General features: G+C 39.5%; 3 long non-coding RNA genes across 5 annotated transcripts; 2 read left to right on the top strand and 1 right to left on the bottom strand.

The window, feature by feature from the left end:
- The first annotated feature begins 21,460 nt into the window (after positions 1 to 21,460).
- On the top strand, positions 21,461 to 40,017 carry LOC112991248 (uncharacterized). Of its 2 annotated transcripts, XR_010385780.1 has the most exons (6): positions 21,461 to 21,623; positions 24,502 to 24,643; positions 26,845 to 26,887; positions 32,417 to 32,553; positions 36,388 to 36,456; positions 39,907 to 40,017. It is a non-coding gene; the product is annotated as an uncharacterized LOC112991248 (long non-coding RNA). The 2 variants fall into 2 exon arrangements; XR_003261251.2 differs by lacking the exons at positions 21,461 to 21,623; positions 24,502 to 24,643 and adding an exon at positions 26,129 to 26,341.
- Positions 40,018 to 72,224: 32,207 nt separating this feature from the next.
- LOC135324228 (uncharacterized) lies at positions 72,225 to 93,004 on the top strand. Its single transcript, XR_010385584.1, has 3 exons — positions 72,225 to 72,416; positions 86,932 to 87,000; positions 92,871 to 93,004. It is a non-coding gene; the product is annotated as an uncharacterized LOC135324228 (long non-coding RNA).
- On the bottom strand, positions 87,753 to 243,215 carry LOC135324227 (uncharacterized). 2 transcript variants are annotated; one of them, XR_010385582.1, is made up of 4 exons: positions 243,009 to 243,215; positions 188,180 to 188,290; positions 89,636 to 95,873; positions 87,753 to 88,489 (listed from the first exon to the last, which is right to left on the bottom strand). It is a non-coding gene; the product is annotated as an uncharacterized LOC135324227 (long non-coding RNA). The 2 variants fall into 2 exon arrangements; XR_010385583.1 differs by lacking the exon at positions 87,753 to 88,489 and having other exon boundaries at positions 89,277 to 89,787; positions 92,294 to 95,873.
- Between the last annotated feature and the right edge of the window lie 45,143 nt (positions 243,216 to 288,358).

The following is a 288,358-nucleotide window of genomic DNA, read 5'->3' as shown; positions in this document are numbered from 1 at the left end:
CATGGGCTGCTATGTGAGGCACGGCCACGCAGTTTCCAAGGGCGACCATCCTACAAAAAGCCTGTGCCTTGGTCCCCCAAAGGGACCAGAGAGAAGCTTTCTTCTGCAGTGCCTGTAGGAACAGGAGATCATGTAAAGGAGACAGTGATATAGGTGGGAAAAGACCTTCACTTGCCTGCTCCTCGAGACGTATTTTTGTTTGACACATGCACTGAATGAATTATTCAAGAATAATTAATCTTTTAGAAACATTACCCATGCAATGCCACTGTTGGTGCTGTATTTACTTCAACCCCATCATCCTGAATGCAGGATGACAGTCAAAAAGATCTTGGTGTGAGCAAAATTCACCGTCTGTATTTGGAGTTTGCATAACAGCAATAAAATCCCTTCAGTGATTTCAGAGAAATTATGCCAAGTAAGTACAATATTTTGGATCTGAAGCTCAAATCATTCTATAAAATTGTACTAATACAAATTAATTAACCCCCATTGGTTCTTTTCCTTAAGGATGTCCACAGTAGACACAAAGTGCATGTACTGTCAGTCAATGGCACTTTTTGTTTTCAGAGTATGCCTTGAAATAGTATTGCTGAGAATAAAATTAGAGTGTATACTGAGCCAAACCACCATGGATTTCATGGATAAGGGATGTTGAATGCTTTTCTTTTCTCCTTCTAGTCCCACATAAAAATTGGCTTGTATTAGCTCAAATGTGCTTTTGCCAAGATAGCTGTGAGTTATTCTGCACATCCCAGGTAGTGAACAATCAGTAGTGCTTCTGAATGAATTGCTCACTTTACAATATAGCCTCAGGAGATATAAGCACCAGCCTTTATTTTTGTGGGAACTGTGTGAGGAAAATAGTTAGTCTGCAGCACTGCCTATTTACAGAGTTTAAAACAAAATCTATTTTTGGGGAGGGGAAGGGGGTGAGGTGGGGTGACCTGAGGAAACCATAGTGAGAATGGGTCTGAGAAAATGAACTGCATGGTACGTGCGCTCTTCAACTTGTCGGGACAAACTGACACAAAGCAGAAAACACAGCTAAAATATGTATCTGAACAAATTTAATGACTTAAAAACTGAGACATGGCACACTCCATGCTTCCCACGGCAAGTGGAAGCAAAGTGCTTGCTTAATCTCAAATGGTCCATAGCACTCGAGTTCAGTGGGCTGCTCTGTATTGTCTACCACGTTGTCCCTCCTGTGGAGAGTCCAAGCGCAGGGATGTGTTGTGCCCATTTCAGAGGAAAGGTATCTAAGCTCACAGCGCGCAGGCACGCCCTAGCCTCTGCAACCTGCACCAGCCGCTGGCTAAGCTGTTACTGAACACAGGCTAATAATCCCGTTCAAACATAAGCCAAAGACATAAAGCAACTTTACTGGCTTTACAGACATCAGATTCTTTAACATGTGCCATGCAGTGTATCTAGCTGACCGTTCAAATAAACTTAGCAAAAAGAAGTTGTTTTGTTTGGACTCATAGTTAAAAGGAAATTACTCCCCACATGTTTCTGGGACAAACTCTGTTTTCGGTTACTCGGGTATAAACTGTGAAAAAAGAGGCAATTGTCAGTGTTAAAGACTTACAGGAAACCAACAGACAACTACAATGGCAATATTTTACAGGTAAGTCTTGTCAAGTCAGGCTATTTTAGTACAATCTGTTTGATTTAGTATCACTTGCCATTTCTGCTTCATCAAACTAACAGCAAGTAAGATTTGCCTGTTCTTGTTCTGGTATATTCTGTTAATCTCCTTTAGCGCCACTATCACTGTTGGAGTTAAAAGAACAGGTAAGGCTGATTGAAACTTGTGGTTAACATTTTTAATGATTTTTGAGTTTTGAATAATACCCTCTTGCCAGCTGAGTGGAGGTGAACCTGGTTATTTCCATTGCGTAATCTGAGTTAATATGAATATTTCATTATTAGTCTAGGTCTTGGTCCAAAAATCAGCTTAGAGTAAAGCAAAAAGTATCTCTTATTTCTGCCTTTTGTCATATTTTCATCTTAGGTGTTGTTAATTTGAAAAAGGAAGGAGAAAAAGCTTATTTTTAGCATGTCATCAGGTTTGTTGTTTTATGCAGTCATACGTCATGACCAAGAGATACCAGGGTTCTCTTCCTTGCTATACCTTTCAAAATGTAAACTGCCAAGGAGATTTCCTCTTGACAAAAGCCACAAAAATCCCTTTGCTGTCAACACAGGTTACTCTTTTGCCATTTTAGCTTTTAAAATTGTGAAGTGCACATGGGAGGATGAGCTATCTGCTTGTTGATGAATTGTACAGCTCTGCAGTTTTGTACTACGAAACAAACCAAACTCCAGCGTATCCTGAATTCAGTAGGCTCATGTGGGAGATGCGCTAAAACTGTTCCAAAGGTTGTTGGTTCAAATCATAACTTCCTCAGGGTTTCGATAGTTTGTTTCTAATGATGCGGATGACAAGCCAGCCCACACTGACATCCACTTGTGACAACTAAACGCTTAGACCTTTTGCAGATTGCTTTTGCAACCATCAGGGCTGTGGATTAGCCGACTGTGTCAGCCGCATGGCAAACATTAAAAACGGCAGCACAATGGAGCCCACCCCCTGCAAGATAGCTTGTCCTAGAAAGACGTGCCTGAGAAGTGCATCGCAAAGGAGAGCGTGCGCATGGAGGGATAAAGACTTTAAACTGGAAGTGACAGGAGGAAGAAAGGGCAGAATATAAAAATCCGAAGCCCATCTCGAAGGTGCGGTGGAGAAATTTGCTGCGAAGAACCTTTGAGGTGGTGTTTCAAATAATTTATTTACTGGTAGACTAAGCATCCTCCAACTGGATTTGTGGCAGAGGGATGAAGGTCATAAATCATATTAAGTGGGGTTTAAAAGAAAAATCATTAGACAAAACAGTACAAAATCAATATAAGCAATTCAGTCTGGAAACAAACAGCACAGCGGCATGTGAAGGAAAGCGCACCGCAGAAAGACTGCTGCCTGTTAAATCAAACCGTGCACGTAATGGAGTTTCAGATGGAAGACCAGCCTTGCTCGGCCTCTTTGTGAGAAATGTTGAATGGGTTCAAATCATGTCCTTTCCAGCCAGCTATTGTAGCGTAAAGGTGCTAGGCTTTTTATAAGGTGGTTGTAACACTGACAGGAATTGGGCTCTGCTGAGAGAAGATATACTTCTTCTAAATTTTAGATATAGACAGCTAAGAAACACTGCTAGAAAAGCCGTTCCATCATGGCTGTAATACAGCACCACTATAGGCATAATAAAGCCTCTGAGTACCAACTGTTTTCTATCTAGCTCAGCACACTACGATTTCATTTCAAAGAGGGATTGCAGAATCAGGTCATTGCAGCTCCCCTGAATTTTTCACTACGGAGAGGAAATGCTGCTGGCGTTTTGGCAGCCACCGGCTTCTTGAGAGGCTCCCGGGCTGCTTGGGGGGCTGTTGACTCAATGTCAGGCACAAAGCTGTCAGGGTCACACCGCGACATGGGGATATATTAGCTCAGGGAGGATGGCAAGAATCAAACCGGAGGTCAAGTAGGACTGTGACGGTCTCCAGAGCTGGAGAGTGGGTGGGCAGCACTTTAAAATGATTAAGACTCTCAAACATTTACCTTACCTCAGAATGTCTTGCATGTTTTAATCCTCTGGAGCTTGGGACTTTTTTTCTTTTTCAATGTTTCTATGACTAAGATGTAATTGCTTAAGCAATTGCAATATCATAATGTTACAGAAACTCTCTCTTGCTGAATAAAATGAATTTTTTCATGTACATTTTCATCCAATAGCACCAGTTAAAAATGAAATGGAAACTAGAATTATACGGCGTGTGAACTATAAGGGGAGGGGAGACATGGAAAACCAGAGCGATTGCAGGAAAGATATTGTCTTCTTAAAAGCAACAGGAAGCTGATTATTATGGAATAGATGGAGATGTCATCTTGATAGCATTCAGTTCATTCACTGTTAGACAATTCTGCACATACCCTGCTAGTAATTGCTGTGGTGACCAAAGGAGTTTAGCTCCATATGGAAATCCGAAAGGTGCTTGCTGTAAATAGCCCCCCGAACCAGCAAATCCTAGGGAAACAGGGATCTCTCACCTCCTTAAATTGTTTTGAAAATTCCAATAATCAAATCTGTTTCTTGCACAGACACTAGGCTTTTTTAAAATGTGGTGAGATGTTACAGTAGCCCATTAGGACCTACCTATGGATCCAGGGTCTTGTCTCTGCGCGTCATGACAACTTCAGTGTAGTAAACCCAATATATCAGCTTGAAGTTCAACAGCTAGTTTTCATTTTGTAAGTAAGAACGTGGTCTTGAAAGAAGTAGTTTGAGCTTTGTGGGAGTAAAGGAAGTTCATCACTTGTTGGATAACCCTTAGTTTTGCAGAGTTTTCTAGAGAAGAAAATTACTGAAAAACAGAACAGGTAATAAATGTAAAAGCTGATGTATTTAGAATGGAAACCGATTAGAGTAGATTTAAAATCTCATAGAACAACTTGGGAAGGGAGTGGCTTTCCAGTGCTAAATAAGAAGCCAGGCCTAAACGTTTTTAAGTGTTACTGAGGAGTAAATATTCGGTTCAGTTGGAAGTAATCTAAAACCTCGTGTCTTCAACCAGCAGAACTGATAGTTACTCTTCATTTTATTAATTATAAAAAATATTAAACAAAAAATAAATAAACTCCATCTGATGGAGTATGCCAAAATGACTTCTTCAGGTTGGCCTTTCCTGAGCAGTGAGAGTAACTGAGACAGCTGAATGCACATGAGAGGCAACTGGGTCATTACTTGCAGCAGAAAGCTGAAAGCATCTTTCTGCATGAAAGCTTTTTATGAAAGCGCATTTGAACTTGAAGTCGGACACTGGCTCCAAAGTTTACTATCAATCAGCATAACGATTTAGGAAGAGAACACACATGAAAAAGGTTGTATACTGTTTTTGTAGGTGAAATTCCTCTTTCTTGCCTTGATGGACTGCCTGTTTCACATTCTCCTAACCTAGCTCCAAGCCTCTGTTTGTGTAATTTCAGAGATACCACAATTAAGGACCATCACAATAATCCAACTAAAAAAAAGTGGTGAAGTTAGTAAAGGTCTTGGGGGCTAATGGTTCTTTCTCTGATTAGGTATTTTTGCTGATTAGGTCTTTAATAAGGCACTGTATTTGAAAAGTGACAGGACTTGACTATAGCAGGCAAAAAGATTCTTTGCTGGGGTTTCTGGACATAATCTAGAGCCTGTGACTCCTTCTGACCTGTAGTTTCTTAGATTAATGCTTGGTCAACTCAATGACAAAGACTGTCCCTAAGTCCATAAGCAAACACGAAGCAGGTTGCTGACTCTGCTTCCACGTTTGTAGTATTACCTGCTTTTCAGAAATCATCAGCAGAGAGCAGAAAGTAGCTAGACACAGTCATGTTACAAAAATGAAGATACCTGAAAGTGTGGTTTATTGTAATTAAAAAATCCCTTAAGAGTTGACCTCCAAGGATAATCTAAATAAAATATAACTTCCTGTGAAAAGGACTAAGTCAGGTGCAATAGAGTGTTGTTATGCTTTAGTTCAATATGTTCAGGGCTTACACTGTAGAGCTGCAGAATTTCATGTACATTCGGCAAAAAACACAGTATAAATAATCAAAGCAATCAGTTTTCCTGGGGGAAAAAAAGGAAAAAAAAAAAAAAGAAACTTGGGGTATTCTTAGAAAAAAAAATCTCTTAAATTCGAATGTATCCAAGACCGAATTCCTGTCTTCGGAAATAAAATTACCTTAACTGCATGAAGATCTAATTTTAGAAACTATGTATACATATTCTTTGCAGACAAAACTGGATATGCATGTAAAAGTGAGTATAGCAGGGTACTCTATGCCTCTTGGGAGCTATAGCTGTATGTTCCCTACCTCCACAAACCAAGGGAACACAAATCTTCCTAGGTTTCAGCACGAGTCTCAGGGAGGAACGAAGGCTTTGTTCCCCATAGAAAATGTTTAGGATGGTCAGAACTGGCATCCAGGCTGTTCCTGTTCTGGTGAGAGAAAGCAGGCACCAATGCTTTGGTATTAGCTAGCAATTTTTTTCCCCCAAGGCAAAATGTCCAATATGGGATCTTCATCACTATAGTGCCTCTCCAGCAAACCTCACCCTAAGTGTCTCTTAGCACTGTCCATCCTAGGGAAAACTTCAGAGAAAAGTCTTCAGTGGCACAAATTACTTGAGAAGGCACTGCAGTTAGAAATCATTTAGGTGAGGGAAAGGCAAAGCTCCAAGTTAATTATTTCTTGTCCTTAGTGAGTTTGTCCCTTCTGCAGGACACTTGCCAAGGTGAACTCAGTCCTCGCAGCATACTGAGCAAATGCTGAGAAAATAAAAAGGTACGCCTCCTTTCATCAACAGCTTCCCTCCTTGGGATCTGGCAATCACCTCTGCAACAGGAGCACTCAGAGCAGAGCCCTATCATCTCTGTAAGTATTTTGATGAAGTTTCCAGGGAGCTTGGTTTGATTTGATGAAGCACAATTCTGTAACCCCGAAATTTAACTTACTTTTAAATATACAATTAGTTTGCCTTACTTTCTTTTCTCCCCCCTCTGCCCCGCAATACCCAGTGTAATTTTTACCACAACATTATATAAAACTGCTAGCAGGGAAATGTACTAGATAGTGGAAGAGCTGCTGATTTCAACAGCGCTGTCATCATCAAGATGAGTATTTCTCCTTTGAGATTAAATAATGACATTAGAGTTTTAAAAAATATAAATGAAGGTGGGGGTCTGCTTTTATTTTAGCAGGAAAGGCACTTTATTCTGAAGTCTTCTGACAGCCATGTTTCGTGCAACCTTCCAATGTGATAAACAGTTCAATTAACTGCTGTCCTGAAAGTCATCCAACACAAGAACAGAGCACTCGTCTCTATCCCATCTCATTTCCATAATCCTTTTTAACACCTAATGCATAATAGAAAAAAATAAATATTTCAAACAATTTATCTAGTCACATAGCATTCACCCCCTCCTCTCTCCTTCTGCTCTCATCTTGCCATTTTGCAGGAATGATTTATCCTCTAGATGAATGCCTTACTCTTTAATTACTTTAGGGGCAGCTTAACAGAGATATGAATAATCCAATAAAAAGATAATTCCATTCCTATAGCTACTTCTTCTCTTGTCAGCATCCTGTTTTCCTAACACTTGCCAGACGTTTGCTGATGAATATGTGAATAACTTGTTCATACTGGTGGCAGAAGAAATTTAAGGAAACGATAATCCCAAGGTAAAACATCTACCTCTATAAACACTTATTTACAACAGCTTTTAAAATGAAAACTTATCTGCTTCCTTATTAAATACATTACATAATACCAAAAAAGATATCTTATAGTTACTTTCATATGAAAAACTGCCAGGAAACAAGGCCGGTGGAATTCTGGACAAGTCTATCCTCTAGGATAAAGCTTCTCTTTGAACATCATGTTATTTTAATTGTACACATCTTAATTTTTTGTTTTCTAAAGCTGTTAAACATAAGTCCGCAAAATGTATAAAGTGTGCATTCAAGGGAGATATGTCTGTTGTATTTAATAAAATTAAAAGTTCACAGAGGGAGACAGAGACAGAGAAAGTGTTATAAAAGTATGTTTACCTTGTAAAACTTGATTACAGATACTCGAAATTTATGATAACAATCAGGAAGTTTCGAGACCAAACTCTGTATGCTAGAAGAGTCAATGCTTTTACAGCCTGAGCTTTCTGTTTGGTTTGGGTTAGGCTGCGCTCTTTTTTCCTGTCCTTTGGGATGAATGAAATGCAAAACCTTCTCTAGCAACTATCCTTTTGCCCTTCCTCTGACTTCAAACAACTCTGTGAAATACCTGAAATATGTTACTACATACAAAAGAGTATCCTGAATGAAGTCTGTGTAAGTAATGAAATATATATGTTTATAAATACGTATAAATAAAATATTGATCTATTTCCTTTTTGTGTTAGGTTGAGGTTTTTTACTTTTAAATTTGCTCACACCAAGATAATGCTGTATGATATATATTGGCAAGCACTTTGCTATGGAAAGATTTACTTTTTAAAGTATATTTTAAAAAATAGTACCAATGGCTCATTTCTGGAAATAGTGAGACATTTGTGAGTGGCTGTTTTAATTCATACCCGCTGATCTCCGAGTCAAAAAGGCTGACAAGCTGGAGGGAGTTCTCACTCATTCTATTTGTGTTATGTTCCATTCCCATTTAAGCTAATGTGTAAGATAATGGGTATTTACAAGCATTTTAAAATGCTAGCCAATGTTATTTTCCTGTATTGCTCAACTTCTTTGGTTTTTCTTATTGTCTGTGTTCTGTTCTCACTGCTAACAAAATTGACAACATAACTCACCACCAGGGCTTTTGAGTCATTTGTCAGCATTACTAAATTTTGTTCACATCTCTATATTCTGTATTAATTTAACAACAGATCTGCTCATCTGCTGAATCTTAGCATGTATCACAGCTTACACTGGTGGACTGAAGCTTCTGGATAAAAACAATCTGAATTCTATCTCTTATGCACTAGTTTTAAACAGATAATTAAACATTTCAACAAATTTTAAATCTTTAACTGGAAGTTGCTTTTATCATTTCTCTGTTATTGACTAATGCAACTGTTTATATATTTAAAAAAGAGCCAGACTTTTGGCATCACCCCCACATTAAGAAATAGAAAAATGCTGTAGCATGTACTTAGGTAAAGGAAGTGGCAGTTTTATGTTGCAACAACTATCAAAGAGGTTGGTTATTCCAATAGAAAAGTTCCAATAGGGCAAACACTTCTTCCCATTTTCAGCTTATGTTTCCCAAGTTTTAACTTTCTTACTCACATTTGCAACTTTGGAAAGTCAGTGCTCTCTAAATTACAGTGTCTCCAATATCTCTCTTGAATATTGAACCAGTTGTACAAGCTCATCCAGGCAAATTGGCACTCTTGATCTTCCCTCTTACTGCCGCCTTTTGCCATTTCACTGAAAATACCACCACTTTGTATCACCACTATATCCTGAATATCGTATTTGCTTACATCTATTTCTTCATCTTCTCACATGGGTGATATTTAAATCTTGTACTTTCTTCAAAACATTTTAAAGCATGACTTTTTGCTATCCATTGTACAACTAACACTTGAGACTTCTTGTCTCACATCTTTGTGCTTGCAGTGTCTTTTTCTCTGGCCGTAATAGAAGTAGTAACACTAGTTTTATGAAACCAGCACTGTGTAAACTTAATGTAACTTATCTATTTAATTTCTCAGTTCACCTTTAATTGTTTCTACAATTCAGCAAATAATTCAGAAAACTATTGGGGGGGGGGGCTTTTTTTTCCCTGTCCAATTAGAACTTAATCTTTTCTGCCCTGTGCTGGCATATGCAGATGTTTTTTCTCTTTATGTCTTCTCACCAAAACATCAGAACAGATTTCTTGGCTGTAGAGCATTCAGCATGAAATGCCTACAAAATGCACAGGCACAGATGGACACGAGTGCATAGCTGAGTGTACATGAGTAACATTCCTCAAGCTGAGCACTTAGGGTATCTGTTTCCACAGAGGCGGACATTCAGTCATTTGCTTGTCTGCTACAGGCATTTTAATTTGGAACAGTAAAAATGATGAAAGCTGGTGCAATTTACAGCTGTACTTTCTTTTCCACTTTGAGAATCATTATGGCATATAAATAATCGACAATAACCCATATGCTACAAGCAAACACAGGATGCCATAAACAGCTGAATAGTGTTTTGGCTAGGCTTGGTCCACACATCACTTCAGTGGGCTCTTGCCCTCTTGCCTTAATTAGACTCTAGTTTATGTCCTAAGAAAATACCTATCCCATAAGCAAAAGTTGCCTGGAGAGTACAAGTGCTTGTTGAGCTATATTTTTTCTGATTTTTTCTGATTGCTGAGTTCAGCACAACTCTTTAAGCCTTTTCTTTCATGCCCACTAGTTCTGCACATTCTTTCCCCTTCAGAAAACTGCTGAAAAACCTGAAGGCACTCCAAGGGATCCAACTTGCTGAACACAGATTTAATGTCATTTAGATTGAAGATTCATGTTCCGTTACTGTTCTGTTTGACTTACAAATCTTGGACTTATTATCTGGGGTACTTTTCCCAGAAGAGTCTAGTGTGTTACTTGCTATGTACTTCAAAATGTGCTTCGTTGCAGTGGCACAGTCTTCTCCTGTGCTCTGATGGCTCTACCAGCTTTTCCATTCAAATATTTAAATTCAGTGATTATATGCTGAACTATAAACTATAATTTGAGGACATAGCCTCTCAGCTTATTTATCGAATTATCTTTTATAAGTGTATATGTGGAAAAGGCATTTAGATTTTTTTATTATTATTTTAAAAAAGCATAGTCCAGGGATTAATTTTAAGCAACTTTTAGTTTCTTTAAGATAACTTTTGGATGAAGGTAGCAGTTATTCTTGTCTTACATCATTACTTGAAAGATGATACAAAACAGTGAAGAAGCTGGCTGTTGAATATTTTATAGATACCGATGGCTTTGGGATTATTAGTCAGTCCCAACATTAAAACAAGACAAAAAATCTTACTCCATTCTCTTATGGGATAAACTGATGCTATGATGGAATTGCTAATGCATGTATAATGATGGAATTATTATTCTGTAATAATTTATGAATAGTGCGTGTTGACATGGTTGTTAATTGTATTAGTATGTGTATTTTTCTTAATGGGAGCATTATCAGCAGGAAAACAAAAAGCAAGACGGAAAGCAATGGCTCAGAACAATTCTGAATCAATAGTCAATTGTTAAGAAAAACAATACTTAACTCCTGACCATCAAGGATTTTTGAGCCAGTGGTAGGTGAATATTCATGTTCGGTGCAGTTCCGAAGCAGCTAAACCCATCCAACAGCTCATTGCTTCCAAAATGGGAAACCCTGTACCTCACACAAAGCTTTATGGTCTTGTCCTCTTCCTTGTCCTGGCTCTTGTGTTCAACTGCAGTCAATGGGTTTTGGGTTTCTGTCACTTGGTGCATATACACAGCAGCCAGGTAGGACCCTGCTGTCTGCTGTCCTGGACCCCTCTGAGTTTCTCTGTCCCGCAGATCCCCTCAGCAGGCCCTGCCATGGAGGAGCAAGGCTCTCCTCTCCTTCAAATGCTGAGCTGGGATATCCAGCTTAGTACTTCAGTGAGGCATCACTCTCCAAATATGAGGTCAGAGAAACATCCTAGTTTCCCCTGCAAATACCGTAATGTCAACAATTAATATTACAGGAATATCTATATATAAATGGCTGCATAGGAAAATGCTCTTAGGTTCTCCTGAACCAAACAGGCTGGTCTTACACACTTTCTTCCACTTCACTCTTCACAGTTATCGTGCCCCTATTAGGGCAGGAAGATTTTGCCCTTTGTTTGTATAATCATGGTCTGTAGTTAAGAAGGTATAACCTATACTCCATGAAACAGCTGAAACACAGATGGCTAAGGAGGCAATTTGTCCCTTAATCAGGCTAGATATATATTTTACTGAGGTTCAGTAAGTCCCAAATGGTCCATCTGCTACCCTATCTGCAGGGAGGTACCTGATGGGTTTTTTTTCTACGCACATCTGAACTTAGAGGTGTTTTGCACCATTACACTGTTTGCTGAGCAGACTTGCTGTTAGCAAGTATCCATAATATGCTATGTATCAGTAGCACAACCTTATAAGAGAGTCAGATCTTTGATTAATTAACATTTATACAGCAATCAGGGATCCATTATTATCACTCATACTGCATAAGAAGACCCTTATTATTATTGCAAATAGTCAGGCAAACATATGTTTCAAGCTAGGAGGCATCACAATTTTGTATATGTGGTAGCAATTTGCATGAGAACCTCCTCTTGCTCATTACATTACCAGAAGAGGTCATTGCTGTGGTCATTTTTGCAGTGAAAGTACTTAGGAAAAACAGACAGTACAAATTATATTAATCATAAAAACATCCAACCTCCAAATGATTGCAATTCACTTCGAGATAATGATAACAGCCATGGTTGGTTAGCTTTTGATTTATGTTATGTTTGTCTGACCATTTTATAAGTAGTAATTAAATTTTGTGTTTCTCTATTTACATATTGGATTTATCCCTAAAATAGATGGGCACCAAACACTGTATGAGCTTGCTTAACTATCAGATTTATATTTCAATATGAGTCTAATAATCTACCTATCTATCCGAATCCTGTTTTAAAAATTTAAAACAACTGCAACGTATATGATGAAGAATTGAATGACAGTGAGCCAGTGAGTAGGTCAGGAATTACTGTAATTGCTTAATCATTAATGTGTATATAAAATAAATGTTTACTTTGTGCTTGTCAACAGGTTAGACCTCTGTGGGATCAGAATAAAGATTTCTCCTGTATTTGGTTATGTAATTCATATATTAAAAATCTTTCTAGATATGCCTTTTTAAAACTGAGAATAATGCATCCAAAAGAATGCTTTCATCTCCCATGCACATCGATGAAATATTCTTTCTTATCTTGCATTTAAAACTTACAATAAGCAGCTGCTCAAACAGTATGCAGATTAATGTAAGCAAACTGTCAATAAATAAATAAATACCAACCCCAAAGAAATTAATTAGCATAAAACCCAGGTTGCACAGATTGCCATCATTTCTTCTCCTTGAACATGCATATACTATGGCAAACTAAGTGCTGGACAAAAAAAAAAAAAAAAAAAAAAAAAAGGAGGGTTGTTCTGAATTGGGGCAGACTGTCCTTTCTCAGAATATACATATTTTAATGTGCTAAAGCAAAATATAGAGATTTACACAGAAATTTCTAGGGTGTCAAGGATAAAAGTGGATTTGCTCTAGATTGCAAAGAAAAAAATCTTAAAACTTTCCTTTTTTGGGTGGAATTCAAGTAATTGGAGAGAAAGACAGAGCAGGGGTGTGGGAGGGTTAAAGGAATGCACCTTTGTCGAGTTCCTTGTAGTAACCAAAGCCCATAGGAAGTGACAGCACTATATATTGACTTGATTGCTCTGCCAAGGTCTGCAAATAGCACTTTCCACCAAACCCAGAAATTTAATTGTTCAAATTACTCTCCATTTCAAATAAGCATGCAGATCACTCATGACAGTTGTGTCTGTAGATCTGGGAAAACATTTAACTTTTATTTTGAAATGTCTTTAGCTGGTCCAAAAATCAGAAACCACAATAACCTCTGAAAGTGTTCTATTTGCTACACTTAAATTGTCATCTTGGACATTAACTTGTTATTGTTATTGCCTTGTCAAGGAAAGAAAAAATACCTGCTTTCTAGATCTTTGAATTCTTGTCTGGTCACATATGAGGAAAAATGAAACATATGACACTAATGGACTTTCTATTTTCATTTTACCTTACCATCAAGGTATCCACTTGAACAGCTATTACCCATTCTTAGCCTCAAACAAAATATTCCTAAGCAGATGCCAAAGTGGCAGTAGGCTCAGAAAAGTTGCCCAAATCACATTCTTTATATCTTCGCATCTATAAAGCACAAACCCAGTGTGACCCTGAAGCACTTCAAGGCAATTCAACTACATCCATTAGATCTTTTTTCACATGTTCAATTAAAGCAAACAAGAAAAAAAGAATTTCTGCCCTAACACTTTCTGTGTGAGCCACAGGCCACAGCAGATTTCTTCAAGATGATCAGCAGATGTTTAGCAAACTTAAAATCTTAGATCTTTTTGCTTAATAATGTACCTTGAATGTGAATGACTGACTTCCTGCTGCTCATTATCATGACCTACGTGCTCACCTACCAAAATGTCTAATTAATGAAAGATTTGAGAACGAAGTTTCTCAGTCAAAATCCATAATGAATCTGACATTAGTAGGTTGCTAAAAGTTTCACCTCAGCCTTTAGGTGGGATAACTGAAAGATGGTTTCACTACAGTTAGAAGTGCCATGAAAGTACTATAAGTATCTTTAAGACAAGGCTACTAGCTTATGTCAGCATCAGCATTTTTCTTTCCGTTCTTCCATATATCTAAGTTGAAACCTACTTGCTAAGCAAGGAAAAATATACTGTAAAACTTGAGGACATGTCACAATTATGACAAATTTTCTTGTCATGTGAGTTTCCTTTTCACATCCTCTGAAGGTTTAAAAATATGGAATGCTATGTTGGATGCTAAGCCATATTTAGAACATCAGGATATTTTCAGCAGCTAAAGATCAGTTTGTGCAAGCACTTATGGTGCACTGCCTCTGCCCTAGGCAAGGAAGAGCAGGAGAGCTGAAACATAAGCGTTTCATCTATCAAAAGTCAGTACCAATGGAGTCTATGCATTTCTCTGCTGGGCTTTCCCAGAAAGTCACATCTTACTTTCCAGGATGACACTGTTAAAACATTTATCCCAAATGATAAGATCTAAATTGTCACAGGTTTTCAAAAATAGCATGAAATCCCAAATTATAAATGCCTGGGAGACTAAAAAGAATTCAGGCAGGGAATATGCATTCAATGCTACTCACTCAGAGCACAGAAATTAATTAGCCATGCCACCAAATTATGCATAATATTAGCACCTTTGGGGTGAGTGGCAAGTTGTGCATGTTCTTTCTTGGAAAGGACTTTGTTATAGCGAGGAATAAACCACTTTCTGCTGAGACTACTGTAGGCAGGCTAGCCAATCTCTCCTTTTTAGAAGGAAAGAAATAATACTAAAAAGGAACATCTAGGGGTGTTTCCTGTTTTTTGCTTCATTAGATGTTTGTTAAAACCATTTGCACAGCTATTCCAGGAAAACTGTAGCATATTCAAACATGAGTTACTGCTCTGCAGGCTAGAAACATTCACCAAGCCATCCCTTAAGCTCTTGAAAGGATTCAGGTGAGTTTCAGAGTGGGAAAGGGATGTTTAGTTTATCATCTACTTTCTGCTTATCACAGTTTGAGGTGTACAGGTGGAACAAAAGACTGAGAGTTGTGACCAAGAGATATATTTGGAGGGAATGAAGCAAGGCTGGAATATATGGGTGTCCTGAAACAGGGATCAATGAGATTTTCTTGGCCAAGGATATCTGGAAATAGTATCATTGAAGAATTCAAGGAGTTATTCACATGCACTTAAAAGTATCATCCAAACAAAAGCCTTAAGCCATCTGTAAGGCTTTCTTCTTTTCTTCTCCTGATAAACAGCAATTTTTATTAAAAAGGTGCCTGTGGATAATCGTTCCACTGTACCAGTGACACTATGACTCTTCTCTTTCATGTGAATTACAATAAGGATTTTTTTCATTAGCCCTATGTCAGTAAATGCTCAGAGCCATGCAAAAGTCAAGGTCTCTGGAAATGATACCTCTTCCTCTTTGACACAAGGAGGGGGATCAATATAGCTATTTAAAACTCTACTGCAAAACTCACCTTTGATATCTAACTAATTATAATCTATTTTTAATGTGCAAAGGTTCATGGGTGGCAAGTGGCTGCCAAGCACAATCTTCAAAAATCCTTGAAGCCCAAAGCTGTAATGAAATGGGACAATTTTCAAAAGAAATCAACCTCTTATTGACAGCTCCCAAATGCAGCACAATAATAATCACTATGTTGTTAAAGCATTCAATCATTTGCTTCTCTAACTTTTGAATTACATTTTTATGCCATATTTTTAACTTCAATTAAAAAAAAGAGAAATGACTCTGGAATGTGTGATTTACAGATCCAGCTCCTAGTTGCTATTAAAGCAGTTCAGAGCTTCGATTCTAAAAAAATACTGTTAAATAGTACTTTGTCATGTGGGGCACAGCCAGCATCCTGAAATAACTCTCTCTTTGGTGGAAAGTTCAATCATGAGTGCTCCTCGAAGATGAAGACTGTTGTGTGGCAAGAGAGGCAGAGAAATGCGTGTGTGGATTAGGAGGTTTATCTATTAGTGTAACTGCCTTTCCTTGCAATTTGAGTTTGTTCATATTCCACTGGTCGTGCTGATGCAGTGATACTATTTCTGAGCTCAAACAAGAGAATAGTGAATGGAAAGGAACTGAAAGAGACAAAAAGCTCCACAGTGACTGGATATTAGTGATGATCACAATAAATACTGTTGTTGCTCTGCTCTGAGCTTTTTCTAAGTGGTCCTTTTGCTAGCAAGACTAGTGTTTTATAGGGCCCCAAAGAGTACTAGGAGCTTCACAGATGATACTTAAGAGATCTTAGAGCTAGGGACTGTGGATTTCTATTTGATTTCAAGTAATAGTGCAAAAAACAAGCAATTCCCATGGACAAGATGAATTTGGGGAAACTCAAGAATGATGGGCAGAGTGGAGGCAAGGGACCCTTAGTGAACCAGAGTCGAGAGAGTTTTCCGTAGGTAAGACAGGACAGACAGAACTACCTTATAGTTTATTTTCTTTTTTTCATTTTTTGGTGAATTTTTACTTGTTTTTCTTATTTGTTTCTTCTATCCAGTATCATTAAATTTTATTGTCATTTCCAAGGACACCTATTGTTTTCATAACAATAATTTCCCTAAAACTGTGCTTCTCCTTCTGATTCTCAAAAGATATCAGAATAAGAGAAAGCTCAAAAGTTCTTGCATCTTGCTCATTACTTAGCCTACCTGCCCTTATGGATGATGGATAGACATAATTTAAATAATGTCAGTTTGTTACCTGATCTTTCTGTGAGTCAGAGAGCTCAAATAGCTATAATTATCTAACTACTTTACAACCCCTTATTAATTTCCAGTATGAAGTCAGTTTGTTAATAAGAAGTTCAGACTCTCAGAGGGTTGAAGCAATGAGCGCAGAAACACTCTCTCTACCAATCTCATCTGACAGGTCATTTGTCATCGAAGAACTCTTCTACGTAGGGAAACAAAGCTCAGAAGAGACTTCATGTTTTCTTCTGTGTGGTACTGAGTCTGCACTCGGAGACAGCTATGATAAGAGGGGAAAGGTCTTCTATAAAAGAATCAAATGTTACGTGCTGGTTTTTACAAGTATGTGAAATAAAATCCATCAGTCTCCCGGTTAAATGATTTTGTAGGCTAGCTCACCAGCCTAATACAATACGTTCTCAAATGAGTTAAGAACCTACAGCCATTTCTAGGGTTGCAATTTGCAACTCCTTTTTTGTAACTTTTCCCTGATTTTATATTTGAATGCTCTGTTTTTAAGTCTCTTTTCTTCCCCTCAGAAAATACCTGTCATCTTATAACTCTCTATCAAGACTTGTACTGTCATAGGTGACTTCAGGAAAACCAGTCTTCTGCCTCCTGTGCCTTGCTGGAACGCCTTCCCTTATGGACGCTGTGAGCAGCACTCGAGGGCCTGGTTGGGGCCTGTAACCAGTTTTGACTAGTTCTCAAGAAATCTGTTCCTTACGACACAAATTGAACTTTTAATTTCTGGACTTTTAGACAACATCCATAAACTGACAGTATTGCACCTCTAAGTTTTTTGGTAAATTGTTAATCAGGGATATAATTGGGTGTTTCTCTCTTTGGGACTTAGGAGTATTTCTGTGTTCAGCCCTTGTCTGTGCCATTGGCTCCCGAGTGGTCAAAGCCAACTCATTTCATTTCTTTTAGCTTGGTTTCACTATGCAAAAAATTCAAATAACACCATTTAGAACATTTGTTAAATGTTTTAGGAACTACTGACAAAAACTGCTATCGAACAGAAGATGATCCCTTATTTTTATTATAAATACAGCACATTAGCAGTCTGCGATTTGTCCCCTGTTATTCAGCATTAATTTCTTTAATGCCAGTGAGGAATGCTGAATTCACATTGCTCTTCAAATACAGCCATATTAGCTCGATCTTCCCTTCTCTGCTTCTTGCTGCTGCTTGGCCCAGCTTTTTCTCATTGCTTTCAATATAGGCATTCAAACCAAGTACGCCCAGTGCTTTAAATTTTGGTATTGTGCAAGCACAGGGTAATTAACCTTCTCAAAATACTTGAAAATTGTAAAATACTATCTGTAATTTATGAAGATTTCAACCACCCAAAACCTCACAGAATTTGAGCAGCAGAGGCATTAAAATGGCGTGCAGCATCACCTTCACCCTGTGTGAAATGGCGGGCCCTGAGGGTGCTCAGCAGCCATAACGGCCCTGAGCAGCCCCACCTGGGCCCCCCTCCCCCACCCTGGTCTGGGGCCCATTTCAGCCGGGACCAGGTCCCCTGGGCCTTCCTTGTGAGGCCTGGATCCATGTTGCTGCCTCCAGTCCTCCCCCTGGCCCTGTGCAGGCGCTGGCCCCAGCCCCTCCTGGTGCTCAGTGGCCGTTAAGCGCCCACTGTTGAAAAACAGTGGAATGGTATTTTTCTGTGTCAGTTGTGGGTGAGCTCTGTATTTCAGCCAGAGTAGAGGTAGGTCCCTTAAATTATCCGTCCCTCTTTCAGCAGTAGCTGCGGGATGTGTTGAGACAATTACGCGTGCGCCACCTTCCTCTCTCCCCTCCGTGCCTGCCCCCAGGAGCGTTTGTGCTGTTTCATTTAAAGCTTCCTGTCAGTGCCTTTTTTCTGAATGAAGGCATGAGTTTAACGAAAAACTTGATGATTTTTTTTTTCCCCAGAAAACATCAATATAAATAGAAAGACTGAAGTGCAGCGAAGAAAAACCCAACAACTTCAATGGCCAAAGTGCACTAATAAAGTGCACCTGTGGGAGCGCCTGGGCCTGGCATCCCTTGTTCGCGCTGGCCACGGAGGGAAAGCCATGGAGGGGGAAAAAGGCAACACGGTATTTCTGGAGCAAAACCCTAGTCTCCAGCAATCTGCTCAGATGCTCCCTGAGCTGGAAGTTGAATTGACATTCAGTGCGTTTAATCTGTTTTTCTACCATTCACTCAGCTAACTGATGTTAAGCGCACTCTGGCATCCTAAGCGTCTTGCAGTAATGAGTTTCTCAGTGTAATTACATATTTTCAAAAAAGGTACTTTAATCATTCTCTTTCTTCTCCCCTTCAGGAATTTATGGACTTCTGTCATAAGCCTCCCCAGCTGCTTCTTCTTCAGGCTGAGAAGTCTTTGTCTCTTTAATTTCACTTTATATGGAAATTGATCCACAGCTCTAATAATTCTTGTTGCCTTCCTTTGTACCTTTTTAGTTCTATTATATCCTTTTGATATGAAATAATCAGATTCACATGCAGAATTTAAGATGTAGAGGCAACTGGGATGTATTTGGTGGTGTAATTGTTTTGTTCTAGTGTCTTTTCCTCTTTATTCCTACCATTGTGTTTTCCTTTGATTACTACCAAGCAATAAGTAGATATTTTCAGAGAAATCTAGATCCAGATCTCTTTTTAGAGTGATAATAGTCAACTTCGAAGCCATTGAAACTTTTTTATATAGTTGGAATTTCTTTTTCTTAGAAAGGAAGCCAATCAAAATGATGATGAATGCACTTACAAATCACATGAGATCTTAAGAAAAATATCTTTTGATACTTTCATCGTATTTTCCGGTACATTCTATTCCACGTGCATAACTACTATGCATAACTAGTAATTGCATCACTAACTGCCTGAAAAACATAATTGTGCACTACTTAGTAACTTTTTTAGCAAGTATGGACTCACATGAATAGTTGCCTGATATTGCAACCCATATGGTACAAAATACAGTAGCTGAACAACAAAGATGACGTAAGTGTATGTGTTGGTTGCCTGTCAGATAAAATACATGAGTGGATTTCTCAAATATTCTGAAAATAAGTTCAGATATCCAAATCTTTTTTTTTTTTTTAAGAATGTCTTAAATTAAAAGATCTCCTTGTGTTAAAGAATCAAAAGGTCAGGTTCTCTTTTAAAGAGTGTAAAGAGTATAATGCCAAAGATTTCATGCAGCACAAAGTAGATTTCAAAAGGTTTATGCAATACCTTTTTGAAGTGCTGCTTTTCCTCTCAGTGGGCAGTTTTTGTAGTGTGCCATAATGCAGCTGAGTGGAAAAGACAGACATCCACATACGGATCTGTGTATATGTACACCCATATATATGTATGTAGTTCTCACTGTCACTCTAGTTCTCTTTCAAATGAGCTGTTTTTTGTTTTCAAGGTTAGGTCAATAGGTGTTGCTAAATCCATCTTACTGGCATTTTGGAGCTGTAAACTTCCACCTTCCACTTAGTGCTTTGTTTTCACAGACCTTGTAGCAACCTTCTCAGTTTACAGGACTGGGAAAAAACTCGGCTTTGGGAGATCAAATGGTGCTGCCGTGGAGAGAGAATATTGATTCAGTAAGGCTTGCAACTGCCTGGGAATGTCTCCCCCCCCCCCCCCCCCCATTTCAGTGTTGATAATCTTGCTTTAACTTTGTTATAGTCAAATTTAAAGACTAGAAAGAAATGGGAAAATGAGAGTAAAAACTTCTTTAGTACATGCCTATGATGGCTCAGCAAAGCAGACAGCACTAAGAGGAAGGTAAGCACGATGAAAATTAAACAACACTATTTAATAAACTCTGGTGCCAACTCAGAATCAGCACTTGGATCAGTAGTCATTAATTAACTGTTTCCTTGAATAATGAATAATGTTTTAGAACATCTGAGTACATCTTCAAACTAACTTGCTACTTCTCATATGTGAGATTCTTCAGAAACATCTCAATAAAACAGGGTTTCAGTGAAAATCCTAAGCATTGCTACCTGTTTATATTATCAAATGAAACAATGTAGGCAACTTTTAAAATGGGTATTGGTTTACAAGGCAAGCTCATTTAGGAATCAAGGATGTATATTCTATATGCCTAAAGGTATGCTTTAGAGATATGTTGAACTAAAGATACCCTTACAGCTCAGGAGAAAGACTGGATTCTTGACTTGTGTAAGTTCTCTGCTCTTCTGTAAAGTTAATGATTGAAACTATGACAATTTATGTCATATGATAATTCAATCCCATTAAGATAAATGTATTTTTCATACTTCTCTGAAATCAGCAAAGTTTCTGGCAACTACTTTTTTTCAGGAGTGAGGGGCTTAAAAAGTAATTTTTAAGGGTCAAATACCAAGATTACAATGAACATTTATCTTCAGTGTAGCTATCTGCCTATGTGTATGTACTTATTATCTGCCTACATCTTGCAGCACACAAGAGCCTCACTACTAACTTCACTAGTTAGTGCTAATCTACATTCTCTACTATGTGTATGAATTATGAGACCACATCTCGCAAGAAATTCTGGCAGCAGAGTGTTTAATTAAACTGGTAAATGCTAACTCTTAACTAGTGCATGCAATAGAACATTTCTGGATTAATATTAAATATCTAACCTAAAAAGCAGAATGTGGCTCTTGTTTTAAAGCCGATGAAATGTTAAATCATCATACTGCAGGACTGCTTTGTTAGTGGCATTCATACATCAATCTTAGATTAAGAATAACCAAAACAATCCTTCTGTTGTATTTCCTTTCTAATATAGTGACTTGTACTAACTAATAAATAATTCTGGTGTGATGAGCCCTCACAAAGGACCACTTCTCAAAAGGAACAGATCTCTTTGCCGTTTTACTTCTCTTAGTCTTTCCTACACTTGAAGAGAGAATTCAGTAAAAATAAAAGCTGAACTTCTGATGACCTGTGAAAGAAAGGTAATATTTGGGCTCTCAAAACTCATTTTCTCTATCAAGACAGGTGTGATAAATTACAGAATTCTGATTCAGGGAAGATACTGAAATTAGCTTTTACATCTGCCTAGGTAATGGTTATGAATTGTATTATATAAGACACATGATATATACATATGATAATGTAATACATCCTTTTAGAAACTAGAATTATATATAGTAAGTACAGCTAGAGTTGAAAGAATTAATAACACCAATTTAGTTGTTGGCTGTAGAAAACAAGTAGTGTATGGAATGTTATTACTGATTGCTCTGCACTCAACAGCTTAATCAGCCCAAATTAGTGAACACTGCAAGCTAATCAAATGATTTTTTTTCTGTATAGTAACAAGATAATTCATCATTTAAGGGTTGTTGACACAGCAGATAATTCTGCATAATTTTACCATACAAAGTTATATATTCCATGTCTTGTGTGTGCTGTTCTTCTCTTCTGTGTGCTATATATTTCACCTGTCACCACCTCCCTCAATTTTGCAATTGTTAGAAGATATGCTTCCTATTTTTTCCAGTTCTTAAATTTTGCAGCTGATGACATAGCAATGGCTGAGAGAATGTACACAATAAGCAAAGAAAGCAAAGCAGCGCCTATTCATATGATTTCAGTATTCTTGGGTGGCAACTATGCGCAGCTCCAAAATTTAAAAAAGCACAACCTCAGGCTCCTCTCGACAGAGGAATGAGTTGTTATTCAGTCTTGCAACACTGTATTTCATGTAGTGTGGCAATCAAGAAGTCTGTGTCAGCATCAATAGCTGATATGAGCCCTTAAAACATCAGAAAAAACTAAGAAAACTGTACAGAAAAGATTTTTGTGGGAGTCAGGGGAAGTTGTGCAGCCCACAGACTGTTAAACTCACTAACTGAAAGTGGTTAAACTAAAATGTCTCTCCTTCTTGTGTGTCATTTATTTTATTCTCACTATTCTCAAATTGTCTGAAAGATTGCAGGATTTGATTCAAGCAAGTTGTATTTGAACTACCTAAATATTGAAGGGCTTGCTACAAGAGCGAGAAGCCTCTTTCAAATAACTTTACATTTGAAATAGTTTTACATTAGTTTAGTGTCTCTAGGTGCTTCAGATGACAAACGAGTGTGGGAGTTTCTTTGAGAGAGTAACAATATGAGAGACCATATCTGAATTTTCCCTTGCCCTTCCATTTCCTTTCCCACAACTGGCCTTAGAGTGCATAAATAAGTTTTATCTATATTTGAAGCATTGCTCCTTTCTTAGGCTACCTGAAGTTATCATGGAAGTTGCAGCCTTATTAGTGCTCCTTGTGATACAAACATCTTCCCAAGAAAAAAAAATTTTTTCTCTAGCCTACTTTTATATGGAACAGATAGTGTAAAAAATTTTGCAGGTTCTTGATATATTTGAGCCCCTACCTTAGAAAAGGAAAAGCATCTTTTGTTTTATAAAGAGACTGCATTCAGCCCTTGCACTGGGACTATTTCTGGATGCTATGAATAAGCACAGAGTAGCTAAATAGAGAGGTCTACAGAATGGAGATAAGATGCTGCTTTTTCAGTCACACTTATTTAGAGTTTTGCCCACCATTAGACTTTCTCCTTTGTGAGCAGGAAACATTTGAATTATGTCTGGTCCATGGGTAAGAGGATGTAGAGTAAGACAAATTTTTCTTGTAGTTGCCAGTAATACCAAGCAACAATGACTGGTATGCTTTTTTTTTCTGGGTCTGGGTTTGCTCTGCTGCTTGGGAATGAACAAATGACTCATTCAGGGTCCAGGTCTCTCTTCTGCAGCTCCCATGTAATGCTCACTATCAGACTTTGCATTGGTGACTCACATGTTCTTGGTTTCTCACAAATACTTGCACTAAGAATGAACATTTGAAATATGCTCTGGTTTAGTCCAGTGTGCTTTCTTTTCCACTTGCTAAAAATTCTGATAAACATGCCAAATGTTTTTTAGCAAAGTATTAGCACAGATAGTCTTCGCAGTCCTCAAGTTTTTGCAGCTCTGATCATACCTTCCTATCAAATCATGTGCGGAGCTTTAGTTCCCATAGGTGAGGAGAGAAAGTAAAGATGTATTATTATACAGTACTTTCTCCCTCATGGCCTAGATTTAAATTTTGGCCTCTCTGAAGTCAATGGAAATCTTACTTCACTGGGGCCAAATTTTTTTCCTCAAACGCAGGAAATCAAATTTTGCCATTATGCCTATACACAGCTTAAGCAAGGGGTTCTGTGGATGCTAAGACAAAAAAGAGGTTGGAACATACTTAATTATGCCAAAATTACATGCTGAATTTATGAACAGCTATGTGAAGCAAAGGCTCTTTCCTGTTTACCTTGAAATAAGGTATTATATCCCCTCAATTTCTAATTACATGAGGAACAAGCTGGGGTGCCACAAGGGCCAACCATTCCATGCAGGAGGGGAGCCCCGGGGTGATGCCATGCTGGCGGTCTCCATCCCACTGCCAAAGCTGGAGTGGGACAGCCTACGATGGGGGATGAGATGGATGGTGTGCCTGCGGGTCAGGGCCATGGCCCAGGCCCGCAGGCAGGACTGCAATGCCTGGGGGAAGCCTGTGCTGACAGCAGCCAGGAGGAGGGGAGCCTGGCGGACACCGCCTTTGGCGTCTTCCAGCTCCCTCTTCCCAACAGCTCTGCGGCCCTGGCAGCCGCCTGCTAAGCTTCTGGGAGGGGGCAGCATGCCGCAGGCCCTGGCACCTCCTGCAGTCTTGTTGCCATGGGTAACATGTGCCCATAGATCTTCATGTATGTGTGTGTGTGTACATATATATATATATATATATATATATATATGTAAAATTTTTCTCTTTCTAACTAGCACTTCGATGTGTTGCAGGTTTCTGAAGCAGTTGTGTGCCTGTGTAGTAGCAGCCCTCAATGGGGGGTTTGCTGACTATCCCAAAGCTCAGAGGCGGACATGTGGCAATATTGTCTGGTCACAAAAGGGATGTGGAGAAGGTTTCAATGTTCTTTATAAGGTAACAGAAATTTTTTGTTTTGCTACATATGACAACTAAATATTCACCTCTTGTTAGTATCATCTTGAAAAGGAATAGCTTTCTGTGCCTGTTCTGTGAAATATTGCTCTCTTAATAGTTGTACATCTACATGTACACACAGATGCAAGTCTACTACAAATTTTTGGCTGAGATCCCTGGCAACCAACAAAGATTAGAGCTGCCCCCCACACGCGAAGGTGTGTGTCGGCTTCCTCGTGTGAGGGTTTGCAGTGTTGGTGTGCAGCTGAATCTCCAGTTACGACAGTGATGGCCACTTTGTGCCTCAAGTTCTGGTCAAGTTGGAATTGTTATTAGGCTTCCTGCTGTTCAGAATATGAATACAGACATGCTTTATTGATAACAAATTATTGTACTGTCAACTCTAAGGAAGTGATTCAGTGGTTAATCAATCAAATTGTGATAACTCGCTTCCATGCATAATGATTGTATGTGATATACTCTCCAAGGCTATTGCTGCTCATAACTTTTTGCTCTCTTATTGCTGTAGAATTAGACAGCTTCCTTACTGCCTCCTTGTAAATGTGTCAGGATCTGGAAAATAGGAATGAGAGGAATTACTTTTTTTTTAAATGAGCTGTATCTTGGAGATCATAAATACTACCTTCTTTCAGCTATAGCCAAATGAGTTATTCCCCAGAGCTACTACAAAACAGAACTAAGGGCTTTTTTGGCTACCTTCACTATAAGTTTGTTACCCAATATTCAAATCCCTTTTGAGCATTACTGAGCCTATGGTTATTAGTTTAGGAATAATAATAATACCTATAATATTTTCCTTCATACTTTTATCAATGCAGAAACCCACTTTTAATGCCATTATAAACCTTCTTGTTTTCTGACAAGGTATTTAACCATTATTGGGCACATCTAGTATCTCACTTCAAATAGACCTTAATTTTCAAAGATGACTAATTTTAAAGCCTCTATATCTTATATCTTAATTGTGATTGACATCCACATTTAAAGCGTTACGATCCCAAAATTTGAGGCACCCTGGCACACTACTCGCTTCTGAAAATTGGTTTGGACAGTCCAAATTTAAGATGTTTATTAGTGTTTCTTCTGTGGTTAGTACTTCTTTATTTACTTAATCATTTATGTGCATCTCATGAAGACACTAATTTTGATTACTCCCTTAAAGGACTGCATAAAATTTGTGCAGTTACTGACAACAGCTGAAAGTCCTTTATTACCCTGTCATGATCTTATCATAGAATATTAAAGTGATTGTCTAGTATTCTTTCTGCTGTGGTTCTTGTTGTTGTCAATGCACAGAAAGGTAAGAATTAGCTCATGACCTTCTTTCGACAAGTGCTCCTTTTTGAGGTTAATAGAATCCATTCTGAGTCACCTCTGAAAGCACTGCATATGCTTTGGCTTCTCATACACATTTTGTACTCTTTTGTTTTCCACTCCATGGCCAGGCATTGCACTCAGAAGGAATGACTGCTTCCTTTCCTTTTGCAATAAATAAATGTTAAGAAAACATAAACAGGAGGCACTAGAGAAGACAATCATCAGCAAATGGGAGCTATAAATCACCAAATAAATGAATGGGAATGAATGAAATGATAAATCAGATTGAAGCAGTTACAGCCAATGCTTTATAGGAATATGGAACTCACTCATTTCTGGCCAATTTCTACCTCTCTGTTGGTGAGTTGCAATGTTTTGCACCATTCAAGAGAAAAATATTAAGCAGCATAGTTTGGTCTTTGAACTTTATCTGTTAAATGATGCTACTAAATGTTGCTAGTCCAGCATTCTTTAAAAACTGGTAACTGGCTCAAACCCTTTCTCCATTACAAGCAGAGGAAATGGAAATGTTAAATATCTCTGCATACCAGTCCTAGGACCAACCATTCTAAAGTCCATACAGCGCAGACCATCTCCAAACAGAAATGAACTGTGTAGGACCTCAATACTGTATGGAGTTTCTAGGTTTTAATCTAATGTAACTCTTAAATACTAGTAAAAATGCTAACATAATAGCAAGTGTAAAGATTTTCTGATTCAGAGTTACAAGAAGATGTGCACACATTGAGTTTCTGGTGTATTTCATGTTGACTGGTAATGAATTTTCAAAGTTTGAAATTAAATTCCTTGTACTTCAGAGTCCTCTTTCCTTTGCCAACTCTTTGCTCATGTTCTTTCAACAGGGAGGAAAGGTCATTCTAGGACATGATTCAGCATTTGCTATGGGTAAGTGGTACCTCTGTAGGAGGAAAGAGACTAAGTACTGTGACTCTTCTAGCACATCTCTTTTCATGCTCTTCGTTACTTTTATTACTTCTATTTGTTTCTTTCAATATCCTGATTTTAATCCTCCCTTTCATATCTTCTCACTGTTTCTCTCCTTATTTCTGAAGCTGCATAATTTTCTGTCCCATGTCCATATCAATATTTCCATCCCTTTTCCAAGCTCCTTTTCTCTGTCATTGTTTTGCCATCTTCCCAGTTGTTTTTCTACTTCTCATTCTTAGTAATCCTGTACTCTTTTCATAGCACTGAAGGCTTTATTCTGATTTTTCAGGCAGAGTATAGAGTCATGGACAGATAGGAATCTGTGTTTGAAGAATCTGTGCTTGCTTGCTTAGGAGTAAGCAATAAATTATAACCTCAATTTCTTCATTATCTAGCTAATTTGTACCTCCTGTCCATGACATTATCAATGTTATGGCAAAATTCAGCAACTGTTTTTGTCCTTAGGTTCAGCTGAATCCCTTGCAGTTTTTGAGTCTGATAGAGGAAAAACAAATTTCAAGTCAAATACCATTGCTATTGCAATGCCCTTCAAAAAAGGAGGTCACATTGAAATTCATGAATTTCAAAATGTCAGTAAGGGGTAAAATAAAACCACATAATTATAAACTGGAAATTTTGGTTTTGCATACATAAATATTCCTCTTGATTCCCAGGTTACATTTGTTCACCTTGCCCATTCATTCATGTCACTTGACAATCGCCAGGTCAACTTTGTTTATTAAAAGTAGACTGTCACATCTCTGGGATCTTTATACCAGTTGCAGCTGAAAATTATAAAACAGATTTAGATAATGAAGTGACTTTTGCTTTTTTGATGGAATCATTATTAGCAGAATAACAAATACACCCACTGCTAGAGTTTGGAAGGAATTTGCAGAATTTAGTACAGAAACAAAGCAAGACATATCTGTAGTGGAAAACTAAGTAAATGAGATATAAAGTTAATACTGGAATTCTGGATTTCTTTTTAAAATTTCTTTTCAGAAATGAATTGCTCTAGATACCGTACAAATGTCCCAAACATTTATTAAATTTGTTCAATACGTTTGAATAATAAAAAGTAGTCTGCAGGAGAAGAGACAATCACTTTACTCCTGTATATAGTACTAAGCGCTATAAATGATTCTAATTTGAAACATCTGAAGTCTGGTATACTACCCCTTCTGATCTTGAGAAAATGTCTTTTTTTTTTAATTAAAGGCATATAGGTTTTATTGAGATAATTGCACACAGTGTAATGTGAGTAACAAAGGACTCAGTTTCATTTTCAGTGCCCTGCTTTCTCATAGAGCCAGAAACTATTCAGATGTTGCTGTATTTTACTGTTACATAGGACTGTTCGTTCTCATTTGGTTTCGTTGAAACTGGCATTCTAACTACTGCAAAAACTGAATCATGACAACTCAGCTTTATTTTAAAATATAACCGAAAGGAGGAAAGCAAACTCTGACTGGCAGGGAAGTGAAGGTTTAAAAAAATTGCCATAATAAAGAAATCTATGTAGTTATTGTCCTATCAGAGTGACAAATTGCATATGTCAGATAAACAAGAAATGAGTCTCCTCATGCCTGTTTAGTACAAGTGCTGGGATGTTAGGATGACTGGTACTGTGGGAGCTGGAGCAAGAGCACTGTTCTAGCCATCTCCCGGTTATGTTGTCCCACTCGTATTCTTCTCAAACTAGGGCAGTGTGTCACCCTGGCTCTTACTGTGTGCTGAAAAGTTTGTGCTGGAATTTGATGGGACAGAGAGTAACAACACCTGGTCCTAACAAGAATGCTTCTTAAAAAGAATATTCCAGCCTCAAGCTGGATAGTGCCACAGTATGCAGAGTTGGCTGTAAGAAAGCTCCCTTCCCATAGGGAAGCTTTGATGTCTGAAGAATTTCTGCTTTTTTGTGATAGAGTAATACAACGCTATCAATGATTTAGACCAGTGCTCTGTCATTGCCCTGCCTTGACTACATTCAGGATTTTTTGCAGGAGAGGAGGGCATACAGGCATAGGAACTACAAATTCATAACTGGTTTGGGCTAGAAATAGAGAACAGTGGTATGTGGTAAATATAAATAAAAACCCTTCACCTTTTTGGTGTGTATGTGTGAACATGAACTGGATGAATGCTGCGTTGAGACCTTAGAAGTAGATTTTCTCTTTAGCTGTGTCTATCCGAACCGTAACATAGGAGGAAGTGGTCTGACTATAAGGAAAGAGCTATTTGCTTTTTTCATGGTCCCTCTCCTTTAGGAGCTGCATTTCTACTGGCAGGCCTGTGGCAACCGCTGAGCTGGCAACCACTAGCCCCAGCACATTGTATGTGTGTGAGGAGGGTATGTGAGCTCTGGGTCTCCAGCTTGTGCTCCCTTCCACATCTAGGTGGATAGCTTTTGATCTTTGCTCCCTGAGATGCCCTAAGAGAAGCATCTATCCTGGGTGTTGTGCTAACTGTATCTTGAGGTCTAGAAAGGATTTTTTTTTCCTCTCATATATGGCCACACTGTGCAGAGTTTTCCTCTGCTGGCAGGTGGCGGGCATGAGGTTGGTAAATAACATTCTGGTTGTGATATTGTCACACACAACGAAGATCCAGTCTCATGAGAAAACTAGACAGATTCAGGAGGAAGCATCTCCCAAGGTAAAGGTGAGCTAGGGCTTCTCATGGTTGATATTGCAAGGAAGTGATCCTGTGCATTGGGCCTTGTCTGTGCAAAGAGGGTGAGAGGATCCCAAGATTGAGCTCAGAGCCAGCTTTGAAAAATCTTTCTCATAAAAATCATTAAAGAATAATCATGGCCACATTGACTAAGATGCAGTCAGTAATTCCTGAACAAGTCAGATTAATAAACTTCTAGCCTAATTGATGCATAGTCCTTATCTTCTTTCACATGTCTGCAACAATAGTATTTTCTTGCTGATGACCTGAGAAGCTTTACTGCAACAACATTTAAGAAAAAGCCAGATAACAAAATTTGACAAGTCATTGCTCTAAATAAACACCCTTTCTTGCATTGGTTTTATATGAAAAAGGGAAAAACAGCATGACAGACAGGGTGAGTGCTGTGGCATTAACAAATGGACAACTGCAATTACTCACATGTTCATGCAAGTGACAGATAATAAAAGAGCCTAAGCAGTGCTGAATTTAGCACTTCATAATATCTACAATTTATAGCAGTTTAACATTTCAATCATTTCTGCATATTAAGCTTTATTTTTCAAACTGGCAGGACTCATTACACCTCTGACTTTTTGTGAGTAATAAACAACAACAAAGTTTCTGCTTCAGACCAGGACTCAAAAATCAAAGTCTTTGCACCTGATCCATTTAACGTAAATGGCAAGTTTTTTTTCTCAGTTACACCAACATAAGTGGAAAATAATTCCATTGGCATAAAGATTTTGTCCTAATTGGCTCTGATAAAGCCTTTTATCATAGTCCTCCTTGTGCTGGTTACACCCGAGAGAAATCTGACTCAAAGCATCGAGCTTGTCCCTCTACATTTGAATTAAATTTTGCTACAGTTTTGTCCAAAAAATCTGTGCATATTAACATGTAATTTGTATTTAACATGACATGAAAGATAAGGCAAAAATGGTGCAGAAAACCTACAATGATAAATAAGGGAAAGTGATGGGACTGATTCAGCCAGGGCTTTGAGAGAGCATCTCAGTGAACAGCCTGCACCTTTTCATTAGCATCAGCACACCAGAACAGCTAAAGAGATCTCTATAGATTAGGTGTACTAGGAACCAAAACTACATCAACAAATTGTTGCAAGGGAGGAACTCTCCTTAGAAGGTTAAGACCGGGATTTGGAAACAATTCGCACTGTCTAGCATATATGGGTCCCAGGCCAAGTCCCAAGCTCTACAGTGCCCCGTGAAAAAAATCTATGTTAACTCATTACCTCTGCTTTCTACTCTTCTCGACAAACTGTCTAGTTATTGTCTCTCTCATTTGCTGCCTGTTTCACCCAGTCCAAAAGCTTTCTTTAGCTGAGCTTACCCAGGCTGCCCCCCTTTCCCAGCTGAGCCAGTACCAGGAACCAGGATAAGGCAATTGTCTTATTTGCTCTTTAACCAAACAGCACATACATTAGCTCTGCACAGGCAAACAGGACAGGACCATCCATCACAGCTCCTGTTAGTGTGCTCTCCACTCCGTTGTAACCCATATGAGAAAGTTAGCATTGAAATAAGACACTGTTACTGGGATACCAGTGTTTGCGTTAAGAGCTTACACAGTGCAGTGTGTTGAGGTGCACTGCCTTGCTTCTCTGAAGAATATGGAAATCTGCTGTACTTCATTTTGGAATTTAGTGGTGAACACAAACTAAAAAATGGCTTTTGTCTCTGTGGCAAGCCTGTTAAAGTCACAGTAAAGTGCCTGTGCAGTGCAGAGGTTAACTGTCTAACACACAATTTTTAAACATTGATTTTGTAACAGGAAAGGAGAAAAAAAACAAATTTGCATATCAGCTGTGAAAGAGGAGAACTGTAACAGAATACAGCTATTGTTTTTTGACCCAGTTTCAGCCCAATTAAAAGTTTCTGTGTAGTCATGATCTAACTGCTGTTCTCTGATAACTCAGAGAAACATTGCAGGCAGCCAGGAAGGAAAAGCTGTGCTTGACTTCCCCATCAGAGGATGAAAAAAAGGAGAAAGGGTTGTCTCCTGTGGGAAAAGAATAGTCCTTTGCCTAAAGAAGTAAGAGTTCCTTACTTTCATTTTAGTACCCGTTGGACAGATCTACATCTTGCATGGGAATTGGGGGCCCGTAAAGAACTTTATGCTGTCTTTCTATACATATACTCTCAGGGATGAATCTGAGGTAGAGGTTGCCAGAGAACACAAACTGCTGCCGTATGCCTTTCCTTGAATTCACATGTGTTTTTTCCTGAAGTAGGTCAAAGATTTAGATAGTAGTAAGACTTGGCCTCATGAGGCTCTCTTCATTGAGGTATGGCTCATTAAATGCTCAGTGTTTTCTTTATAAAACGTTCATGATTGACAAATCCCCTAGAAGAACCAGGTCCTTAGCAAAATATTCTTACAAAGTTAAAGACTCCTTAAAAGTACCTGTGATAGAAGCATTTCTTTTTTTTTTTTCTCACGGTTAGCTCTCAGCATTTCTCTTTGATATGATGTGTGCTGTAGGACTGTGGATATATAAATGGACCTTAATTTTTTTGGGATTGCTTAGCTGCATACCTCTTCCCCCCACTTCCTTCAGAAAATTCCATCAGTTTATGCTATTAGAATAGTGATACAGATCAGAAGTATGAATAACATGATATTAAAAAGGGAGAAAAATTAGCATAAGTAATCTTGTTTTCAAAATGTGCGTAGTTTAATTATTAAAGCCTCAAGCTGCTTGCAGAAAAATGGACATTCTGACAGATTATGTTGAACCTGCAGGAAAAATCACTGATTGATGATACTTTGTATGTGTTCCCATCTTTCTAGGCCTCACATTTAAGAGCTCAGCTTGTTTCACAAACATACCATTTCAGACTGATTGGATGCCCAAAGACAGCTACATGTCATTGTGCTTTCAGGACTGAGACTGATTGAAGTCAGGAAGAAACCATCAGGCACAGCAGGTACCACCAAAGTACCCACGGCTGCCAGGAATCAAACTGCTGAGAAATCAGATGATTTCAGAGTGTTTGGGGGGTGTTTGTGGGGAGGGGGAAATTACGTGGCAGAGATCTTTTAGCTGTGCTTTCTTAGCGCAGAGATCCTGGTATGCTGCCTTTTGTCTTGATACAAGAAATAATGTGCTCTTTGTTCACACAGTAGCAACTCAGAAGGAAACATTCAACAAAAGGCTATAGTGTAGTAATATATGAAAGCTAATACAAATAAATTATCTTGTCATAGCTCAGGCGTGCCCATATTGCCACAGGTGAAAAAAATATTAGCTACAGGGTTCCCAGTTGTGCTCCAAAAACCTTACACAGTTGTCTTTTTTATGTCTCGGAAAAAAAGTCTACGCAGTTTTGCTGTTGAATTGTATTATTTGTAATCACTCAAAACGTACTATTTTGTAATGTGAGCCTTTGAAAGCACTCAACATGCACAAAAGAAAATTTTCTCTTTTCTTGTATCTACTACTGAAATATGAAAGATTCCTTGGGGCACAGTATGGTGCATCCCTGCTTTGTGTATTCAGGTGATGTGGAAAAAACAGTCAGATATTTGGATATGGAGAAAGGACCACTACATTCTGAGACACAGTTTCTTAACACTGTTTAGAACCATTACTGTAGCATGAAGAAGATTATTTCTTGTTAACTTCTGCACCCCATTGCATGAGGAAATACCAACTAATACAGTGAGAAATAGAAGAAAAGATGACTGCCATCAGGATGTCAGAACATCCTAGTGTTCTCTGGCTGCATCTCAGTGAAGTAGAGCTATACCATTGTGTTTGCCAGGGGCTGGCCAGACATTTGAGCAGACTCACTGGATAACCAGTGTCTGGAATAAGTAGGTCAGAAGAGTTGCCTAGGTGTAACTTGTATAGATTTTTTCCAGTGCACACATGCAGATTTGAACAAGAACTGTTGTAAGGAATAACTGCTGCCAGTATGTCATGAGCCAAAGGAGTCTCCCTGTGGCTATGCCAGCAATAACACTTCTGCAACTGCTATTCTCTAGTGATATGAAGAACACTTCTAAACAGGTTGCAATACCTAGATCTGTTGAGGTGGTGCTGTCTTGTTTTCCCCTTCCACAGTGCCTCAGATATTCAGTACATGTAATAAACCCATTTTGTTGCTCAAGTACCTCTTACGAGTGTGGTATTGTGAGGACATTGTTTCTGTTATCCCTGCTCAGCATCTAAGTATTTTATTGTAGACTCTTAGAGGTCATATCAGCTGTAACTGCTTTAGTCTATCATTATACAGGGCACAATTACTCCTTAAGCTCTCAGTGAATTAAAAAAGAATAACCTCTTATACAGCCTGAAAGTGAAACAGTGCAACATCTAACAGGATCATAATCTGAATCCCTGTGTACAGCAGGTAGGCTTGCTGTCCTATACACAGAAAGGATTTGGGTCCTCAGAACCAAGGCTTGCACCCCAAGGACAGAGCCACACAGAGGTAAACAGAGGGAGCTGTACATGAAGCTCCTTTAGTCAGCTCTCTCAATTTGCCCTAAAAACATGCAGCTAACTGCCTTCCTGCTCCTTTCTTCCAGGTGCTGTACTCACTCACCTAATTAAATCCAGCTAGGACATAGCTTTATTCTTTATTTGTTTTAAGAACAGAGCCAGGCATCCTGGAGTTATTTTCTAGCATTTCTAACAAGAGGAATTAATTTCTAGCATTTTCTTTAAAGCTCCCTTTTATTCCTTATTGCTCACTGCAAATGAGTTGCATAGTCAACAAGCTGTATCTCAGCTCATCTATATCAGCATGGCTCCACTGATACCAAATTTAGAAAAGGAGGCACAGGTGTAGATGATTTGTCTGCATTCCAGTAAAGAGTCGGTGAGACATATTAAGCCTGGCTCTAAGTAAAGCTACTAGGGTTGTTTTACAGATGGTGCTAGCAACGCTGTCCTCTTGTTTATGGCTTTAGTTGGTATAGATCCCTAACCTAATGCTAGGGTGATGGGTTAGGTTTAGGATCTCCTGGCAGTTACTGGGTACCTGCGTTCAGAAGAGGCTGCTGGTTTAAGACTAGTACCTACATAGGCCTTGTGGCTGTATTTAAGCCATCTGTTTGCAATGAGTGATAAACTTTAGGATGCATATAGGGTTCAGACCAGCAGAGGCTGTTGGTTTCAAATCAAATGGGGTGTGCAAGGTTCTCTGGACTAAGGATGGAGGTCATGATTGAAGGGTCATGTGGTGGGAGAGCAAGACAACAAAGGCAAGTATGCAAAGCAGTGGTTTGGAAAGGAGAGCAAAGTTAAGTCTGCAATGTGCCAGTGTTGCCATATCTAAGTGTGACTCTAACACAGCAAGGGCTGCTGGTTTGGTATGTGTTCTGATTGGTACAGGCAAATAAGCTAGAGTTCAAAATGGGCTTTGCTACTGCCAAGCTAAATTCTAGGATAATGCTGGCTACTTAGTTACAGCTGAAGCTAGGTTGGCAGACAGTGCTCATTTTGAACAGAATTAGGCTGCTAATCAGCTACAGTGCAGGCTGGTCCTCTAGAAGCATTATAAGGCAGTCTATATTGCTTATTTCTGAAAGGCTCATGGGCTCAGCCTAATGCTCTGGGAGAACTGGAAGCCTACAACTAGCTCTTTAGCAAGTCAGTCTAAGGAGGTTCCTCATTTATACTTGGGGATTTCACCTTGCATCTGGAAAACCAAAAGTGTCTTAACTGAACTTTCACCTCAGAGTTTTGTGTTCCTAATGTATTTCTCTGCAAGGTAGCAGAGTTGTCCTTCCAGTAAGTTTTATCAAATGTACCCAAGGATTTGGGTCACCCTCTGTTAAAGAAAGTTCCTTCCCCTCAACCCTAGCATGTGACCAGCACAACCCTAAACTTCAAATCTTCACTGCAAACCAAAGAGCAAGTAAAACAAAGGCACAGCTGTGCCTTGCTCTTTTTTCAAAGCTACAGAACCTGTGTGGAGGCACCAGCTTTGTTTTTTCCCTTTCCAAGATTAAAAAAGAAAAAGCAAACAGGAAAAAATAAGGATTGGTTTGAGCTCCTGTTTTACTCATGTATCTAGTTATTTGGGCCTGCCAATCTGCTGTTTCTATATAGTGCCTTGCATTGAGGTGAAAAGTGAATTAGGCAATAAAATTCCCCCCCCCCCCCCCCCGGTGGAATCTTTATGCCTCCTCTAAATAACACGGCAATGTGTTTTCTAAATTACCTTGAGGCACTTGGAATCAAAATAGTGGTATCTCTTTCTTTGCTTTCCTGAGTACGTAAATTTTCATCTTACAGTGCTGTCCTTTATAGTGCTCTCTGAAATAGCTAAACAAGTGAAAATTGTTTTTAATTCATCAATTCTGCTAGTTTGGTAGCTTAGTAAAATAAATTTAGATTCTTAAGTCAATTGGAACATCATGCCAGTTACAGAAATATAAACTGCTCAGCACACAGATAAGCATACCATAAATTGAGTCAGAGCCCCATAGGGTCTCATGTCAATGCAGGGGATTTTGTACTTCTCTTTCCTAGCTAGCTATGTGATTTCTAAAGGTTGATGGCATGAACTCCCTGGGTGTGCACATGAGGAGGCTCAGGTGTGCTGTCTGTTCCAGCAAATATACAGGCAAACAAACCTAATGGTCTGTGTGTAAGAGAGTGACCACCTGTGTTTCTTGCTGGCAACTGGTAAAAACAAGAGTTTTCAGTCCCTAGTTTCTTTGAGGGAAAGGAGCATTAAAAATCTGTTGTTCTCTTGTTCACCACAAAATAAGAGTCTGGTTGACTTTCTCCTTTTCTTAACCATTAGAACAGGGGAAGAAGATGCCTAAATCCCTTGACTGCTGAGAGGAGACAGTTCTTGTACAGCAGTAGTGAGGTAAGCTACTTAATACTTTTTGCTAGATGATGATTCAGGGACCAAAACATCCCTTTATGTTAAGCAAGCAAGCTGGTCTTTCAGTTTTTAGTGTTCTCTTTTTCATTTAACTGCATTGCTAACAGGGAGCAGAACCACTAGCTTATGCAATGTAATAGTGAATTCTAAAGGGAGATGCTAAAAACCTAGTTAGGTTAGGTATTCCCTCAGGCTCCTTTCAGGATAAAAGGAGTGCTTAAACAGGAAGCAAAGCTGAGGAGACCTGACTCTGGCCTTTTTTTAAGCTGTGAAATGCTCAGTTACTGTTAAGAGTAGAATGGACTATCCCAGCCTCCTCCTTCTGTAGCTAGAAGAAACTTTCCATCAATTGAGGAGGCAGACTTTTTAATTCTATGTTAGTGGCTCACATAACATAAATAAGAAGAGCTATATACGGCTACCAAGAATTCAGAAGTAGCTTAGGATGAGACTCTTGAAATGGCGATGATCTTTACCGAGCTTTAGGTTTCCAAAGTAAACATTGGTTAGTCTATGCACCTATATAAGTGTATGTGCTGTTTTAATGATAATGTAATAACTAGTGCCTTTTTATCTTGGTTTTCTCTTTTTTAACTTAATTATATGGTTCAGATGGCTGAAAAAATAATGGCTTTTGGATTTACCACAATCATGGTAATAAAAAGCCCCTTTCTATCTTGCTGTCTTTTCATGTGGCTTGTTGCATGGTGTAGGTGAATTGGAAGATCCAGAAAGAAAGCAATTTTCCCAGTATATGAAACTGTATGCTACCTGCTAATATCTAACTGTAAAATGGAGGCTTGTGAATTGAAATCTGTTAGAGAGAACTCCATGGTCTATTTAAGAAACTGTGACTTTTCTCCTGGAACCAGAGAGAGAGAAGCAAGACAGAGATTACAATGTTACCGTCTTAAAAATTTCGATGAAATTTGAGTTTTTCATGTGGAAACTTGTGCCTCTTCGGGGCTCTTTTCTTTTTCCAAAGAGAGAGCATGTTCATTTGTCAGAGAATAAGAAGTTTAAATACAGAGTGATGAAGGCTTCTAAAATTCTAAGGGACTGAAAGCTCTTTTAGCACTTTAGAATCCAAGCATTGCCTTTTCTGTTCCTCAGAATGGCTGTCAAATTTCCTCTAGCTGTACTTTCTGGTAAGTCTGTGTTTGATGAATAAAAAGTGGAAGTTTTACTATATTTTGTATTGTAGCATTTTGCCACTTCAGTGTTTCTAAAATAGCTCACATCAGTTATTTTACCGTTGTGTTAACACTGACTGGGAATATAAAGCAATAACACTGTGGCTTGCTACCAGACAAAGAAGATATTAGGAAAAGCAAATGTGGAAATGTAGTAAATGTAAAAGGGTTGCTGTAATAAATTCAACTAATACATATTGTAGGCAACAAATGTTTGGAGTGCTTTTTTTTTTAATGACTGTTGAGTCTCTGCAGTATTTATAAGATCTGAGCAACTTTTAGTTCACTGTTGAAAGTGGCAGCAGCTGAATATCAGGATAATACAGGCTACTCAGTAAGTTTGGCATCATTCAGCTATAGGATTTAAAGCACCTCAGACAGATCTATGAATGGGTTTGTCTCTCGAGAGTAAAATAGGTTGTCAAGGTCAGAAATCCACTTAAAGTAACAAAATTGTCTAAAATTTGGCATAGCTGCTTTCCCTGTGTTTCAGTTGGTTTAAAGTGTTCTTACCTCGATAATAAAGTAACCCTTATATAGTAAAAAGATTTAAAAGAATTTTTAACATGTATGTTTAATCTCTATTTTGTAGCAGTGACCACTTTATTTATATAAATTTAAATTGGATTTTACTATATCTAATAAACTATAAGATTGATAGACTCTCCAGGTTAGCTAAGGTAGAGTGGGTCTATAAATTGTCAGATTAAATGATATTCCCCAAAATACATAAGGGTCTTGGTGTGAATGCTTGAAGTTAATGTCTTTGACTACAATAAAAGTGTAATAGGACTATTATCAAAAAGATGTGAGCAGATACAGATCTCTGATCAGTCACAAGACTATAGTTGAAGTGAAAGCAGGATGCCATGTCATCCTACCAGGTCTCTGAATGCATTGTATAGACTTTTAAAAGGGAGCTGTTCTTGCAAAGCTTTCATGTTGTGAATAACATACAATTTAAAAAACAAAACAAAAAACCTGTTGAGTTCAGACCATATTAAACTCAGGGAGTGTTCTGAATGTGATTTGACTTTTCCTGCTTCTTGAAATGTCATTCTGCTCAGAAGAACAACGAGCAATATAGTTGGGTTTTTCTGTAGCCTCTTGCCTGGAAGTTCTTGGTTAAAAATCAGGCCCTGACAGTTTAATCTTATTGACTGAAGTTTTGGGGCCTAAATTTATGGCTAACTTCAATCAAAATAGATCATTAGGTTCAATGGACTACACTGTTTCTGAATTTTTGGGGGACTAATTCTTATTAGGAAAGCACTAATTCCTTAGTAGTAGATGCTCCAATGTTATCCATTAATGAGACTTTTTTTTTTTTTTTTTGGTTAGTTCAAATGATTAATAATCTTGAAAGTAGTCTCTGAAAGTTTTTTATTCACCTTTTTCTAGTTCTTAAAAGCAAAAGATTTTTTTTTTTTTAATTCCAGGAACAAAGTACAAGTGAGACTTTAATCAGACCCTGCAACTGTGGGAACTGAAAACATTCTTTTCGTAAATTCATATTTTACAATTTTATTAGATTTAAAAAGAATGAAGTTGCATGTCTTCATGAACTACTTTGGTTAGGTTTTTTGTCTAGTTCTCAGATTGCTCTATTTTTGTCACAAGTTTTAATTTCCCTCACAAAAATGTTTGTGAGGAAATAACATTGTCAGCATAATACTTCGAAAAGTAAGTTGATCTTCTATTTAAGGTTATCCATATAAATTCTAGGGAATGTGAAGGGGAAAATCTTGTCTGTTAAAGTAGGATTGATCTGAGATGAGGTGAGGTATCATCAATTTTCTTTGCTGTTTTGCTATATTGGTTTTCTGTTGCTGACATGCCAATTCTGAAGTTGGTCATATGGGTAGCATCATTAAATTAAATGATCCTAACATTTCTAAACTTAAGTCACTGTCTTAATATTTATGAACATTTGCAAGAGCAGAGCTTAAGTAACAACAATTAATACATATTGATTTTGAGGTACTAGATCAGATCTGAGTATTTTTCTTATAAACTGGTCCAAATATTTGTTCCGACCGAAGGGTGCTTGGGCATGGAAAAGACAGGTGATAGCCTTTTCTGTCTTCTTTCATAAGAACATTCAAAAAGCTGGAAGTTAGTCAAATTCAGCAGGGAAGTTAGATGACCTTAATTAGAAAAAGAGATATTTGAACTGACCTTGCAATTCCTTGGAGTCATTCAGTTTATCTTTCTGAAAGAGTTTACTCTATCTTCCCAGAGAAACTGTGGTGGAGTTGCCTAATAACTGTGATCTCTGGTGGCCGTCTTGGTGGTGAATCTGCATCCGTTCCAGACCACTCCTCTCTGAAGCCCTGCATGGGCCTGCTGTATAGCTGTAAGCCTCTAAATATAAAAATATAACAGTAATCTTGCTTCAGAGCTGCAGAACCTGTGTGGATTTTCTTTTTCTTTTTTTTTAATGCTCAGATACGTTCTGTGGGGCACTTTTTCAAACAACAAATATCTGACATATCCACTACAGAACTTGAAGCGGGGCGAGGGACTGGAGAGGCTGGTGACAGTGCAGACACTTTACTTTCTTAACTGCCTGGCTGGCATGTCTTGTTCAGGTAAAGCTGACGGATGCATTTAAGTTCAGGAAAGACTTTCTGCCTCTGTAGATTGATAGGGATCGTGAGGATGTTAATTCCCTTTGCAACCTTGAGTGAAGATCAGCTCCTGGAGCTGTGTGGGTAGATGTTGCCAGCTGATTTCCTGCCAGTTGTGTGTTAGTGGTGCTTTGGAGACTTAAAAATATGAGCTGAAGGGAAATATCAAGAGATACAAAGTACTGCAATGCTTATGCAAAGCACTGCATAACTAAAGAACCCTATCTCGGTAAACTTACTGGCCTGACGTATGCCGAGGCCCAAGCCTGATGACCTTAGTAGGCTTTTTGGCTGTATACTCTATGACTCTAGCAATAGTATTCACTTTTCATATGCTAACTGTAAGAGGAGGAGGAGTTTCTTAGCTTTTATACATTCCCAGTGTTCAAATTTGACAACGTTACACATTTATTTTCATAACAAGAGAAATGGGAACAGAAGCAAGCTTTCAAGAAAGACGTACATAATGACCTTGTCCAAGACTTTTTTGAATACCAAGCTTGTTAGCATGTGCAAGGTCAATGTGCAGATTATAGTTAAAAAGCTTAAATGGCTGGACATTGTTATACAGCCATCTAACAGAAGATTGTATTCTCTAGCCACAAAAAGGATTATAAAGAGGATGGTATTATCAGTCAGCTTGCTATGTATAGAACTTCGGTGCATTATGAGCCATGTATTAAGCATCCTAGTGATTTGATTTAATATTTATTCCTTGTCATGTGGGATTACCTGCTTGTTCATGTGTCAATGTCTCTAAGACTGTAATATAGTACAGTTCAGCTGTAATGCAACTCATGATATTTATGCTCAATATATATTTAAGTCAATTCTAGTTATGTGTCACTGCAATTCACAGTTTTAATTTGCATCTGTACTCTAATTGATGTACTCTTTGGCAACTCCAATATTACTAGACTATTGTCATTTTCTTTAAAATTTGTTAATAACTAGACCTTATAGTACAGCTAGAAAAAGTCTTAAAGAGAAATAAAGTGGTCCATTTACTATGCTGTTAATACTGTTAAATTAGAGGATTTTTTTAGACAAACTCAATCCAATGCATAAAATTTGGAAAAATAACAAATGTAAATGCTTTGAAATTCACATTAAACTGATGGGTTTGGCAGAGGAGAGCTGGACAGCAGTTAATCTATATGTACTATATGACTTATAAGAAGCAATGGAATTATTGAAAGGGGATGGAAAATTATTACTACAGTATATTGTAACTTTGCTCAGAGAAGTTTTCCTGCTGAATTTGTGTATGTGGGAAGAAATGTATCCATAGCAACCAAAAACCATTATGTGGTCAGTTTGTATATCTGATTTTGCAGGGCTACAGGTATTGCTGGCTGCCTATGGAACATGTGCAGATTTTGCCTGCACCTTGCCACCTCTGTTTGGCATCGTGTAGAGCTGAGTTGCTGAGCAGTAACAGGTTGGTTTGCCTCTTCTGCACTTTCTTTTATCATAGTGCTTACAGCATCCCAAGAGAGAGAGCGCAGAGGGAGAAGTATATGGAGAGCCACAAATGGAATGTGGAAAATATTCTGATTTATAAGGTAGCATTAAGGAGAAGGATCCAAGAGATCCTTTCAGATTGAAAAGGAACAAAAAGAATTAAAGAACTGAAGAAAAGAGAGAGAAGGAGGAGGAAAGAGCTAGACAGAGGAAGACAGGAAAAATAAGCCAGTTGTCAGCCCAGGGCTTGGAGTCCTTTTGGACTGAATTGAATTTCTTCTCTGTACAGTTCAAGCAGATACAATTTTTCCTTCTGGTATTTTTTTTTCATTTTTGTGCTTATAACTGTTGCTTTGTTGCAATTCCTTACTAGTATGACTGTGTGGGCATTCAGCTGCATATATCTGTAGCTGATGGGTCATCCTGGGTCCCATGCAATGGATTTTCACATGCAAGTCTAGTGCAGTCACCTTCTCAAGGTCACTGGTAGAGCAGAGTATTGAACTCTGACAGCACACTTCTAAACGGTGGCTTTCTAGAGAGGTTGGGTTGTCTCAGGGTTTGTTCAGTGGGTTTTTGAAGTTTCTGCACTTCAGGGAGGTTGTGACTGGCTCAGATTTGTAGAGCTGCACTTGGTGTGATGGCAACCTGTTTCACAGCGAACTAACAGAGGCACAGATGAACTGAGCAAGCTCAGACAGAGCTGGTGGCAAAGGGATTGGACAGGGTAGCTGTATACAAGGACACAACATTGTGGGACCGAGCTGCCAGGGAGCAGGCATGCTGGAGTCAGACAGCCAGCGATGCTTTTCGGCAAGGTGAGGCTTTATATTGCAGCAAGGAGTGTGGCCCGCTGGTACTCGGGCAGATTTCTTATTTGGAAGTGCAGTGGAAGCAATGTTTAGTACTACCTGTCCAAAACTCTAGTTGCTTACTGAGTTTTCTTATTATGCTCTGTCAAAAAATGTAACACTTTCAGAGCCTTTTGGAACACTGGTTAAGATCTGTGAAATCTTGAAAGAGACAGTCAGAGAACTCTTGCTGTGGGAAGTGGTTCAAAAATGATTATTTTAGTAACTGTGAACCAGTTTTATTCTTGTGGGTTTTCTTTTTGTGTGTGTGTGAGATAAAGCTAAACTTTGAAGGCACCACCAATTTGGAAGGGAAAATAAGGGATATATTGGAAGTTTTCAATAGCTATTGTGAAACTGATTAAAAAGCTTTTGTTTAAAAAGCAAATGGAGAAGGCTCATAATGAATCATTTTGAAGGTATTTAACACTTGCAATGGTTAGGGAATTAGGGATTGTGTTACAGTTCATTAGAAACACTTTCATGTGAGTGTAGTCTAATAGGTTATGATTGAGATATAACAAGCCACACTTTTGATATTTGATCTACACTTTTAATCTTATAGCCAGTAGATCTCACAGGAGGGAAACTGTGTATAATGGTTATTTTGTATCCTTATTAAATCACTACACCAACAAATGGCTATAGTTAGTTACAAAATCAGATTTACCAGAACCAGCTCTGCACATATTTTTCAACCACTTGAGAGTTTGGCTTTTAATAACCTGAAAAAAAAAGTGTGGTTTTTATATTGATGTTTCACAGAAATGTAAAAGGCAGAGTAATTCCTTGTCTGTTGTTCTGCACTGATAACATACAAATATTCTTATTCTTGCAAAACTTCTACTGTTCTTGTATCTCGTGATTTTTAACTAGTCATACCATGAGGGTGGCTCTTCCTGCTTCTCAGATGCTCACTTCTAAGGGGCAGACCTTACAAAAACTCATTGCATATGAGTACTCTAGTAGGTACTACACTTACTTCCAGGAATGGTTCAATTAAGTCAAAGTGCATATTGGATCAGTTCCAAGACCCATTAAATCAATTGAAGTGCTTCCCTTGACTTCAATGGAAGCTGGATCCAAGCCATTATCTCTGTAGCTCTCCAAAAGTACCATCACTTACATCAGATACACCTACTTAAATTCAATTAAAAATAGAATAAAATCTCCCAATATTTTACAAGAAATTTTAATGTCTCTTCATACAGAGTAAGAAAGAAAATGTGATGAGATTCTGTATCTTAAAAAATATTTGGATTCTCTGCTATGAGATCTAATACAAAAAACATAGTACAGCAAATGTGATGGAAGAGGGAGATAGATCAAAAGCTGATTGAAATTTGTCAGAATGGATTTCACTCAGGTCTTACTTATTTGCAGTGTTTGTTCATAAGACTTTCATTTACATATTGACTCTAATGTAGATTCATTATCTTAAAAGTTTCGAAGGGAATTCAAATGAATTGATCATAAAAACAGCTAATTGCATTTGCAGTTCTGAATTCAATATAATAGGTATTGCCTGAGTAGAAGTATTCCTAAATTCCAGCTGTCCATGCCTAGGAAATAGCTTCATTTTTATCTTTTTTAAGGATATTCCTCATGCTGAGCTATTGCACATGAATAGAAAATAGTGTGGATACAGTAGCTGTTATATGTAGGTACACAGTTCTTCAGTGCTTTCACGGTAAATTCAGTAAGAAGATACTTTTAAGGTTGGTTCTTAGTAATCCATGATCTACTAAATGAAATCTCTGCATATTATTGAAAAGTTGCATTCAAAAATGTTAATTGGTTGTTGTAGAGTGCTAGACCAGCTACTGAATATTCTGTCAGGTCTTGCTAAAATAGAAAGCTTTGTCATTCCTTTATAATAATTGCTCTGAAAAACCAAGCAATGTTACTTAAATTCTTTAGCAATAGCAGAGAATCAAGGTTACATCCTACACTGTGTGACTGCTTTTCTCCCACTACAGCCAGAAAAGACAACAACTTGAACTGTTTTTCTGTATCTAATTAATTCTGGAAATTAACTTTTGGTGAAGATTTAGTCAATTATCAGTGACAAGTGATATCTGAAAGAACCACCTCCATGAGATAAAATGCATAATGAGCGGCAATAAAATTAATGGGCGTTTTGAAGCAACTTTTTCAGTCTTTTTGCTAGAACAACTCAGGAATGTCAGGACAGCTGAATAACTTTTCTGACACGCACTTGGGTTTAACAACTTCATTTCATCTACGTATTATAGAGATGAGTGGGATCACTTTGACAAAGTGCAGGTACGGTGCTGTCAGCAGTGTTGCAAAGTCATCCTAATTATAAGGACCCACACTGTACGCTCCACAAATGGTTCAGCAAAACATTTACCAGTGAAGTGCTGTAGTTCAAAAGGAATGAGAGAAAAGAGATTTTGCCAGCTCTTTTGAACCAGCAGTTCTCAGCTGATAGTACCGAACACTTGCCTCCAAATGCAGTATTGGCTGAGAGCTGGTAATCAGGTGGTTAGTTTTAATACTAGTCCTATAGCTGCATTGCGCTTACTGAGTCGCAAGTATTTCCAGTGAGTAATTTACTCTACAAAGTTCAGCCTGTCATTCTGTTTGCAAAGTATTCAGGTGTGCTTATAATGCTGTTGACTCTGTTACTTAGAACTGTTTACTGAATAACATCTGCAGGTGGATCTTGATCTGCAAATTGCTCATTGCAAGTTTCTTTTAGGTATTTGTCATCCTATATTATTTTGCAGGAGGATCCAGATCCCTTGCATAATCTGGACTCACTTGAACAATGTCCTGTAGCGTAACTGAAGCTGTACGTCTGGAAACCGTAAATTGAAGTCAGATTTCCAGTTATTTTCAAAAAGAGATTTCAATTAAGAGCTTGCCATGTGACCTCATTTCAAAAGTTGTAGTGAAGTAGCTTAAAAGGAAATGTGACGGCTGTACATATAAATAGGAGAATAATAAATGTCAGCATGACAGTGTCATGAGCTTACTACAATGCATTAGTGAGGTCCATTCCTGGAACTGTGTCCAGTTCTGATGCCCTGACTTCGACTAAAAATGTACAGTAATCATTGGAAGTCTGGAAAACCTGCTTTGTAGTAGAGTAAGAAACTAAGGAAGGTACTTTTCTTTAGCTTATCCAAAGGGATGACGGACAACTTTAAGTCCTCTTCATGTTATTTCCATTTCATGATTTATAGGTGATCTGGTAGAAAACAATTTACCAAAAGAGCCAGTGACTAAGAGAGAAACTATGCACAGAAGGCAAATGGTGGTAGTGATCTGTTGCAGCAATTTACATAGGGATTCCTGAAGGACTGTGTGCAAGGAGTAAGGCTGATAAATTCCACTACTCAACTCCTTTTACTGCAGGAGTCGCAATTACAATTTTTTTCTCCAGTTGCTTAAATGAGTCAACTGCTGTACACACATACAAGCAGTTTACCGCATTTTATAGATCAGCGTATTCTATATCATGTGTTACCATCCTGCCACCAGGATAATCTAGTGCTAGAAAAAAGGTTAGTCTATGCATAAAGAAAAGTTGGCTGATACTGAATACAAAACCCAGTCATTGTTCATGTTCTTCTTGCAATAATCACGGCAAGTTTCCTAGTGGCAAGAGATTTACTTGTTGCCCCACCCTGTTAATTCCTTGTGAACCAGTATAACAAAAGAAGCAGAATCCTATGGAAAAAATGTGTATAAATTCCTGATGCTCATATTCTTGCAACTTAGGAATTCTAAAATGTGAATTTGACATGGAAAAAAATCTATTTTGTGAAGTGTGGGCAACTTTTTGTTTTGTTTTGTCTTTTTTCCTTTGCTGGTAGAACCATTCTGGATCCTAACTTAGGAGGCCTAGCTGACAGCTGATTTCTCTGTCTCAGAATTCCTAGAGAACTGGGTGCAGGTGGTGCTCGGTAACTTACCTGCACATCAGGTGCATGTAAGATGCATTTTACTAGTGGGCATCACAAGGATCTGCAGACAGCAGAGGAGATTGCTTTCACAATTTGAGATCTAAATCCTAGAACCACAAATCTAACGTTAACAGTGGTTTCACACTGTTCTAGTCCCGTTGCCCACAAAGCCTGGGTCTTCTCTATAACTTGATATTAAAATTTTATGAAGGTTTTTTCTTTTTTTTTTTTTTTTTCTTTTTGGAACCAAGTTTCTAATTTAGTTATAGTTGGGCAATATCCAGTGGACTATCAAAATGCACACCATCAAAATGAGGAAAACTTTCTAGTACTTCTCTGCTCTCTAAGTTCTCGAGAAAAATTCTTGTGACTACAGCAAATGTGGATTTCCTCTTTATATAGTTAAATAATAAAATAACACACAGAAGATTAGCCTGATGGAAAACATCAGCTAGAACGCTTATGGTTTCAGCTGTTCATAGGCTGCCATACAGCCTTCAGCTACAGCTTGTTCAGCCATCTGTAATATGTGCTTATTCCTATTTGACGTAATAAAGGGGAAGTATGATGAGAGGAAGTTCAAAATAGTTTCCAATAGGAGTATCCACATCCTGAAGTATCCTTACAGAAACCCCAAGCTACAAGCCATAAATATTTTTATTTAGCTTTTTTTATTCAAGTGCCTTGGGTGTTCATTACTAGAGATGACCATGTACTTCTGCAGATGGGGAAGAGGGTGATGGTGTTGGGAAGACAAGCTCAGATTCTGAACTGTGGAAATGGTAGGAATACATGCATATCAAGAAATTTCAGGGCTTTAAAATAATTCCTAGATGGGAATGAAAGCCAACTTATTTGACACCAAATATTCCTTCATGACTAGCAAATGAAAAAAACTGATATGACGGGTCAAATTCAACAAGTCCAAACAAAACTGGATATTCAAATTCTGGGTCAAAATTTCAGCTTCTGTCAATTTTTCTGTACAAACTCCACAATGGGCTTGTTCTAAATACTGGCTTTGAATTTAAGTTTTGAGGAACTTTGAATCTCTGAAGTTTAAAAATTTGTTCCTAGGATTTTGATTTTTTTCTCCTTAACCCTGTTCTAAACAGGGGCCAATTTAAACTTTCTCTGTTGCAAACCGAGCAGTAGAATAGCAAAACACTTCCTACTCTAGCCAAAAGGACCTGCTCCAGCTCTGTGGGTCTCTTTTTATACTTTCTCTATACCTGCTCAGCTGGAGGTGCAAACATAGCATTAGCTCTTTTAGGTATTCCTATCCTTTTTTGTACAGGTTCAGAACTGAGAGTCCTCAAAAGCAGTGCATGCGACTTCTAAGAGAGGACCCCATTCCTATCTTTCACATGCTTATCTGAGAAGAGAGTAGGGGGTGTGGAAATCTTCCCTTCAAAAATTCTGTCCTTTAAAAGCAACACGAAGCCTTTATTTAATGAATGGGAGAGGGACAACCTCATGGGTGTTTGCATTCATGCATTTACATATCCTTGTCACTTCATATTAATGCACAGGCAAGGAGCAGAAGTGACAAAAAAACCACACACACATGACAATATTATGTATACACCTGAAAATTGCATTTATCAGAGGAGGGGCCTGGAACACTAAGCACTGTCCTTTTCCTGACAGATGCAATTATTTTCTTGATACCAGGTACTTTCTGCGTGCTGTTAGCGAATTTTTCTTCATTACGAAAAGTGCATCAATTCTACTTGCAATACCAAGTACATCAGTACTGACATGCCTGATTTTAATCTCTCATTTCAAGGACAAGAACAGTCATTTGGGCTGTACATTTCTTAAATAATACACTGAATTAATTCTCCTTATAGTAAATTTAGATTTTTTTTTTCCAAACCAGATATCCCCAAATTTAAGCAATATCATCAAAAACAGGATGAGGGCAAAGATGAAAGAGTTCAGGCTGTTGTCCTATTGCTGTACTTTGGTCAGTCATAAGCCAATTTTGTGAAACAGTGTAGCACTGATTGCTGTAGCATTTTTGCCCATGTTAAAATTTTGAAAACTACACTGCAATTTGAGAAAGCTAAACCAATCTGCACAACTAAATGTCATTATCACTTGAGGTCAAACTTTCCCATTTTTCCCCCACCTCCTCTAGGTGAATGTTCTGGTGCTGTATGTCAGTTTGATGGTACAAAAAGATGAGATCTCGTATTTGGTCAGAGCGCACATATGGACAGTGGCAGAGCTGGCTTCCACATCCTGTGTCAGACCCTTGGAGAAAACTAGGAAACATGAAGCACAGCTTGTGGGGTTTGTTTATGCAAATGGTATTGTAAGCAAAGCTGAAATGGTTGAAAGCAGAGCTCAGGAGTCTGAATTAGTGTAGCTACCAGCCTTTATGAGAACTCGGCGTTCTTCCTGCAATAGCACTTACAATATTTGTAAGAAGTGAGGTCATGTAATAGAATCTATTTTGGCTTAATGCTGGGGGGGGGGGGGGGATATTTTCTTTTCTCCTCCTTTTTTTCTGCCAGAGTGGCTTTGTTTCCAGGTTTAGGTAAACTAATTCTGGAGTCACCACTTTTCAGTAGCATGGCAAAAAGTAGTTGCAAGTCACCCCAAAACTGCCCTGATGTCTGCGTCATGATCAGTACTGTTTCTCACAGGTATGGTTAATTACCTGCATCAGCTAAGAGAGTCTAATAAAGCTTGTGTTGTTCTGTTTATAAATAGGTATGGTGACAAAGGCAGAAAAGACTTGTCTTAGCATTTACTCTGTTCAGCTGCCAGCCTTCAGTTGATACATTTCAGGTTTTCTTTCCAGTAACTTGAATCTTTAAAAGCTTTTGTTTTACCTTTTGTTTTGCTTGCATACCTTTTTGCTTCATATGTCTACGGGGACAAAAATTCTGAGAGATGATAAAACCCTCTCCAAAACCTTATCTTCTAGTAACAACGTGGTCATTTTCACACATGACTTATTTTGGAAGTCTTTATAGAAGATTTTTGGCATATTATTACAAACAAGAGTCTTCTAACCTAAAAGTGCATTCTAAGATATCATAAAAGTTTACCAGACCAGATATCATGAAGTTTAGTAGACCTTACTCTGGAGGAAGTATAATAGGTTCTGTCTATTAATCTTTTCTAGTGCGCTGATGAGATTAAGTGCAATGACTTTTGCTTTTAGAGATCCTTGCATTCAGAGATTGACAGCAGTTTCGATCAAAAATTACCTACCAAGAGCCATATAATCTCAGTGGTAATGTTTGTCCCTTGATTGTGATAGAGTAGTCGTTCATCTGAGTTGGAGTGAAAAATAACTTCTGTTGTAAAGAAGGCAAAATGTTACATTTTCTAGTGACACATGGCTGCAGGTCTAGAATACTGTAGCTTCTGAATTTGTCAATCATTCAACTTCTGATTGACTCTACTTTGGAATTAAATTGCCTAAAGGGACTTGCTCTATCCTTGTATATTAGGAATTTTGCTTCTGGGGTCATGTCTCATTTGTCAGAATCAATGTTGTATGGTTCATTACTCACTGTGATAATCAGTCTGATTTGAAGTATGAACAATATGTAGACAAATTCATTCTTATCTTTGTATTGCTGTAGTCCCAATCTTTGGAGTTATTTCACAAGGCAGAAAGTTTTCTGACCACGCATTTTGTGGATTCTGAAAAGCTGTGCAGGCGATGTAGGAGTCACTTACAGAAGATAACTTTCACATCACTTCAGTGTATTACCTAGATGTGCCTCACTTGATAATTTATCATTCCTTTTCTGAACTGATCCCAAATTTGAACTAAAGTTTATGTAAGTAGTTCAATAAGATTGTTTTAAGTACTGTGTTGGCAAGGCTCCAGGGTTGTTTAAAATTTCAGAAGCTGTAATTCTTTCTCATGTTCCAGATTTCTGGCGCTGCTTTGTGTCTTTACTTTTAGGTACCTGGAATTACAACCACTTGGATGTTTAAATGATGATCTGCTGGTTGTTGTGGGTACAGACCTGACTTCTCTCTAGTCCCCCTGTTGTCCCTTCAGTGGCAAGCAACGCTTAGGGCTTTAACTTCTTTCTAGGTTGAATTTCTTGAGTTTTCCCACTCTGAGTGGTCCTTTATCCACCCTATGAAAGAACTCCTATTCAAGCAGGCGGACTCGTATATCTTCCTGGAACTGCAATCATCCTTCTCAAACAAAATATTAAAACTCAATAATAAAAACAGTGTAAAAGGCTTTTGAAAAGTTCACAGGAAAAGTTCTGTATACCCATTTGAGGCATTTTTGGTTTTCTTAATCCTGTGGATGTATCTTAGACCAATTCAGTAAGATCTGAGACTGGAAGCAACAGCATCTACGTAGGTTTTTCTTTCCATGCACTTTTTCAGGGAATTTTCTTTTCAGGCTAACAGAAGGTCTTTATTACTCCTCTGCCGTTGTTAAGCTGGTTCCAGTGGCTCCACAGGATGCTGGAGGAGTTAGGAAGCACTTGCTTCTGCTCTTCATCTTATTTGAAGTATTTGTTCTGAGATCTGGAAATGACTAGCAAAACACTCTCTTCTTCTGGGCATTTCTCCTTAACTCAGCGCAGGTGTGTTTCAGTCATGTCCTTAGGGAGTGGGCCTAGGCAGATTATTATTATGATGATTATTTTTTATGCCAAATCCATGCAGAGAAGTATTTTAGGAGATGGAAGTGTTAAGCAGAAGGTATTGAGCAAGTGCATGCATGGACCCGCTGTGCTTTTGGGCTTTTCAGGCAAAGAAATTTGGCTGTATTCCTATCTTTACAGCTTCCTACTTGGTGACATATTGGGAACAGCTAGTAATAAGTACTGGGAAAAAGAATCTACACAATATTGAGAAAAAAAAAATACAAGAGTCTTGGTTTTGGCCTAAGATCTATGGTGCTAGGTAATGCACAAAATGGTAAATAAAAAGACAGCATCCCAAAGAGCTTAAGATCTAAACGTAACTTAAGGAACAAAAAACAACTGTTCTCTCCTTGCTCTTTCTTGTCTGGTCAAGTAAAGTCTCATATGCTGGCTCATCATCATTCATGTTGGAGCAACTGAGGTCTTTAGTTGCATTTACAGTTAGTATTTGTATGAACAAAACTGGTGTTCAACGGGACAAAAGAATAGCTCCTTTACTGAATATGGTAGTCTTTTAAAAACACTGATAGTTCATGACAATGTCTTTATGAAATTGCATGGAACCTAAACTTGTCTGTAGCTAGAGACTTATGCTATGGTGAATATTTCCTTGTTAGTGACTTAATATTAAAGGAGCTAGCTGGCAGTGCATCTGTGAGCTCTGCTTCACAATACATAAATATAACTTAGCCAAACTCTCAGATACACTATGGAAGCCAAAAGACTGGTCAGCTTGTACAGAGGAATTATTCAATGTTTAGCCTGGTACAATCTGGAGTGAAATTTAGCCCCACAAGTCTGCTGTGAAGTAAGGGTTGTGGCCTACATGTAATGATTTACAGAGAAATATTAAGAGCTTTTCTCTTTTATATAAAAGGATGCTTTGAGCCAATTGTTCTTGCCTAATCTAATATGTAATACAGTTATTGATATGTGGAATTAGCATTGCAAATATCTCCACCTGACACTTTTCCAGTAGCCAGGTGACCTTGGCTGCAGAACGTTAGAGTAGCCGTGGAATGCCCATTTTATTAGTTATGAGACATTAATCATGGAAATGTGCCGGCAGCAGCAGTTGACTCCCACTCCATACCGTTGCATTTAGTGAAGCACAGTGCTTAAACATCAAGAATAATTTCAAAGTGATCCTTGAAGTTATTGGTTTTTAAAAACTACTGCTGTATTTTTTTTCCTTGTGAAGATAAACCCCTAAATTTCAAAGCGATGTTTGACCATTATCTGTATTTTCTCACTCCAGAAGGAATGACTGACAGTGTGGAGTGTGAAATGAGTGGTTCTATCATGGTAGGTGTCAGTCAGAACGTATGGAATAGGCAAAGATGATACGTGAACTACCTGCCTTCAGTTCACATTCTTCTCTGCAAAATCAGAAAGTATAGAAGACTTGGAAAGAAAGCAGAACTCTCTTCTACATCTGCAATGACTTTAAGGCAGGAAAGCTGCCTCAGAAATGTGAAGTGGCATAAGTGGAAGAAGACTCCAACCAAAACATGTCCTTGCTTGCAGTAGAGAGTACTGGAAGCACTGTATTTCTAGATCATGTTTGTTCCACTTCGGTCTTCTGAGGTAGCATGATGAACAGGGAGTATTTACAAGAACCCTAGTGAAGGTTGTTGCTTTTCCTCTCTCTGAAGAATCTATTAAACTCTGAAATACTAAATACTGGTCAATCATCAGTATTTCTGTCCCTTAAGATGTGCAAATTCCACACCAAACTTCTCTAAAAGGCTATAACTTTCGATGGAGAAAATGGTGCATGAGAAATTCTATCTGAAGGCATATTCACTTCCTAATTAGGGTTTTCCAAGAAATAGCTTGGGTAGGAAATTGTTAATCTCCTACCTTTTAAGATGGAGCACAATAGTCTTTGACTATGGCTGGCTGTTCTGGAATTCTAGCCCTAGCTGCACTGAGTTCCATTTTCTTCTGTGGTCCCATGATGCTAGGATTTGCCAGTCAGTATCCCTGTGGACAGAAAAATATAAAGTTCTTGATTGAAGGAACTGCTCATATGGCATTGCTCTATGTGCTATGTCGAAGGAACTGCTCATATGGCATTGCTCTATGTGCTATGTACCGAAAACTTGGGGCTTGAAGTTTCAAGATCAAACTGTATATTTGGTTCGCCAGCATCCCCCCCCCCCCCCCCAACACCCTCAGGAAAGACTGCTTTAAAATAGCAACTTCTTGAAGTTTTCTTAAGGACCACAAACTAAGTGATGTGGCTGTGGAAGTAAGGACATGTGAATTCTGCTCCTGGCTCTCCACTGCATGTGTTCCTATATGTTGGAACAAACTTCTCTGGCCAAGTCCTTAAGATGATTTAAAGACCTAAAAAGTTTTATATATATCCATCACTTACAGAAATTATTTCACAAGAATGGTGAGGTGCCTGCCTTAGTTGTTCTACAAGTAAAATTATTCGTACAAGAAGTCCCATTCTGTAGTCACTGATGAATATCATAATCTTGCGTGTTTATCTTGATTGGCATTATTTAGCTCAAGCTTGGCACACTGACACAGGCAAAAGTTGGATTGGCATACTAAATGGAGATACAGAAATTGGTTTACTGGGGAGCGGACAGTATTTAATTGTGGACAGAAAATATAAAAAAAACAGACTTGAAATGCAATGGTGTTAATAGATGTTGATGAGACCTTCAGAATTTCTTCTAGGATCAAAGTGTCCGAACCTGCGTGAAATTTGTCAGGACGTTAGGTGTCAAGCTCTTTCTGACTCCTTAAGAACTTGGAATTAAATATGGCTAATAAAAGTCTGTATTTGGGAGCCTGATTGGAAAGTAAGCGCAAAATACATGTGAAGATGGATTTTTTTTTTTTTTTTTTTTTTGACATAGTTGCATCTTATAGTATCCAGAGACTGTGTGCCTTTCATTGCTTAAGATGGCAGGTATGTGCAGCTTGCACAATGGAAACAAATCACGGACTTCTACGGAAAGAAGAATGGGTGGGTTGTTTCTTAATGAACAGGTTAACATTTTATAAGCTTATGGCAATTGCGGAACATTCTTACAGTGCACACTGAGCACTATAATTTCACACATGGTGCCTCAATGAGTCTTTCAGCAGGTGCAGGTAGGAAGAGCAGACCAAAGCCAGACTATTACTGTTTACCTTAGCTTGCTGAATGTTTGGTCTGGATTGCAGCCACCAAACCGTACGTCATCATCTTCTCCATCTTACTGACCTCATTGTAAGAATCGGTCCTTTTAGCTGCTGGATCTAAACTCACTATTACATAATTTTAGCCAAGACTTATAAAAGGACTTTATGAAAGTGGTGTTTGCTAGGCTAGAATAAGGTTTCCAAAACTAGATGAATTCATCCAGAAAGATTGTTGAATAAGCACTCTATTCATGGGGGAAAAAAATAACAGTTGTCCTGGTTGGCTCAGATGAATTGTGCAATCTGTGTGTGTAGCAGGTAAGAGGGATTTGGCAGTATATGCTGTTTACAAAAGGCTCTGTGTGCTGTCGGTGCGTGGAGGCACTCGGAAGAATTGCTCTGCCACTGGTTTCGGTCTCCATGCTGGTTCTGGTTCCTCCTACTCTTGACTCTCCATCTTCAGGATTTCACCTGTGCAGAGACAGTGAAAAGCCTAAGCTTGGTGATTTTTCCACGTACTATGACAGCTTCTTCTCTCTTCTATGTTCCAGTCCGCACTAAGCAATTCAAAACTTCGCATTCAATATGTATGGCACGTACGTGCGGTCAGAAACATTTGGTGAGAAAATCCAGAGTGACCTCATATTCTTTTGGGAAATTTTAAGCTGTTATTACTGGACTGATTGTGTTTCAGCCCTTAATAAATTATAGTATTTGCGAATAAAATGTATAACAATGTTGGATTTCTCAAAGGAAGGTAAACAGACACAACGGATGAATGTTCATATGTGGTGCAAAGATAAGCAGCAGGCATGATGGATGCAGGCAGCAAATCTACTGAAAATGTTAATGTCAGTCTGAAAATGGGACAGATTATATGAAAACAAAGGAAAAGCTGATTTAGACTGAGCAAAAATGCAGCAAGGATTTAAGATTAGACTCATTCATAAAAAATATTTGACTGTTATATTACATATATTCCATACATATTGATATATATGTAGTCTAACATATATGTTATATATCAATATAGTGAAATTTTTGAGGAGTCCATTGTGTCTAAGTTGTGTGGTGTAAGAAATCAGCTTTCAGAATGGCTGTCTGCTTTTTATGCCCCTGTATTTATACCTTCCTCACAACAAGAACAAAAAGGAACATATTGGAATTTGCCATGGTGAGTTTATATTAAGATTCTGGATTCCAATGCAGTGTGAATATATGGATTGAAACCTAAATGTAAATAAATGTTGGTTTCTGTCTTTCTAGTGACATCTCCTACATTTAAGCACAGAATAACTAGTGATTAAACAAAAAGTTCAACCATGTTTATTTGGTCTTCTGGTTTCTGTGCCTTTAGGAGGCTCTTCATTCATGTTTTCATGGTTTTTTTTTTTTTTTTTTTTTTTATTTACAGCTGGCAGGCTAAAACACAATCTTTGCAAATGTTAGAAGTTTCTAAATCTTGAAACTATGATTGCTTCTAAAAGGTTTCAGTTACTCTTTTGTGTCTCCTTTCCATATGTAAATATCCACACATCCATATGTAAAACAGATTTTTTTTTTTTTTTGATATGGCAAACTCTGACAGTTCTGAGAATCTTAAAAGGGTTATAATAAGCTGTGGATTTGGGTGTATAGAGATAAGGTGAATGGGAAGGAGAAGAGTATGTGATACATGGTTTTGAGGTGCCTTAATGAAAAAATTGGTCTGAATCTCATATTTATTATAGTCAGGTCTAATTTTGATAATGTGGTAGGCAGAATGGACCAACACATTGTTTGCCTCAAGGACTGTAAAATGCAGATGTTGGAGAGGTATCTTTCAAGATGGATCAGGCAGCAGTTTCCCTTCTGGTCTGGTTGTCACATCCCTAATGAAGTTTCTTGCACACTTTTCTGAAGTGTACACGAGTGCTAGATTTTGAAAGAGAGAAAGAGAGACGGAGCACTCTTCCAGCTGGCACATCAGTCTAACCTGCTATAACAAGTGGTATTTTCTTGTACTAGCTTTTAAGAATGGGTGAATATAAATAAGTAAAGTTCAATGGAAATTGCACAAACAACCTCAAAGATCACTGCAGTGCTTCTGGGCTCATCAGGAGCTTTTACCACTAGGTAAATGTTCTCCCTCAGGCCATTGCATCAAAACATAATGTCCTTAGAAGTACAGTCGATCCTATCCCAGGGGAAGGATGCTGCTGTCTGGCTGCTAGTGACAGCACTTACATTACGCAGATTAAGACAACGCTGTGGTTGCTGGAGGTACTTGGCTTTTCCTCTGTTGGCAGAATGTCTGTGAGCAAACAAAAATTTTTTCAGCTTGACCTATTACTCACAGTTACTCCCCAAACCCTATTGTAGCATTTTCCCATGTACGTTACAGATAGATTGTGTGGATTTCAATGTGAATTTAAGAATTAAGGGTAGCTTTTGCTGCATGAGTTATGTGTTTTTACTCCTGGCCTCTAATTAGGTGAGCTGAGCTCCTATAATTGGAATAAGCATCTGCAGAAGCCACTAAAACCTGGAAAGTTTCAGGGAGTGGAAGTGTTTTTAGAAAATTAGAGAGTTTTGGACACTGGCCTAGCATTCACTAGGGAAAAGACTGATACCTTATGAAAGATAAGTAGGCTACTACTAGCTCAGTGTAGAGCTGAAACTTTAACTTTTATATGCATGCTCTCCCCACCAACACACACATACTCACTCTGTTACTTTATATAAGCATGTGCTTATATATATGTGTGCCTTCCGCATTGTCACATGCAGTTGGTTCTCTGGTTCTTTACTGGCATGGATAAACGTATCATACTTCAAATTCAGTCCACCATCTGGCCTCTCTGCTTTCTGTCGGCTTCACAATTAGTACTGTGAAGGAACTGAATGATCTTAGTCCTCCCGATACTTTAACTAGTCTTCTGATACGCCCTGGTAAAATTTTGTCAAAACAAAATTTCAGTTTGGTGAATTCCCTTGGAAAGTAATAGTCTTTGCTTCAATTGCCGTCATTTTGAAGAAGCTTTTAAAGTCTCTCTTGTTCTAGTGCTCATGCAAAGTGGCTTTTCAGTTCAGATTGCAGGCAACGCAGTGGCACCTCTTATAAATGCACCTTTTTCTTGCATTTGCTTAGTGTGTCCTAGTTTAGCCCATTACTCCAAAGGCTTTGGGAACAGGAGGGTCACCACCTCTTTTTTTTTTTCCCCCCCTTTCCTTCAGCTGTCAGCTAGGTTTGTGTGAGCTCGTGGTGAGATAGGGCTTTCTTCATCTCTCGGACTATCAAGCTTATAACAATAACAACTGTATATAAAACTTTCCCTATGGAATGTGAAAACCACAAATCTAAAATTTATTTTCCTTCATAACCAAAGGTAATATTTCTTTTCCATATTCAAAATCTGTTTCTTTGGCCACTTCTTAGCTAGTATAATACACTGATTTGAAAGAAGAACTGTAAGACTTTACAGTTCTGGAAGTGCTAATTTTCTTGTTAAACTGCTTAATTGAAAAAAAAAAATTGCCAAGTGGAAGGTGTTTAGCAAAAGAGAATTTCCCTAAAAACTTAATTTAGAAACACAGGGGAAATAAAAAGGGAAAACTTCTACTGGTTTTAGATTGAGTATTTCACAAGAACACGTTAGAGGACAGTTTTTTTTGTGTGTTTGTGTAAAAACAAACTTTTGCTTTGCCACTTTTAACAGTGCTAAGAGTACATACAACTCACGGAACAATATGATTCTTTGGAAAAGCGTGGATGTATATATAGAGTGAGTAAATAGCTACCACACCATCATCTAATTAAATTAAAACTGCAGCCTGCAGGAAAAAGTATTAATTATGACTATGTCTGCATGAAGATTGCATGGGTGTATGTCTGCCAAAGATTAAATATGATGGCAATATCTGAAACACTTTGGTTTTGAGGCTGTCCTTTCCAAAAGCAGTTTCATGGCTTTAGATTTTGCGTTCTAGTATTCTAAAAATGATTATGTTGCTACTCCTAAAATAAAGGTGGTGAGCAGGGTGTGGGGTGTAAAAAAGGAATGTTGTTTTTTCTTGAAGATATGTGGAATACTGCTGCAGTTGCAGCATACTAGCCAGTGAAGTGAAGTGTGTTCTCCATCTTTCCTCCCATTCACTCTTCTTCCCTCTCATGAAGAGGCTGGAAAAAAAAATTTTGTAAAAGTTCACATTTGTTGAAATACATTATGCTGAGGAGATGCGCAGATTTGTCATACAAAATGTCATTCAACAAGCTCACAAGAAGCTTGAGATAATTGCTATGAGCAAATTGGTCAGGAGAAGGTGTTACATATTTATGGTTTAAAAAGCTGTATATACATAAACAATTATTTTTACAGAGTTTTAAAGGAAAGAGAACCTGGGCATTTGCCTTCAAGTAACTTACTAAAACCGTTAAGTGTAATATGTATGCTTACTTAGTATAAGCAAAGGAAAAAAATATGTAGTTGCTTTTTGCAAAGTTGACTTCAAATAAATGAAAATAACCCATTTAGATCTAATTAATTTGCTTTAGTTTTAAAATACTTTCTTCTGTCTTCAAAAACTCCACATTCACCAACAAATTGGGTTTCTGTGATAAAGATCTACAAATTTTCTTTACTGTTATTAATTTTTTCACCTCTAAACTTTAAGAACATTTTTAAGGTAATAAAAAATAGTTAAATCTGCAAGTCTTTTTAAAAAAAAGAAAAAAAAAGAAAAAAAAGAAAAGAAAACTTCCAAGCATTTTTACACATTGGGCATTTCCAGCAGTATTTGCTGTCAGCATAGTCATAACTCATGTAAGTGTAGGCAATATGCAGCTTTACTTTTGTTGCTTTTTAAGAAAAGACAGCACTGGTCATCTTAAAAATTGGAGTCTGGGGTTTTTCCATCACTGAAATGGAAAAGCCAATGTTTTCAGCAAGTTATTCCATCAGGGGAGTTAGACTGAGGACTGGACTCACACTGCTTAACTTGAGGTTAGACTATGTACTAATTTCCGGTTGGATAGTTATTTAATTTTCTCCTTCAGTCAGTGTAGAGGACAGGTCATTCTATTCTAAGACGAGTGTTTTAGATTCTATGAACTTTTCATTCAGCTTTAGCGATTACCTTAGTTTTGGTGCAAATCTGTAAATTCCCATTAAGGACCTAGTAGCTTTTTAAGGCAATTTGAGTGCACAAACTTTGATTGAATGTTCCTCTTAATACATTCTTTGGCGGTTGTTAACAAGAAGGACACCAACTTAAACTTAACTAAGTGCTTTTAATAGCGACTAAGTTAGCTAATAGCTATTTACCATTATAACTATTTATTTGCCAGCTAACAAGGACTAGATAACAGCATTTCATGAGAGGGATGTCGCATTTGCGTGCTTCAGTGCATGAGGCAACTGGGGACCAGAAGATCCAGGGGCCAGCTACTGCGAAGACTGGGATCATGGAGCTGTGCAGCTTCACATCTGTCGAGCTACTAGATTCAGCAACCTGGACACCCTCCACCGCCAATCAATTGGCAGTGCACAGATACTTCTATGCCTAGTGTGCTAGCATACCCCCCAATAAATTTATATGGGTCGAGTCAGCCTACAGGTCCAACTTTAGATGTCAACAATCGGTTGAAATACCTATGATCAGGCTCCTTTGTTTATACAGACAGGAAATTTTTTTTTTCCCATTCACTCTTATTCCCCCCCCCCCCGCCCCATCCCCCAACACCACCACTTTACTAACTCTGCAGTTTTATTCCATTAACAGAGAAGTGCAAATATAACAACTGATAATGAAAATAATTACCTTCGTTCTTGATGCATATACTTGAATAAGAAGAAATTCACCAGATAGAGCTACAGAATTCATCCCAGAAAGTCTTAAGAAAAACTCTCCTTCTCCTGGGAGTCACTTTGTTCCAGACGTTAGGGCTGTAAGCAGCTTTGGCTCCTCAAGGAGGGCCTCCTCTCCTTATCCTGCAGCTATCTCTTTCTCTCTGTCCAAATCCTGTCCTTTATACCTTTCAGCATATACTGGGTCTGTCTGCAGAAGAGCAAATGAAGGGAGGCAGTTTACTTAGTTTTAAAAACAAATCCTACAGTGTCACTCTTTTTAGGCAATATGGATGCAAGGATATAATAATAAACACTTATTCTGTACCCATTTGGAAAATTGCTGGGTATTGATGCATTTACATCAGGGCCATTCATTTGAGCAATGAACTTAATCATAAAACTGAAACATAGCCATGGAAATAGAAAGCTGTAGCCTTCTACTTAGAAGAAAGATTGACTAGGATTTGCATAGTTCATAACTAAATAAGATACTGCCTAAAGAATCTTTCTGTCTTCCTAGAAAGCAGAGGTGGATGTGCATTTTAAAGTCAAATGAGAATGTTTTATTAAAAAGATATGATTTGCATGTTTTAATATTGATGAAACTATTTTTGGTTCTGTTATGTAAAATCATTATGTGTCAGAATATGCGGTCTGAAAACATGCTAAATTGTGAGGAAAACCAGCTATGTTCGTACCTGTATCCTAGATATGTAAACCATCTTTAGTAAGTCAACATCTAAACAGATGTTCTCTTCCACATAAAGATATGTGAAAAAAAATACTTGTATATCATGTAAAATAAGTATAACCATATGAAGCAGGCATAAGGATAAACTGGCTGCAAATACCTAGCAGAAAATTTTCCTGACATCAGGGAACTCCTGCTGGTGATAAGATACTGGTTCTGGGCCTGAACTGCCATGCATCCATATATCAAAATTGGAAAGGGAATAAAAGCCTAGCCTTTACTATTCTAACAGATAGGCAGCTTCTGCTTTTCCTTTCCCTAGCCCATATTGAACAGAGCTCTTGAGCAAAATACTGTGGTCTTCACTATCCCCATGGTAATCCTCTTCTAGGAGGCTTTCGAAGTCCAGGGCGATTTCTTGGTCATGGCCCTTTTCAGTTCTGTTCTGTATTCTGTATATTTTTAAGATGAATTAGTTTGTGAAGGAAGTAAAGTAAAATGAATTAGGGTGCCTTCCTGGTGCACTTCTGTGTACTGACACTGTGAATGCAATCTCCCTATCTCCAAGGATAGTCCCATGGTTATAAGTAGCTATTGCATCCTTTAAGCCTCTCATTTTGCAATTTAGATCATGAATGTGCCATGAGTAGCTCACCTGAAGGGAAAATATGGTTGGGAATATGTGTTCTGCACAGGCTTTCTTTGCCTATCACAGGTCTTTTTTTTTAATATATATATACTTCCAGAGAACATAACTGAGTGCTTATATGAGAAAGGTCTTAATGTAAAATGACTTTCTTGTACATCACCGGGAATCTTAGACTGGACTGAAATGAAAAGTCAAATAAGCTTTTGATCATGAAGTTGTTTGGTGTAAATACTTTTTTCTTGTATTTAACTATTTCCTGATCTTAACTCATTATCCTGAATGCAGGGTTGGAATACCACACAGTTTTCTATATAAATTTATTGATCCACTTGTTGTTCAGTACTTGGGCTCCTGCCAGCGAAGCTTCAACATGGTCATCGAGCATAGCCGTATGCTTAACATCTGTGGCATTATGCATCTGTAGGCAGGAAATAACCATTTGTTACTGCCAATAACATCATTTTTTTTCTAACTGCATTGCCTATGTACATTGGTCACTGGATGTATTTGTATCTTATGTTGAACAACAAAATGCTAAAGGTTTTCCTCTCAAGCTTTGCAAGAACTGAGCAAAATTGTTGAAGGGAGCCCTTAATGTCTATTGAGATACAAAGAAATACTTTAGGATTAAGAAATTCTTATTTAATAAATTTATTTGGGGAAATATTAAATGGGGATAAAGATCACTTTGTAATCGACTAGGAAAAAAATTCTGAACCGGGAGCTATTGTACTCTTAGGGAAGAATCACCTCCAGGGACTTAAGTTATCATTTATTAAAATGCAAGTTAATCAATGCCCTTGGGCACATGGTCATATTAAATTGCTGGCAATGACTACAAATCCAAAATGTTTCTATGACTATATGTCATTACCTACCATCAGAATTGACACTCCCTGGTATTATTGCCAGCAATCCTCGCACAAAAAATAGGTGTCAGGGAGCATCGCAAGGGGCTGAGCCAGGGGCTGGGGCCACCCCATGCAGGCCAGCTCCGCTGTGTGTGTGGGGGCCCAACCTGAGCTGAAACGGCCCCGGGGCCAGTGTGGGAGTCCCATGGGAGGCTCCTCAGGGCCATTAAGGCCGATTAGTGCCATGAGGACCCTGACAATGGGTATGGAACAAAAAATGGCTTTTTAACTGCTAGAAGGGTCCCTGCAAGAGAGGATTTTGACATCGGTTGACAACATTTACAGCTGCATACCTGCTGTCCCTATTCCACAAATGAATATCTAGATGGCCTTACTACTTTGGGGCTTTTCCTGTTAGTGTGCTTTTAAACAATTTGGATCTGATTGACCACAAGATTTCCTATGAGAGATACAGAAAGCAGCTGAACTTGGTTCTGTAGAAAACTATGCAATTACAAATGTAGGACAGTGTGCTAAGGAGGCTCTAAGTGAATTAAAGGCATTACAGTGCAGATGAGCCTAAGGAAGGAAAAATCCAGAGAAAGGAGCTTACCATGTTTTGTGCTGTCATACTTCTGCTCGTGTTTTCCTTTCCCTTCAGAAAAGATGTGATCCTCACGCCAGCCCTCACAGTCCATTATATAGTCCCAAATGGAGCATGTTCTGAAGCAAAAAAGAAACTTAACCACTACATGCAGCTAAAATATATTCTCTATCACTCAAGAATGTGCATGTAAGGGGTGTTGGTTTCCTTCTGTTTCCCCAAAACTGGGTGTCTGAGTTAGTGACCCTAAGAGCAATGCCAGAGAACAATAGCCAATTCAATGCTCGAAGGTCCAGAAGAGAGAATCTATGCTGCTGGGATGTTTTTTGCAATATGCCAATCGATATTGTGCTTCTATATTAGATTTTTCCCTCTTCGCCACATCTTGCAAATAGTTTACAATTCTAAATCTGAAGTGCATGATCCTGTAATTGATTACTCTGTGTGAATGGTCTGAAAGGGAATTTGTCTAGCGGAAAAGGGCAGCAGTAGATCTTACTAAATTAATGTGATTTTGTGTTCTGAATGGTCAATAGCTTACCAACGTGGAAATAGGCATATATTTACAGCAACATCTTCTTCCTAATAATCAATTTGAGATAATGTTTCTGAATATGACAGTGAATCAGAATACTATGTAGAAGAGAGCAGTATAAAAGCAGTAAGCATGTTTTATGACTGGTTTCCTGAGAGTCCTTCAGATGATATATGGAGGTAATCTGCTAATATTGAATGTAGATACACAGCATATGCTGGTGGGTGAAATACTACTGAAGAGAGAGGGAGAGCTCACAGGTCAGGATATTTTTCTTTCTTTTATAGCAACAGGAAACGTGTAAATGATAAAGTTCACCTGCAGAAAAGGCCAGATCCTGTAGTATCCTGCCCTTGTTCTTTTGTCCATGGTAGCACTTGTGAAGCACAGTGCAAATGGCCTTGGTAGAGAACTGTTATCACCATAAAGCTTGACTTTGGTTGTCTCCATTTCCTCAGGTGCAGACAAGTTTCTGTCAGGGTGATGAAGAGCTCTGACACGTGAACACAGGAAGGCAGGGAATAATCTTTCTTTAGGAATGCTAACATGGAGCAGTGTTAGGAGAACAGCGGGTCAGATACTTCACCAGTACAGGCAAGTCTCAGGTCACCATGTTAACGCAAGGCCAGGAAACCCACCGCTGTGCTATGCAGTAAATCATGTCTGTCCTCAGAGTGCTCTTGCTGGTGTTAGGAGTCAGAACTTAAATAGTACATTCATTGTGTGAAACCTTTTTTTGTTGTTGTTTTTTCTTGGCAGAGTGTGTCCTGGCTGTACCCAGGGGATGCTGTGTGTGTGCTCAGTGTGTGCATTTTGCGGGTGGGGAACGGCGCTGCAATTGTGCTGAAGACAGAGATGAGCCTTCTATCACTCCCTTCTCCTCTCCTTCCCCCACCCCTTCAGCGTTTTTTAAATTTTGAAAGTAGGGGAAGTTGAGGGGGAGAGGAGACCTTCTGATTTCCCTGTAATGGTGCTGGTGCTTTCCTGGGCACTTTTCTGGAGGGGAAAAGAAACAAAGTTTTGAAATGTAGTGTCTTTGCAATGTAGAGGTTGTCTCAGCCTGAGAAGCCTCTCTGAAACAAGGACTCTAAAATGCACTTGGTTCATTAACTGTCTTGCTGATCAGCATTTTTTGTTGTTTGTCATGAACAATCAAGCTGGGCTCAGACTATGTACTCCTTAAAAATTACAGTTTTTCATCTCTTCTCCTGCCAGCCAAACATAACAGCAGCTAATAATCATCAGCATTAATATAATGAATTTCAAACTTAGAGCCAGCTAGCAAGGTTGAAGTGCTATTTATGAAGTGCTCTGTAGATCTTAGCACATTGTCTGGCTCTAATCCATTACTTTTAGCTGTGCCATGTCCTGAGGCTTAGCCGCTACGGCCTGATGTAATCATTGCCTCGCTGGGAACTTCTTGAATAAACAGCCATCTCAGTAGCTTTATTTCTCTTCCTGACGGGATCTGTAGATGTCACTTAGCAGTTAGAGGTGTCCACCTGTGGTTGGCTAACGCTGTGGGGCTGCCACTTATCTCTGCTGTTTGTGGCTACTATTTCCCATCAGAGGTGGACACAGCACTGCTTTTGCAAAATGCTGGTAATTCCTGGAAACTCAGATTTGAAGTATATTGTTTTGCCTTTGCTGTTGTACCCCAACAAGTCCCTAGCTACTCTGACATTAATTTCTAATGCCAGCTTCATTATTCTTTCAAAGAAAAAAAATGTCAGTAGCGATCAGCTATATTTCATTGCTGTTCTGTTATTTAGCATAGCTAAATATGGATCAGAGCCTGACTATATCATCTTTTTAGTAGATATCTTATTATCTTCCCCACTGCTTTTCACTAAACCATTTTGCATGGGAATAATGGAAAATAGTATATTACCTGTATTTTGTTGAAATGTGAATGTCTCTGACAGGTACATAATCTAAAAATAAAACAGTTGATATGCATAATCTCCTATTTATTTGTAATGTATTTTATTAAGGCTATCTCAGGAAAGTGAGAATAACAGGTAGTTAATCTTTTCTGCCAACAAGAACCTCTGCCTCTTCTAAGGAGCTATTTTTTCCAGCGTCGGCAATGTCAGCTGTTGTGCTTGCCTTGGCTTATTTTTGGCATGTATTACAAGCCATATATGTTTCTCAGTGTCTCTATTCATTTGAAGCCAGTACAAAATATTTTCTAGCTCTTTGATTTTTTTTCAGATCCTAGATGACTTTCGTGTGCACTAAAAGAGAAATCTATTTCACGTAAAGCTGAGGAATTGCCATTCTAATGCCCATAAACAAAATCTCATCTTGACTGAGCTGTCCCTCCCTTAACTAATAGTAGAGGCTAGGCATGTTCCCCTCGTACTGTGTTAGAAGTCCCAGTTGCTTTTGGAAAGGCTCATTGTAGCAGTGTATCTGATATCCCTTGGCACTGCACAGGCTTTTTGCTTGTCTGTTTTGTAGGATAATTCTGGACCTTCCTCTGCTTGTCTTACACATTTGTCAAATGCAATACAAATTTGTCTGAATTCAACTTTTAATTCATCTTGTATATCTGATGTTTGTAATCTCCTTATTCTTGGATAAGCCCAAGGTGTGAGAATGTTGTTCTGGTCTTACTTAGTGATGACGATAAATAGTAATTTTAGCTAATCTTGGCCTCCTGTTTAAAAAAGAAAGCAAGCATGCCTCCTACGCCCATTCCTGTGGTTAAAGGCCAACCCCCTCCATTTTCCTCTATTCAGGGGTACTGATGCTAGGCTTTTGCTAGTACTGTCATGTACAAGAAGAGTACAATTTTAACCATGTTCTTATAACTATGGTAACAACTTTCTTGCACGCGTTCAGGGATGGTATGTCATATCATACTCTCATGTCTTAACACCTTGGGGCCTTTTTAGTGAAATCTTCAAGTTCTTTTAACATTTTATTTAGAATTAAATCTTGTGTCCGTTGGATATCTCTTCTCAATGTTTCTCATGTTGCTGTTTTAGGGAATAAGACTAGCAGCATGTTTTTTGCCTAGTTTGCCACTCTGTTTGCAACTCTTTCTGTGCCTTGCTTGTTGGGACAGGGATATGGCAACGTGCTTTGAGCTTGGAGATGCCATGATGTATTTTACTGTCTGTTTCTGCTTTGTAGCTCCTAGTATAGTGCTTAGTAGCTATGGCTCTTCTAGTGTTCTTATGAAACACAGTAGCTGAGAAATTCAACCTACATAGCAAATTGGCACCTAACAGTGCTTTTTGTTGACTGCATAACCTGCTTTATGAATAGCACCTACTATAAATTAGCTGAACATCAAGGAAGGTTTTACTCATCCTTCCCAGAATCCCTCTCTGGAAGCTAGTACAAAATACATCCTCCTTTTTTATATACCTATTTATTATGGGACTTCATATTTAAGTAATAACTTTGTCTTTTTGAAAAATGGCTATTAGCTTTCAGACTAATTTGCGTTCAGCCAAAGTATTCTGTACCACAATATTTCTCAAGAAATACATAGCACTTGCAAGAATTATTTTGGAAAAGGTATAGAGAGACAGTGATACTAAGAAAATGTTTTACTCGTGCAAGTGGAACTAGATTTTTTTTTAATAAACTTGGTAGCAGTTCATTAGTAGAATATGTAAATCATCAAGGTTTACATGGGATGTATAGCTCGTTGAACAGGAAATGTAAGGTCTGTCCACTTTGTTAAGTAAAGAAAATAGTCAGAAATTTATTCGCTTCCAATGAGAAATTTATTTGCTTCCTGCCTCACTCTTTAACAATATTTGGCCAGCAGAAGTGTGGGGTCATCTTAAGACAGAAAGTTGCAGTTTGGCCTGCAATTAACTTCAATCCCAGAGATGTGAGTGCAGGCATAAAAACAGGATCAGGGCACTTCCTGTGTTCACCTAGATTTTTGATTAGGACCTGTATTTGGTAGCAGATTTTACATACATCATTAGCAGCTTATATAGAGTGCCTGTGTAAGGTAGGTGTTTCCTCACAATGTAAGATTTATAAAAAGATGGGAAGATAACATGCCATAGAAACATCACTGATTTCTGTCCTCCTCAAATCAACCTAGAGAAAGAAACTGCTTTCCTACTACCACAGATTTTTGAACAACGAGTGACCATGTACGATACTTCACTTAGCCACGCTAAAGGCCCGAGCTGCCCTTGAGGATTATTTTAGAAAGGAAACAATTCACAGAAAAGCCTTTGAATTGGAAGCTTGCAACACATAAAAATTTAAGCTGAAGAGAAAAGAGAATGGCTGAGTGCATTTAAATATAGAGGAATTCAAATAAGTATCTGTGATTTCAAAGAAAGCAGAACAACAAAACTTGTCAAAAGATAGGCTAATCTGAAGCAAAATCATTTAAAAGTACTATCTTAAGCACTGGCATATACACAAAATTAATATGCAGTACTAAAGAAAATAAACAGTTTTCTATTTAAAGAATATCTTCAGATCAAAGTTAACAGCTAAAATAAAGTTAGTAATTTTTATCTTGCAGAGAAAACCACTCTTCCATTCTTAGGTGATTTTAGTGGAGCTTTGTAAGTTTGATTGTGAAGCTACTGACAAGTCAGCCTCAGCTGCTCACCTGCTCTCCCCTTCTCATGCATTTTCATGACAAAAATGACATTTCATTTATCTGAAAATTTACAAATACATCTTTAGGCTGGGGTTCCCGTGTAGATTACACAGGAACCACTTAGGATTTCAGCTTCTAGTGATTGTGCTAATCTATCAGTCTGAAATTACATTTAAAGATTTATGGAAGAATGTTAGAACAATTAAAACTGTTCGGACTGGGATTTCATAAGCACTCTCTGTTGAACTGATTGAAATTAGGTGAGTCCAATGCCACAGCTATGCTGTTTTGAGAATCCCATGGTAAAAAAAAAAGAAGCTAGTTGAATTTTATCTGATGATGCAAAGCAGGACTGAAATTATTGTATAGGCAATAAATGAAAGAAAGGTAAGGACGTGACTAACTAGCATTTGTGGAAAGGGGCAAGGGAATTAAATCCTGACCATACCTTTCTACATGTCTTACATTAAAATAGTGGTCTCTATAACTAAAATCTAATAAAATATGTCACACTGCAATCTTAATCAAAATTCCAAACAATGGTACAATGCTACAATGTATCCTTGCACTGATCATCTGATCACTGGGTACCTTATTTCAGTATAATTTCTTTTTGAATGTACATTTATCAGGCCAACAACTGATTTGGTTATGTTATACTGAAATAATTAAACAATTTCATGAAATCCTGATTCTCCACTAGGCCCAAAAAAACTAAAAAAAGGGAAAATTCTTATCAAATTTAGTAGTAAGGTCACAGTAAAAAACTGAGGAAATTGACCTCTAATAGTTATAGTTTTCATCATAAATATTAGTCAATGTGGAAAAGTAGTACTTACAACAGTATTGATAAGACAAAAGAGGGTGGGATTAACTTCAGTAACTGAGGTTTTAAAATAAATTAATGAGTGTTTGAGCAATTGTTGCAAAGTTCTATATTTTAGAGCTCTTTTTAGGTATATATTTATTTATACACGTATTTTAATGACTTCAAAAGAATTTCTTCATCTTACTTTGATGATAGAGGACACACTATCCATGACAGAAATCTTTCAGAAGGCTGTCAAAGAAAGATGCAGGTGAAGATGAATCCACATTTATATGCATCCTTGGATAACTGGCTCTCTTTATGCATAACAGCAATAGCAAAGGACTATGATCTGTAGCACTGACAGCAGAGTGGTGCTTCAGTGCTTTCTACATGCAGTGCTGAAGGAGTGACATCATTCATTTTAAATTCTTGAAATTCATTTTACCATGGTTCTACTTACTTGGCCTGTGCTCAGGAGAAATGACAGGGGAAAGGGGATGACAAGCAATGGCAAACAAATGTATATCTGGGGAATAATAAAATGGTTTTAACCTTGTGTTCTTTTATAGGAAGAAAGAAACACCGTAGAAATTCTATAAATCAGTTGTTAGACTTTCAGTTTAACAAACAAATGAGCAATGCTTTTCTAACCACCACTTCACTTTTAAGTCACATTCATAATGATCTATTGTTCCTGCCTACAGAGTATGAGGACCAACAATAAATGGATCATTTCCATACCTGTTGGTCTGGACAATGAGTAATAACCATATTTTGGGGGCTGTTTGTACTTGTCTATTTAGAAAGCACTTGATGTAGTGCCGTATCCTATATGCAGCACATTAAAAGGTGTACGTTTTACTTTTACTCAGGTGCTGGAGTATCTTAAAATTGCTTTTAGGTGAGCAAGCTCATGCAATGGAATAGTGAGTATATGTTTCCCTTGGCAGTCCCGCTGGAAAAGGGAATTACAACTCTGAGAATCACTGGAGTTCTGCAGTGAGAAGCATGGGCTGATAAATGTAGTTAAAACTATCATTTCAGAGAGGGTCTCACTTTTAACTGCAACACCCATTTCAAGCAGGGAGAATGCCTCTGAAACTGGAAATCATCAGCAAAGAGTTTTCTAGCTGCAGAGGGTAAAGAGAGTAAAGAGATGGACGTGTGAATTTGATTGGAGAGACTGATTTGATGCTCAGCTCAAGTTGAGAGAAGGTTATAGGATCAAGCCCATGCTGTGCATCAGCCAAGGACATTTTGTGGCAAGATGTAATGGTTCAGTGTGTGCGCAGAGGCATGCGTGCAATGCCATGCATGGTCCTCACACTCCAAAATCCATGACTTGAAAGTCCTGTAACTGTAATTCCAGTTTTACAGTTGAGGAAACTGAGGCTTAGAAAATCTAAGGGCCCTGTGGTTCAGTGAGTTCTTAATTTATCCTGGGAGCAGATGGAAGAGAGAAAATGGCTCACAATTAACTACCCACAGTAGTAGTAAGAGATTTGCACTAGAGCGGAGAACAAAATTCTTCTCTAGCTATTTGCTGTAACTATTAAATCACCCTTAAAACACCTTTTGTTATTCTATATGATTTGAAAGGTGATTATATTCCACCACTTTAAAAGTTTTGAGGTAGAAGTACATTTTTATAATTTAACTCCAGCGTGTACTGGGTGTCTTCCCCCTTCCCTCCATTAAAAACAAAATCAGAAAGTGCTCTGATCTGTCAGTATAGTCTGCTACTAAGACTTGAAAATTAAAGCTTGTATAATCAAAGCCTTGGCAGCACCCATGATTTTGCCTTTTAACCACGTTCTTCTTTTCATGCATTGACACAGACATGCCTTTCACCTGCTCTTCAGCTGCAGCTGTGTGCACTTGTATTGATATACTTACCAAACAAAGTCAAGCAAAATTGACTATCAAAGGGAAAGAGATAAGTAAAAAGACATTTTCCTATGGAAAGTAAAAAATGAAAGAAAAAGAATGGGAAATCAAATGTTTTTAAGACTGGGCCAAACCAATGCAAATATTTTCTCAAGCAGACAATGGCGCTTGGTAGGGAATGCAGTCATGATTAATAGCTTTCATCTGTCAGACACTTAAAAAGCACGCAGGGTATGTGGGAACGGAATATGTTTGAACATGCTTTTATTATTATATAATACTTTGCAATCTATGCAAGACTGGTTGTTTCGCAGAGTACCTGTATTCTGTCATTCTGCAAATGGGCCATCCCAAATGCCTGCCAGAGTGTTCTCAGACTGATCATCCGCCGCACACTGGTTGTGTTTGTTTTCTTGCTGTGCGTCGTTGCCTGTCTTGCCTTACACCGCCTCTCTGTTGTTTGCACCTGTGGGGGAATGCTGCAATACAGCACACCTCGCTCCAAGAACTGTCCCTGGGAGTATGTTTGACCTCCTTAAAATGAGAATCCCCTTTTTTTTGCTGCATACCTGACACTGTTTATATGCTGCAGACATTTCCTGCCATATGGTCAGGGCACTAGAGGAAAAAAACAGTTGCAAAACACTGAGCAGCCCTCTGCGGAGATACCGTAGGCAGGGTAAAGACAAGTGCTGGTTCAATACTTTGTCCAAGCCTTGTGCCTGGAGAATGTTACAAGAGGTAATGGAGGTTAGCACCTTAATTCCTCTAAGTGTGACAGTCATCAAAAGAGATGGACCTAGAGAATGCTTGGATGGCTCTCAGTGAACCTCTTCAGCTTGTTTGGATGCTGAGCTATGGCTGGAAGAAGGAGATGTTACACAACATATTAAAATAGGACTCTCCCATGATGACTTCTGAGCAGCAAACTAGCTGCCAGGCAGTATAAGGCGAAAGTGCTGAAGACAAAAAGCTAATCTGCTTTTGTCCCAGCAGCTGTGTAAAGAGTATGTATAAAGAGGTAAAAGAAAATGCACCTTGTTGGATATTTTTTAAATAGCATCTGTTTGCAGCTGCTGATAAAAATAGGTCACAGGATGGATTAGGAGGCAAGGTATAGCTGAAGTCGTCAAAGGTGCATGATAAAGATGTTACAGAGCTGCAGGTTTTTCAGCGAATTTAACAGCTTTGTATGTGGTAAAGCTTAGACCCTAGCAATTTTCTGACACTGCAGTATTAGACCAGGTGACTGCGATGACATTGTGTTGAGCTGGTCCACTTACTAGTTGCTGCAAGTTATTTACATCAAGCCAAGTCCCTTGACCTGGCCTTGTTAGGGCAGCTTGAGGTAGTTAATCCTTGGCAGCAGGCAGTTCTGCCACTGTTTATTCAAATGAGCTGGCAAAAGAGCCTGTGGTGCAGTGTCTGCTGGGGGAAAAAAACAACTGGGGGAAAAGGAGGAAATCAAGCTGTCACTGCTGCACAGCATTGATCTGAAAGATGCACTTTGAGGCATCGCTGTCAGCTAACCAGTTTGATGGTGGTAGATCACGGATCGGGGCTGTTGCCAGGAAGGCTGGTGATGTTATTCAGAGGCTGCTGATGTCCAGAGTCAAAAGGACGGCAGTGAGGGTGAGTTATGGGTGTCTTTGCACAGATGTGGATCTCAGATTATATTAATGAGACACAGTTGGCCTAAGCTAGACATAGTCACTATTTGCTAGGGTGAAAGGGATGGAGGTACAGCACTGAACAACTTCTCCCTCCCCATGTGATCTGTATGCAGTGTCAGACAGTGGTCATGAAAGAGGCCCTAGTTCCCTTAGGGAGTTGATAAATTTGCCTTGTCTTCTCTATTCTTCATCTCCTAGACCAGGGGAAGGACATTCTTTTGAGCTGGAGGAGGTATTTCACCATCATGCTGTGGTGTTTTGCTGCCAGACTTCCCTGTATTAACAACTGTGGTGGTCTAGAAACATCTGGGATTCCCAAGTTTCTAAAGATGCCTGTCTCCCCTGGGTGTTAGGAATAGGATGGCTGTTCCTCAAGCCTCAGGGAGCTCTTTAGCAAAATACAGTTTTTAGTATTATTCTGGAGCAACTTATTTTAGTGAATGCTTGGACAAGGAAAAAGGAGAAGTTTATGTGGAGGAGTTACAGTGGAGTGTGCTTTGGGAATGAGAAGATGAATGGGGATTGTCTCATGAAAAGATTGGATGTTTTTCTCATCATTCGTCTTCTAGTAGAAAATTAGGAGACTCATAGGAGTGAGTGTTCACTGTCCTTGCTGAACTTAGGTGATTAAAACAATCAAACCCATGGTAACAGTTTTCCTATACTTTGTGGGCCTGTGGAAGGTTAGAAAGAAATGCTTGGTTTAAAATAATAATTAAAAAGCACCTTCGTAGCTGACTGCCTCTGAAATGTCCATACTCTATCCCTTCTAGATGCTATGTCCTCCATCTTATTTTTCTAGAGCATTTTCAAGAAGCTATCCTGTTACATGCCTATCTTAACGGAGTTCTGATGGGATTAATTCAGTGTTTCAGAAAAGACCTGTTCTAGCTGTGGCTGCTGCTTTTAGTTTTCTTTTCTTTTTTAGTGCTTACCATGACTGTAGGCATCTGTTACTTAAAAAAAAAAGAAAAAAGAAAAATGTGATTAAGGTACCCCCTATACATTTGTAGTCCAGAATAGAAAAGGCCTTCCAACCTCATGACAATTTTTAATGTCCTCTTTTGTCTATATTGTGTAATATTCATATTCTGCAGGATCATCCCCTGTTCATAGCTGCTCTAGTAAATGTTGTTCAGATTGATCCATGGGCAATTAAAAGCCGTTTGGTGGTTGTTTCCTCACCTCACCCTCCTCTCCCAGTGCTGACCGTGACGTGTTGCCACGTCGTGCTTAGGTTGGGCTGTGGAATCACTTCTGAAAACAGTGCTCTGATTCCTCTGGCTGTGGGCAGGAACTGAAGTTATTAGCCCTGTCTCGGCCCTTCTTAGATAACTCTAACAAAGAGCTTCTTTTCAAATACTGGTTTTGTAGATGTTTTATTCCAGCCAGATATATCATGGGACCAAACATACAGTAAATCCCTAAAAAGGAGAAGAGACCCATGTGCTGGAAGGGGTCTACGTGGAAGCATGGCTGCTCCACTAGATAGGTAGCAGTAAGCTTGCATCTTCTCAAAAGGGAAACTTCTTGCTGTAGAACGCACCAATAAGTCTGGTTTAAAAAAATGGTTTTATGCTTACCCTGAAGTGCCAGGAGTTCACATACTAGAGCTGCTTTGTAACATCCTGCAGCCTTCTAGTCAGTTGCTCCAATTTGTCTCCTGCCCAGCAGGGTCATATGAGGAAGGGAAAAGCAGATGAAAAAATACAAGTGTCTTTATTGGTCAGCCAAGAGGCTGGAGAATTGCCTACTGAAATTCTCTAATAACGAGAAAAAAGTTAACAATATACCAGCTTCCTCCACTGCCCTTAGTTATCATGACCCTGCAGTACCATTAACAAAGGTCAGCGGAAAGTCAGCTTCCACTACGGACAGAAAGCAGAGGAAAATAATCTAACACCAAAAACAGACCCTTGAAAAAAAGATTTTAGAAGCACCGACAAAGATCTTTAAAAAAATAAAAGTAGAAATAATGAAAAGTATGTGCTTGAGTAAAGGACCAAAATTTCCTGTAATATTAAGGATGTTACATTGTCCCTACATGTGTTTCTTGGCAATGACGCAGGATGTTCAGGTACAATTTCTGGAGAAGAAAATTGCTAAAACTTAATTCTGTTACTAAAACTTTGCGGTAGAGCTCTTATTAATACCCATATTACTACAGACTTCTGAGACTTGCTCATCAGTCTTTCTTGCTTATCTTATACCATCGTGCTTATCAAATACAAGTATTGCATGTGAAATGCTTTAGAACACTGAATTCAATATTAAAGGCAGAATGCTGGGGTCAGGAAGTTAGAGATAAGCTTCCAAATGAGGTTATGTGTACTTTTTTTTTTTTTTGCTAGGGAGTCCAACTTTTTCATGTATAAGCTGTTCAGTCAGGTAACCAATACCCTGGTGTGAGCACTAGAGCTTTTGGGAGACGTGTGGCTTCCAGGATCCCATTCCGTTCCCATCCTGACATGCTCTGCAAACTCCCTCTAGCCACTTCATTCTACATGTGTTGCGCCACGGCAGACTTGTGTCTGCAACCCCGGCAGCCTTGGTACATTAGGCATTTTTTCTTTGAGTGCCCACTTGCCCTGACCTTGGCAAGGACAGCTACTTCTGACAATTTTTTGGTCACATATGCAAAACTAAAATGTTTGGACACCTGAGGCCAGGCTCTTAGTTGCTTTTGGCTATTTTGCAGCACTCAGTTGGCAGCAAGAAATAAGAGAGTATCTGGATTTGGTTGTCCATCACCTAAGGGTGCTCTTGGTGAATGTAGAGTTGGCATAGATCATCCGAGGCCATGGTTTATATTCATGGGGATGGAGGTGAGGAACAGATGGACTATGCATCATAGCTCTTCTCCGGCTGTGACAGCAACCCCAAATCCCCTCTGATCTATTCTGGTGATCAGGAAAGAATAGCTATACCCTGAAAATAATGAGTTTTAATGTGCTTTTCTATTATGCCCCTTCTCTGCTACATTAAACTGCATCTCAACACAGCAGAGCATCTGAGCTACAGTCAGTGAGTGCCAAATGTTCCCGTTTTCCCCTCTATGCTATTTTTCAAATACCACTGACATCCTTAAAACCCTCACCAAGGTGCTGCTAAACTGCTAAATCCTATTTTGTGCCAGCAGGCCCCAGCCTAAGCACTAATGCCTTCCCACAGCTAATGAGCTGCTAAGAGCTGTATCTGATGTTTGAAGCCCCAGTGATGCTGGGTCCTGGAGTTTGGAGCCTGAGCTGGAAGCAGTCTGGGCAAAAAGAGATATCGCTCCAAAAGGATAGCAAGTGCCTTATTTCCCAAGGTGTTCACTTCATCAAAATCCTAGTTCTTCAAGTATATTCAAAGATTTGTATATATTATGGACCTAGTACACATTCAAAAGAGCCTCAGAATTGCAGCCATGAGGTTTATGTTATAATTATTTCAAAGTTATGTGTTGGTATGGTTAGGGAGATGTCTGGCTTGTCGAATATACTCTCTGCTTGTGTATTCTTACCAGTTAGATTATTTTCCAAAACCCTGTGTTACAAAGACAGAACAAGGCTTTCCTGCTCTTTACGTAACAGATATAATTGAACAAGGAAGGAAGAGCTGTGATCTGGCATATACTTAGTTAAAGCACTTACAGATTCTGCTGGTGTCTTGTACTTACCTGTGACATATCTTTCTATAATGTACATCACTAAAGTCAAGAAAAATCGGGGATCATGTGTAATGATACATTAATTAATACTGAGTTTAAAATTAATTCTAATGATATTTAGTGAGAACACCAAAGGAATTTGTTTTAAGCTTTGTTTTTGCAAAGAATAAGATAAATTAATGATGAGACAGATTGAAGATGGTTAATAGTACTATGTTACCATACTTCTAAAAAATATTGCAGTAGGATAAAAATCACTACAGGCAAAAAAAAAAAAAAAAAAAAAAAAAAAAACTGTAATTGATTTTCTCTGAGAAGACCAAAGTAGTACATTTAAAGTCTACTGACACTTTTAAATTCTCCTCTCTTATCCCCCATAAAGTGCTTTTTTTGTGTGTGTGTTTGTTCTTATTTTGACGGATATTTTAGTTCTTTTGCTCAGGCTAAAGGGAAAATTTAACAAATATTAAAGGAATATTATCCCCCCTCTCGCCACCCCCCTCCCCAAAGAAACTGCATTTCTCTGAGATATATATGTTGTGAAATAGTCCAACAGAGAAGATACCCGTTTCCAGGAGGAAAGGATCATGTGGAAGCCATAAAATATGTGATATAGTTGGCGGAAGTGACTGCGATTGGAGGGTGGTCGTAGGCTGCCCAGTAAACAGACATCTCGGAAATGCTGCTTGCCAATCTGGTTATTTCAAAACCAGTTAGGAGTGCCTGCCCAAGGCTGTCGCTGTTCAGCGCTGAGACCTGCCATGAGTTTGGCACCTCAGCACCGGGTATGACACAGCTGCCCAAGGTGGATCCCACGCAGCGTGCAGCTGTCACAGGAAGGAAGTTGTCGCTGTTAGGAAGTGCTGAGGACGTAAGGATAGCTCAAATCCCACCCCTCTAAAATCTGAACATCTTTCATCGCCATATGCCTCTTTCTACCGGGGCTCTGCAGCCCAGAATGTTTCTTTAGGACAGATGCATGGAGTGTCTAAGTCACTGTAATGCCTTTATGTTGTCTAGGTTGAAAAAAATATATCAAACCACCTTCTGTGCAAGACGGCCTGATCTTGCAAGCATTTTAAAGTAAAATTGTACCCCCGTTTTGGACAAAAAGTTTCTGGGGCGGTTCAGCACACAGTTGGTGTTGAAAGTTTCACTGTGAGCTGGGATACGCCTGAGATCTCTGTTTCTGTGATGGGCAGCCTGAGGTCCATCTCGGTCCCTGGTCTTTCAGGTAGCACAAGTCTTGCCTATCACATTTGAGTTGCGCTCAAAGCTGAGCCATTGCTTCTGTATCCCCCTCTGCCTTTTTTTTATATCACAGGTATGCCAGTGTGATTTGCTGCTATATTTTTCACCCTCATCCTCATACTGTTCCTTAGACATCTCCTTTAAGCCACTCCTGAGGACCAAATACAGGCGAGGTGGACTATAATTGCCCCAGGCAAGCCATCTTGTGTTCTCATAGTAGCCTGCTCAAGGAGTGGGAAAGGCCGTAGGGTCCCTCCTCAGCCTGAGAGTACTTGAACAGACAGCTCATATTTCCTAGGAATATGTCTTAATCCTCCTGGGCCATTGTGAATACAAGAAGAAAGCCTAATTGGAGTCGAGGAGACAGTGAGCAAGAGAGAATTTGGCTGTGCTCTCGGTGCTGAGAAATCTTCTTGGGGAAGAGGGGTTGGTTGGGGAGTCCTGAATTCTCATTCTTGCTTCAGAAACTGCTTATGCATTTTGCATTAGAGTTGTTAGATGAAACAAGAGCTTCGTTAGGAGCAGAGACCAGAATCCAGGGCTCTGCATTCACTGACAGTGGCTAGGACCCTCATGCCCATTCTTTTTTGGCAGAATGTGAATTTTGCATTTCTTTTGCCTTCCTTTTGCACAGTGGTTCAAGCTAACAACAGGATGAAGAATAGTTCCAGCCATGCCCAATGATTAAAGCATGCACTGTGAATTTAGAGGGCTGAGTTCAAGCTATAGTCTGAAGTCCCTAGATTGTTTGTGTCCCATGCCCTGTGAAAGTATTATAACTATTGTACCTTGTGCAGATGGTGGCAGTTGCTGCTTCCTTTCTGTGTCTATTAAACGTAGGTTTTGGGGTTTTTTTTTGTTTTGGGGGTTTTTTTTGTGCAGGATCAGAGCTCAGTACAGCCTTCTCTTCATAATGTTTATAAGTCCCCATTACTCTTCTTCAAAATCAAAATTAAAGTCATTAGTCAGTTAATAGAATTTCTAATGTCTTTTTTTTCTCCCTGGGTAGCTGAATTAATATCCCACGTCCTCAATACCTCCATTGCATAATGATGCTTCACATGCACAAAGCCAAAACTATTCAGCATACACACATCCTGATGATGAGCTGTAACGTGGTTTGTTATACAGATACAAGAGCAGATTTGCTTCTTTGTTTACCTTTTTTGGTAGGACAGCTTTTTAGGAAGATAGGAAAACTGATTTAATGACCCTGTCTCCCTCCCTCTCTCCCAGAATTTTCCCATCACACTTGAGCCTCCTGTATTTCCTGGCTACCATGTATGAAAAGAAATCTGTATTATTTCTGATTTGCTTCCCATATTTCGTAGGCTCCACAGGATCCTTTCCTCCTGACAATAGGAATCTTTTTGGTTGGACAATTTTGCAACATGTTCCTTTTTCAATGTGCTTGTCTTTTAGGAAGTGAAAAGTTCCCCCAAAGGCTGTGAAAGTCAGCCGAAACCAGGGGAGCCACCAGGTATTGCAGGACTAGCCCCTTTATTTAGCAAGAATATTCATGTCTATATATGCCAAACAAACAGCCTGGTTAAAAGCAGTGGAACCATTTCAAAAGGGAAGTTATTGTTTATAGCGAATCTGCAATTTGATCAGCCATTAGTCTTTCCTACCCAAAAGGACTTTCCCCTTGTTTCTTGGAAATGTGCAACAGAACAAATTTAAAATGCATCGTGTGACTAAATTTCTCAGTAACTAAGGTCTACGTGTGGAACTCCTCAGAAAATCTTTCTGCGGGTAGCTATGGTGTGCTTTTGGCTTTTTTCCCCTGTAACAGAAATCTGTAATCGCTTCTTAAGAGTGATTTACAGACATCATGTCAACCATCCAAATCCTTACAAACAAAACTTCATCGATTTTTTTCTAGCATTAACTTCACTTAATTTTCATTTTGTGAGCAATGCACACACATGTTTATATGATCTTGCCTATATAAATACAAAACCTAACTGGCATTCTGGGTATAAAGGATATTTAGAGGAACGTGGAGATTGCAGTTCACACTAAATTCAGAATTAGTTCTGTGTCCCTGAAGTTACAGTATGCTAAATCCATCTATAATGTGCAGAGAAAATAAAACAGCATCCTTTTGTAAGTAATCTGAATTGAAGGTGTAGTTTCTTCAGTTTTGCAAGCATTACAAGTGTCTTTTTAGGACATGCATTTTAAAAATTTTATCCTATCTTGTAAACATAGCATCACTGGTCTCACTCTACACTTTCAGACAATATTCCTATAAAGCAGAGTAAGGTAATTCTATAAGTTACTGGAAAGCATTTTTTCCTGTGGAGTAAATCAATAAAGATTGCTCAGCAGTTTAAAAAAGAAAAAAAAAAAAGTACTTTGATCTACCATATGTCTGGGGAAAACCTAAACCAATTCAGTACAGTTATTACTCTTGTTAAGTGAGTGCTGATGTTGTGCTTTACACTATTGAAAAAGTGGAATACATGGACATTAGCTCAAAAACCTTGTAGTTTTGTGCGTCACAGCAGAATTAGTCTTCCAAATGGCAGAGCTTTGTAAAGAGGAATAGGAATTTTGAGATTCTGCGTAGGGACTTTCCTGTGAAGGGCCAAGGGATGGACTTTGCCCCTCACAGAAGAGAGGGAGACATTGCCATGGCTCCACTGAGTTCATACATACCCAAATGACCACTTATTTCTGGATTTCCTTGAGTTAGGAGTAAGGAAACTTTTTTTCTTGGTCTCCTCACTGCTGCCTGCATCCTTCTCTGGGAGGGAGCTTCACCTTATGGGAGGCCGTATGCTGCAGTGCAAGTGATGAGGTGGGATCACCTGTGACTTTCTGCATGACGTGTGTAGGTTCTCAAGATCAGAATATAAATATTGGCTATAGGAGTTAGAAGTGTAATCTATTCATTATTTCACTCATTTCTGCTGATTGTTAGTGAAACTAAAATACACATTTAGCATTTTTGCTTCAATGTGCTTCTTAAATTAGCCATTTTACAGAGATTCTTGGAATAGCGTTTTACAGCCTAACGTAAATCACAGAAAATATTATCTGATATTGTGCCAATGCATTTTCTTCCTGAAAGTTTTATTCTTATTCCTGGTAATGGCAGGAATAGGAAGCACAAATTATAGTAATCTGAAAGTTTACTACTTTAAAAATTTAGGACTGGAATGGTCATTTGTGCCTACAAAGACTTTACAATTAAGTGCTCTTCAGAGTCATAGATTTTTTTCAAGCCAGAAGTGACCGTTAGACCCTCCAGTGTGATTTCCTGTTAAATCTTATTACTGAGCTTTGTAGCATGTTTCCCTAAAGCCTGTCTCCAGAAAAAGCCTCCAGTCTGGAGCTGAGGCCACCACAATAGGAACCCATTGCTCCTCTTGGCAGGAAAGAGTGACTGGACTTTTATTTCCCTGATGGAGTTTGAGAGGCCAATGAACTTCAGAAATACATACAAAAGGTGGGTAGGGAGGATTGTAAATAGCTCGCATTTGCTTTGTAACTTACTGCGATAAAGTGAAAGTTATTGATATACCATTTTGCAATTGAAATCCTTCTTTTATATAAGGTGCTTGGGGAAGCAAGGGAAAAAAGGATTAGAGAGTGGGCCTTCTCTAGTTCTCGGACATTAAATAATAGATTAATGAGGGTTGGATTACAGCACATCAGGCAGCCACAAAACCAAGGCTGTCTTCTGGAAAGCACCAATACGCATCAGAAATACAGGTGGGCTGGTTATAAGCACAGGACACTGGCTCCCTGGTTGAGGTGCTGTGCAGTATCGCCTCATCGCCTCAGCGTTTGGGGATGGTTATTTGGATAACAGGGGAATTATTCCCAGCACGCTCAAAGACTGTGTAGAAACCCGGCTCTGCTGCTTGCATGGGTAAAAGGAGAGTGGCAATTTCTTAAACCCTTCTCATCCCTCCCCAGCGTATTTGTGCAGTAGGAAGCCTGTGCTAGTCTTGCAAGGGAACTGCATGTTTCTATGTTTTCCACATTAGTCTCCAAATAATCCAAGGGAATAGTGAGTGCTAGCTGCCTTAATACCCCTCTCAAACCTTCATAAAAGCAGTGAAGGTGTCTCTCTGTATGAGAAATACAAGCCAAATTCATACCTGTTCCTACAGGAAGTTATAAATGGGAAGAGACCTGGTATTCTGTGAAGCATCAGTTCATATTATCTCATCTGTTCCAGAACAAAAGTTGCTAAATTCAGTCAAAATTAAACTCTAAACTGAATACGTGCTTAGTTAACTTTATTTTTAACAAATGCATTCAGACTTTCTAAATAATTCCATAGCATTAGCTAGGAAGATATTTAGCACTTATTAAAATAAAAATCGTTGCAATGTTAAAATAGCTCTTCAGGTTTGAATCAGTCCATGTCATTTAGAGTGCTTACTGCTTCTGGGTTTGAAACTATTACAGATGGTCAATAAACTCCAACAAATGTTCATCAGAACTGTGGGCTGACGATTCAGTATAGTCTGGAAGCCATATAAATACTAATGCAGACAGCTGGTGAAATTGCTTTTCTGCAAAATGAAGTGATTGTCAAAAATATCTCCTAGGTTGACCAAGAAATGTGTGATACATTTTCTTTCTTCTTTCATTACTAAATAATGGCAATTCTAACAGATTTCTATTTGCAAGTAATTTTCTTAATGGCTCTGATGCTTTACAGTTCTTAAGAAGATTATATTTCATAAATGTATCAATAGTTGCAACTCTACTAATTAGCAAAACAAATAAATTAAAAAAAAGCTCTATTTAGAGTTGTACTGTCTTTTGCTATGCTGTCAGATGACTTAGTGACACCTGCCAAAGGTCATCCAGAAAAGCATATATCACGAGGCAAGTGGATGTCTCTTTACATCACTTTAAATAGAGACTGTTACTGTTTGAGCTGAGCTACAAATTCAATTCCCTGCAGTAATTTAGGATAAATGTCTTTAGGGATCCTCATATATCCTGCTAGGTCAATTTGTCTTTTAGCACCAATTGAAGAGATACAGTTTGTGGAGACTAATGCCTGGGTGTATTTGAGGAGGCAATGCATTCACTTACCTCTCCAGAGGTTATGTAAAAATCAGTATTTTAGGATCAGTAGAAGGAAATGGAAAAAAAAAAAAAAGGAAAATATTCTGCCACGTGTGGAAAGCCACGATCTACTCCCTGATCACTGACAGTCACAAGTCCAGTGGTGCCCTGTACTGTAATGAATTGGCCCTTGACCACCGAGGTGATGGGAATCCTAACTTGCAAATCTCATAGCGCGGGCATGAGAGCTGCTGGGCTGCCCCGGGACCTGCAAGCGGGACGTAGCTCCAAGCGATGCTGGGCTGCTGGGAACGCTGCCAGCCGCGGGCCTGGGGGAAAGCACCACCCCGGGGAAGGGGTTTAAAACCTAGCTGTGCTGTGTCTGGCAAATTGACTGTCCCTTTTGGTCCTGAACTTGTTTCCCCTAAAGGTTGCTAGCCAGCAGCTTGCTTTTCCTTTCCCTCTGGATACGGCCTCCTTCACCTCCCTGCAATATTTAAGCAAGTCAGATTTTCCTTCAGTGCTTGGGGCACTGTCACTTGGGGCACCGGCAGGGCTCGTCGGTGAGCAGCCGGCTTTCAGCAAGCAGCGAGGCAAGCAAAAGGCAGCCACCTTTTGTGCAGGCCTTGCATCAGTCTAGCGCGAGGTGCCGGCCGTCAGGAGACAGGTCTGTTCTTGCGCTGAGTTTTAGTGTTCCTTCTCCCTCTCCATCTTCTCTCTCTTTGCTGTTACCGACTTAAATAGTTTCAGGGCTTGCTCTCAGGCTTTCAGAGATGGGTTAAATAATATTGGCAATGGGGGAATCAGAAAAAGCTTCCTAACGGTGGATATTGTTGTTGTTTTCATATTAAGAATTTGCACTGAAGATCCCCTAGGGATCTAATATATGAAGGCGTCTTTCTTTTGTGTCTCCTGCCCAAAAGCTATACAAAAAAACACTGATAAAAGTTTTTGAAGGCATCTTTGGTGTCTATCAGAGGTCCCATGGGCTTGTTGAGTTGCTTTGGTCAAATCGTTTGCTTTGTCTGTGTCTCAGTTCTTTGATTAGTAAATTGGAAAAAATTGCACTCTTTTTTTTTAAGCACTGTTTTAGTGAACCTATCTTAGTGCCAAGTATTACTTTATTTCTGTTAATGGCACTACGTAGTACTACTAGTACTTTCTCGCAAAACAAACCACTTGAAGAGGCTCCATTTCCTTTCCTCTCTCCTTCCTCGCTGTTCTAGCACGAGAGTCCTGGCCGTTACTGCAGCCACACACTGTGCTAACTCTCTGCAAATTCATTCAAATAGCTTGGGTGAAACTTATATGATCCATTACACTAGTGCTAGTATTAAATGCCATCAGTGTCAGTCCAAAAATCTGCAGTTGCTGCAGGCATGATGCCATGTATAAGACCTGTTTCATCAGTGTCTTAGCCTAACCGTACTATACTTATGTTTCTGCAGTCTTTTTAATCTCCTTGAGATCAAACCTTCATTGCTTTCCACAAAAAAAAAAGAATAGAAGCATTTGCTTATTATGCAGCTTATTGATTTGCTGAAATATAACATCAATAACGATGATGAAGCCATGACAAAAAATTGCTCATGAAAATAACAGTTGGGAGAGAAAAGAGGTTGAAACTGTAGTAGAAACCTAGAGCAAGCCGTCATTATTTCTTTCCTGCAACAGGGTGCTCAGCAACGTTCCCTCTATAAAGAATTTAGAAAAAGCTGCTCGGCTTCAACTATGCCCTTGTGCATAATAGGAAAAGCTGTCACTGCTCAGCTTTTGCTTTTTAAATGCCATCCATCGTAGAGAAATATGTTAGATACTTTCTGTAACAAAGGAATGTCTGGAAGACAAAAATTCCACCACAGCAACCAACTATCTAATAAAAGATAAGCAAAGCACATCAATTAAGTTAAGCCCATGAGATAAAAATAGGGCAGGAATTAAGTCCCTCAAACTGACACTTCCATTTAGCATGTTCCTGCACAGTCTATGACCTAGCCTGGCTTTATGTGGAGCTAGTAAAAACCCCATGTAGCATGACATAAATTGGGTTTCTTTTAACTTTCTTCTCTCTCTGAAAAAAAATGTTAACCTTTCCAGGATGCTGTAAATAGTACTTCCTTTGAGTTTTAGTAAGACAGATTTTTCAGTAGGAGGTGGAGCTTTAGTCTTTTGTTGTTTAAAAACCTAGTATTTTTACTGTACATTTTTTTACCACATGTCAGAAATTATTCTCACTGCAGACTATCTTGCCTAGCAATGATTTGAAAATAATAATGTGAATAAGATTTTTTTCTTTTTGGCTGTCTTTTTTAGGGAGGGGGAGTCTGAGAGTTGGTTTATTGAGTTGCAAAGGGGTTACAGTGAGGAGGTTAAATAATGGGAAGGAGGTAGAAATCAGCAGAGAGAGCCTCTTCCTTTGCTATGTGCAAATCAAGAAAAATGAAGATGCAGATTTCATCATATGAATCTGGTTTGCCCTTGTGAATGTACGTGTGTGCATGGAGGGAGGCTAGGGGGTTCCTCTGAGATCTGGAAACTAATTTTACCCACCCTGGACATTTGCTAACTCTGAGCAGTATGTGTGTCTATATATATATATATATATATATATATATATATATATATATATATATATGTTTTTTTTAATCTCAGAATGGTAGCAATGAAACTGCTTTTGGTTTTTTTGTTTGTTTTGTAATTTTTCTAAAGTGGCTGATATCAAGTCAGCATGTAAACATATAATTAAGCATTTTAATAGCTCTGCACATGTGCCATTGATCCAACTAGCCATTATGCATTTTACAGGTGCTCATCACCTGAAAAATTACATCCCTTATTTGGAGTCTAAATACTGAGTGTAGCCAAATAACCCTGTGCTGAGGTTTGAAAACATTGTCCTTCCGATTGTTGCAAGGCACAGGAGAACTTCAGGTATCCTGGGACAGAGTGTCAGCTGGTGAAAGCAGCTGTGACAGTTTGCACTAGCTGAGGATTTGGTTGTTTCCTTCCTGTTATTCATGCACAGTTGGAATTGTGTTGTATTTGAACCGTATTGTTTAGGAGCCTCTGAGCATAAGTATGTGATGGCTGGGGTGTGTGTGTGGGGGTCATAGTGCATAGGAAAAGTCAGCTGAAAAACCTGACCACTGATTAGAGCTGGAATTGTTTTCCAAAACATAGAGTTTATATTGCAAAGCTCTCATTGGAAAAATGCACATAGTGCTTACACTAAACGAGGAGATGTGCAGGAAGATCATTTTGTAGCGGGGTTAGTCAATTCGTATGGCAAACTTGTGCTACAGGAGGCAGGGTGCAGAAGCTGACGTATGCGCATTTTTGGTCTGTCTTTTTTTTTTTTTTTTTTTTTTTCAGTGTGACCTTCAGTGTGAAGAAGAAAAAAATTATCTGTTTTAGGCCTGCTCTAATAGCACTGAAAAGATCCCTTTGCTAGTCAGAGGACTATACAGTAGACTGCTTCTGTGGTCTTAGGTGAATTTGTGTTGATCAATAGATGTTGGTTTGATCCAATCTACATATTATAAGGCAGTAGATACAAAGAGACAAATTCTGTTGGCATGCAATTAGTTTGTTATCAAATGCATGTGCATTTTTAAAAGCCAATTTGCCTGGAAAATCTGTTAGAGCTGACAACATATTTATCTTTTGCTAATGACTAAATGGGAATTTCTACCTTTAGGAGAGGATTAAATGATACAGCTGCTTTTCTCTGACCTAAAGTTTGTATTGCAGTTCAATCAGTGTCTCTATTCTCTTGGTTTTAACCTGCTTGAAATTCTGGAAGTACAGTTTTGTTGTTGTGGTGGGTTTTTTTTGTTTGTTTTTGTTTTTTTTTCCAGTTTCGTTCCTTTGGCCTCAGTTTGATTTATATGGGATTTTTGGTTCAGGCGTTCAAACCCAAGGAGAAGAAAACATACAAAGCAGCAGACTTTTACTATATCAGAAAGCATACTTGAAGTTGTTTCCAGAGTAGAAAATTTGTTCAAAGAGCCTAATGACCCTACAAACAGGAAAAAAAAATATGGAAGCCAAAAGAGGGGGGGACGTGAGGTGAGTCTCAATGTTTAATAAAGCACTCAACTTCATGATAAAGTCTCCCCATAACCCATAGATTTATCTTCCTTTTTCACTATCCTTCAGAAACCCTATTTTGGCTGTGTTGTAGCTTAAACAGAAAGTGTCTCAATTCTTTTAATGCATGCCTCTCCTCAGCAGACTCAGTTTAGAAGGGTTTTTGTGCCTCTGCTAGTCCATGGCTCCGGCGGGAAGGCGAGAAACACGCTGCCTGGCCTTCGTGTGTTTGGGAGCAGAGTCTCAGCTAGCTCTGAGGGGAGTTAGCGCTGATTTTTTGCTCACTGAGGAACTATGCAGGGCCTATTAGACCACTTAGAAAAAGCAGATGCAGTGCTTTTATTTCTAGGTCTGTGACTGAGTTGAACAGGCATGGTGACATCTCAGAGAAATAAGGCCTCCATTGTGTTAAAGTTGCGTTTGGTTGTTTTTTTCACTGCAGGGAACAGAAAAGGGAATGGCTGCTGAAGGACTGCATGGCCTACATGAGGAGGAATGGAGAAGCATACCTGTAAGTTTGAGACCACTTATTCAAAATGTAATTGCGTTAGTCAGATACAAAGAAAAATACACAAAAAGAAAAAGGAAATTAGAAAGTACAGCTTGACTGCAAGTGAAAGGAGTCTCCATTAGGCTCCCACTTCATGTGAAGAGTGCGCCACAAGGCAAGTCCCAGTAGCAAAGCAGCACAGGGTAGCCTGAAAAAGGGAGAGGTTCAGGTAATATATTGTATTAAAGCTAACCCTCTGACAATTCACACACCATTTACAGTCACATTCATCCATCTAAAAATCTCCCTTTTTGGTCACCTTTGTGGAGGTAACAAAGTTCTGGTTTATTCAGACAACCATGCATTAATGTCTCAAGAGAAGACGCAGTAGTAGGGTCTTATTGACCTTTTTTGGACCATTCTGACTCTCTTCAGCGTGTCAGCTGCAATGAAACACCTCACGCTGAGCATCAGCTGTAGCATCTAGATTGTATTGATAAACTCCCCATGTAGCTGATTATTTGGCACACAAGTTAGTGCTCATATGTTTGTGGAAATAGCTTTATTTACAGGCTTCTGTATCAGATCGATAGTCACGTGCAATATTTAGCTGAGAACACTGTTTTCAGCCTTTTTTTTTCTGACAGAATAGAAATCCCATATGCTGATGGAGTATTTTGATTTGATCCAGAAGAAAGTTTCTGCTAAAATCAAAAAATAAAATGTTTACTAACTTTTCAAACTGTTAAAAACACAGATTATGGCTTTTGGTCAAGTAGTCTTCAATTTATTTAAAATCATTAGCTTAATCACAGTGTAACAGAGCCACAGAAAACCAGAAAGCAAATATACAGTTTTATATTATTGATTAAGGCTTCAAAATAGTGAAAGGCACAACGGAAAATGAATAACTGGCCATGGTCTCCTGAGACAGAGCCCTTTCAGCTTTTTCATCACAAAGCTGCAGGGGATTGTAAACTGGCTATACACAGATTTTCTTCAAATAATCTATCAAAGAGACCGTCTGACTCCATCAGAAAAAGATCATGAAGAATTACGTATGTTACCCCCTTGGAAGTAGAATGAGTGTCTTCTAGGAAGCTGCCTTTTTAAAAAGAATAAATAAATAACAAAATATTTCATCACTTCCATATAATGCTTTTCTGGAGGAAGATGACAGCTGCTGGTGCCTTTATACTAAATTCTGTAGCAGAGAGCTTCAGAGGTCAAGGGAAGAAGCATGTGGACCTCCCCCCTCCTCTCCTATTCCCCAGAAAGGCCAATGAACTTGAGAGAAAAGAGTCAGTGAAACAATCACTCAAAAATGCAAGAGAACTAGAACTAAAGAAAACCATCTCATTTAAACAAGAAAAAAAAAGATGGTTTATTATGTGACTTTAACATAACACTTAAGTGTGAAAAACTGAAAAAAAGACACAAGTCAGGTAGCGTAAGGATTTGAAATTTGTCCACAAGGAGCAGTGTTCTTCAGCGATGAAGCTCATGAAGTCTATAGAAGGAAAAAGAGAGCAACTGTACTAAAATGGGTATTGATTTCTTTTTTTTTTTGATGTTCAGACAACGTAAGCTTTCGAGACAAATACATTCTTTCACAAGTGAAATAGAATGCTTTCAGGGAGGTGAATGCATTTGCCACTACCTTTGATAGCATACCAAACATCATGGATAAAATCTTAAATACTAGCTGGTTCGTTAAGTGTAAAACCGCACTTAAATCAGGCGCTACCTGGTAAACTTTCACCTAGCAATTACACTTTCTGTCATGTTCTGGATAGTGTCAGTTTCCCACAGAAAAAAGTAGTGTTCGCATTACTCCTTTGAGGCATATTGCATTTGACTTATAACCTAATGAGGTATGATAGTATTAAAAATGCTGAGAAACACCCAGGCTTTTTGTAATTTTTATTTCTGTGCTATCAGGCAAAGAAAACTAAGCCTCATTTGAAAGTTTGTTTAATATATTCCAGTCAATAGGAGCTTTTGGAAGTAATGGCTCTGGTCATAGAAAAGTGCTTGTGGCATGCCAGTATTTAGGAGGTTACAAGATGGGATGATCTGGCACAAACATTTGCAGTTGTCTAAGAATGTTTCTTCTGACAGGAGAAGGCAGGGCACTGTGATTCGTTTAGTAAGCCAGACTAATTCAAACAAAAAGCATTTTATTATGAATAAATGTAAAGCCCCATGTAAAATAAAAAGGAATTCAGAGTGGCTGGGGGAAGTCCCCGCAACATAAACGATTCCTTTGCAAAGTTATAGCTCAAAAAAAAAAAAAAAAAAAAAAAAAAAAAAAAAAGCCAGTGCAGTCTTTTGCTGTATTAATAGGTAGAGGAAATGGAAGGAAGAGAATGATTTTTTACCTCTGTGTATGATATTAAGATGTCAAGATGTTAGGAATTTTTTTTGATGCCCACATTTTTAGAAAAGATATACTGAAAAACCAGAAATAATGCATAGAGTCATAAAAAAATGAATCAAAGGATGAAGAAAAAGCCTTATATCTATTTAAAGAGCTTGAACTGTTCAGCATTTCAAAAAAATTGACAGACAAGTTGGTTACAGGGTAAAAGGACTTTCACACAAACAATTGCACTCTCCAGATAGGCTATTTAGCTAAAATAATTATAATTGATACCTGCAGCAAGTGTGTCTAAACCCTGTGGAAGGGCAATTCTGGGGGCACTGGTGATGCCGGGCTCCTGGCTGCGCAGCCCCTTTCTGCCGCTGGAAGGCCTCTTTCCTTGGGGAGGAAAGCTTTCGCTGACGTGCCGTATCCCTATAAGCTGCCTGAATTTGAATCAAAAAAGTCTAGTTACCCACACGTTACAGCTACTCTGATGGTCTCTTTTGGAGTTAAAACACTCTAAATTTATGCACAGGTGTTGCTGATGGTATAATTCAGAAGCAATTGAATTGCAAAGTAATAGGTGGGAAATTAATCCAAACAACAGACCCTGGTACAAGCAAGATAAAACAGGAAAAAAACAGCAGCTCTGACTCAGAATTAAGGCTAATTTTATCAGGCTAAAAATTAGTGAAAAATGTGTGTGTGAGCAGGGGACCCTCATAAAAAGAGCACAGTTTTTATATACATATATATGCAAAGTGAAGAACATTTTTAAATCTTCATAGCCAAAGGTGTGACAAGTTTAATTGTCTAAGGCATACTAGCAATACACTTTAGCATCGGCAGTTGCCGGCTGCATCAAGATTATGTATTGTGTTCAAGGGTGGTTTTTTTTTTTTTTTTGGTAACCTAGCAAGCACCTCGCTCAGATAATTTCTAATGAACATAGTTTCAGATATGCTTCAATGCTTCATACACTTTCATGTCTAACACCTTGATTGAAATGTGAATTTTTTTTTAGGTTAGATCTAGACAAAGTGGTATGTTTTATCTCTAAGCCCAGGTACCCTAAACTGACAGCATAGTGGACCAGGACTGTGTCAAAATAGTCCTTCAAGCACAAGTTATTCCTCATGTGATGCAAGCTAAGAAGAAGACTGCTATACATAACCTTGGCTCCCCATACATTATGACCCTGGATGGGCAGTGACAGAACAACCTAACATCTGACAATATAAGATGTATAGCTTAAGAGCTTGTAGAAATATACAGTATTGCAAGGAGCACATATATTTTAACAGATCAGCATAGAAGAGAATAAGGCATCGGAACGAGGGAGAGGGCTATTATATGTCCTTTGGTATGATCTGGTGTTTCTCTCTTTCAGAGTAAGCTGTAGAGGTTGCTACAGATAAAAACATACTTTTCTGTGTTGCTTTAATTTATACTTTAAGACAGTGTTTTAACTCTAAGACACTGTAGAACCTATACATGGCTTTATATCCTCAGAAGTAGAGTCACTCTGACATGAAGTGAAAAATTTTTATTTCTATTGAGTATGCTGAGAAGCAAAAAGGTATATTCTTGCAACTGCGCTCTGAGTCTGATTTAAAGTCTTGTGACTAGCCTGTTTAAAAAGCCAGCCAAACATAAAAAGAGCCTTCTTGTAGCACCAATGATATGCCAAGAAACTGCTAGAGAACAGCCTGTTACATTATTATAATACGTTTTATATATATATATATATATATATATAAGCACTTTCTTTTTAAGCTTAGAATAGTACACAGCAAATGAGCTTTATAGTTCCTATGCACATATTCTTTTTTCTTAAATTATTTCAAATTCAAATTTCCACTTTTCCCCCTCTCTAGTTGTGTGAAGAATTACCATGGTGCCACAGATTCAGAAGGCTCGGTATAGCTCAGGTTTTGATGCATGTCGTCTCCTGCTGCACTACTATTTATTGAGGCACTTACCAGCAAGTATCTCACACACAGTGAAAGAAAACAGCCCATCCTGAAAGATTTGTAGCCTAAACACGCAGGTTCAGAAAAGATCTGCTCATTGTCATACCTTTAGGCACATATCTGGACTGACACAAACTGCTGAACTCGTAAAGTTTTGCCATCATTGGCTTGTAGTTTGTCTCAGGTTCGTTTGTGGGCTGAGTCCCAAGTCACCCTGGTTATATACACATAATGCACACTCGTTCATTTTTGCTTTTTAAACAGTCAGCAGGGCAGAGATTTTTTTCTGTCTCTCTGATGCACAAATATATGACCAGAGGCATGTTCTCCCAATCAGAGAACTGCAAAATATATTACTACCTTGCTCTTTCTTTCTTTCTTCCCAGCAGACATCATTTCTCTATATTTAGAAGCCATTTGAAAGAAAATAGAAAGGTGTACAAAGGAGCAAGTGTCACACCAGCAGCCCTAGCACTGTGGGCCGGGAACGGGAGCACCCAGAGCACCGCGGTGGAAGTCTCCACATGAGACACCGCGACCGTGTCTCGGGACTGAACCAGCAGTTGTTTATTCAGAAACAGTTGTCAACTTACACTACAGCTGCTATAGGGCACCAGCATTTAACCTTTCTTGCCTCCTGCCAAGTCTCAGAGCTCTGTATTTTATTCTATTTCCTGTCATCTTTGACCTATAAATTGGTTTTGTCACAGCTTCATATAGAGCACAAAATGCAGCAGTTTCTGGAAGAAGCGGTCTAGGGCTATGATTGTGAAAGGCACGTCTTTGCTCTGAGGAGACTAAGGTAAAGAAATGCAGTATTGTATAAATGCACAAGGAAAGGGCTCTTTCTTTACAGAAAAATTACAGAGGCAGCAAAATTAGGCAAAGCATTGCTAAGTCCCCTCTAAAACAGACATCCCTGTGCATCCCTGTCAACTACACAGAAAGAAGAGGAGAGCGGCCCTATTAGGCTTACGCTAGCTGCAGAGGTGGCTGGAGGCTTGCAAAACAGCTCGTGCGCCTGCTGTGGTTGTTAGGCACCTCTCCAAATTCCTGCAGGCTTGAAATGCCAAATGGTCCGTAGAGGAGCTACCTCCGCTACAAACAACACCGGAAAGGTCAACCATGCCATGTTACGAGACAAAAATTAATGGGCCGGGCGGAAGGCTGCCTCTCCAAAGGGTTTCTCAGTAGCTGGGTCAAGTCACACGCCGCCGCGGGGGGAAAACAACACAGCCCCTTCGCAAGAAAAAGAAGTCAATGGCTACCACTGATGGTGTAGTGTGTTCATAGCACTCTCCTCAGCGAGGCCGTTCTCGGGTCTCAAACAACTTAGGCCAGCAGTAGTGAATCAGCCTGATACTGCACTAGAGGAGGGGTTTTCATTTTTTTTGGAAGAAAACTTAACTCTATCAAACAAAGGGAAAGAATCTAGTGAAATTTGAGGGAGTATAGTTTCTGAATTATTTGAATTTATCTCCCTTTCACTGCTTTCATGGCATTGCCACAGCGTGTTTTCCTCTCTCCCCTCTCTTTACTGTCTCACCGCGAAGTGCCAAGGAGAGTTCAGCATGAGAGTCCTGCTCCAGAAAGTTGTTCTTCTGGGGAGAAGAAATTGTCCTGAAATAAGAAATTCACAAGGAGAGAAATCAAAACATGCTCCACAGGAACGAAAAATAACACTGCCAAAATACATGAAGTGGATGACAGCTGTGCAAGCTGCTAGAGAATCAGTTAAGTGAAGAAAAAAAAAATCAAAGAAATGAGCAAGGTAGGTTATTTGACTCTGCTATATTTAGGATGCACCAGAACAGGAATCCTGTCTTAATATTAAATAGTTTTCCTGTGAATACTTTACAGTGAAAACAACCAACACCAGCAGAGGCTTCAAGCAGAGAAATGACAGTAGAAAGTGAGCACAGTGGAATCATTTGGGCAAGAATTATGGTGTGGTATTTTTCTTTCATTTCTGCCATTAATGCTTTAAACATAAGATTTTCACCTCAAAAATGGACAATAGAACAGGCTAAAAAGACTTCCGTAATTGTCCGTGGCCTCCCTTTTCTACTGTCAGAATTGGGATACAATAAATGCCTGCTATCATTATATCTGAATTTCCCCAATGTGATTAAAAGCAATTTTAAACAAATTTACAGACACAGAATTTTTATCTGTGGCTGACAGAAGACATCTGTCTCCCCTCAGAACTCAATACTGTATAAATTCTCTTACAAAAGCAATACATTTATATATGGTCACAATATCTCTGAATTGTATTTGAAAGATGATTGAAGATCCCAATAACTTGATCTAGTTTGGAATTTCCTGTAAACAGGCAACATATCATAAACATCTTCTGAGAACTGGATTCAATAATTATATCATATTTTGCATATGAAAGAATCACATTAAGTAGCTGTGATCTGTGAATAATAATAAACATACTGCTGTACTACCTATTACTGCCTAGTAGATCTGGAAAAATAGATGCGGGATTCTTTTCTTAAATCAAATACAGGTCTTTTTTTTGCATTTTAAGTATTCCAGCCATGATGGAAATGTTTATTTTTCCATGTACAACCTGCAAAAGAAATGCCTTATTCAAAAGTTTGTCAAGCACCACTGAAAATATTTGTCTGTTATATGCCTTCCTTTGATCAATTCCTCTGATAACTGAAGCTGATAAAGAATATCAGATACCCAGTTCTGCCCACTGTCTCTTTACCTCCATTTTCTGTGTGTAACTGTTAAATTCATTGCTTCTGTTCAGATCAGATTACCATTATCATCACATGAAAACTAAGAACATACTGGAGGATTGTTTGGCAGGCATGCAATGTTCCCTGCAACTGTTCTGGCCAAAGTTATCTTTCAGTATAATTCTTGTTAGCAATAAGTCTATGTAGCTGAGAAACCACAAGCATAATGACAGATAAACATGCTAGAGGCATAGGTCACTAAGATTTCATTCCCACCCAGGCATAGAAGAAGGTACCATCACTTATTTGCTTCAGCTCTTACCTTATTTTTCAGACAGAAATGCATTATTTTTGGTATTTATTTAAACAGCTGTCTCCTATTTTTTACCTGAGTGGAAGTATCACACAATATTTTTTTTCCTCAGAGTCATCATATCTTTGGTTATGCCATTTGCCTTTCCCTTAGCAGAGTTTCAAACTCATTGAACTTTCAACTACTTGGAACAAAGAGAAAACAATTAAACAACAACATTGCAAAGTCCAAATTTTGCGGTCTCTGCCTAAACACTGTTGTTCTGAAGTCCTGGCAGCCTTTTTTTTTTTTTCTTCCATGCAAATAAGGTTTGATCAGGAGGTTAGATATGATGTGGTGCAACAAGCAATCAAAGTCAACCTGTCAGACCAATATTTGTCTCAAGTGACCAACCCCGCAGGAATAAAATGCTCCTGTCAGTTTCAAGATAGAAATTAGATTTATTTCTTTTCTTACATGGAGATTTTCTCAAACTAGGAAGAATTTGTTTGACAACCTTACGTTTCAAGGCATATCACAATAGCATTAGTGTTACATTGCATGTTTTTGCAATGCATTTAACACAATACAAAAAAAACTTATGATCTGGCAAAAATTAATAAAATAGTCGTATTTATTTTGATCCAAATCTGGTGTTTCTTTACCAGATTTGGATCAAGTCTTTCACCTGGATTTAGAATCAAGTGCTTGCAGTCCTTAGTCCTTGTTTTTCACCCATGACTAACTCTTAATATTAACTGCATTTCATGATTTTAAACAGCTGGGTATCAAACAGCTTTCAGAACTAGACTTGCAAAGTAGATTATTGAGGCCTGCGAGGTCTGCAGCCTCATTCATTTAGAATGGGAAGGCCAACACTAGCTTTTATTAAAACAACACCAAGAGCATTTCTTGGTTCTTTTCCATGTGAGGATTAGCATTGAAGAGCAGCTGTGGTATGTAGATTGCACTGGTTCAATGTCTGTTACTCATTGCTCAAAAGGCAAAACAAAAATCTATAGATAAGGTAGCATTTGAGACTGATGAAAGATAAGAAAGCCTGTGAAAGATAGCAGACTAATCTGTTAGTACCTCTGTCTTCTATGAGACCAGTTAACAAGCAGCAGAGGTAGAAAATTCTATTAGACTATCATCAAACTTTGTCTTACCTATATCTTTAAACTATCACGGCTACAACAACATAATATATTACTCCTAAAAAAAAAAAAAGATTATTCTGTGCTGTTGAGTAAGCCATCTTGATTTTTGTGGAGAACTCACCAGTTTGCAGTCACAGAGGTTAAGGATAAGGGAAGGATAAATTTGTTCAGAAAGTCCTGAAGGACCATATTAAGGATAATAGCAATGAGGGCTGTAAATCTCCTAAACTTACAGTAAAAACCCATGAGCTCCTGCACCAACACTGACTGACATCACAAAAACATCCCAGTGTAGTTTGTCTTCACAGAACTATACACAGTTTATTTCCAGAATTTACCTACCTTGGCTATTGATCTCGGTAGCTGACAACATCAGGAAGACTATGTACCAAGCACATCTGGAACCTAAAGTGCAGCAAAGAAAAAGAAAACAGTGGGAAAAGATTTATTCTAGGTTGTGAACCTTCGTATTGCATGAGGAGTACTTCAGGAGAGGAGGAGAATTTCTCTCTCTTTGGATGCTTCCTATCCCTTTCCACTTTCATTCCATCTACAAAATTACATTGATTATCTCAAGTATGGATTCTTGGTTTCAAACAAAGAACTCCAGTTCACGAGGAGCCAAAAAGTTCTCAGAAGGGCTCCTACCGCTGAAAAATAGCTAGGCGTTAGAGAGGGACTTTTCTGTCTGAGATGGCGAATGGGGATTGTGTCAGTATGCAGCTTATACCCTTTTCTCCTTCCCTGGGTCCTATAGACTTTATGATACTCATTTTGTAAGCATTTTTTTTTGTCTATAAGGATAGAATTAATCTTAATTTAATGGCAAATCACAGAGACACAGAGCAATAATTGAGTGATTATTTGGTTCTCATTACAGAAAAAATAAATTTTGGAGGAAGAATACCTGAGAAAGAGGCAGGAGTTCTATATAAGCAGCTTGAATTGCAGGTAAAATGGTTAAGATCTACAATACTATCTGGACACCAGTATTAACTGATTCCAGAAAACACTATAACCACCCTATACCTACCGAGAACAGTCTACCATATTCATACTAATATTCTGCCACTGTAGACAAAGGAAAAAAATACACTTCTTATTTTTAAAACAAACTTTTGCTTAATTTTTTCAGTCAACTAGGCACACTTTTTTTTTTTTTTTGAGTTCATTAGATATTTAAGCCACTTTACAAACACAAGACTTAGACTTGGTTCTATAATTCCTTTCTACTGTCATGTATAAGCTTGCCAGGCACTATTGGATCTACTTTGTCATTCACACCAGTTACAAAGTAGAGTTTCATAGCTGTAGCTGCACTAAATAGTATTATGCTGATACAACCAGAAAACTATTTCAAATAATCTTCCAGATCATGCATGAACAAGAATATAACCCATAAACCAAATCAACAATAACTATAGGTTAATAAAACTCACCTAGTTTTATCCAGCTGAGAGTTAGGTGCCTAGTCTAAACTGATCAACTAGATTGCCTCTTTCATTAATAGAGAAAGACAGGTAATTTCAGCAGGTGAGTTACCCATCTTAAAACAGGATGTCTAAAGTAAATGGGATAAACTGCCATCTCATGGTTGATGAAGTTTTTTTTTTTTGTCTGATATTTCAAAGCAATTAAAACTGAGAAGATGAAATTTCTGGAAAAAAGAAATGTATGTATCACACATCACAGTTATCCCAAATGTACCAGCATGAAATACTATATTATGTTCCAAAATTTCATAAAGTGCCAATGCTTCACTTGAGGAAACTCTTTAATAGTCCTGGGATTCTTGAATGGAATAAAACAGAACATAGCTGAGCTGAGCTAACCATAGCAAGTCAAGGGAACAATGAGCTCACTTTTGCTCTGTAAAATTCACTTACTCAAAAAGAAATCTAATTGTTATGCCTAAGGCGATGCTAAAAGTAAAAGTGAATTGTAGCTATAATGCAAGACAAACATACTGCAGATGAAAGCGGTACTAATGAACTTCAAAGAGGCTCAAGAAACTTATTTAGAATTTGCTATTGGTTCATTTTATAAAAGGACTAATAGACCCACAAGTAAAGTAGCATTGAAAATTCTCACAAACTTTTGTGGCAGAATTAATTTCACCTAAAGTAGCCGCTTCAATCTAAACTTAAGACATCTAGACTAGTTGCCAAACTCCCACTGTAGTCAAAGGAAAAGAAACATTTAGTGAATTTCCAGAACAAAGTTCATCACAATCAACTCCAACACTCTGGAGCTGGCTTTTTATCAGCAAAACATCACGTCTGTCTTTGTTTCTTTGTTTCCTTTTTTCATCCATTATATAGGGTTTTGATGCAAACCTGCAGTTATTCCTTTCTCAATCCTTGACCTCAGTAAAGTCATTTCAGCTTTTCCAAGCCTAATTTCTGCCTTTGGTGAAGTTAGGCTGCATAGCCATACTGATGGAGCACTTTATATTTCAGAGAGGAAAACACACCATGTAATTGTCATATCAATTTGCTACTTTCTGTATGGATTATTTCTCCTTTATTTCTCTTTTTATATTTCATTTGCACTTCTCTGTGTCACTGCATTTCTCTTATGATATTTTTTGCCACATGCCTTCCCTTTCCCTACCTCTCTCAAGCTTTTTCGCCCTCTCTGCTGACTTCTTATTCCTTTGCTGCCAGCTTAGCTCTCATTCAAAATATGTTGGGAGCATTTTATTGAGACCATGGTATTAAATATAAGTGCTTACACAAAAGGCAGATTCCTCATAACACCGAACGAAAGCAGAGACCACAGAGACTCATATTCTAATCAGAACTGTTCACGCTGCTTTCTTGACCTTTGTTTCAACTAAGCGTAGAGATAACATTTAACCATGCAAAGTTTTATAAAGAAAAGAAGAGATAATGCCAGCACAGTAAGCAAAGCTTCACTGTATTAGCACACTGCAGAATTGTGCTTGATTTCCATTCCTATCGTAGAACATTTTTAGCCCCAGAAAAGAAACAATAAGCATAAGAAAAGACTAGAATGTAATACATTCATTTATGAGATTCTATTAACTCCCCGGTGCTCTCTTTCAAAATCAAAACAATAATGATGGGTTACAGAAAAGTAACCCCTCGTGTTAAAGGCACTGAATTTATTAAAGGAGAAAAAGCTAGTTTTGAAACAAACCCCTAGTTGTGCCATCTGCTAAGCTTCTGTAGATCTACTGCTCTGTGGTCTGGCTGAGATTGTCTCAGAGGAATTGCTGAAGTAAAATGGTAATCCACCTCATCATAATCTGGATTGGTTTTAAATTTTTCTGACATAAGCAACCCTCTAAGGAACTTCTCAGTTAAATAAAGTTGTCTGGAGAGCTCTGTGCTCCAGCTCTTTCCATTCTGTCCTCATCTCAAAGCATCCCTTTCAACTGCTGAGGGGCACCCAGGGCAGAGTTATCACAGCTGTATTCTTATACAACCCCACAGCTTGCATTCAAGGCCGAAGAAAAAGAGCCTCTGCAACTGCTTGAAAATACCTACATACTCGCTACGCGTGTTTACCGGCTTGCCTGCTGGCGTTTCATCAGTGTTGGGAGGGTAGTGCTCATGAATCATGCCACTGCATATGTGCGCTAAATTTTTCACATGTCAAAAGACAGCCAGAATAGGCTAGCCTGAAGGACTATCTATCTGTATCGCTGTACTGAAAGGCAACCATTATGAGAATGGACCAATCCACAAATGTGGACTTTCCTAATGAGTCAATAAATATGGCATGAACTCTGCAGTATTCTTAGAAATTCTTGCCCTCAACTTTTGGAAGATGAGATTGGTTTGACATCCCTGTGCAGCCAAGTCAAGAATAGCCAATCTCCAGCATAGTATCTACACCAACGAGTCACGCAGCCTGTAGCTTACTCATTGGTCCTTCTCTTCCCAGAGGACTTTTTGCACATATTTTGTGTGTAGCCAGATGAGATGAAGGTTTACATTACATTCTTGACCATATGACTTGGGATGGACTTGCAGAACCACATCAAGTGACAAAGGCACTGATCTAGGTAAGACAGTTATGTATGCACATTGGTCAAGTAAGAGTCATGACAAAAAAAAAAAAAATAAAATAAAATAAAAAAGGACTTTTAAGTAATATGTACTGGATCCATACTATCAGGAAAGCCAAGCTCCACAGGACCACTTGATTAATCTGTATTGCAGTAAGGTATTGTCTAATAGTTCCCTTTAGCTATATGTCATCGTGATAAATGCTCTTTAAAAGAAAGATAAGAGTAATGTATCTAAATGCACCTAGGTGGGCTGAGGAAAGAGAAAAGGACAAGTGTATGAGTTCTTAGGGAGGGGTGGGAGGGGCAGTGAATCGATTCTTAGATCCCAAGGAAAGAAATATCGACACCGATTCAAAATGATGAATAACATGTAAAATACTGAAATAAAACTTGTTGGATTTATAGCTCCTGTCAGTGCACGGCATCAAAGCAAAACTGAAATGAGACAAAAATATCCCACATATTGACTGGCTTTTGATTCGGGGGAGAATGGAGGAGAGAAAAAAAAATCATCAGAGATGTGGAATGAACCTTTTGTTACTGCAATCAGCCAAACTACGCTCTTTTTCTTCGCTCTTCTAGCAGCATGGAGTCATATTACTAAAAAGCCATTTCAGCACTTTTAGCTTCATCAAGATCTAAAAACACAAGAAATAAAGGGACTGATTCTGGTGCAAATGAAACTAGTGGTGACATTTCACTAAAGGAGATAGGAGAAAAAAGGAGAGAAAGAGGCAGAGGGCAGGAGAGAGAAAGAGAGAGAGAGGGAGAGAGACTGGGAGAGGAGAAATTTCGCTTTGAGCACCAAAAGGAACTTCCTTATCACTACAAAGACAAATTACTTTGTATGTAATGAAGTGAATGTACAGCTAGGTCCATGCAGCTAGGTCCTGTGTTGAACCTACTGCCTATACATTCAGCCCCATATACCTGTCCTGTAGCCAATGATCCTTTCAGGTCAATGAAAATTTGGATTGGCCCTGTGATATTTAATAGCAGACGATTTTTGGTCCGACTCTCTTCACTGCACTTCCTTTGTGCAGAGCAGGACCACCCGCGTCCGCAGACGCACTCATCTGTGCACGTGGGCAGGGCTGAAGCCAAAGTCACCTTTTGCAGGACAACCTTTCCACGTCAGTTTACAAAGCAAGACAACAGAGTTTGGTGAACAAATTCCACTCTTGGGAAAGCCTCAAATGGCACAAAGGACAGCATAAAAGGACTCACTATACCTCAGAGGCAAGGATTTTCTTTTTCTTTCCTGTGCTTTGCATTCATCAGAAGGAAGGAAAAAAAGACTAAGAAGTCGCGCAGTCTTTACAGAGCCATAGCCTGAAGCGACCAGTACGTTATGAGACGGTGGCACAGATTAATGTCCTGGCCCTTTTTTCCTGACAACCAGGAACCCGTGTGGTTTCTGTGATGCTTTAATGTCAACTGACTGGGAAGTTCTTCAGCCAGTGCCGTTAGTCAAGGCCAGGCGACTTTCCCAGACACACGTCCTCCCGGTGACCTCATGGGCGCAGTTTGAGTCTTGTTCAATAATGTCATTTGTCACATTTGTCTTAGTAACTGTGGTGCCGACTGCATGTCTGCTGTCAGCAAAGCATTTTATCAACACGGTATGGCAGCGCTCTTTTTCCTGGCTGGTGCAAATTGCGATGAAGAATAACCTGGCTAACGATAAAACCGCTTTAGCACCAGCAATGGGGAATTTCAAACACCGTCAACAGCGCTCTGCCAATGTTTGAGAACCTCTTGTGAGCACGCTGAACGGCTGCTTGCGGCTTCATTAGAAATACAGCTTTGAAAGGTTTGATCCAAAGTAACTGACAACTTAATTCCAGCAGCAGTTACTTATCTATTTTGACACACAGATAATACAGATTAGAGTAGGGAAAATTAAAGGAGCAAAAAGGCCTCTCAATTAGTAATGCCTTGTACTCATAGCTCTGCAAATCTTATTTAAGTGTGTTGTTACACGTTTTGAATGCAACTTCCTACAGAAAATATGTGCCTCTATTTTTGCATAGTATCGGTGATGGCTTATTTAGCCTGAGAATCAGCCTTCCTGTGTTACAGCTGAAGTTATTAACCATAAAGGCTGTCTAATGGCTGCTTGAATCAGTTATTCTCAGTTTAGTAGACAGATGATGCTCATTTCCATTTCAAAAATTAACCACTATTGTCATTCTCAGTAGAGATGCACAAGATGAAATGATAGGGTCAATGTGTGTTTAAACTCCCTTGTAACCTGAAAAGTGCTTAACTCGAGATAGGGAAAAATATAGGATAGAAACACAGTAAAACAAAAAAAGAAGAGACACCTCCTAGCTTGGAAAAAAGACAGCACATCAATATATTTCCATCTTGATAGAAGCTAGTTTTATGAAGGGGGGGAATGAAGGGTAATAATGATGGGGAAATAAACAAAATCTTTTTCCATTCATGTGTTTAAATCCTCACTTTTCATTTCTCTCTCCAGCCCATAGAATTGAGCGGTGGAAGAGTGGGAGCAGAGAACTACAGACTGTCTTGTCAGTGGCATTAACCAGAGCAAGCATATCACACTACTCATGGGTAAAACAAACAAGTTACAGATTTTAGAAACCTCAGCAGTTTATATTTTGCTAGGTGCTTTTCTTAAAGCTAAATAATAACAGGGCAAAGTCACTACAGGACATAATTTACATAGCAGAAGCGCTAGCAGGCTCACTGTTGGAGTCTGAAGTCCATTTTCTTCCTAAGAGACTAAGTTTAAAGGAGCAAGAACAGGAGGACCACAGCTTGAGGAGAATCAGCTGCTTGTGGTGGGAGAGGGAGTCCAAGGCTGGAAAGCGTGGCAAAAATGGTAACAACCTGACCTAGCTGTCCTTCGCTACAAGCTTTTATCCATCTAAAGCAATCACTGTAAAACTTTCTCTTTAAAACCATCTTCCTAACAAAGCCAGAAGCACAGCACAGGCTATATTTCCAAAACCATGTTACAAAAAAAAAAAAAAAAAAAAAAAAAGAGAGAAATCTTTCATAAACTAATTTGCCAAGGTACAAAACCTACCAAGATAGCCCACTAAACAAGCCAAAAGACAAACATGCTTTCAAGAGCTGTTTGTTTCTCAAAAAGAAGAAGACCTTAGGCTAAGCTATAATAACAAACAACGTGACCCAACAGGGATGGATTATAGAGGAAAAGGGCTGAGAACCACAGTTCAGAGAACAGCTGTGTGTTATGGAGAGATCGGAGAGGTATTTTCTGTCAAGTTACTCCACCCGGATCCCATGGACTATAGATCTAACTGCCATGGACCTGTGAGATCCGGTACCTATAGACCGACTAGCTTTGTGGTTGCTTTTTTACCTGCTATTTTTCTGTGCAGGTAGACTCTGGGAACGGAGAGAAGGCTCCTGCAGAGCCATCACCACCCCCTCTCAGGCTCATCAGGCATGTTCCACCAGATTTATTAAATCCAGGAAAGAGAAGGGGACATTTTGTACAGTCTGATTTCCTCAGCATGCTTGTGTTTCTTTTTAATGGATTAAGTGGTAAAATTAGTAAACTCATTCATTTTTGAATAATCATGTAGACATACCCAAGGAAGAAACACAAATGCAGAAGAGAGGTTTGGGCCTGAATCATAGCTAGGTTTTGGCTGTTGGCTCTTTTGGACAATGCCCTGCTATTAAATAATGTAGTGGAATTAACTGTTATCACTTGACACAGCTGTAGATTGGGGACCTATTCCTATCTCCAGCTCATCTAGCTTTCACAAACGGCATTGCATCTTTTAGACTGCCAAAAATAGGTCTGATTAGGAGAATGAAATCACAAGTTTAGCAAGATATTTAAAAAGCATAAATCTGACTCTATTTTAAAACCAGCTCTTTTCCTTATTCTCTACCAATGTCTCATAATCGTGAAAGCAAAGAAGGGTGGTAGAAAGAATAGGAAGAATTCTAATTTTCTGGTGTTCAACCTTCTTTTAATGCTACTGTCATGAGTCCTTTCCCTAGGGATTTCCACACCACTTGACATGCTTACATAATTCCACTAGGTCAAATTCGGGCTTCATTTAGCTGCAGTAGGTAGATAGAGTGAATCCTTGCCCCATTAAAAATCACTTGCAAAATTTTAATTGACTCTGGTGGGTTCAAGACTTCACCTCAAGTGCCTTTACTCACTTTTGTTGGAGTTGCTTTGAATTTATATTGAGCTAATTGAAATCAGTATAGTAGTCACAGGTACGAACAGACAAGTACCTATAGTCATATGCACATGTAATTATTCATTCTGTAATAGCAATTTACAGCTTTTTGAATCTAGTTAAATGTTATCAATGTACAAAGCACCTGCAAAAACATAGAAAAGTGTTTTGTTTAATTCTAAGGGAGAAGTTCTCATTTTCACTACCAAAAAAAAAAAAAAATCAAATTAGCTCTCTTGAAAGATGCTAGCACCCCCACTCAAGTATAGTAATAATTTTTCCTACTAATTGCCCTTAAGTACATAAAATATATTTTAGGTCTTTTAACCACTGTCTTTGTTCAAAATAGGTCAAATTCTCCAAGTAGAGACTGAAATTATAGCATACCATCTACTGATTTTAATATTTGTACTAAGTGGAATCTAGATTAAACTACCAAATTGTTTATAAAATTAACTATAAATTAGGACCTTCACATTCCCTTTCAAATACCCCTGCAACTTCCATAACATATTTTTAAGCTCATAAACAAATTCATGTTACCTTTCATACACACACAAAACAGCACCAACCAGAAACTACAAGTTATATTGTGTTCTTGCTGGAACACTCAACATTATTAGTAAAAGTCAAAACATGCCTTCTATTACTTGGTTATTTATGCAATAGAGGTGGTAATTTCAGGTTGATTCTAGGGATTCTGATGACATTTAATGAAAGTAGACTATAGCTTTATCTCTCATAGCTGCTGTAGTTCTGCAGAACAAATAGGGCTAAAATATAATAAGACTTTTCATTAATAGATTGTTGATACCCTGGTCCTCATTAAAATGTAAATAACTGCAGTACTCCCTGGTACTTTAATATTCACTGTAGCCAGAAAATCAGAGGAGTGTGAAATGCTTCTGTGTGATACCAGTTGCAAAGTAGTTAATATTAGTATTGGTGATCATACAACAGAAACAAGCCACAGATTGCCAAGTCTCATCATTTTTAACTCCATATAACCCCCCATATGTAACACACATCTTACACACTCCCATCCTAACCCAAGGAGCTTATGAGATCAAACTGCTTCAGCTCAGCAGCAAGAAAGTTTCTGAGAAAAACCACAAACAGCTGAAAAGCAGCATTACATTTGGCCTCCACTCAAGGTGAAGATCAACTTGTTGCATGTTTTGTGAAACTTGATTAAAATCAGTACAGGTTTCATATAAGTAAAACCACACAGAACAGCATGTGTGTGCAATGAAATGCCATTGCAAGAAGAGGAAAACATGGTGTATTCTGAAGGAGAAATTCAAGAACTGATCCAAGCTCTAGTAAGAATAAAGATACCATTTTTAAAGTCTCATTAATTTTGACACCAAATCTGACCGATGTACAAATGAGAGAAGTTACTTCTATAGACACTATTAAATCTACCTCCTGTATTATTTTTCCTTAAAAATAGTGTTCCTAATATAAAGTGCTTTGTTTTCTGTTCTTGTTTCAGTCTTTTAGCCTTTTCTTCTAGGCAGGAGATAAAATGTATTTCAGTTGTGAAGGATGATGGGGTGCATTTTTCTTCTAGTTATCAAATATTGATAAACTCTTCTGAAAAAACTTAGATATTTTTTAAAGTCATATTTCTCCCCTTCCCTATTGCTCATTTTGCTACAGCATGGTTCAAGCTGATATGTCCCTCCCTGATACAAACACATCTGTTAATTCTTAAAGTACCCAAGCTCATAAAAGATTTGCAATGGCTCACAATATACCAGAAAGGATAGCATGAATTTTTCCCAGATATCCATCTCCAAGAGGCCTCTCAACTGTGTCCAGAGCTTGGACTGTTGTGTACTTCATACCCAACATCAGGCTCTTTCCAAAAAGGATCAGAAGCAAGAACCTGTCAAGGTCACACCCGTAGGAGTGTATCAACGCGAGTAAGAGATGTCAGTGATAATCATGTTCAGAAAGAACAAGGTGGGAGAAACTATAGGGCAATATTCCTATACTTTTCTCAAAATCAGCTCACTCAAATCCAACCTCTTTGGTCCCAGGGGAGAAAAGCACTTCAGTGCCTGTGAGAGATCTGCTCCTGTAGGCTAGCCATTAAAAGTGAGGATGCAGAAAAGAACTGGCAGCAGAGGGCAATAAAAAGAAGTTGAAGAGTCTCCTTCAAATATGAGGTAAAATTAGATGCTTAGTGGAAAGGCACACATATCCAAAGGAAAAGATGCATGCAATAAATAACTACCTCTCTGACATTTATGAAGAATGCCTTCCAAAATTAGCTACTACTCGTGAAATTCAACTACTATCAAATGCTGAACACCAAAATCCATAAACCCACAAAGCTCCTATCATGCCTGTATTAAAGACACCCTTGGAAAAAATACTGTTTAAACAACAGAAAAACAAAAGCCACATCTTATCTACCAGGTCAGAATCTGTTACTACAACCTACATATGTACTAGTCACAAACCCTTCTTTACTTAATCTTGATTAAGAACTAGTAGGGACTTCTTGGCAAAATAGCAGTATTATATGTACATAATATGTGCATTTATGAACACCACCTTAAACGGGAGGGGAAAAAAAAGATCAGTGGTCTTCAACATTCGGGAGAATAAAGGAAACTTTGCTGTGCCCAGTTTTCCTATCAGTTGCTATAGTAATGCCCAGCAAAAATACCGCATCAGAAATCTCCTCCGGACTTTGGGAGACAGTCTCTCCTCTTAGTGTTAATTGCTCCTTCAGTGATGCTCCTCACATCGCGCTTTGGCTCAGTGTCAAAGGCAACCAGAACACGCGAGTGCAATTACAAGCCGCGGAATAACCCTGCATAGCAATTCAGGGCATCCAGCCTGTATAAGGTGGGAGACAGAGTCTGGTATTTCAGGGTATGGTTTCTTCATCAGCTTCCACTGAAGAATATGTTTATTTTTACCTTGCCCATTGCCGCAGCCTGCACATTCCTGTCCCCTCTCTCACTCTAACCTTGGATTCATGAGTTGGATCCTATAGGAAGGACTAAAGTGGAAACAGAGGAGGAAACCTTTTGCTGGCAGCAGACACTTGCATCTTCTTAAAGTCACATAACTATTATCTGTAGACACTGCTCTGGATGCCAGACTCACGAGCTCTGCTTAGAGCTTTATTCCTCATATACACCATGTCCTGTAGCAACAACTGAGGCTCCTATATGCTATGTATGATAGGAGCAGGTCTTAATAATTCTGTATTCACACATATATCCTGAAAGATTAGTGTCTTGGGGATCTGAAAAGCCTGTAAGTTGAAACTATAAATAGAATTACAGCACAGTCATTGCCAGCCTACTCTAAGCATTAACCATGGGACTGGGACTGAGGGAAGGAGGAGTTCATGGGTATAAGGTTAGAACTGCTCAGAAACATTAGCACCTGTTCTCTACATTCTTGCATTACTTAGTATTAACTATACTACCTGGGATTTCTGCTGTCTCCACTGCAGGTACTTGCATGTGATAGGAACTGTGCCCAGATGAGAACAGAGCAAGTCAGTTCTGACATTTTCTGTATCAAGAAGAGTTGGCTTAGAAAAGAGTTTTCTATTTTAACATAGAACTTGGAGGTGTGGTTCAAGCTTCAAAAAATTTATATAAAACTGAAGAGAAAAAAGTTTAATGACACAGAAGGTTTAAACATGCTGATGTATAAACCAACTCAAAGTCCTTACATATTGCGTGTGAGAACTAGCACAGCATCCTAAAAATGGCATTACATAAACTGAAAATAGTCTTGCAATCTTTGGTCCTCTGCATACAAACAGAAAAATACCCGGCAAACCCACTGTGGATGTTTGTAAAGGTACTTGCTGGCACCCAACGCGTGCGGCTGGAGGGCGGCTGTGCTGGCTGCACGCAGACTGCTGGTGGAATTTAAAGGTTAACAGCTCTGCAGCCAGCTGTGCAGGAGGGGAGCCCAGCAGCCACTCAGCTCCATCAAAGCTACAAAAAGAGGATGGAAGGGGAAAAAAAGAGGGGGTTGTGCTACATTACGCCACATTTTTTTAATTACTTCTTTCAATGTTTTATTTACTGGGGTCTGCCTACCTCTAGCAGTAGAGAGCAAATTCTCACCTTTTGCAAAACTCTGGGTATACTAATATTCAGCAACCTGCCAACAGTTTGCAAGTGAAAAATTCTGCTAACACTTGCAGAGTTTTGACTGCTTGAGTAGTTATCTGACAACTTGAGAAGTGGGAGCTGAGTACTGGTACAGCTGAGAAATCCTGTTGTCCAAGGTGAAATGTGGGTGGCAGCAACAGGCTCGGGAAAGCTGCAGAAAGATGACTGTGATAACCCAAGAATGAAGTGCTTTAAATAGACTGGTCTGAGTTGGAGCCATTCGAGTAAATTTACATCACATTTGCATGCAAGATAAGATTAGAGAGATGTGCCTGGAGAAGGGCAGAAGGTGCCAAGGTCATATTTAAGTCTGTTGCAATTTAAACAGGAGATAGGTTGGGATGCAAGCAGAGCAGTCTGACTTAAGTTTACCATGCCATGTGAGTAAGTCCTCAGTATGCCAATTCTTCCTTTGAATAAAGTCAGGAAAACTTCTAGTTATTTATTTATACACAAAAGCAAAAGGAACTAAAAGAAAGCAAAAAAAACCAAATGACAACAGCAGCAAAAAACATCTGAAGAATGTAATCTCTTTAAATGAAATCCAGTATTTAAAGTTATAACATCAAAAAGTTTCTATGCAGTGCCAAACATCAGGAAAAAATGCTAATGTCTGTTCATGAGTCAAACTGCATAGACACCTTTGTTTGAGAGAGACTCTGAGGCAAGAACTTCCCCCAGAGCTCCTTTGCAAATAAGCACAAACGCAAATTTGTCTATCATTTCTGCTACGCCATCATCTTTGATTGTTTTCCTGAACCTTTTACATCTCCCGATCCTTCACTTTGTTTCATTCCTGTGTTCACCTCATCTATTCCAAAAGTCTTTCTGTCTCCTGACAAGCTTGTAAGCTGCAGTCAGAGAAATGTTCTGGAAAGTTTGAGACCAAGATTATAGTTAAGGAGCATCTAAAAATGCACTTACTTGAAAATAAGGGTTTTTGTCTCTTATTCCACTCAGGCAATACAAAAATAGATTTTAATTAAAAACCCCTAAAGAATCCTTCATTGTAAAAGTGTCTTTTTATTTCCTCCCTTGGAGTATGCTCATGCACTTGTTTTCACTTTCACAAATATTATGATTAGATGATAAATACTTTCAGAAAATTAATATCTAAGTCAATAGTATTTGCGCTGAAAACCTCATCCAAAGAGCTATTGTCCTCCACAAACAACAGCATGGACATCCAAGTATTTTCTGAAATTAATATATGAATTTTTTTAATAACTAATACAACTGAAAAAGTCTTTTCTTCTGCATTTACTTTGCAAAGGAGGGGTAACATTTTTCAACTAAATTATTACTGAGATGGTTTTTGTTTTGTATTCGCAGTTCTTTGCAACTGTGCAAGGTATACCAGTGGAGCATAGTATTTACCTCTGCTCTCTGAGTAAAACAGTGGGAAATTAATTTTCTGAACACCTCATATACTTCACAGAGCTTGTGAGGAACTCCCTGCCATCACGACTTTTTCAGAGAGAAATTGCCTTATTGACCAACTTTTATTTTTATTCACATCCATCTCAACCACCTGCCTTTCACTGGCAAGTTAAAACCATCCTGTACAGTTTCTTACAGGGAAAAACAGTGTTATGAAAGTTCTTACTATATTTAGCACCTTCAAATCAGCTGGAAATGCAGAGAAGCAATAAATAGCATTACTTCACTGGCCAATTATTCATAAACCTTCAGCAGGCACTCAGGACCGCAGGTAGTTCAGAGGCTGAAAGCCTCCTCCCATCATCATTTACTACATTTCTGCCCCTCAGTTGGGATCAGGATCTCTGACATGGACAGGACACATTTCACCACAGACTATATTCGAGGTCCTGGACGCTGCTTCTTTAATAGCCTAAGTTCTGCATCCAGAATCTCTCTCCTTCTCAAACCCAACTGCCTTTGTGACTATCCTTTAAACCTCGTGAAATCAGCCCACTTTGCTGGATGGGTGAATCGCCAGACAACCTCCACCAGCATTACAAGCACGTGCCTGAGAAACGGGTTACCCACCACTTTCGGTGCCTACCAGCTGCAGTCATCACGTTTGGAGAGTGCATTTCTGGCGCAAGAAAACACACAGCCATCACCTTGTGGCAAGGCGATCCCATCCATAGAAACATTTCTCTGTTCAGGAGCTTACCAATTACAGAGAGCCACACTCTTCTAAAATTCATTACAGGCCCCAAAAGTTTCCGGAGCTCTAAGCCATTTACTCATACTAGAAATTATTACATAAATCTGTATTAACAGATGGCAGAAGTATGTGCCCTCTTGAAAACGTAGCTTTACAGCAGCAACAAAAATTATAATTGGTGCAAAGACCGCTTCTAATAATTGCAGTGTGGATGTTTCAATAAAGTAGGTTCTGTCTTGAAGGTGAAAACTTGCAAAGGACACATTTTTTCTCCTGTCATGCTGACCTGACTGATAACAAAGCCCGTTCAAACTGTTCTGACTGCTCCTGAAAGATTCATTTGTCTGAGCCACAAGTTTGTGTCATTTGGACAGACAGAAAATGTTAAATGATGTTTTACATTTAGTTCCTTTATTGGGCTTGTTTCTCAATCTTGAAATTACATATTCAAAGACGTGTATAAAGCTGTACACCTAACTGAAAGGTCTAGGATGCAAATGTAATGCAAGTCGAGTAATAGGGCGTGCAAAAACACCAATTACCAATCTGGCCTGCCGCTTTGCGTGCAGTTGTCTTAGCTTCTCTCGCCATCATTACTCCTCAATTATTTAGGTGCTGTAGGGCTTGCAAGCTTGAGCCAGGATTTGGCTGTGCCAAGCACTGCACGCACATGCACAAATGCACGTGAGCGCATGTGGCTTTCCCTGCTCTGGAAAGCCCATGGACTGGGTAATTGCACACATATTGCTCTAATCGTTCGTTCAGCCAGTTCACTAATCATACCCGAGTTAAAACGCCGTACGCAAAATCTTAGGGCTTAATTAGACAAACAGTTAATTCTATGGGGAATCAGCGCAGACCTCACAGGAAGATCCCCTAAACCTTCACTCTTGGAACATGCATCAGTTTATCCATCTAGAAAACAGGGGAGCAGCCTTCTGCCTTCTTCTCTACTTGAACCATCACTGACCATAAATTAAACGTGTTCATTTTCATGGTCACTGAATATCAACACAGCAATGAAATAGTTCACCATATTGCAGAATATGCCGCCTCCAGTCTTTTCTGATAACCTGACTGGATGCCCCTTACAGTAGCTACATCCTCATCTAATCACGCACCAATTGCTGCAGCAGCACAACCAACAATAAGCACTGCTTGCTTTTGCATTTAGAAGTCTGCTAGTTTTGAGGGGAGCGTACCATGGAAAGCAGTGACTTGCTTCTGCTGCCCAGTGAATCAGACTCTGTGATGAGTTTTCCCAGCCTGAAGGAACTCAACCAGCTAATGGCTTCTCCCTCTTCTGACCAAGCTTCCAGGAGGAGCTGGTCCTCCTCCTTAACGCAGATGCCAGGGTCTGGCTTCAGGAGAGTGAAAATAGCAATCACGAGTAAATACCAGTCCTGCGGGACCATCTTTACATCTGACTTGCTCTCCCTGGCCACAGCGGGTTGTCATGGAGATCACAGCCACGTCGTAGGAATTGTCTCATTGCTGAACTACCATTTCCCTCTGCAATTTCCCCATCCCTAGGGAGTACTATTCACTCTCACCTCCACATCCTGGGCATTCAAACTGCAAATATCATGACCTGGGATCTTTTCTACTTTTTATTTGGTTCTTCTGCTATACCAAAGACATCTCTTAAGGAAGAAAGGATAACGTCTCAATCACACACAGAGTAAAAGTTGTGAACACTGGCTGAAGTTTAAGAGTCATAATGCATACTGATAATGAACAATATGTGTATATGTATTATTAGAAGAAAAGCACACTGAATCTCAACAGAGCCTTTGGAAATGACTGAGCTTATTTTTATCCATCTTTTCTCATAAATAGCCTAACAGAATGCATAATAAAGCTAGTAGACAGCTGCACAGAATATTCGAAATAAATTAATTGTACAAATACAACACAGTGTGATTCTTATGCACTGATTCTAACACAGCTGTTAGTGTAAGGTTCCCAACAAACTAATTCATGAACCAACCCATGCATACCATGGACTTCCAAATTTCTGATCCAAGCAACCACAAGCTTGCTAAGTTCAAAACAGTCAGTGAAAAATCTCGTGTGAAAATCAAAGCAAGACTTGCTACTGTTTAAAATTGCTGATGTCCTAGATCAATTTATGCAAATAATTTACAGTCAAATAAATTACAATCCCCTGTCATGGTCAAATATTCTACCCCACAACAATGGTCTCGTGCTGCAGTAGAAGACACGTGATGGGTAGCCTCTACTGTAGAGCGTTCTGATTAGCAAGGAGAAAGCGTAGCAAGCTGTGGAGCTTCATGGCATGGATGCAAGATCCATTCAACTGCCATCCACCTCAGTCTTCTCTGCCTCAGCATCCACATCTCAACCATGTGTCATGTAAATACTCATTTGATAGGACGCTGAGAGGCTGACATGAGAGCAGCTAGCTCTGTAACACTGACTTCTTTCTTCTCTCACACAACCTTAACCCAACAGAAATGAGGGCATGCTGAGGCTGAGATCGGGCATGATTTGTATCTCAGCAATGCTCTGATGTGAGGCAGATTCTGTATGGTGGTCTAGCATCAGACCTGCTGGGGAGACTGCTATAATTCATGTTTTGAGCTCAAATATCGATAGTTGCTTATCTTTGGCCGAGGCATATCGACCTCTCAGAGAATCCAGAAATTCTCCCTAAGGTCCTTTATTTTCTCTTTCTTACTTCACCACTCTCTTTAACAGAATTGTACCATTTTCTTTCCATTAAAACTGAAGGTGGCATTTATTAAAATGTTAGTAGCAACTTTCAGATCCCAGGAATTTCCTCTTCCAAAGTATTAAGGGGAATAATTTGGATCCTATAGTGCATTGTCTTGTTTCAGACTGTTTAGATTATGCTTAGCCTTCAAATTCAAGCCAGGTCAGCACTGAAATTCAGGTCTGGAGTTAATGATGTTGAAATACAGACGAATATTTTGGTGAACAGTTCTAAAAGGGGATTAAGAACATTTCAAGAGATCAGCAAATATCAAAATACTCCTATCCTAGTAAATGATCTGAGTTTTATGAGACAAGCTGTTCTCAGCAAGTTTTTGCCATTGCAGGAAAATAACAATTCCTGTGCAACTACATCAGAAGAGAGCTGGAGGGAAGTCTTCAACAGCACAAAAAAATTCCTACCTACTTATTCAATGACCCGTCAAAATCCAAAGAAGCTTGTAACCAAAGTCATAATTTCCGTTTGTCATTTATTACATATCTCCTTTCCGTATCTAGCTGAAATATTTTGATAAAATGCAACACTCTCCTCTAAATTAAATCATTTCATCCAGATTCTTCCAATGGTTAACCTGACTTTAAAAGGTTAGCCATCTCTTTCAAAGCCCACTCAAAGTGCTGACAGCTTAGGCTTGATGTTTCCATTACTTAGTTTAAAAAAAAAAGAAAAAGAAATCTCAAAAAGACAGTAATAACTGTACCATCTAGAAGAAAGGATTTTCCTCCACTATGGAAAGGTGATAATTATGAAGCTCTTTAAACTTCAAATAAAAAAGCTGAAAAAATTATAGTTAGATCTCCTATGTAAAGAAAAAAATATCTCAGCAATTATATGCTATCCAGCAAGATTTATCTTTGCCCACATAATTTGGAAAAGGAAGCATTATGAGCTCTCAAGTTCACAGATCACCACACACCATCTGATTTTAAAATGAGGCACCACACTTCCATAAAACTTGTCCATTCCGATTTCTTAGATAACTGACAGTGTCGCTCCACTTTTCACATATCAACACACTAATGTCACCTTTGACCTGGCCTATGAATTCACCGAAAAAATTTCCAGCAAACAATTTCTGTCTGAGACTCCTTCGCGCTTCTTATTTGACAAGTATTCTCGTTCTCATCATTTGTGTTACTTACTCAATATACCCCGTCAGTCAAATTCTGCGTGTAGTCTCTGGCTCATTTCATGATGATCAGCTTTAAAGTAAAAGCTGTTGAGTGGTTCTTGTGCTGAGGAAGAGAGCTAGCTTTTATACATTGATTAGAAAAAACGGGTAAAATGAATAAACGGAAATGACACATTTTGGACTAGCGCTGCTCAGGAGAACACTAAAAATGAGGCTTAAACAGCTTCCATCATCTATGTGGATCACATGAACCCCGGTGAAAAAGTTGCCAAAGTATCACGATGCTCAAGCCATATGCCCCAAATATTGTTTTTATTCAGTTTATTTTCATGGTCATCTGAAAAATAATTCTTACCTGGAGAAATTAAGTAGGTCAGCATCCCTTTGGCGAGTTCAAAGTAGCTGGGCAATTACAAAGATGGCTCTCGACTAATGGATTCCTGGCTAAGGCTCTGAAGGACAGGGTGGCTTGTGAATCACCATCTGTTTTAAAAGTGCTAACAAGTGACTTATTATATAGCGTGAGCTATTAGCGCTGCATCACTTTAGATGTATGCTGGATGCGCTACTGTGCTTTTCATTTCATTCAGATCGTGGTCTGAAAATAATCTGGCATGTCTTTCCACAACTAAAATTGTTACATTTATCTAATGGAATATTTTATTATTCACTGAAAAGGGTTTCTGGTGGCCAATAATAAACACGGGTATTTGGCCAGACTATTTTTAAATAATGCAAATATCACTGAAGTAAGTATTTAAAACTTACAGGTTAAAATGTAATGCCCATTTCCCATAAAGCATGCATTTAATAAAGATAATGGTTTGAAATATATTTAAGATTCTGTTAGAAAAGCCTTTTATAGAGATTTTCTGAAATAAGGGTTGTTAACAGTTCAGTTTTTAAAAAAAACTTTAGTTGCAAATCCAGCAGATTATGAGAAATCATTAATTCAAAATTAGTCCCCAAAAGAGAAGAAAACAGAAGCAAACCACAGCTAGAGGCAGAGCAACAAAACAAACTTTTCTAAAGATCTTCTGAGTTAAAAATTATGGGTAATTTTGTCTTAATTAACAATGATGCAGCCAGCATCTATATATAACTCAAGATAAACAATGGTATTAATCAGTTTTCCAGATGAGAAACTACTCTGTAACTTGGGAAGCAGTACATTTTAGAATATGTAACAACGCAACTCTGGAGCAGATGCAGCAAAACCCAGAAATGGTTTCCTAGAAAAGGAAGGGAAGGGACTGAGGAGAGAGACCTGGGCAATGTCAAAAAGGAGGACAAAGCAAGGCAAGACTTTGCTGTCAATACTGCTAGTGGAGTTGGCAGGACAACACTCCTGGCAGTAAAAAGCAATGGAAACCCAACCAGAAGACAGAGAAATGGAGAAGGGAGATTCACAAGTAGTCAACAGCAGACAAGAAAGATCTGAGCAGGAAAGTGCAGAGAAGAGGCACCTCGTTCTGGCAAGAAGGATGTCATTAGTGTCCTTAAGGAGAACTGCCTCACTTGACGGAGAAAAGCAAAAATCAGGCTAAAGCAGTTCAGCAGGAAGGTCAGATGGGAGCCACCATGTTTAAAACAACTGATTTATTCAAATGGTTCAGAGGTTAACTACGAAAAGGCACTGAATAGGGACAGCAGGATGCAGATGCACTTGGCAAAACAGCCGAGTTATGGTTTTGCATCCTATCTGTGAAACGCCATTTGCTGTGCCATGGCCCGTGTTAGGGCAATGCTCCTCTTCAGAAGTTAGTCTAAACACAACATACGTTTGAGTCAGGGACTAGCCAGCATTGCTTTAAAATCAGATGGAGCACGACCAAACCATGGCAGAATCACAGGCAAAGTTACAACTTTCTTAAATCAAAAATATTTACATTTTATAGACTTTGCTGAAGTAACATACCAACTCAATGACCACAAAGTATCATTCAGAAACTTCCATCCCTGATGCAGGAACCAGCAGTAATCGTTACTCAGCCATGAATTAAATCAAGTGAACACCAGGACAGGTCATCAAAGTAAGCACGTGCAAATTAGTTTGGTTCCTCCGACCCGACCTGAACACGGTCAGTCTCCAACATACAGAGAATTTATTTATTAAGGTACCTCAGGATACAAACTGAAATTTCCCATATGTTAAACTTGCACATAGCAAAAAGCCATTAACATGAATTGGAGTCGAGTCCAAGATAATCGTAATGCATCAAAAATATGGAAATTGCAATTTTATTTACAGAATCCTAGAAAACAGCAATAGAAAAGAATACTGTTAGACCATTCAGTGCATTTTATTACTAATTTTTCTTTATAGCACAATTTTCAGACACTTGTCTAGGATATCAGTGTAGGAAAAATGCAAAACAGATAATGGAGTTTTCATCATTTCCTTTGAAATAATTTTCCTCAGGTTTTGCCTGAAAGATTAAATTTTTCCCTGGTTACAGTCCTTTTTGTTATACCTTCCTGTTCTTGTTATTCTTGCAAATATTCATAGGCTTACTTTACTGCCACTCTTGTTTCTCAGTTCATTTATAATTAGCACTTATCTTTCATCCAAAATCAGTCTCCTAAGTCCTGTTTCATATTTGCGTTTGGGAGTGGGGATAGACAGATGAGCGTGACCTCACTGTAATTGGTTATTTTTCACATATTACGGGACTTCCCAGAATTAAAGACGCAGTGGTTAGTCTCAAATTTTCGTTTCATTAGCCTTTCAGGTTAAAGACACAGCTATGGCTATGAGGACCACTTTGAATATCGGGATGCTCCCCAGAGTGTTCCCTTAAGTCAAATGGCTCTCAGGCCTCAGAAAGAAAAAAAATACTATTAACTAGGATAGTCCTCTTTACTGAAACTCTGCGATCGGCTGCATTTCCTACTGCTCCTGTTTCTGATTCTAAGGAGAAGACCCGTTTTCCCAGGGCACGTTGCTGCTAGGGTATCACCGGCGAGCATAGCAGGACTGCCCCGATGCGCTACGAACTTTCTCAGTCTTAAACCAAAATGAAGAAATGCAGGAAAGCTTGCTGATATTAAATGGATTTACTGCTCATGTTAACTGCTGCAGGTAATATGAAATTTTTTTCAAGATACTTTGGGCTGGGTTTCGTTCCACGCTACCGAAAATAGGTTGCTGCAGCAGCAGCATGTTTCCATGCCCCTGGTAATATAGCAGTGTACCAAGAAAGGATTAGAGAGAGTTGTTAAATGCCTAGCAATAACAGAAGAGGACAATTTTAAAAGATTTTTTTCTGCTCCATTAAGCTCCCTTTTCTGCACAGATTAATTTCAGTCAAAAGCTTTAATACACTGTCAGGTTGGATGCTACATGAGGCACCAAAGCTCAAATTGGCTTCTTTTCTCTCCTCCGTTGCCCCCAAATCCCTGATTTTGTTGTGAGGCAGAGCCACTTCTTTCACCCGCTCCATTGCACTTTCAAAAACTAGCGAGATGCAACTCTTCAGGTTTTAAACTATGCTAGAGAATGAACTGCTTTAAGGAAAGCTCCAATTTTTTCATCATAGCAAAGGCTCTTTATATAACTAAGGACACATTGAAATATATACACCTGTAATGAAAAATTTAAGAATACATACAATTTCTTTTTTTAAAAAAAAAAAGGTCTTTTACAAACTTAAAATTTTCTTTGGATGTCTTCCCTTATCCTAACACCAGACACATTCAAAGTTAGCAAACCTTTGCCACTCAGTCTCAAACTGGATTGAACCTTATTGCATGAATTTGCAGCACCAAAATTCTGGAATAAGAGATAGAACGCTTCTTTTCTTTGAAGAAAGTATCCCTGCTGTGTACTTCTCCCATCTCTCTTCTCCAGAATCTTTTTGTGCACAAAACCTCCCAGCTCTTTAGGTAAGAAAGCCATGTCTCTGAAAGCTATGTCTCTATCCTGGACAAGTCAACAATAATGCATAAAAACAGTTGCTACAGTTTTCATGTAAGGTCTAGGAATTATTTGATTCTGGTTTCTAGACTCTAAATTTAATAAAGTAGTAGCAAAATAATTACAGATGAAGTTTGTGTTTAGGCAATTTGTATGTCATAGCTGGTGGCATTCTGCTTTAAATATTTTGGACTCAAGTCCAAAACCAAGCAAAAGTTATGAATAAGTGTGAAGTCCACATGGTTCCCTTGCAATTTTACTTGGATCCACAGCTGTTGAAAGTCTGTCCTTAGCTTGATGCTAGCAAGGTTAAGGGAGTTCTTTTCTCTGGTGTATAACATTTTCCTCTGAGTGATGGAAAATCTTTTTTGTGCGGAAGTACAGAAGTGGCAAAAAATACCAAGTGGAAATCTGACCTTTTGGTTACCTTTATTAATAAAGAGCTGAGAGAGAGGCAAACTGCCAGTAAACAAAACCTTTGCATCCCTACTCTAGGGACCCTGTCCCAAGCAAAGACGAAATAAAATCTAACTATAAAATACTGTTTCTTGCAAACACTAGATCAGAACCTTTATTCAAATAGAAGCATTATCTCTAGAACAGTTCTGTCTCTCTCTACTTTATAGTATATTTACTGACTAGGACTTTCTCCCATCTGTCATCTTGCTATGGACTGGCAGAAACGCTACGTATGTTCAGCATTCCTGCTGTATACAACGTGCTGTGACCTGAAGGGAGTTTCATGCTTGAAGGATTTGCAAGATGAGATTCTTTATTTGTATATTAAATCCTTCCAACCGTATCAAATTTAATTTGTTACCCATCTGATTTATACAAACGTAACCTTAAAAGTGTTTGATGCACACAAATCAATTCAGTACAATCAATTAAGCATTCAAGATTTGTTGAGTCAAAGTTCTTATTCAAATGTTCTCTTGTACATTGACTTTCTCTGCCAAACTTTCCTGGCTTCTCTTAATAGTTCTCCATCCTGCTGCAGCCTTCTTTTTCCTCCCAAGACAACTGCAGTGTTACTGCATTTGTACATCTTAACACATCAGCTTTTCATGAACGAGGTAACGTATTTCTGGACAAAACCTCTGTAGTTACCTCACAAAACTGTCCAATTAAACATTGTGAAGTATAAATACAAATAAACTATCTAAAACTAAAGCAAATCTCCATTCCTTCACTTTTTGTCAAGACTGGCTTATTTTCCAGCAAATAGCATTTGTTACTGTAATTTCTGTACTGAAACACAAAAATAAATAAGGTTTTCTTTTTCAGTTCCTCCTTTCCTTCCACTATAGACTTGAGCTGTGATTCTCTGCTGTGTATACTGGCCAGAAAAGCAAGCTATCAGAATATTATTTATGACCATGTCCGCTGCTGGAGCCTTTTTCCTAGGCTACCGCTCTATCATACTAAGCACTATAGAAATATAAAAACTCACAGAATGAAAGCTAACTTGCTTCTCATAATTTATCCCCATGAAAGTTAAGTAAATGACGGGATTTGTCAACTGCAGCCACATGAGCCAGTGCAGCCACACCAGAAATGAAGGCTGCCATTGCCTGCAAACTGGTTTTGCTCCATAAACCTCCCCACATCTCGACAGTTGTTTTGTCTCAGTCGTCTCGGACCCAGTAGGGGTGCAGATTATTTTATGTTTTCCCAGAAGTGATCCCTCTGGCCTGTCACCTTGTTCCACTTCCTCTGGACATACCCTCGTGTGCTCTGCAGGCCAAGGATGAAACTAAGGGGCCTCTCTGCAGATCTTCATCTTGCAAGTAAGTGCCAAATAAAAGTAGTAGCTCTATTTGTCAACTGAACAGTTAGCAAGGAACTATGACTTTATCTTTAATGCATTGAACGGTGTACTTCTAAAGACAGCTGGGAGATGGGCTGCCCACAGTGTTGGTCACACACCATTAGGGGTAGTCCAGTATCACTGGAGTGGCTTGACGATTGGGTCTGTTTTAGCTAAAACATCCTGCACTGAGAGGAATGCTATTCTGATTTATTTCCATCGTAAGTACCTTTCACAGACCAAAAGCAAATGCAGGCCCTTGCACACACCCCTAAATTACCAAGTTTCATCACTTGAATTACCAGTTGATTTTCTCACAAAACTGTTTTGGATTACCCTGGACTGACTCACAAGCTCTGGAGAATTGTTCCCATATACCTTTTTGAATTCATTATCATCTCTAGCAGTCCTCAGTAGGCTTTCCAAGGAGAATCGGGTAATTAGCCTTTGCCCATCAGACTAATTACAAACTCAGCCCACCCGGCTGTTTTCCAAAGAACTAGACAGTATTTGAGCAACAGACAAGTTACAGTCATAGGCAGGTATATATGAAAAAGGAAAACAGATGATAGGGCAGGACAACCTTCCGTGCTCCTTGAATATCACACTGACTCACTCGTACACCCTGTGTTTACTATTCCTTCCACAGACTGCCTCATTAAGACCTGAAAGCTTAACCTTTGCAACTGGAACATTAAATCCCAGTCCTTTTAAAAGGTGTCCATCCCCTCTCTGCTCTGCAGTTTCCAGTTCATATTCATCCAATTAGAGATCAGAGAGATATTTTGCCATTTTTCTCATCAATGAGTTTATATTTTAAATATTGAGTGTAGAACGTTCAACAGCCCACTGTTGACTATCAAATCACAGACAGCAGAAACAAAACTCAAACACTTTTGAATGAAGTGTAACACATGAATTCAAGAAATCGCAATCTGCTTCTGGATACTTGCTGAGCTGAAGAAGAAACTAAATTATTTACAGAAATTGTTCAGAAAGAATTATTTATGACATTTACTGGATAAATTGATTTCTGAGCACAAGAATTCTAAGAGTCAGGGCTATGCAAGTAAACATTCTCAGATTATTTACAAGCTTATCCTCCAGTAAAGCTGAATCAGAAGACAAAATCTAAATACACATAACCTATGCAAAAAGCAGAGTATGAGGATAAAAATATATGGGCATTGGGAAGGCACTTCCTAAGCATATTAATAAGAACAAATAATAGAAGGACCAAAGTAATTTGGACTTTTTGTTTTTTAAACTCCATTAAGGTAATCACAGAATCACAGAATACTGTAATTTGGAAGGGACAGCTGGAGATCATCTGGTCCAACCACCCCTCTCAGAGCAAGTCCGGTTAGGTGAGGCTGCTCAGGGCTGGGTCCAGTTAAGTTCTGGATATCTCCAAGGATGGAGACTCTCTGGGGCCCTCTTCCAGTATTAGATGACCCTCAGAGTGAAAACCTTCCTCATGTTTAATCGGAATTTCCCTTGCTGCAGTCTGTGTCTTATCACCGTGCACCTTTAAGAAGAACCTCACTCTGTCTTCTCTATACCCTCCCATTATGCAGTTAAAGACAGCAATAAGTTTTCCTAAAATAAGCTGCTACTTTATGTACCTTTCCATTTTCAAAATAAGGTTTATACAAATGTGCATTGTGAATAATGTCAGTACAAATCATCGCTAAGAACTGCCATCTTTTGTGACATTTTCAGATTGTTAGCTGGTATTTCTGTAAGAAGTTTGTATTTTTTGTTACCTGCTGTTTCGCTGAAAACAATGTTACAGCTATGAAAATTAAATTCAGTACAAGTCATACACACCCCATTACACTGATACTATTAAAGTATAACAGGAATTGTATACTTTTCTATCAGAGGGTATCTGGAATGAAACAGAAACGTTAAATAGGAAAGGATTTCCAGAAATACAAGGACTCCGTTTTTTTTCACACTCAGGTTTTCTTCACTCTTCTCCTTTGTGCTAAGTACAGAATTGGAGTAAAGAAGAAGCTGACTTTGAAGACCATCTTTGTACCTCCTTGATTCTGGCTCTCTCTGACCCACAAGAGCTTTCAAGGCCCTATACTTGCCATGAGGCTGGTGCAACACTACTACGATAAAATGCTTTCGCAAAGCATTAGATAAAGAAAGGGACTGCTGACAAGTAGGTTGTTCCAGTAGGTTTAAAAAAAAAAAAATCCTAGCCTGTTCTTGGATTACTGCAAGCTCAGTCCTGGAACACCCGCCCTGAGTGGCCCCCAGCACAGCAGGCCTTTTAGTCCTCCTAAATCAAGGAAAAACATGCTGATGCAGTGACTAATCCTATGAATCCTCACATTGCATCTATATGAGTAGTGTCATGTGCAAAATCGGTTCTTTTTAGGTACAAAACTTCCACTCACCTACATGTAAAACCCTGTGCAGTGCATTAGGACATGCCGGTGGTGCTCAGGAAATGGCTTTTCTTTTTCTAGACCACATAAAACATTTCCATCACTTGTAGAATCATGCAGCACTCTTAATATTTCTTCATTTATTTGAATTTATAGATTTTAGAGAAATGGAAGGCAGCAGTTACATAGATTCATATCTGTATTATTTTAGGAAAATCTTTTTTTCCAGAATTACAGAATTGTAACAAAATCAACAACAAAAAAAGGCATTTGTAATATATGCAATTTAAAAGAAGTTTCTTATTTTTGAATTCTGTGGTCATGTCTCCAAAAAAACTGTGGGGCAGAAGTAGCACACATCAGTGAAGAGCACATCAGTAACTTTCTATACATGGTGCAAGTGAAGCCATAGGTATTGCACAATCAAATCAAATAAAAGAGTACTTAGGGATATTTAACCATCTACAAGTACAGTTAAGTCTCTGTTTTGCTTTTTCAGTAGTGTCTGGATGACTAACTTCAGGAATAAATGTGAATTACTTGCCTTAATGCTTTAGAAACTTCTCTAGGCACTGACCTACATGATTGGGCAATGAGGAATTTCTGCAAAAAAAAAAAAAGTTTTTTAATCCATTAGTTAATGCCAGCTAGGATAGCATTCCTGATGACAAGGACACCAAACAGTGATACAGTTCAGCTAGATCAGGTCAATAATATTTCAGTGAACCCACAGCAGCATTTTCAAAAGCCCTACAGTTCTACTTTTGAAGTAATTTGCAGACTTAGAAGTTAAATCCCATTGAAATGTAACAACTAATTCATTTCGGGAGCCTTTGAAAGTTTGCGTATTAAGCTTTCAAAACCCAAATCTTCAGAGATGCAGAAGTGTCTAAGTCTCACAGGTTTCAGTGGGAGCTCACCAGGCACACAAATGCTTTTAAACAGCATGCCACAAATTTCTAAGTCTTCACGGAAACTGGGATCGAGACTGCTTTGAAAATGTACACAAGCCTCAACCAAAAAAGTTCCCCAAAGAAGTATGAAAAAAAACAGTAGGAGAAAGAAGCTAGCCTTCCAAAACAAGTAACTTAGCGCCACTGCCATGTGAACAAAGATACATGTTGGATGTCTGTGCTGGAATAATGGCTCTTCTGTCCTAGCTGAGCTGTGCCATGATAGGAGCTTCACGGCTCCCCACTGAATATAGTCTCTCTTCTACAAACAATAAGGCAGGGGAAAATGTTTTATATCGCTTGCAATAACAACTGAAATGGCCAAAAAGCCCTTTAGCTGGGGAAAGAAGTGAAATTAAATTTGTTTTTCAATCAGCTTGCATTTTTAGTTTCAAACTTTTAATTTTAAAAGCAGTATTTCAGCATGGCTGCCACAGCTCATGTCACGACATGTCACAGCTTGCACTATAAAACGACATAAGGGAACCAGCTGATGGGCCAAGTCCAGATACCAGTCCATACTTGAAAAAAGGTTGAAGTCAGGGGGAGCTCTCAAATTTCAGTTCCTATCTTTCTTTTTAAAAATGTATCTGCATGGCTCCAGGGAGTGGGGGAGAGACTTTGCCATTACCGAATGACTCAGCTCAGCAGCTGTGGAGCCTGATTCTCTGCTAAAATGACAGGAAAGAAACTAAAGGTGCTAAATAGATGCTGTAGTAAAGTAAAGTGGGGTTTTTTTTGTTTTGTTTTTAAAGGAGATACCCTTTCTTTGTGGCCATACCCAAGTTTTCTCCTAGTATTTAACAACACACAAGGTCCTGTTAAGTTCTTGTTGCTGGAGTTTTGTACAGATGCAAGTGACGTTGTAACAGTCCACAAAGCTGCTAACCAGAATAACAAGATCACATTACTAAAAACAGCATATGAAGTGCCTTAGCATGTGCGCAAAGATGGGATTTGAGCAACTGTAGCAACATCTCTCAAGACACTACTTGCAGAGGCAAACATGGATTTAAAGGGGTTTTTTTTTTTTTTGATCTTTTATCTTGCTTTTTTTAAAAATCTGTCACTGTACTACAGAAGTTTAAGGGCAAAACTCAGAATTTGCCTCTCAGATCTGCACAGTAGGCCTTCGTTCTCCTATTCAACATCCACATCTGTGTACACAGAGAGGTGCGAGGAGCAAAGCACAGGAGTGGAGCTCTGTCTACTGCTGAGATCTGAGAGCGCGCTAGTGCTCCAAAAGCAGGGGATGGGGGGCAAATCAATGCAGCTGCGTACCACTGCATAATGTTGTTGAATTCATCTAGTCGACCCACTAGAGAGCCTGATTTTTTCCAACTATGTAGCTACAGCTTTGAAGTGTTTTTTGATTCATGTATTTTTTTTTCCTCTTCCAGTTCAAAACCAGGGCTTTTTTACAGTGCTTGTTCCTATTCATGAGTGGAATAGGAAGCATCAAAAGCACTGAAAGAACTTCTTGCAATGATTTGTGTGGCTGGAGGAGAGGGTTTCTCAAATTTATTCCACAGCAGGTACCGCTCACATGAGATTTTCAGCTCTGTTTTAGGGAGACATGCAGCACAGAGAGCAAAGAGCTAGTTGACACATCAGCATCATTGGTGAATTTTTGTTTCAGGATTAGTAAAGTGTTCATTCCTGCAAGCCTCCAGCTTCCTGGAGATAGGTGATTAGACAAAAGTAGATGAGGAAGATGGGCATGATCCATCACCTAAAACTTGAGCAATGGTGTCTCCCTCTGCTCCTCAGTTTGGTGGCTCTTAGGCAGGAGTATGAGTGAAAAATCCAATAAAACCCCATCCATCCAGTCCTCAGGAGGGAGAGCTTTAGTGGATGCTTGCTAAGAGTGTGAAAGGAGTCCTAAAGCATTTTCTTCCACCAGACTGAGAGGCTGAACTAATAGCGTAGCCTCAGGAGCTACCTTAATCATTCCCCTATTATATAGCCTCTGCTCAACAAGCCTGTGCCATTTCCATGCCTGAAGCGATTTTCTCTGACAGAGCCACCAAGATTTGCTTTTTCCTTACTAGATCATCATTAAGTAAATATGTGTTAAAAGGTCTGCAAGCCTCCAGCCCACAGCAGCAATACAAAGAAACCACATGACCACTGTTCAAAGCGACTGAGTTCACTACTAACGAACTATACATAGGAATATAAGAGTATTATGTGGTTCCTGCAGAAGGGACCCCCTTGTACAACTACCGCTGAGCTCTACAGTTTTTACATTAGGACATTTTTGCAACCTGAACTGCAAAATTAAGGTGAATTTCTGGTTTTAACTTCAATATTTAAAAAAATGTCCTAGCAATGATTAAATTGTAAAGTGCTCTTAAAAAACAACATTCATGTTGCGTTACCTTTTTCACAGAAATACTGCTACTTATCCTAGTTTACGAGGACAGGGCTGAAGCCCTGACTGTATCCAAATTTTCTCAGATTCGGCAGCCACACCTGAAGGCCACCAGTGTAGCCAAGATACATGCCTACCTACCTTCTAAAAAGTGCGTTATGTATACATATTCAAAGTAAGGATTATCTTCAGGTGGGTCCAGTATGGACACAAGATGAATTCTGAAGGAAAAGGACCTAGCCTGCCTTTTGATCTCCTTTAAAGAGATTTTTTTAGGGGTAGTTTAAAATGTGTAGAGTTAAACGTACCGTTTGACTTGCGGAACTGAGTATATGGTATTGTACTCTGTGTGACTTTATCAAGAAGTCAGATGACTTCAACACTTAACTCACTTAACAATTCCAGTACCTATTTTAAAAAGCTGCTCAGAAAATTAAATAGACTAGGCCTTAAGTTTTAGAAGACATTTGTGGACTTTTTAGCAATCTGGGAATGAGCTTCATTTCATTAAATATTTCATCTGCTTTTGTCAGCTATACTGCACAAAGAAATCTGGCACTACTCACCACTATAAAATTGAAAACAGGATTTAATTTCTAATAGAATGAGAAACGTGCACAACTTTAGGAGCAGCCAAACACCATTGACTGATCCTGACATACCCAAATAGCACATGCATTGCATTTAAGGAGATTTACTCAAAAAGAACAGAGGGAAGCGAGCTGAAATACATTTCTGAACCGAAGATTGTTACATAGGTGGCAAAAGTCATGAAAAATGTTGCACTAAAATCTTTTCAGTCTGCTCATCGAGTTTAGAGGGACATTTTCCGCTGCAGACCCTTGTCAATGCCCTGGACTCGAGAGGCCGTGGGAGTCCACAATTTCAGTCTCTCACAACGCAGGATCTCTCCAAGTAGTCCGTAATTACGCCGGGCCACCCCGTGTCCCACGGCCACAGCTACACCCGGCAGCTGAAGCTCGGAGACATCTCTGTGCTCCATCTCCGGCCAAATCAGCCTCCGGCATAAACAAAAACAGCCGACAGGTTGTTTTATGCCATGTCACCTGCAGCAGTGCCCCAGGGCCGGTGGGACTCAGCAGGCGCCTGGGTCCCAAGGGCTGCCGCTGCCGGGGGGTCACCCGCTCAAGGCTGCCCTCTCGTCGCGCAGGGTTGCTAAGGCAGCAGAAACGTGCAGAACTGGAGCAACAAATCCGCAAAATTTCTACCGTTTGGAATCACTAGGATAATTTTCACATCAAAATCACAGAACAGCCCATCTCTTGCATGTTTTTCTCCGTATCTCTCTCTGTCACACATGCACCCCCCCCATTCACTGGCCAAAGGAGGAAACGATAAACTATCCGCACAAACAGATTTTTCTCATACCTGTACAGCAGGTTTCAAACTCACAAGCAGCAAATTAGAACAACCTGCAAAAAAATACTAAGCCCTTGCTTTTTGTCATAACCCCATTTCATATTTCTGTTATCAGTAGCTCTATACATACTGTAGGCAGGTCAACCTGCCCCCTCATCCTCTTGCCCAAGTACTTCGTGGCTCCTCCTCACCCCAAAACCTGTAACTCCTTCTAAAGGAAAGCAGATCTCGCAAGGGTTATAACACCCAGGGTGCTGCTTGACTTGCCCGTGATTCAGGATGAGGCCACGCTGCAAAGCCGGGGGTGAAAATGATGGAATAAATCACAGAGCTCACCTGTCCCGTGGTTAGACAATCAATTAAAACATTTCTACTCTAATACCCTTTTGCACGTTTGCGGTCTTGGACTGTTTTCCAAATATGAACGTACAATCGACATGAGAGCTAGTCACAGAATGGTAATGCTGTTTCGAGATTTGATTTAGTTCCAGACCGAAACAAAATCCAAAAAAGCTTCATTTTCTGCAGCCTCCTTTCCAAGGCAGGTTACCATGGATCCCAGAAACCCTCTGGTTCCTAGTCTCACGCAACTCTGGGAATAAGTTGCTGAGGAGGCAAGCTGGCAAGAAAGATCAAAAATAGGTGGTCTATTTTATCTTGCTTTTACTGGTGTCCGTTAAACTTTCACTGATATCAAATTCCCTCCGCTGAATGCTTCAACTTTCAAATTCACCAGCTTATTCAAAAAAAAAAAAAAGAAAGAAAGAAAGAAAGAAAGAAAGAAACTTTTCAACAAACTCCCTTAAGTGAGGCATAGTGAATGACACTATGAACACAGTCCTGTTCCATTCAACCTAGCTGGACTTTTCCCACCAGTTTCACTACAACCATAACAAATAAATGAGCTCTTCAGGAGCAGTGAGACCTTGGACTGGGTCAGGAATACCATACCCTTAGCTCCCGGTCCCTTTCCCAACAGCCAAACTTCCCCTTTTCCTGATTGAAAGGTGTACAGTTATCAAAGCAGAAATAATCTCCTCTATTTGGCCATCAACCCAAAGACCATAAAAAAAGGAATTTTAAAAGTTAACCAGTTTTCCAAGACAGTTTGTTCTTTACTGTGCCCACCTTGTTATTTCTGTTAGCTATTTTTTGCCTAATATGAAACAGTAATTTTCCTTATGGTTCTTTCTGCCTTTTAAAAGGAGCCACACACAGCAAGCCTGAGAGATATTCCCAGCGGGAACTAAGACAGCTTTTCTATTTTGTTTTTAATCTTAAATAAATGTTTTAAGGTGCTAGCTAAAGCCAAAATATATGAGCACTTCTCACATGAATCTTCTTATTCCAGCATTCATTCATCCCATTGTGTCAATATTTTAGAGTTTATAATTCTAACCACAATATGACCAGCAACACACAGTGGGAAGGAGGAAAAGCAAGGGTTTTAAGCCTTAATTCAAAAGAACCTGAAAGTTATTTTAGCACTGGCAGATGGCGTGTGTCTTTTTTCTAGCTACCAGGTACTATTTTTTAAAGGGGGAGGGGAAGGGAAAGGAGTGGAAGAGAAGGCAGTGAGAGATAATACTTTATCTTATTTAGCTCCCCAGTTCTATATATCATTTTGTGCCATGTTTGTTATTGTGCTAAGCTTTGCAGGCTGCATCTCATCGCTGAACATCTGCACATCCAAAAGGTTGAGAGAAGCAGGTAGAAATCTGAAGAAACAAATCAACAGCTTTAAGATTCATTAGGTACCAAATATGAGATAAGAGGCCACATTACACAAATCACTGTAATAAATGTTGTCCTGTACTGAATGTGTCGCAGCTGCTATGATCTAGTGGTTTCTGAGTCATTTGTTCCCATGAACAGTGAGCTTAATAGCACATTTAGTACAATAGCAGGAGAGAGGTATGGTGGGAGAGCTCCAAAACTCCTCTTAGCTGAGCCTGTCCTAAACATGGTTGCAAAACCCCATTTGGCAACAAGCTCCTTAGAAACAAAATGGAAGTTTTCTTTTCCAGTTGGTGTAAATGGGCCAAGTCCTCAAGCACTTAGTTTGCACTCAAAAATACTCACTGATATGACACTTGCCTGTGTAAGAGTTCTCTACACCAGCTCGCTGCATGAAATTTCTGTCTTTCCAGCCAGATAAATATTTTCTTCATGTTTTTTCCTAGAGGATATAGCATGTCTTTCTTGTACACATATTTACCTTAGAATAAGGCATGGCATTTGCCTTGCCTCTTTTGGATGGCAGAACTCCTGATCTTATAAAATTGGTGCTGACTAAGGAAAATGGAACAAAATGGTAGGTGAGCCTATTGCAACCTGGTTTCATCTTGCCTGATGTCCCAGTTGGATTCTGAACACATATTTGTACTGTGGGTAATGCCCAGAGAAACCCCTTGTAATATGGGATCCATGGGAAGACTGTGAATTTCATCTTCAACGTAGACAATGCAGCCTGTACAAACAACCAACTTTCCTCCGCTGTGAATTACAGTTACTTCTGCCTGGACTGAGTCCCCAGTACTTAGAACATGCACTGTCTCCTGCAAAAAATAAGCCTTTACATTTTCCTTATTCTTTCCAGCCCATTGGTCAATTTAAATGGGAATTTTCATGGTACTAAGAGACAGAGTCAACTCAGATACGCTACATGCATCTAAGATCAACATTTGGTCTTCAGTGAACATCTATAAAGGTCCCATGCAAGACTGTAGACCTGAAAGAGTCATTTGCTGACTCAGGCCCCTCTGATTTCACAAGACTGAGACAGGCTCTGCATTTCTACAGATACACACTGAAGAGAAAAAGATTTGGGGGGGTGCTGGAAGAAATTCTGTCTTAGGTGGAATTTACCCTGGCTGAGGGTGCACCCTAGCTCAGTTATCATAATCCATTCAGCAGATCCTCTTAGTATCATCTCTGATGCTGGGAATGATGAAGGATAAGTGGGCTTTTCACCTTTCCTACTGCAGATAACGGACACCACACAGTAAATAAGGATCTGCCATTTACATGATTGTGGCTGGCACCAGTACGTGTGTTCATCTCTTCAGCACTTTTGGTTCCTAACAAACAGGAATCTGAATTAGATTTAGGGAATATTTCTGGGAAATGTCCACCAGAGCAAAGATACAGCCCCCCTCTCTCAGCGTCTTTGTGCTCACCCTGGAGTTTCGGCTCACACCAGTCGAGCAGCAGAGCTGCAGCGCTCTACCCAGGGACACCAATTAAGGATCACAACCTGCAGCGTGCAATTTATTACCAGTAGGTCCCACATGAAATGAGCTGATAAAGTCTCAGGTTAACTTCAGATCCAAGATAGCTTTCCCGCAGATGAAAAAAAAAAAGACACTTGGGCTCTTTAAATTCTACTTTCGCAAAATAACACGCTGTGTATAGAAGAAAGTGTTTTGGAAAGAAGATGAAAAAATAAACAGTATACACACATGGATATTCACCTTACCTAATGTGCTGTTGGAAGATTAGCCAGCACCATGATAAATAGCAGATAACAATGTACATACAATAGAGTCAACCCTGGCAAGGCCGTACCAGATCATTCAATAATGCACCATTTAGCCCAGAATGAAGAGCTGGAAAGGAGTTACCACACTCTCAAACTTCTCTCTCTTCATCCTCAAACGTACTGCTTAAAGACGACCTCTATGCTGGGAAAAGACAGCTGGGCTGGCCAGTCTACTGCTGCCTGCACAGCCCATCCCTTCTTCTGCTACAGGGTGCTCCAGTGCGGAGGCAAGGGAAGAGAGAGGTTATACTACTGCGACTCTGTGCAATAGCCTGGGGCTATTGAAATAGAGTATAAATTACAAACAGTGCTAGTCTAGCAAGGGTCAAGCTGGCCTGAAATAGACTACATCAGGACTTGCACGGGGATGAATTGTAAATGCTCCTGCCCGCTGTTTCTTCTCTTTAGCTGTTCCTAATTAAACTATATTGCTAAATGGCAAGTTCACGGTTTTCAGTCAAAGACTGGTGGTAGTAGCCATGCAAATACTTCCCTGTAGGCTTCATTTAAAAGAGAAAACATCAATGGAAAAGCAAGTAGTCACAGAATAATTGTTTCCTGCTGGTAGATGAAGGGCAAGGAAAAGATGCAGCACAAATAGAAAATACAAAGTGTCAGCACAGCACTGGCTGGGAGTCTGTCAGGCAAAAGGACTTGCCCAAAACCGTTGATTTACCAAAATCAAGGCTCTCACACAAAAGCATTCGTAGAGTTGGAATAGCACGTCTGGCCAACTCATGAACGGATACCGGTCCGATCTCCCCCACACATCCCTAAACAGCCTCCCAGGTACACCGTTCTCCTGGAGCATGGGAGAGCCTCGTTTGACTCTTCCTGTAAATGATTATTTGAACTCAATGAAACATTTCTAATGGGAAACTATTTGTTCACAGAAAAAATACTTCTGTAAACAAGAAAGGCTGCTCTGCTTCAGCATATTAACCTGGTACTCGGTCTCTCCCATCGGGCGGTGTTGGATCATTCATACAGATCAAAGGTTGGCTGGTTCCTTCAATTTATCTCTGGCCACCCCCTGGCAAACAAGTGCTGCTATGGACCCCTGGCCTCGAAGGCCTAACTTTTCTTTCTACTGCTAAACTAAGACTGTGAAAACCTTTCATGATGGTTCATGGTGGTTGGGGGAGGGGGGGGAAAATGAAACAAAACCCAAACTAACAACAAAACAATACCGAAGAACCAAAACCAAACCAAGCTTGCCAAGAATCATCACCTAAATTTTTTTTTAGCCATCAATTTTGTCCAAATTTGGATTAGAGGAGAAACTCTCAGATCCAACAATTGACTTTCAGATTATTTTTGCCTCTCAAAGTATGTTTAAAACAAAAATCAAACTCTTATGCTCCTGATTGAGGGAAGTTTCATTTTTCTGAAATCAGTAAATAAATGTCAGACTCAACAGCTATGACTGATTTAGATTTTGTGCAATCTGAAGCTAAAATGCTTCGTATTAATACTTATAAGACCCTTTAATCCTACATATATTCTATTGAGAGAAATATACTTCTAAATTGCAAAATAAGTCAACTCAGAACATGTTAATAATCGTGTGAATTGGAAAGAACAGCAGTTGGACCAACTACCAATATTCGTAATTATGTATTTTGGAAACTTAATATTATTTTCTTTTTATAATTTATAGGTCATACCAATTAAAATTTAATAAGCAACTGTAGCTGGATATATTTCAAGTCATTAAGGATCTTTACAACAGTACATTTCTATTGGTTCTAAAATCTTCTAAATTGCCGTATTACTTTAAAGTAATCTGCAGTAGAAAGCAATAAATAGGTAGCTAACTTAAACTAAATGATCACCATCTACTACCTGCAAAAATACAGCAATTTATGCATAACATTCAGTGTTTTCTTCCCTCCATCTCCGAGTAGCCTACGTGTTCTTCTCCTGAGATATGTAAATTATTGTTTCCATCTGGTTTATTGCCAAAAGGGACTGCTTGATAATTTAGTTTATTAAAACAGGTGTGAATAAAAATATAGCAGTTTACTGGAAAGGATCTTTTTTAAAAGTTTGAGTCTGTAACTCACCTGTCGCATGGATGCAATGCAAACACAAGCAAACCAGTATGGGGTTGGGGACACCACTGTAATCTCTGGCTATAGGGATGAAATAGGCTGGAAAGGGTGACCTATCAGCAAATATTATCAGCCTTTCTAGAAATCTGTTTGAAGCACTGAACACAAAGTCCTCCTGATTTCAGGTCATATAACAGAAATATTAACTCAGTGGCTTCTCAGGTGCTGAATTTGCTATTTTAGTTTAGAAAAGAGCTAACACTTTCCACGCTGCCTTTGGTTACCAACTGCCTGGGTGTGCCCATGTCCTCAGGTTAATCCAATTTAGTCAAGGACATTTTAAAGAAAAATCATAGAAACTGGGAGGAAGTTGTAGCATCCTGTGGTTCCAACTAGAAACTCCTTGGTGGGACGTTACGCACTTCACTTCCAGCCCCTGCACCCTGTGCCCAGGCTCTCACAGTGCGGCCCAGGCTCCATCCTTCCAAGTGTCCTGATTCTGAATCCGGATTACATTTCTCCTCTAATTAGTTAATTTTAAATCCTGTTGGTTAGCTAATATGGATGAAAAACTAATATATGAAAACAGAATTTGGCAACTAGAAACGCGGGTTTCTCGGATATTTTTATTCAATGTGTTTGGCTTCTTTTTTTCCCGAGTCCATAGGAAACTGGAAGAAAAATGGTTTTGGACATATTTACATTGGGAAGTAGCCTGGACTTTGGTAATATTCACTTTGACTATTATGAAGTATAGAATATTTAAATCTCAAGTGTCCAAATACCAATAGTTAAAAGAAAAAACAAAAAACAACCGATACAGCCTAGCTGGACAATGATAAACACAGGCAAATAGCCTAACTTGATTTCCTGTTCCAGCATGAGCAGGGACAAGGACCTTGTAATGACTAAGTTAGCCTTGAAATCAGTGGAGCCCAGCTGAAAACTGGAGCTTTGCTTCCTGTATTAATCATTTAACCTCGACTGCTGCTGCTAAATGACAGCTCTTCTCTGCTAAGGGAGATCAGGACTGGACTAGTTTTAGCAGACAAATAAATTTGTGCAAATGAAGTCTGGCACATCGGGGTGAGGGGGAAATGCTTATGACCTGGTTGTCTGGACTAGCTCCGAGTTACGCAAAGCTCATCTCTACCATGAAGAACATTTTTTTGCATAATACTGTAGCATCCTGCATTGCCATTCTTTTTCATATACCCTGCACTGCTGCAGATCTTCTATCCTTGCTATGTAAAGGACAGGCAGTGTAAAAATAGCCAGGGAAACAAAGCATCTTCCCAGCTGGGCCCACGCTAAAGGTGCACCAGCTGATGCACCACCATTTGGCAGAGGAGCCAAATATTGTTAGGAAGGCTGAGCAAACATAAATGTAAGCAAGAGTAAGAGGGAGTGTCTTGCTTGTGTGAACAAGAGGACAGAGAAAAGCCAACATACCAAAGCAGATCTATCTGTGCATTCATTCTGACCTCAGACACCTGTTCCATTCGAAAAGCGCAGACTTCTGCAGCACCTACTTCTGATAATCTCCCTGACAAAGAGCTGTCCCTGTTCACAGAGGTCCCTGGAAGGCACTGGGAAATACAGTCATCCTCCCAAAATGCCCTGCAGCATGAAACCTTTGGGAGAATCAGTCTAATGCAGCCACAAAGTCCTACAGAGCCAACTATCAAAACACAGCTCTGTAAAGTTTCAAATAAAGATTTTCAAAATTTCAATTCATCTTAAATTATTTAAGTACATTCAATATCAAATTTGTTGCAAAGCACCCATCAGCCCTGCAGATATTCTATTAGGCATCTTAGTATATCAGAAAACAGATACTGAACACACAGTAGTGTTGGGGTTTTTGATTTTTTAAAAAAAGACTGAACTACATAATTTGATTTTTTTATGTTTGGTGGCCAGATAGACTAGGAATACACACAACATATTTTTGCAAAATAAGTTATTTTTCAAAAATAATATTCACAGAAATATAATATAGAAGTTTTTTCCCTTTTCTGAATCATCCAGTCCCATGTTAGTGGTTAAGGGCAGAACTCTCTTCTGGAGCAATCTTAAAAATAGATGGGCTCTTTGGCCCAGCTGTTCCTTTCAGAAGGCTTTTCTAGAGCTCCTCTCTTCCAGTGGATGTAAATCTCAGTTCAGCACACAAGAAGGCAAACCCTTTCAAAACGTTTTCACAGGCAATTTGTCGCACTGCAGAATAACCCTTTGCCTGGGAAGTCTCTTGAGACGTGAAGTATTTCTGTTCAAACAGTCGTCTACCCAGTTCGGAGCAGGGATATATACTCCTGCCTCTAGCTCAGTGGTTTCAGGGTGGGAAAGTCAGACAATCTACCTCTGCTCCAATTTCATATAAAATGAGGGAAAGCAAAAACAAACAAACAAGCAAGCAAACAAAAAGCCAAAGGGAAGGGTAGTGATGTGGAATATTCAGGTTCCTGCCTGGAGAGGGATGGAGCAGGAATTCAGCTGGGGTCTACGTTATCCCAGAGATATCGACCCCCCTCAGCCCAGCCATCTGAGGGGCAGAGGTCTGTGAGCCAATTCCACCTCCAGTCGAAGGAAAAAAGACAACACTTGGAAGACTTTGTACTGAAAAATTTTCCTCTAACCACCTTTAAGGAAGACAGGAGATTCCAAAGGCCTTTTATTTCTTCTCTGACTCATTTTTGGCTTTGAATAACATATCTCAACCCTTCTGCCTCTTTTTCTCCAGCTGTAAAATGATGCCTGCAGTGAGAATCAGGTCCACCTGTTTTAGCATATAGAGATACCCAAAATAACCAAGCCAAGCTTCAGGCTTTCATTACACAGCAGCAAGGTTAAGCACAGCCATAGCAGAAGAGGATGAGCTGCACTTATTTTACACGGAGGAAGGTGAGAGGAGAGAGGGAATTAAGGATGCACTTCACGTATCCCACCGAGCCCTGGCTGGAAGAAGCTTCTGCTAGTACACATTAAATGTGGACGATTTTTCCCTGACTAGCACAGCCTGCTAGGAGAACCAATCTGGAAGACCAGCAAGCCTGCCGTTACTGCCAAATGGACTTTTCCACTGAGGCCCTAGGAAATCTAAGAAAATATCTAGGAAATATCTAGGGCCATTTAGCAGAGCTGATTGACTTAACCACATTGACTGCACTGTTATATCTGATTATTCTTTGATGTTTCTCCTTAATGGTAGACTTGAGGTGCCATCCAAAAGGAAAAAAGAAAAAAGGAAAAAAAAAACAAAAAACCTTTTGGAATGAAGTACCAGTAATAAATACACCTCCAGAACTTCCCAGAAACCCCGCAGAAGGATCTTTCAGATAATCAGACAACAGTTGACAAGTTCCTAGTGCAAACCATGAGGGCTTTCTTCCTCTCCCTCCCCCACATATATGGTAGATACACTGAGCTTGCTGGAAAGCAGAAATACTTAATATTTCATAGAATATAGAACATCTTTTGAAGCAGGCTGTCACCTCAAAGGATAAGGGAATTAACTATGTTCTCGCTTTATACCAATCTTGTATGGTCTTCCCCACAGCTCTGCTACCAGTACCAATAGTGCTACCAGTTACAGCTTTTCATCATGCCTCCTTACCCCTTTCCTACTGTCTCTTAAGCAATGAATATTTCATTATTTTTTTACTGGGGCAGAGTAGGGTTGATTTCAAAAGGAGAAAGCAAACTAAGACACAAAAAGTTTACGTGAGCAGCTCAGCTTCACATAGGATGTGACTAATGACAGCTGGTTCTTTTTAATTGTTTATGTTTTATCTTTCTCTGCACTTGCTGCACATTGCTTTTTTAATCAGTCACCACCCCCCACGTCCATACATACATACACACACATATACATCCACACACACACGTCCTGCTTTTCAAGGGAGAGACTGTTTTCTCAACTTGGTTGAATCATGTCTAGCATATTTGTGTTTCACCATAGTCTATGGGACAAAAATAGCAGCAGAGAATAGATGCCTTTGGATCTTCAGTAGTACTTTAAACCGCCAGCCACTTTTCTCCTGAAATATAGTAAGATCGTTTATACATCACCATTTCTGATGACAAACATACAGGTTCCGTCCCACAAAACAGTAGGATATTTCTAGCTATTCTTTAGCGGTTTCTTTTGTATTTGGAAAGCAAGAAAACTGTAGACACCTCCTGAAAGTTTTTCACTTTTCAGATTATTGAAGCACAAAACCTAAGCTGATCCCCTGGTTTCAGAAGCCTGAAGGATTCCAAAGGCTCTTGACTTCTGTTTCAGTATCTTCCACAACGGAACCAATAGCTACCTTATATATCATCAGTCACGGCTAGGGGATACCGTTCATGCAAAGTTCCAGCTCCCCCAACTGAATCCACTGTTTTGTGGCCCAAAAAGCAGAGTTTCTACATAAAGCTAGCAAAGCAACAGAGTTTAACAAAAAGTGTTTAGTAAGACAACTTTAGCCCCCTAGTCTAACTAGATGGTGCCACTGGGCATTCACAACCAACTTGCAATTGGCAGCCCAAGTACAGCAATGAACATCCTAACTGTACTGCTGCAGCAAGGACGGTGCGGGGTAACTCCACTGCACTCTAAACCTAAGTCTAAATCCTCAATATTGAGGCAGACGTGCTCTATTACTCTGCACGTCCTGACATCCACGATGGGTGTCAGTTTTGAAGTCTGTAAAGAAGTCTACACTGACAAACAGCATCTGAAGCACTCTACTGATGTTTTCTGAAGGATGCACGACCCATTAGATAGCTTTTTGCTTAGGATCAGCGCATTTTAAAAGGCTGAGAGAGACGGATCTCTGTTGATAGACACATTGCATGTTATGTCTGTTAGCGTCTCCTTAAACTGTTCAATCTTCCTAGTTAAGTCATCATTTTGATATTTGATGCACTTTTACATAAAAATTCCTATGCCAAGTCACAAGATATTGTAAAGGACCTACAAAATAAAAACTCATGGCTAGCTTAGAAACCATGTAACAGATGTCAACACACATTCCAAAAAACTACAGCTTCCATTAAAGCCAGTTCTCCCCATACTTCCCTAAATAGTCTTTGAGCACTTAGTAAGTACTTGGACATTTGTCTTTTCATGTCCCTGTTAACTAAACGACAGCATAACAGAGTTATCGAGTAAGTTAGACCAAAAAACTAAGGTTATGAAAAGTAATACTCACTGCTTTAAAAATTATTATTTGCACTTTTCATGGCACCTAAGACTCTTAACTACACGCCACTGCCAAGCACTGTAGAAATGTAAGAATGAATTACATTCTCATGTGCAAATAAATAGCACTTTTTCTATGCACATACAATGACCTTTAACACTTGCACTCCAGCCGGATGGAGATCAATATTCAACTTCATGTCTTTTTAAAGTTTTTAGAGTCTTTGGGAAGTTCTTTAACTATTTCTCGTATCAGTACACACAGGTAAAAAAGGAACTGAAATAGCTCTGAGGTGGGCCAGCTTCCACTGGTGTACCCCAACAGCCTTTGGGACCTCAGCCCCAATTTGCAGAAGCGTCCATGCTCATACTGACAGCACAACCACTGCTCCACTGGGACCTGGCTGCTGTCCAGGACACAAATGGCTTTCTTATGAGGAGGATTTGCTAGGTCCTCTGACAGATGTGCAGATTCAGACTTTCCCCAGCTGGACATCCTGAGAGAAAACTAAAGCTCCGTCCTCCACAAGGATCTTTTGTTGTTTATAGTTGAAGCCAACACGATTCCCCAGAATGCACGTGTACTGGGTCAATCTACCACCCGTGTTTTTGAGAAGATGCGCCTAAGGAAAGGGGCAAGTTGCAGGGAACAACGCAGCTAGATTAGCCTCTGCTGGACCCAACTCCCTGCAGATCTCTCTGACACATTAAAAATGTTAAAGCTTGCAAGTTTTTAAATTTCACAAACTGTTTCTCAGTCCCTTAATCATCAAAAACTTTAGAAAAACGTTTTACATAAAATATGCTTGCCAGCAGCTGAGAGCCTGAAAGCCTGAAGCCCACTTTCCTCCCCCCAACAGCCTATTGTTGGGTAATTAACTAAAAATCCATTTCAGAGTCCTTCCGCGTAAAAGAACTTGCCTTTTATCAGAGTTTGGAGCTACCTGAGAGCAATGCACTGCAACACCAAGTACTGTCATCCAGTTACCACTTCCTGGAAGCCAAAGTTTCCCGTTCAGTTTATCAGTAGGGAACAGTTCTACAGCTCCCCAGTTTGCACCTAACGATGCCACTTAAGCAGCTTAGCGCTCTTCTGGTGTTCTCCACTACTTTGCTTTTCATGCATCTCTAAAATTCGTGTGCAGAGTATATGTGAACACAATATACAAAACTATGATTCTCATTTCACAGAATTTGATGTGCACATCTGCTGATTGCAGCTCCAAGAGCTGAGCAGTGACCTATCAGCCAAACCTAGAGAAATTCAAATGAATACAGGAGAAAAATTAGAAGTCTCAAATCTCTTTTTTTAACCATCCTTTTTTACAACATGCCATCCTTTTTTTTTTTTTTTTTTTTTTACAACAGTGTTGTTCCAGACATTATGTATACTATTCCTTCAGAAACTTTTCTGTCACTGGAGACTCTTCCAGTGCCCATGGGGTTATAAGAGCAGGCAGACACACTCACTGCCTCCACACTTTTTTAAGCAGACTTAGACTGCCCAGAGAAGGTCCCATGGAAGACATGCTAAACCAGAAAGGATTACATCACCTTGCATTTTAGTATCGGGTGCAGTAGAGATAACTCTGAGTTGGGCACTCTTCCCTCTTTTCTGGACTGTTAAAATTTTGAAGAAATCTGAGTTAAAACATTCAGAAATGCTTTTCCTTTTGAAGCAACAAATGTCGTAATTGGGCTGTTAATACTGAGATGCTATATGACAGCAGGGACATTCTGCATGTCCCTGATAACCGTGGATAGCAATCAGGAGAGGTAGTGGAGTCTGCTTCATCTCCTCCATCAGCCTCACTGAGCTCTGGATTTCTGTGACCATTTACTGCAAGTGGAAATATGTTGCACTTGTCCCCAGTGGGCAATATAATGTTCCAAAAGCTTCAGAATTCATTTTTTTTATTGAGACAAATTTCTCTCTTCTAATAAAAGTTACCATCAGATTTGTGAAGCAAATAAAACAGGAAAATAGATGTGTGCTGAAGACAGACATTTCTTTCCCATAGTAACTCCAGCTGAAACATCTAAGGAAGTAGCAATAGCCCTAAAAGAGTTGAAAATGCACTTAAACTGCAAAATAAGCTCATGCTTAAAACAGCTCTTACTGGCAGAGACAAGTAGCAGCATTTATATATGTGCAGAAAAACAGATTTCCTATGCATAGCAGAAGCCCCCATAAGGACTGCCCTTATGCCCTTAACCCCCCCCCATAAGGGGTCTTAAGGCTTTTTGAGTGTGGCTGCTACCTTATCACCCTATTAGGCACCTTATTTAGCATCCAGAGGGTCTGCACATGCCTAGCACCCACTGCTGCCGGTGGTGGTTGTGGATGACTTGATAAGAAAGAATTTAGGGTCTGCAAAAACAGCCAAGGGAGGCACTGCTTTAACTGCGACTGAAACAACTCCATCCCTGCTGGGGGGTTAACTTCAACAAAGCTAATGCCCGATAACAGGAAAAACTCGATGTGTGCCCTGTGAACTCCTGAATGGTGAAACCGGGCAAAGGTTCAGGCGCCTGAACCACAGGTCAACCCTGATCAACAGGGCGAGGTGGAATTGGGAACCCGACCACAAATTCATCGTAGCAATGGTAGTAAGCGAAAAGGAGCATAAATCTTGAGATTTATGCCTGTTTGCGCAAAGAGCTGTATCCATTGCTTAATGTTTTGGGCATACCAGGCTTCAGTTCAGGCTAACCTGGAAGGGGTTATCCAAAAATCTGTCCCCTCAGCCTTCATGTCATGGCTCACTCACTGATTTGCAAAGATCAAAACATCAGCAGTTAGAGGAAGAAACGCGATTGCCTAGTATCCTGCTCCAACTGAAAGCCTTCGGGCAGACTTCTTGTCCTCTTATTTGCGCTGAATCATGCCTTTTCCCAAACAGTATCACTGACTTGACAGGAACTATAAATAGGAAAAATTTTAATAAATTAAATGTAATCTATTATGTATTAAGACAGGTATTTTAATAAAACACATTAAGATGTAGAAAAGATAACTGTTTCTAAATGACAAACACCGAAACTCAGAAATTTGAGCTACTTAGTGAACAAAATTTAGTATTTACACATACAGCGTTGTAGCAGTAGATTCAAATGTTAATTCTGTGATCAGATTGCACCATAAGTTAACTCTGATATGGGCATAAAATAGGCAGCTTATGTGGGTCCGTGCCATGCAAATTCAGCTTCCTCTTTAGCCCTTCAGAAGAGGTTGGTTATTTACACTTATCTAAACCGGTAACCCGTATGTTCATCACTACCTGCACAGCACTGGATCTGGCCAGCAACCAGGAAAAAGGGACAAAGCTCTGCGGGTTTCTCTAGCTTTTTATCCCTGCTTTCTATCTAGTCCCTGCTACTTGCTTCTTCAAAGAGAAAGCAAGCAGGTGAATAAACTAGTCGAACAGCAGGACCCAAAGTACACATAACCCAAGGTGAAGGGTAAAACCGATGGCCTTAAAGCTAAGACCTAAAACTAAGTCTCTAAGTCTTGATGCTTAGTGACAGACACTCTAGAGAACGAGTCTTCACGGAAGCTGGTGTGCTACAACAGCAATATATCCATATCAGATTAGCACAACTTTGCAAAGACATCTTCTTTCCACCCTAGACAAATTGCATGCATTACTGCCAGGGACTCAGGTGTCCTATAAATATAGGCCTTGTTCTGCTAGTAAAATACTAGCACACTGATCACTCGGATAAATATTTGCATGTTCCTACAGAGCATGCCTCTGCCAGTATACTCCTGTGGTTAGATATTCGTACGGATCCTGGGTACGGCACGTGGTTCAGGTATCCAGCTGCATGAACACCACTCAAGCACAGGGGCAGAAGCAGAGAGGATCCAAGACAGCACTTCTGCAGGCAGAATAAGTGCTGCAGGGGATCACTTCTGACAACTTATCTTCACTCTTAAATCCTGGCTGTGGTCCTAGTTAAATTTTTTCAGTTAAAGTTTCTTTATACTGAAGAGCCTCCCTCATCCATAAAAGTGTCTACAGGAAGGCTGGGGCATTCATAATGGTTTGCTGCACCCAGCTTCTCCACTGACAGATAGCTTTTGACTTCCAGGTTCAGACAGATACACAGTTTAAGCTCAGAGGGAAGAATGCCTGAAGAGAAAAATGGTCCATGCTAAAATATCCTTGAGGAAAAAGGTAAGCCTGTGAGTATATTCCTATAGGACCTTCCTTTCTTCATAAAAAGTACATTTATTTCTTTTTAGGATAAATTACGAGGCATGCCAAGACTCCTTATAGAATACCACAGTCTAGTGATCTCAGATCTACTACAGAGATCAGATCTGTTAGCCATTTAAAATGATTAAGTGCTAAGAAACCATAAAATTGCTTCAGTGGATAAATAGTTCAAGAACTGTGGTTATTGCTTCATCAACAGCTTTCCAACTGATCTGCTGTTCTTGCGCTCAGGATTGTTCTCATAAGGCCGATAGCTTCTGTTTCAGTTTGGTGAATCTAGAAGCTTTTCTTTTAATGTCAGCTGGGTCCTGCTCCGTCATAACATTTGCCACATTGCTCACGGCAGGGGGTTGGGGGGGGAATTTGCATATTTTTCACTTCAGTGTTCTGCATGTGCTGTAAGGAAGTTTCCCCTTGACTGCAGCTACATGGCAAGCCATGAATCCGCCTGGCAGGCAACAAATCCACATTTCTAAGGCTGTGCAAAAAAACCCACCCACAAAACACAGACTGACTGCTGAGAATAAAAAAAAAAATGGTGGCTGGGAGATTTGTACCATCACTTCCAAAGCTCCCTGCTCTAAAACGAGAAACAGCTGTTTATGTCAACTGTACGAACTCTCGCATCCCGTCTAAACGTAGACACGGAAGTGATCAGCTAAAATATAGAGAAAAGTAAAAATAATTAACTGTCTTATAACATTTATATAAAAGACATTACAAAGCTAAAGAAAGGGGACTATTCACGCAAAAGTGAGTTCTTGCTGGAGAACCGTGCACAAGAATTAGAAGAAAGCATTGTGTCGCTTCAGAAGCTTAAATTGTATAATTCACTTTCCATTTGTAAGAGAAAGGTAGTTTATATTAAGGCCACCAAAGATCTGCTAACAGTAAAACTTGTAAACTGAATTATTAGTGTGGTAATTTCAATAATCCTTCTACATGTAATCTTTGTGACATAAGGGAAAAAATGTTTATTTTTTTAAAGGCCAAGTACATAATCTGAGAGGAATAACTGCTTAAAAAGAAACAGCATCTTTTTGTCAGAATGGCATTTAGCTGAGCAGGAGGTTAGAGAATGGTAATTAATTGCTTAATTGTTTTGAAAGGACATGCACTAGAAAGTATGACCTTTCAGTGACACTTTGCTTCAATGGTACATTAATTATAGCTGAATTTCAATGGGTCTCCTATGGGAACACATGACATTCACACTAATACCAGACAAGTTTACTGTGGTCGTAGTTTTTATAACAAATGCCTAATACTAAACTAAAGCACTGTTTGGCTCTTGGTCCGATATTCCTTTGAAATCTCTATAGTATTTTTCAATGCTAACCAAGCATTTCTTTGCATTTAAAAGCACTATTTCTCGTAGTTTAATAAGCTGACAACATGTAATTAAGTAAACACACTGGAAAAAGACAAACGGAAAAAAGAGAAAGTAGGAAACTTCAGTAGCTTGGAAGTGTCTTTTAGCTGTGGGTTACATTGGTTATTTTTCTTCTGTCATGACAGTAGACATTAGTTTTTGCAAAGTGCAGCGCTTTAGTTCAGCAAAGTCAAGGAACGAGTCATAGAAGAAAAAGAGTCTGATGCAGATCACACTGCACTAATTCAGCTGGAAGGTAATGGCATTCAGGAGTAAAATGCATCAACACGAGGAACAAAGCAGGGATAAAAAAGGACATGATACAGCACACGTGTCCACCCAGCCAGTCAACTTGCCTGTTCTTTCTGCTTTTGTCCCCCAGTCTTTGTCCTACACTTTGATCAGCAGCGTCAGCTCATCAGATCGTCAGAACGAAGAGGTTACTCTATCAAAGAGCAGGGAAAACTGTACACAACCCACACCCCCTTCAGGAAATCTTTTTTTCCAAAGAAGAGCAAAAACACTTGGGAAAATCTTGGTGTGAACATAGAGCTTTTTGTTTATTTGTTTGCCTGTTTTCAAGTTTGTGAGGGGGCCCGAGAATATCATGCAATTATACAGCATTCTGCTCTGCTTATTCCCACCAGTTCTCCACAAACACGAAGTCCGACTTTTTTTCCTAAGATAGCAATGGGGACGATCTCTCACTCCAAAGAAAACCCATCCTGATTAGGGAAGATGAAATTACGGTGTGCATCAACAAAGCACTGAAGACAAAGGCCTCATCTCCCACACGATTTTGTTGTTCTGCCAGCTCAGTCCCGAGGCAGCTCCTTCCTTCCCTGTGCTAAATTGGAGGCTGATGCTTGGTGGTATAACTTTGGAAAAACTGCTCTAGAGAGTTTGCTAAATCCCTTTCCCTCCTCCTCTTAAAAAAGGAAAAGCTGACAGACTTACCTGCGTGTCTCATGAACTCCTTAACCGATTACACACTTTGAGTTTACATTTCATGAGTCCTATAAATCTCACAGAACATGTTTTCCATCTGTATCTTTTATCTTGAAAAGCTCTCCAATGCTTTTCCTACAGCACAGCATATTTTTCAGCACAGCTTTTCAGCCACCAGACCTCTGCTGAGAAGTGCCATTAAAATGCAAGTCTCTGCACAGAGCGAGGCCCTAACCGTGGAAATGCTGGCAGGTATTTTAACACCCATTTTGAAAAGCTTCTTCTGAACTATACACAGTATTCCTGTTTGGTAAATACTTGTTTTTCTTCTCCAAGGCATAAGAACTAATTACTGAAATTTTCTTTTAAGCTTGATTTAGAAGCCAGTATGAGTAGCCCATTTAAAGTCTTAAGGTGTTAATGAATTGCATGTTTTGACACACTAACGAACAACCGTTCAGGCTTAGATTTCCCACCATCATGATCTCCAAGAGGGCACAGGGTAAAGCAATATGTGTTCAAACAGCCAAACCCTTGCTGAGAGTCCCTTGTTCTGCAGCACAGCTGCAGCACAAGAGGAGATCAGCAGAGACAGCCAGGGACACACTGGTCCTAGGTGAGCTGCTTTGAGCTCGGCTTCCTACAAAAAGCGCTGCAGTAACGAGCCCGTGCTGCTTCTGGTCCTACAGCAATCGCAAACATCCCCAGATAGCCTATTTCTTCCTCTTTCACAGTTATTCACAAATTCTGTTTTCTTGTAGGCAGAGAACCAATTCTTACCAGACAGTTATAAGGATCTAACTTACAGAGAAATGAGAAATCCTAATTTCTCCTCCAACTGGGAAATGACGTACAGTTCCCTAAATCAGCTACCTGTATGCAAATGGCCCACGAATCTATGGGTAGAACATCTCTAACTCTTGATAGAATGAAAGAAACAACTCTGATTCATATGTATTCCTCCTCACGTTCTCCCTTTCTTCTACACAAAGTCCTACCAAAGAGTAACAAGGCACATTCATTCGATATGCTCCTTTTATTCCAAGGACCCAGTTTCCCTGTATTTCTAGAGAAGGGAAATTTGGCTCCATAGATTTTGGTGCAAACCCCTTGTGTGACCAAGACCACTAACACTGATGTGCTGATACACCAGAGCTGATGCTATCACTAACAGATCAAACATTTCCTAGGTATAACCAAAATAATGCATGAAGGTTAGAAAACCAGTGTTAAAACTATAATCCATGAGGGTCCAGAAGAGTCTTAATTTAACCAGAAAGTCTGTCAGAGAAATACTTTCCCATCACTTCAATTTAGCCTCAAGTAATCCCTAGCTACTTCTACCATCACTTCCCACTCATTCGCATTCCCTTGTTCTTTGTCTGTTAGTTCTTTCTTTTTCCTTACTGTTTTCTTCAAAGTGCCTTCTCCAAACCCAAGTGGAGCTGTCTCTACTGCAGTAAGAATCCCTTCTTATTACTAGTGCAAAATTTCAGGGAACTATGCAAATTTATTATTTCCTTTTCTGTGTTAAGAGCATTAAAATATAGGCGTCCAGCTTCTTTTCAGCTGGTCCTAACATATCCAAGAAATATCAGCCTGCCATTATAAGGCACATATATGTATATAAAGCATTCTTAGCATTATAATATTAAACTGGTGAAATCCCAGCAGAAGAACAGAAAAGGTAAGAGAGCAGAACCTGCCTAATCAGAGTTGTTTTAAATAGGGAGAGCAGGTCTATACCCCAAAGTGATATACGTGCACTAGAGCAACACAGCCGGAAGAGTGGTGGCAGCCGAACTTCTGTCTTCTGAGTTCAGGCAGTGTTTTGGAAATATGAATAATGAGGACTTTGAGCAGCAGTTGTTCCCTGGTGTGTACTATTCTGCCTAGATCCCTGATTTATTAGTGTTACCTACAAGTGACATATGTATATTTTACCAATTTCCTTCTAGGTTTATATGCCATATGTTGCCCAAATAATTGAGTCATTAAAACTGAACTAAGGCATCTATGTAGAACTTGGGAGAAAGACAGACGAGGCTTAGAAGATCTCAGCACTGGCTATAAGGATTATTAGACTATGGAATCTTTCTCTGTGGGAGGATGAATTGAGAGATTTGACCTTGATGAGTATGCATTAGGAGATCCATTACTGGAAGTATTGCTGGATTTTGGCTAAAGATTAGGTCAGGTTATAAACAGGATAGAGATCATCCCCTGGGTGTTCAACCAGGACTGCAGCTACTGGTTTATGAACAAGTTTCACTGAGGTGTAATATTCTCCCTTTGCATCATATAGAAGCAGTCATGATTAATGCTCTTATCACACAGAACACCTTGCCTTTGATGCATATGCATATTCACAGGGTTCTCTAATGTTAATATCCCAAATTAACACATGGGATTTTTTTTTTTTTTTTTTTTTTGAGGGGTAAGTGGTGATAAATTCCTAAACACCAAAGATCCTAGAACTTTAATTTTGCCCTCATTTATCACATAGGAAAGCTACACGCCATGACCAGTCTGTTCCTGCCTGGCTGGCAGCATGAAGCAGCAGAGCTCTCATCTCACCACGAAGTCACACACATGTATCTAACATGGAATTGCCATCTACTTATCCCTTACTTGGGCCAAAATAAGCTTAGCATTTCAGTGCATTTTACATACCCAGAGCACAGTGCTGAAATGCCATATAGCTGTTTTATCCTAGCAGCATCACTGCATGTACCAGCACAGCATTGCCATTACTGAAATACAGACGCATTATCATTCCCCAAAATCATTTTCTGCCATAGAGACTCAAAATAAAGTTAGGGTTTCATGTTGTTACAGACTGATTGCTTGTTTAATCTTCCAGGTTTCAAATACTTAGATATCTGTGTAAGTGACAACCCTGTGTTCAAATTAATTTCAAGTTGGGGAAAAATATCTATCTTCCAAATGGTATAAAAAAACTATAATATTTTCTGCCTCAGTCACATATGAGCAGAACCAAGTTACACCTTTGAGTAAAACTTGTCAACTGTTATTTAATCTGCCCCTCCCTTCCCTGCAGAAGGCAAAGACTGCCAGTTTTGGCAACAGAAATAAAATAGAGAACATCTGGAAACTGTCACCAAGTTCCTGAAAGCAGAGTCAAGTATCTTCCATAACAGACATACAGACAACAGATGAATACCGAGTTGTGCAGGAGGAACGCCAAACGCTAGCTGTCACTGCGATCTACCGGTACTCAAGCTCCTGAAGTTTTTCCAGCCAGGTACAGCCTTTTACTCAGTTCACCATGGTGACAATATGCCCTTACTGCTGCTGGAAACACCCCCAATGATACACGAAACACAACACAACTTGCCTTTCACAGCTAGGTTGTGGGGAGGACCCCTCTGAGGTTTGCTTTGTGCTCTCCACATATGCACACACCCATCCCACAGGGTTGGCAACTTCAGCCGACAAGCCCCAGCTTAAAGCAAATATTCTTACTGGGTCATTCATCCAGGAGTGAATTTGTACTGTTGCATTTTATCCTATTTCTAGTACTCTGCCTCTGTTTTTTTTTTTTTTTTCTGTTTGATATTTTGATCTTCCTCTAAATTACCAGCGTCTTCTAATAATTGCTCTTTAACATTTTCTATTTGCTGTATAATGATCATTGGTACTATATATATGTGTGTATGTATGTATATGCACACATACACATATATGTGTATACAGACACATTATTAATAAGATAGATTTCAAGATTAAATAATTTTCATCTTTGGCACAAATATAATTAAGATGGGACTTAGCCTGAAGAAAGGCTTCCTCCAGGCCTTTCAGCAACTCCCATTTGCCACCTCACCTTCAAACCACCTCAACTCTTGCATTAGTCCCCTTCTGCTGCTCCACTAATAGCTGCTTCTCCAGACATTATCAGTGCTTTATTGACCTTGCAATAGATTTGATTTTAAGACTGATGCATTTCTATGGCTAATACACATCTAGACAAACTTCAAGCATCTCTGGGCATAATATGACTAGACCGAGCCTTAGTTTCTGCAGTGGCAAACTTTTCTTTCTTGTCATGTCACAAGAAGAATCTTCTTCCTGCTATTCAATTTGATTATTGTCTTCTGATACTTGAATCAATTCATTGTTTATTTTTTATGTATGCAACTGCAGTTTGCTTGTCATGATGTATGGCAGTCAGTGCTACAGAGAATCCCCATCTAAATCACCAGCAAGGTCTAAACTCACTATTAAGGAGATTCAGAGTGAAGTTTTAATCTGTCCTGGTAAGTAGCCAAGTTGTCATCCTGCTAGCTTTAATGTTAGTCAAATTGCCAAGACACAAGGAAAGTATCCTGCTGATTCAGCTTCTGCAAAAGATGCTTCTGAGTCTTTGCTTTCCTCCTCCTTAAGTAAACATAGTAAATCCCCAAATTTAAAAACTGCTGAAACAAGGCAACAAGGAGAAAAATGTCCCAAATGATACCCAATTTATCAAGCCTGAGGTCTGCATCACTTCTGTTGTAGAGCTCTATGCCCTTAAATGGACTAAACAGACCCAACAGCTTGGCTTTTGCCCAGCACTCAGAGAAAGTACAGCCCCGGGCAGTCTTAAGATTTCACTTAATTCTGGCACCAGTGAACCAGGAATCTAAATCTTAAACACATTTGTTACTACCTGGATGTGCAAGGAACAGAGACAGACTCTGCTTTTAAGGCTGACTGCACAACAGCGTTCAATTTATTATCTCAGACAAAAAGACAGCGCAGGACCTCAGACCGCAGCACAGAGCAAACTGGAGCTCAGGTCCAGCCCAAGCCTCAGATGAGCCAGAGGAAAACGGAGAGAAGAAAAAGGAGCCTGGCTCTGCTCCAACACCTTTGCCAACCTGAACAACCCTGAAGTCACAGACTGGGCTCAAGTAATTAATATACCAGTTGTCTGACAGCTGTCTCTGCGGCAAAGGACTCTCCTCAGGAGCTGAGGAGGGAGGAGCCGCGTCCTAGGACAGGAATCATGCAAGGCTGCCAATGAGTCATTGCGTATAGACACGCTTTAGGAGAGACTGACTTAACAGGCTTGTTTGGATGCTCAGTCCTGTCTCAGTACTTACAGATGACCAGCAGGCCTCTTAACAGCACCAATTTTGATGGCTGTTCACCTCTAATAGACCGGCCAAGGCTTAAGATGCTGTCAGATGGCCCAAGCTGACCTGTGAGCAAGTACAGGCCAATTTATGAGCAACCCTGCGAGAGCCGAGGTTTTTGCAATTTCCCCCAAATGTCAGGTAAAAATTCAGTATCTTTCCCTGCACTCGGTTTTAGGTTTCTGACTCAAGCAATAAAAAATGTTGGTTATACAAACCTAATCTCTACAGAAATTTTTTGAAACTCTAATCCATCAAACTCTCCAAAGCTTTTATCTTTCCTCCATGCAAGCCAGCATACAGGAAACAGGATCAAGTCCCATCAAAGCTTTTGGGAAGACTTCATAGCTTGTTTCCATACTCTTTAAAAACAGTAATAGGTCTATAATTTAAACAGTGGAGTCCTAGCATTCAATATTTAAACAACAGCAGCATCCCGTTAAAGGAAGAACTAATAACCCTTCTTATAGTAACAGCTACTGCCTATTATAAACAACTGAAAGTAGCCTTGTAAGGTAGCTAAATCACATCTGCTTGGACTCCAATTTTGCATCTTCTGTGTTTTTCCAGGCTATTTTGACCAAGTAAAGAAATATCGCATTGACCTTTTCCCTAAGAGATTTTGCTCCTACGTATGAGAGAGGTAGCCAGAGGTAGACTCCTGACAAAAAATTACAGCTTTGATATTCCATAGAAAATTCATCCAGACATACACGTCCTTGAAAAAAAATTAATAAGTGTGTGTGCATGTAACACACAATCAGGTGTTACAGATGATTCCTCATGTGCCTTAACAGTGGGACCCTCTGAAGAAAGAAGAACGCTCCAGCCAGGGGGAAAGCAGGATAGTGACAGCAATTACAGCTCCAGGCTGTAGTGGGTTAAACCTTACTGAGGTTTAGATCCAGGCACTAAAACTAGGAGCAAGACAGGTCTCTCTAGAGTAAACTCAGTGAGGAACAGGGAGGGCAGCACTATGTACAATTGGCTCTGGAAGGACAGAAATTTAAGATCTGCCTTCATATTTTCTTTAGACATGAGCTTTTGAAGGGAACAGGTCAGGACACAGAGAGAGTGTCCTGTGAAGGAGCAAAGGGAGAGTGCCCATGTGGAAAAGGGAGGGGTGAGGAGGGAAGGGACACGGAGTCAGGCAAGGAGACCAGAACTGGGAGATGAGCATGGGAGAGGTCTCAGCTCAGGTGAGGATCTGGGTTATGGAGACTGGAATGGACCCAGCAAAAGAGCATGGGACTAGAAAACTTGAGAACAGCAGCATGGGACTAGCTGGTCAGGGTAGGGGGAACGATACTTGTTGCAGGAAGGAGAGCAAAGCTTTACTTTCTTGGAGAAACGGTCAGAAGGATCCTCCAAGAATGGTATCTGACATTCCCACATCCCATCCTTCCGCAGTGCTCAATAAATCTCCAAAGCCCTCTGTGCTAGATAAAGAGCATCAGATTAAGAGGGCTACGCAACAGATCAAGACTCTTAATATGGACGATACATGTTGACAGCCTTCAGTTTGTTTTCTTAAAATCTAAAAAAGTTGCATACAAAAAAACCCCTTTATCAAAATATTATTAACATGGGTGGAGACTAAGAAGCCTGATGTGCAGCAGTGCTGAGATCTCAGCACAGCAATTTAAATCACAGTAGACATGCTTCAAACTTACCAAGCAATGAGCACTGCTAACAACCCAAGCATTTGAGATCAGACATTCAAAACTGGTGAATTCGTTTAAGCTTAATCACTCTAGGTATCAATTATCCATGTAGAAATACAGAAATAATAACACTTCATTGCACAAAAAATGATATGAACATAAGTTTGTATTTATGAAGTATTCAGGGACTAGAATGACGGACCATCACAGAAGAGCTGGTAAGAAGTCATTCTTCCTCAGAAGACAGTTTGAATAGAAAGCAGTAAACCATCACACTGAGCAATTACAGAAAATAAAATACTGAAAAATTGTTCCATCTGTGAAAATATCATTCAGCCTGAACTGACTGAGGTTACTCTTGTGGAAAAAAAAATAGGAAGTGACTGCAAAAATGTAAATTTGCATAAGTGTACATGCACAAGGGCTGAATTACTGTCTAAACACACAATCTGTAATCCAGTAGCTTCTCACTTCAGAACACTTGGTCTTGCAGCCTGTTAAGTTTTTCTCCTGTAGTCTGTGTGCCAAAGCCACACAGGACCAGTTAGTTACAACTGCACCCAAACGCACTGACTGGTCACACAGGGAAGGAAGATATAGAATAAAATATAATTATATTCTATAATAGATAGAAGTAAAATTCCTTTAACATATGAAAGCATAGTCACACAAAAGATGCTTTTGGCAGGGCTAATTTAGTTTCTATCAGATAGCAGCATTAGCCATAAAACCCTTGAGAAAGTATATTATTAAAGACAAAAATGCAGTTACATACAGCTGCATTTCAAAAGTCATTAATGGTCCTTACAAGAAGGGAAAATCAGCTTTTTCTCAGTGTGTGTGCATGCACACATGTGTGTGTGCACGCACCAAGCTCTTCTCAAAAAAAAAAAAAAAAAAAAAAGAAAGAAAGAAAAATTAATTGAAAAATGTTGTGCAGGGAGCTTTAAAAATTGAGTTTGCCCGAGTTCATCACCTAACCTGGTAATATCACTAGCTGTAACACCTTGAGATCCAATCTTGCCGAATCCTGTTTAACTTGGGGGCCTGGGACTAATGAATTCTCATTTCCTCTGTGTGAGCATGCCTTGCTAATCATCTTCTCCACAGGCAGAGGAAAGCTATCCTTTCATGGATAAATCCAGCAAATCCCCCGATGGATGCTTTTTACCACTATTTTAACAGAGTCTCTTTAATGTGACAGATGCAACTTGAAGCTGCTTTCATGTTGGCATTTTATTTTCCCCTTCCACCATCTAATAGGGCCTGATGAAATAAGCCAAGAAGCGCAAACTGCATCTTTGAACCTATGGTGATGAACTGTTTCAAAGCTGCCTCAAAGCACACACCTGAGGCAGGAGATTAAGATCTCCTTTTGTAGTTCACTCCCATTTCCACACAGCAATTGCTCCCCATTGCTGCGTGCCCATGCTGGCACTTAACTTGCTGAGACTGCTAAGGTGGAAATCAATATTGCCCAGAGTCTCCTAAAGGCAATGGTGCCATACTGCCCAGAGGAGGGTGTGAATAGTCCATGTAATATGTTGCAGATAGGGTTAGGAATTAAATCAGCAAATGATCGAGTATAAATGCAGAGTGTCGTTTGCTTAATTTATCACAAGGAAAAAAAGAAAATTAAAAAAAAAAAAAGAAAAGCTTTATTCATGTGCACCAACATCTGGAAGATCTCTCAAGCCAAGGCCCTTCATCGACAGGGTACAGACACAGCAGGCTCGCTCCTACATGTACTCAAGCATGAAGAGTCCAACTCTAAAAATAGAGTGTCATCAATCACTCCTGCCACTTGAAAAAATTTATTCCTGTCCTGGAAATAGATGCAAAAGAAGAGTTGAAATGGTTTTCTTTTGGTTAGAAGGAAAGTAGGATCTGTTTTCATTGTCCCCATGCAAAACAAAACTGGGTTCTAAGCACCAGCTTGTATCAAAATAGCTGGCTAGCTTTGCCAGAAAGGATACTTCAGTGGGAAATGAGCAGGAAGCTATAGGGACATTTCAGACTGGCATTTTTTACAGCAGGTTGCTGCAGCACAGATTGCAGTTATTCCTGTATGACTAGACAGACTGCTGACCATAGTCTATGAAAACAAAAAGCATTTTCTAAATGCAGTAATGAAGTAAAACATGTTCTTCTGAGTAGGTGAAGAGACAGAAAACTCCAAGATAAGTCCTCCTGGGAAGAAGAATTTTGTGCAGTTTCAAGGAGATATCCATGGCAAATTTCACAACAGGAACACAGTCATGGGAAGCAGGAGATATCACTTGCAAGAGCAAGATGTTGACGGTGACACAGTAGGGCATAAACAAGAACAACCAGTTTCTGCAGGCTTTTTGTTGCAATAGCAGTGTAACCCCAGGCCTCTTGTAGCTACATAGCACAGCAATACAGTATTGCCGTTGCTAGCAACAGGCCAGAAGCGTTACATTTTGCAAGGCCACAGGACTGAGGCTTGTTAGGCTTGCCCTGTCTGGACTTTTCTTCACCTGCCTGCAGGTTTTTGGTTTGTTTGTTTGTTTGCTTTAAACACGGTTTAGCTGCAACAACTATTCTGCTAATGGTGTCCTTGGCTATTTTACTTTTGTTTATCTTTGTATGGTACAACCATAGCTTTACATAGAACAACTGCTCGCAACTCATATCTATGTGAAATGAGATATTTATGACTTTAACATAATGATGTAGGGAAATACAGACCTGGCGCAATAGCGGAGACCTTGAGACGTGCGATAGAGGATGCAGCGCAGAGGAGTACAGGCATGGGATGATAACAGATGAGACACAGGCTGGCACTGGAGACCCCACAGTTACAAACAACTCACCAATGGCAAGCTAAAGAAATACAGACTTGGAGCTGGGCAAAACTGGTTTTCAGGGTAACCAGGAGAACAAAGAAATAGTATCTAATATATGCAAAAGGCACCATATATGATGCATTCAGATGTAGCGTGTAGTTCCAGACCAGTGAAGAAAGAGCAAAGGTGTAAAGGCATGTTAGCAGACAGACAAAAGTGACCCCAAGTGGATCCTGGAGCGAAGAAGAAGAAACCATTGCAACATGAACATCGCGTTCCTCCTGGTTATGGTCTCCAGATGCTGACAACGCACTGTTACACCCACCAGCAGAATAAGAACCACCAACCTCAGGACCCAGAGGAGCCATGGAAGGGTGAAAATAACACCAGGAAAAGGGCTAGAAACTAAGTAGTATGTGTATGACAGTTTTAACTGTGTTACTATTCTTTCTTTTTCTGTAGCAATTAGATCTGGACTAACAAATGATTAGACTCTCAATTACACTAACAATTAATATAATTCTTTTATATATACACACATATATACATGCATAGAAGGTGTGTTCCCTTCTCTGCCCATGAAAATTTTGAGCATAATACTTCAATTCAAATGTTTTTGCTCTTTCAGGTGTGTCAAAAGCAAAAAATTCAGATAAGCACATACATTAGGAAACTCAGGCAAAGGTGATGACTGAGAACTTTTCTGTGGAGAGGTAGGCAGTGCTGAAGTCACACTGGCAGAAGAAAATCTCTGAAGGCCATAATGGCGACGTGCGCTGTAATGAGACGTTGGAAGAAAAAAAAAAACAATATAGGAAAAAAAGTCAAAGGAGGCAATTATCGAGGATGGCGGGGGTGGGGGGGAAAACGCATTTGCTTACTTTTGCCTGTGACAGTACCAGCCATCCTGGCTTTTTAGGTACTGTTGCCCCTACTGTCGGGAGGCTATGCTGGACTTGGCAGCAGCTGGGGCTGGTAAGAGGTAAGCTCCACTCAGCAACATGAGTCTTCACTTGTACTTCTCACCTCTCTAACAAAAGCAGGAGCACTAAAAACAGATGGGGAGAAAAGAAGAGTCTCCGAGGCTCTTCCGCCTCCCTCCCTTTTCACTAAGGGCCCTCCCTGCCATCTGCTTCTCCCCATGCCACCGCAGGAACGGGGCACGCTGCCCACATCACCAACAATAGCTTTGGAAGCTTGACATTGTTCTTCATGATACAATACTTTTTTGACCTCTAAAGGAATCTACAGCTATGTTTAGGCAAAATAATTGTATTTATCTGTTGCCCAAATTCCGTTTGCTTCTTAATATGGCTCTTAAGTCTGACACATGGAGACTACCTCTGGAAAAAGATATGTTACCATAACAACATTTTTCTAGCCAAATTCGTTTAAGCAAAGGGGAGAACTGGGGAGACCAAAGGACAATCTTCAGATAATTCCTTTAATTCAAAGCCAAAACCACCTATTCCAGGATTATTTTTTCCTACACAGTCCCAAATTTAGTAGTAATTAAATCTCTGCAGTTGATTAGCCTCAGTTTCCATTTCTATCGTTGGTTACATCTTTTTATATGATGTTTGTTTTCTAACTCAAACACAGTACAACAATCTAAATTGGCTTATTCTTCAGACTTTCTGAACTAGATTTTCCTATCCAACATACTCCGTGTGTGCTACTGCATACTATCATTAATTAAAGCCTCTGTGGGAAACAGCTTCTAGCCCACACCCTGTACAAACCATTTCACCTTTATTTGAATTGAACAATGATAACACCTAGAAAGTGGATATGCCCTGCAAATATGCCCTGCTGATAACTTAATGGATTTATCAAGTAATCATTGTGGATTGTGGAGACAGAGTGTACATAATAGATATGGAAATGAGTAGAGGAAAAGAAGCAGAAGCTGTGCATTTTATATCTTTCATTTAAATGATGTTGGAGAGCTGGTATTTAAATAGAAGCAGTTTTATTGTACAAAGTCCTTAGTGGTTTGCTGGGGCTTTGGAAGCCTGGTAGATTTGTTCAAAATGCCCTACTGCAACAAACGATGGCAGGCATGTTCCCGCCCCATCTAGAGCTTGTTAAATTTACACCACCTTCGTTACAGTATGTGTGCAACAAAACACCTCTTTTTTTCTCTTTACTAAGTTAATTGCAGTATATAAGCTGCCTACTCTCTGGAGCACTTACGCCTTCCAGGACACAATTAGGCCAAGAATTTACTTACTTATATCTTCCTCTTGTGGTTTTCCTCCATTTCACAGTCTATTTCTTCTCTTTCCTCTATCTCCTTCTTGGTTTTCCTGAACACAAAATTCCCGAAATGGCAAACAAGAACCAGAAAACAGAGGATTGAGCAAAGAGAAAGGACAAGTCCAAAAGAAATTATGAAACAGAATAATGACTACATTTAAATTGCCATTGCATACAGTGGAGAATGCACCAACAGCAATAACTGAAAGGGACTCTTAAATGGTCTTTCACGCTCTGTAGATCTGTTCACCTTCCCAAAGGCTGAGAACATATCCTAACAGTTTCTTTACTTTCCTAAGATCAAATATAAATTCTAACCCTGAATAAGGTCAAGGAAACAGTTCTCAGAAGCCTGTTGTAATCCATGCTCCACTATTACTTCTTTTTCGTTTGTATACAAAACTAGGAGCTGCTGGAGGCCAACGAATTCCAGCCTTGAAGAAATCTGTCCCATATCTGCACCACCTCAAAGGCTCATTAACCAACTAGATTGCTCTCCTGGCTTTCAGCATTTTTAGTGTCAAGATAACATGCAGCATATTTTTCTTCCTCAGATGGACAATGCCATGCCAGCATGCACTGCAGAGCACTGTATGTTGCTTGCTGCTGTCATTTAAGTACTTTGAGATTGACTTGCCAAAATGTTGAGGTGCTATTAGAATCTGCACAAGGCCCAAAGCAACTGGCATGTATATACATACATTTATTTCAGTTTATTAAAGCAGCATACTGAATGTAGCTAATGATAACACATCTGTGTTTGCTGCCATCAATAAATATTTTCAGACTTTACAGCCAAAATTTTTGATCAAAGTTTGACTCATATATTCAGGCTATAGAATGAACCTCATAAACATCTAGTCTTTTATAAAGTTGCCAAACAACACCAAGTCCATCATCCTCTCGGCTAGGCTGTTTAAATGCTTAATTATCCTGCTAGAGATTTGCATCTTAGCTCTATATTGAAATTGCCAAGTTTCAGGTTCTAGCCACTGAATCTCATTATGCCTTCCTCTTCCAAGATCCCTAACATATCTTTTCTGCCTAAATACAAGTCACCCCTCAACTTTCTCTTATAATGTGAATTAAATAAGCTCCTGAACTGCATCACGCTCAGGCAATTTTCAGCTTCATGATCATTTTTTTAGCCTTTCTTCGAACTCTCTCTAGCACTTCTAGCACTACCCATATGTTTCTTGGACTTATGGTAACCATTTTAGCAGGGGTTTTAAAATGCAGCATGGTGATGAGACCATGCCCTTTTCTAGAGGGATTTAATTTTCTTAGACCTATAATAATTCACCGAAATTGATATGATTAACACTGATCTTGTGTTTCTTTTCTTCGGCCATCCTAACCTTCTTTTTGCATCTTGGCTTTCTGGACTCGCTCTTTATTCTTTACTCCAGATGTACCTGAGGGACAGATTTAGGAGGGATGGTGGTGAAGAGGAGCAAGTGTAATTACAGCATCCTGGTGCCCATGCTTCAAATAATGCAAAGCAGGAGCACTGCGTGAAGCAACACTTTCCCCCTGCAACATGCCTCCAACCAACGTGTCCACTGTTTGCATTTGGCAATATCAAATGAACTTGTTTTTGACTTATTGCTTTAATCAAACAATTCAGATAGCTGACAGTAATCTATTCCTCATCGTCTTAACTCCTGCCTTCCATAAAATCTCTACAGTTCAGTTTGCAGAACTGTGCGCTCACAAATAAAGATAGGAATCATCACTGGGCCAAAAACTCATCCATGAGACCCCAGTAGTAACATCCCAGATCACTGGTGTAAAATGAAAAGGACCTATAGGTGAGACCACAAACGACCTTAATTTTGTTTAACTGTACATACAGGCTCTCAAAGTGCCAAATTATTGTAAGCAATAATGCACTTCTGGAAAACATATCACCAGTTTCTCCTCTTAGTTTTCTCTTGTGACTATATAATTTTAGGTGAAATTGTTTGTGTGAATATAATGAGAATCCATAAAGAAAAACACTGCCTGACTTCATATGGCTGTTCTTTATGTTGGAAGAAACAAGCATACTGGCAATGTAAAAAGATGACCTCAGAATAAAAAACAGCAAAGTGTCTTTGAGAAGGAAAAGATGGAGGAGGCAGAAGGAGCAGAACATATGCATCTCCTACACACACCTTTAGTGAACTCCAAAGGGAGAAAAGGGAGCTGTTGAACTGTGTGTATAAAGGGAGCGTCTGGAAACTGAAGTGCAGCATAGAGAGCAAAAAGCCATTCCAATTTCATACACCAGATAAGCTCTACGTGTATTTGTATATGTAGATGTTTCATATTCAAAGACAATAAAGGAGGATAACTTCATTAGCAATTGAATTAACATTCATAGCACAGAAGTCAAAGCAAAGTGTAGGTTGGAAGGAATACCTGGAGGGGGTACTGCGAGCACTGAGCTTATCTTTTCAGGCTAAGTGATTATTGATGTAGATCTTAATCTAGGAAAATTTGAAGAGTGTAACTACCAGAGTTGCAGAGAGATTACTTAATGGCCTACATAAGAGAATCAAGAAAACGGGATCGCAGTGAGAAAGAAAACTTACGCAGAAAACACTGCCTGTTTTCTGGCTCAGATTTAACCATGTGATAGCAAGAAGCCATTCAGTGCTGGGTGGCAAGGATCCAGTAGTCTTAGCAGAAATAACTATCCAGCAGCAGTATTTGGAGTGACCAGGAGACGATGGATTAGACCTGTCATAACAAAGGTTTCCACTGAACTAAAACTTGTTGAATGAATATCAAGACAAGTTAGTTCGTCTGAATCTGTTGGCTGTTTCAACAGCCTGGGTAAATCTATGCTCCACTACCAATGATACTGATCTTTTTCGCCTTAAACAAGCAGTACATTTGTATAGATGTACTCCATTATAGCTCTTTTTCCAGACTGGCTTCTGGTAGCTGGAGAGTTCAGTCCATCTGAAAATTAATTAGTCAATTTTAAACACAGTTTATTTCCTCTCAGATTCCCACAGTGTTTCTTACACACTTCCAACTTGCCACAGTCCAAATATAGAACAAGACAGATACAGATACTGATAAGGGATATAACAAACCAAAAGAACTCAACAACAACAAACATACACAGAAGTACAAGATGCTTACAGCACAAGGTATTTCACATACTGAGTATCTCTGAATCTTGATTTAGTCATTCTTCACTCCCAGTGGAAGCAGTTGGGTAAAACCACATGAAAACACATAGTCCAGAGAGCAATGCTAGTATGGAAAGGACAGAGAATGGTTATAGCAGAAGCCCAAAAATGAGATTAGTACTGCTGTAGCTCATCCCACTAAACCAAACAACCCACTGATACCATGATAAAGATAGATTGTTTTTTCCTCCTTTGTTAATCTAGCAATGCTAAAGGCAGCCTCACTTCAGTAAGCATTTTCACTATGTTGACAGCCTTTCACATCAAGCTGTTAGACTGGAAATACCATGGAATAGACACTTATTTGCTTGTTTCCAGATCTATAGACTGTTTTAAGGCATTATTAAATATGCCTAGTGAAAGATATATCTGAGATATTTTAATCACTCTTAAACTGTAGCAAGACAACTTCAGCAAAACAGAGACTTTAAAGCAGCAGTTCGCAGTCGTCCTTGCAACATCAACCCACACACCCCAGACTGCCACCATCTCCTTAGCCATTGCTACCCAAAATCCGGCCCTACCTTGTTCACACTATACCCTGGGCTGTCATTGCAAGCCCTCTCCCCCTGGTGCACAGCAACTGGGGGCTCTGTGCTTTAGCATTGCTCAGCAGTTGGGAAAATGGTGGAGTAGGGGAAGGGGAAAAAAAAAAAAGCCACACATGTTTTTGTTCCTGTTACCAGCAGATAAGTTTATGTCTAATTTGCTTCTAGGGTTCCCCCTGCCCCCACCCCCCACAAACAAGCACATCTTTTTCATTAAACTTAAGCTGCATTTTGTGACAGTTTGTAAGAGTTACCCCCAGCATCACTTATTTTTAGGCAAATACAAGACATCTCTTAGAGAAAAATCTAAGGAAAGATCAACCTCTTAATGAACCCCTCAGCTATTCCTTACAGCATATTTGTCAAAGCACCTCTGGAACCACCAGCATTTCTCTACTCTGAGCAAAAGCCCCACCTAGGATAGCTATATCCCCTAACAGCAGAATATTTTGAGCCTTGGCCATCCTGTAACATTAATTATCTCCTTTAGGGCTTGTTCCTCAGCAGTCATACACATTTCCTCTGTAAAGCTCGCAATGTAAAGTACACTTTGATACATAACCTAATTCTGAACCTAGATGAACTACACTTATTTCAAGTGCGTGCTCACCTACCAAATTTCCCCCAGGTTTCTATTCAACTTTTAAGTTTCCTTTTGCAACTTACTGGGGCTCTGTTTTATACTATTCTATTTATCAGTAAATATAAGCCATTTATGATCGATTTTAATGGAGTGACACAAACTAGTGGCCTCCAATTTTGGCCACGCTGCTGTAAGAAGATGGCAACAATACTTTTTTTTGAGAAATGTATTTAGGCTCAGCCAAGATCAGTGCTTACTGAAGTCCTAAGTCAAACTTACTTGGATAATTAAACTACTGATAAAAAGGAGCAATAAAGCTAAGTAATCAGGAGTACATGAGTGAACATGGCTCACAGTAGACAGATTTCACATTACCATAAGAAAGAGGCTAAGTCAATACATCTCAGGCAGCAAGAATTTAGACAGATCTTTGCCTTCTGTTCATAAACATTTGTGCTCACCGAGTTTCGCTTACAATGTGGTGAAATGCCACATCAAGCCAGAAAATACTGTTGAGTTGTCCACTTGCTAGCCAAAAACCTCACTTTCTCCAACTAGAGTTTAACATTGATTATGAATTTGGAGCTGATTTGGAGCAACCTCCATATGCTTTAAAAAGACTTCTTAGATTTTATCAGCAGGCAGCATTTTTGGATACTGCTTCAATAAAGATGGTCATCACTGAATGAAGGTGATGCTACATTTTGCATTCATAAGAGACAATAAGAGAGAATTTTGTTTGTGATTTTGCTGTTGCTCTATGCCACATTTTTGAGCTATTCAAGTCAAGATTTCCTCATACAAGCAACAAGAGACATAAAAAGAAGCAGGGAATAATGGTTTGGCACATTCAGAAAGCCAGTTCTCAAAGGCAGGCCCAAAGCAAAACATAAGTACATTCTGTTTTAAGTTTTAAATTTGTCCAAGAAGCAGAGAGCTACTGCTGTTCTTGAAACACAACAGTTCAAAAGTGTAATGAATAACAAAGAGTTGCGCAGATATTTCACACACAGGAAGAAGAAAGAAAAACAAAAACAGCACTAGTTTCTCAAAAATCTGCATACCAGCTAAATATATTGTACAAAGGGTGAAATCCAAATGGTCTATGAAAGTCAGCCATCTTAAATCAAGCTCACTGACTTTCCTTTCAATTCTTGGTGCTAGTATTTCCACAGGAAGATTTATGTGGCAGGAATCTTAATTTTTGGAGGTCTTCATTATTATTCTTGTGTAAAAAGATGGGAAAGCTTTTAAAAACTGATTTTAAAGCACTCCTGAATGTAGCCTTTCCATTATTCTTGATTACACAATGCAAGTTATGAGACGATCTAGATAAATAGAGTTGGCACAAAAGAGAACTTTGGTTTCATTATAGCACCAGCTCCAGCAGGGAGTCAAACCAGATGGTACAAATATAAATTAAATACTAATCCTGTACCACAGGATTTCTTTTCTTAAATGTTACTCTTTAATGTGCAAAGAAAAGTGAGGAGTCTCGATGGATATCAAGAAGGTAACTTGCTCCACTCTGGCACAACAGTCTACCAGGGCTAGAACTCAAAGGATGCATAAGAGGTGAGTCTCAACAGGACTCGATAAGAGGTCAGACCTCATTAACTGCTTCATTTGCTTGTTTGTTTCCAGAACCTGCTACCAGAGCAGATAACAGTGGCTTTATAGCAAGTATTAGATCACTCACCAGCAACATGCCTTTACCCTCCTTAGTCTAAGTGGATGCAAAACCACATCTCTCCCCCATCAAGACAGCACCCTAAATAACAGGGTGATTGAGGGACAGACCACACTGTCATTTTCCAGGTGCTACTAGTTTAGAAAGGAGCACAAACTTCATGCAAACATTCAACACAACATAAGCTGGCTAGAAAGAGGGTATAGAAGAAACAGGATTACATAGTCCAGTAACTGAGGCGCCTTCTTTAAGGAACCCAGGACATCCATTTCTGCACTGAAGTTTATTTACATAATTTGCAATGAGCAACCAGTGTAAACAAATGGAGAAAAAATCCACAGGAGTAGTACTGAGATCAATAACCAGGTCATAGCCCTTTTCAGAGAAGGGCTCTAACCATAAGACCGTGGCCAATTCTATTTCCCCATTCTTTGCTAAAGCAAATTTGAACTACTAGTCTGAGTTGGGTCCAGCTCTCTCATATCTTATGCAGTGTCGTAGTCAATACGGTACCAAAACAAATGGGTGACAGCATCACCACCTTTGCCAGAGTTTAAAGAATAGCTTTAAAGAGTAGCTGCTGCTACCACCCGCTCCCACCAAGAGACTGATCCTCACATACTCGAGTTTTGAGCTTCCCAAAGACTCAAGTGGAGTTGCACATAAACTGTATGTGGGCTCAGGACAGATATAACAAACTAGATTTCTCTGTTGTCAGTCAACACAAGTGGCAGGAGAAGTTGCGTGTGTTTACAGCAGTGCAGTTACCAAGACGGTACTTAAAATGTAATTCTGTTTGTAAAGTAGTCGCTTGAATTACTATGCACTTTTGCTCAATTACGCTCCTTTAGTCCAGTCCCATCCTAGATGGGTTATGATTTACACAAGTACATTTTCTCCAATGTAAGCAAGCACCAAGTTTTTATACTGAGATCTCACAGCAAGATCACTGAAACTGCACAGCCACCTTATGGGACAGTGGGGTTCGGCACTGGTGTGGGGGCCCGCTCACGTGGCTCAGCCACCACCACCTCTGCGAAATGTGGCAAACACAGAGGGGAGAGAAATTCGTCACGGGAGATCGCAGTCTGAGTGACCGTTCTGGAACAGACCTGCTGTTTACTTCAGACATATCTTTCCACATTACCTCTCAAGATGTGAATTTTTAAGTCAATAGTCAATATCAAAGAGTTGATTTCCTCTATTGAGTATGACTAAAATATTCAGCTCTGTAACTGCTCTTGGCTAGATAATTCTGAGCTAGCCATTTATTCTGTGCTCAGAAAGTGGAGTCATCACATTGGCTCCTTACATCTAGTCAAAAAAAGTTTCTAAAGCATGCCAGTAGCACAGATCCCAGTGAAATCTTGACAACCTCCTCTCAAGATGACAAGTGAGCTTTGGCCTTTTCATCCCAGAGGTGAAAGCAACCTGGGCAAAAAAAATTTACGAAGAGGGAGCGGATTGCAAAGCTGATGGGCCTTTTGCTGAACTATTGCCCAGACTTTCAGGTGGGGGCTGCAACTAAAATATTCTCAAATTCCCACTTGGCGGGCAGAGGGGATAAGTAGGGAGCATACACAGAAGGAAACTCTAGTTGGTTTACTGCCACCGATCACCAGTTTACTGCCAACTAGCAGATAACTCACTTCTCCTCTCACCCCAGGGTCAGGAATGCAGACAAGTGTGCAATCAGGTCAGAAGGATGTGGAGGACTGAGGGAAGAGGCTCATGTTCAAGCAGATTTCCTATAAGCAGTCATCTGTTAAACAAAGTCCTGTTTCAAAACGAAGGCAAACCAGTGCAGGATTTCATTGCCTGTTTTATGCAAAGGGATCTTTTCATGCTGTGTTCCAAGGAACAGCAAGTTTTCGCTTCCCACCAGACAGCTGGCCAATGCTTTAGACTGACGTGAGGCAAACCAAGTATGACCTTCATCCCTCCAACATCTTCAGCATGCATGAGGAGTACAGGGAAGCGTGGCCCAAAGAAGGTAATCCAACACTAACGCTTAGTGTTTCTTACCCAGTCTTAGACTTGTTCAGTTCAGCATCTTTATCAGAAAGTTTTTGCATAAATGAATAATGATGGGCTCATCTGCAGACTGATTCCTAGAATACCAGCACAGCATGGGTTGACATTAAATGTACCAAAATAAACAAACATCTGAATCCTCATCCAATTGAATGCTGCAAAGGAAGATTAGAACTCTACTGCTTCCTTTTATCCATTTTTTTCCTGTAGAACTAGTACTAAACCGAGTTTTGCTTTAATACCAGCCATCTGTATCACATATACTGTAACCTAAATAAATGTAATTGTGTCTTGGGTCCCGATTTGATTAATTAACCTCCAGAGTTATGTATGCAACCAAAGTAAATTTCATATTTTATTCCATTAAAGATGTACAACTACACAAAAGTTTTCATATTTCAGAAATTAATTTCCTTTTGTAAAACAAAATATTCCAGATAAAATCATTCTCAGAATTTGAAACTATCTGGAGTCCTTTAATTACAAAAAAGTCTTTTACTCATCTTTTCAGGGACAGACACTTCTGCAAAACATAGCAAAGCTACAAAGACACAGATTTCATCTCTCTGGACTGGTTAGCACAATGAGCAATTCTGGCACCGGAGATAAGTTATCTCACATTTTCTGTAAACATGATTAGTATTTACAGGCTGCAGTGGTACAAGGAACATACTGCAGTGTTTAACATTATATTAGGATTAAATAGGTGCTTCAGTTACCAGACTTTAACACACCTAACTTTGGCACTTAAACTCATAGGTAATGTACCTACTACAGTACAGAGTTGGGTTGTTTGTGTGGGGGGAATAGTTTAAAAAAGTAGTCCTCTAGCCTGCCTCTCTTTATGGTGTCTCTAATGAAACCAAAAAGCGGGTTTGTGGGAAGAGTATTAGCTATATTGCTATTGCATGTCCCACTTTAATCTATAAGGTGAGCTCTGCCAGTGGACTGAGTTTCAAATTTGTACTGCAACTTCCTCAGTCAAAACAGTTAATTGTGAGTGAATTTTAGATGCTAAAACCAGAGCAGAATGCAACTGCTACCAGATAAGACCTAAGCTAAAGACACTCTACACATGAGTATGTCCCAGATCATTCTGTACAAAACAGAAAACCTGATACCGTAAAACTTCTTGGAGTCACATCTTGATAACTCAGAGGGGTACGTTTGAGCCCTCAGATAACTGGCTTTTAAGTTCAGTTTCACTGTATCTTTTCTTAGTTAGGGCTAGGAGTTTAGGGCCAGACAGCAGAGCATGAGAACAGTTGAAAGCTGCCCCAGAAGTATTTTGGTCCCCTTGTCTAGCACTCCAAGAGCAATTTTCAGGCATCACATGTGGCTAAAAGAGGGCACAGCAGCAAGGGCTGCATTACTGCTCCTGGCTCTTGTTTAGCTTAATTTACAAGGATCCACCTACCCAGATGCCATTTGTCAAGCTTCTCAGCTTCTCCCTCACTTCAATATCAACAGGCAAGTGCCGAGCACTAATTTTTCTGGTTTATGTCTCAGTTATGATACTTAACTCACCAGAGAAGACTTGACAGTAGCTGTCTGCCAGCCACAAACAGCAGCAAATCTGTGCCTGTTACTTTTTCCAAGTGCTGTTTTTTCTCTTGTGTTGCAGCCCTACTGCTTTCAGTACACTGAAGTAAGTGCGAGGAAAACCTGGCCCACCAATTCTCAGGACCACTATGACAGTCCTTCAGCTCATCTATTTATCTCTGCCCTCCTAGAAGGAACAAGGGCAAAGAGATGACACACCATCATGTTATAATGGTGGTGTGACACTTAACCACAAGGTCTAATGGGACCCTGGTTTTGAGTCCTATTAGAGAGGCAATGAGAAAAGTTTTGCATCCCTTGTCCCTTTACAGAATCAGAGAAGATGTTTCCACCTTTCTTTTTTGTGCCCAGCTGATTGCACAGCACGTAGATACGAAGTTTGGCTCCTGTTTCCACATCCAATTATCCACCCATATTGCTGTCAATGACATTTCAGTTTATAATAGAGAACTCGGCTCAGCAGAAGCCCTTTAACTCAATGCTTGTCATTAGATTGGGATGACTGAAGAAATACATCACACAACATTAGAGAGCACTATTGCAAGCAAAACATTGATGAGAACCAGAATTAAAGTTTGTTAGTATGATCCAGGATAACAGAATAGTGCTGTTACACAGCAAGCAAAGGGCAATTTGGCTTTCCTGCAACTTCAATGCAACTTCAAGAATTAGCTAGCAAGCTGCTGTGCCGCATGCTGCGGCAGGAAATGCCGACATTAACGCATATATGGATTGAGGATAACAGACTTCAAGAACTCCTGCCTAAAAGCAAGACCCACACTCTTCCCAGTCTCTCTGGCATGAGGATCCTGATAATGTCTGAATCACTGAAATCCACCTAGGGAGGGACAAGGAGCGCAATCTCTGCTCCTTAGCCAGTGTAGTGCTGAGCTCTATAGGAATACTTTGCCTGCCTCGGGGGACAGGAAGGGTGTGGGATGCAGGAGGCAGGAGACCGATTGATTCATAATTGCTCCTCTCTTCAAGCAAAACACATCTCCTGTTTTAGAACAGATAGGCAAGAGATCCGGGATAAGCTTAGGGAATTAAACTATTGCACTTCCACAGGGAAGGTCCCATAAGAAGCTCTTAATAAAGTCCATGTACTTGGCCACTGCTCCAGACAGCTAAACAACAACAAAAAAACCTTCAGGTCGACCTTCTTTTTGACACGCTCAAAGAAGACCGATAGCACAAGCTATTAGCTGAAAACACAATCCAAGAGAAAAGAGCTGCAGAAACGTGACAAATGACTTAAGGATAGGAAAGACGAATGGACTACAAGCTAGCCAAGAGAATGCAGCACGAAAGAAGTTTTTACCCACAAGGCCTGGCTCTATCTTGCAGCTTAATTCCAGCAAAGAACAAAAAACCCAATAACATGGATTTGTATATTTAAGGAAGAGACTTCCAGAAACCCTTAAAAATCCAAGAGTCTTCTGTGTATTCACAGCCTGACTCGCAGCCCAGGCAAGTCCACAGGAGCTTCCTATTTACATCAAAAGGCAGTCAGGGCCCTAAAGGCAAGATGCCCAGTTCCCAGACTTCTTCCATCCGCACTCCCGCAGAGGCCTGGCGCCCAGCTAGGATCAGGGCACACTTTCTCGATCCACAGGCGCAGAGTGGTGCCTCACAGACCAAGAGAAGGGGACAGGGGAAGGGAAGAAGCAGTGGGTGCTACAAGAATAAGCAAGTACAACGAGGCCTCCCCATGAGCCAACACAGCGGAGAGCAGCTTGTCAGCGTTCAGGGTGGGAGCCTGCAGCCCTGGGATTACAGGGCTGGAGCTGTTGCCTTCGCCAGCAGCTCCCCCTCGGATGCAAGTTTACCCCCGGGAGCCCGACTATACTGCACCTTCTGTTGGGTTGCTTGTTATAAATAGAGGGATCATAACAGCGCCCAGCAATGTTCAGACCAAGGTGTCACAGCCATATATCAAAAGTGGACACAAGAGGGGAGGGGGCGGAAGGCGGGGGGGAAAGCGGTGTGTTTTTTCACCCCACCATGTTGTTCCTTTCATGGACTCTCCTGGCTTCACATCTGATGGTTTGCTTTTTCACCATGGACAGAGTCCAGGCCACAGCAGAAATTCCAGCCTGTTCCCAGCGGGGAGGGACAGGGAGAGGCAGCATAGCTTTTTCAGTCCCTTATTCTGATCTAAATATAGGGGCCTATTCACCCCTAGGGAAGAGGAAAGACAAACAAAAACAACAAACAGGCAAAACACAGGAAACAAGAACAAGTCTTTCCCTTGATCTGCCATGCAGCTCATGTTTTCACATGCTCCTACCCATGCATGCTTTGAGAGGCAATTGCTAAGCAGAGAAATGGAAACCCAAGGCAAGGGCTGAACCACACTTGACAACTTAAGCTTTTATACTATAGCAGATGTCTCTATAAAAGGTTTATCATGCTCATCTCCATTATCAAAGAAAGTCTGTCAGAGAAGGATTCACATAGTACTTATAAAGAGGTCTAAACTTTGGCTTTCTGTTTTTTTCTGAACAGTTCTGGCCACCCAAGAGAACAGAAATATTGTGTTCAGGTATTACTAGGGAGCCAAATCCTGAGGTCTTAATTCAGGACCAAATTATCTCATCCTCTGCCTCCAGGTGATCTCTGAATAGGACATGGTATTAGGCAGCACTAATTAGAGGTGTACTGAATGGAAGAATGGCAACACTGAAAGCCTGTTCTGGTCAAGACAGCAGCATTTCACACAGCCTCCAAGTGATGTGTGACAGCAACAGTAGCAATCAGAAAGTAACTGTTGGAAACCAATTGATTTTGAAACACCAGGTTGTTCTCAGTCAGCCCCCAAAGAGGGGGGTCAAGGAGTGCTGCATCCTACAGGAGAAGGGGCGGGGGGGGGGGGGGGGGACTGTAAATTTTCTTCAGCTAGGGAGAACAGAAAGACAGAAAGCAGATACAAGCACAGAAGAGCCTGTGCTGAATGATCCAAGGCTGAAGAGGTAGGTTAGAGTTTCAGGAGCTAATTGGGTCCCTAATGAAAGGCCCAGTTTGGACTAGGAGGAGAAGGGATTGAGAACAACTCAAGGGAGACAGAGGCTTCTGAAAACAAATTAATCTTTGACAAAGTGGCAAGACTTGCTAAACAATAGCTGTTGTCCAGTCCAGACAGAAGACATCATTTCCTGAATTGCTGGATTCAGGAATAAAACTGGCACAAGAAGTTTCCGCTTCCCTTTCTCTCAAGGCTTGGCCATAACTTCATTGAACTGTATCTGAAGTGCTTCCCACCGCAGCCAGTTGGAAGTGGTGGCCGTGGGGCCATGCTGAGCTGAGGAGCAGCCCCCTGCAGCCTAAGCCCAGGCAGAGGATGAAGCAAACTGGTGTCAAAGTCTAGGCTCCAAGCTACTGCTGAACGGGATGTGGTTTCAGGCAAAACAAATTAAAAGCAAGTTGAGGGAAAGAATAGCATGCACTAGGACTGCAACTTTGGAGTGATTCAGGTAAAGAATAACCCTTTTTTCAGCGCATGCAAAGATTCATATCACACAGCTGTAAACTGAATTTACAGTTCAGACTGGCATCTCACAAAACTGGGCCCCAAGGCATATGGCAGGAGGACTGATAATGTTCTGATGGGCTAATTTAGGATTTTTAAGTAACATCCGTATAAAGAAAAATTTCAGGCAGAAGAGAATGTGGAGCTCAGTATTAGAGTAACACAGCTGCAATGGCTTACAGCACTTTGTAACAGCGTGCAACACCACCACATGGACAAAGATGATGGCAACAGCACCACGAGGTCAGCGAAATTTTTCTAGCAGCCGGCAAGCAAGTAAAGATTTGTGCCTTTCCCCCTGACTGCAGGTGGATGCCCAGAAGTGGTGCCAGAAACGCTGATGTTAGCACTACAGAGGAGCTACAGGAACAGCAGACAGTCAGGAAATTAAGTGTATGGGTTAAAAGAAAATTATAAACAGACAAAATGCAATCCGCACTACCACCCTCTGGACACACTTTGGTAGCTAGTAGGCTGTTCATACGCATTTCAAGTTGTGCATTATATTACTGTTTATTGCGGTTACTAGTTTGCTGGCAACGGAAAAGGCGGGGAGCTGCACTTTTCGGAAGGTTGCCACAAGAACCAGGTGGCCCTAGACTTTCTGTGGAGCATAAAAGACATTACACAAAGGCTGTCCACAGCTGAAACTCATACCCTGAATGAAAGCTTTTCTGGCTCCAGGTAAACTGCACACTGCTCACCTCAGTCTCAGCACTTACACATATTAAGAATCTTAGAGGGAACACAGCCTAAAAGACTCTTCTCACTCTGAAAAAGGAGGGCAGATTTTCCCAGATATGGAAGAAGACAGGATACCTTCCTAGAGACGGACCTAGACTTCCCAGGAGATTAGGACCAGCTCCACAGAACCCCCATTTCCACAAAAGCATTTACGTTGCAACTCTGGTCTCCCACACGAACACCAGCAAACAGCTTTAGTGCAGTAACCTCCAGGCATAACTTCGATAGGTGCTCAAGACACTCCTTCATTTAGGCATTTGCATTATGGCAAAATAGGATACCATTTACCTGGCAGAGAGGTCCTGCAAACAGGACTGAATTTTACCCTCCCTGATATATGGTATAAAAGAATCATAACATAAAACTGGAGAATCTGATGGACCATCTTGCTCTGAGCATTAATAATTCAAACGGTTTCCAAGTCCACTACTTTTCTAAAAACTTCATTAAAAAAAAAGTCAATGAGGGGAAAAAATACATATCCATTTAGCATGACCCTGCATTCAAACAGGTTCCTCATAATTAGAATGCAATAGCATTTTTTCTTCCCTTAATGAGGTGTTTATTTTCTAGAGGCACTATGTACATTAGTGTCTCATGGTTGTCCCTGGCTTTGTCATCACTGTTGTTGTGGAACAACCACTTTAACTCACAGAGGAATTGTCATTCCCCAAAAATATAACAGCAAGTTTCCAGTTTTCACTTAGACTTTTTTTTTTTTTTTTAAGTAGAATCCACAGGAGAAACAACAGCTAAAGCCTTTTAAATTTTAATTTCCAGCTAATACAGCATTCCCCTGAGTAATTCTACTCTGTGGTTTTAAATGCCTTTAGCATAGCAGAGATTAATTACTGGACAGATGACTCACGGGGACACTTGGCTGCAGGGTGTTGAATTTTGTGATGGGAACGGAGATGTAGACACAACCCGAACTGTTTTGCTTTTTGCAGTATACAGTAACCCTCATGTTGCAAAGTTTTATCCATGTGCATTTGTCTTTATATGGCAGAACTATACCTTATGCTGAATGCAGTGATACGCTACTCATATAGTCAAAACTTTGTGGGACTGGAACCTAAAAAAAGAACAATTTGCTTTAAAATAAATTATACAAGAAAGACCAACTTCAGTTTTATAACTGAAGAGCTGATTTCCCCACATGTCTATACATGCACGCATTTATATACACACACAAAGCAGTTAGTCACCTTTGCATACAGAGCACGCCCTGGGAGGTACTTGATTTTCGGGAATGCAAAGGGAGTCCCATACACCTCCTACCATGCAGATGCCCCATGCTTGCTCTCAGCAGTGGCCAATTTTCTATGCTAGTGAGGCAAGGAGTCTCTTCTCATCATTTTAGTTCTCATTGGGATCATTTGTACACGCACAGGCACACAAGGCTGCATTGTACAGTTGTATTTAGCTCTTGTGCTAGGACATGGTTTCAGTCTCCATTTTTGCCTGCATTTCTTATAGGCCTTCAACAGTGCCAAGAGGGTGGAAAACACTACTGTTCACACAGTACTCAATGTCTACCTTGCACTGAGGTAAAAGACTCCCTGGCAGTCTAGTAAAAACACCAAACAACAAGCTCTCTCCCTTCCAGGGTCCCTCTTATTTGCTAAAGGCAAACAAACTCTACTCCTTAGCTGCTACATTTTTAAGGTTCCTATATATAGTAAACTGAAGCTGCACTTGAGAGATTTTCCATTTTCTATTGTATCTGTCTAAAAAATAAAAATAAAAAGCACCACCACAAGAGCAGCATTTTTCAGAAGAAGGAATGAATTGCTCGGATACAGATACACTTGTGCCAATAGAGAATTTCAGAAACCAGAGCAGGTAAGCAGGGCTTGATCTTTAATTCAGCCAGGCAACTTGCATGAAGAAAGATATGCAGGGCCTGTCTCCCACTCCACCTATACCCATTTAATGTGAACATTTGCATATATCTGGATTATTCAGGAATTTCCAAGTTTTATAAATGCCTCTTCATCAGTCTGAAGGCCAATTTTTCTTTTTGCATATAATATTCACCAGCAAAGCTATTAAGATAAAGATTATGGGTTAAAATCCGTGACCCAAGCAGTAATGCAAATACTTTATAATTCATTTACATGCCAACATTCCCAGCATAGCATTTCCCTGTAGAGGCAAGTATCTGAGCAACACCAGAGCCCTATGCTGCTGTTTGCTTCCTTCCTGTTACAGGGGACACAAGAGAAGCTGAGAAACAAGGAGCTTGTTGATGATTCTCCACTGACACAGGACCCTTTGAGGATTGCTTTTTACTAGCTTTAACTAGCACTGACACTGAGAATTAGGGAGCCAGACTTGTTCTCTGGTACAGCTAGTCAAGAATTTTCCAGTAAAACTGAGATTTTTGGAGGGTTTTCTGAAACCAGAACATTGAACCAGACATTTTTTATTACTTCCTAGCACTTAGCAGAAGAGTTATTTCTAGATACCCAACAACAACTTCAATCCACATGTGCCTGTCCAAATCACTTATTTTTGCAATGATATCTAGCTCCTGCAAAGCTGCCATACACAGAAGTAGAGCGTTACTGCTCCCCATCAGTCCATCCATCCCCTGGCAGACAGTGTGGCAAGTGAGCTCTAGCAGGCAAACCAAGGTGCAGACTCTGTGAACTGGCTCAATTGCTGTACTTTGTATAAAATAAAAACTCAATCCAAAGTGTCCCCTTTCCTTTAACCTCAAGCCAGGATCAGCCCTAAAAGGCCCTGCAGTCCTAGCACAGAGTAGAAAGCTGACTGAAAGCCCTGTCATTGAAAGGGCTTCCCTACCCATGCCAATGATCTTGACTTGGGGCAGACAGTGCTATCGCGGCCCACAGCGGGCAAAGGACTGCTGATAAACTAGAAAGACAACAGAGGTTCCTACCTGAATCATCTCAGGGAAACAGCAGTCTCCAAAGCTTCAGGCATTCCCAAAGTTGCCATGGGATCAGACACCTCAAACGAGCATGTCTCCACAAACACGCACAGCTCAGAAAACAAGCAGAAATCCACTCAGCCCTGGAACACAACAGCAGCATCACCATCTTTCACAGAGGTATAACTTCAGGTGTCTTGTCTTGCCTTGCAGTTGCAGCTGGCCCACTGGATGGCCAGCATCCAAAGAGGCCGTTCCCCTCAACTCCCAGCACCTGGACTAACACTGCTCCTCAGCTCCACCTGGGCAGCAACAGGTTTAACTCCCTACTGACTCCCAAAGCCCCTCCAAACCTGTCTGTGTCTGCTAATTTAACAGGCTTACTCCCATAGCAGAGCTTAAGGTCTACCTTGACTAGTTAACTGAACCTTAAAAACATATCTTTAATCAATAGACATAGCCTTAATTAAGATGTATTGTTAGCTAATACAAAATTACAGAGATTCCTCTCTTTTTAGTCTACTATAGCAGAAAAATCTGGCTGGTCAGAATACACCACAGCCCCACGCACCACCTGGGCCCTAGCAGTTTAGAACATTCCCAAGATACCCTTCTTAAGAAGGTGTGTCCAGGGCACGTATGGCTGTGCAGAAGGTACTGGTGCAGTACAGGGCTTGTGTGGAAATAGCTCAAGCCACCTTCACGAGGGCACAGACTCATGTTACAATTTATGATTAGGAAGTTAATCCACACTTTGCATTGGTGTTTATGTATGGCATAATTTATAAGAGATTATGATACGTATGCACACAGAGCTTTCTACTGCCTCAAGACCTGAGTCCAAAATTTCTCAAATTTTCAACTTTTCTGAGTGACCCTTGTTCACTGTTTCTTTATACTTTATTTATAACATCTTCAACTCTAAACACAGAAGAGCTGGATTCCTAAACAAACACTAATACATGCTACAGCATGCTCTGGGATACTGATGTACTCTAACACACATGTCAGCGGTCACCCATTATATCTGAACTTACATAAAGCCTCAGAGCTCAGCAAGTACATTAGACAAGCATTTGGTACTAAATCAGTATGTTATCAACTTCAAATGTTGATAAAGCTTGATGTAATGTTCTTATTTTTACAGCGTCAATGTGGGTGCTACCTTGCGCAATTTTCTTTTAACAGTACAAATGAGATCCAACTCTTTAGTAACTTTATGTTGAAAAATTTTTTGCTGCAGTCCCAGAAAGAGACTTTTTTGCAAAGCAAGTAAAGTAAAACATGAATTATATTATTCTTTTGTGACAAATACAGCAATCTGAGATGACTAGGGTCGAATCTAGGCACAAGCAAAGTAAGCAGTTACCTTTGGGCAGCAAATTACTAAGGAGCACAAAATGGACCCACCACGTAGTTGGCTAATGCCCGAATCCTGGCAATCCAAGCTGGCTGCTGCTTGGGGGAGCTGCCACGGGGTGCAGGATGGAGGCTAGTCATGCGACTGGAAGGATGTCCCTATCTCCTGAGATGAGCAAGCTCAGGGGACCAGAGCTCTTCCTCTGGTTGTCCACACCAGCATCTCCCCACTGAGCAACAGGTTTCCGGTTGGTTTCCCAGCTCGGCTGCACCCTGAGGAGGCTCTAAGCCACCTTGGAGCAGGGTGCTCAGTCCAGCTGCACCATCTGGGACACATCTACTACAGGCAAAGACAAATAAAAAGCACAAAGTTTGCTTCAGAGTAATGATTCTTCAGTGCTAATGAATAACATACCAAAGTGAAAGAGATTGAAAGCTGTTAGACTCCTCATACTGCTGCAGGCAAATCTCTGTCTCTCCTAATACGAATTGCTTGGAGCCCAGGTGTGTTTATTTATTATGGAGTTCTTCATACACAGTGTGCCTGATCCTGTTCTCATGGATTTCAATGGGTATTTAAGTTTAGTGGGAGCAAGAGAGGGTCACTGAAGAGGAAACTGCTTGAGATATGCAACTGCTGGTTTAGCAAAGTAATAAATAATTCTTGTAGCATTAAGGAGTTACCATTTATTTTAAGTGTATTTGGCTGTTGTTTGGATTCCTGCAGAGGAATATACTTTTTAATGTGCATTTCTTAAATTTTAGAGAATTAACATAAGAAGAAAGTAAATTTCCATAGTCAAATGAGACACTGAAAAAACATCTTCCTTCCAAAACTGACAGTTCTGCAGATATCTAACACTGCTCCTGATTACTCAGGTGGGAAATGACAAACGGCCAGCCATGCCTGTGCTTGATATAGCTTTGCCTCTGACCTTGAGCGCAAGAACTATTTCAGAGATAGCACTGAAGTAGGAATCTCTTGCATTATAACACCAAGCAATATATCGCACAGAGAAGAGGCTGACTTGCCTTCTCAAGCAAAGCACTGCAGCTCTCGTAGGAATGCAATTATGCCTTTGCACCAACATCTGCTAAATATATCTTACCTTTTTAAAATTAGATTCTTCTGAGAAGTGATTGCAAATATTTTCCACCAATCTAACTGCCCCAAAGAATAAAATCTTAGAAGGTCAGCTTTAAGCATAGGCAAAGCTGGCTTGGACAGCCAAACAGTCGCAGCAAAAGGCAACCCAGATTTCACTTCCCGTATTGTCTCTGCTCAGTGTAGCATTTACCTTCTGCCTCCCCAGGGAGAAAAAGAGCAGAAGAAATTCTGCTGCCCGTGTGGCATCTCAATGCTAAAGACAGAAAGTGCATGGGAGAGCAGAGCTGGATTTCCCATCCCGGCAGCAAGGGCTTCGCGGTGGTTTAGGGCTTTTTCATCATCTTTTGGAACTTGCTTTTGGAGGAGCCTGTGGAGACAGACAGTATCAGCAGGTGCAAAATGGATTAGATGTGTTCATGTACAACAGGTCCATAAAGAGATAGTAAAGGAAATAGGGATGTAACCTTTTAACATCCTAATCCAACACCAGTGGATGCCGGGGAATACAAAGGCAATGAACGAAAGAGGTGAGGTTCACACGTTTCCAGGGGTTGCAGACAGTGCCCTGTCTCAGCTTGGGTTAATCCTTCAGAGCCGCCTTGTATGGGAAACACAGCGAAGGGGACAAATCACAGCACTGGTCATATCATACCAAGGGTGGGTCACAGACCTGCTGCTTCTTCCACTAGGGACCTGTGCCCTGCTCTCGTCCCAGAAAAACTGCTCAGTCCCTTTGCTCCCAGCCAGAGCCCTTGCCAGAGGAGTTCACATCGCTATCTGCACAAAGGTGTCTGCCTGAGCACAGAGACGTGGCGGACAAAGATAGAGGTAAGAAGTTCCCCTCACTACAAAGAAGCTTGGACATTGGTCTTCAGTGGTACTCCTTTAGCAAGTCTTTTCAGTGGTGGATGGGGGAGGACAAAATGAAGGAGGTTCACTGCCTGCTTTGCACCTCTGTGCTTCCATCACCATTTTATGTGTACAAGGGATACCTTGGAAGAGCATTTGGCTGCTGCAAAACTGAATCTGTTGCACCAGAGGAGATGGCTAGGAACCGAAAGCAAAGTCCATTTTGCCCACTCTACTGACAGGCTTTAAACTGACTCTAGGCATCTGCAGTCATTGTGTCTTGGCAAAAGTATTTGGTGGAGCAGGGGAATCTAATGTACTCTTGCCCCTTACAGTTCCGGGGGATTGTTCAAGAGGCTGTCAGAAAAGTTACACAAACATCTTTGGATTTTTCCTTCCTTTTTACTTTCCTGCAAATCACATCGAGAATACTTGCAGCCCTCACCTTAGGTGTCATAGCTATATTAAAGTGGGTATCTAAACCCCATAAATAATGACAGTTGGACCAAATTAATGTAGCAAGAGTTCCTCAGTCCCTTCAGAAGGCCAGAATCAGCTTCCTGACGCTCTACAAGCACTGAAACAAACTTCTTGTCAGCGCAGTTGCTGACTAATTAATTAGATTAACTTTCATCCTATATTTTATAGGATGAATACAAATAGCACGAGATTCTATACAAGCTGTTAAGACCTGCCTAAGAGCTCATTTCTCTATTATAAATACTGAAGCACTCGTACACACCACTGGCTATTGAAGCAAGAGTGATTAGACAAAAAGTATTAGAAAAGGTACAAAGATAAGATCTGGATCCATCTGGACTTCAAAGACATCTAAGTTTGATGACATTAGGATCCATAAATTTGATTTGCTGATCTAACGCAATAACAGCCACATTCTAACCTTCTTGCCTTGTCATACTTTGTAATCAGTCACACTTAGGACATTAATTTGATTGATCCCTTTTAATTTAATTAATTCTGCTGAAAGGTGTGAGAATTAGCTTAGCTCCGTTCCCCTGAGGTCCCTGGGTACATGGTGGGACAGGACAGGGAAGATTATTTCACAAATTAAAATAAAGGAATTCAAATTCTAAAATCATCTCTCCAGTTTCACAGCCAAAACTTTCCTCCATTAAATATGATCATTCACTCCAAGGACAAGCAAGAGAGGTCCCTGACATTTCCATGGAATTGATACATCTTTTATCTGGATCCTACAGAAATCAAACACAAACACAAAGTGTTCATGCAGACAGAACAGAGTCTGATTTCAACGCACAGGAAGTTTGGGGGCTTATCCATCTACCCACATCTTAGCTTCCAGACCTCCACACACAGGCTTGAGGTATGTCCCAGTCACTGATGTCTGCTACACTTATCACTGGCAACTTCCAGCGTAAGGGGTATTTCAGAAGGCAAGAACACGCAGATTTCATTCTGACAAGGTGCCAAGAAGTCCAATTAGAGCTCGTAGGTCTGTGATTGTCTCTTTCATTATTTCTACATTTTCCCCTTTTTAAAACTGATGATTTCATTGCCTCTTATTTCTATTATCTTTCCAAGCCTCCTCCTGCCCCCAAGACTACATGTTCGTGCACATGTGCACCTTTAACTACCTGGAGTTTTACCTCAGAAGAGTATTTCTAATTAAACACAGGTACGCAATGAAATGGAGATGACAGAGACAGCTTCTCTTTGTGCTCTTGGATGAATGGAAAACTAGAAGACTCTATACAGCAAGAAAAGTTCCTCTCCAAGAAGTTTCAGTCAGTGGATGGCCTCCCTTAGAAAGATACTGCATTATCTTCCCTTCCAGTATCTATAATGATATTTGTACGTCTCAGCAAAAGCTCATGTTGCAATGGTGCTCAGAGGTACTAAACCACGTGCTATGCAAAGACAATGTCTATCCATGAGTGTCTCTGCTGCCTCCTAATATTTCCCTTCTCTCTCTCTAATTACACTATGTATTTCTTTTTTTCCTCCATGCTTCTAGCTCTATTGGCTATTGTCTTCCTCCCTCCAGAAACCTCTGGTCCTGTCTACTGCTCTGGCAATCACCATCCATAATACACCGCAATGATTTCTGAACACCGACCTTTGTCTTCTCTATTTTGAATGTCTCATCAATTCAGTACTACTGCAGTCAGCACTTCACTTCGTATTATCCTTTCCAAGTAAACACCCAACGAGCTTCAGTTTTCATCTAACAATTTCAGTTTGTTTGTGCCATTTCTCCTAAGTTTTTTCCCTACAAATGAATAACAAATAGTTGGAACAGCTGTAAAATACCTTTAAATATATCAGGATTTGTTTGATAGTTATCTAGTAGCCTTTAAATCTGGTTTCAGAAAAAAAAATATAAATATGTTCAATATTTTTATTTCAGTTATGTAAAATGAGCAATTTAGCAATAACAGCTATGGGGATTGGCTAGCCTGTTAAATAACTCTCTTTCTTTCATGATGCTATTAAATTGTTACCTCTCTTTTATGCATAAATGAAGTGTGCATGGGTCAACAATTTAAATTAAGATGAACCTTGTTTAAATCCAGAGATGAGATAGGGTTAGCTTTCTTTTTGACAACAGAAGTAATTTATAGAGGACTAGATGAGATCTCAACACAGAACACAGATGAGTTGCTTAAAGTATTTCTGCACAGCACTATGTTCATTTTTCCTTAATTTAAGAAGATTTTTAGTGCCTGAAAAAGTCTGCCAGCCCTGAAGAATGGATTCTCCACATAGCCACATGGCAGCAACAGTCTGTGAAGCAGCAACGTGAGCTTCTCATCTTACCAGTATCCTTCAGCTATCGGCTGCAAGGTCCCTCCAGGACCTAGAAAGGTGAGTCAGATTTTATATTCCAGATTCCTCTGCATAGTCTGCCAAAGATGAGACCAAGTCAAGTCTGGTGATTTTGTGATGGTTTCTGTAATGTAAATTGCTGTCTGCTAGTGAATTGATTGAAACCATCAAAAGATCACATACGGGCCACTGCATGAGTCAGATAGCAATAATTTATGGTTCCTGATGACTCAAAATAGATAGACTACATTATCACTGATTCCTGTGACCATCCAATCCCAAAACAAACATCCAATTAGCACGCAAGAAATTTTCTACCCAAGCATTTTAAAAGGAAGTAGAAGCCAGATCTTCACTAGTTCAATTTCACTCGGTACTCTGCAGAGGATATGGATAATAGGCAAAACTATATGAATGGTCTCAACTACGGCGTATCAGATATCTCACTTTCATAAATTAATTCAAGCACTGCAATTGAATAAAATGTTAAATAATGGTATTAAAATACATATAAAATACATTGAAGTACCTATAAAATATCAAGTCATTATTTCATATCGGTTTTCATGACCGGAATGTCAGAAAAGTCCTCATTAGCACACATTATTTTTCTCATAAAACCTGTCACAAAATAGGCCAGAAGCCTCTGCAGAAAATTTAACATGACAGAAATCTGTCTACAATTCCACAAGTAATTAACAAGAAAATGTAGTATTCTTGCCCTTTACTTCAAGCATTTTCTTTTCATGTAAATAAGATCTAGCCAAAGAGCATGAAAGAAACCTAGTTTTCTTCAGCTATAGGATTACAGTTGGACTGGGCATCAAAAACAAGATATTCATGTGTAATGAAGGGAAAGAAGTGTTGCTATATTTTAAAAAGTGTGTTTCTTTCTATCCTTCCTGGACTGTATAAAACTATATGTATGGAGCAGGTACAAGCTTGCCTCTAAAATGCCCAGTTGAGCTTCCTGTTGGGTCTTTCTACTATTCATCTGGAGGGTCCTTTCATCCTTTCATCCTTAATGAAGCTGTGTGTATTGTTCTGCACTACATAAAGAGAAAATTACTGAGACCAAACAAATTCCCACTAATGAACCATGGAAGACAAATGCAATAGTTTCAGTTATTTCATTAAAAAGAATAACTTCACTTCCTCTTGCTGGCAGGCAGAGAGATGTGAAGTACTAATCCCTGCAGTACATCAAACCTTTATTTCTGACATAAAAAAAATCTTTAATGATTATAAAGTAATGCCAGGAAGTACACAGTATAACAGACAATGGCCAATACATCCAGATCTCAGTATACAGGGGAATCCAACCCTAATATGTCTTTGGCTTCATGACTTTACAGTTCAGAAAACAAAAGGTTGCAATGTTATTTTATTTTTTTGTAGTACTTTTACCTTCTTTACCCATAGACACCTTCCCTGTCCTCTTGCAATTCTCCCTCATCAACCCCAGACATGGAAATAAAAATACAATGAAATTGCAATCACTAGTAAAAGACATATTCCAAAGACCAAAAAATGGGGCCCTAAATGAGGAACATGAGAGCACAGCAGAGGGGTGACAAAGCCTTGACAAAGGGATCAGAAAGTCACAGTTTGGCATCCTGCTCCAGGCATGACACCAGCTTGCTCTGAACATCAGCCATGTTCACCAGACTCAGATGTCTCATAACTGCCTGGCCAAATTTGAATTCTTTGAAGAGCTTTGCTTATGAAGACATGTGGGTACTACAGACTACCCATAGCCCTTGGCATCAGGTTGAAGGCTGTTTTTCAGAGAAGTCAGCTGAAATAAAAGACTTCTCTTACTGGGAGTTTTTTTTCTGGAAGTTATGAAAGAAAAAAATGTATGCTCTCTTTGCAGTTTTACTTCTGTTTCCTCTCTTAGAGCATACTATGAAAAACACCCTATGGCTACAAATTGGTATGGCCCCATGGCTATGCTTATTCACACCAGCTGACATTCTGGCACTGGAAGAAAACTGGAGTTTGGATGAATGGTTCACTCTGGCAGTAGAGGGTATATTGAAAATGAAGGTTAAGAAACAGAAATGGGGTTAACTAGGAATCAAAGGCTATATCCATGAAAGTTATCAAATCATCTCATTTCCCTGTAATGTGTACTGAGTCAAACATAAGCATACACTGCATTAAGTCAGCAAGGGTTTGTTGTGTTAAAGGCCGTGCAAGATTCTACGCTGTCGAAATGAAGATAGGCATTGCTACTAATGTGAAGGGGTGCAGCATCTGATGGCTGGCACAAGAAAGGTGAACGTGTTCAGAAGAAAGATTCTGTTTCAAGTGACTCATGAAAACGGTGTAACCTCTAGCTGAAAAAAGTCTATCACACCACACCACTGCTTTGTTCATGATATATTAGGAGATACTTACCAAGTAGAGGAGCAATCAACTCAAAATCTAATCCTTGACAGAACAAGGAATCAAATTTGAAGCATTCTTCAAGAACTGATGATCCCTACTGTTCATTGTAAGGCCAGTGCTATTAACCCTGATGAAAATCAGAACATTTCACTATATGAATAGTCTTATATCTAAAATCAATGCTTTAACTTGGCTAAAGTCAATGAAATAAAATCTAAAATGTCAAAAATTCCCTTTTCTAATTATTCAGAACCAGAAATCTAAGTTTTTATTGTTCAAAGTGATTTGAAGTAACATATTCTAAAGCAAATAAAAACCATATGGAGATAGGGAAAAAGTTTTCAATTCATGAAAGCAAAATGCAAAAATGCAATAACCTTCTGATCTTGGTAGCTCAGAAAAGAACTCTCCTGATGAAACAAAAGTTTGTCGTAATCCATGTAGCTTTATACACTGATGGAATTCTGTACATTGAGGAAATATATTAAATGTTTGCAGGTCCTTTAAAAATATTTTTAGTGGTGTTCACATGAGGTCTTGGAAGCAATCTGCCTTGCAGAAGCACAGATTAATTTGCAGTGTTCTATGTTCAGTCTCAAAATGCATGTGGCTCATGCAGCAGTGCATTAATATCAGGTCATTACCATTCCTTTCCTGCAGTTGAATTACTAGGCTGTGGAAAAACAAAACAAAATACTGATCTCTTGTAATATCAAGGATACAAAATAAAGTCACAGTAATTTACTCCAGAGGTGCACAAACATACTGAAAGGAATGGCACAGTGTGGATATAACTTTGGGAATTCTTCATCTTCCTGTATATTTCTACAAGTTACATGAAGTGAATGGATTGCTCAGAATTACTTCAGAAGAAGCCTATTCACATCTATACAAAATATAATGTGGTGCTAGTGTACCTCCAAATAAACAGCCCATCTAGGAATGTTTTCCAACCATGTGAGTTTAGTCTTGACTGTAAAAGGTAGCAAAGATTAAATAAGTTTTTGGATATAGTCAATGCAAGTGATAAAATGCAACAACAGGCAGCATAAAGTTAATAATACTTCTTATCTTTCAACTAGATTCCAGATCACAGAAAGATTCTCCATAACATTATTTAGATAGTGCAGTATTTGCCTGAATCTGAAATAAATGATTATGTAGGTCAGCTTGGAGACAGCAGCAAAATCATTTCAATTTGTATGAATTAAACATATCAAGTGACAGTGAGATGCATTAAAAATGGGGGGGGGATTGAATCCTGGAAGAATGGAACAAAATGCAACAACCAAAAAATGGAGCTATGATTTCAAACAACTGTAGCAACAGCTCATTTTAATTTAACTGTGACAGTCAGATCATAGTCCAAAGGAGAGCCATCTCTGCCTTCTGAACAGCCAAAATTTAAACCATGGCTGTATCTTGATCAGGTTAGATTTTCCAGCCTGGCTAAGAGCAATATTCAAAGTCGGGTTAGATATATATTTGCAACGTGATATGGCAGAATAGGTGCATCTACGGACTGGAGATTAAAAGGCACAGAGTTAACAGACTAAATGCTTCCTTACTTGTCACAGACTAAATGCTTACTGTGCTGCTGTACTGATTGTGGAAATACAGTAAATACTTCTGAATGCCACATTTACATGGAGATAATGAAAACAGAGAGCATTAGTTACTCCAAGAGGGCTATTTTTGAACACTAAGTTTTGATGGTTTTTAAGCCAGGTATGGTATGATTAAGCAATATTTGATGCATACCATCATAGTTCAAGACAAGAAATTATTGCATGAGGTGGAGTGTAGTGAAATTAAGGGAAAACTACTGTTTCCCAGAAGTTTACTGTTTGGGAATGCCAGCTCTCACTGAGCAAAACCTCAGAGAACAAAACAATGCTAGTATTGACTAGATGAATAATTACATGCACCAATAAGCATCTTCCTGCAGTATCATAATTCTGTCACCTATGAATCAAAGGCATTATGGCCTTAACTGAAAACTCACTAAAATCAATATGAAAAAAAGAGACGGGAAAAATTCTTTGTGAATTCCAATCAGCTTCAAATTACTACTTCAATTCACTGTTTTGGTTTTGGTCTGTAAAATCTGGCCACGCATTTTACATGGACAAAGTCAAAGGGAAAACAATGTGAAGGACCTCAAAGCCCGTCCCATGCCTCCGGGGAGCACGCCATGAAGGCAGCTGGCACCAGCCTCCTGGAGTGCTGCAGTGCACAGTCAACACGGGAGCAGGCATGGGCTCCTTAAATTGCTGCATCTTCTTGTTTTTCTCATAAAGTTGAAGTGAAAAGAGATGGTGGAGATGAATAAGAGAAGAACACCTCAGGCTGAAGCAGGGCGAGGAGCAACGAAGGCAGCTATGAACACAGAGCTGACTGTCACTGTACCCTCCAGGGTACACCTCCAGGCTCGTCGCTCTAGCACGCTCACCGTGCTCGTTATGATGTTCTGCCATGGTAATCTTGGATAGAGCAGGTAGAAAGATCAGTCTAGAGCTGTTTTTCCTTTGTATTCTAATGACTGGGAAATCTAACCCCTAAACCATGATGCCCAGTCCATTTTTTCTCCTTTGTCGATCCAACGCAGGTTAGTGTATATATAATTTAGTATATGAATCAGTGGTTTAAGTTAAGGATACACCCACTGAGCAAATGCCTATAAGCAGAAAGATGTGTTTAACTATAAAAAAGACAATAGACATGATAAATTAGACCGAGTGAAATCAGACCAATGCATATGAATTATGGATAAGCTGCAGGGCATTAAAAGGAAATTTACTCCTCCGAGATTTTGGTGATAGCAGAAACCACAGGACTGAAGGTAGACTTAGAAAATGTGTTAATTTCCTGTTTTTATTTCATGTAATCCACCACCACCACCACCCCCAAGAAATCTGGAGATAAAGTTGGCTGAGAAGCACTTACTGGTAATGTACTTATAGTCTTAATGCACTTAAATGCCAAGGAACATGCATTCAATGTGCAGGATCATCTCAGCTGAAATGTGTCTCCTTCCCCGTAAGCTCAGACAGAAACAAAACAGATTTGCCACCTTAACATAAAGTATGTAAATAATTGATTTTTCAGTATTCTGCCAATTAAAAAATTGAGGAAAATATACAAAGTCAAATAAAGCGTTTTATCCAATTCAACATTAAAACAAAATTTTTGTTTCATCTTGCATTTGGTAGGTATTTTTTTTTTTAATACAATCCAGGAAAATGTCTTAGAAAAGGACAGCATTTTGATTTAAAGACTGTATTTTTTAACTTAAAAAAGTTGGCAAAAACAATCCAAGAAAAACAAATGAATTCTTGGAATGTTTTGGTATTGTCATATCTACTTCTTGTCAAAATAGCCTCGTCTGAGACATTTATTTCAGTTACATATGCAATATCACAATGCATGCATTTATATTCTCGCTTTCACCCACACGCGTACCTGCACTGCTGCTGAGGTCCCCCACCAGCAAAAGTATGGCAAAAATACTTTAGTAACAGACAAGCCTCTAAAGAAAAATTGTAATACATTATTACTTCCAAAAATCACCTGAATTTGGAGGTAAGATTGTGATTTTGAGATGTGCGTGTTGTGGTGACCATGTAATTCAATGGGAAAGGAATTATTTGTGACATATTTTAGTACATCCATTTTTTAGGAGGTATGGCTAACAAAGCGCTTGATCAGAAGTGGTTCAGGATTTTGTTGTAAACTCCAATAGAAGAGCAAGAAACTGTGTTTCAGGCAACTTCTTTCTTGGAAGATACCTTACTAATATTTCCCGGGATAATCAAAAAATTGAAGTATTTAATGCACCTTAGCACATTATCAATTCATGTCAGTGAAATCTACTTTAGGATATGAGTACTCAGGTTGGAAGAGAGAAGGGGAATTGGTTTGCTGAGTGTAAGCTCTAACGGCAAAAGTTACTTGTTATACGAGGAATGACCGCCTGCCTGCTAAAGAGAAAACAAGATCACCAAAACATACTGGACAAGCTGAAAATGCTAAGAAGTAGTGGGCAGGGAAAGGTTCTTCAGGAAAGAAAATGGCTTTTATTTTGGAGAAGATGACATGAAGGAGAGGGCTTCTCAGTTTTTCCAGAATTCTCTTCCATAGCTATGCAACATCTTTGGAGTTATGTCTGGTGGTTAGACAGTAGGTCCTCTAGGGATAATATGTAGATTTGTGCATAAACTCAGGAAATAGCTGTTGCTATCTGATTTCTTTTTTCATCATGTTTGTAATCTCCATTTGAAATTTCACTATATTGCATGCAGTTCCGGCAGTATTTCCATACAGCAGTGATGGTCTGAAAATATGAGCAAGATACGGCTCACAGAAAGAACTCTGTCTCTTTGTATAACATAGAATTGCTTTTTTTTTTTTAAGAAGTTGCTTTTTTATTTACTTGGCATCCAAACTTCAAGGAGCACAGCAGAGCATCTGGCAACACAAATTGAATTCAAGAAATAAATACATCAAATTGGCAAATTGTTCTCTATAAGAATATGAAAGCTGTAGAATAAATTAAATTATAACAACACTTGAATGCATATACAATTTGTTGATTAAATTCAAGAGTAGGAATTGACAATTAGAAGATAAAAACCCAAAGTTTAATCTCAAATATAGAGTCACAGCCCACACTATAATCTATGTACCATATATAATATAGCAACAATGATTTTGAACTCTGCAGTCAAATAGCTTCTCTATTATGTAGAAATATGAAAGCACAATGAAGCAGCATGTGACTGTGTAGAGTTCAGGTCTGTAGAGCACTGCCTTACATTGAAGAATTTAAAAAATAACATCAATTTGGAAGCACAAATGTTCAACAGCAACCCCAGCTGTACAGCCCTCCAGACTTTCAGTCTCTATCTGAAATTTCATTCTGTGCAATTTATTTTAAGAGAAATAAAAATAAAATAAAAATAATGCTTTTTAGGCTTTAAATACAGAAGGCTTATGTCAGACAGAATATCTGAAGAAACAGAGTAGTGGGTTGCATCAGCCTTCAAGATCCAAGGTGAGAATGAAAACCATCCATCCTGAGAGCTTGCTATTGACTTTGAGTAAATTGATTTTATACACTTTGACTAGGAAGGAAATGGGTTCACAAACAGATTTACACTGAAGTAGCCATATTTGCCATAATTCACAGTTTTTCTTATTTCAGTCCACTTTTGGTGCTCAGACCATCTTAAGCTTCACACAGTCAATCAAGCTAAAATGAAACCATAAGTGGCTCCCAAAATCAAATGAGAGCATGTCTATACAGACTCGCTCTGTTTTTTCTGCTTTAGTTAAAGATCAGCCTCCTAATGAAATCAGATTAAGAGTGTGCACAGACAAGGCCTACACTTACTTCTCCCTTGCTCTTTTGCTTTGCTTTTAGTGAGGGAGCACACCCGGCTCCTGCTTGGATTGGATATTTGCCTAAACTTATGAAAACTAATTTCCACTGGAAAAAAAGGAACGTGTTTATAGTATTACTTCTGTAATCCCATTGCCCTGAAGATAGGATAATTTTTCCAGCAATTAAACTCGGGGAAGAGAAACCCAGCTTTGCCCACAGTCTGGACTGGGGGTAGACGGCAGGGCTCAGGCACACTAGCAGCACCTTCAGGGGAGCCATTCCAGCTGCTGGGCTTTTTGCTTGACAAAGTAGCTACTGTCCATCCTCTGTTTAAGTCTAACAGACTGACATCATAAATATAAGACACTCAATCATGGTATTTGACGGTGAAAAAGGAAATCAGTAGAGCGCCACAGACTGCTTCCCTTTCCTCCACCGCAATAACTTCAGGCAGCAAAGAAGATACCCTCTCAGCATTTTGGGGGAATCAATGGGGAGCCGACAGAAGGGGCGTCAGGGCTGAGGCCTAATTTGGAAATTTGGAAAAATCTAGGAAACTCCACCACGAGGCTAATACACATGGAGATAGGTCACCCTAATACACTACTGCTGCTCGTGTTCGGTGAATTGAGTGAATATTCCAGCCAAGTGTCTGTCTTGTGGGAAGGATCTCATGGGGATCCTGCGTGCTGCTGATCCCCCCACCCAGGATTGCTCAAAGAAGAGGGAGCAAGAACGGAGCAGCAAGTGGGTTGACCAGCAGAGCATAACAGCAGACACAGCTCATAAGAACAACCATTTAAAAAGAACCCTACTAAATAAAATAGCTATTTTCTTGTGGAATACTTAATTTAAACAAACAGCTCTGGGAGATAATCACAGTGGGGTGGGAGAACTAGGAAAAATCTGCCTAGAGCAAGGGAACTCTGAAGAAACACGCTGGTGCTTGCTACAGGGCCAAATCCAGGGAGGTGCCGTGTGCAATAGCTCCTATTGGCTTCAACATTTCATTCTGGAAAGTAAAGGTTACATTAAGATTTGGATTGGACATAAGAATTTAAACCCTCACTAACGGCTGCTTGCATTTGATAGCTCCTTTCCATCAATATTTGATTTCTGTAGGATTCTTAATAGTAGAGGGGAAAGACTGCCATATATGATAACGAAGAAGTATAGGAAACAAGGGCATGCTAGCTGAACACTGTATGTTTAATGCATTTCTTTTACCAGTACTGTATTTCATTTCAAGCTACACAACAGAAGCCATAGAATAATAAAACAAATTATAATAGACTGTTGGGTAGCACAGGGACCAGAACATAAAATAACTGGAGCGGCAAAGTAGGGTAAGAAATTCCAAAACACATTTACCTTCTCTCTTGAGTAGGTAGCCATAAAATGTACTTGTGATGTTTAACATCTAGTAACTACTAACAAGTAGATGTCACTCCATGCTAGATGTGCAGTAAAGTGAGGAATATGCTATCCTATCTCTCACAATACAGCATTTTAAGGAACTGCTTTGTCAATGTTTTGGAGAAAGATTTTTAAGTCATTCTGTTCAGAAAAAATTCTGCTTACCCATCATATTTTAAGTATCACTGTTCTCTCTCTCTTTCCTGAGACATTTTCATGAAAAGGTTCTGTTTTTTCCACAACTCATCAGCTCCTCCAGGCTATGTCAACAACCTGCTGGAAACAGGAATGGGAAGGAGAAGAGATATGTGAGTCATGAGAAGCCCATTTTTCTAAATCGTTTGTGTTTCTTCACTCCACCCTATTGTATCTTCCCAATTCTGCCTCATGCAGGGCTCCACTTATCTAAGCTTTCTGAACAGTAATTCTTGTGTGTATGATTAATTAATTTCTTGTTTTCTATTTAGTAAAACACTTTTTTAAATTAGGGGATTACATTTGTAATCCCAAGCCCCTGCCTTTCCTCCTTCAAGAAAGTAAGGATGTGAAAGGGAAAGAGAAACATAAACTCCAGGTCAAGAAACTTGTTGGAGGACTACAGTTAAATATGCTGTCTGCACCCTACCTATGTGGCTTCAATGGTAAAAACTTCAAAACCACAGGCTCTGCTCCAGAAGGAAGGGATTGGCATTTACAAAAAGCTAAATATTAACTGTCTTTTTTGTGCTACTTATAGACACACACAGCCTTTTTAAAAACTGGCTTTGCTATCAGGCGCCGTATCATTGAAAAAGTGAGATTTTTCCAAAACACAATGAAAGCTCTGCTGAAAAAGTTGTTGCTTGTACATGGTAGAAGACTGAGGAGACAATATAGTGGGGGGAGAAAATTCTTAAAATATAATAGGACCACCAAGAACTTTGATTTTTCTCATGGTCTAGTTTCCTCCTGTGACATGCTGAGCATTCTCTACTCCTGAAGTACAGCAAACAGTAGGTTTACCAAAAAAAAACTATTCAGGACTACTACAGCAGTCTCTGATTTGGGGTCAAACTTAGCAAAATCTTTCAATGAAGAGAAAACAGAATCTGGAACACGCCCAATATTTGACTATGGAAAACATTCAGATTTCCGTTTGCAAAAGAACTTTTCATTTAGAAATTAGACTACATTTCCTTATTCTTATAGACTACAAGAAAACTATCCCTGTTTGCTTAAGTTCAAATAATACTTTTCAAGATAAATAAATGAAATTCTCTTTACTTTGATTTCATTTGTTTTTTAAGATAATCATTTTGGGTGTGCTTAAAATGTTTTCCTTTCTCCAGTGCTTGAATGTGGTAGCTGCATCCTCAAGTTTATTGCTGGCATAACCCTACATAACGGCTATTTCAGGAGACTTAAGGAAAATGTCTGATTTTTTTCTCCCTCAGGAAAAAGGAAAAAATGTGATTCATGACAAATAATTAATGCTATTTCACCAAGATGGAGCCAGACATGGCTGCAGTGCACCCTGCACACTATGGTCCACAAGTACCAGCAGCACCACTGGCAGATCCTATGTCAGGAGCTGCTGCTGTTGCCACTGTGGTCCTGCATTTGAAGCTGGTTGGGAGCTGCGCCTGCTGCTATTGCTGTTTTCTAACACAGAGGCACCACGCCGATGGGGTAACACCACGGGTGGTACTCCCGCTTTTTCCTTAAGACACCAGAGCAGGAGCAATGTGACATAGGGACCATGAGGAATATGTCTCAATTTGATGGGACCCCACAGACTAAGGGAAACTGAGGGCTGAGGAAGAAAGACTGGGCAATGGGACCTCTGGAGAGGTTGTGGGGTGGTCACAGAAATGGCATGGGGTCTAAGAAGTTGCAAGCTCTGTGTGAGCCACCCAGAAAGACATGTATTGCTGTTGCTGCCACCATTAGTGGTACTCAAACAAATTAAATTAGTGTAGTTTCTACCACCCTATTATCCATGCAGTAATGGCTGTATTGTGCTGAAATGGCACATTACAGTGCCACTGAAGTGTTGTAATGGTACTTTAGCAGGCCATCAGCCTCGGCTTTACAGGATTTGGTAGCAGGACCGATTTTGTGACTATGTTGATGTTACTCTGGCACACACTGGTACTACAGCTGGGGAACAGTAGGAAACTTTCTCAAATATTTAGAAATTTGTTCTGCCTTCTTGAGAACTAGCCCCATGAGAAGCAAGAAGTTGTCTTATGAAGTGCTAAGGAAGAAAGGATGCACAGCAATTTCCTGCTTAATCCTTCCCTTTTTGGTGTGTGGAGGTGGGGGTAAGAGGGTAAGGGGATGGACCGGCAGGTGGAGGGAGGTGATCCTTCCCCTTCACTCAGCGCTGCTGAGATCACATCTGGAGTGTTGTGCCCAGTACTAGGCTCCCCAGTACAAGAGAGACATGGACAAACTGGAGCAAATCCAGTGAAGGGCCATGAAGATGATTATGGCTTGGAGCATCTATCATGCGAGAAGAGGATGAGAGAGCTGGGACTGTTCAGCCTTGAGAAGACTCATGGAGGTCTTATCAATCTGTGTAATACCTGGTGGGAGGGAGTAAAGATAGAGGCAGACTCTCCTCAGGGATATCCAGTAGAAAGACAAGAAGCAATGGGCACAAACTGAAATAAAGCAAATTCCATTTAAACATAAAAAAACTTTTTTACTGTAGAGGTAATTGAACACTGGAACAGAGTGCCCAGAGAGATTGTGGGGTTTACGTCCTCGGACATATTTAAAACCCAACTGGACAATGTCCTGAGCAACCTGCTCCAGTTGACCCTGCTCTGAGCGGAGGCAGGGAGTAGGCAATCCCCAGAGGTCCCTTCCAACCTCTACTATTGCATGATTCTGTGATTCTCAAGTCCTGGGCAGTAAAAACCTTCCTTCCACCAGAAAGTTATACTCATTTATAGTTCAAGTCACGTTCATTCATAACACACCACACTTGTGTTTTTTCTTTCTCGTAGATTTATCAACATCGTTCCAATGTAGTTGGGCTTATCCTGCAACAGGGACAGGTAAAGCTAGAGACAGAGAGTCTCTGATCAAAGGAAGTCAGGACAGAACCAAGACTCGGTAGCAAAGGAACAGGTTGCAGCACAGCTAACAGCTGTTTGCTGACAGCTGGCTAAATAATTGCTGACATTTGAAAGGAAATTCCATAGCCAATTTCCCAAATAAACCTGGGAGTCTCAGGGTTGACCCATTGCCAGAGAGACATGTGAGGGTTTTTAAATGTATACATATCAAAAGATCTTAAGGCAGTTTTTAAGCTTATCATAAAAAACATCTTCTAGCAATCTGTAACGATCTGCTAAATTCTGAAATGCTTCAAAACAGTGATTTCATAGCAGGTGAATATAGCAAAATAAGTAAATAAATAAAGCCGTTACAAATGGTCAAGAAGGCAACTCAAAACATCTAAGATGGGAACCTGGAGAATGCGAAATATTCATCTGAAAGCTGCCACACAATACCGTGTTCTAAGGACTGTCACACAAAAAAGTCTCTGAGCAGATCCCTACCTTGTTCCTCACCTCTTCCCATCGACTTGCTGGGAAGGACTGGGGACAACCAGAATTTTACTTCTTGCCACATCTGTACTTGTTATCTTCCCTCTCTCCCACATTCATCCTCTTTCCTTGTCAAAAGTTTTCCTTCTCTAAGTGTTACCAGAAAAGTATTTCCATTTACTCTCTGGGCCAACATCTTCTAAAGTCTCTTCTCACTATCACTTTTCTCCTTTCTTCTCTTCCCTCTACTCCTATTTACTCACTAGTCTGGGCTCTTCCTTCCTCTCGTTCTCTGTTGTAACCATTGCCAGGTTTTCACAGTATTTCACTCTAAAGATGCACCCAGACTTGCCATACTGGGAACCGACCTGCCAAACACCCCAAGACACTCTGATCTGTGACTTGTTATCCAGCTCCTTTGTTGTGAGGGAGCACAGCGATTCTGACAAAGCCAAGCGGATGTGCAGCCTTGCAGGGTGGCACCAGGGAGCACTGCGGCATTTGCTTGTTGTGTGACTCTGAAGGGCAGTGCATAGGCATCAGTGAAATGCCTGTGTATACCCATCAGGTAACCCCACACACAACACTCTCATGCATTAAGAACGAACTCGTACAAACAGGTGCTAGTGGGTTTTATGGGAGCCCCAGAGTCAGTGGAGTGCTCTTTAATTCATACAAGCTCTTCGAAAATCCCATGAAACGCCTGTCTCTATTTTTAAATCTGGTCACTGTTGCCCTTTCAAGAGAAGCTGCTCAGTCACTAACTTCCTTAAAGACTTTGCCTGCATAAAGTAGCAGGGCTGGTAGCTAATGACCTAAGAAGTGAATGGGACATTGTTCAGAAGCACTTGGAGCAATAGCACCTGCTGGCTAAATACAAGAGCCGTAGTAAAATACCTTCACAGAAAGCTTTCCCAGACAGAGATAAATACTGAGATCGAGGCTCCAAGAGGGAAGAATGACAAGTAAGGCAGTGGGAAGGAAAGTAGGGGCAAAAGAAAAGGAGGGGGAAAGAAAAGGAGACAGAAAAAAAGATGTATCCGTGGTCTCCAAAACTTTCTATGGTAAAACTAGAAAGCAAGGTGAATTTGACTCTCATTTAAACTTGATGTAAAGGAGATGTCCCCAGGGTGTTATTTGGGACCAGATACCCTATGGGGGGGGGGGGGGGCATCAATTGTTATTTTATCCTGTCAGGCAAGGAAGTTGTCAGCTTCTTAATTAACTCCTGTGGAAAAGTCTGAAGCCAAAAAGCAGAGAAGGTACCCTGCACAGGAGGAATTAGCTGCAGGGAAAAAAATCCAGAGAAACAATATGTGTTTCATGCAAATAATCTCTGAACTCAATAATAAAAAGGAGAAGTGTAGGAAAAACAACACGGCAAAGCCATGGAATTAGTTCCCAACACTGTTTTTTGAGCATTTATTTACATTTTGAAAGATTCTTTAACATACGGATACAGACTAAAGCTAGCGATGCATCACTACAAAGGAAAGGAGTTAATACAGTCTTATGGTTAGAGCAGGTGAGTTGAGTCTCATTTCTCCCTGGCTCTGCCTGTGGCTTCTCATGAGATACTTGGCAGATAAGTCATTTAGCCTCTCAGTGGTTCAGGTTCTTTATCTATGAACGGAGGAGATGTATTTGATAAAGAGCACAGTGTAAGCGCTCAGTATTACCATTATCAACCTTTAGATTTAGCAGCTTTGAAAGCTACAGATGCTGGACAATAAGCTCAAAGCACAACTCTATGACTGTCTGAAAACCTCATTACTCTGTGCAAAAGCCACAGATATTTCTCTGAAGGGCATTAATACCGCGACATTTTTAGAGATGCACAGCACACCGCCTTGGTACAGCCACATGCCCCCTCAGGCATTTGCTGAGTCACAATAGAATTAATTACAATATTTTGAAATCACAAAACAACACGCAATGCTGACTTTACCTTACTCTCTTAAGCCACATTACAAAGGAATGGCACATTTTCTTTCCATTGAGACTTCTGATGTATTAGTCATAGATTAATACTTAAAACTAATTAGTCTCATTTTTGCAACTCATTTAAATCTGAAATATTCTCAAAGCCATAACCAGTGGCTGCAGCAGTACCAATGACAGATATTTATTATTTTTGGAATGAAGCAAATGAGCTGCTAACCATGAAACTAATGACCCTACATTCCTAAATCAGGCAAAATACTCACTGAGACAAGACGAAAAAAGCTTAAGGGCTTTGCTTCCCTGAGAAACAAGGGATCAGGCCCACTGAAAACATACTCAAATGTGAGCTAGCTACAGCTGCAACTGCGTAAAGAACAAAAGGATTACAGTCAATGTCAATTAAATTAAAAGTCAACTGATTTAAGGCTAAGCAATTGATTAGAGAAACAGTGCAGAGGACTTGAAAGGAAAAATTCCCCACTCTGCCAGTGTGATTCGCAGCTCCTGAAATTCCTCACGCGTGCACCTGCTGATTATAATTGGAGCTTTTCGTGTATAGGGATACATGAACATTCGAGCTGGCTTTGCTTTGTGTGGCTCTAAGATTTCTTCACTAAAGTATGCTGAACATTGCTTTTATATGCAGCTTAGAATAAAGCGAAGGTGGAACAAAGAGCTGAAAAGAAAGAGTAAAAATTGAAAGGTCTAGAAGCACCAGAGGCCAGGTCTTGCTCCAAGTGCAGTCATCAAAAAGCTTCTCCTCGTCTCACTAAAACTGGATCAAGGCCAAGGACTGGCTGAGCACAAAGGACTTTCCTACTTGAGGTGTCTTCACAATAGACTGCTTCTGGTTGTCATCTAAACCATTTCTCAGCCATAGCTCGGACCTCAGAATTCCAATGAATCTTAAGGTCTCTATCGCAATGGAGGATGAATCTTTCTATGCTTTCTTCCCGGAGTGGCATGGCATGCAGTCAGCCTGCAGGCGTCCTACAGAAGCAAAGGAAGCACTTGAGCAAGTCAAGTCTGTGGCCAGTCCCAGAGATCACGGTGCCCTCTTATAAGGATGAAACCTACCCTAACAAAACTGGACAGCGCTTGTGAGTATTGGTTTCATCCAAGACACAGTGGATGCTGGAACAGCCACGCTTTTCTGAAACAATAAGCACATTCTGGGTATTGTTTAAAACTACCTTCTTATTCTGGTTTTAAGTATGTGCTTATTAAGTTATTAAGTACATTCTTAAATTTGAAGGGCAGCAGGCCCTGGGCACATGCTTACAACTAAGCGCTTGCTAATGCACTTTGCTCTGAGTCCCCAAATAGCAACTAACAAATCTCAGCCTAAGATGTTCCTGTGCTCATTTTTCCTACGGTTTCTCTGAGCAGACTCTTTCCAGTTTCTAGACCGGAGCCCTGTCACATCCAGGAGGCTGAAACGAAGGGCTAAACCTCCCCGGACAGCATGACAGCACACCACATGCCATCTCAGCCCTTCAACTGAGCAGGAGGGTTTCCAGCAGAAGCTATGACACAGCACGAATATTATGATTACAAGCATGGTAAATAACAGAGTTAGGATTATCTGAGCAAGATGGTATGCAATAGAGAAAATAGAGAACCACCACAATACTCCTGTCATCCTCATTTGCTAATGTAATGCTACTACCTCCTTTCCCTGCATCTTCTTTCTGATGGTGACTTGAGACTTATTTTCGTTATGATTTTTCTCCAGGTAAAGGCAATCCAAAGTATATATATATTGCTTTCTATATAGAAGAGAAACGGCACTATGGCTTTTTCTCTAAAACAATCTGACCAGTATATGAAGCCAACAGTTTGAAAGCCTACACATATTCTCATCTTTCCAGTGAAAAGTCATTATGACATGACTAGTTAAACATAGGGATTTTTAACTTAGCACTGTGGATCTTGAAGCAATGTTTAAAAAATAATTGGTAGAAAACATGTCTTTATACAAAAACAGTTGAACTGGTACTTTATTTCCTGTGTCCCTATTTGAATATTCCTAGTTCTGAATTGTAATCTCCCTAAAATACAGATAATGTCTTATTTGGTATTGTAAAATTCCATCTAATAAGTAATGTTTAACATTTATGTTGCATTTTATGGGCTGAATTCTCATCTGACTTAAAACACTGAACAATAGCACCAGTTTCAAAATCCACTGGACCACAAATCAGTTGTCATTTTACTTTGTTATTTAGTGTATGTTAGGGTTCTATTTTCTATTCCATTAACTACAGTACATTTATATTTTGGTTTATATTTCCTTTACTGTTTACTCTCAGTTGCTACAGTTTATTACTGTATTACTTAAAAAAACACTTTAAAAAGATAGGAGCATCAAATGTTTATTACACCCTATTTTCTAACACTTAGAGGGGGGTGAAAGAAACGCGAAGAAGGCTGAGATGCGAGCTCGGTCTCACAATGGGATGTCCAGCAAAGTGGAAGGCCCCAGTATAAATCAAATATGAGTTTCATAGAACTAAATGTCTGACTTTTCCCAGAAAGAAAAAGAAATGGCCAGGTTACGATGGGGTCTCCATCCTGTATTCTCCCTCTGAAAGAGAAAGAGGCACTGGGTGGCAGAGGTCTTTTCTGAAGGCCAAGCACTTGCCCCGTGCTCATTTATAAAAGGCATTCCTGCTCCCACTCACATAGAAGTGAAGGTCCTCAGCCTTTCTGACCCAGCACTCCTATATACATACCTAAATGCCTGTGTTGGCGAGAGCCTCAAAGGACCTGAACTTTAATGTGTTGGCTCAGACAGCTAGGAACCAGGAGAACCAACCCTGAAGCAATTTTTTCCCCTCCTGAACAATATAAGAAAGAGCTCGCAAACTGAGAAACAGAAAATGTCAGTCAGGAAAGAGTGTGAAGGGGAACTTTACATTTCTGCAGATGACATGAAAGGTTAATGGTGGGCAGTGGGAAGCTGTAGCACCATCACACACTACAGAAAAGTGAGGAGATCCAGGAGATCCCATTGTATGTGGCAGATTTATCATGGTGCAATACCACATGGTGATCCCCCGCTTCCTTCGTATCTGTCTGGCCAGTGGATACAATTTTTAAAATAGGTACCGTGACATCTGAGAGGCCTTTCATTTCAGCCTGAAGGTAGATGTAGAAAGCTCACATTTCTAAGGTTACTATCCTAGTTTGGAGGGGCTACGTCTGCCTTAGGAAGGGATGAAATTATGCCACTTCCCACACAGCGGTTTCCTGTATTGAGTCTTCCCTGACTGGTATTTGGCATGAATTCCAGTGGATACTCAGCATCACGTCCTACCCTCCTATTCCTGCTGAGCAAAGTGCTGAATGACAAAAAGATCAGGAACAGCATGGATGGGACATACAGAAATACTAAGAAAAAGAACTATATCGGTAATTCATACCATGTAGTTCCTGTATGGCTCCTGCTACTGAAACAAACACTAAGTATGTCAAGAAAGCCTTTCTTTTCAGCTCAGCTTATTTTAATCCTGCTGGAGTTACTGTTTTGGTTCTGCAGTTTACTACATCTATCATTTCAAACTGCTAATGAAAACACCACCACAGAGACTCCTTTATGGATTTTCTGAGCTCAATGAACTGTCCAAAAGAGTGACTCCTACACTCTCTCAGCCACGTCCTGGAGCATATTTTGCTATAATCTTGCTGCAGCCAAGAAATGGGCATGTAAAACTACTGCAACCAAATGGGAGGAAATCTCTCGTGAACAGCATGGTGCTACGAAGTACTTACGTTCCCTCTCTAGATAGCAAAGTGCTTAACGCAGGTGAGCACAGCTTGCCCTGTGAAAGACTAAGACTAAGATTTCCTTTTTTGAAGTGGCTGCCCAAAGTTAGGCACCAAAATATAATTTGAGGATGTCATTTTCAGCCATGCCTGCATAAGAGCAAACATTCTCTTTCTGCCTTATTTAGGGGGGCTTCTTCAAAATGGGACCTCTGTCCCCAACTTTTGGCAGATATTTCTTAGAGTTTTGGACTAAGTGACTTACTCAAGGACATAAGTAAAAGAACACAAAGCATTGCAGGTTTCTTACCTGTTAAGCTACACCTATATTCCTTTGATAGCATTGTCTTAAAAACCAAAAGAGTTCCAGAAAAAAATGTCCAAGGGAAACTGTTTTGTTTAATGTGAAGAATTTGGCATTTTAATATAAAAAAGAAAAGATAGAAAAATAAGTTTAATAAAACTTATTCTCACTTTATTCTTAGATCAACACCACTCTACCAATGAATTCTTATTACATTACTATTCTGCTACATGATAATGATTCTGCTAGTAGCACACCTCATTTGAGGACTGTTGTACCTGTCTTTCAGGTAAGGAGTTTTGTAAGAAGGCCTATCAAGGCTTCTTCTAAGAAGAATTTAAAATCAGTTCCGCTGCTGAAATTTCATGCAAATCAGGATCCAAAAACTAAATTTAGTAAACAAATAAATGATTCCCAAAAAGAGGAGAGATTGAAATTACCATGGTTTTTATCTACTGCCCTAGATATGCACAGAAGCCTAGAGGGACCCATTTTGTGAGACACACACTTACTCTCTCTCCATCTCTCATCTCATTTGCTTCTGATGTGAATTTTCCCTCTGCCGGGGGAGTGTTCAGAACTCAGCAAGAGGCTCTGTAGCATCTGCTGAGACGCTTTATAATTACATTTCCTTGTGCTCAAATTTTGAGAGTGATTCTTCAGGGCTGGACCAAAAGCTTGAGGTCAATTGTTGCCATTTTTAATTATTTCCTCTCATGAAGGATAAAGGAGGACACATCCCTCTGATTTTATCATCACTAACAAATTATTCTACAGCCCTTTCTTAGTCTCTATTATTTTACGCATTCTTAGATGAGCCTGATTCATTTGTGCCAGCAGGTGTGCACACGCATACATGCACATTAATCACAAGACATCTTTTTTTGCATCTTAGTTTCAGATATTTTATGCTATTCTTCTCAGATTCTGCTTTTAATATTTAATTTGCCTGGAAATCATTACTATACTAAAACAAGGGTTTTTTTACTAGTTCATTAAAGTCGTAAGCATTTTAAATTGCTGCTGTAAAAAGATCTGGACAGAAGTCCTGGATGATAAATCAGACAGAAAAAAAATGTTTCTCTTTTATTTAAAAATGACATTGTACATGTGTCTCTTGCTCTGCCTAGTACCATTTCCTACTTAGCATGAACCTTCTAAAAAATGTACTTATTTAGAATTATTTAGCTATGAATTATATAATACATCGTAAGTCATCAGGAAGTGCTCAGCTGGGAAATACCCTCAAACAGGACATCCATCAGAGGACCTTAACAACCAGCAGTGACTATTGTTCAATGGCTGTGGTAATTCTGCTTGGGGGATGCCCTCAGATGACCCAGCAGTGCTTAAATCACTGCATTTTGTACAATCATAAACTTGCCAGTGAGCTGCTGTGGGTTGGGAGCTTCCAGGAAAGACCTGAGGAGGCCAAAGACAACAGGGGAAGAACAGCTAGGGATGGAAGTGGAAGAGGAACAGAGCAAACACCTTGAATAGGAGGATTTGGCAACACCATAACACATCCAACTGCTAAGAGAAACCTAGAGGTATGGAAACAGCCATACAGAAGCAGGAAAATGCTATATGCAAGCACTTGAATGTACAGGCAAAGAGAAATGGTTGTCTCTGGTTACCTGTCTTCCATGTGATCAAGCAGTAATTAGGGTGAGTTTCTGCTCAGGATTCAAGCCTGGCTATTTTTCATGTATTTGATACATATTTACATGTTCTACAGTTATATATTTAATGTATATGTCCATTTTCAAACACGACCTTGGAGGGCCAGAACAGTGGCTTGTGCATGTCCAGTACTACTGCAAGACCAGAGCTCAAGCAACTGACTCCAGCACTGAACCAGCCACACACCTTCACATACAAGTACAACCCATTTTCAGGTACTGCAGCAAGTTTGGGAACACATCAAGCTGCACAGGCTGCACAACTAGCACCTCAAAAGGACACCAGAAGGGTCAGGTGTGCCCGGTCCTCAGAGATTACTGTCACCAGGACACTTGAGACCCCGAGGGCAGAACAGCAGGCTGCAGAAGGAAGGGGATCCAGCGGGCACTGTACACACGCAGCAAATACGCTACGTCAATGTGCTCTTTTCACTCCCCACCAAGTAAAAATCCCCTTGGTGTGTAAATTGCAACGTTCAAAACGGTGGAAAGGCAAAGGACATGACAAAGGGTGTTGCTGGCTGGTTTCAGTTAAAATCACTAGAGGCAAACCGCAAAGCTGTGTAACGTCTGCATAAAATCCCTGAAGCGCTTGTTTGGGGTGACTTCTCCTCTTTTACAGTTGTTGAAATATATTCTAGGGCAAAAGTTTCTGAGCTCGCCAAAAGCTCACCTTTCTGAACCCGATGCGCCCATCAGGGTTTTGTGAGACATTACTGACTGTTCTCCCTAGCGGTGCCACTGACTTGGTTACTGATGCCAAGGGCAGATAACAAAGTGGATGGAATTCGTGGAGATTTTCCTTTTTTGTGACATATCGGAGACAGGAAAAATGACAAGAGCTGATAGCTGAGGCATTCAAACTCACAAGCACAAGACAAAAATGGCACTGGTTCAATGGGAACAGAAAGCAATAGCTATTTTTCAGTGATCCTTCAAAAAACCAGTTGTTTTGACACTAAACCTCCCAGAGAAAAATCTCACTTTTTTTTTCTTTTTTGGAACAGAAGCAGGCATTTGACCCCGGTCATTTGATGCCTTACAAAAGTCCATTGCAGACTGACAGCTTCCTCTTTCATTTGTTAAAAGTGTTTTGTACACTTCCCCCTTCAACAGCCAACTTGCCAGGTATAAAGTAGATTAAATAAATTTCATTTTAAATTAACCAAGATTAAAAAAATTTGTATTTCAATGAAGTATAATCAAAGGTAAGGTAGAAACAGTGGTAGATTATCCACAGATTTTATGCAAACATGAAATTAAATTTGTCATGATCTGACAAAAGAACTCCAACCAAGGTTACAGAGAAATAAAAAGCTTAATTTAATTGTCTGTTCTCCTTATTTGAATGATGTGTATTTAATCCAATATAGTGACTATTTATTAGGCTTTCTAAAGAATGGGGCTTTCCTTGGAAATTTTAAATACTGTTTAAATATATTTTTAAATACAGTTTTTCTTTGCAAAAGAAGACAGAAAACAGATGTTTTTCAGTTTGCCTAGTATGATGCAAGCAAAAGTGTTGCAAACTTATTGCAGGGAACTTACTGGCAACTTTTTCTTTGCTTAAGTAGCACCAAAGAGTTTGTCAAGAAAAATCAGGAATAAAATGAGCAGGAAGAATTGCAGCTTAACTAATCATAATAGACTAAGAACTTGACAGGGCTTTTACAGAATCCATACAATAGCTTTGCAACAGCAGAAACTCAGCTTTGGACAGGACTGCATTCCTGATATCTTTTATTTTTAAAACATTCGATTATTCAGGAAGAGTTACCTGAGCAAAAAGTAAATTAAAAATGAGTGAGGACTTCGAAAATTTTGCCTCAAAATTTGGTTAATGATAATAATTCCTTGTATAAAAGATTGTTTTATGAAAATATAAGCATAGTCCACTCCAGAAAAACATAAAGGTAAGCACTGAAGATTCCTTTTTGTTCAATATGATTCACATGAAGCGAAGACATTTCTTATACAAAAGCCACGTGCAAAATAGTTCAAGGCCTCAAAAACCAGCCTTGCATTCAAAACTATATCGACAGTCACCTTGAAGGGTACCAAAGCTCAACAACAATATATCTTGGTTTGCACCTGCTACTGCATTTTATGTTTGCACCATTACTTCTTTTATACCCACAGTGAATATTTCCAATTATTTTAGTATTTAATTCCCCAAATGTGGCCCACTTGTTCACCCCAGACAGCCTATTTTAGCGTTCTCTTTTCCAGCCTCAACTCTTGCAAAGCTTCCTAACCAGCAGCTTTTATCTTCTGATGCTGTGGTGTTTGCCCAGACCCGTGGGACACCCTTGCTTTCTGCTCCACACAAATGGGATGCTGGCTTGTGCACAGGGTAGCAGCTCCTCAAAACTTGGCACTTGGCCACACCAGCCCCTATGCTGTAATCTTCAGATCTTTTGAAGATACTAATATGATCTATAGCCACAATAAATATCAGCCCAAGTACAGAACCATGTGGCATCCTGTTATTAACCTTTTGCAAAGACAAAACCAACCTTTTATTCTCACGGTGTTTGCAAACTCTTAATTAGTTTTGTACCCATTTTAATAACTTCTCATTGCTCTCCTGAAGAGTTCTGGCAAAGGTTTTGAGACTTTGAATAAATTTTTGAAGGACATATGGTCATTGCAGAGGGGTCATAGGCTTTGCAGAGTGATCCCATTTCTACTCATGTGGCAGAATTGTAAAATGAATTTCTTAGAATGCTTTATTTAGGTACTTCGTGATTTAAGGTGATGTCTAATCAAGGGACAAAAAATTGATTAAATGTTTTATAATTACAAAGCCACAAAGTAAACCGTAGTGATTAAATTATAAAGGAAGTTAAACTTTAATTCATTTATTGCTATCTGCAGAGGGGTATCTGAAAGACTCTGTATCATTCTCACGCTGCTACTGGCTGGTGGGTCATCTCCTTTCAAACTTCACATCATTGATCTTCGTCTGCCTGTCCTCCTTGCCTCCTCTCTGCCCCAGAAGATGGTGTCACCAACTCTTGGTCCCTTCCATCCTGTCATCAGGCTCTTTGCAGCGTCATTCTTGACAGAGCTGCCTGGCTGCCCATTATACAAAGCTGAAGAGGCCGCTGAATCAGCACTGACCCAAACTGTCTGAGTTGCACAATAATTAGGAGCTTCAAGGAAGAGCTAATGAAAAGCAATGCAATCAAAAATAGTTCTGATTTTTCATTAACTCGGTTAATTTTAATTTGGATTATCCTTTGCTTTATTTTGGGGTTCAGTAAGATCCAGGCAGCATTTTCTAAAAACAAAAGCATTATAAGTCTTGCCCGTTCCATAAAATGTGGGAATTGCTTGCTGTCATAATTCTGTAGGCTACCAGGACAAATGGCAGCAAGGCGAAACAAGTTGATACAGGCTAATGTGCTACTGCGATTATTGCAGAATGCTATGGCCAAAATACAATCCCTTCAGTTCTGTGCCTACATATTAAGGTATGTGGCATGAACCATAAAATGAAAATATTAGTCTGGATGAGAAAAAAAAAAAGCTTATTAGAAGATATGTGCTGATGTTCAAAAGAATTACATTTTTAAGGTCTTTGCATTGTAATTTCAAGCATGTCTGGGAGCTCCTGATGTGAAGGACTAGTTTTAATAGTGAGGTTGTATTTTAAAGGGAAAAAGCAGGTAAATGCACAACACAGCAATCTGAACAGACATTTGTCTGTGGTTGTGATAGTGCTGAGAAGGGTGTCCAGAAGCACAAACTTGTTATAAGGTCTTTGGTATGTGGTAATATGCCTAGCGGCAATCTCAGACTTTTTCCACTACAGAAGCAGCCTCTGCCACCTGGTTGGGAAAGAATTAGGACAAGGTTTCTGCCTTAGAGACCTGGCAATACAAGGCCCTGAGCCTCTGCTGGGAGCTACAGATAAGGCATCCGAGCTCCCTCCAAGCTTCTGCAGAGTTCCTGCAGGAAGATCCTTTCAGACACTGAGCGCAGCTGAAGTTAACTTTGGTATTTGATGTGCGTTCTGTCTATTCCAGTGTAAAGTCAGGCATAAATGAGATGAATCACGAGTTAAGAAATGGCATTAAATTCTGGAAAATTTGTGAAAAGAGAGGGAAACTTGGTAACAAAATCTGCTCTTGGGAATAATTCAGCTTATTTTCTTTCTCCTTTGCAACTTCACTTTGGGTTTGTCTGCTGCCTTGCTTATACATTCAGAGTAAGTAGGCTTTTAAGGAAGAAAAAAAGTTCTCTTTAAAATAAACTATTTCAGAGTGTTTTCCCTAAGTGTGCTATGTACTACTGTTATCCCATTTTTCATTGCTGTGTGTACAACAGAGTTTCAAAAGATTAAGGTCTATGAAGTTTTGTTTTAAATAACTTTATATTAATGGATACCAAAATAAATAAAATCTTCTGTGGAAACAGCAGGTCCCTGTGAAACAGATCTATTCTACCTGCGTTTCCATTAAAGATTTTAGTAACTAACAGAAAATAACTAAATGTCCAAGGTAGCTCCTTTAATATGCCATGGAAAGTGAGTGAGTATTTACAGTATCAAAACACTGTCAAAACATTTGCTTTATTTATTCCTATTTCCATTAAGAAAGCCTTGTTATGCAAGCTAACAAAAAGACCCACTTTAAGGAAAAATAAATCACTCTAGCTCACCGGAGCCTAGTCATATATCACTAAAGTTTATGATAATCATGCTACTGAAATAATGTGTATTTTAAAAGAGAGCAGGAAAAAGAGAACTCATTCATTTATTATAACTTTAGGGGAATATAGGGTATACATTGGTGCAGGCAAATAAATTGCAAAACAAAGCAAAATAAATCTTGCAACAGAACCAAGGAAAAGCTGGTAAAGTAGGATGAAAAGGAAAACTCACATCCAAACTTCCATACAGATTATTGACTATGTTTTAGATTTATGTCCTTAAAGAAGACATGAATAGCGAGTCTGCTCATTAAGAGGAATCAATACACAAATATCACGTGTGTATCCTCCCTCAGGAATCCTCTCCTTTCCCTCTCCTTTCACTCTCCTTTTTTTCTTCCCTCCATTCTCTTCCCTCTTCCCTTCCCTCTTCTGTCCCCTGTCCTCTCCTCTCTCTCCTCTCCTTCTTCTTTTCTCTCCAGAAAAAATGTTTAAAGCCCAGCCCATGTTGTTTCTACTGAATTCTTGTCTAGTTACAACCTAGACTGTTGTTAGCAAAACTACCACATTTGATCAATTCGATTAGCAGGTGGTATCTTTGATCTAGGCTTGAAAAGGTTTGTATAGCCGACTGTTTAGAAGTCAGTAGAGCTTGTGCTGATGGCACAATATTCAGCCCGTTTTATGATGGTGATACGGAAAGATTTAAGACATGCTTGCTAGGAATAATGGCAGCTAAAGAATCCAGGAAACCAGGTTAGTAAAAGTCTATCCCCCTTCAGCTAAAAGGCAGGAGCCATGCTTTTCAACACATACAGGGTCCTTTGTCATCCAAGGACAAAAAGCAGTGATTTCCTATACAACAACTATTTCCCACTCCATACATTTAAAGGGGGGGGGGGGTTATTTTCTGATAATAAAGAAAGCAGAGGGGTTGAAAGCATCATATAAATTGTATAATTATCTGACATGTTTTACTATGGCTGCCATCCAAACTAAAACATATATATCTAGCTCACTGCAGAATTCAAAGGACATAGAGGACTAGGAAAATCTGAATGCCTCTGCAGAGCAGAGAAAAATCTGTTGACTTTTGAAGTTCTTGAGCTACAAGATATATGTTAAACTAAATTTAACCTTTTTATATCTTACAATTTACCTTCATCCATATGTTTTTCTTCCTGCATAAGATAAGAGCACACTTTAATCATGCACAGATGGGCTATTCATTTAAGTGAAAGAAAAAGGCTTTATTCTATTTTATCCATTTTCTTCTAGAATAGTTTGTTGGTGTGACCCTCATTTTGCTCTTTTCTCTAAACTAGAATGGAATTCATCCACTGCTATTATTGCAAAGGCTATATAATGAATACTTGTTAGAAAATCATATATAGGATATATAAATCTATATATAGGATATATAAATGTATATATATAATATATAAAGTCAGACATCAGGCTTCACTCATCCTAGAAATTTCCCTTTGGAGTCCAGATTCAGAAGTGTCAAGCTACAACAGTGATGCAAAGTACAGGCATTACATCCTGAGGTATCTGAAACTAGGCATGTTTTACCACAATAATGAATGCTCTCATTTGGAATGGAGAAGAAGTTCTAAAAAAATAAAGGAGTGCCATTGCAGCTGCAATAAAGGAAGTAATAATGAATGTTAGTTCTGTGCAGAAGTATTCCTCAAATGGTTAACTGAGTGCAGAAGTATCCCTCCCAGCCCCTAAAAGCAGGATGTACAATTGTGAAGAGAGAGTTAACTTCAGGAAAGTTGTCTAATTGGCATATGCCACTTTCAAAGCCCATACCAATTCACAGCATTGCAGTACTGGTTTCAGACATAAATGCTCCCATATTTATATATAGATTTGCCTGGGGAGAGGGGTTAAGATTTAGACTTATTCAGGGTCTTCTAATGCCGCATCAAAGCTTCATTTTCAATACTCCATCAAAAACAGTCTGAACATTGCCAAGTGCTGACCCTGCAGCAAACTTACCACCTGTGATTGTCCACCAGCTCTTTCCTCCACACCATATACTTGTTTCAGCTGGCTTCAAATTTAGTAGTGATTTTCAGACAGTTCTGATACCTAAGGTCAAATATCCAAAGGCTACCTCCACGGCTATTACAATTTCCTCCATTATTTAATATTTGTAGATAGCATTAACAGTATGCCTTGCTTCATGGTTTCCTTTCCACCTTGCACAGCACACATGGATAACTTGCTTTTGCTAGAAAACTAGTTATCAGTAAGCTTAAGCCTTCAAATATGCCAGCATGTATCCCCTGTCCCTCAGCTCTCTATGCCAAAAGTGTTCTTGGAAGGGAGTTTTACAGTATTGTAAATCCAACTTTCAGGCTGTTGATACAGAATAAAAAATACTGAGTCCTTGTAACACAAAGTATAAATTCACTCTGTTATTTATTCAAGATATTTTTAATCAATGTGCTCTGTGGCAATGGGCATGATATATTTTCTCACAGCCAGCATAAAATCGGCATAAAGGCAGCATAAACACTTACTGTGTCCTCTGGCTAATTTGACAAAAATATAAAGGTATGACACTCATGATTTAAACCAAATTGCTATGGCTTGGTGATACGGTTCTTCCACAAACATTGTTCTTAGCAGGCACTATTTACCCTACAGCATTTTTACATCCAGGCTGCCATCTCCCAGATCAATGTATTCATTGATCGTTTTCATCTGCTGCAATCTATAACCACTTCTCTATTCCCACTTACACCAATTCACCTTTCCTAGGCAATAAAAAACCCTGAAGTTACAAGCAATGTGGTACTTGTCTATATAGCTCCCAGACCAGGAAGAACAGATATATATGGAGTCTCTGGAGTTACTACTCAAACACGAACATAAAGGTAATAATAATCACCCACATTCTCCTTTACTTTAAAATTGGGCTTCCGAGGTGCTTTAATTCAGTAGAAGCGATTTAAATAGAGAATAAAAACTCTTCTCAGTTTTAAACTCTGTAATAGCTATTGCCTGCCTATGGACAACCAGAGAGATCACACAGCCTAGACTCTAAAGCAGGGAGCAGACCAGCCTTTGCAGAGTTCTGTATTTCAACAATAAGTTATTAATATCAAACCATTTCCTACACTCTGACAGCTCTTCTCATCAGTGAGCTGCCAGCCCACTTGAAATCCTGATGTTGTCTACTTCACCCTTTCCCTACCGGCTGCTCTGTAAGGTTTTTCCCATGGTGGGTTCTTCACACCTTCCAAGCACAGATCCATCCTTCATAACAATTCAGTTCCCGTGGGCTGGGAACTGCGTTAAAGAAGCATATTTTAACATTACTCAGCCAGTCCACATGGAAAACCTCAATAGTTTTTTATAGTGCTTTAACATGAGCTAAGCCTTTTTAGCAGGCTCTGCATTCAGCCACATCTTTATATGATCACATCGTTCTTTCAGTCCCTGAGAGGAGCTAGGACCACATTAGGGCCAATCAGGTTCTTGATCAACCATAATCTCATCTGCAAAAACTATTTATCATTTGTTTGTTCTGATCTTTCCAAGATAAAACTTATCTCAAACATTTTTTCTCTTAAATTTTACTCATTTTCAAGCACAGCTTTAAAATTCTAATAAGCCTCTACCTGCTAGTCCAGAATCTAACATTAAGTTTTCTTAAGATAAGACTTGGAAGACTTTTCAGTTCCTGTATACATTATAATTAGTGGCGGAGACCACAGCTAGTAACAGAGAAAAGATGAGTTATATTCCGAGTTATAGTGACAGCAGCTCCAGCTTATTTGAACAAATGAGATGTTTGTTCATCTTATAATAGTGTCAGGTCAGTTGTTATTCCAAAAGCATCAAAAGGTCTTTCTGGGATTTCTTCGTGGCAGTAAGGAGACATGATATCTAATATATCAAATTGAAAACTGAACAGAAGCAAAGGTTTTCCACAGGCAAGCAAAGTTTCTCTACTGCCAAACTTAGCAGTGGTATCTGGAAATTTCTGAAGTTCAACCCTCCACTAATTCTGTTGCAAAGTTCTAAATAGTCACCTTCAGAATGTAAAGATTTTTTTTTTGCCTCTTAAAAGGGTGCCAAAACTGTGAAGATCGGAAAAGGTCAACATATTTTACTCTGATATTTTCCTTCTTTCCCCAAATAAGTAGCAATGTTAGAAGATTCACACTTTTGATCCCAGGGAGCAGGGAAGAGTGTGAAGAAAGAAGCATTCATATGTCAACACTTTTAAGTTCATTATAGGTGATGGAAGGATGCTCAAGCAAGTAACAGCAATACAGCTATAAGCGTGTGCATAGGTGAGTTGCAGAAAAGAAGAATTCTGAGTTTATTAATTGCCAAGAAAAACAGAAGCTGCTTTGAAGTGTGTGTTTTTCTTTCTTTTTCATTTTTTAAAATGAAGAATATATATTTTATCCCACAGACACTAAAGAAAGGGAAAAAAACCCCAACCATTATTGTCTTTCTGGCTAATATGTGAGTCCTATTTGCCATAGCCACTAGAGCTATTTTACAGAGTTATATTTAACTCATTCCTCGGGCTTTGCTGCCTGGAGCTTACCTTCTGCTTGCTGAGCTGCTTTCTGTGCTGTGCGGTGTCCTGTCAGCAAGACGAATGAGCGCAGGCCTACTGCGTTTGGCAATCAGCTAATGTTGCAGAATGTGCTTTCAACCTGGTGGAACAGCTTTCTCAACAGCTGGTCAGAAGACTGACCACCGGGCAGGTCTTCCTGTGCTCAGGCTGGAGCCGCTTCTCAAATATCAAACATCAAATCTGCCAGTATGCACCCAGGGCCTTGTTTCTCATCCCACCTGTACGATAAGCAGTTGCTTGCTGCAATGCCCCCTCTTACGGGACTGACCACTATTTCCATGGAAAGGCCTGCAGGTTTCTAGGAAGGTTTCTAGGCCTCTAATCAAGTAAGGAGAACCAAGTAAGCGGGAACACTGCAAGATCCCCCTGCCCCTGTGGCACCATGGATAGGGCTGTCAATCCAAGGGAGGATCTCTTACTGCTTACTGCTAATTACAGGGAATAGGATGAGCAGGGCTCCAACAGCCTCTGTCACCTGCACAGGTGACATGGAAGGAGGGCTGCTGAAAGAGGGACAGCATTTTCCGAGGGCAATCAGAGAGGAGTTCCGTGTAAGACCAGGTATTACCTGTAAAAACTGCAATCTGGCGCTGAACTGTTACTGTACCTTCAATATTCAGGATTAGAGGGTCCCAGAAAACCAACAAAACTTTTGTAATTAAAATGTAAGTAATATTTAAAATGCCTTAAAATCATTCAAAAGTAAATGTATTTTCTCAAAAAATGTCATCTTTCACATTTTACCAGATCAAATATTCACTGCAAGAAGCAACTTATTACATATCCTTTACTGCAACCATTTTTTATGGAATCAATCCTGAGCCATTTCAGACAGTAGTCAGCAGGGAAGTATCTGACTATCTGAGCATTTATAGTGCTGGTGCCCACCTGAGGTCCCCAGAGGCAAAAACCATTATTCAAGTACAAACAAGAGAGATCTATGGGTTTCTTCGGAGGGGGGCTGTATCTGGAAACCAATTATACAGAAGTTCTATAAATAACCTGTAACTTACTATGTAGCATGTTTTTAAAGTATTATCTTCATTTATATAAAAGATGAGAAGACTATAAACCACAGAAATAGCAAGTGAGAACATTTCCATTTCTTATATGTTTTTCAGCAGTGAATATTGAAGATAGGGATAGCAGAGGAATACTGAGATACCCGGGACAGCATTAAAATCCTATGACCTCAAATCCTGCAACCCTATTGATGTCTGCACAGCCACACAGGCATAATTTTGCCCATTGTGTTTTCCAATACTATAGAAAGTGATTCAAAAAACTGAATCCTATAGTTTCAGAAAAGTGATTTTTTTCATTAAATATCAAATCTGTATTTTCATCGGAACACCAAAATCCAGCACAGGATTGATGGGTAAATGAGAAAAGGGAGGAACTTGTCCCTAGAATAACTGGTGAAGCTTCTTGCACGTGGTACAGAGTGGAAATCTGGATGAGTGATTTGTCAGCAGAGCTTCCAAGCCCACCTCCTCTCCTCGCCATCTCTTCCCACTCTCACTAGCTTTGTACAGAGGAACAACTTGACTGTATCAGTCACTGCAGGAGCTATCTAAAGCACACTTTGTGTTGATGATGGGTGGCTCAATTATTAAGGTGATTTATGTTTTGTGCATTAGAGAATTCACTCAGAACTCAGTTGCAGACAAGGCAGACAGAATGAGAATCATTGCCTATATAAAAAAAAAGTGTATTTTCTTTTCAGGAGGTACCTTGCAGAGGAGATGTGTATTGGTTAAACACTGTGTTACCAAGAGGCCAACAGCTCTACCAAATAAGAGCTGTAAAAGTTAAGAAGTGACAAACTCCTTTGTTGTTAGAAACTGCAAGATATCTCCTGTATATTTTCCAGTTTGAAGAACATCAGCTTTTCCAATGTATTTGTCATACTGTACTTGTTTTTATTTCTCCAGACTGTAAAGCTATCACCATAAATGTGATGTGTTTCCATAAAAAAAAAAAAAAAAAAAAAAAAGGCCAGCCTAAATTTTACCACTTTTACCGCAGAAATTCATGATCCTGCAAGGGGAAGAGTGTGGGTGCTTGACAGGTCTTCTATTAGATTCAGGCTCTGAACACTGCACACAAGTCAAGTTACCATTGTGCCTGGTGCGTAAGGGATGCCAAACATCGCTGGGTGCAGCAGGACACTGAGCTGCAAGTGTGGCAGTCCAACATCATCTGTACACCACGACTTTGGGATGGCTTCTTGCTCTCCTCCCTTAGCAGCACAGCTCTCCTGCGGTCCTGCAGCTGAGCGACCTGCCACGCTGGCCGTGTTGCAACCCGACATGCAGTATCCTGCTTGCAAGCTGCCCAGGGGTGTTTATAGCAAAAGCAGCAAACCCTCTGGAGCGTTCCCCTGCTGCCTGCCGGCTCCCCCACGTACGCTGTCGTGGGGCCACGCTGTTTCTGTGATTTCACCTGTGGGACGGCTCAGAGACCTTGCAGCCCCTTGCTGTCCCTCTCCTAGCCCTCCTGGGCACAGGGCATCTGTGGGAGGACAAGGAGGGAGGGCACACTCTCGATTTCTCTCTAAATTAAGCGATTTGTCCCCAAGCATTTGCAGTACTTGATTTGGTGTCTTCAGGCTGGTCGGAAAAATAAAATAAGATGACGCAGCAGCCAAACAAAATCCCCAGTCTCTTCACGGAGAGTTATTGTGAAAGCACATTAAATGTACTTGATCTTAATTTTTCCTTTTTGGAAAAGAAGCAGCTGAAAATAGACCCTCTGATTACAATGGGAAACCTATAAAAGGAGTGCTTAATAGTCTGTATAGCCCTGTCAGCCTGGAGATGAAGTGAGTCATAAAAGTATCAGATTGTGGCACCTACTGCTTCCACTTTATTGACAGGAGGGGGAAGATCATCGTCATCCGCCCGGTGCTCTAAGGGGAGGGCTCCTAGCAGCATCCGAGGCCGTCAATACCGAAAGGTCACTGGCCTTTGGCCAAGCATTTTGCTCGCAGCCTTCAAAGACAACTGAAATAGAGCGCCTGAGAGCCCCTCTTATTATTTTGGGTAGACAAACGGTAAGTAATCTTCTTAATTAAGCACAGGCAGGAAGCTAGGACCTCGATGCTGATCCCTGAAATAAGTGTTTCATCAGTTATTACAGCAATGCCAGGACTCTTAAATGGAAGGGGGAGCTGATGTGCCAGGTGACTGAGGATTATGGCTGTGAAATGTGTTTCATCAGCCCATACAGAAGAACGTCTGGCAGAGAAATTGTACATTGCTAGACTCCGCTTTAGCTTGCATTCTTTATTTATCAAAACCACGATAAAATAAAAAATAATCTCCACAAGGAAGCATGGCATTTCTATTCCTCCCACAGGAAATAAACTTTATAAGACAAACAGCAGCGGTTTTTAGAAGAACAAGTACAGTCATAAGCCTTATATACCGCAGCATGAAGTCATGTATTCAGAAGACCAGAGCTGCCAACATAGGAGACTGCTCTCCAAAACTTGGATAAGAACGGAGCTGTTGGAATAAAGCTCTGGAACGAGGAAGTTTTGCTTACAGAACATAAATGTGGGATTTCTGAATATGCTGCCACATATAAGAAAAGCTGCCTGTGGGAAACAGGTGCAGCCGGGGACTAGGAAAACCTGTCACCTTCCAGGGAAGGGTACAAACTTGGGGAGGTGCCACCACTATTTCTAGTGAAACTCCACATAGGAGGCCTGAGACTGCACCTCCCCTTTTTGAATAATAGCTGTTTTCCGCAGACAGTGTGAGCCAGTGGCGAAAAATTGAGATCTGGGCTCTATGCACATCTCTGCCATTGACCTGTTCTTTATCCTTAGGCAAGTCATTTTCTATCAACATGCTGTTTAGTCTGTAAATCCATTGGCAATGAAGCTGTGACAATGTATTTTGATTTTGTCCTGCCCAGACAGGCTGTGATCTCAGCTGAGAACTTCCCGACACTACTGTATAATAAATGACTCAATAATTCAGAACAGAAAAATAAATCAACCTCTCCCTTTCTCTTCCCCCAGAAAATCAAATAAAGCATGGCTTATCTCACCCCAAGTCTCCAGCATAATGTAAAAAAACCACCCAGTCATCTGGACAATTTCCCAGCTTCAGCCATTCTGAGAGATTACCAAACAGCAAGGCCTTTCTCCAACCAATAATTAAAGAAAAGAACACCGAGTTTTAGTCCTCTAGGCTATTCCTGCCTTTGTATTGCTGCAGGTCCTTAGGAACAGACCTGTCCTTCCCTCTCCTGCCTTCTGCCACCTAAACACACCTAGGATAAAGCCAACTACACTCTACTTTATCTAATGACTATACTTAAAATATGCTAGAAAACAATATTAGGCATTAGCATTCAGGAAGTATAGGTTGAGAAACATTAAAGGAATCGGGATCATGACTAAATTTCATTTCAATGTATTTCTGTGAATGAGCACAAGCTCCAGGCAGGATGCAAAGGGGGACTTGGGCAAGTCGCAAGATATAGGTTGCATCATATAGTCCTAGTTGAGATGATGAAATAACAAATATAGCAGACAGTTGAACTAGCTGTACTGTTCTGAAATGATGCAAAACCCAGGACAGGTAAAATATTAATGCAAAATATTAATGCAATAAACAGATAAAGGGATGAATGATATGACTAGCAAGTAAGAAAACAAATTCCATTCTGACAAAATGGAAAAATGGAAACATTCCTGGAAAAATAAACTAATAGGAGAATCTAGACAGTCTATCTGGGAGTGAGTCCAGGAGACCTATGATCTCAAAGCAAAAAGCTGTGCTAAATGCATCATTCGGGGTAGTAAATATATAAACATCATATAGCAGAGAGGTGAAAGAAGAAAGAGATGGCGATTGTCCATATTTCTAGCACTACATAAAATTCAGTGTGAAGAAAATCAGAGCAAAGCAGAATTAAGATGAGCAATGAAAAGGACAGTGAAACCGGAGGAACTGAGCTATTATGAGGTACTGCTTTATGAACTAACATGTGTAAGGGACAAGGGGGGGCCACTGACTAGGTCATACCCGACTCTACACTTGTTTTAAAAGAAAGCTACCAGGTAGCCAAGCCAAAGGCAGAGCAACAAAAGGGAAGAACCTGTGAAGGCTCAAATTTACACATCCTTACCTCTGGTCAGAAGTTCCTTACAAACAGTCTTGCTAAATTCAAACTTATATGAGCATGAGAAAATTATTCTAACTGTGTATGTTCAAAGAAATCATATAAGCAGCAATCTAAAAAAATGTAAAAAAATGAACATGCTCTATTCTTCTCTAGGTCATCATTAAGCCTAACTCCACCTTCTCCCAGCAGGCATGGTACACCGCTCTTTCAGTGTTAAACACAAGAGTTTTAGTAATACCCAGTGAGTTTCCAGCTCTGCAACATGGCTGTCAACCAATTTCTAAAGTCCCTGCCAAGCAAGCTCCAGAAATATCTCAAGGGAGAGTGTATGGCAGGGCTTTGGGATCCTTTTGGCCACAGAGAAGAAGGCATTAAGTGACTTGTGGAGAAGGGGCATGGGTAGAAGCAAAAGATGAACAAGCAAGGATAAATCTCAGGAAATCAGAAAGTCCAGACCCTAAATACTACTTTCAGGTAACCTACTCTTTTAGATTCTATAGACATAACACAAACCAAAGCTCCTTTTCTAGTTGAAAACTTCCAGTACATGGTTTCTGCAAAATTATGGCAAATCTGTGTTTGCATCTCACCTTGAGATATAAATTACCTTTATGTATCAAAAAACACTCCCAACCCTGCTGTCTAACTAGATGCCGTTCTTTTGTCAGTGTGTTGGTGGCACCGTATTTTACAGCTAAATGGGTTAAAAGGCATAGGAGATGAACAACACTGCATTATCAAGGGAACAAGATTGTCTGTACCACCTTTTCCTTCTTCAAACATCCATGATGCTTGATATATTTTCAAATGTTTCAACAAAAACCCCTGCTTGTTCAATAGCTAAATTTGCAGGCATAATGTGACGTACAAAGAAGTACATCTTCAATATATGTTCTTTTCAGTAGAAAGGTAATATAGAGACAGCTCCTGGAGATAATATCCTGCTAAACATAAAATGCAGCTACAAGTGAAATGTGCTCAGAAGGAAATCTTCAAACATTTAACACATAACAGAAAAATAGTTTTTTGAAAAACAATGCTGTGAAGATTAGGAAGGCACTAGTCAGGCATATTATAATTACAGAAATTGAAAACCAGCTATCATACTGATCATGCACAAATCGATGAATAAAGGATATTTTTATTTTAAAAGGCTGCTGTTAGGAAAAAAATGGAGACAGCGGGAAGCAGGTAATAACAACAAGACACTAAAAAAAGAAACAGTCTAATGTCAAAGTCGTATGCACAGCTGTATTTTAAAAGGTGTCTTCATATAGTGTAAGGATGCTGAGAAAAAGCATGAGGAAAGAAAATTACATGAGCTTAATGTACTAAAATTAAGGAGAGGCAATAATTTAGAGAGGAAAGCAGTGAGCCAGAAATCACTTCTTATCAACTCTCTATGTTTAAGCAAACACAGATACAATCATGTACAAATGTGGATTGTGTCAGGGAGGACAGTAATATGAAATTTTTGCTGAGGTGATTTTGGGATCAGTGGCTTTGGAGAAGGTCTCAGGACGGTTTCTCAGGAGCTAAATATAACGTTGTGGATTTCTTCTGCCAACTCTTTTATAGTTGCACTGTTTCCAATGAATATGTAAATGTATCCAACAAAACGTGAAGACCAGGTGAGAATAAAGCACATATCCTAACAGCAAAAGGTAAGAATAATCGCCCTGTGCAGCAGCCGAGCTCCGTCACAGAGGGCAGACATGGCCTCTGGGCTGAAAACTTTGGATCAGAGTGGGTCAAGGGAGCAGCCTTTTCTTCACAGGCAGGCTGAAAGCAGCCTGTATTTATTAGACTCCTTTTTCTATTTGATTTCAATCGACTATGTTTGTTGAGCTCGTTCCTTCAGGTCACAGAGCAATTTTATGCAAGTCTTCTAAAAGCTGCTGCAGGGAGTTCAAGGTAAAATAATCATAATTAAGTCAGAGCGAGGAAAGCAGTTGTGTATGCTTCTGGCTTGCTATTTTTTTTTAAAAAAATGAATCCTCAGATCTATCAGTCTGCAAGATATGCATCCAATAAAATCTTCACAGCCCCCACCTATCCCACTCCACCATCCTTACTTGCAATGCCCTGGTTTTAGATCGTTAAGGAGATGCAGGCATGCTGTGAGACATACAGATCTATGAAAAGCAAGTTGCAGCTGAGACGAGCTTAGCAAAAGCGAAGGCAGCTCCCACTGGCTCCAGGGGGATAACTAAGAGCTACCGACAACACAGTTCTTGCCTGGCATTTCATCTGTGATAACACACAAAGCTCTCATAGCAAATTTAATCGTAGCCTAGAATTGCTCAAGACGCTTTAAGGTACATAACTGAGAACCTAAAAAGTGCAGGGCTTAGAACAGTGTTCCCGTGCTAGGCTCTGAATATAGGTGCACCCATCTTCAGGGGATATTCTCATCACGCGCTGTACTGCAGGGAAGTGTTCTGGCTGTTACATAATTCCCCTTCCATTGCTGAAATCCACCTAAGCTATGCCACTGATTTATATTTTAGCCTTGCTAGAGCAAAAATCCAGGGCAAGGGGAGGGAAAGTATGAATACTTTGTGCAAAAACTCCTGAGTTATCTACTAGTCATTTTCAAGTGCATGAAAAATATCCAAAACCACTGGAGGGGAGGCTCAGAGCCTCTTATGCTGCTGTGGGAGAGTCTCTAGAGTGCATGTCAGGTGGGACTCTGAGGGGCAGAGGTTCAAGTTTATAAACCGTCTGATGAGCTCCCAAAGAATCTGCCCTTTTTCACTGAAATTGAATGCAAGTACTTTTGGGCAAAGATAAGAATTCATGACTGGGAAAACTCAGCAAAGAAAAGAGGACTGAAAAGATGTTTTTGACCCTCATGGGAAGCGGAGAAGGTGGTGCTGCAGTGCAGACAGCAGCTGTTATTTCAGGAACTCGGGAAGCTCCATGCTGGAAAACCAAGGTTGGGAAGCTAACAGCTCTCCTGTGAACATATGGTAAGCTCTCTCTTGCATAGCTGGTCTGGCCAGAAGCTCCCGGGAAAGACGAGCTCACCAAGAACTTGAGCAAGTAGAGCAGGGCAAACGCATGGGGTTGTTGTACTCACAAATTCGGCAACCCAGCAGAGGTTGTTGCTGTGGCTAATGGTGGGAGAAGCAAACCTCACATGTGAGCAACGCCAACCAGTCTTTCCCTATGACAGAAATCCAGAGCAGCTTTTGGATTAGAGCAGTATAAGGCATTGGGGCATTTGAACTTGAAACTGGTATCTCACTGACTAAGATGAGAACTGTTTGTGAACCTTCGTGTTTGTACAGATGAGGTCATTCGAACCAGTCCTGAGTGGGTTCCAGCATTCACAGGCTCTCATTTACTCAGTGTGTTGCTCAATTAAAAGAAAAAAAAATCTGGACTTGTCTAAATTATATTAATTTATTTTTAGTGTTATTTCTACAACTTCTGTTTTCCAAAGAAATTAAAAAATATATTTCTGTCCCAGTCTACCTGCCACTTCAAGGCTGTGTTGGAGGCCTGAAAACCACTGCTGTCCAGGGGGAAGCCTACCTGGTAAGAGGAGAAGAGCTACTCAAAACCCCTGACCCATCTTCACTTTGGTGTATCAGCCACTTGTGAGGAAGACTTTGAGGAGCCTTGTGGGCGCACCTGGGATCCTGTTTCAAAACCCAGAGCGACGGAAACGCAGCTCCTAGGGTGAATCCCTGTGGCTGTGTGAGAGTACAGAGTAGCAGAAACAACTGCGTAAACCAGAAATGTCCATACTTTTTCCATCAACAGACCCATAAGCCCTTGATGAACAAAATTCAGTGCAGCACAGTGAAGGTGGAAGCAAAGCTCGCTGTGGGGGCTGTCAGGTAGGGAGGAGGCACAGAGGGGAAGGCACTGCGGCCCGAACCCCTCTGAACACACGTGGCTGCGGTGCTTCGGTGCTTTGTGACCAGAATCGCAGGCATCTCTATAGCCCACGTCTCTACAGCCCACGTGGGGCTCAGCCCCATAAAGCCCGCTCATAAGGTCAATACTCCGAGGAGGTGTCACACTTCCTGAGCGCATGCCACGTGGCTGACATTCATCCAGGCAGGAAATCTCTGCAGTACTTTGGCATGGAGAGATGTACGGTGTCTATGGCCTGAGGGCTTTCTGCATTTAGCCACCAGAAATGCATGGGATTTCTTGATGCACAGTAGTCCCTTCAGGGCTACACTGCAGTGGCTGGTAACTTCGGCCTCATGAAGAAAGTTGTCAGTATCTGCTCACAAAATGTTTCTGGACAAAAGTGGGGACATATCTGGATGTCAGCAGCCTGGCCCACTATAAAGTACTAGCTCTGTTTTCACACAAAACCACAGGCTCAGCCTCCGGGAGGGAGCGGAGAAAGCTTTTGCTCATATTGCCTAGGACACCAGTACTAACATCTCCAGTCTGCCAAAGCAGGATTTTTGGTGAGTCATAGTGATTAGAGCTGTAGCTAAAAAAGCAATCTGAAAGACATTGCCACTAATAACGAAGAGCAAAGGCTATCAAATGAAACTTTCCATAGCTGCTAGTGTAGTCACAGCACATTGATGGTACCTGTAATATTGGCATTTTAAGTTAAAATACAACTGAACAATAGTATAAGCTTCCATATGGTAGTCAACCACCAAGTCAGCAGCAGAAATAGAAGTGCAGCCACAAGCACACAGAGGGCTCTGCCCAGTTCATCAGTAACACAGAACTGCTTCGTAAAATCAGAAACCTCCTTTCTTCAGGAGCCTGAGTATCTTTCATCCCAGTACCACTTCTGACAAAACCACAGGCAAGAAGGCAAAAGCAAGTGAGAATACAAAAGTGAAACATTATTTACAGAATGCTGTAACATTGCTTTTCTAAAATATGGTGAATCAAAAAAGTTGCTACCACAACCATTCTATGCATGAGTATTAACCAGTGTCAGCTCAGTAGCATTACCTCCCAGAACATGTAATTACTGCTCATTACTTTGGTGCTCTTATATGCAAAACCTCTTGGTTTGGCAGACTGTGTTTTGGGGTCCATTTTCTACTCTTGTTCTTAACCCTACAGCTTTCATTTTTCTTCTAGTTTGCAAACTTCATTATGGACCCTTTTCAGTCTTTTGTACTGTAGATTTGCTTACTGTTGATTTCCTGACTGTTGATTTGTGCTCTGGAGAGAACAGATGAAATCAGACCTATAGCTGAACATAACAAATATTAATGTTGATCTTTTCTAGTCCTTTTCTTCCAGTTTGTCTTTCATACTTCTAATGCTTACACTTGTTATTTGAATTCCTGTCTTTGCATCTGGTATTTGGATTGTGGCTAATCTTTCTTCTTACACATTTTTTTGGCATTTTCTACCAATAAATCTGCATAAAGAATAATCGTTCCATTTTATAAGACAGTAGTCCAAAATAAAAGTCCTAAATAACTTAGAATGGTATCAGCCCTGCCCTTGTGATTTGCTTACAAGGTGCTTAGCGCTTTATATTCTGCATTTAATATTCACTCTGTAATGCCTAATCTATGCTGTATTGTGCACACACAGTGTTCTGGAATTAGCAGCCAGCACAACAGCATTATAATTGTGTGTAATCAAACCGCCAAGGCAAATTGCAGAGCAATTGCAAGTATGGCACTGTAAGTCCCAACCTATCATCACTGCAGTTCTTGTCTGTGTTTTCCTTTTCCCCTTCATTTGTAAGCCTGTTGGTATTGCAATTTGAGATCTGCATGGCTCTCCAGGCCCTTCCATCCATACCCCTTACCCTCAAGGACTCTAACAAAATGAACTAATGTGGGAACAAAAATAGAGTCATAATCAAACCACAAGAAGCTAAAACATCTGAAGCTAAAAAATCTGATCCTGAGTCTACCTTTGACTTTCTCTGGACCTTGCATTAAGCCCTCACATTTGTTTCTGTTCCTTAATTCATAAAGCATTAGAGAGGGGATAGAAGTCCTACTGGAGTTGAGTGAATTAACATCTTTAAATGAATTTCGCACTTTATTTCTTTTCACAAATTGTTTGCAAACAGAGCATAAATTTATTCATTATTCAGAATGATTCACAGATTCCTTTGGTGATTAATTCTTAACCAAGCAACAAATCTCAAATACTGAAATGAGAATATTGGAACTGAATATGCAATCTGAAACTTTTGCCAGGTTGGTTAACTCCATGAGGCAATCAAATAGAAACCCCAAGAGAATCTTATGAATTATAGAATTTGTCAGTGCAGAGCAAGTTCAGAACAACGCATTTTTGGTGACGGTACTAAGCAATTAGTACAGTACCCCAACTCACTGCAGGCACGGCCCTAGTATACCAGCCAGCCAATTAGCTTCTACCTTAGCCCATATAACAGTAAGGTTTAACCTTTATTTTGTGAAACTTCCATTTGGCTGAGTAACTTCATTTCACAAAAGGAGCCGAGAAATCAAAGACAGATAATGTTGACAAGAAATAGCCAACAGTGCAAAGGAAACAGATTCCAGGAAGCACATTTAATAAAAAACATCATTCTCAATAACTAAAAAAGAGATTTATTCAGCATAGTGTCGGAAAATTCTTCCCCTAGCTATTAATGAAGTATCAGAGTCTGGATGCAGTCTTAACTCTTGCTCCAGACCAAGCAGCCACTACTCCACCGTACATTAGCAGCCTGATGAGTCTTAGAAAGCATGCTTACTACATTTCCAGATGATGCTAAGCTGGGACAGCTACAAGTTTGATGAAGGACAAAATTAGAATTCACAATGACCTTGATGGATTTAAAACATGGTCTAGGAAAAAAAAATAGGATGCAATTCAGTAGGACAGGTGTGTGGTTCCATACTTGGATGGGAATAACCAGTTGCGCAAGCAGGAAATAGCAGATGACAAAGATCTGACACGGCAATAGTTCTTCAGCAAAGATTCTGGGGACTACTGCAGACTGCAAATTGCACTTGAATGAGCAGCGGCACGCTAGTACAAAAAAGGCAAATGCTAGCCTGGAACATACACATGGCAATAGCATTATCGGACACACATAAGAATGTTTCCACTTTGCTCATCACTAATCAGACTTGAGTTGAAGTACTTGAAGTATAGTGCCCAGTTTTAGGCACCAGACTTAAAAAAAGATGTGAATCAAACTGTAAACAATCCAGAGTAGAGAAATAAGAATGATGAGAGGTCCACAAAACATGAGCTACAAGGAAGGACTGAGATAACTGCATTTGTTTAGTCTAAAGATGAAAGTGGCCCGTGGGTGGAGGGGGCTGGAGAGGGAGAAGGCTTCAGGGAAAATGATAACAGTCTTGCAATATGTAAAAGGCTGCTCCAAATGGGAAAGAAAGAAATAACCTACTCTCTTGTCTATGGTTGCTACAACAAAAAATGGGCTTGTGGTGTAATAAGGTAGGCTGAACTTAGACTTCAGGAAAAAGCTTTCAGGTGTTAAAGATACTGAAGTACTGAAATAGATACAAAAAGGACATAGAATTTCTAACTTTGAAGGGTTTTTTTTAGGAACAAATTAGAAACCTGCCTGGAATACTCAAGGCAAAATGATGGACTAGATGGCTGCTTGTGGTCTTTTGTAGACTTCTTTTCTGTGACTGTGATCTTACACGCTGCACAGCCTTAATCTCCTGCGGCCCCACAAATTGCCTTGACTACATTTCCGTGCCTATATTTGATTTCATTTATTTGCAAGCATTTAGTTACTTATTAAGCCCTTAGGTCAATTACATTAAGAAATGTAATAGGTATTTCTGAAGAAAACAGGAATGTGGGTTAATTAATTAAACATCTAAGAGATCTACTTTTATTCCTCTTGCCCAGATAAAGGATATTTAAAAACTGCATGCTGTATGTTATCAGTTCTATAATGAGATTTATAATCATTTATATTTGTCAGGGTTGTTTGATATGTGAACATATGAAGCATATTCTCTTAGAGATGCTCGCCTCCTCAAAAGTTCATACTGCAAGAAGTCTTCCATCACAACTTATTTCCCAATCCGGGATTCCCAAAAAAGAAATCTTCGTAAGGCAAAACCAATTTTTTGACATCTTCTAGTGCAGAACTCCTGCCTGAGGCAGGTTATTATTTATTCCTCTATCAAGAAAATTCACAGCAGTGTCCTTCACACCCACTGTCATTTCATGCCAAAGTTCAAGCAATAGAGAAGGCATTACTGTCTTGCAGAATTGTCATAGCAGTGAAGCACCAAGCACAAAATCTTTTAGCTCTTCTTCAACAGGGACATGTTGGACAGACAACAATGACAAAAAATCTCAGTCATCTGATAAATCAATTACAGCATATTAACTTAGTCACCTTGACAGGAATTAAGGAGATAGAGCTCTGTTCTTGATTCTGCCAACAACCAGACCATCCTGGTCAGTACACCTCATCTTTCTGTTTCTCTTCTTATACCTCAATTATTCAGATTATACAAACCCTTCAGAAATATTTTTCTACATGCATGTATAATCACAGTTCAGTAGAGCTTTGATTTCACTTGGGACCTACAGGCACTCATGAAATGCCAATAAATAATTAATTAATAAGATAGATGTAGACTCCCATGAAACAGTGTAGGCAGTGACCTCCAGTGGAGGCCAAAAAGCAAAAGCTCTGACTCTCTACTAAATCAAAAAGCCCAGGAAACTGTCAGTCTTGATGATATGCATAACATGCAGAAACTTCATTGAAATATAAAGAGATACTGATTACTGTTAGCAAAATCCTATATGGCTGTATCTTCTGGATTAAATATTGATAACTCTGTATAGGCAAACATAATTATTACTGTTTTTCAGCAGATGGTCATGGATCAATACTTATTTTGCACATATTTGTTGTGATAATCCATGTTTATTGTCAGAGTCATTGAGGAGCAGGCATAGATCAGCTGTAACTGAATGCACTTTCTAATAATTCAGTATATCTGATACCTAATGTATTTTATTTATAATGTTCTACTTTGGGGAAGTCTGAAAAAAAAAGAAGAAAGCCTAACTGACAGCAACTTTTGGTTATGATTCATCCCTAGTTAGGGAGGAACAATGCAAGTAGTCATTGGGAAAGACAGAGCAGCTGTTTATGGTTCTGATAGACTCTGACTAAACCTCCCACTGAAAGTGGGAGTTTGTACAAACTCTTATAAGACAAGAAATACTCTGTTAAAACTTAAACCCTGGTGCCAGTAGCAATCACAGGGAACTCTCTGAACAAAATGCAGCCTATAACGCAGAACAACATGTAATTGTTGTTGACAGCCCTATTTTTGTTTGGAGACTCTTGTATTTTCTTAATTCCAGTGGATCACAATCCAGTCATTCCGTAGTTTCTGTGGCAAAGCAACTGAACAGATCAGAGTACCCATTGCATAATTTCCCTTTGGGGATTCCCACTTGAATTTGGCCTGTTGACTTTAAGGCATAAAGAACCATGTTTGCTGTTCTTTCAAAAATGATTTTGACTGTCATAAGGAGAGTCATTAGAAATTAGATCATCATTCTCCAGCTGCAGCTTTAGGGCAGATATTACATTTTGGCCACCCTGAGCTCTCTCATCCCCAAGCAGACAAATAAGGTCAAAACTGATAAAATAAGGAGCACCGGCTAGCATCCTGCTATAGAAGCTGGCTAGGGAAGACTGTATCAATGCAAAGGTTTGCAAGGAGGCATGGAAAATATTACTTTTAGAGGTGAATATGGAGAAGAGAAATTATATTAAAAAGAGAAAGGAGGTCACAAAAAAAAGTGCTTGGTAGTTTGAAAAATTAGTTTCTTTTTTTTTCTTTTTCTTTTTTTTTTTTTGCAAAGATACTTATTTTCAGTGCTCACTTTTACTATCTTTACATCCAAGCTAAGAAAGAATGGTTAGTGGAACTGCAAGGCTAGAGGGACTAAGGGTTCTTCTTCAGTTCGCTTTTTTTTTTTTTCTAATTAGTGTAAGACCAAGTGGACCACAGGTGCTTTGTGCATAATTCCTAATCCCTCTTTTTGTGGATTCCTTTATGTGCCTATTTTCCACTTCTGCAGCTAAATTATGGCTTCCATGGATACACACTAGTAAGGACAGGAGCTAGCCTCACCCACACTAGGCAGATTTGATTTTTCAGAGTTATTATTAATATACCTAACATGATCATATGTCATTTGTTAAGATGTCAAAAGCCATCCACTTCAATATATGCTCCTTATAATTATTAGATCCTAAACACATCAGTCTCTTCTGCATTCTTATTATGTGTTTTGATGACATAATAACTCTTTTGACCATGTAGAAGTTACATGGTTTTTGTTGCATCTGCAAGACATGGAAAAATGACTGGTAGTTTCTGTCTGGTTAACAATGTTAACAGTCGTGTTTATTATAGCTAACAGAGGAATGATTGTTATTCCATTTATTGCCATTAGTATTGCTTCTAATAGCAACATTATTTAGCTATAATTGTTAGATAAATTCCCCAAAAAGGGCACATGAAGAAAGGAAAACAGAAACAGAATTTTACTCTGGAATATATAGAATTTGGATTCAGACCTTTGAAAAAGCTTTTGTTTAAATATTTGTACAATTTAATGTCTTCATAGAATTACTCGGCAAGCAAGTCCGAACCAGGACATTCCACCTTAGTTTTCATAAATCATGCTTCACGTTATGTGTTAGTCACTCTGACAATGCCAAAGAGGGAAAGAGGTTTCCTTGCTCATCTGAATAGTTGAGGAAAATGCTCAAAAATCCCTGAGGAGAAAAATAAGCGACCTTTCTGCTTGGAAGTTTGTTGCCGTGCTGTGTACCTAGAACTCTGAAAGCACAACGAGAAGAAAAGTGATAAAGGAAGAGAGGAAAGTGAGCAAGGAAAAAGCAAGAGCTAGTCGGAGATAATTGAGAACCTCTTACAGGGTGAAGCAAACATCCACGCTCTGAAATATTCCAGCTTTCAGTACACACTGCACAGTAGAAAACTGTGCAGTAAGCCTGCACAAAGAAATGTTATGTTTGCATAACTGCAAAAAATTGCAATTATTACATATGCATAATTGCATAGAGCAGGATTCTTCAGATTTCCTCTAGATCCTATTGCATAATTGCTGGTATTTTGAGGTCTGTAATGTGAGTGTATACTGAGTCTCAACATGGACAGCACGCTTTGCAAATAGAGGGTTTTAATTTGGGATACCAATATTTTCACGATTAATTGTCTATTTCCACTACCTTTGTGTATGTTCAAGTTCTGTCTAATGATGGTTCAGGCCCCCCTTAAAATGAAATTAATATTTTTTTTAATTTTTTTTCTCAGGAAAAGGAGGCTGAGTATCTGTATAGCATGTACAGAAGGTGAATTTAAAATACATATAAATGTAAGGAAATATATCTTGTTGCTCAGTAGAAGTTTTATCAAAGATGCACTTACCCCGCCTTAGGAATGAACACCAAAAGGCACTTTGCAGAATTGACTGTATCATGAAGACATCTTTGAATTTAAACTGTGTGTCAATGACCGACACTCTGTGAGTGTCATTAACTTCTTCCTTTAGAATATATTGTACTCTTTCAAGAAATTATAACCCACTAATGAATCATGCTTCAGTTTCAGCTTTTGTCAACAGCTTCACCCCCAACCTCACCACGGTACCTGGCTGCATATTCCTCTGGACAACTTCCTACAAATTTGATCTAACAACCTAGCTGTCCTCAGCTCCTTTTCAAATTGCTCATGGAGCCTTCTCTGCATTTCTGTCTTCAGCCTCTCTTTATGACAACAGTATGAAATCTGAATATCCAGTTCTAATGGCAGAAAATTTAATTCTTCTCTTGTAAGAGGCAGGCTAATATCTGATCGATATTTCTGCATTATAACCAGCAGCATGCATAATGGATTAAAGACCAGATAGGAAGACACAATACCTGAAAATCTCAAGACTCTACAAAGTTGTTTCTTCATTAGCCTCACGAGACAATTTGAGACCCCTCAGAGGTATTTTAAGGGTTATAAAGAGAGGAAGCAGGGCTCAGATATCCAGTTGGATGATACTTTGGCTGGTATACAGACCTTGGTTTAAGGCTTAATCAACTTCAGGATTTGGGTTTGGATTCAACAGAATCAAAATCTTACAATGCTATTTTGAAGTCTCGTGACAGTGGGAGAAAAGTTTTTGCAGTTTAACGTTTGAACCAGCGCTGCAAAAATCTGAGCTCTGTTCTGCCCAACTGTCCAATTCCTGTGTGCCTTCGGGCAAGTCTCTGAGATACCTTCCACTTTGGCACGCTGCCCCAATTTTAGTCACCTTCTACCATTTTTGTTCAGACTGTAAATTCCTTAAATCAAGGATTCTCATTACGTGTTTTCTATCACAATGGGACACTGATGCTGGCTGGAGCCTCATAAATCCAATACCTAGAAAACACACCCTCTTGAGTAGTGAAAACCTTACAAACCTGCTGTCCTTGTAAGATATTAGCTTAGTGTCATAACTGGAAAAACAGGGCCCTTTGGGCTTAGAGTCCAAGGTAGAAGCAGAGATAGTGTACAAGTGACTACACAACCAGAGATTTTATCCTCTTTATTCACCTAAAATTATGAAGAGGACTTAAATTTGAAGGTCCCAATTCAGAATACTCCTAATTTAAAATTAAGTATTTCATCACTGTTGTTAGCTAAGCCAAGGAACAGCATTTCTGTCTTACAAATATCACTTAAACTGTATTTATTTGAAAAGAAACAGCAAAAGTGAAAAAAAAGAATAACTTAAGGGTTATCAATTTGTTAAGCGTAAGCCTTGGGAAAGGAAAGGCTATATCTTAATTGATTAGGTTTTAAAAACTTGGCCATTTTTAAGTCATTATAAAGACTCATCAGACCATGTTCCCTTTAAAAATCCTTATCTACTGAAAGTCTGTGTCAGAAATGTTATTAATGTTAGAAGAGCAATTATTTCCTCTACAGCTGATCAAGCCACATTAGCTCGCCACAAAGGGTGAAAATATTCATTTAAGGAGTCAGTATCTCCAAATTCTTCAGATTGGTACTAACCAAAATTATAAAATAAGAGGAGGAAGTTGGCAGGAAAAGCAATACCTTGCAGCTAGCAAGAAGATAGACTTGTCACTTCACCAAGTAGATCAATAAAACCTATCTGATACATCCAAAAGATAAAATACTCTTTGAAAGGTGGCAGAGGAGCAAAGAGAAAAATTATTAAACAGCAGAAAAGAAATCCTCTACTTTTGCATCCAAAAGATAATAACTGCATTTTTTCAATATTTTTCATCTGTAAATGATGAATCTTCTTTACAAGACAGAATTACACCTATCTCCACTCTACAACTGAAGGAACAGTCTACAAAAGGTTAATCAACTCACACAAGTTTGAGCGGAGGAATAGACTTTGCGTCATCTGATTCTGTATCAGCTCACCTATACTCTTGATCCTATACAATTTTAGCTGTATAATGGCCTGAGACCATTGACCTTAAGAACACAATGAAATTCTTAAGGAATATGTTTCAGAACAGGTTTCACCCTGCTCTTAAATATCTTGAGAATCCCATGACCAGAGCCCCTAACACTATAACTTGGTCCCAAGAAGGAGTTAGACCTGAGATAGTAAGGACAAAAATTAGATGTTCAGTCTAGAGCTTCGCTCAAAAAATTAGCTCAAGTACTCTGTTATTATATTTTCTGATTTGTTTTGCCCAGCTGTACTTTCACGGCCATTCCTTCTTTAATCCTCACCTAGCTAGCCTGGAGACACACAGGATGCAATTCCCATGGAGAACGACTACATCTATATTGTGCATTTATGGGAGTGTTACTGGAGTATCACTGCTAAAAATTTGAATGAAGTACCTTACAGGAAAGAAAAAAAAGAAAGGATTTCAACACTGTACAAAAGCACTCAGTGCTGTATCAGCCAATTTTAAGGAATCAAACCCAGCATATCTGGCATCCTGAATACCAGCTCATTGCAACAGAAACTCTCTTATCATTGAGCATCCTGCACAGATGGCCTCAATGCTGACTAAAACCTCTGGACAGTACTAGAACATAAGTGAAAAGGGGCAGTTTGTCAGGGAGGGGATATGAATTACCAGGGAAAAGTTGAGCTGTTCGAAAAGTCTAACAGGAGCTGGGATTAGCTGAAGTCTGCAGCAATACTGCAAGACCCTGATCTTTTGGAGCAAGAGGGAATCAACAGGGAGCCAGTAAGAGGACTGTTCCTGAGATCAGGGACTCGAGTGTTGATGACTGGAAAAATGAAGATTGGGGCAGGCTAGCTGTAAACATCAGCCCTATTGCTACAATAATCCCAAGGGGAGATGTTGCCGAAGAGCCCCTTAGGCTGAGATTCGACTGACTTTTTTCTTCATTGCCCAAAGGACCAGACAAACTCTCAATACACATAAGCAAAGCCAGTAAAGCTATGAAATATTCCACAAAGCTTCTGTGGACTAGTGACCATAAGTGCTATCCCACAATCACACAGTGATGATTGATCGCTAGATCACTGTAGTTACTGGTTATCTAGCTTAGTACCTAATTTACAGCCACATTTTAGATGCTTAGAAAGGCAGTTTGCCATTCTGCATATGGCCAAAGGGGGAAGCTGTGTTTCTGGGAGCGTGCAGAAATTAAAGCCTGCATTAACTTAGGCAGAACTGATCTTCTAAAAGTCCGACCAACCACATATAAAACACAAAGAGTTAATTTAAGAGGACCTAAAACACCCTAAATATACAGGAAATCTGGGTGTCGAGATGAGGTAAACTAGATTCCACAAGAGGCATTCTCATCTTTGGGGTTTCCAGTGTTTCCTGTCCTCTCTGTCTTAAATGGCTACATTTAAATATTTCATCCAACCAGTTTCAGTGGGAAATTACAAGTCTCTTCCATTCAACAACATATGCAGCATGATTTCCTTTGGCATAGACTAAGGACTACATTCAAGCCTTCTGTAATCTTTAGAAACACTTCAACAGATTTGAACTGACTTCAGTATGCTCCTACATTAGGCTCTGTATCAATATAATATATGAAATTTCTGTTTCCTTAATACATTTAATGCTATTTCTTAAGTTAATGATATTCTTTGTTCCCATGTTTAACAACCACTCAGATTTACCCCAGAGAGTTATTTGCTATGAAAAAAGCCTTTACTCTAAACCTTCCAAACTTGATGGGCTTAGATCTCAACCTAAGAAATTAGTACATAGCATTGTATAACTAATAAACGCCTAGATATTAATATGCTTCTGTAGGCAGAAAAAGACAAGTCGATACAACGAAGATGAGTAGAAATAAAATTTTATGACTGCACGTTAAAACACCTTCCATACGAACAATGCCAAAGAGGGAAGCTAACTTGGGGCACTTGCTACAGTGCAGCTGGCCCTGAAATTAAATTAGAGTTAGTTTGTACTTAAGCAATACTTTTTCTTTTAAGCTGATCAGTCTTATCCAAGAGTATTAAGAATGGCATTTCCAATAGCCAAACAAAACTAGAGTAGGATTTCAAGTAAGAAAACATCAACATGCAATGGAAAGTCAATGACTTACCTAATAAACTCACACAAACCCTTCTCTACCTCCCCTACATACACTGATTGGTTTTGCAGTTTCTTTTTTCTCTCCTGTGCACAGAGACTGCACTAAGATATAATTCAGTCTCCTCCATTCCAAACTTTTTGGAGAAGCCAAATGGTGAGAGAAAAAAGAAAAGTTTGAGACTTTATTGAGAACACATTAAGACTCTTTCTGAAATGCATTTTTTTCAGTTATTGAGAATGGTATATGTAAAAAAACCTTAGAAAGCTATCCCCAGGTCAATTTGCTGATCTGTGACATTCCTAATCCCTGGTTCTCCTTATCTCATTTAGTCATGGAAATGAATACCAATTATTTGTCCCACAAGTTTAGGTCACTTTCTTGCCACTAAGTCAAGAAATCCCCCTTTATTGAAATAAAACATTTTCAGCACTCTTTTATTATAAAAGAGTAAAGAAAAGATCAATGACAGCAATCAAGGAATGCCAAATCTATGCACTGGAATGCAGGAGCTGCTTGACCCTGACTATGTACTCTGTTCTGGGCAGCACTAATGGGAATACTTAGTCCTCTGGTTCCCTGGATAACCTGCACATGATAAGCCTATTTCATATCCTGCATACACGTTTTAAAACTCTGATTGACAATTCTGGGACTTGAAGGGAAAAGTGTGTATGGGGTGGGGGTTAGAGAAATGTGATTTCTCTACTTTAGACTAAAAATATTTCCAATATTTTACAGTCTCCCCAAGGAAGCCAGAATTGACTGACTGATATTGAATCATAGGACATCACGTTATATCTACTCTACTTGTGCTGAGTTGTGCTGTTTTGTATGCAAATAGCGAAGCTCTGGGATGCACTTGCAAGAAGGACCCCAGAACTCAAAAGCGCGTGCTCGGACCTCCTGGGTTTCTCCCAGAGATGGGAACCCAGAACTTTTGTGAGGACTTTGGCAGCTCGCTGGGAGCACTTGTAAATGGACGATCCTTGCCAAACCACATTTGCTTTCTCAGAAACATTCAACAGTCTCAGTTTCAGCGATCCGAGAAACAGCTCATCCACCTCGCAAGAGCACACAGAAATGTTAGCTACACAAGCAGCTCCCTCGATTCTTGTGTGACTGAGGATGGAGTGAAGGACAGAAAGAGAATAATTTAATTGCTTCTGCCTTAATAAGAAAGTAATGACTACAAGGAGAAGAACAGGCTGGGTGGTGATAGCTTCAGGTATTCAAGAGAGGAACAAAAGCAGAACAAGCTGTCTGGCCTCTGAGCCTCTGCTTGCTTCATAGGGTACAGAGATTTGAAGGAACAGAGCAAAGGCACAATGAAGGGCCCACATGATGGAGAACAAGTAGGAAGGAAAAAGGCATTTACCTTGTCCACGGTCCTGCAAGACAAGCATTTTGTCTAAGATCAAATCCTTTTGCAATGTGAAAGAAGAAATCAGGAATAACAAAACATTTAAATTAAATTAAAATTGCCAAAACAGCAGGAGATCCATAACAAAACTGCATGGTTTGAAAACTGCTGCAGCAACAGTCTGAACTGTTGCGATGAAAGGAAACTGCACTCTTTCCTGATCCCTAGTACATGAGATATCACAGTGCTGTCTGTTGTATGACAAAGTCAAGATTCTCTGTCTTCAGTGGCTAATTTTCTATTATTTCTACCACTCTTTGCTTCTAACAGAAGTTATTTTAATTGGTATGGTATTTACCCAGGCCCAAATGATAACCACAGAAACATTTTAATCTTGGTAGGCTCATCCATGTGACACAGGAACTTGATGTGCTGGAAGTAAAGCTGTGTATAAAAGCTAATATTTAATAAAATTCTATGAGCTACAAATAGGATATTAATACTTTATGCACCTCTAAGAAAATGCAAACAAGAAATTAAAAACTGGTTTATATTCAAGAAGGAATAAAAAGCTGGTAGTGCTGGCAGAGAATAAGCTGCCATAAGATTTAACAAAAATCTATTCCAAGCCTAAGTGTTCCAACTGATTGCCATAGTCTTGCATCAAAAAGCTTTATGTGGCAATAAAGCGCTAAAGCAGACAGGTTATTATTATTATTATAAATATCCAAATCAGCTGCTAGACAGCAATAGAGAGCTCAGAGAACTGAAATAACAATGGCATTTAAAACTTATGAAAGGGTTTACTTTCCAGAGAATCCCAAAACACTTTATCAACTTAGGGATAATTTTATTCATTACAGGAATGAAAGCACCTCTAAGAGAACTAAAAATACCCTTCAAAATTAGTAACGAAGAACACTGAATCATAAGCAATTTCTCTCTATGTTCTATTGCTATAAATATCAGCATGGTTAGTTCTGAATAGTTTGACTTACACTGTTGTAAATATCGTAAACTCCACTTAATCATGAAATATATAATGAGGAAAAACACTTAATTAGTATATCTCCCTCAGAAATTATTTACCTAATGAGAGGCAATAGCAACGAATGCTGCTTAATGGGAACAAAATTAGCATATATTCCATGTAATGGGACATACTCAGTCATTACTAAGGATTTCTGTGGTGGTTAACCAGGTGTTCAATAGCCAGAAAATTTTAAGTTTCAGTCTATTGATACAGAAGTTGCCGAAAGAGACAGAGATTAAGTGAAGAGAATGTCATTTCTGTTCTTGCATTTCAACTCAAGTATAGTATTTAATGTCAGCTGTCTCCCTAATTCTAAATTCAGGGACATGAGAACTGAATGTTAGGAAGTATTTGTAATTTCTTCCATTTGGGCAAACATTTACTGAATTCCTACAGGCAATTATAGCACTTACTTGTACAACCATAGAAACTGCACATGTAAATGGAACATGGGTCCCAAGTCTTTACAGATGATTATTCTCAAAATCTCTTCTAAATGTAAAAGCCACTTCATCAGGACTCCAGGATGTCTAATTAGATTTCCCAATTACCAAGATACGAATGTACCCCAAACCAGCTGTAACTTAAAAAAAAAAAAAAAAAGGCAAGCATGTTGTCTTACTCTCTTTCTTTCTCTGTCTGCAGCTGTCCTGTGAACAGCTCACAGCTGAGTGGTACAATCGTTCATTTACAGGACTGTGACATGAAACAACGTGATGGGGTCACTGGTTCATCAGGCGAGGGAATAGAGACAAACAAGGCAATCACACTTCTAAAACAACAGGATACTGGAGTCCTAACTGCCAGCTGGAGGTGAGACATGGTCTGGTGAACTAGTATTATTTTAGGATATGAAGAGAGTCTATACCCAAAATGCATTTTTAAAATTCACTTCTGCAGAATCTTACCCCATTTTCTGTTTGTGTTACGTTTTCTCAGCAAGAGAAAGATCTAAGAAAATCGCATTGGAAGAACAGCCAAGATGAACCCAAACGTATCTGCTCCTACTTCTACCCCTCACAGGGAGCTCAGGATGGTTTTCTAAAGGCTAGATGGAGTCACCAATGTTCAAAGTATCCTTACGCTGCACTGTCGTCTGTATGGCTGCATCTGCACTGCACAGCAACTGCAGTCTCAGCAGCCATTTGGTCCTCTCAAGGCCAAATCCTCATTCACATTGTCATGGCACTGGAGCACACCAGGCATGCTGGGGAAATGGTGACCCAGTTGGACTGCCAGGGGAAATATGAAGGTCCATATAGACCTCAGGCACTCTGGACAGTCTGATACCCAGGAAAGTCCTTGCCAGAAGCAATCCAAGTTCACCAAGCCACACCCTATGACAGAGCTGGCTCGTGGCCCCACAGATCCCACACAACTTGGGCAGCCATTCATCTGTGAGCCCACAGAAACACATTTCAGAGCCATTTAGGCTGTCCTAGTGTAATACAATAGCAAGAATAATAGGCCCATGGGACATTATGGTCCTACTTCCTTTGCCCCCCAGCCCACCTATCCACTTAATGGCCCATAGCAACATGTTCACATCTACAACGGACTACCCTCTCAGTCAGATCTGCTGTCTGCCAATCTCAGTCACCCAAAGTCCACTTCCCAGTAAGAACTGGGCAGCGAGGCTGACACTCTTGTGTGAGATGGCTTTTCAGGGCCAGAGGGTTGGCCTGCATGGTATCTGCTGGATGAAGGCAGGCAGAGAGGGAGGAAGGGAGGGGGCAGGCTTGGCACTGGCCTCATACTGAGAATCTCTCTCTATCCGTTTCACAACCATCACTGTACGCCAGGAACTGGGCCAGTTGAATCCTTGCCTAATACAATTTGCTACTAAAGCAGGACACTCACCCATCCTTGTCCAGGGACATCTCCAAAGCATTCACATAGCAGTCAAGATAGAGAGAAAGAAAGAGAGGGAGAGAGAATCCTGAGCATCTCTCCCTGCATTTTTCCAACAAATATCTCTGCATGAAGGAGCTACAGGTTCCCTTTATCCTGAAAATAATTTGAATAATGTTCCCTCTTGAATCAGGATGGGTTCAGAGTGCATATGGCAATGGCTCACTGCCAGGTGTATGTCTGAGGAAAGTCCACACCAAACCTGCATCGAAGGATTCCAAAAGCCAGATCCCACATAACTTCAGTTCTGCAAAAATGAAGGATGGGGACAAACTTCAGGAGAGGTTAAGAGCACTTGTGGGGCTGCTGTGTGTCACCTAGGAAAGGCAGCTGCTTGGACACACAACCCTCATATTATCAATTTAGACGCCAAATTAGGTTATATAGTAAGACAGGAAACAGTCTCCTCTGTCTCTTGTGACTTCTAAATGATGGCAGGATGTTGAGGCATCCTGTTCTTTGCTCAGAACCCCTGAAAATGGGAAAAGAAATTTTACTTTTGTCCTGCACAGTAATAATACACTTTTTCCTGATATAGAACAAGCGTGTATCCCTTTTACAGGTGTTTTGTCTCCTGACAAGGTGCTCTGGAGAACAATCTAAGTTGCCAGACTGTTGATCCCTGAAACACTTTACTATCACACTTGCAGCGCAGTGGCTTAGGCCATCTTTCTGGGGCCTGCTGAGTGCAGCCGACTCCCAAGCAAGCATGTCTTCCATGGGAGAGGGCATCTGGCTAATAGGGAGAGGCAGGGAAGGGTCCGAGTCCATGGTCCCACATCTCCTTCCTCTTTTGCCACAAGGTGCTGGTGGACTTGTGGCACAAGTCAGTCAGTATTCTACACAGAGGAGCCAAAAGCAGAAGAGTTGGGGCAGACAAGTTGGGGAAGAAACACACATTAGATAGACTTAGCCAAGGCCCTGTGGGAGAGACATTTTCTAAGAGTACCCTGCAGTGTGCCATAAAGTCTGCATGGATTAGCCTTGAGGGTATGGATGTAAACAAGGTGGTTTTCCACTGAGCTGGTCCTATGGGAGCAGCACATACGTAGATGTTATTGCTGCAAACGCCAAAACTTACTACATCCCTTTGGCACTGGAGTCCATTAACAACTCCCCTACCAACAGACCTTATACTTCCTTTCTTTACTTGTAGTTTAAGTGTGTAGCTGACAAAATTAAATAGAGCAGGAGCAGTACCCCAAACCTTATCCAAGGACAGATGTAGAAGACAGTGGATAGAAAAGACGAATGCACAATGGAATAAACAAGTAAATGAACTAGAAGAACGATTTGCATTGTTCTTTCTCTCTAGTACAATTTATATTACCTGGAGTAGTCACACAGAATACAAATAGCCTTTTTTATACTCCGGCCTTCACATCTCCAGGGATCTTCTGCCTGCCCCGCCCTGCCTTCTCCAGCTACGTTGTCCACAAAAATTGCTTTGGGAATCCTTTCTAATTCAACTACTCCATGAAAAGGGTATCAGAAATCAAAGGCTGAGAATTTCAGAAGAGTTTATATTTCTGGATGGGCACTTTTCCAAGAATGCCTCAGAGCAAATTTGCTGGAGGAGGAGAAAAGAATAAGAAAAGTGAGGAGAAAAAAACAAGTGTATTATACAGCATTCATGCTGTCATCCTACAATGCTGCTTGCAGTACATCTGCTGGCTTATCAGCAGCAAGTTTGCAAAGCAAGGAAAGTGCACATTAAGGAAATCTTGCCAAAATAGCAATTTGGATCTGATTTCAAGTTCTAACTCTTACAGGCAAGGAAACTGCCAGATTCTGATATTACAAGGTAAAAGGCATACACAATCATTTGCAATCCACAGGATTGCAATAGGATAGACAAAATTCTTAAAAGATAAAAATGTATCTGTTTAATTACAAATCTCCTAATATTATTGGTTCTAATTAGACCTTAGCTGTATAGCTGTAGTAATATCTTTTCTACTGATAATTATCCTGAAGAGAAAGCAACATAATTCTTATGAGGAAGGCAGAAAGAATGGAAGGTATTTCTGTAAGGTGCAAGAGTGGGTGTATTCCTGGCTCCACAAGCGTAAGTACAATCCTGAGCACAACACTGAGCCCCTTTGGCCCCAGTTCCTTCATTGTTAATGTTATCTATCTTTACGGCATTGCTGTAGGCTTCTTAACATTTGAAATACAGCATGAAATCTCAGGATGGGAGGCAAGGTACTAGTACCAAGATATTAGAAATGCTTATTCATTTTCCTATCATAAAACATTGATGCTACACATTGTAATAGTCTAGCATCCCATGTAAAACTGACCTACCATGAACCCAGGAAGATTCTGTACTTTTCTGGGTTAGTTCACAAAGTTTCATCCTTCAAAGCTATATTTTGGATTTTGGCTTCTAATAAACTTGAAAACATACAGAGTTTTGCCTCATTTGAGCCTAAGACCTCACCTGGGAAATCCAATGTGAATGTGACATGCACTGGAGTACTTCCATATTTAAGGCACAGCAAAAGACAGAGTGAAAGAAGACTGAAACATATTATGATCTTACTGCAATAGCACGAGAGAAAGGCAGAAAGGAAAAACAAGATTTCTACACTTTTAAAGATTTAATATTGCTGATTTCTCCTCAATAAGCAGAAGAACAGTTCTAGCTAGAAGCTTCCAGAAAGAAGAGAATCACGTAAGTCATGTCTGCATCCCACAGCGGAGCAAAGCATAAGTGACAGAGTGAGTGAAAGCCACGCTGGCTTCAGAAGTCAACGCAGGATAGCTGCTGTAGCATAGTTTTTTCCTCAAGCTGCAAGACCCCTTAGCTTGGGCACAGTGCCATGCTAACACAGCTGAATAGGAACAAGGTATTACATCCAAGACATTACATGCTTTCAGGAACAAGGTATTATATCCAAAGAGCACTGCGCTGCACTTTGTGATCTTTATGCGCACTTGAGATCTTTATAGCCAACAAAGGGGTTTGTAGCAGTGAGAAGAAAGGAAGCTTCACACAGTGCATTGAATGTTTTTATTATGAAATGCTGTTGCACTGGAAAGGATGGAGCAGAGCCTCACAAAAGTGGAAACGTACAGTACCCAGAGGAAAAGATGCCTTCCTTTTCCTGATTCATCTAAGCTTTTCTTCTCTTGTGGATTCAATAAAGAGACTCTGTTGAAAAGCAAAGACAAAGAAATCATTGTGGGAGATAAGATACTTTAAAAATCTCAAGTGAGCAGGAGGGGCAGCCTGCTACCTGCTGAGCCACAGTAGGGAAGCCTTCATCCTAGATCAAAGCCAGCTCTCAGACAGGCTTTTTTTTTTCTTTTTTTTTCCTCCCAGGCAGCAGTGTGAGCCACTGAGCACGCTTATTCTAAATGAACGGTAGCAACAAGGAATCCAAGTCCCATCCAGACAGAAGTGGAAGCAGTATTAAGCAGAGACAGCTTTAATAAAAGTTCATGAATTCTGAAGATTCATTTAGAGATGACTTAGCAAACGGATACTTTCTCAGGAGATGCAGGAAGGGATACTCTCTTGTGCCTTGTGTAGCGCACCAGTGCTAAACAGGGCATTGATGTAAGCAGGACTTGTCCTCTACAACTCTAGAGCTTGCTTTCTTTAAAGTCTCTGGTGCAGTTTAGCCGAAGAATAATAAACAACACTGTAGCATATATATGTATACTATATTAACTATTTAATATACAAATGCAGTCCTAGACACAGGAAATTTAATTGTCCTGCAGGCATGGGGGTTGTAATTATTAGTGTTATTCAGTTGGTGGGATTTTATAAAGTTTCAAGTCTGTGAATCTGTATATAAAAAAGAATACACAACTTTTAAAAGTGTGTATTGTTAATTTTTATGTATCTATATTTCAGTATCCTGTTTTTTCCTTGTTATAAATGTGATTTAGAGGCAAAATCCTTGTGTAGACAGCAGAAACAATTTTTTATACGTGTGACTCTTCACACGTTTTAGTTCCAGCTTTTTCAAAGCTCTGAGAAGCTTATGACAGCTGTCACTTTTTTAATATCAAGTACTAAGGAAATATTTCCCCCTTCTTGTTTAGAAGTTCTTCTTACAAAATTTAAAAAACCCTGTTTGTTTAGCGGTGCCAAGAAGCAGCATTATTCAGTCCTGATGCAGAAGCAGACATTCAATATGCAAAAATGTTGATTTCTGTTCCAGCATGGCTCTGCAAGGCTACAAATTTTGAAAAGATGATTCCATTCTCCTAGAACTCAGAAATGCAATACAGAACAACTTGCAGGGAGTTTTTTAGAAGATTTCTAGACATTCTGAGCCATTTTCTTCACAGTAACGGTATAGGAGCTAAACTATCTGCTTGTGGAGTCACAGAAATAGAAAATGCCTCTCCTATTATTTTACATTTGTGTATAGCTCCCCAAAGAGATCTGTCACCTACTTCTTCTGTATGATTTGCAATATCTGTAGGCTACAGGATAGCATGAGGTAGTCTATAGATTCCAGTGGTGGACCAGAAAGCCATGATACCAGTTATCTGCACACTCATTCATATGACACACTCCAGATAGGAAAGACAGAAATTAGAACCAGATTTGATTTGGAATCTAACCTTACGCAGTTTTCAGGGTCATCTCTGACCAGAACAGGTAGCAGATGTTTTCAGAACATCCGTAGGCGTTTTGATTGCTGCACTGGTAGAACTTCAGCTCACCGGCAAAAGGCCCCCAGCCTGAGGTGGGAGACGGGGGATTTCACGCACAAAGAACCTTGACAGTTCGGTACCTCAGCACATCAATGTGGCTGCTACGCATGCTTATAAACCTCACAGATTAAGAATCCACAGGACATATTTATGTGAGTTATTTTTTCCCCATGCACCCATAGAGCAGCCAGGAACCTAAATGAAATAGTGTATTATTTGTGTTTTGTTAGAACAAAACAGCAAAAGTAATTAATGATATGAAAAGTTTCAATGAAGGAAAAAAACACAGCTAAGTTTAGGTGTTTTTAATACCTTTCAGAGGTATTTTTAATTAAAAACATAAAAGCCTTTGTTTTTTAAGCCGACGGTCAAAAAACATCAAATGGTACAAAACTGAACTGTAGCTCAAAATTTGTATCTACATGTGAACATGGCAGCTTGGGCACTTCTAAATATAGATTGACTTTTTTGGCCAGTGTGATGAAAGAAACACCAGAGTTTTGTACATCAAAACTCTTAGAAGCAAACTAACTGCTGAAAACCTACCTTTGTGCAGCAAATAACTCTTACATTATATTCAGAAATGCCCCTCCTTGTGTCCTTGCAGACAGCTAGACATTTAACCACGGTGTGTATTCAGGCATATACAGAGCCATGCAAAATGCAGGCATGCAATAATGAATGCTTATCTTTACATAGGCTTAACTTGGAGAGGAAGCTTGGCTTAGTGACAGAAGTCCTCAAGACAGCATCAAATTTTGAGTCAGTACTAATTTTTGCAATAGTCTATGTAGACATTTGTGGTGCCTATGAACCTGACCATCATCTGCATGTACGGGGGACAGCAATACTATTTTTTTCTGCCTGTTAGCTGCATCAAGTGGCATCGCAGAACCTGGCAGAAATGGAGTGGATCTGACAGGCTGACTATTTTTATAAAATCTGTATCCCTGACATCAGCCTAAACAACCAGCTAGGGTTTGCGTTATTTTTGCAGTTATTTTTTTTTTTTCTCCACATGGTAGACATAGGTTGCTTTCCTGATCGTGTCTGGGTCTCATCAGCAGGGAGCAACCCTTATCACCATCTGCAGAGTTCTTGGATGTCTTCCTGCAAAGTCAACACCACTCCAATCAGGAACAGCGATTGCCAGAATGATCACAATCCCTAGACTACCATGGAACCACAGAAAAGAAATCTGGGGGAAAGAAATATTCAAAGATATCAACAAGCATATGGTATAAATACCACAAAACTCCTACAGAAACGCTTAATTTCACTTTGCCAAAGCCGCCTACAAAACAACCACATAGTCCATCCTACCTCTCTGACTCGTATCTTAGATCTGCTTAGGCAAAGAAAGAGTAGGACTTCTGAAGCAGAGTAGTTTCCCTGAAGAACACTGCCACATTGTTATATAAATACCAACAGACTCATTAGTCACAAAATAAAAGAGTTTGAGTCCAATGAAGAGTCAGCAAGGAATCAGTGGTCCTCATGTGGACTGGCTCTGTTTCCTAGTGAGAAAAAAATCTTCCACTCATGCCGCACTGAGAAAGTGGACAAAGCAGTACATTGACTAGAAGTAGTCTATAATTACTATAAAATTTTACCAGAAATGGTACTGCAGATTGGTAAGAAGAGCATACAATGACTTTCAGGTTCTATTCCTCATGTCATCTAAGAGAAAATATATATCCAATACATGGCAGACAGCTGGGTAGGAAAGATTGCTTCCCCCGCACTGTCTATCATTCTGTATGTTCCATATTATTCTCCTGAGCTGTATTCACAGATCTCTGAATAAGCTAATTCTGCAAAAATATTCACAATAGATAAGGTCCTGTGTAGCCTTCTGACTTGCCAATTGCACTTAGAACCCTATATAGAAAAAGATTTCTGAAAAAAGAAATATTCAGAATCTGTATGTCTTTCTTTGACATTGCTATATGCTACTGCACACTAGTTCACTAAACAGGGTGATAGCTATGGAAATGCCTTCAAGACAAACAGTTTAAAGTAATGGAATTAATAATAAGCTCATCACACGCGGAAGTCAGAAGATCCAAGAATCTGTATTTGCATGTGGTAATACATACATGGATGATCTGTGTTCAACAGTCTCAAGACAATCTAAGTACCTACTGGACTACAAGAGAGAGAAATTTAACAAAAAATATAGGAATATTGAGGAAAAGTGGAATATTTTATTTCCTTTCCAATAGTTTCAATATTTTTGAATATCTTTCCTGGCTATATGTATGTACTGTACCTCCTCGTGCAGAGAAAAACGAAAAAAAAAAAATCAACAAAATCAACCATCATCCTTTTGAAAGCAGGATCTGTCCCTTAGGATGAGAACACAGACTGCTTTGGACAATAGAGACATAATTCAACTGGAGTCTTTGAACATTTTCTGTAATTCAAATAAAACAAATAAAAATAGGATCCTTAAAGGCCAAACTCCATCTCCGGGTAAATAAGTCTGAATATCTCCAAAACAGCATTTTGTTGAAATACTAAGAGATACCTAAATTACAGCAGCACTCGTAAGAATCTGCCCCCCCCCCAAAAAAAATCAAGAAACTGTGAAGATAAAGTATGAGAAAGAATAAAATGAGAATATGGAAATTATACTCAAGTGATTTAAAAAATTAGAAAAGAGATTTATAAAGTAATAACCTTCCACTGTTAATGTACAGTAAGAGTGACCCAAATTCTGTTTCATTATCTAATGCCTAATTTTATGCCTGAAAGGAGGCTGACACTGGAAAGAAAATTAGACTCTGCAAACCAAATACTTTAACTACTTTTACTGCATTCTTTATTCATATTTAGTTAGGTAGAGGCAGGACTGCAGCCCATAATCTTAATTTGCATCAGTTGCCAGAAATTCATTCTGCCTGCTCTTTGTGGTCTCTTTCACACAATGCATTGCATCTGTTCAATATTAATAATCAAATTAACAGCCTTTCACCCATGTAAACAAAAATTTTTATTCTTCCGTCCAGGTCAGGGCTGGAGCCAAGACAGTTCACTTGCTGACTCAGGGGATACCTAGGGATATACCTAACCCTTGGCATAAGCCATACTGCTCAGAAATAAAGCTCTGTATATTCTTTACCTATACTGCATAAGTTTTCAGGGGCACTGAACTCCTCATCTTGAGTTATAGGGAAGAGGAAACCCAACAAAACCACAAACATTCGTGTGCATGACAGTGAGTCTTACATGGCACAGACAAATGTGACCATATTTGGTAGCAAAACAGAAATGAAATGCAGAGTCTGAGAGCTCTGGGAGCACATTCCCACGGAGTCTAGATATCCTACTGCCATTGGCAGTGTCACAGGCTAGCGATACGGTACTTATTTGTTGAGCACTGGAAGTGACCGGCACTGAAAGTGCATTTCAAATACAACACTTTACATACACGTTGGACTATTTAAAAAGTAGTTTTAAATCGTCAGCACAGCTGTAGGTTCATTCCGTGTTCTGTGCTGACTACAAGCACCACACTTCCTGGAGGAAAAAGGCATCGTAAGGGCAGCCATGCTGCCCCAAGACAACACCGCTGCAGAACATCCATAGGAAAAAAATTCACAGAAAAAACAAACTTAAGAACATTATTATGTAGACAAGTCACTGATGGAGGGAAGGATAAACTGAACCTTCCTAAATCTGTGAAAATGAATTCACTTCGTCTTTGCATTGTATCTCTCGGCGTGGGGTATGGACCAGTCATGATCACAACTACAAAAACACCACACACCTTCCACATAAACATTCTAGGGAAAGTCAGCATCACTTGGGCATAGGGATTCCCGTAATTAGCAGGATGCCAAAACAGGAAAGAGTTGTCTATAATAACCTCTATAGTATATGCCAGGTTGAAACTTTTGTTGAAAACAAGTTCTATGAACAAGGCATCTTTTGGTTAAAAAGTTTCAAATCTGAATAGTCCATCACCTTTAGCAGCAGGGATACAGTAAAACTTCTTCACAGGTTTTCTATGTATAAAGAGGCATTTGCAGAGAGGAGGGGAAGAACTCTGCTGTTCAGTAGCCCCATGTTTCTGAGAGTAAATTAAATGGAAAAATTAACTGCAGAAGCTTAAGATACATAACATTGCTAATGCTTAACAGCTACAATGAGCTACAAATTTTCACGGTGTTCATCCACAGTGGGTCTGGCTTATCATTTCAAAGTCTTTTATTATCCCCTACACACAGGGGATCCCACCAACTTCCCTGGAATGAGAATCCTCATCACACTAACTCCAAAATATAATTTCCCTGACACCAGCTGGTTCCTCGCTTATGTGAAAACCTCTAAAATACAGATTTTACAGGGATGGAACAGAACAGCACACTGAATTCTTGAATGAATTGAGTGTGTTGAGCTCTAAAACAGCAAACTGCAATTTAGGTAGGAAGCAGTCACTTTCGTTCTGTGTTTATGCTACCGTAACAGCAGACTCCACTTTGCAGAATATGCTACCAAAAAAACAAACAGCAGCAGAAACAAAAATGACCATTCTACAAAGAACCACTTGTTTTGTTAACTTTTCACAGTGCCTGTAAAAGTATATGAACTGACAGCTCTCTAGTGTACAACCTTTTTGTGCTGTCCTGGCATCCGTTTTATATATTCCTAGGTCTACAGTATTAAAATGTGACGTGTTCAAACTTCAGTCACATAGCTGTGCAATGTATTTTTACCAGATTTCCTGTATGAACTATGAGCCCTACCACTTCATCCTGAACAATTCAAGACCTCAGCATGTACTTCTGAGTGTGTGCCACTAAATTTACTTACCTCTGATTTGAATGTAGTGGAAAATCAGTATTTGGGTGGTCCCTTCTCATTGGGCCTTGTGGTCTCTGGGTGGTCAACTCTGGGCCAGATTTCTCACCTACGATGAAAACTCTGATCTGATCCAAAAAAAACAGAGAAGACAGAAGTCATATGAAGGGGATGCTGATGTGTACAATTTGCTCAAAATTTATGTCTTGTAAAAATATTCTTTCCTAATACTTAAAACTACTAAACATACTTCTAATATTTTTCCACTGTTCATATAAGTACCTTTTGTTCACTTACAAACAGTGACACAAAAATGAATTTTATGTAGCAAAGACAAACCCAGTACCGTTGCATTTCACTCATACTGGAGAATTTCAAAAACAAACAAAAAAACCCCCACTCTATTACAGGAAACAATGTATTGGCCAGGCTGCTCATATTCTCTAAATGAAGAGGTGACATCTTTTTGGCCAGTGCAGACCACGTTACCCTTTATGATGGCAGGAAGGATAGACACATTCCCTAACATCTCCACCAAATCGCATGACCAGTGATGTAACCAAAATACTAGCATTTCTGATTATGTGATGGGTGCAAGACTACGCACACAACTGTGACAACCACACTGTCATTATCTATGGTGAAGCAATAGACATCATCTCAGCAGTGCACAGTGACAGCACAAGAGGCAATCGACAAAAACTGAAATACGGAAAATTCAATTTCAATATAAGAAAATACTTCTTCACTGTGAGGGTGGTTGAACACTGGAACAAGTTGCCCAGAGAGTTTGTGGAGTCTCCATCCTTGGAGATATTCAAAACCTGACTGGACACAGTCCTGGGCAACCTGCTCTAGTTGACCTGCTTTGTGCAGGGAGGTTGGGCTGGACAATCTCTGAAGGCCCTTTCCAACCTCTCAGACTCTGTCATTCTATTCTATGCTTCTTATTCTTAACCTTAAATCTCAGGATAGGCCTTACAACACTAACAACACATGTAACAAAAAAGGGGGTTGGGAGCTCACCAGAAAGAAAGTGGCAGGAAACATATTGCTTTACGAGACTGAAAATCCCCCCCACAAAAAAAATGTCAGGGTGGAGGCCAAGGACCAGTGAATGTTCTGGTAGGCCAGAACTTTTCCACCTTCCTCTGAGCCCAAGTGAAAAGTAATGTAGTAAACAAAGATGAAAATACACTGCACTTTTCTCAAGTTTAACAGCCCAAATTTATTTGCGCATGGGAAAAGAGATACTCTCTTTAACTGTACAGGGGATCCTGATACTCTGCTTCCTTGACCTAACAGTCACTTATGTCATTCGCACTAAGTACAAAAGTGGATCCAAAAGGCTGCCTAATCAAAACAGCACTTTTTTACACAAACTTTTTTCAAAAGGCTAATTGTTTTCCTATTCAAAAGGAGGATCCCTTTAAATTAACACTGAAAAGATACTGAACATGAGAATTTGTCCCAGGATTTACACAGATCCAAGTGTGTTATTTTTCCATATTTCTTTAAGTCCAACATTATGGTCAGCATTTACTTAGCATTAACATGATTCCACTTGAGACTCTCCTGTTTTACACACAATTCGGTAAGGAGCTAAAAAATAAGGAAGGATTAAAATGGAGAGTATTTGGCAAGCACTGGCACACAACGTAACAAAGAAGGGATGAAGTTCTACATCTCTGAATTGTCCTCACAGTTCTGGGTCCTCTAGCTGAGATGAAATTCTAAAAAGCTTAGAAAAATCACTGCTTGTCAATGCTAGGTAAGATGCAGAGATGTTTTAATACCATGCAGACTTCAGGAATAAAAGGCACTCCACTGAGATGTGAGGCAGGTAAAAGAAACTCAGCAGAAATAGGTTTTTTTGAGCAGGCAAACATGTTATTTTATTTTTTTTCTGTTTTTTTTTCTTTGAATGACAGAATACTTTTAAGTGGTCCTTTCAAGCATGACAGGATACTTCTGAGTGGCCTGTCATAAGTGATAAGCAAAACTCCTGTCAATTTGCCCCTTACACTGTAGCTATAATTTTCTCAAAGTGCCAGCATAGTTAAGGAGTTCTTCATTGGCTTAACTTTACACACAGAAGTAATACTATTTTACATGTGCATAAAACTGCTCAATACATGAGCAGTCACAGGATGATGCCTAAGTCGGTAACAAGTTTCTTATAACAAATTTATTTTGATATCTCTCTGCAATTCTACAATGCATTTTATTTTAGAACTAAGCATTAAATTTAGAAATAATACTTAAAGTATTTTTCTGAAATAATATATATTTTATATAACAAAAACACACCATGGTTTGGCTGTTAATTCTAATTATCTGAAAAGTAGCATTCAAGCTGGCTCGAGGAATAGCAAAGGTTGAAGCTTTTCTGTTGTTAAGATGGGCTTGAAAATACATATACATGCACACAATTATTTACTGAGGAAAATTTCTTACTGAGGCAGAGCAGAAATAAGAAGTATATTCTGAAAAACTAAGGTATTCAAGATACAATCAACATCCCAGAACAGCACAGAGATTCACAATAAAAAAAGGTCCTTACACAACCTCAACGTAAGTGTCCAAAGTACTACCCATCTCTTCATTACCTCTAACACATTTTTGTATCCCATCATGAAATCATAATTCATTTTTGCACATCTCTGGTATGAACAGCAAACCTGTACTTAAAACACCGGGAATGCGTTCTGTAAAACCTACCTCCCACAGCTGACGTTTGGGCTACAGTTTAGCACAAACCTCTTCCTACTTTTCTTGCCTATGCTTCAACAAAGAATGATTTACTCTCATCTCACACTCATTGCTTTCTTAAGTAAGTCCATCTCACATCAATTATTACACTGCATGTCACATGTCACACACAAAATCTTCTTACACCATACTTATAATATACCAGACAATAAACAGAATTCAGAAAATCTGTTCATGCAATAGCTGAGCCATACCAGAGACTTCTATTTACCTCTCCTTAAGAGTCTAGAAACAACCCGAGACTTAAAGGTAACAACTGCAGACCCCAAAGTGCTGTCACAGGTTTTATCTGCAGACCTGGAGGTGTTACCCTAGTTCTTTACTTTGCAGATCAGATGAAAGGATACCCAGGACTCTTGTCTTCAGCAGTGCTGGAGGAGGGCAAGGCTGTTTTCCTGTCCTCTCTTACTTGGTTTGGAGACTGCTAATTGACTTGCTTGACAGAATTTCCATACAGGTCACAAACCTGCAGGATTATCAAGGCTGCATAGCCAGATTAGCACTGTTTGTGAATTCCGAAAACTTTACCTTTTATATTTTTCCTTCATTTGACATTTAAAAACTCAGATTAAGGACAGCTTTATTTATAAATCATAACATTCTAATTTTCTTTTTTTATCAAAACAAGTTGCATTTACAATCTTATCTGTCACTAACCTAAGAAATAATTGGAAAGAATCCTGAAATTTTGGCATGATTTATTAACTAAAAATTAAGAAAATGTATTCTTAGCACTTTCAAGCTATGATACATTCTGCCTAAAAGGCAGGAAAACCTGAGGATATAACGGGAACGCTGGACACCAAATGATTTTGTTTCCATTTCCTTTAGTATACAAAACATCACCATCAGATACAAGTGAATATAAATTGGAGCAGAGATTGACTCTGGCATGACAGATCTCAAAGGTCTATGTAACCTGTTAAATCAACATGAGTGAAAGCATCAGAGGCTCAGGTCCATGCATTTTCCTATTACTATACTTGTTCAGGGATAATATCGTGTCATTAAACCAAGAGCCCTTCACAGTCAGTAAGCATGAAGTGTTGGAGCATTCCTAGTCAAGGCTTCTGTGATCTTTTCCAATGCTACTCTGAATACTTCTCCTGGGCTCTGCATCATTCCTTTGGTCTGTTTCCTGCAACAACAGGGAAATTCCAGCCTGAAAATCTTGCTGTTAATACAGGGAGTTGATCTTTTTACTGGACAGCAGAATTTGAGCTAGAAAGACAGCCTTCATTTCACCTTTTACAGAACAGAAGATAGTCAGCGAGTGGGTAAGGTACTCTTCATTTCGTTCACATCACTTCAAAACGACGTTAGGGCCTAGAGCAATCACCCTGCAAGCCCGTAATCAGTGCCATCGTACCTTAAAGTAGGTAAGAATCGCTGAAGGAGCCAAGGGCAAGGTATGACAAGCATCCCTAGAAAACGACAATGCCGATAGCCCGTATGCCCAAGGGTGCTGATTGCACGTGCTATTAATAGCAAGAAGGGAAAACAAGATAGCAGTGTTGTCTATCCATTTCAGATATCCTAAATGGAAGCTTGCGTAGGGGGAGCTTCTCGGAAAAAGCCGCCCATGAAAGACAGCGTGAGGGTGCTGGGTGCATATTTGGCGGGCGAGCGGCAGGGGCACCAGCCCTGCCTGCCAGCCTCCCCTGCCCTCCGAGGCTGCCGAGAGGCTGCAGCAGCGGCAGAGCGGCTCATGACTCAGCCCCGGAGCTATGCAGCTCTGCAGATTAGCAGTAAGCGAGATCAAAAGGAGTTCACCGAAATACACGGGGTTATCTGCGTGGCACTTCCAGAGCTGAGCTGCGTGTCAGTCACTCGTCTCGCTCATGGAGGGGGTCGGAAGAGGGGCCAGAGATCTGGCGGTGGGAGCTAATCTCCTCCTGGCTGCACGTCAGCCCAACGCGGCTTCGTTCAGTGCAAGCAAAGGAGAACATTTGAAACGATAACTGCTTCCAACCAGTACGGCCCCGGATAACGCCAAGGAGCCCCCCCACACGTACCAATACATATGGAAACACTGCAGCATCACCAGCATGTACACATCAACGTGCTAAAAGGATTCTGAAAAACAACACGTCTGTGTGAACAGAGCTGCTTCGAGCACATTATTTAGGAAACATCAGAGAAGTCTGCTTTGCCAGCTGGCTAACAGTCGGATTAGAAAGTACACTAAGTAACACCAGATAGCCAGTAAACAGCCCAGGCCAAATAGGACTGGTTATATATAAAAATTAAGAAAATTAGCAGGATTGAGAAGGGATGAAATGCATATACAGAGGGGAGAAAGGGGAAAAGATTTTAAAAGATTAAAATTTAAATATATTTTAAAATGACAGGGGCTTTCTATTCTCTTTTATGCAATTAAATAGAATAAGACAATTACATTTATACCCACTTTGGGATTGAAGTAATATAATGTGGTCTTAATGCAAACATGAATCTCAGACCTTTATGTCATCATGATAAATCCCTCAAGAACCAAATACTGAATATCTCACTCAGGAAGATTTCTTCAAAGGTAATTTGGATTTCCTAATTTGACCATACACATGCAACAGGCAATGGTGCGAGTTAAGAAATTCTTGACAGCTTTTCATTGCAAGGATGGCCCTGGCAATATCTATTGCTGTTTTCTATCAACTGTTCTCTTTTTAGTGTGATTTAGAGTAGCTACATTCCCCTCCCCATTTGAAGGCATCAATTGTGCTTTTTCTAAAATCCTAATATGCTCAGTGTATGAATGACAAAGAACACAGACTGCTTTTCTGGGTGGAAGAGAAGATGTTTTTGAATCTGAATTCTCCTTCCTCATTATCCACCAACTGAATCTGCCTTTCCTAAACTAGATTACTGAACATTGCACCTTAACATTTATGCTACTCCAACATATGCTCAAAACAAGGAATTTACATGCCCACATCAAAATCTGCTTTCATGCACAACTCTGCCAACTCTGCCTACATACAGGCTGCTGTTGCACAGCCATCAATTTTGGACCTTCTAGCTTAAAATACCATTCAACTAATATTTCTGCCTTATTTTATGCAGAACATATTATATTAACACTTGTGATTATGCAGAACATCATTAATGCAATGTTAACTTGCAGAAATCCAAAACAGACTCCTCAACATTGGAGTCCCAAAAGAATTAATGTCTAAGTCATTTCAAAGGTCAGGCACACATTCACAGAGCTGTAAAAGAGGACGCTAATATTTTGAAAAAGCCTGTATTTCTATACTTGCTAATTTGCAGCAGAGCTGCATAACAACTTCAGGCGTAGGCAAACTAAACTACTGACTAGGATTAGAGACTGCTTCAAGGCACCTCTCTGTAAGGGCAAGTAACCCACCTCTATACCTACTTCAGCCAGCTAGTTTTTCTTTTGTCTTCACCCATACAGCTAGCCAGCATACTGCCTCCCACCTGCACAGTTAAATACAGAGAGCTTGGTTACAGCTGCTGCTGCCTCTACAATCATGAGAAGGATCAAGGTGGATAAGATAAGGTCTCTGCAGCAGCAGAAGTTGCCTTTCCCATCCTCCTGAGTGGCATCAGAAGCAGGAGTCCCAGTTTATAAGCTCTCAGCTAGCTATTTATCGCAGATTCTTGTTTTGGGACAGATTTTGATTTGCTTTGGTCCTTGGTTTGTCTTTGAAAAGGATTACCTTTTTACATTGCTAAGAAGCCCTAAATCAGCCCTGCAAGGTCAAAGTGGGTTGGAAGAGAGAACTGAGCAGCCCATGTGGCTGCAACCCACTTGGTGAGAGGGGTATGTTCACTGCTCTGAGTGCTGCTTGTAGAGGGGAGAAGGGCAAAAGAGGCCCTTTCTCAACCGTTCAAGCCCTTCAATGCTTTCTCTCCCATCCAATACATCTGTATTTTTTCTAAGTAGCTGCCCCTTTATGCAGCTATTAACGTTATCCACAGTCAGCTGGTAAATGGCTGGCGCAGAAAACCTTTTAAGTACAAAGTTACTCATGTGAGTAATACCAGCAGCCTCAGAGGCTTCAGTGAAGCTATTCAGGTTGTAAAGATATTCTTGTGGCTATTTTTCAGATGAAGTCCAAACTGAGACTGATTTGAAATTTGATGCAGCAATGCCTCCATGTGTATCTGCCACAGATTAAGGGAAGAAAAAAAAATCAAAACAGCAGAACTCAGTTAAAAAGCGCCAACATTTTCACATCGCCATGTAAATATCTTTGCTCACAACACATACACCTAAATGTATACAGATTTACAGTATCTTTGTAGAGACTTATAACTTTTTTTTTTTTACCAAACAAAACTCTTTTCTCATAATGGCAGTTTGCTTTGTTAGTGTAATGTAATCTCATAGCAAAAAGAATATCCTCTTAAGGCTAACACATTCATGATCACCTTATTCATAGAGCTGAAAGGAAAATTCTGCCTCGGATGAAAACAAATGGCTGTAAGATCAAGATTCAGCCCAGCACAAGACTACTTCAGCTGTGCAGATAATTACAGGCTATGCAAGATTTGCACACGGTTGCTATCAGAGGAATTATGCTCTCTTTACCAGCAGAAATGCACATGGGCAGATATTATTGTTATGGCTTTCATTACTTGCACGTTCTTTCTAAAGAGTAAGCTCATACTGCAACACTCCCAGCATAACAAAGGAAAAGCTGCTACCTCTTATCCTATTAAATTCTCCTCCAACCTGCTATTATCACTACAATATTATTTTATGCTTCTGTAATACATTTTTTAATCCCAAAACACTTTAAAAGATTAGCGCAAACTCTGCACAAGTTATAATCAAATATCCCAGAAACATTTCTGGGGAAAATGAAGACACTCTAAGAAAAGGTCAGCACAATGAAAACCACCAAAAAGCAGGAAAAAAATCAAGAAGGAAGAGTATAATTCTTCAAACAAACAAGAATAAATCGGTTGTTTTTTCACAACTGCGTGAAGGTCAATACAATTTTTACAAAAAATAAGGGGTCATCCTGGGCACACACAAGTCTGTGAACTCCACTGGGGTCAGAATTTTACCCAGCAGTGGCAAATTGCCTGTTCTCTTCACAGGATCAGACCAACAGCATCACTGTTGGAAGTACATCGCTCCCTATCTGCAGTGTTGGTTCAATGCTGATCCAGACTCCTTGCCTTCACCTTCTTTTGCATTACTAAGCCATGCCTCTTCCAGGAGCTCTGCCACACAGGTATTTCAGTAACCCAGCGGTGCTTAGGTGAGGCAATCTGAGCTGATCTAACCGTTATCGGACCGTACTTGAAGGTCTGTTCAACAACAAATCACTCCAGCCTGCTCTAAGGGCCATCTGGAGGGTTAGCTGTACATTGCAGGCCTATTCCTGTGGCAGCATGTCAGGGAATAAACAAGAGCTCATTCTTTGCTGTATTTCTTTTCAGTCGTTTGAACTGCATTTAGCCTTGAGAGAAATAATCATGCCAGAACAGTCAGAAATACTTAATAAATAGCCTATGAAGCAATTAATCTTTCTGTTTGTATTCATGAAATTTTTTGTAGGTGCATCAGAGCTTTTGCTCTTCTGGGACGAAGGCAGGCTTTGTTATTTTATCTGAGTTTTTAAAGTCATTATTCATCTAGGGATTTTGTAAAATTGCCTTTTGCCACTGTAAAATACCATTTTTAATATAGATCATAAGTGCAGTTTACTAATATTGACTGTTGCATGCGAGGGGAAGGACTGAAATCAGGATACTCTCTGTAGCTCCAGTATTAGAAACCTAGGAGGAGAAAAAAAGAAATGCAACTGACTTGAAAACCTCCTTAACTCTGTGTATTGGACTGAACGAAGATATACCATAGCATTTGGAAAGCATATTGCATTCCATTTTTTTCTATGCAAGAACAGCAGAATCTAACACTGAAAAGGTTTTCTGCTAAAAAAATTAATCTCAGGCAGACTTCTCTGTGTGCCTATTTTCCTAGTCAAATTTGTTTGAAGCAGTTCAGTGGTGCAGTTCATGGTCTATCAGGGGAAAAAATTCATTCAGTTGTTTAAGCTTCTTTGCATTAGTAAAGAGAAACATTTCTTAATGCAGGGATTCCCTGATGATTACTTCCCCCTCCTTTTCACAGAACTGGACTACGTCTGCACACAAATATCACCCAAGCAACTATAGGCCTTATTTTCTAAGGAAAACGATATTAGGAGAGTATTTAAAAGTACCACTAACTCCTTCTGTAGGCACTTGGCAGCCAGAAATGAAAAAGAAAGATCGCATTACCGTGCAATCAAACCAGTCTTCAACAGACCACTTGAGAACGTCCCACTGGAGTCAGCAAAGGCAATGTCGCCCTCCTGGTTAAGGGGAAGTACGTTGGAGTCCCACTCACGAGAAACAGAGGAAACTCTGAGGAAGACAGTTCTAGTAACAAGCAGGGGGAAGAAGAAATTTTCATTTCATAGATGCTGCACCAGTATAACCCCATTTCAGTTTTGTACCAGTCCAGAAAGCAGAGCTCTGCTTCTGAAAATTTTGAGATGTGCCATGCAGGACCTTCTCTAACACTCGTGCTTCTTCACCAGCATGCAAAAAGCAGAATCACCTTTGCAAGAGCACCCTGGCACCTGCTGTTTACAGGCACACATTACCCCTCTCTTTCTTTCCTCGAGTTGACTGCAACTTTTTCCAACGCTGATTTGAAAACCTGACTCTTTTTTAACTTCCCGAAGTCCCTTTTAGCAACATGTATCGGTTACGCTGTGTTTACAGGAAGCAGATGCTGATTTATAGCTTTTTTTGAAGTAAAGTACATTTCCTTTTATTCTTTCAGACTCTTGCATTGAAGGGACATCTCTGAGATGTATCTGCTTTCTAAGTCAATCAGAAACAACATATGCTGGTCAGATCAGTTACTTTCCAGCAAAACTGTAAAGGCAATTTACTCTCACTTACGTATCATTATGATCACATCTCTCTGCTGTATCATTACCAGCTACGGAGAAGCGCAAGTCTGAAAGTGCCAGCAGCACCTCTATTACCTGTCAAGTGGCCACTAGGAGAGTCCCAGGGATGTTTTTCATGCTGAATCTTGCACAAAAGCAGCATTTTCCATTCATTTTGAAGAAAAGTCCTGAGTGATAGGTATTTCCAGGAGGTCACTGAATTTCCAATCATACAGAGAATATTACTGCCTTGACAAATGCACTGCTGGCATCTGCAGTTAGACCTGGCCTATACCTGCCTCTCTTTCTTGAGCTGTTTCAGACACTTAAACCCCCAGTTACTCTCAGCCGCATCTCCCTAGCTCAGGGAGTGTTTGAAGATAACCCACACAAAAGTGCTCTCAGCAGAAAATTTAAAAGACAACAGAGTCCACATGGAAAACAGTGAAGACTTTTTTTTCCAGTAGATTCATCTCCAGCTCTAAGGGTCCCTGACTTCAAAGCCATGCCTCTCTCCTGAAAGACAGTGGTAGGAGTATTTAGACCTGCCTTCCAACTCCCTATAGGGGCCTGCACACAGGTATTTGGGAGTGGGCTCTTGTCATTTTTGGCACACAGGTTGATTCAGCCTCTCCCTGGCACACCACAGTTACAGGTATCCAGAATATCAGACTCTCTGTGCTTCCCAGCTCCAGAACAGGAGAGCAGGATGAGACAAGATAAATGTGGTTAGTAAGTATAGAGATGCTTTGTAACAGAATTAAGGGTAAGGTGTGAAAGACAAGGATGGAAGTGGATAGGTCCTAAGCTAGTTTGGGAAGTTAGTGGGTATTATGTAAAGCTAGGGAGGCTGTTAGGACTATGTGCTTGGGACTCTGGTATAAGGTAAATCAAGAGAGTAAAATTTGTTGCTTGACTGACAGTTTGTTTTGTTTTTTTCCTCAAGTCATACACTGTCAATGTTTGCAGAATACAAAATCAATGTAGTCTTGGTCTTCCTTATGATTTAATATTGAATTTCAGCAATATTTGGCATTAAAATTTTACTGTGAATGAGTAGTTGCAAAGGAAAGATGAAAATAGAAGAACATTTCTTTGATGAGCCAGAGTCCTTCAAGATTTAAGTTATAAAAAAGTGAGGTTTCAGAGACTGTCAAAACCTTTCTTTTTCTTAATTCCAATATTACATGAAAATATGATTCTGTTTTCCATTTCATAGTTGTTACAGGGAGTGAGAGGAAAAGGGAGGAAAAAGAACAGTGGTTCAGTACAACATTGTTATTTAAATAGATAATGACCATAACCTTTCCCATTTCAGCATAACCTCACTAAAAATAGTTATTTAAAAAAATAAGTCTCTCCAGTTGTTTGATCAACATTTTAAAAAGGGAACTAAGCAAACTGAAAAAATAGAAGAAATGATAATATTCTTCTGGAGATTTCAAACAAAGGTATTAGAGGCAAGAGAACATGTAAGCTGGACATTTGCTCTGACCATGAATTCCCATACAATTGGGGATTCTCACAATGTCTTTCACAGCTAATAACAAGAGAAGTTAATTCTTGGGTACACAGCTGAAAAAATAGGTGGATGAAGCTTCTTTATTTGATAATAAAATGTCAAAACACATGAAAACATTGTCTGCAAGCAAGGAAAAAAAATAGTAAGAATAAAAACAGGATCCTTTTCTTCCTCCCTACTATAATTAGATGAAACTATGAATAGAAACACTGGTCTCCTTGAGTATGCAAGATTTGAATAAGATGGCGCTTGTGTTCTTATTTCGCAAAATTCTAGCGGAACACACAAAATATGATCATCAAGAAAAAGGATAAACTTCACCTTCTAAGGGTGTAAAATGGCAAAAGCTTACTCCAGCATTTACAAATGGATCTTTGCGTTCAGAGTGGAAAACCTGGTATGTGATCGGTAAAAGTCAGCCTTGATACTTGGTCACTCACTGCATTAATCATCAATAAGTATTAAACTCCCAAAACATTTGAGAATCACCAGTCCGTGAAGGCAAGACACACTATAGTGTGTCTATCATCTTGGCATGATAAAGAAACCAGTGTGAGTCATAATTATCTTCCTATTATAAATAGGGAGCAATCATAGAAATGTTTTCTCCATCTAAATATGAGACGACTTTTTCAGGGGAAAGATGGGACTTGCCTGTTTCAACTTCATTCTGAGGTAAATATTCTTCTGAGCAATTTTCATTCTGAATTTCATGATTGTTTTGTGGAACACTTGTGCTTCTCAAAATTAGTCTATACAACTAATAATTTCATTTATCTTGAAGTGCTGAACTATTTTACAGGGTTCAAGGACTGGTTTTTTTAAATGCTCCCAATAAAACTAAGGCATGTGTAAAAAAGCTTTAGTTCATAACAAAAGGTTTAGAAAAAGAAAACACTTGGTGTTGCTCAAACTCTAACATTTTTTCTTAAAAACAAATTGAAAGTAGAGCCTGATTTCATTACTGACATCAGTATCTCAAACTGTTTCATTCTTCATCTTAAAGTATGAACCATGGCTAATGAGAACTGGATCACAGATACATTTTCTTTGGAAGAAGGTGCTCAACCAGATAACTTCTCAGCAGAGGAAAAAGAATCATCAATAGCATCACGATACAATGGAAATTTTCCATCTGAATTCAAGGAGAGGTCCACGAAGAAATTTTTGGCTGGGCTGGGGAGCTAAATATACCCTAATTTTGGATTAGACACATTTTTATGTCATGCAGCACAAAATCTCTCTGCAAGGCTGTCTTCTGTATTTTGTTGGTTAACAAAGCAGAACCAAACCTTAAAAGTTGAGTAAGACAACACAGGGTATCACAGTTATCTGCTTTCCATTAATCTTCTTTATTTAGTCTCTTTCTACTAAGGGCTTTTCCCCCCATTTTTTCAAAATACTTACCATGCAATTTAATTCACATTATTTTTACTTTGTATTTTTCTAAAATTCGTGGCTTTTGGCAGCAATCCGCATGTCTACAGCATGACAGAGGCCACAAGTCTCAAATGAGCAAAGTTTGCTGCAGGTCACGATGTGGCATATTCTGTAGTTTTGCAGTGCCTTCTCCAAGCAGATACCCTATTACAAGTCAGAAGAAACTCCTTGCTGTTTTACTGGCCCAAACTGGCGACACGCAAAGAAAAATGTCATCTTTTAAAGCACCATCACTAGGTACTGCAGACCTCAGTGGACCGTACCTTTATTTAAAAGGAAGCAAAAATAAAAACAGTTTTCAATATCAAAAATATTAGCTTTTTCATAACTTTATTACCAAAATCAGTCCAAAAGCATATCTACCAAAGATGTTGGCATGAAAACTCAGTCCTCAACCAGGGACTGAGCTACCATTGTACACAGGTAAGGAAATAAAATGCAGTGTCAGTCTACATACTTAAATCAGCAAACACATGGTCCAGTTTCACTGGACTGCATAATTTAGCTGGTGGGTATTCAGCTGATTCAACTTGGTGGAACCAAGTAACAGATTTCTTACATGCCTGTAGCTTTAGTTCTTCACCATTTAGAATTGAAACTCCAGAGATAACCGAACAAAGTTCAGATATGTCCTTGGTGCTTTGAACATAAAACTGTTTAGATACGCAATATCCATCGGCTATTTCTTAATTCGCAAATAGTGAAGTCCAAAAATTAAAGTGGAAAAAATTAGTCTATTATTAAATAGAGTCATGTTAAAAGGAGGCATCCAGCATTTCATTTCAGGCTGACCTTTCACTTGCATGTGCAACTGGACAGCAATATTCTGCAATAATTTTATGAAGTTATTCAAGACTAAACATATTGATGCAATTTAGCTCCGAAATGGTAAGTGCATTAGGCTTCCCAATGCAGTTATCTGCAGACTATCATTATCAGTTGTTCATACAATGTTCCGAAAGCATATAATGTGGTATCTCTTGTTATTTGAAAAAAGCACATTCCAGTTTGATTCCTATAGGGCATGATACAAGATCAGATGCATTTTGGATTTTCAGAGCACAGCAACTGCTCTCTCTTTCATTCCCCCGGGAAGTAGGCTCAGCGACGCCAAGGCTCCAAGGATTGCAGACTTTTTCCAGAAACTTTCACATTCCTGAACTTTAGCCATTTATACACTTTTGCCCTAGATTTTCCTAACGCATTTCTCGTTAATAATTTGTCATATGCCTTTACCCCTTCTCCCCGCCCCCAAAAAAAACCCCTTTAATTCCTGGTTAAAAAATGGGTAATTTGCTCTGTTCAGAAAGAAAATACCTGTACATCTATTTTGCTCTTAACTGAACACTAGATGAGTTAGTGTAGCATTCACATCTTATTATAGATCTTCTGCCAGTAGACACTGTGAAGCTTCCTCCTACATCTAAGCAAATATGAGCTTAATGTGGATTTGGAATGTAGAGTTTTAAAATGATCAGTAAGGGCCAATGGCCCATTTTTTAATAGGCCTTCTTCTCAGGGCTACAGAAAAAAAGGCAAAAAATTGCCACAAGCTCTGATTTCTTTTCCTTTCTAGAGATACTTTAGTTGAAAGAGCTTCAAATTTTTTGTCTGAAGAAAAATTTTTCAGGCAAGTCAGTCCTACCCTGTAGACCACTGACTGTTAGCCAAGCATTTATTAATAATCTATAAGGATTTGGCTGATCATATGATTTTCACTCCTTTCATTGTTTATAGCTGTAAAGCCCAAAACAAATGGGTGGAGGCACTTGAGTGAAAAGTAGACAGTAAGATTTATAATTTTCAGAACAATGTAATACATGTCTTAAAGATGCCAAGAATATATGAAGTACTAGCCTAGTCTAGCCTTGTTCTGTCTGAATAGCTGTCATAGTTGTACAGGGCTGTTGTGGGACTGGGGGGGGGGGGGGGAAGAGAACTGATGATGCATGAAATAATAAGGTCTACAGTGTTATAAAAGTTTGCTTTAGAAACACCATGCAGTTCATATGAAAAGGTGCTTAAAATGAGATGTGATAAATCCAGGCCAAAGTGCTGCATTTGCTTTAAATGCAAGAATAAAACCCTGCATTTCCTAAGAGATGTGCATATTATCTGCAAACTATACACAAAACTATGCAAGTGGCTACATCTGTGAAGCCCGTATAGCTACCAGGCAGGCATTATGGGTATAGTTCTCATGACCTTATCAGAAAATTCTTCCCCAAACTTTTCATAATTATTACATCAATAAGATTCTTGTCTTAAACGCATTCCAATAAAATGTAGCAAGAGGCTAAAGTTACAAAACAGATATTCCAACTATAATCACAGGCCAATGAACCAAGAGGTTGTATGGTACATTAATTCCCACAACTGCATGAACTGTCTCATCTAAAGACCTTGTGACAAATACAATAAATCATATTTAACTGGCTCTAGGAGAAACTTCCCTTTGGGCTTGATACTTCTTCAGACAGTGATATAAAACAATGACCAAATATATGCTTTCTCATTCCCAAATGCATCTAAAGGTATTGGGAATTTTATGAATTTGTTTAACACTAGCAAATTTGCCCTTCAGCTACTCCTAGAATGACATATCTATAACTAAAATAGCTATGGGTTGATATTTGCTTATATAATCAATCACTGCTATCCACCCAAATATTCTACTAAATCTGCCTCTAGAAAATGGTATCTTAACAAAAACTGTGTGTGCGCGCGCGCATACTTTCTTTTCCAATATATATAGAAAAATAATCACAGCCAGCACCAAGGTAAAGTCGTATTTCATAATGATGATGCCATTAGAAGCCTGTATATCATGGTTTTAATTTGCATCTATGAAATACTACTTGTTTAGTGCAACAGAAAATTAAGGGTATTTCAAATAATAAAACAGTAATGTGGTACTCATGCTAAAATATGTTTTAAATGCCTTAAGTTATCATTACCCTTTGAATCTCTTGGCACACCCTTTGTCCTTCTAGAGGTAAGCATCTAAAGGCAAAAGCCAGATCTGCATCTTGTGTGGCAGACTTCAAGCACTTACTAAAATTGATAATGAATTATAACCAAAGATTAAATACCCCTTGAAGTATTCTGTTATCTGCAGTTTCACTGCCCAATACCACATTGCTTCACAGTGATCTCAGCATAAGGGAGCCTATAGAAATCCAAAATTCACTAGACATCTGTAGACAACTCCAATAGACTTGGGCAAGATCTGGTTTCCTGTATGCCTTCCTGATCAAAGGTAGCCCAATATAAAAACAATGTAACATTAAGGTTAAAAAAAAAAAACAAAAACATCCTCAGTTACCAGCAAAAGCTTAGTGTACAGTCACTATTACCATTTTACCCTTCAATGCAAGAAAAAAAACATTTACAAACACTGTATTATTGATAAAACTCCTAAGAATTCCAGTAGTTTGTCATCAACACAGGTTTTCTGTGTTGATGAGTCTATTCATAGCCCCTATTTTTCTCACATTAGATCCCAAACACTAAATGTTGACAGAGCAGGCCCATCCATAGACTTGCTTGTTAAAGACTGGATTTGTGTTAAGGTCTTTAAGGACAAACCACACATTTCTCTACAATTGGTCTGACATTGTCAGCTAAAGAAACCTGCCAGGGTATTGCTAAGTTCTCATCTTTATACTTTTTGGGATGGTTGCCTAGCCTCTTCGTTGTTTGCCCTTTACGTCAATGAATGTGTGCCCCAGTTCTCTATGTATTTGAGAGAACACGTGTTTGCGCTTGTATTGGCATGGAGAAAGTATTTCATGCCGTAACCACAGTGGTAAGGCCACCCCAAAATAGAGGGCATCTGAGTTGGGGTTTTTTCTGGATGATTTTTCTAGTCATACTGGCACAGTTTCACTTCTCATCTTTCTGAACAAGCAAATCACCACCTGCTTTGTGCTGCCACACTCATTTCTCACTCATCTGTTCCTCCACCTCCTGGAATGACATCCTTCACTCATTTATACAAAGACAGATCTACCCCTTATTCTTTCTCAAACCCCTCATATCTCATTCCCCTGCAGTGTTATGGTCTTTCCAGATCCTAAAGCCTGAACACCAGAGTTGGAGTCTCCCAGTGAAAACATAATGCCGGTTACCAGCCCAGGGAAGGTGGTGATGGACAGCTTGGACACAGCAAACTAAAGCCTCCTCTGGCCAGTGTCTTGCCCCACAGAAACGTGGCCCTGTCATATGACCATACGTCCCCACGAGGGAAGAAGAATCTCAGCTTTGCAGCTTCCAGTATCTTGCCCATGGTTTCTTCTGGGCACTACCAGCTTCTGTAAATTCAGACATCAAGAGCTGCAAACTACACGAAAGCGTAGCTTTGCAGAGTCAATGTGTCATCTCACCCAGTAGAAGGAATGACGACTGGTATTATGTACAAAAACAATAAATGCAATTTCATTTGGTCTTTACAGGATGATATTTCTGACTGACAAAGAGATTGCTTAAGCCTGTAATAGTTGTCCCAATTACACTGCTTACCAATCAGCCCCCAAACCATCACAGTTTGTAGCATACTGTTCAAAGGCAAGCAAAAAATCAGTCAAGTTTACCCTGAAACAAACATCATGCTGTAAACTGCAGTATTCAGAAGCTTATTGGCAGTCTCACACATCCACGCAGTGAGAAGAGAGCAGAGAGTCTGGAGGACACAAGCTCTTGCAAATGTGAGCTCCAAGCATGGACCAATGATGTGCTTAACTCTCTATACCCCCTCATGACTTGTTTTCATCCTCACCTTGATTGTCTAGGCTTTAATTACACGACACAATAACAGCAGTTCAAATGATCTTCCCAAGGTATCAATTCCCTGTAACTTGGTGGCTGCCCCGCAATGTACTCTGAGAAGTTTGGACTGTTGTGGTTCCAGTGCAGCTCGCTCAGCTGCCTCTAACTGCTGTCTATCCCAAGCCATGCTTGGAAAGCCCTGTCAAGTAGTGTCTTCATTGCACACAATTATCCCTCTCTTACTGCCTACTGGCTTACCATCCCACTCAGCACTTCAAGATGACCGATGATTGTGCGAGAGTTCACAGTGTCCTCAGCAAAACACTCAGCATCCAATGCTCTATGAAAGGTTCCTAGAACAATCCTATAGACCAGAAAGTTACTTGTAAGATGCTGCAGCATCACAGTCAAAAATCCCTCTCGCCACTTTCTGTATATACCAATAAACAACACATTGCTTTCTCAGTGCTTCTCTATCCCAGAGCGTAGTTCCAAATCTGCCGTGTGCTCAGTCTCATTTTATCTCAAAAAAGATTTCCTGCTCATACATAGTGCTTCTTCTACCCTGAAGCCATGGTCTGCCATCAGTTATAACACTCACTTATGGAAATCAAATGATTCATTGGTACACTGCAAGTAACAACTCCAGCATACCTCTATGGGCAAGATGTAATCTTCTGCTGGCCCCCTTCAGGAGACAGTCCTATAATACCTAATAAAATACCAGATGAAGTTAGCACTTCAGTAAAGACACCAGAGCACTTACTAAAGTGGGTGTCCTGATCATTATATAACATTTAAAGAGCCACACAACTGCAGTAATAACTCTTAGAGCAAGCTTGTGACAAGGCAGTGTGTATATGTTTAAGGCGGAGTAAGGGACAAAAGTTTTCTCAGAATCCATCTGATTTATAGATGCTGAAAAAGGTTGAAAATTCACAAGAAAAAGAGAAGCAATCCTTCTAGCACATTAATAGGAGACAGAGAACGTGCTCTACTCTTTCTGATAGAAGGAAGTGCTGATTATGAACCCCAAACAAGAAGTCATTTCTGACTAAAAGATTCGGAATTTTTCCTGTTGCAGCATCTTGCCATTTCCAGTTTCATACATCTTATAGTATCTAGAAAACAAAGCCTTTCCTTAATGAATAAGCATGCAAACAGCTCTTTAATGTATGAATAACTTGAGAAGGCAGGTGGATTTTGACCAAACCTCTATATGAGAACACCCATAGAATCTAGAAGCTCTGATCCAAATCAAACACATTGCTGAGCTTTATGGAAGCAGGAGAAATTGCTGTCCAGATGACAAGAAAGATGATGCAGGTTAGCAAACAAACAAAATAATAATAATTAGCTTATAGAAAACATTGCTCCTAGGCAGAGAATTGATAGAAAAATGAGGGGTCAGAGAAAAGGAGCAACAGTGAGCTGAGGAAGATAATTTTGAAGCAAATGAGTAGGTTGGGGTGTTTTTTTTTTATGGATGGAGTGGAAGAAATCAGGGATGCAGCAGAAGCATAAATCAAGGGGTGACTGCAGATTGACAGTTTGGATAGAAAGGATTAGTGAAGAAAAAGTAGCTTGCATCAGTAGAGGACAGGTGAATGTGTTTTCAGGCTAAATAGTGGGAGAAATCAGGCACAGATATTGAAACCTGGTTAGCCAGGAGTTTGGTAGTTCTTGGCCAGAGGAGGCAACAGAGCCTGCTCTTGCTGCTACTTAAGTCAACAGCTGTTTTGCCAGTACTGCTGCTGAATCATATTCTAATTCCCTAACTCATATGGAGCAGAAACTTACTGATACTCCACGCAGCAGGTACTGACCAGAATAGACCTGTTTTCAGAGGAAGGTATTTCTCACATGAGTAAACATGTCAGACTGTCCCATTTAGAGCAGCAGCAGGACCACAGGAAAGATGTGAATTATAAGTATAAATAAAATGAGTAGGAAAGTTGCTGCTGGAACACAGGATGCATACAAACATTTGTCTGTTATCAAGAGCAAAAACTACCAACCATCTCTACATTCAATTCACTTGAACAGCTAATCCACAGTGACCTCTCTACTTGCAGCCTCATCCCCAGTTTCACAGACAGTGGCAGGGAAGCTACGATCCCTCTGCAAGGACAAGAACAAATACAAAATAGCAGTTTTAAAGAATTTTGTTTTGTTTAAAGTTATTTCTAAAGACATTTTGTTTCACCATCTCTGTTGGTGTTCACCATCAACAACTGGGTTATGATTTAATCCATGATTTATCAACATTCAAAAACAGGACTCTGCCAGCTTATCATAAAAACACTCTACTAGGGATGTTGTCATGCAGGGACTTAGCTCACTAACATCAAAGTCTATGGGAGTTTTTCCATCAAAGCCATTGGATACATCTATAATTATATACTATTAATTGTGTATTTACAATTACATAAAGGATTCTTTCAATAGGGAGAATTTCCTGCTTTGCAGATTGCAAAGCTACGAACTTAATATATCTGGAGCAGAGGAGAGACCGTGTTTAGCAACTAAATGCAACTGGGAAAATTATTAGAAAATATTTATCATTTTTGGCTAGGAAAAGAAAACAGAATCAACAAGGTCGAAGAGAGCCTAAATAAAGGTCTTCCCTCATACGACATTAGGTCTACAGAGTGGTGTCAAAATGTAGATCTTTCCAAATTTTGTAGCTGCTATACATGCTTGTGGCACACCTGCATACCTTGGAAAAGGCCACTTACCTATTTCATAAGAGCTCTTAGTAGACTTGAAAGCACATCATTCTTCAACACATAGGTAAAAATTTTTCCATGATTCTAGCTCCCAGGTGTTTAGAGTCAATCCTAGAAGCAGCTGCATCTTTTAAAGGCATGGGCATGCTTGCATCTTATTCATTTCACACTTCCAAACAAAACTGAATAATTTTTATGGCAGAAAGAATGCCATGTCTGGGAGAGTGGATTGTACAGCAAGTGGATGTTCCTATAGCTCTTCGAAGGACTTCTAATTGACTGGAAGATGTAATCAAACCAAAAGAAAAGCAGATTCCAGAGGCCATGGGTCTGTCATGCTCGACATCTAGCTCCAGCAGCAGATGTTCAGATTGTGTTCTTTAATAGAAGCAGCTTTTTCTGGAAGACAAGGGGAAGGGAAGGGCAGCCTTCCTTGGCCTAGACAAACACGCACCTGTTAAGTGCAGTAAAGCTTTAGCTAATTACAGAGTTTTCCAGTTAGAGTAAGTTTTGAGACCATTAAAAAGCAAGTCCCAAGTATCAGGCCATCATCATCACTGCAGTTGCAAAAAACAGGAAACAAGTCAGAGGAGAGGAAACAACTTCACTTTTAACTGATACATAGCCATCTGTAATTAGATTTACATATGCCTGTAAAATTGGTTTTGAAAGATTTAGATTCCTAAAAAAAAAAAAAAAAAAAAAAAAAAAAAAAAAAAAAAAAAGATTATGTTAAAACTCCCCAAAGAGTATTAGCTCTGTAATCTGAACACTGGAAAAAAATCAGCTGAAATCTACGTAGTGTAAGAGTATTAACTCTAGACATCACAAATGTTAATGCACTAGGGAACTTTCACGAACGCTTGTGCTAGATTTAGTGTTTCCAGGTGCACAGGACTTCTCATGGAGAACACAACACTGGCCCATTTGTACAGCTTCCTCGTCCACTGAGAATAAGAATTTCTACTTTACTATAAATGTATGCAGGGATTTATAAAACATGAGAAAACACAGGCTCCACTCCAAAGACTTAATATTTAACAAAACAAAGTAGAACACAGGATTATAGCATCTATTTTTGTATTACAGGTGTTGAATCCTGCTAAATAAATGCATTCACGGGCATGGGGGGGGGGGGGGGAATGGGACTTAGCTTATTGCTTTTTCTGTTTCCAGGCTGCCCACACAAAAAAAGAAAAAAAAAATTCCAACACACAGGGCTGACCTAAAGCCAGTCTCTGCAGCAAATACAAAACTGCACAGTAGAGAAGTGCAATTTAGCAGCTTGCACACTATCCTTTCAGTTTGTGGTGCAGTTTCTGGGGACAAGGAGGCACAGCAAGAAGGTCCTGGTCTGCTGGTAATTTTTGGCTTCTGTGGCAATAGAGTGGAACACCAGCAGGTGTCTAAACCTGGGCTGGCTGCTTGTAAACTGGCCTAACTTCTGCCTAAATGTGATACTACTACTGTCACCCAGAATTCCAGGAATATATGTATATTTATATATGCACACGCCTTTAAGGCACATTTGACATTTCCTAACCAGCTACAGTTACTTTCAGCTGCAGATTGGGACTGTTTATAAATCCGCAGTTGGAAAGTCTAAAAGCAAATGAGTCAATGGAAAAAACTGTGACTCATCATAGGCAGTGAAATGAATGGACAAGGCACATAAAGGCCAAACTCAAAAGAACAACTTTGGGTACAGTTTAGATATTAGCGGTAATGTCTCTAGGGACGAGAAGCTGTGGGAATTCTACACACCCATTCAACAGAACATTTAACCTCTTCTATTTAGGGGAGAAAAAGCTAATCACAAATAAAGATAATAGGTTTCTGAACCTCTTCTAAAGCTGCCTCAAAGTTCAAGTACTGCATTTCAATGCTTGCAAAGCTGTATTTATTTTAATTGTTGCTTCAGTCTTCTGCAACTCCTGAATGCAAAAGCGTATGTGATTGGAAGTAAGTGATGCCAATTCATTTCTAGGCTTTTATTTGTTTCTTAACCTGTCCCAAATCAGAGATACAAAGGTACAAGTTTACTGTCAGTCTTCCCTGTGGTATAATGAAAAAGGCAGTAGTTTCTGAAAAGGACTGGCAATTATACTGTATCCTTACTGAGATTTATTATTCATAGTCTGCTAGTAACAAGAGGTATCAATCAGAATTTGAGGTTCTTCCACTAGATCTTACACACATTTAGGCTAGAACTACCAGGGCAGTAGGATCCATACATCCGCCTTAGCAATAAGACACACAAATCTAATAGTTCAGTATCACTGACATTCACAAAGCCCACATTCAGCTGCTTTCTGATCCATGTTTAACTGAATGCCACATTTGGATATCACCTCACTTCTGATGTCTACAATATAGACATTTATAGCCAAAGGAAAGAAATCAGTTTTCCATGATTGCACAACAAGAATAAGGGGGCATTCTCCCTCTTCTTCTTAGAAAAAGACCATCCAGCTTGTCACAGACACATGGCTCTAGGAGAAGATTTGCAGCCATGAATACCAAACAGAAGCCAGTGCTTCTCTCCAGTCTATGGTTAAACATTTAACATTTCTTTCAGTATGGGATTAGAGCCTCATTCCTTTCCCTGGTATTTCCTCCCAACAGATTGAATCAATATATTGATTCTTATAAATCTCATTTTTTAGGCTACGAATTCTTCCTTTATATTACACACAGCACTCAGGACTGCAGAAGTCACTGGGCTGCAGCCATCACTGGTATCATTGGATGTTATAATGCCTAAATTTTACTTGCAAATCTAACCCATAAATTTGAACTAAGACATTCTTGGCATACAGCATTTACTCTATTCAGACAGACTGTAGATCTTCATAACTACACTTACATTAAGCAAGCCATATAGCTTCATGCCCTTTCTTTCCTCATATTTTCAAAATAAGATTTTTTTCTGAAGGTACGTTATCTCTTTCTCTGCACTGGAGATACCAGCTTGCTGCTTGCTAGGATTCAAAGACAACAACAACAAGAAAACAAATAGAATATTACTTCTCTAATTTCTAGTAGAGAATGCCACAACATTAGGTCAACATACAACCCATGATGAGTCCCTATCTTGAATACTGTGTGCAGTTCAGATGAAAGGGAATCTTGAACAAGAAAAGAATACAGTGAAAGGCAACAATGATGATCAAAGGCACAGACTGACTGCTGTACAAGAAGAAATTAAAAAAATGAGGGCTGGAAGGGATAGGAGAGAAAACAATATAATTATGAGTTGCAGAAAAAATGCAAATGTTCACTACTTTACAGAGTACACAAACATAAGGGCATCAGATTAAACTATCAAGTGTCAGGTTTAAAACATTTTTTACTTGTTTATTAGGGATACTTTTACCCCCCTACCTAAAAGGCTCTACAGTAAACTGAGAAACTCACTGCTGCGAAATGTTGTTAATAACGAAGGTTTTTTTAAGATCCAAAATTAAATCGGACAAATCCATTAGGAAAAAAAAATTTAAGAGTCAAATGCCCCAAACCATACTACTTGTAGCTGAGAAAGTCTTTCACCCTCAGACTGCTGGGTAAGCATACTGAGCAAGTATCACCGTATTCATCCCTGCCTTTTTAACTCTTTCATAAGCATCGGCCATCTCAGAGTATGGCGGCAGCTGAGTAACAGCTACTCCACTACTAGAAACTATAAATACATCTTGAAATGTTTTATAGCCTTCTTGGTGGAAGAAATTAAAGTAGGAAAGAAAAATCTCGAGGAAGATGGAGGATGACCTTACACACTATGTTCTTAGATTCATTCAGGATTCCTAGACAGCTTGTTTAGAAAAAGTTAACGCAGTTTTCAAAAGAGTGGGGTAAAATTGTTGCAAAGATGACACTTTAAGAGCTGTTGACATATTCAAAGGAACTATTTATATGAGTGAGCAGCAGAAAATTGTCAATCATAAATCACCCATTTGAAAATAATTAAAGCGAGGCACACACAGACCAGTTCATATTTAAGGGCAGAAGCTTCAGAGCACTGAGGTCAGTTTGGTTTTATTCATATCTTTTTATAAGAATAACAAGTTATTTCCACATACAAATCCGTACTTGTGAAGCAACCTTTCAGAAAAACAAGAACAAAACAATCCTACAGGATTAGATTCAGTTCTCTGCAAGAGTATATTAATTGGTCTATTCTGAGCATCTGGAATACATACTCGGTTGCTGCAATACCTGTCAAAGTTAACTCTTATTAGGACCAGGACAAAACACTCAGACTTCATTTCTTACTTTAAATGCATTCTGCTGTGATTTGCTGACTCCAGACAAGGTCCTGTGCGTGCCAACGCGTAGACAGCATGGACGAGGTGGCAGGTGAGGCGGGCACGCACACCTGAAGTTCCAGGCTAGCATCACCCTACAGATGTGTCCAGAGGAACCAAGTCCCGATCATCTACCTCCCACCAAAAGCAATACTTTGGAGAAGCTCAGTTTTTGTAGGTGTCCACATAAGGCCTGTAACACCGTGCAGAGTACAAATAATTACCAAATTATTACTCCGACGCAGGCAACAACTGCTACTGTGTGACTCCATATGACATGAGCAGCATGCAAGGCGCTGCCCTTTGTACTCCTCTTGTGGATGGATCACTCAAAAAGACCCGAGGAACTACATCCTTTGTACCTGCCCAGGAAAAATCTTGACTATTCTAAGAGGGCAGGGGAGAAGAAGTAGCACATACCTTAGTCTCCTTTATTTTGCACCTCTGTCAACACATAGGAGCTGGTAATTGCGTGATTCATTAGTGAGCTAGAATTGCCTTAACAGAATTCAGACAGCTCCACTGCAATTCTTTCCCCTCCCAATTCCCTCAGTGAGAGGGGTAAGCCTCTAATATATTCCCTCTCTCCTATTGATCTGGTCCCATAAGAAGCTGCAGAGCGTTGGGTTGAATTTATTATTTCCTAGATAAATTATAATGGGTATTATGCAGTACTAGGGACACTTTACAGAGCTGTGCAAATTATGGTGGCTCTTACAGCCTTATATTTTATAGTTCAATGTTGAGAATAGTAACAATATAGTATATCACTACAAATAGAAAAATTATAATTAAAATTTGTAGGTGACCATTTGTCCAAAAATGCAGCTAAGGTGTACATGAAAAAACACTATTAGCTTTACTTCAACTTATGTATACGTACTCCTTCACTTACATGTAGGCTTCTTTCTCTTTACAAATGCATATAAAAGGTGTTTATGCCCTCCCTACCAGTCCTGAAAATGAAATCCTAAAAACAGACCTTAACATATGTGGCAGACAACATGAGGATGTTGCTTTAAGAGAACGGAAAGTAGCCCTCTTAGTCAGAGATTAGAATCGCTCACTCTGTTCAGCCTCTGCTTTTGGAAGCTTGTCCATGCAAAAAGACAGTCTTGCATAAACACTTCTGCAAAGGTCCAAAATTTTACACCTGTACGGAGAGACCAACGCAGATAGGATTTCCTCTGCACCCTGTCCCATGAAAGGGGAATGTCCAGAAGCCACAGACAAATCGGGGCTTCCTCCCACACATTCAGCAACTCCAGCAAGCATAGTTATGCCACAAGCATGATGCTATTGAAGAAGCATGGTACCTTATTTCTCTCCTTCTCAGCCTCTAACCACCTTGCTTTTTGTATTTCCCTCTGCAGTAGGCAGATATGGACAACTCTGAGATATGCCTCAATAATTTCAAACAGCTGAGGTCACAAGAGCTAATTCTAAAGCGGCTCCATTTTTCAAAGGAAAATTAGAATTATTTTATCTCGCACATGTAAAAAAAGATTTGTCTTCATTCAAAGATTAGCCCTGAAGAGCTATAAAATATTAAGAACCAAGGTTGATTTAACACCTTTCTTTCCTATCGCGCTTTAACTTTATTACTGTAGCTGGCAGCTAAGACACTTTTCACTTATTTGTGGTTTGACCCCATCATAATCAGGCAAACCAGTGATCTAGAACAAATTCTGACAGACAAGATATAACCTCAAGATGTACAGTATATTACATTATTGCACCCCAAGGCAAAGAAGGAAAAAAGGCTATGTGACACATTCTAACACATTGCCAAAACCCAAGCAAAAAACATTCACGAGGACTGAGCTAACCAGGGAAATCTGCATACTGTTATACTACAGATTTACTCACAAGTTCCCAGGGATCTTCCCTGAAAAATAATTTTATTTTTAAAAGCCATAAGGGTTTCTGAGGTAAAAATCACTCTGACACTTCAAGCTTTAATCCAGTAAGACATATGTTTCATTTTAAGTGCAGTTCACCTAAGGGCTGCTCTCGACTTAAGAAGTACACGCTTAGTTGGATCAGGACCTCTGCACACTCATGCCACAGGGCACAATCAGCTAAAATCTCACTGTAGCTGTCAGTAGCAGAAAGCAGAGTTGATCAAAATTTCCCAGATCTCACAGACAGAAAAAGCTCAGTTAAAGGACTTTCCTCTTAATATGGAAAATGGTGGCAGGTGGGATTTGAGGAAAATCAAAGTTAGATAACCAAAGCTATTTAACTGAAAAAGTCAATTGAATAAGAGAGACAGCTACCCAGACGCACTCCCCATCACTGGTCTTGCATAAAAATTGCAAAGATATACGGTTTCAGTCTAAATTGGTCAGTAGCACTATTTTACCCATTGTCATCCAGTCAGAGAGTGATCAAGTCTTCTGGAAGCAAACAGATAATAATTAAGGTAACGTGTATGAGCAGTCAAGTATGACCCTATTGTGCTGCACATTGTTCAAATATACAAAGAGAGAGTTAGCTCCTGCTATGAGAAGCTCAAAAGAGTCTACAAAAAGGATGGTGCAAATGGCTCAAAATCACATAGAAAACAAAAGGAGAGTTGTGAATTACCCAATCACGTGCCCTGTCTCAGCAGATGACACTGCCTGTCTTGGCTCTTTAAAATCACAGCTTTCACTTTTCTGAGAAAAAACAAGGACCCAGGAACTTAATGACATTTTCCCCATTCCTCTTCTGCCCTCCTCCATAAGGTAACTTATTCAATGAGAGACAGGGACCTGAACTACAACAAGTGACAATGAGTACTCAAAACAAAAACACCTTGTGAACAATCTGCAGTTTATGAATAGTGTGACTATCCACCGTTCATCAGGCTATTATGAAAACATTATGAATTCATACCAGTAAAATCTGGTCATGAACAATTAGCGATCAGAAGAAAAAGGAGAGACTATAATTTGTTATCTTAGAGAAACAATAACATTTTACCTTGCCTTACTGATAAGTATACTGTCAAGTGAGTCTCAATGCTCATGTAATACTCCATTATTTCCAATTCTTACAGAAATAGGAACTGATAGACTTATAGGACATGCATTATTTATCAACCACACCTGAGCCAAAGGTAACAGTACTGTACCACGGCAGCCTAAGTTATTTTAAAGCCCCAACACAGCAGTCCTGTGCTCCCCTCCCCTTCTGGCACATCTTCCAGCCTCTTCCTCTGCACCAGCTCCGTGCATGTCCAGCTGGGCAGTAAGCCCATGCAGAAAGCAGACGCAGAGAAAAAAACAAAAACAAAAAGCCCCCAACAATTTAGTGATGGTGATAGGATAGTATTAATTTTTAACCAAACCAAGTGCCAGCTCAGCATGCAATGAAACCAGCGCAGGTATGCGGGTACTGGCACAAGAACAGGTGCCAGAAGGCACAAGGAGGGGCAGGGCAGGGAAGAAGCACGGCAGCCTGGACTTGGACAGCTTTAAACTGCCATAGACTTCTGCTCTTAATTGCATCAGCACCACTGAGAAGGTGACTGGCATGGAGCACAAGAACTGATGACTTCGGCCAACAAATCTTACAGCTGCACCTCTAGAGGGCCAGTGATTTGCCCAAAGCAACATAAGAACCCCAGTGCCAAGACACTAGCTCATTCCACTTTTTTTTTAAATGCTGTAGCACTAATGCATGCATTTGCTATGCTTCAGACACTAAATTACATACATAAAAGTTCAGTGGACTATGGACTTGATATACCCGCAAGGAAATGAGAGCTAATGAAACACAAACACTGGTTCCTTGGAAAATATCTAAAAGAAACATATGATTGTAGAATTGAAAATTAGGAGACAAATGGAACACTTTCAGCGATTTATAACACGAACTGAACTCTGAATATGCCAATCCTTCTCAAATCTCAATTAATTCAGTATCACGTGAAGATGCCCAACATCCTTCATGAGCTTCCTTAGGAAATTTAACAAGACATTGTTTTAACTCTCAGTTAAAGAATCTCCTTTTATGAGAACATTTAAAATACAAGCTGTAGTTTCATTCTCTTCAGTAAGACAAATGGTATCTTGAGTAAGGCTACAGTGAAAGCCTTTTTAGCCTCCAGTAAGTAAAACCATAGAAAGCCCCCATTATTTTTAAGTTATCATTCCTTCTGCAGAAAGTTGATGTTACCAAGCCACTGTGTTGCGAGAGTGTAAGTCAGAGCGAGCATGGACATCATTCCTTGCCTGAATATCTCGCATTAGTGATTGATATGTTTCAAAACTAAGTCGCCCCATTACATTTGACTAGAACCAGTTGCGTCCCACCATCTTCAGCTGAGGTAGCCACATTAGGCAGATGTTCATAAGTGACACAAAGAGCGATTCCTAAAGTGATGTGTTCTGTGCAAGTATTCATTTTTGCATGTGTGAAAAAACAAGTGGTTATTGAAGATGTTCCTTAAAGTCTCATGAATTTTACTACAACCAAGATCAGTATTAAGAAAAATCACGTTAGCACAATTATCCAACATTCGTTACTTTCTTCTGTGTGACTCTCTCGCTTAAAAGACTCTCGTTTAAACTTTTTGTTTCTTAACTGGACACCATGCAACTCTTGTGAAACACTCACCAAATTTTCGCTTATTATCAAAATAAACAACTTGCATGCATCTCTTGGAGGGAAATCTGCTCAAAGAATTACTGTGCGTTTTTTTATGTTTAAAAGAAACATCTTATTAAAAATCAGACATACTACAAACAGCAAAGTACTAAATTTAAAATTTTTAAAACTGGACTATTTCCTGTTTTTGAAGTGACCAGATTTTAAATAATCTGCTACTTAATCTCAGAAGTGAAGTTTTCCACTTTTAGCAAGGAAAAAAAAATGTTGAAAGAAAACCTTCTTGTATAGTATTTTGAATACATCAAAGCTCTCCTAAATGGGAAAAAGTAGAACAGTTTACAAAAATGAATATGATTACTGAAAAAATATCTAAACATAATACATGTAGGACTCTGAAGTTATTGATAAGTATAGGACACAATTTCAAAACTCAACCAATAAGATAATCTATTATTTATGCACATTTTAGTGGGTTCTGTGTTAAAAAAAAGGACTTAACAATTTAAAATAAGTGTTTGCCATAGGTCTGATCACTATAATATGTCAATAAAACAAACAAAAACAAAAGCAAAAAAATAGTAATTTAAGGTTTGTTCTCATAATGGACATGAAAAAACATTCATAGAAGTAAAATACAGGCATGAAAAATATAATGGAGTTTAATTTTCATATTTGTGATAAGAATAATGCACTGAAAGGAAAATATGACAGTTATGATAGGTAAATCATGATAATTTTTTGCCCCTTGGCAAGACGAAGCTCAGATACGCCAAATTATATCTTATCCTAACCACTTGCTCACACTTTTACAAATATCCCATTTAAAGGTGCAGTTTAATTATAGGACTCAGTTTAAGCCTATCACTTGTTTGAAAGGAATGTAATGTTTTCTTTACAAGAAGGCTAAGTTGGGAGCTGAAATTACTTCCTATCTGTAGAGGCTGTCTGTTTTTCTGGTGTTGAGATGATGATATTCAGCCTCGCGTATAGTTAAAAAAAAAACAAAATAATAGATCAAATATCAAATACAATTCACACAATAAACAATTCTTTTTACATAGCAAGCCAGATGGACTGCATCAGTGGCTTAACCAACAGAAGAAAGTAACAACAAAAAGTACTTCAAAAGATCCAGTCTATACTCTACCCAACACTGGATCCCAGAAAAGCAAGTTCATTCCAGATGGCTCAGCACAAATACACACTGTGGTCTGTGGAGCCTTTAAGCCGCGAACCAGCAGAGGCTCAAAGCACAACCTCAATCAAATACTGTGTCAGAAGGATGAGACCTACTTTTGTTTAACAGGAATTTCAGTTACAGGACTGTAGGAGTATAGCTGAAATTCTCCGATAAACAAATGTTAGTCTCATTCCCATAACACGGAAAGTTTTCTAATTATTTTGTTTATTTGCACCTTGAAGATTTTTACTGTGTATGAGCAATCAGGAATCAGCTGTGCTTCCTCTGCATTAATTAATATTCAGGAAATACTATGAACAAATTCTCATATCATAACCATACAGTAAACCTTAGCTTCAATGTTTTATTCATCACCCTCACCCAACGCTTTCATTTGTATCTGTAGGAAACCACCAGTCACGATCTGTCATACAGATTGTAAATAAGAATAGTTCCCTAAATAATGAAATTCCTTCCATCTGCCAGCAAAGCAACAGGACAAATTCTTCCCAGATAAGAAAGCATAGTCTTCATTAGTCTTATTAGAGAATCTCACGGTCACAATCTCCTCCCTCACTACTGCTACATCTCATTTACAGAGCTGACTTGTTATCAAAATAATTAGGGAAAACAGTAGACATAGGTGAGCAGTTTAAGGCCTTAAAAAATGAGCACAATCCAGCGCAGCTCCTTTATTAGGCACGATGCCAACAGAGCAGCCCAGAAGGAATGTGTGGTCTGGGAAAGGACGCGAAAAAGACTCAAAAGCATTTCGCAACCTTCCGACTCTGTGCCGTTCTCCAGGGAGACTAGCAAGGCCTTTTTGCAATTTAGACGCTCCTTACTGTTCTCAAAAATCACAGCAGCATCCCCAAGCTGCTCTACTAACTGCAGGCTGCCAGATGCAAGCCAAAAGGCTGCTTCTGACACACTGCCTGACTCTCAACCCCACCTCTGGCTCCTTGCCCTGCACATCGCTACTTGGGGCCCCCCCTCAAACTGCCTTACAAGGGCATTTGACATACTCTGATACAGACTTTCAGGATTCTTTTTTGCTACCTGGAGCCTTTCCATTCAGCATATACCGGTCCAGAGGATTTTGCCCTTTCTTTCTCTCTCTCCTTTTTTTGTGACTACACTCCTGAACAGAATGGTCATAAAGAATTTAGTTATATCAGACAAACTGGCAACGCACATCACTGACACGACATTGCCAGTGGTGGCAGATGGATCAAGGACTGAAGTATTCATTGACTGCTTGGAAAGCAGTACAGGGAAGCATGTACTAATATACATATTTAATACATAGCATAGCTAATCCAAACCTTTTATTAGACTTGACAATCTGACCAGCATCTTTGATGCATCCCAGATTAACTCCAATTACTTTAACAGAAATTAGCAGTGAAGCACCTAACGTAAAATCGTATGCTTAGCTTTCAAGCAAATACTTCATACTTCGATGAACATGGATACTTTGATACTCCAATCATAAGCAATATAGAAATAAATAGAAAATCAATAGCTTTCATGTGTGCATATGTGCATGCAAGTGAGAGAGTGAGAGAAGGAAGTGTCCCATTTACAATAGCTATCTGCTGTTTTCTGGAATAAGAAGCAAAACTATTATACAAATGCTCTTAACACCAGTAATAGCCTCTTTATTGCAAGTACTCTAACGTTCACTTAGAAGCAAGACAAAGCTCTTACTAAGGTAATTATCTGTCTCCTTTTTGATCTCGAGTGGTGCTCTGTTCATTTCCCTGCCAGGATGTGCTGTTAATAAGGTGTTAGTTATTTTCATTTATTAGCAGAGCTGTATTCTGAATTCTTGTAAACTCAATACAAATCACTTTTTACCTGCAAGTACAAATCTTTTTCTGACACTCTTACAAATGCAGCCTCATGAAAGCTGGCAATAGGACTTAAAGGAAGAATTAATCCTCTTTTCCCACACAGGCACTCTGCTGTATCAGAATACAAAAATTATAAATCAGTTAATAGTTTAGTGTGGTCTCAAAATTATCTCAAGATCTCATGTGAGCATAAGAAAAATTGTTTTGTATTTCAAAAGACAAACAATGCAAAGATTACCCAAAGACCGCCCAGAAAACTGATTCCTGAACTTTTCAGCCAGTGGTAACAGCTCACCAAAAATGCCTCAACTATAAAATATTTCTGAGGTAGCTGGGCTACCTCAAAACCCATTTCCTATGGGAGACTACAGCTTGGAACAAAGTGAGCTCCAGTCCAATTCAGCGCATACCTAAAAGGATGACAAGCAGAAGCATGAGGCTGGCTCAGGTCCACAGCACCAAGGTAAGAGAAGGAAGCCCGGTATCTCAAGTACTTAGATATGACACCTGAAACCACTGCACTGGAGACAGTCAGTGCTTTTCAAAAATGAGACAGAAACAAGCAACGACATTGAAAACTCACACATTCCACAAAGACGTGAAATAGAACTGTGGCTTTCTGACCAAATTTTTCATGGGAAAGAAGCCAGAAGTTTGAGCAATCCTCCTTCATGCCAGAATATGGAAGTATCATCCTCTCAAGATTCTCCTCTTCTCCTGGATTGCCAGGCATCTCAAGGCTCCATTGTATTTCCCTACTTGGCCAGTACCTTCATAAAGTATTTAGAATATTTAGGTTAAATGAAAAGTGAGCGTATCCAAATTCATTCTCCTCTTTCTCTCCCTCTCTCATATGTATTTCTTCTCTGGGAAAACATAAAAAGAAACTTAGCTGCAGTTGAAGACAGACTAATTTTCCCTAATATGATATGGGGATGGGGAAACAGTCAAAACACGTCACAAAGCTAAACTGGTGCTGGTGGTGTTCTGCAGCTTGTGTTTACGCAATCTAAAGTAGAAATCTAAAGAAGAAAATTCAACTATTTTATATTTGCAATTCATTACACAGTTTATTACAAAATATGATCCTTACTCATGGGTCAGACATTACTTACAATAAATTCACTTCCTGCTAAAGCTATTACATAGCTGAGAAAACCTCAGAGTTTACACTACACCAGCTAGAGCAATCCTAGGGCAGATCACAGCCCAGATGTATTGAGAAAATGGTGGAAATATGGCTCCTAACATTTTTGTTAATTCTGACTCATGTTTTATTCTATCATACTTACTTTCCACATATCTTAATGCAAGGATTAAGCTTTGCTCCCACAAATGTTCACAGAAGGAAGGCAGATCCTGGGTGCATGGGAAAGATTACATCAGGCAAACATCTAACAATCTGTGCAAAAACTGTACTTATTTCCAATGAGCTGAAACTCTTACCAGAAATGGGCAGTCACCAGAATTCCCGCATTCCAACCAGAAATAGAGAGTACAATACCATATCTCTTCAGATGACAAATCACGAAGTGCAATTATGAAACCTGAGATGATCCCAGCAAATAAGTAATCATATAGTAGAATACAATTGCACAAACCCTTCTTCAGCTTTTATTCCAAGCATGAAGAGGGCTTCTGAAAATAAAAGCTGGTGTGTTTCTTCCTCACATCAGTTGCTTTAATTGAATACTGAATCTCCCTACAACTCATCATCTTTTATTAACTACAGTATTTTGTAGAGAAGACATTAGGTATTTTTGAAGCAGTTGGGAAAAACGAAAATTGTAACATCTTACCTCAAGGTCCAAACATAATTAAGATTTCACCTTTTTTTCCTACTGCACTGCTGACAAATGCGTAGGATATACAGTACTCTGAGACATGAACTTCACAAGCAATAACTTTTGACAATTTACAAGCATTACAAAACAAAACAAAGAGAACACACATGCAACTTTTCCTGAGTTGATACTGCCCTCAGAATGAAATGTCTTTCAAGCTCATCTGTTCCCCAAACCTGTCATCTTTGCTTATCACCTACCACTTCATGACATTTCAAAGAGACCTACATAATAGAGATTGGGAGATCTTGTCTGGTGAATTAAAGTATTTAAAACAATGAATTTTTTTGCAAAATGTTGAGAGCTTTATAGGGTGCAAGGCACATTCATAAAAGCAAACAGTAAGCTCTAAAGACCTCTGGAAATTGTCTCTGAAAAAGTTGCAAGAGGCCCATACCTTTCCCACAGTGTGGGAGGGGAAGGCACATGAAAAAAGTCACTTCTGAATTTATATAGCCAAATGGTATCTATCAGATTTTGCTACAGTTTTGTTTTTTTTTTTAAACAAGAAAAACTTCAAAATAATCTTCATCTTGAAAGAAGCATTTCTGAGGCATTCCAAATTGAGTATTAAGATTCCCAAAAAAATCCTTTCTACTTCAGTTTTACTGTAGTCGCTGGCATCTTAAAAGCTAGAAATATGATATGCATTGTGTTAAAAACCTCATCCAATTTATATTTCCATAAATAGTTTTTTGGGTTTTTTTTAAAGACAGCAATGTATAACATACACATACAGTGACTAGGAAAAAGCACAAAGAAAACACTACACGCTTTTCTTATGGATTGTGAAGGATATTTACAGATGATGAAGCACTGCAGACTGAAATAAAAATCTTTCATTAGTTTTCACTACTTGTTGCTGAGACATTCATCTTCAGAATTATAAGACACTTCTTTATTATGTTTTTTACTCAAATCCATGTTTCCAGTTAATCTAAAGAGGTTTTTTTTCTGAATCTGGAAACATTTATTTAGCACCATACATACACATGCTGCATACACACAAGACCAAGGGCCTCATCTTGCAAGCTGCCCTGCGCACACAACACTAGCAGGGAACCCCCTGAGAAGAGCAGAGAGACAGCTCCAAAACTTCAGCAACAGGCAGGCAGGCAGCAAATGATCACCATGATAAAGCTTCTTCCCATGGTTTGCATAGATGGTATTTAGGCAAATGTCTCTCCCATTCTCATAAGTTAAGACCTAGTCCATACACCACAGAGTTCAGTGAAGGATTTTTGCTATCATTTAGATTTTAGAAAGGTATAGCGTACAAAGTGCTGTATAAAGAGCCCGGGTATGGTCCTTTTCATTCCAGGCTGCAGTCCTCCCAAAATGGGACTTTTTAAGGGGTAAAATAGTCTCAGCTTATTTAAGAGTTATTAAATCTTAGTTATATTGGCAAACCAACAGGATTTCCATCAAATCCAACTCTCATCTAATTCTAGGTTCATATTCATAGTCCTGCTTTAGACTACAGAATTTATTTTCTCTCTAAATCCAAACTGCTTTCACACAGCAGCCTTCTAAAGCTTGCGTCTTTCTTTTTCAATCCCTCTAGCTTGAGCTCTTTGCACATAATCAATACTGCTTAGCAGACATCATGAGTCAAATTATTTCTTTCCGTGGTTAGGTACAGCATTTGCACGTGGCATATACAGGATCGGGTGATGCTTCAGTAAGGTTCTGAAGCAGCCATGGCATCCCCAGGATGGAGCAGCTCAAATCATCACATACAGGAGCTGGTAAAGGACACCCCTGATAACATGGGGCATTCAGCTTCTCATTTTAGAGCTACTTTAATGCTCTTCCTCATAAAAAATGAAACCCTCTACTTACAGAATGATCTTATATAACAAAGATTTACTGAAGAATTTATACCGAAAACACAGACTTGAAGCAACATCATCAATATTAAGGGACTGATAGCAGTACTTAGTAGGGCTTTTGATTATACAGTCCATAAATCCAGAGTATTTCTGAAGGAAAGATTAAGTTGACATATAATTGCAGCTAAGAAGAAAATTACAGTTCAGTGGTTGTTAGTCTGCTTCTGGTTATTGTTCAGAGAATTTTTATGACCATTTTCTCTCCCTCTGAATGTTCTGAATACAGTCCTAGAAATTTAACAATACACTACCATAACCCAGTAGTAGTTTGAATAATGAGACAGCAATGGCATGCTTTCAGTAGGAAAGTGCTATGTAACCTCATGTGTTTTACATGCCTGCAGTGACAATTAATTAGATGTGAAGATAAGCTTTTACACATGTCACTTCCAGAACTTGTAACTAAATATAATTTTTGTAGCACTTATTAATGATTCTTGGAAAGAATCATCCAGAAGACATCAGGTTTATACAAACACAAGTGTATGCATCAAATTCTCAAGGACAATGTATGAGACACAAGGACACAACCAAGATTTTTTCTGAACTATTAGACAGCAGCTCTGAAGACTGCATCAGGCTAATTAAAAGCTAAAATTCTGGGATATCTAACCATATCATCTATGCTAAACACTGATGCATATTGTTCTGCAAACAAGAAATTTTGTTGTTTAGAGAAGAATATGTTTAAAAAGTAAAATCACTTTTATAACTTTTATTAACATTCACATTCTATCATAATACAGTGAGAAGCCAAGACACTGGAGGCCTCTGTTACAGTAGTAGAGACTAAATTTAATGATAGTCTTGCCCTGCCCTCAAGTGGCTGGACTACGAAATACAGCTAGGAAAATTTGCTCAGAAATTTGATTTGCAGTGTCTTAAGAGACAATTCTTTCACTGAAAAGCCAGCATATTGTTGTGCAAGAAAAAGACATGAATATTTCAGTGTGAAGATCCGAGTGTGCCATCTTTACTTTTACTGACTTACCAAAGTACACATTATTCCAGTTACAGAGCACACACTAGAATCAAGATGTCCTTCATTAGGTACCAACATGTTTTTCACTTCCGCAAGATTTGTATGGTTCAAGTAATTTTTTAGAAGCGCTCATGGACAGCTGAATGTGGTTCCCACTGAAACCAGTGTCAGTCTCAAAGGTAAACAAATATTGAGAACATTTGAAAAAGACCTCAGTAAAATATACATAAATATACTTATTGCAATATCCTACTAGCTAGATTATAGGTCAGTAAGCATTACTTATTTATCCTCCTACCTCTCAGTTACATTTTCCTGTCTTCCTTTTACCTGTTTTTACCTTCTCATTTTGTCAGAACATTGCATTTGAAATCACATGCAGTTCATTTAGTGAGTTTTAACAGCTCAAGATAAACAACTAATGAAATATTTCCTTATGAAAGGCTGGTTGAAAGTCCTTTTGCTTTTTGTTTTAAAATCTATTCCAGTGTATGTCAAAATGGGAAATGTAAAAAAGTTCAAAGACAGCTCACAAGAAGCTAGAAAAATTCAGTGCTAGTCAGAAACAGTTTATTCTATTTGGGGCAAGAAAACAAAAAAGGAACAATTACATTAGAATGGCTGGCTACAAGTGTCTAGACTAGCCAGGGAACTCCAAGTTACTCTCAGATTCTTGGCAACAACTCAGCTCCTTCAGGGCAGCAAAAAAAGTTTTAAACACCTGTACCCACTGGATACTGTCCATTCAACAAGAGAAATAAGATTCAATCTGAAGTTTGGGCTTTGGACTTGTAGATCCCAATACTAACAGAAGACAGCTTTGTTTGGCTGTAAGCACTCCAAGGCAACTTCCTGTTCACACAACATAAAACTAAGCTGCTTTGTACCTTTTACTGATCCAATTAAGTATAGGTACTGGCGTTTTATCATACATACTTATTATACAAATATTGTGAAGCAAAGCTACATAAGAACAAGTCCTTTTACCCACAGTCATTCAACCATGATCTTTTTCAAGAATAAACTTACAATTTTGGTAGTTCATAATATTGAAAACAATGCAGCTACATAGGCTACAAAAACAAAGGCTGAAAAAGAAGAAATGCCAAGTAGAACATCAAAAAAAAAATCATAAATCTCACCAAGAGCTTTTCTTTCAAGATCTGCTTCCCTTCTTAGTCAGAAATTTTGACCTGACTTAGTAACAGAATTGTTATCTGGGTTCTCTTCTATTTGGGCAATTCTGCAAGCAGCACAGACCTGGCCTCTTGCCAGCCAAGCAGCAGTCAGCACTGCTGTGCAACAGTAAAAAGCCCACAGACTACTGTTTAAAAGGCAAGCCAGAACTCACATACTGTCATTCTGCTTTTTTAAGCCAAGTAACAATGTATACATTGTACCCATACGCTTAAAACCAAGCAAGCACTGGAGATAAGCACTGGCTCACACAACTCTCAAAAATCTTGCAGAAAATTAAAAGTTTAGGTAAGCTACAACTGTGCTGCTTGGCCTTTGGGTTTTAGTCATCATCACTATTTGAGATGAGCAACATTACAGGTGTCAGCATAGTTTCACATAGCAGACCTATCAGCTGCAAAGCAAAAGGAAGGAGAGCTCATTTCCAGGTAACAAGGTCCAAAATTGCACTATTGTCTGAATTCTCAGAGGAGGATTAACAGTGGTTGATTGACTCCCTTCATCATCCCAGGGCAGTCTCAGTCCATCATCTCCTCAGGAAGGCATGATGAAATTTCACACCTTTCTTTCTAAACTCAGCAACATTTATCTTGCAAATTAAAGCTATTACAAACAAGTCCCCAGCATGACCAGTAACATTTTAAATCTCTTTTCCCCATTCAAGAGCAGGGAATAGATGGAGAAGCAAAGGAAGGACAGGGGTTATGAATATTGTTAAAAAAACAGGGCATAAAGCTTTTATTTGCAGGGAGAGACAAAATTACGTTTTTCTATCACAGACACACACACATGTAGCTTTTTTTTAAAAAAAATTAATCTAGTAACCACAATTCCTTGATATTTCACCTGGCCTTTTCCACATCTAATTTTTCTGCCTCCTCCCACGGGATTTCTTTTTCATATGGATATTAATTATCCACAGACCTCTTACCATTTATACCACGTAAGCCACGAAAAAATCATCCAGTTTTCAAGACAGAAGATTTAGTCTCTATTCATAACAGCTTTGATTCTCTTTTGTTCCACTTCTTTTCCTTTGGTAGCTGAAAGTAGTGTGTTCCACATTCTGATTAATAGTTTCCAACAAGTGATTTCTCTCTAATTAATTGTGGCTAACAATGAACAGATTAATTGAATATGGCATTTCTCCTATTCTCAAAAAAGAAAAGGAATAAGATAGTTATATAAATCATATATACAAGCACAGAAGGTTTTATAAATACAAATTCACACTTTCAAGGTCACAGGGCTTCAGATACTACTGAGTTTTCTTTCACATGCTTTTTATTTCAACTCTGCAGTTCTGTTTAAAATACAAACTGTCTAATATGGGCTTTCTTCTTCTTTGCACCACTTCATTTTGAATCTTGTCTGAAGTTGCTCATGCTGCTGTTAAAAGAACCATAGAATAATTCAGGCTGGAAGGAACCTTTGGAGGTTGTCTGGTACATTTTCCTGCTCAAACAAGAGCCAGCTTTCAAATCAGATCCACATTGCTCAGGGCCTTGTCTAGTCAAGCTCCAAGTATGTCCAAGGACAGAGATGACACAGCCTTCCTTGCATCTATTCAGAATTTCTCCTGCTGCAACTTCTGTCCTTTGCTTCTCACCCCTTCCCCATGCATCTCCAAGAAGAGTCCAAGCATCCTTTTGGTAGCTGTTAACACAAATCAGAAAGCTTCAGCAAGCCTTCCCTTCTTCAGGCTGAACGAGCCCAGCTGTCTCCAACTCTCTTTATGTCATACACTCCAGCCTCCATCTTAGTGGCCCTGCGCTGGGCTTGACCCAGTATGTCCACATCTTTCTTGTACTGGGGAGCTCAGCTCTCCCAGCAGGATCTCACAAATGCTGAACAGAGGGGATTAATGATTTCCTCAATCCACTAATCATGTTGCTGCTAATGCTGCCCAGGGCGCACTTGGCCTTCATTGCTGCAAGGGCATGCTGCTGACTTATGCTCAACTCGCTGTCGCCAACCAGATGCTCTACTTAACACAAAATTTCTACCCTCACATCTTACACCCTGCATTTAAAGTAGTCAGAGTATCATATCCCATATGCTTTACTACGGGACACAGGAGTTGACTCTAAAGTATAGGAACAATTTCACCCTGCTGTTGTTCTCAGCCTCCTCTGCAAAACAGCCACATCGGCCTGAAACAAATGTTGGTGTTTATTATCTCTTCTGCGACCAGGACTATAGAGCTCTCCCCAATTCTCTAAGCTAAGCTCCACTGAGTGTTATGGATATAAAGAAGTATCCTAACCACTGGACTACAGTCATGATACATCTCATTTGGCCATGAAGATGAAATTCATTCTGTTTGAGGGGAAGTAACAGAGGAGGCCTCTAGGCTAGCTCATGACATAGTGATAACTGCAGTCTCCTGGGAAAATGAGATGAAGACCAGAGAAGCACCTCAGAGTAAAAAGTCAACTGGACCATGTCTCCCACTAACTTCACATATCTTTCAATTCCAAACATGAATGTTTCTACGTCGCAGCTGGAAAAGCAAACACATGTTTGCTCTACTGTGAATAAAAGCTGAAGCACTTTGTGGACACTGCTGAGCTGTTAAATGATAATAATAAAAAAGCCCACAATATTAAGAATCAAATAAGGTTCTTCTAAGTACAAAAAAGACGATAAACTGATTAATTCCATCAAGCAGAAAAGCAAGTGTTCTCACTAAGTAGAGATCTGGAAGCAATTTATAGGGTAAAGTTAAATCCTTTTGCAGAAAGTAACAGTAACAGAATCTTTAAATTGACAAAGTTTGACAGAAACACAGCTACCACTATGACAAAATAAAAACAGCCCATTGCTTTGGAGTATAGTTATTCTCAGCTTTGAGTCTCCCTTGCTACTCATATTTGAGTTATAAAAGACTGATTGGTACATGAGTTTCCATCAAACCAACGTTACAATTCAGTCCTAATCCTTCCTGGCAAAGGAGTCAGGAACTACAGACCCAGCCTCACTTCTTCTCCCCTTTACCCTTCACATCCTCAGCTACAAAGCAATGCCTCTTGTAAGGCTTTGTTTTAATCAAGTTTAGCAAGACCAGGGTAACCAAGCTCACATCTACTCGATAACTTCTTTATAGCTGTCGCTGGGTTTCCAACAGAGTATCCAGCAGGCTACTTACATTTTTTCCCCTCTGCATGCAGGATTTCCAGTTCTTTTCCCATTTTTATTGCCAGTTGAGAAGGAGCAGTCTTTTTTCTGGAACCTTTAGATCCTATTTCTCACAAAGACCTCTTATTCTTCAGAAAGACGACCTGCCCTCTTGATGTTTCCCCTTCAAAGTGACTGAATCCCCAAATATATCCTATCTAGAAAAAGCTTCACTAGTATCACTAATTTTCCTAGTGTTTCCTATCTAGGAAATGTCTTGTTCACTATCATTCTTTAAATCACCAACCCCCTTTTAACTTCTACACACAGAGGAGCACATGCTTTAAGCTTAAATCTAAGTTCCTACCTCCTGGCAGCTCTATAGCTAGCCCAGGTGCAACACATTACAGTTGAAAAGAGGATATGGACTTTAACTCCTTCATGATGAGTAGGGGCACATACCAGGTGGCCAAATTTGCCCCCCATGAAAGAGATATGCAGCTTCAAAACCTACAGCACCAGCCTAGGATTTAATTCTTCCCCCGCTTCTTCAAGCTCAGCTATGAACTGTCTAGAATACAACAATATTATAGCTTTGCAAGAGGACAGAAAATCATAACTGAAAATAATAGAACAAGGTTACAATTCTGCCAAGTTTATTATAGACACCCTCTGTCTGTTAAAAGCTAAAGGAAATTGCCACTGCTGTTTTTCCCTGATAACTGGAGAAGAAATGGACAGAATAAAAACACAACTCTGTATTTAAATCCACTGCAAATACAGCCATAATCAGATAAAAGAAAGATTAACATAGCGCTCTTGAGAGAAAGTCAATCTGGTTCACAGAAACAAGTTCCAACATACAATAAAATAAAAAAGCACAAAGAAAAACATGACAACTCAAGCCAATCGAAATCTGGAGCAGTTACTGTCATGGAGGTTTCAAGAACTGTGTGTGTATGTGTGGTCAGCTTGGGTCACAAGCAAGCCTGGACTTCTTAATACCTAAAAGAATGTAAAATCTCATACCTGGGAGGTGTTGTTCAAACTCAGTCAGCGACTGACATTTTAAAAACAGGCATAAAGGTCTAGCTCTATCTCTTGGCCACTTATCAGATGGCTCTTTGGGGCTCTGTGTACTTTTAAGTCCCAGAACTTGAACAGTCACTGGCTCGGGAAGAGAGGCACTCCTTCCCACTGCTCTGTTAGCGTAACAATTACTCAAAGCTGGACAAAAACAATAAGCCTGACCTGACATTTCACTCCCTAGATTTGCTCAATGCTCTGGGATGCTCTATGAGCTGAAGTCAGGTCCTTTAAAATGGTCCAAGTTCATTCTCTCCAGTTTGCAGATTCAGTTGTTTCATACAAGACTTTCTGTGCAGCTCTGTCTATTGTTCCTACCTTTCACACTGTCCCTGTGCATGTTACATTGACTATGACTATTACTTTAGGATCTGTTGGTAAAGCTAATCCGAGGCTCTAAACACCCACACTACACACATTCCAGCATTTTGCTTTGGGTTCTTCAGAAGAGCTCTAGTCTGGTCCCATGGACCAAATGCCTATCTGTGGCCAGAGTATATTAGATCTGTCCTGGCATGCATCTTCCAGTTCATTCTAAAGGAATCCAATTCACACAGCCCAAAAGCACTCCAAAAACACAAATGAGAAAACAGCCTGAAAATTCACTTTGAAAAAGTAAGTGTTCCTGATCCAAATTAAAATGCCAATGTAGGCACACTCCTTGATCACCCCATTTTTTTTAAATCCTTAAGAAGAAAGAAAAACACAAAAAAATAAATACCTGGTTCATCTGGGCAAGAAGGGTTTTCTGTATCAATAATTTTTTATATCAAACTTTTTCCATGGATCACTGTTATTGACTCTGGTTCAGAGCAAAGTAATGGTGATGCTATCTGCAAATTCAAGCAGAGGCTACACAGACTTTTAAAACTTGTGGTAGTAACCCAGTCTCTGAGTGTACAAGCCATATGCAGCTTCCTCAAAATTCCTATTGCCCTTCCCCCCCCCCCCCCCCCCCAAAAAAAAAGCAAGCGGCAAGAACACCTTCCAGATACCTCAGGGAGTTTACACAGACAGAGACTGTCTAGCTCAATCATTCAGTAAACAGTCTGTGCCAATGCAATTTCAGGGAGACAGCACATGTTAAGTTTCCATCTACTTCAGGTAAACCGATTCCATCTTCTCCCCAGGAAGATTAAATAAAAGTGAAGTCCTGGGGATGCTTACATGCACTCATCACCTAATTAATCTGATTACTTGAGGAAATCAGAAGGGATGACATCTTTCAGTGAGTGTCTCAGTGTATTCAAGGGCAATACAGGATCATCCTGCTTTCCAACCTCTATTTTCCCCCTTTTTTCTTATATATAAAAATCTATTAAAGAAGGATGGAAATATGCAGTCTCCCCATGATGTAGTTCATATATTTCTCTTCATAACTGCTGCTAAAAAGTTAGAAGACAGAGCAGCTGTACCAGAGCTCATTACCTAGCTGACCTGCAACAGAGGTAAGAGACTGTAATTTAAGCAGAAGGCAATGGATGTCAGGGAGGCTGAAGTCTACCTTTTAGGAGCTTATTAGCAACAAACTGACAGGTCTTTTTAAGAGCTGAAGAGGGCAACTACCCCTCACAGTTCTCCCATCTCCTGAAGGCTCAGTGGTCTCCCAGAGTCATAAATCCGTGAAAGAAAATTCTCCCTCAATTGTATTTTCCCACATTGGGCTCACAATTGTTTGACAGGTGTCTCAAGTTTCACACTCTTCTCTCTAATTGAACTTCAGTCTTTACTTTTCAAGGTACTGCTGAACACACATCTGAAACCGACACAATTAAAGTGGTTAGCAAGCTCATCTCATGGTTCTGAACCTCTACAATGCTTTTACAGTTCTGCCCTCACTCAGAAACACTTACCCTTAGCTTCCCTGAAACATGCATCTCTACAAGCTAGAAACCAAGTAAACAAACAAAAGCTTTAACTGTCACTGTTTCCACATACCTTGTTTGTTGTATCATATAGGATCCAGCTGTGATGCAATTAATTTCACTATCAGTCATGCATTAATTCACAGGTACCCATGGTGGTATAAAGGCACCCACATAAGAGAGTAGAGACCAGAGAAGTCAAGTCAGTACATACATTACATGCTCCTTCCCACATGTGGGTGCATACAACTAATCAGCTACAGCCACCAGCACTGTCTTAGCTCACACCCTTTATGTTCTGTGGTTGAGTACCCATCAAGGACTTGGTCTGGCAACAAGTTTCCCAGCCATAAACCTTTCCTGGAGCCCCACTGTGTCTGCTGGTGATGGCTCATTCTTAAGATATATGTTCAGCTGCCTGCTCAAAGATGTTGCACCTCTAAGGAGTTGGGTACATTTCTACACCAGGCATTCAGAAGCACAGCCTTCAGGCTACCACACTAGGGCCACCATTTTGCTCCTACCTCAAATACAGACCTGGTTGCCTTCAGAAGCGCTAGTTAGTTTTCCAGTGGAAGTCATGCCCTAGGGTAAAACCCTCTAATGTTCAGAACCTTGAGAAGAATTTCACAGCAGTTTCAAGTTGAATTCACATGCCTTTTCCAAACTGAAAGCTTTTCATCTGAATAGAAATCACAACTCTGTCTTCATCAGTTCACTCTCCACACTGCCACAACTCTTTCTGTGCCTTCTGTTAGATCTGCTCTCTGGAGGAGCGGTGCTCAAAATACAATAGCTTTTCTTAGGCACTTGCCAAAAGGTTTCCATCAATAAGCACTAAAAATTGGTCATCCAGGGCGGTTGGTTGATCTTTACAGCAGAAAAGGCAGACACTTCAGTGTTGCATTCAGCAGCACTGAGAAACTACTGACTGAAGGACAAAGTCTGCCCAACAAAATCTGGACTTTAAAATGTATACTTACCACACTACAGCCTACTTGCTAAGATGAGTTCCTTGAGCATCTCAAGAGGCCCTAGATGAAGTTTAACAGTTTTCATTTTAAGTCTTCAGTTCCACCAAAATCAGGACACAGAAGTAAATATCATTGTGCTATGAAGCAGCACAGCTGCCATTAAGGCCTATTTTTTAACTCTTACCATATCTTTCTGGTGAAAAAGGATGAGCAGGATATCAAACAAGCCCTATTGATCAGCCATTGAAAGAAGTGCTCCAACAGAAGTTGTATGCTTCCAACACATTGTGCTGTGCTGACAGTCCTTTGTCTG

Source organism: Dromaius novaehollandiae, chromosome W, assembly GCF_036370855.1.
Source record: "Dromaius novaehollandiae isolate bDroNov1 chromosome W, bDroNov1.hap1, whole genome shotgun sequence".
Taxonomy (NCBI): Eukaryota; Metazoa; Chordata; class Aves; order Casuariiformes; family Dromaiidae; genus Dromaius; species Dromaius novaehollandiae.
This window is presented reverse-complemented; position numbering and strand designations above follow the sequence as displayed.